Below are 258,125 nucleotides of genomic sequence, written 5' to 3'. Positions count from 1 at the left end.
ACTCTGAGCTTTAAAACACAGACTTTCTCTGTGTCTTAAATGATTTGGTTTTGTTTTGGGGGCCACACAAAATTGGACTGAGAGCCACATGTGGCCCACGGACCACCAGTTGCACATGTTAGCTTTAGAGTAACCTTTAGAGCAGACATGGGAGCCATATGCACAATGGCAATACACAAAATGACAATGAAATTATACAAAAGACCAACTCAAATTTTCAAAATGACTCCAAAAAACCACAAGATGACGACAAAAACAACAGAAAGACATACAGAGCAACATGAAATACACAAAATGACAATGAAAATACACAAAAGACAACTAAAATAATCAAAATGACTACAAAAATATATAAAATGTGAACAGGAATACACAAAACAGCAACAACAACAACACACACAATGACTCCATAAAAAAACCATAAAAATTACAACATAAACAGACCATAACCTTTTGTTGTTTCCTGTGTTAATGCTCAGATTGGTCTGTTTTCTAAATGCTCACATGAAAGTTGATCTTCTGATCTGATATAATCACATCTTTGTGAGATAAAAGTTGCTCTATTCTGATGTAGAGTCATCTTTGAAATACAAAATCACCAGAAGAAAATGTCACACTTTGTGTTTATTTCTGCTTCTTGTGGATAAAAAGTGATGCTGACCTGGTTTTTCCTCACAGTTTAGTTTCTAATTAAGGTTAACATGAATATCTAATGAAGGGAACATCTCGCTCTCTATAGAAGTCAGTAGAAGGAGAAACTGGGTGGGAATGACCCCGACAACGAACTACCTCGTCTTTACATCTCGCTCATACACAATGGACCACAAGGAAGGTTTCAATGAACTGGAAGTTTACAACCAGTTTGTTTGTGGCTGGATTTGTGAAGTAGCTGCTTTTATTCATAATGGACTCCATGTGGTTAAATCCAGGGTAAGAAGGCTAATTTTTCATAATTCATTTGTAGTATGAGTGTGCAACGCTGGTTTTTCAGAATCTGAGCTGAAAAATAGATCTGCACACTTAGATCAATGCAAATAAAACAATTAAGTTTAGTTTAATTTAATTTCCTGAATAAAGACGTGTGTTCTCCAGTCCCAGTCGTGTTAGAACAGCCAAACACATGCAGCGCTAACGTCAACCATCGCTGTGGGCTAAAACGTTTCCTGCGGTGGCTTGTTCTTCCATCATGGTGGAGGGTAATACATCACGTGACCTGTGAGGTCATGTGGCATGGGTCTATAGGTTGAGAAACGCTGCCGTAGAAGGTTTGAAAGGTAACGTTGTGTGAGGAACTCACCCAGAAGTAGTCGCAGTAGCTCCATTCGTTGGGCTTGAGAAGCTGCTGCTCGGGACCTTCTCCAGGCAGAGGGAACGTCACGCCGTTGATCTGGAGCAGAAAACAAGAGAGGAGACACACAGAGAGGTGAGACCGAGGCCTGAGAGGAGCTCTTTTTTTGTTTTCTTCCTTTTGTGTTTGTCAAACTGAAGCGATGAAAGAATGTGAGGTGTTGGCAGATAAACACAGCCAGGGCTGAGCCTGAATACAGACTCCATGCTCCGTCGCGTCTTCAATTACTCTCAGGGCAGCAATTATGTAATGTTCAGCATCTGTGGGGCCCTCCCTGCTGGCACACACACACACACACACACACACACACACACACACACACACACACACACACACACACACACACACACACACACACACACACACACACACACACACCACGCCGCGCTGTCACACTGACTGAGGAGGACCATGAAGCATCGAGCAGCTTCTCCAGGAGACTCTACACGCTTTGTCGCTCTCGGCGTTCACATAAAAGCATGAGCTCAGCGTTTTGTCAGCGTAGAACTTTTCATGCTGGTGTTTAAAACGACCTGGACACCAGTCAGTTTCTTTCTTTCATCAACTCACACAGACGACTAGATTCACTAACATAATCATGTTTCAATCACCCTGATCCATGTAAAGCTACAAGAACGTTTGGGGTTCTCTGCCTCCTCCACAGCAGAACGCTCCAGACGCTAAAGACATATTTCTCACCTACAGTTCAGAGTCTAGAGGTGGGGGTTTGACCCCCCCCCCCACTTCTTCACTATTTGCTGGTCTTGTGATCACCAGCAGCATGACTTCATGGGCCTTTGTTCTCTTCTGTTTCCTGTTCCAACAATGGCCACGTTTACATGGGAGCTTTAATTCCTCTTTAAAGCAGAATAAAAGTCAATTCTTCTTTAAATTGACCTTGTAAACACTTAATTCCTAATGCTAATTGAATTCCGAATTAAACCTAATTCTAAATTAGGTGGCTGGTTTATTCCGTTTTTAATTCCGGATTAAATAATTCCTCTTTTTTGTAAACCTAAAGGCTCTTTAAGTTAATTCCAGTCGTTTTGCGCATGCGCCACTTTCGGCGATGACGCCCGGACTAGAGCCAACATCATATTATAATGATGATAATAAGATAAGAACCTTAAAAGACTTGAATCTATTGAAAAAAGGGGATGGACGGAGGCATAAATGTGCGGAAATCAACACGGACACATGGACTTATTAAACACGAGATCAGCAAACGGAGCTGGAGCTTCACGGGCCGAGTGATACTAAAACCCAGAGATGGAGGAAATACGTTCCCATACTGCTGCACAGGCTGTAATATCACTAAGTTGATCATTTTACCTGTTGTTAGAGCTACTATCGTTACCAGGGAGCAACTATTTATTTTACCGGTGATTATTTATTAAAGTGTGTTATTGTTGAGCTGCTGCTTCAAAACTACAATCAAATTAAAGGTGAAAACAGTTCTCATGTGTTGTGTTCTGTGTTACAGTCGACAATAAAATATTTGTTGTGTGTTTTTCCCGATAGTCGTGATACGTCACATTCGCCCACTGTCCAATCAGAGCCTTTCCAACCCCCAGACCTAAAGCGGAATTAACTAAAGCCAAATAAGCTGGTTTACCATGTAAACCTCTGAATGATTTCATTCAGAATAACTAATTCCCCCCGCCCGCCATCTCCTTTCCTATCCACTTTTCTTTAACCCCCAGATGTGTTTAAGTGGGGGCCATGATAAGGAATGTTTCAATTCTCTAAAAGCGAAGGAAAGGAGACTCAATGTTTCCTTTGTAACCTCCTTTAGCCTCGGAAACATTGCTGCATCCATTACCAAAGGAGACCACATAATGCTGACCCACAATTCCTTGCGATGACAACATTTAAAGGGACCCACTCATCCGAGCGGACCAAAGATTCACAGTGTGTGACCTCACAATCCTCCTGCGTTTTTCTGCTGTTTGTTTTTGACTGAAGAAAAAAGTTTTCACAACAAAATAAGTCCCTCGCTCTGTCCGCACTAACACACCAACACTCCAGGGGGCGTTTTAAACAATAACAGACACTGACCTACACTCCAGCACCTTTGGGATGACCTGGAACCAGGCCTTGTTGTCTAACATCAGTGCCTGACCTCGTCAATGCTCCATAGACCGAATGAAATACTCACAGTGGAAGCTGTTAGAGCGGCTATTCTTTTGTCCTTCTGTGTATTTTTGTGGTTTGGTTTGTGTTTTTTGTAATCTTTTTGTGTATTCTTCTGTAATTTTGTTTATTTTTTTTGTAATTTTATTATTGGTTTGTGTATTTTTATTATTGTTTTTTCATTACTGTAATCTTTTTTGTGTATTTTACTGCAATGTGTAATTGTGTATTTTTGGCAACCAATTGCCCTTTTAATATTTATATTGTGCATTGCATTATATTGGTTTTTTTTTCATATATATAAAAGTTTAGCATTGATTCTTATTTTTATTTAATGCACCTATTGTTGTTATAAATTTAAGTTGCATATTTATCATATGTTTTGTTTATTTATAATGTGCAATAAGTATAATAATGTGAATAAATATTCAGGTACAAAATGCATTGAAATATAATTTATGGGCAACTAGCGACCCAGGGACCACATGTAGCCCTCAGACTAATTATGTGTGGCCCCCAAGTAAACAACCACAACAAAAGGGGAAAATATACAAATCCAATCCAATCCAATTTATTTATAAAGTACTATTAAAAACAACTCAGTTGACCAAATAACATCAATAAATACCCAGAATGACTAAATAAAGATTCAAAACAACAACTAAAAGACACAAAATGACAATAAAATAAGCAAAACAGCAACAACATTGAAAAGTATGGCTTGAAAAACATAAAAAACCCTCAAACATACACAAAATGACTCAAAAAACACATTAAACAACAACAACACACACACAAAACAAGAACATAACTATAGAAAATGAGAATAAATTATGCAAAACTGCAAGAAAAAACCCCACAAATCCTTGTGTTTCAGGCTAAGGGATCACACTTAGGTCATTTCTGTGCCCCACAGTAAAGTAAACAGAATGAATGGACACTTCCTGTTTATCTGTGGTGTGACATAACGTATTGAATCAATGATGAAATATGTGAAGCGTGTGTTAAAGTCGGACAGATGATTGCTGACATGACGTCAGCCTCAGTGAGATTTATTACGACCTCTTCACACTTCATCCAAACGTTCCCAATAAACAGATGCTTCCTTTTTTTTTTCAAATGTTATATAAGCGCTGAAAACACAGACGGCGCTCGTCAGGGACAGAAACAAAGAAAAAAACGTGACAGTGTTCATTTTCTGCCTCACAGATCCACATTCATCACAGCTGTTGTTTATCGGCATCTCACGTCTCGCCCCAAATGAGAACATTCGTCTCCACAAATCCTGTCCGGCTAACTTATACTGTGCGTGTCTCCATGACGAGCAGCTAACGCAGGAGCTGCTGAAGACTGGGAGTGAATTATGATTTACCTCAGTGACACAGTGTGGAATGAAAACTCCCGAGGGCACGTTTGAAGTCTGGCGCACTAACTCGCAGCCCAAACTACATCAAAGGCACATCAAAGGAAGCAGATTTGTTGAGTAAATGGGACGATTTGTCCTCACTCAGCTTTTCTAAACATTCGTCCTCACCGACAGGGAGCAGGAAACACTCATTTCATCACTCGCTTAACTAACTTAATGACATTTTGCCTCATTTCTGACTAAAACTATTCAACTGATCAAAGATTTAAGGATTTAAGGGTGAAAACGGGATCAAATATAAAGAGAGGAGAACATAGTAATCAACACTTTATAAGCATCTGATAAACGAGGCAAAGGTTTCCTAATGAGTTATTGATGACATCAATGCTGCTGATCTGGTGCAAAACATTGATTTCTTTTTCGAATAGGAAAGACAAAAACTGATGATGAAACCTTTGCTTGCTTTAAAGCAGGGGCGTCAAACTCAGTTTAGCTCAGGGGCCAAATATGGAGCAGTTTGATCTCAAGAGGGCCACAGATTTCATGCTGGAAAACAAGTCATTTCAATAGTATTGTGCCCTAGTTTACACTTCTACATATACAGTACAAAAAATACAAAATGTGTGAGAAACTGACAATATCCTGCAAGCAATAAGTGATCATTTTGAGTCCCAACAGGGTCTTCACTTTAATTCTTGAATCTGAAGTTTTTTTCAACAGTTTAACGCTAAAAATGACTGTAAATATAAACACTGGGAGTGTTGAGTTTACACAATGATTCATGATTCCTTTGTAATTTTCACGTTCTCCAGCGGGCCACTTTGGATGCCCCAAAGGGCCGGTTTTGACCCCCGAGTCATGAATTTGACACTTGTGCTTTAAAGTCTGGCTGAGATCAGACCAGCGGCCACATGCAGCCCTTGGTTTAGTGTTGTAAACTCACAAAATGAGGGAAAACTACACAAAACAATAGCAAAAAATAGGCAAAAAATAATAAACAAATAAAACAGCATAAACACAAAATGACTCCAAAAGCATCTACAATTACAGAAAAAACTAAAATAATACAAAATACACAAAAAATACAAAAAAAAAAAAGACAAAAACAACAAAAACAGCATAAACACACATAATGACCCCGAAAGCATCTAATTACAGAAAAATACATAAAAAGACAACAAATATACAATTACTCAAAAAACACAGCCGAGTAAAAATAAAAACACTGAAAAATATTGGAAATAACAACAAAAAGACACAAAATTACAGAAAAATGCACAACAGGACAATAATTTTACACAAATATAGTTAAAAAACACACAAGACGACTACAAATGTACACAAAATCACTGAAAAATACACAAAACGATACCAAAAATACACATAAATGTATTGATGCTCATATTGGTAATTATTCTAATGCTGACATGAATGTTGATAATGTAAATTTTCAGGGGATTTTTGCTGTTTTTTTGTTTATTATTTCTAATTTTGTGCGTGCTTTTTGTTGTTTTGTGTATTTTTTTGTCTTAATTTGTGTATTTCTGTTCTCATTTCTTGTATTTTTGTATATTTTTGCAGTCATCTCATGTATTTTGGGTGTATCTTGGTAGCTTTTTGTGTATGTTTGTACATTTTTCTGTCTTTTTGTATGTTTTTGGAGTCATTTTGTGCATTTACTTTGTGTGGTGATCAAAATGAGTTTGGGGGCCTAATGTGGGACCACGACACAACATCAAACAATAGGCAGTCTATCAGGTTCCAAAAATGAGCACATTTTCAGAAAAATTAAGCCGACTACTGTTCAAAAGTGGAACAAAGGCCAAAGGACATATAATTAAAGAGTGAAAGAGGAAAATAATGATACACTGTCAACATTGTTTTGCTTCAGAACAACAGAACAAGCTTCCTGTTTCTCCTCATCATCACCATATTTCAGCTCATGCATCGTGGCTGTTGCTAAGCGATAAATTACTGACGGCGCCCTCACCACATCCACATCCCCAGAACAAAAACAACGTTGGATTCCCTCTCTTTATTCCCACTCCTGCCTTTGTCCTCCAAAGGCAACAAGTCAAAGTGAATCCACGTCAGGGTCGCTCTGAAGGTGAAGACAAGGTTGTGACATCAGAGTCCACATTGCAAGGGATGTGTGTGTGCGTCTCCATGACAACTGTTGAGGTTGTGTAACGTGAGGTGTGAGCAGAGTCGTCATCACATCTGCTTTGTCCTGTTTTTTTGGTTTTCAGAATCAGGACGCGTCCCTCCCGCCTTCTGCTCTCGTCCTGTGGCAGTGGTTTCCATTTCAACGCCCATTAATCACCGCCATCGCCTTTTGTCACCATGGAAACTGGACTTACTGCATCTCTCGCAGGTTCAATGGAGTTTTTTTTCCCCTCCCGTTCAGACTGACTGTTGTTGGAGCAGGTCGAGCAGAGCCCAAACCCACCTCTGTTTACCTCCCACGGTCACATTAAGACTTATATAACCACTGCTCCTGTTTGGACTCACATACACAAACACACTCTGCCTTTTTCAAACGGCCACCTGACCTGTGTCTCGTCCTTTCAGTGGGTGTCAACAATCAGGCAGCAGGTGAACATGTTGTCCTTAGAGTGGATTAGAAGCTGAAAAAATGGACAAACTGGAAGTTCTACACCACAAAGGGACATCAGCTTGCGTTTAAACCAGTTCTACACCAGAAAACCAAAAATATGTGCAAAAAAATACAAAATTTGCACAAGAAAAAAACGAAATTTCTGCGAGAAAAGACAAAATCCGGCAGCAGCTGAACATGTCCTCAGAGTAAAATAGAAGCTTGTGTTTAAACCAGTTCTACACCAGAAAAGACTAATTCTGTGCGAGAAGGACAACATTTATACAAGAAAAGGCAAAGTTTCTGTGAGAAAGACAAAATCAGCACGAGAAAAAACTAAATCTGTGCGAGTTAAGACAACATTTGGACAAGAAAAAACTGTATTTCTGCAAGAAAGACAAAATTTGTACAAGAAAAGAAAAAATCCCCACAATAAAAGACCGCTCATCGAACAAATCTCTCGCTGTGAAATCTCGCGAGACTATGTTTAATATCACGATATTTGAGCTGAGCATTTAGACTCCTGAAGCATAGAAAAGAAAAATGCAAATATTACCAAAATTTACCTTAATTAATGCATTCATTTGGGACGTCTAAAAGTTTGTTGGCAATTTACATCAACAATAAAATAGAACAGAATATATATAACCTTAAAAGAGCGGCTGTTCTGTCTCTGTGCGATTGCAGGGGCGGGTCTGTCTCTGTGCTGTCACAGGTGAGTCTCATTCCACTGATTACGTCCCCTGCACTATTTAAGCAGTGCTTGTTATGTTTGTTTGTTTGAGTTTTTTCGACTTTACTAGTTGCTAACTTCCATTTGTTTTGTTGTCTGTTTATTTTCTCCCTCGGTAACGTTGGTCATAAGAAATGAAATATTCACTAATGACGACATCGCGGCTAACGACAAGGTTTTGAACTGAACCTGCATCTTAGATCTTGTGTGTGCGTGTGTGTCGCGGTTTATCAAACGTGATGTAAGGATTGAGAAACCATGAGCGAGATGAAGAAGCCGACGAAGGTTCTGATGGACAGACATCATCATCATCATCATCATCATCATCATCATCATCAAGCAGTCGCTCTGATGTTGCAGTTCCGCCTCACACGGAGCAACAATTAGAGTCTGCTCTAAAAACGTCTGAAGCTCTACATCAGATCAGCTCCTCGGAGCAGAACATGGATGTTATCTGAAACCATGGCGTTAAATCCACATCACGCATCCCGTCGGTGGCACACCTGAGCACGGGAGTCCTTCATCCAGTATTCAGGGGAAACCCCCTTCCATTCTCGCTGCGTTCTAACTTGGAGACAATGAGGAGAAGGAGGAGAAGCCGACGCTCACTCACCGTGGTCTTGGTCTCCTTGACCTCCTTGATCTGCCTCCTGGCCGGGGACACGGAGCCGGGGGGCTGGGGGGCGAGACAGGACGGATCGTCAAAGCTCTCCTCAGTGTCAAAGCTGGCTTCCATCATCATCCCTCTCACCTCCTCCTGCTACTGCTGCTCTATTCTGGGAAAGCCTCACACTCTCCTCTCTGCCTTCAGTCTCACAGGCTGAGGGGGGGTCTAGGGGGAGGGGGAGGCTAGTGGAGGAGGAGGTGTTAGAAGGAGGAGAAAGAGGCGGGAGCCTGACGTAGTCTACCCTGGAGCTGCTGTCAGGTTGGAGGTGGAGAGGGACCCTCACCTGCTCCTTACATCCAACGATGCTCATGCAGAGGAGGGGGGGGGGGGATGTGGGGGGTGGGGGGGATGAAAGGTGAGAAGAAGAAGAGCAGAGCAGAGGGAGGGGGAGGAGGGAGGAGGCTTTGTTTACATGAGGGAGGAGGCGGCGAGATGGAAACGGATGAATGATTGTCTCTAAAGCGACTAATTACCACAAGGGAGGAGGAAGGGGGGAGGGGCCACAGGCAGCCAATGAGGAGCAGGAAAGGGTTACAAAGGAGGGAAAATCACCTGAGACTGAAGGACCAAATAAATAACATCAAACCTGCCCATCAGTGACACACGGGGTCAGAATCAGGTTTACGAGCATGTGAAGCGACCAGGATTGGGGTCAATTACATTTTTCAATTACAATTATGTCTTCAATTTGTATTTTGTTGACCTTTTTTATTTTTCAATAACTATTATCATTTTCCCCCTGAAAATGAATTACATTTACATTCTCAATTACTAAGGTAAATTACAATTAATCACAATTACTGATCCTTTAATAAATGAGCTCAAAAAATGTTTTTGTGTTAGCTTTCTGTTAGCATATCTTATGATAAGTCAGTTATGATCCATGTCTTAAGTCAGATGTAAAATACACTAAAAAATATCATCTAATTCATTATCCAGGAAAATATAGGTTTTATTATTATTTGCCTCGAAATATATTGCATTTTTGGAATGTACTAAGAGTAAAAAATACAATTTAAAGTTACTAATTCAGTTTCAAAACAGTCAGTTCAATTTCAAGTTGTTACTTTCAAAAACAAAATACCAACCATTCAAATTCAGTTTCTCGTGGCTCAAACCTGAGCAAATACGGATCATTTTAACACATTTAAACAGAGCTTTGAAAAGCTCCAAACAACAGGAAAAACCCTCAGTTTGGATTTTCAGGAAGAAACGAAGCGATTCAGTGACTCAATGAGTCATGAACCTTTATTAAATGTGGTCACGGTTCTTGTTTCATCAGTGTGACTCCTCTGACACCGTCTACACGTCACTTTTTATGGTTGTTTTTACTCTAACACATGCTGCAGTTGAAGTAAAAACCGTAAAAATCTGTCGCTGAACGACGCAAACCAAACTTTATAGGGAAACAAACCCTGTTTGAGGTTAAAATGAGCTAAAGAGAAGTGCTGTGAAGGCACCATTATTTAAAAAGAGTAACAAATCAAATGGTGTCGGTGTATTTGTAGGTCTAACACTAACACACACACACACACACCCTCCAAACTCACCGTCCCTGTACCAAACATGGCAGCGCAGAACGTAAAGTCCTGATTCTCCTGCAGGTTCAGGGTTCCAGGCTGTTCTCCACCTTTCTGACACGGTCCTATCTATCAGCCTGTTTGACTGGACTGTGCTTCCCACACGGCTCTGCTGGGACCAGTACAGTCTGACCTCATCGTAGCAGTCATGTGTTCTGGCACACGCCTAACGTTGGCCCAGGTTCATACATACAGACAGCAGGCGTCGCCCTGCGCGCTTTCCTTCATAGAAACATGGTTCATTCTTCTTCCTAGCACGATGTACAATTCATTTTGGTTCTGGCTGCAGATGGTTTGCTTTGATCCTCAGGGAGACGGGGATGAAAAATATGGACATTTTCCAAGATTTCGAAACTCCTGCATGCTTGAGGGCAGTGGTTCTCAAGCTTTTTTTTGGCTCAAGTACCCCCTTCCTCTGACTACAGCATTTTGCTCAGACTATTATGAAAAAACAACAATAGAGCATAAATATGGAATGAATGAGTGATAACACATTTTCTAAAAAATCTCATTTTGCAAATAAGTGGAAAGAAACAGTATTTAGTGCATCCAGTTTATATTTTATCATTTCCAGTCATCTCCTGCCTTGTGTGGGACCAAAACTGAACCTTGTATTATCAGTTCATGTTCTTATCAAGACAATTTCCATTATCATCATTATTATTATTATCATAATTTTCCACTTTCTCTTTCTCTCTGGTACCCCTGTGCCATCACATACCACCACTTGAGAAACACTGTTTTAGGGTGTATTCACACCGGTGGGCGGAGAGCAGGTGAGAATTTGATCACCTTGGTTCTGCTCTAAACAACCTCTGATCCAGTTCCATGAGCTAACCACTAGAAGGGCCCGTTACTGCTAGTCAGAAAAACACAAACCCAGAGATGAGGCTCTCAACAATGGGTCAAAGCGAGCGCTACAGAGGGCACAGAAACTTCTTCCTTCCCCGTTTGTTCTTTACCAACGTTCAACAATGGAGCAGCAACAAGTTGCCGTGCTTTTAGTGGTTTTAAAGCCCTGTTTTGCACCGTTGCTGACTCTACTGATCTCTCACCATCCTGTGTGCTCCACCACATCGCCGATACTTCCTGTGTTTGACCCTCTGCGGGAGCGGTTGCGTTTACAGCGCACCTGATCACTCTAGACTTCGATTGGAAACGCTCCTAGACCCACACACACAATCCCTCTAGACTTTGTTTGCATGTTCACACCGTCCAAACGAGGCGGACTATCCAAGCAAATGAATCCTAGAGTGTTTTAGGATCCGTCGGTATGAATACTACCTCAGATACTGCGCTGGTGCCTAACAGCTAATTGTAAAGACTAGCTCTCCGGGAGCATCGGCTCATTTACCAAATTATTCCAGTTTGATCTCTTTTCAGGGCCTTCAGATTGGTTTAAAGTTTTGTTAAATACCAAGAAAAAATAATGATGGACAATGATGGGGTTTGGATGATGTGTGGGACCTATAACTATATAATAATAGCAATTTTTAACTTTGCGACTCAATGATTTGTGTCTAAAATTTGAAGCAAAACCTTGAGATTTGTTCTGTAATGTCAACTTAAGCATTTCCACCACAGTTTTAAAGAAAGACACCCTCCTATCCTACCATTTTGGCTCAGAACAAGTAAAGTTGTGCTTTTATCTCCTGGCAGTTGTAGTCCAGTTTAAATCGATGTATAATGTGCACTTATTGATCAAACATTCAGACTAAATCTTTGTTCCTGTCTGTTTTTCTACATTGCTTCTGTCACAGCTCCAATAGCCACTGGATGCAGCCGTTAACCATTCAGTTAAGAAGGACATGATGCTTTTTTTAAGACAAACCTGTTTGTACACGCCTGCTTTCCTCAGAGGGACCGTTTCTGTGGACGACAGAAGAAAAGCACAAAGTTTAAAGAGCATTTCAAGGCTTTACATTACGATAATAAACAAGTAATAATAAACAAGTCAAGAACTGCTCCAGGAAAAATCCAGAAACAGAAAATTTGCACATTTACCAAAAGAATTGGACATTTTAAATAAAATATACACTTTATTTTAGTCTTCAAATGAGGACATGGGTTTCTCACTCCTAGATACATAAACATCCATGAGGATTTCTTCAATTTTTGCTGTATTTTCACACCTTGTTCCACGTTTGAACCCACATTGTGAAGGTTTATTTATGCCCGTGGCCTTCAGTGCTATCGTCCTCAGGCTTCGTAATAGCTCTTCATTGCTGTGGGTTTATGAGCTGTCCGCTCATCGTATATCACATCAGCGCATCTTCAGCTTAGGTTCAACACGTGAGTCGGTGGAGCGCGGGCGAGCGCCAGGACCGAGGACACTGGTCGGAGATGGACGCCTCGAGGACGAGGAGGCAGAGACATAAATAGAGACGACGGTCATTGTTTTTACTGCAAGCGTCTCCGTTAGAATCAGAGGAACTGAGAGTTAAATGCTTGACAGAGGTCGGTCAAGTAGAAAATAATCAGAAAAGTAAGTGAAGAGTGATGATTCAGATACTAATTAATTATTCTGTTTACACAGGCTGTGACACTAGACATCGGGCATAACCGGTGGCCATTGTAATTAAATTGTGCGGCCCAAAAAACAAAATACACATAATGGTCAACAAAAATGAAAAAAAAAATGCTCAGAATGACTTAAAAAACACACAGAATTTCAACAATTTTTAAGAAAAATTACAACAATGACACAAAAAATGCACAAAATGACTCAAAAACCACAGAAATTCAACAAAAATATCAAATTCATAAAATGACAACAAACACACACAAAATGACTCACACACACAATGTAAAAATAATAATAAATAAATAACAACAATGACACAGGCACAAAAAGACTTAAAAAAAACACATAGAATTTCAACAAAAATATCAAAAATTGACAAAAAATTCAAAAAATGACAACAATTACACAGAACTTGTACAAAACAACTCCAAAAACATGCAGAATTTCCAAAAAAATACAAAAGATTATGAGAAATTTCACAAAATGACAACAATGACACAAAACGACTCCGAAAACACACATAATTTCAACAGAAAATACTAAAATTGACAACAACACACAAAACACACAAAACACAGAATTTTAACAAAAATGACCAAATTCCCAAAATGATAACAAAACCACACAAAATGACTCCACAACATAAAAAATGTTGTGAAAACGACAACAAAAGGACAACACAAATACACAAAGTAACAACAAAAATACAAAATGCTTCCAAAAATTCCAAAATGGCTTCAGAAATACACAAAATGAATGCAAAAACATTCATTTCAACAAGATGACAGAAACATATCTAAATTTACAAAATGTCAACACAATGACGTTGACATTATTTTATAATGTTGCCTTTGAATCAGACAATGATTATTTCTGTGACCCCAGCTGTGATAAAGTTGCCCATCCCTGGTATACATAATATAAGTGATGATGTTTTATTGTGTCGACTGTTTTCATGTCATATTTAAAGTGACAAATGATTGACATCCTCAGCTACTGACAGCCGTCCGACGCCCTCAGAGAGCGTTCAGAAGCTGTGTTGGCGTGTCAGCTGTTGAGAAGCGTGGGCTCAGTCTGAGTCTGTCATCCAGCAGCATCGTTCTGCTCGTACCTCACACCCAAACCTTTCCAGTCAGAGGATCTGAATGTCTGCAGAAACTCCCACACTCCAGTGTTTGGGTCACATGGCAGCAGGAAGAAGAAAAGCATCTGCTATCGCACAGAGATACTGTATGTACAGTGAGAATGCAGCATAATGAGCCGCTCGTCTCCTCTAGGGCTGACCGCGATAATTACGCAGGGATTTTCTTCTGGGAAGTCTCCTGGAAATAAAGTCTGATTCATCCAAAGGAGCCTGAGCTTAGTATGCTAAGAAGATTAGAGCCCATGATGAATGATCGCTAACAGGATTAATCTGTTTTAACAGGATACATTCTGACAATCTAAGGCTGTGTCCACACACACACACACACACACACACACGCACACGCACACGCACACGCACACACACACACACACACACACACACACACACACACACACACACACACACACAGTTCCACATCTGTGAAGGAAAAGCAACTAAAACACAGCACGTACTTAAATTACAAACTGAAGGGGAGGAATGCATATTGTTGAGTATCGTTGCTGTGTCAAGGATTGAGTATTGTTACTAAGTCATAGTTTGAGTATTGTTGCAGAGTCATGATTTGAATACTGTTACTGAATCATGATTTGATTATTGTTGCTAAGTCGTGGTTTGAGTACTGCTGCTGAATCATGATTTGAATGTTGTTACCGAATCATGGTCTGAGTCATGTTGCTGAGCCGTGGTTTGAGTATTGTTGCTAAGTCATGTTTTGAGTATTGTTGCTGAGTCATGGTTTCAGTGTTGTTGCTGAGTTGTGATTTGAGTGTTGTTGCTGAGTCATGGTTTGAGTACTGTTGTTCAACCATAGTGTTTGGGTATTATTGCTGAGTCATGATTTGAATATTGTTGCTGACTAGTGGTTCTAGTATTGTTGCTGAGTTGTGGTTTGAGTGTTCTTGCCGAGTAATGGTTTGAGATTTGTTGTTGAGTCATGGTTTTAATATTGTTGCAAAGTCATGATTTGAGCATTGTTGCTGAGTCGTGGCTTGAGTATTGCTGGAGAGTCATGCTTTGAGATTTGTTGTTGAGTCATGGTTTGATTCTCGCTGCAACATGGTGTGAGTACTGTTGCTGAGTCGGGGTTTGAGTGTTGCTGCTGAGTCACCGTTTGAGTATTGTTGCAGAGTCATGCTTTGAGATTTGTTGCTGAGCCTTGGTTTGGGTGTTGCTACGACGTGGTTTGAGCATTGTTGCTAAGTCGTAGTGTTTGAGTACTGTTGCTGAGTCATGGTTTGAGTGTTGTATTAAAAAAAGGGAATACACAACAATCTAAATGTCTTAAATTAATCAATCCCAGTGATTCCCAATCCTCACACTCACCCCCTTCTGTCCTCTGAATGCTGAGTCATGATCTGATGCTGGTTCCCGTCTCACATTGTGTTCAGATTTAGGAAAAAGAGGCTGAGTCTCACCATATGGCAAAGAGCTGAGTTGTGCCAGCGGTCTCTGAGGGGCGTCTGCAGACGAACAAGGATGACGCCATGTTGTTTCTGCAATCACACAAACAAGGGACACATTCATTATTTAATGTGAGCTCAACACGCAGGGCAGTGGAACAGAGACATTTTAACTTTCAAAAAGGTATAAACACGTAAACAACATCTTCTTCCCATGACTCAACACTTTATTCATCCAAATCTCAGCGTTTCCGTTCCCTCTTTGAGGATACAACGCTGCCTCATTAAAGGACATTGTGATAAACACAGTTACACACACCATCACGTTAAAACACTCAGTAGCAGCTTTTTGAAGCTGAGCTCCAGAGGAATTGTTTGCAGCATCAGCAGCACACGGACTCCTGACTTAAAAATAACTCCTGGCTGAGATTGCACGTTTGTGCTCACTTTGTGTGTTTATGTGTTTGTGTGTGTATGTCGCCAAAAATATTCTCGCTGCCCGAGTTGTCGTTGATGCATTTTGTCTCAAGAGAAACTGCAACAATAAGAAAAAAAAGGCCTGGAATTGTGCCTTTGAGCACAAACACACATGTGTGTTAAAAATGCAAAAACAAAAACACAAACAATGACAAATAACACAATAAACATCAAGCAAAATATACAGAATGGCAGAGAAATTTACAAAACAACAATAAAAATACACAATTGACTACAAAAACACACAAAATGACTACAAAAATAGCAGAACATTATTCAAAACACCATCAGAAATACACAAAAATTACCGATACACAAAATGACTCCAAAAACTGACAAATACACATTAAACATCAATCAAAAAACTAAAAATGGCTGAAAAATATACAAAGAACCAATAAAAAAAACAAAAATTGACTCCAAAAATATACAAAATGACAAAAAAAAAACACAAAAATACACAAAAACCTTTGTTCTTTCCTGTATTAATGTGCTGATTGGTCATTATTTTAAATTCAATCAGATTTTTTGTGTTGAATGCTGTGATAAAAGTTGCTCATATCTGTGTAGTGTATGTATCTGAGCACTGAAAGCCTATGTAATGTGTCTATATTTTTTGATAAAGTTCCAAAGCGGCGGTCTATACCTGCTCTGAGAAATGCGCTCATGGAGGACATGCACGTTTGCCATAATCAGATTAAAGTGGATCGAATCTGCAGGTTTTCAAATGAAAGCTTAGCTGCTGCTGCTGAGAGGCTGAGATGGTGAGGAATGATAAGCAGTCCTTATAGTTCTCAAACACTAACCCAGATTTAAACACTGATTGCTTTGATTCTTTGTTAGATTCTCTCTGGTTTTTTCATCCTCACTCCTTTCTGTCAGGATGGGTGTGTGTGTGTGTGTGTGTGTGTGCGTGTGTGTGTGTGTGGGGGGGGGGAGTCCATGTTTATTACAAACGCAAAAGCGTAATAAACAGCCTAACTAAATACAAATGAAAATGTCTACAAGAGGGAAAAAAGACCAAGGAAACCAGGAAACCCCAAAAACTTGAAAACAAACAAAACATAACCCAGGAACCCCAGAAAACTAAAAACCAATTCACCATTTTTCCTTTTTTCTTCTTGGGACAAAATCACCAAAAATATAAAATACTTTATATGTCAGGTTATTGCTATGATACAAAGAGCATTAACAAGCATTCGCATTAGCATAATTTAGCATTAGCTTTAACAAGCAGTAGTATTAGAATTAGCATTAGCATTAGCCTCGCATTAGCCTCGCATTAGCCTCGCATTAGCATAGCATTATCTTAGCATTAACATAGCATTAGCATTAACCTAGTTTTGACATTAGCATGAACCTAATATTAGCATTCACCTAGCATTAACCAAGCATTAGCATTAATCTGACATTACTATTCGCCTAGCATTAGCACTAACCTAGAATTAACCTAGCAATAGCATTAACCTAGCATTAGTATTCACCTTGCATTAATATTCACCTCGCATTAACACTAGCCTAGTAATAGCATTAATCTAACAACAGCAATAGCCTAACATCAGCATTAACCTAGCAATAGCATTAACCAAGCATTAGAACTAAACTAGCATGAGCACTAACTTAGCATTAACCAAGCAATAGCATTGACTTAGCAAGAACTTAACATTAGCAATAAGGTTGAAAAAGTATTTAGTTTGATCTATTGTTATGCTTTTATTGCGTAAACCACAGCAGGAATGATTAAATATTGCATCAGATGTCAACTTTAATGCAGAAACATTTGAACCAATCAGAAGCTGAGTTAGTGTGTGGGTGATTCATGAAGTCTTTACCTTTACTGGAGCTGTTGACGTAATACTTGAGTCCCTGGGGCGACGTATAGCTCCTCCATCCCAGAGGAAGAGGCCGTCCATCACTTTCCTCTCCTGCTATTGAAGAACTCCTAGTTGTGTGAGACTCCTACCACAAACAAGACAACAAACCATACCAGTCCATGACTACGGCACAGTACAGTGTGTCCACAGCTAGGACACACAGCAAAGTGTGTCCATGACTACGACACACAGCAAAGTGTGTCCATGACGACACACAGCAAAGTGTGTCCATGACTACGACACACAGCAAAGTGTGTCCATGACTACGACACACAGCAAAGTGTGTCCATGACGACACACAGCAAAGTGTGTCCATGACTACGACACACAGCAAAGTGTGTCCATGACTACGACACACAGCAAAGTGTGTCCATGACTACGACACACAGCAAAGTGTGTCCATGACTACGACACACAGCAAAGTGTGTCCATGACTACGACACACAGCAAAGTGTGTCCATGACGACACACAGCAAAGTGTGTCCATGACTACGACACACAGCAAAGTGTGTCCATGACGACACACAGCAAAGTGTGTCCATGACGACACACAGCAAAGTGTGTCCATAACTACGACACACAGCAAAGTGTGTCCATGACGACACACAGCAAAGTGTGTCCATGACTACGACACACAGCAAAGTGTGTCCATGACGACACACAGCAAAGTGTGTCCATGACTACGACACACAGCAAAGTGTGTCCATGACTACGACACACAGCAAAGTGTGTCCATGACTACGACACACAGCAAAGTGTGTCCATGATGACACACAGCAAAGTGTGTCCATGACTACGACACAGCAAAGCGCATTCATACAAAATCCTTCAATTTTTCTCAATTTATGACGCATTATTTCCCTTAATTAAATAGAAGTTGGTAGAAAATCTAGGAAATTTAAAGTGAAGACCCTGTTGGGACTGATATCTATCAGTTATTGCTTGGATATGGTCGATTTCTTACATATTTTGTATTTATGTACTGTATATGTAGAAGTGAAAACTATGGCACAATAATGTTGAAATTACTTGTTTTCTTGCATCTAAACTGTGGCCCACTTGAGATCAAACTGCTCCGTATTTGGCCCCTGAACTAAAATGAGTTTAGGTTTCGGGTTAGGTTAGGGTTAGGTTTAAGTTTTGTGCTTCTTAATTCCTTTAGAAGAGACCGAGAGTCACTCCATCAATCGTATCATCCTGAAATCCTCGTTCTGCCTTTCAGCACTTCTCTCTGAGCATTGGTTATAAATATATACTCAGTGAAATATGATGCAGTGAATGGAAAAATGCTGATAAATAGTTGCTCTGGTTGTTATCAGCGATATCCAGGAGCCTTTGGTTCAGTCTGCAGTCTGAGCTCAGAGGCCCATCGAACCACCGCAGTGTGCTTTACAAGCTACGCGCCGCCTTTAATCTGCAGGGATCGCAGGCTGTTCATTTTCCGATGCAGCAGCCCGTGGCTCGCTCACATCTGCCTCCTGTTTTAATCAGAGCTGCCGCTGAAGTTAAAGGAGACGCTTTCTGAGGGAGGAGCGGGCGGAGGCAATCCCACTGATTTATAAATGGTGAAATGATCACCAGGAGACGCATCAAGCTCCTTTGTTCACATCAGCAGCAATGCAGAGTCGATGGATGAGCATCATTAAAGAGACGTACACACTATTTCCTGATGTTTGCTGAGAGAGTGGCTGATTGGCCCCAGTCTGCAAAGGCTGCTGCAAAGGAAAGATAACAGACAGACAACTTACAAAGTCACTCAGCCTCACTTTGTTTCTGCGGCATCATCATCATCATCATCATCATCATCATCATCATCATCATCATCACCCAACAACTGGCCTCAAGTGACACGTTTACTAATTATTTCAGCCATTGGACATAAACCAATGACTGTATGATCACCTGTGCAGGTTTTCACCCTCCACTGGTCGTAGGACTGGGCGATAGGGATGAAAACTCATATCTTGATATTTTTTTCTCAAAATGGCAATATAAATCTCAATATTTTTAACTCACACAGGCACATTTATTAACACACAGCTGTACAATACTGTATGTGCCAGGGGACAGCATGTGTGAGTGAGTTCTGTAGTGTGGCTTGTTTAGGGGAAGGTCTGGGTTAGGACGCACTCATAAAACCATCTAACTGTGTTTTTCATGCTGTTCTGAGAAGTAGTGAAAGTGGTGACAAGTATTTTAATACAAAATAAGCAATAAAATTAAAATATATCAATATTTTTATATATCGCCAAATAAATTTATATATCGCCAAAATGAAGAAGTCAATTAATCTTGAATATTGATATATTGCCCAGCCCTAAGTGGCCTTAATGAAGATGATAGCAACAAGGAATCAATCAATCAATCAATCAATCTTTATTTGTATAGCGCCAAATCATAACCAATGGTATCTCAAGACACTTTACAGTAGAGCAGTCTTAAGGATGGACTCTTCATTTTATGGATACACACATATGCATATATACGTATATACACATACATATGTATCCCACACCCAACATGAATTCATCATGGCGGCAAGGAAAACCTTCTGTTAAGCAGCAGGAACCTTGTGTGGATCCCATTCCTATGATGAACAGCCATCCACGTTATGCTGTGTTGGGTGTGTGCAGAGGAAAGGGTGGAGACAGAGTTGTTGAGACTCTGTAACTCCACACTAAGGATCCCACGGACCTGCAAGACAAAAGCCAGAAGGAGTACAGGAGCAAACACACAAGGGAAGAAGCAGACATAGAGGGAGTGTTAGAGAGAGGAATGGGACCCTCTCTGGTCCCTCTCTAACCTAAATGACCTCTCTCTTAACGCCCTCTCCAACCTCTCTCCAACCGAGCATGCCAGACCCGCCCACCGGCAGTCTATGCCTATTGCATCTTAACTATGAGCTCTGAGCTGGTTCCTAACTAAAAGCTTTACCAAAGAGGAATGTTTTGAGCCTAACCTTAAAGGTAGAGAGGGTGTCTGCCCCCCGAACCGTGGTTGGTAGATGGTTCCAGAGAAGTGGGGCCTGATAACTGAAAGCTCTTCCTCCTATACTACTTTTAGAGATGAATGGAACAACGAGTAGTCCAGCATTTTGAGAGCGTAGTGTTCTGGGGGGATTGTATGGCACTACAAGCTCCTTGAGATAGACTGGTGCCTGTCCATTTAGGGCTTTATAAGTGAGAAGAAGAATCTTGAATTTTATTCTATATTTTATGGGAAGCCAATGCAGAGAGGCTAATACAGGAGTAATGTGATCTCTTCTCCTAGTTTTAGTCAGTACACGTGCTGCAGCATTTTGAACCAGCTGAAGTGTCTTAAGCGACTTGCTCGGGCAGCCTGCTAAAAGAGAATTACAATAATCCAGTCTAGAGGTAACAAAAGCATGGACTAGTTTTTCGGCGTTGCCCTGAGACAGGATAGATCTGATTTTAGCAATGTTACGGAGATGAAAGAAGGCAGTTCTTGAAGTTTGTTTTATGTGAGAGTTGAAGGATAAGTCCTGATCAAATAGAACCCCAAGGTTTCTAACAGTTGTGCTTCGTGCCAGAGTAATGCCATCTAGGGCAGTTAGGCTAGCATAGGTTTCTCTAAGGTGTCATGGGCCCAGTACAATGACCTCAGTCTTGTCTGAGTTAAGAAAATTTTGGTCCATCCAGGCCCTAATGTCCTTTAGACAGGCCTCAAGTTTAGATAGCTGATTTGTTTCACCTGGCTTCATTGATACATACAGTTGGGTATCATCAGCATAGCAGTGAAAGTTAACAGAGTATTTTCTCATAACATTACCAAAGGGGAGCATATAGATACAGAAGAGGATTGGACCTAGCACAGAGCCCTGAGGAACCCCGTAGCTTACTTTAGTGTACACAGAAGACTTATTATTCACGTGTACAAACTGGTACCTATCAGATAGGTAGGACTTAAACCAGTTTAGGGCAGTCCCTGTGATTCCAAGTAATTTCTCTAATCTCTCTAGTAGAATATAGTGATCTATAGTGTCAAAAGCTGCACTAAGATCTAATAAAACCAGCACTGAGAGTCGTCCTTCATCTGAAGCCCAGAGTAGATCATTAGTTACTTTAACTAAAGCAGTCTCTGTGCTGTGTTGAGCTCTAAAACCTGACTGGAAGTCCTCGAACAGGTTGTTGTTTTGAAGGAAGTCACAGAGCTGAGCCGCCACAACTTTCTCAAGAATCTTTGAAATAAAAGGAAGATTAGATATAGGCCTGTAGTTTGCTAAAGTGCTGGAATCAAGAGTAGGTTTTTTGAGAAGGGGTTTGATTACAGCTACTTTAAAGGACTGTGGCACGTAGCCTATTGATAGGGATATATTTATTGTCTCCAACAAAGATGGGCAGACTAGGGGAATAACTTCTTTAAACAGCTTAGTTGGGATCGGATCTGAAAGGCAGGTCGATGGTTTGGAGGATGAAATAATAGAGTTAAGTTCCTGAAGTCCTATATGTGTGAAACAGTTTAGGTTAGGCCTATTTACATTTAATGGTACAGCAGGCCCAGGTGAAGGCAGGTAGTGGCTAATTTTATCTCTAATCTTATGAATTTTATCGTTAAAAAATGTCATAAAGTCCTCACAGCTGAGGGCTAGAGGAATCATGGGCTCAATAGAGCTCTGACTTTGTGTTAGCCTGGCTACAGTGCTGAAAAGGTACCTCGGATTATTTTTATTTTCTTCAATTAGTGAGGAATAGTATGTAGATCGACTATGTCGTAAGGCTGTCATGTATTTACTATGGCTTTCTTGCCAGAGTATTCGTGACTCCTCTGTTTTATTGGAGCGCCACATTCTCTCTAATTTATGGGTTGTTTGGAATGGTGATCACAAATGTATAACTGACGATTATGAATTGATTATAAATTTTCCAAAGATTCATTAATGAGAATTTTAAAATTGTAATACAAACCAGTTGAATTCTCCTCCTAATTTGAATATTTCAGTTACACTATACATTATTGAATGTGCTGTGAGATGTTACTCAAAATAGACGTTAGATATTTCAACTGGTGATGTTAAATTAAAAATCAATAATCAGTAGGGGTGTAAAAATTCATTTTAACAATGATTTGAATCACGCTTTTGTAAATAGGGCTCTTGTTTTGGAGTTGCCCGGAGGTTTTGTCAGTAGGACAATGAAGGGTCTCCGAGAATCTCCCAAATGTCGGCATAAAATGCGTTTCTGAGAGTTTTCTGGATCAAATGAGCACATGTTGATATTCTACTTGGTCACTTTCTCAACAGAGATATTTAGCCTCAGTGTGATTCAGGTTTTTGTTGTTGTAGATTCCAAATGCATCTTGGGAAACTTCGAAGTATACTTCAGTGGGAATGCTCATCATCCTAATAATACTTATATATAGTATATAGTAGACAGTATACAGTATATACTCATTGAGTTTGTATAGTACATAACACAGAGTACGCCATTTCAAACTCAGCCTCATTATTAATTGTAGGCTGTTGCTATTGGTCCAGACCTGGACCTCAGACAAACCTGACTATACTTCCTGTGTGCATGTGGTTGCATGAGCAATAAGCTGAATGCCTGTAGTTCCGTCACTGACAGACCTGTGTCCTTCTAGCTATAGTTCAGTCAGTTTTATTTTAGCCCTAACCCTAACCCAAGAAATACCCTAAAATTATTAATTTTTTTGTATATGTATTCATAAAGGTGGACTTTGCCGTTTTAAATCTGTTAAAAAAAAAAATGTCAGAAGTGAGATTTGACACCACACCGGATTCAAACACATACCAGCGGACGTAAAAATCTTTGAGTCTAGCGCCTCAGACCACTCGGGCAGTGACGGAACTGCGCATGTGCACAGGAAGTGCCAGAACTATAGTCAGGTTTGTCTGAGGTCTGGGTCCAGAACTATAGACACTTTGTACATTGTTTTGTAAATGATACAGCGCCACCTATGGAGGCGGAGTTTGGTTTTCTCTCCTGTGTATTTACTCAGACACAACGAGAGCTCCTGGCTTAATCCACTTGTTAGCATAGCTTCATATCTGTGTGTAAATACTATAAACACACTGACTGGGAGCAGCTTCACACTGAGAACTGATCTCCAGGCGTGAAAACCGTCGACAAAAAGAAGAGATAACACGTTTTGGTGAAATCTGCCATATAAGGGAATCAAAGAGCTGCAGTGTTGCTACTGAACTCGTATCATCAGATCTTTATCGGACTCACTTCTCCTCACTTGTCCTCTGGCTGCAAAGGAGGATGTCACACACACACTCTCACAGATCTTCAGATATCCAATCCCACAATGGTCAACAGTGCTGCTCTCAGAGTTACGCTACAACCAGAATCTACTGATCGATGGGAAATAACAGGAATAAATGGGAATTTTCCTAATTTGAAGGCTTAAGTTATAGGTTGTCAAAAATCCATGATGGCCACCATGTGGATTTTGGAGAAATGCTAAAGGTTGCACAAGTAGCAATGAAGCTAATTTTACTCTCCTACTATGGTAGTTTACAGTAGTTAACATTGGAGGGTGTGGTATGGGAAGTGTGTGGGTGGCTCCTAAAAAAAAAATGTAAGTTTCACAATCAAACCTCTTTTTTAAAAAACGTTAGCAGTGAAACAACCAGACTTTTTCTACATGGTTGGATTCAGAGCCTGAAGCAGCAAATAGCAATTATAGAATGTACAATCCACTCAGAATGATGACTCAGCGAACAGAAGCACAGAGGGAAACTAGTAAGCTGCAAATATGGTTTGACCCAGAAAACATTCTAACAAACGGTTTCTCAGTAGTTTACAGTAGTATGAGAAGTACTTAAAAACATAGTTTACTAAAGTTTGACTTCATTGTCAAAATGGTGACCATTATTACATTAAACTCCTAAAAGTGTGCAGCAGATTTCAGACATGGTGAAATGTCGCCCCCTGTGGTTACAGAATCTGATGAGTCACAGATTTCGGAAACATGAAACTGCAGCTTAAGTTTACAACTTTTAATAAAATAAAAATAAATCCATCTAAAGGTCGAGTCATCCGTAGTAATCTGTAGTTTGCTCGTACCCATTGAAAAGCCATCACTAAATGTGTATAGATCGTAAATAAGATGAGACACAAAAGACAAATAAAATCTCCTCCTACCATGTTAAGAACTCGCCTGTCCTCCAGTTTTCAGAAACACCAATGAAGAGACTGAGCAGATGATAAGATCTATGTATGAGCTCAGTACTCTGGGAACAGAAACACTGTCTGTCTGTCTGTCTGTCGGTCAGTTAAAGTATGAAAGTATGGGCCGATTCCTCCCACTCAAACCAACAAAAGGCCCAGCAGAGACACAAGCTCTTAACACGTGGAGAACACAAAGAGACGCAGTGTTAGTGAAGCTGAGGACAACACAAGGACTTCCTCTGTTTCTGCTCTTCATCACACTCGGATCATTCACTTTCACTTCCTGTTTCACAGACGACGCCTTGCACAATTAACTGTTGGGTGTTGACTACGGGGAACATCAGTTTTGTATTTATATATTTATATTATTTAACTGGTATGTCTTAACTTCCCATTTACTTCTGATTGGCTCATTTAATCATATGTCCCGCCTTTACCTCAAAATTAGCCACAGACGGATGGACCAGCCCACTACATTATCAGTGACATCATGTAGAATCTGTTATTAAGTCAGTGATGCTCAACATGTGGCTCTTTATGTCTTAATTTGAATTATTATTCCCCCAGAAAACCTTAAAAGAGGGAAACTTTTAACCCCTTTTACCTATTTTCTTTGGTAATTTTGCAACTTCCTTTGTCTCATTTTTGGCCCTTTTCAAAAAGTTTTGAAACTTTTTTCAGACTTTAGCTACCTTTGACAAATAAAAATCAAATTATCCCTATTTTTTGTAGATTTTCAAGGGTTGTTTTATCCAATTTTTGTCCTTTCTTTAATTTTTTTTGGGCACTTTTCATCCCAATAAGCTAACTTTTGCCCAATAATTAAAACTTGTTTCCCTTTCCCCTACATTTTGCCTCTTTTGGTTCCACGTTTTTGCCCTTTTTCACCATTGTTAGCCATATTTTTCCCATTTAAGCTACCCTTTACCATTACAAACCACCTGGGTCCTCTTTTTTTGACTGCTTTTGGTCCATTTTAGTCACTTTTCACTCTTTTCTTGCCACTTTAGGACCATTTTTGGCCACCTGTTACCATGTCTGCCTCCAGCGAACCGGTCCGGCCCACTTCGGGTGGACGGCCCACTGGATCGGTGCCCGGAATGCCAGATGGCCTGTCCCCCCTGGCCACAGATTGGACAAAATTAGTTCTGGGAGCCCTTTCTCTAGTTATAATTATTTAATAGCTTCATTTCCTGATAATTCAGCCTCCAGCTTTAGCTTCTTCTCCTGTGACCTAAAAAGGATCCAAACAGAGCTCAAATAAACATTTAATGTGTAAATCCTGACCCAATCAAGCTTGTTTATGGTACTTTGAGACACTTTGATGCACGGATTAAAAGGTTTATATAATTCTGCTGGTGATTTCCTCTAAAGGTTGAAGAAGGAAGTCAGAAAAGCCTCTGATTATCACCTGATATCAAATGTGGAATCACAGGGAAACCAAGATGCAAGAAATATGAGGCTGTAGAGGAACTATAAGCAATGAAACGACTGATGAGTGCATTCAAAGTGATTTTACGAGGCTAAAAAATGCCTTCCTGGGACTTATGAGCTTCACAGTTTTGGTAAATGTTTAACCAGTGCACACAGAACTTTTAAGAACACGTGACTTATATCAGAAATGGGCAACTGTTAAGACATTGGAGGCACAAAAAGCATTAGCACAGGATTTTTGTATATTATTGTACTTGTTTGATGTACAGTATATTTGTTTTTCTGTAATGTATGTTTTTTGTAGTTATTTTGTGTATTTGTATCATAGTTTGTGTGTCGTTGAACTTGTATGTTTTTGGAATCATTTTAGTGTTTTGTCATATTGTGTTTTTGGGGTCTTTTATGTATTTTTCTGTACTGTATTTTTTTTTGGGTTATTATGTGTATTTTTATTTGAGTTTTGTGTGTTATTGTAGTCATTATGTGGGTTTTTGTTGCCATTTTCTATGTTTATGGAGTCATTTTAGTCTACTTTTGTTGTTGTTTTTTTATTGTCATTTTGTCTATTTTCCTATAAATAAATGAAGGTGGTTTGTATCTTTTTAATGTCATTTTGTGTGTTTTTTAAGTCATTTTGTGCATTTAATTTAGGGGCCTTATTATATGACTTCCACGATCACACTTTTTTCATGTTTTTTGTGGTAATTGAGGAAATGTAGTACTTTTGGTTGCCACACACACACGCACGCACGCACGCACGCACGCACGCACGCACGCACGCACGCACGCACGCACGCACGCACGCACGCACGCACGCACGCACGCACGCACGCACGCACGCACGCACGCACGCACGCACGCACACACACACACACACACACACACACACACACACACACACACACACACACACACACACACACACACACACACACACACACACACACACACACACACACACACACACACACACACACACACACACACACAAACCATGTGTTCCCTTCGAGCTTTAAAGGCCTTGATTTTCCTGCAGCAGCTGCCGGTTCTGAAAGTTTCCAAACTAAACAAGCCTATCCTCTTTAAATCCACCTCTACAGGTCGTGTGGCTGCTGACATCCAGACTAAGATGACCTGGCGCTGCTTTATGCACTGAAAATAGCCGTCAAAGAGCCTCGGAGCATGCTGTGTAATCAGAGGGAATGTTCAGCTCAGCTCACATCACAGAGCTGTGCAAAGCCACCAGGCCTTTCTCATTTACAGCACCCGGAGGGAAACAAAGTGTGAGCTTTCATCATTACAGGATAAAGTGGGAGGAAGTACAAGTCTCTCTACACCACCCCTGTATTTTAGTTCACACACAAGTTATTCTTTGTCAAATCCAGCAAGTTCATTTTGTCTTCTTTTTTGAAATATTGTGTCAAGGTTTTCATTTCTTCATACAACTTTTTTCAGGAAATCTGCTTTGAAATGTACTTTTGATCTCTTGACGCGCTTCGACTGCCAACTGTCAGTCTTCCTCAGAGGAATCTACTGATTGCTTTGATGTATCCTTATGAGGTTATTTTTGAAGGAAAGCATCAAAGCATCTACTGATCGCTTTCATGTGTCCTTATGAGTTTAAATATTTCTAATAGAGTAAAAAGAACCACGGAGATGTTTCCAAATATAGTTTTACTTTATGTACATTTAGGATTATATCACTAAGATTTGAGTCTAAAGAAAGAAAACAAAAAAGGAGATACACAAAAATACAGTTGGTTCACATCTTGTGTTGAAGTTTTCAATGATATAGTATTGATCTAAAAAAAAAAAAAAGCCCAGTTTTGTAGACAAAATCCCAGGTTTCTTAATTAAAACAGACAACAAACCATTGACCCCTAACCCTAAATGTAGTACAATGTTTGTCATTTTTAATTTCTTTTATGTGATGCTTGGTCTCTGTCTGTTGGTGTTTTACCCGAAAAGACAACAATCTTCTTGATACCAATCAATAGTTACTTAACCATAGGAACTATATTGTTTTAATGACATTGGCCACTTGAAACTTCCCGAGAATGCAACGCAAGTGTAGATATTCAATATCTGGTAAGCCACTGTTGTCCTTTATAAATCAAAACTAATATATCCATAGACCCTCTCCTTGGACTTATTTTTGGGTCCCAATTGAAATCTCTCTCCATGGAAACAATACTTTCATTGCAATCCCGACACTGGATGTATTCCACAAATAAACGTCTTTGCAAATAAGAATATTTATTCAACTTCAACTTTTTTGTTATCTTGAAAAAAACAGAACGTATAAATTTTTTAACGTCATGGGAAAAACCGATACCAATGTCGACCGATATGACATTGTATGGCAACATTCTGCCAATAATATTGTTGATCTCTTAACATGAGGACAGAAAGTTCACAGAATGTGACTAAAGCTACACATCAGGCTCTGAGGCTAACTTTCTAATTCCTCCTGGAATCTTTCAAATTTTTTAATCTCGATACCTACTTTTGATACCCAGTCCGTCGACCGGAAGAAGTAGCCGGCAAACACCAACGAAGAAGAATCCACAACTCGCTCAGTGCAACACTTAAAATAAATATTATATGATGCACAGGAGGGTGCACGACAAACATGATAATTGTAATTCATATACACGTTTATATACATTGTACAATGAATCAGAAATCATAAAATGTAGCCAGAAAAGCAAACTTCTTTTTTTCTGAGATAGAAAAGTAGAAAAACATCTTATTTTCTGTATTGTGTTGCCATGATGGAGCCTGGTCGACCCCTGGACCAACCTATGACAGTTCTATGTGAAGTTTGCATGTTCTCCCTGTTCTTGCGTTACCTATGGGTTTCCCTGTCATCACAAACATGCACTTTAGGGATCAACCCTTCCACAAACTAAATAACTTTAAGATACAAAAAAAAAAAGTGTGCAGCACAGTGTGTTTATTTTGTGTAGTTTTCTTCATTCCTAGTTTTTCATATATGCTGTTGCTGATAATCTGTAGGATTTGATCAAATGTTCGTTGTTTTTTAACACGACTATTTCTGGCGCCTGAGGCTAAATATAAATGAGATTTGTGCTGGTTGGGGATGATGTGTAAAGGGAGAGGGCTTCACACCAAGGACAGTGGTGGGATATAAAACAGGGCGTCCTCTGAGTACCCATCCCTCAGTTCACTGAGGCAAGACAAGATTCTTCCTAATTCAACTCTACAGCTTGTATTTCTTCTATCAAAGGTGAGTCAAATCCCTCGATGGATCTTGAGTGAAGAATGTGCTGTAAATGATGGAGGTTTTTTTGACTCAGGAAGATAAAATGAGCACGGACGGTGAAATGATGATTTTCGGCGAGGCTGCCCAGTTCTTGCGAAAGTCAGAGAGGGAGCGGACAGAGGCTCAGTCCCGCCCGTTTGACAGTAAGACGGCGTGCTTTGTCAGCGAAGACAAAGAGCTTTACGTGAAGGCCACAATCCAGGACAGAGAGGACGGAAAAGTCACCGTCAAGACCATGGATGATAGAGTAGGTAGAGTGAAGGTTCACACTGATACACGGTCCCCTAGATGACATCGATCATAATCAATGACAGTTGGGAATCTGTGTACTGTCTTTGGTTATTCTGTTTTAAAACCAAATTTAAATAACAAATAAACTGTGTGGTTATTTGGTTGTACTGTCTTAAAACCAAAACAGCAGCGTTTTTCTGTTATCTAAAAAAAATCTTGTCACTTTTGTGAGATATTTGGATATTTAGGGGAAATTAGAGCGAGAACAGAAGATGGCTGCACCTGGTTTCCCTCCACAGGTCCTGGACCAGGTCTACGCACACAATAGGACTGTTAAGGATGCATTTCAGTAGTTTTCTGCTCCTGCTCCTGTTTTCATGCATCTGTGGATGTTTCAGCTTGTAAAAAGCTGCTCAAGTTGTAATTTTGTTTTTATGATGTAGGTGATCTTAACAGGGTTGAGGTCCAAATAGTATCCAAATAAACTGGTGACTGACTATTGACTGTGAGGCTGGTGTGAGGAACAATAGATTAATAATTAGAATTAGAATAATTTGACACTTTTGCAAAAATAATTACACAGCTTTATTGAGGGCAGTAAAAATATTTATTTGCATGTTTTCATAGCATGAGCGAATAACAGCAGCCGTCAACAAGAAACAAGGAGCACCAGTAGATTCATTACACTACCTCTGGTTCTTTTAATCACATATCGTGTGTGCTTTTCATAAAATGTATTTCTTTTGTTTTGATTTATTCATGTATTAACGCTACTTTTCATCAGTAATGTGACTTGTGTGTTGCTCCTTTTTTTGTCTGGGAATAAAAGTCTACCCCCATCTGTGGGTCCACTGTGTGTGGTGAACCTAAAACATGATGCTCTTGTCCATAGTTTTCCCGTGAATATCCAAATATCTTACAAACAGAACAGAACAAAATTAACAATAACCACACTGTTTATTTGTTATTTTGATTTGGTTTTAAAACATAATAACCAAAGAACAAACAGTACACGGATTCATTTGGTCTCCTCTACAGTTTTAGATCTTCTCTTTGTTTGATATTTAATCGTAGTCTACATTTCCACAGATTCATTTGACCTTCTCACTTCCATTTGTCAGACTTTGACCATCAGGGAGGACCAAGTGTTTCCCATGAACCCACCCAAGTTTGACAAGATCGAGGACATGGTGATGATGACGCATCTTCACGAGCCGGCCGTGCTGTTCAACCTGAAGGAGAGATACGCTGCATGGATGATCTATGTGAGTGACAGGATCACGGCTGCCCACATTGATTTCTAACTGGTAATACTTTGTAGATCCATGACATAAGGGTTTCATACACATGGTGTTATCTTTGGATCAGCTTTGGGGACTGCAGTGACCCAGAAATAAAATATGCAACAGCAGATTAAAGAAAAACAACCAAAATAGCTTCAACGACATCACAACGTTGATCAAACGAATTCCACCTTAAACAAGAGGGTTCAGGGAGTGCAAACCTCTGCCAAGAGCTAAAAATCCTCTTTACCATGATCATTCATACTTTAAAGGCTTGTAAGAAATGTCTATCACCATTAATGGTAAATGATAAATGGACTAGATTTATATAGCGCTTTATCACCACACTGAAGCAGTCCCAAAGCGCTTTACATATCAGCTCATTCACCCAATCACTCTCACATTCACACACCAATGGGACAGGACTGCCATGCAAGGCGCTAGTCGACTACTGGGAGCAACTTAGGGTTCAGTGTCTTGCCCAAGGACACTTCGACACATAGTAAGGTACTGGGATCGAACCCACAACCTCTCGATCAGAAGACGACCCTCTACCACCTGAGCCACGGTCGCCTTAATAACCATACAGTAGGTCCAATTCTGATTCTGAAATATATGGGCACCCACATTTTTTGGGAAAAATCGCAATGAAATGTGCAATCCTGATGAAACTTAGTTGGATAATCAAGAAACCAACCTGACATAAGTGAGTAAAATTGCATAAAGATCAGTCAATTATAAACTGAGATAATATTTTTTTAATATTTTCCAATGATGAGAAATAGGCAAAAAAAAAAAGAATCAGTATACTGATCCAGATCTCCTCCAAAATATTATCAAATCTTCCAAGAGATTTTGTTAAAATTCATTACGTCCTTTTGACGTAATCCTGCTAACAGGCAAACAAACATATAAATAAATATTCCCTCCTTTTGTGCGTTTGCTCGTCCAGACCTACTCTGGTCTCTTCTGTGTCACTGTGAATCCGTACAAAGCGCTGCCGGTCTACAACCCAGAGGTGGTGCAGGCCTACCGAGGGAAGAAGAAGATGGAGGTTCCTCCGCACATCTTCGCCCTCTCCGACAACGCCTACCAGTTCATGCTCACCGGTAACACAGCAGCACTAAGCTAATAGGCCACACGTATCACGAATTAACGTGACGATTTTTTATCCTCAGATCGGGAGAATCAGTCCATTCTCATCACGTAAGTGAACAGCAATGCTGATGTTTACCCTTGTAATGTGCTTCACCTTCTTATAAGCCTTTTACCCCCCATTATTTACTCCTCAGTGGGGAATCCGGAGCTGGAAAGACCGTCAACACCAAACGTGTCATTCAATACTTTGCAACAATCGCAGTTTCTGCAGAGAAAAAGAAGGAGACCAACAGTAAATTGAAGGTGACGTTTTTTCACACAGTGGGGTCGCTTGTTCGTTTCTGAGCTCAAACATTTGCTGGTTTTTTCAAACAGGGGACTCTGGAGGATCAGATCATTCAAGCTAACCCGCTGCTGGAAGCTTTTGGGAATGCAAAGACCGTCAGAAACGACAACTCGTCCAGATTCGTGAGTCGATCTCTATAACTTTGGATTTTATTTAGTTACACAACAAGTGTAATGTGAATGTTTTGTTTGCTTTTTAGGGGAAATTTATCCGAATTCACTTTGGTGCCACCGGAAAACTGGCCTCGGCAGACATTGAGACATGCACGTTTATCCTACTGGTCTATCAAATAACGCTACAGTTTTTCGCAAATTTAAACTATTTTTAAAAATATTTCTAAAATTTTGACAAATTGTAATTGCTTTTTGAACATGTTTCCATAAGTTTGTTCCATTAGGTTGTTTTGAGCAGTAGCCTTGAGTTGTAACTTCCATGAATTCTCATTCTGAGAGACATTGTTATTGGTGATGGACGCTCAAAACCTCCTTATAACATTCAGCTTTCCTTTGTTTGTGACTTTAGGACTCCCCACAATGCCTCAAAAGCAAAACGTTAAATTGGAAAAAAACTGTTCATAGTTTATAATTAAACTAAAGAACGATAGTCCAATCAGTACCTGAGTTATAAATATGTATCATTCAATTGGCAGAAACACAATTGAAGTCAGTTTTATTTTTGCAAAAGTCAAAATTAAAGCATTAAGTGCAATAAAAAAAAGTTAAATTTCAGTTAAAAACTGCAAAACAAAACAAAGCACTACATTATCCCATGAATCCCTGCATTGAATAAACTTTTCCTTGTGAAGACCTTCTGGAGAAGTCCAGGGTGACCTTCCAGCTGGCGGCGGAGAGAAGCTATCACATCTTCTACCAGCTCACCTGCAACAAAAAGCCCGAGCTCATCGGTACAACCCACATATTTTAAAATCCTCTCTGCACATTCTAAACTCCTGCTCTCATCTTCAGATCTTCTTCTCATCACAACAAACCCGTACGACTTTACCTATGTGAGTCATGGAGAAATCACTGTGAAAAGCATCAACGACGCTGAGGAGTTGATGGCGAATGACGTAAGTCAATAATGGACACAGAGTTTGTTGGTTCGCGTCTGATTTTGGCTTCCTTTTTAAAATCAGGAAGCGTTCGATATCCTTGGTTTCACAGCTGAAGAGAAGATGTCCGTCTACAAGCTGACTGGTGCTGTGATGCATTATGGGAACATGAAGTTCAAGCAGAAACAGCGAGAGGAGCAGGGTGAGCCCGACGGCACCGAGGGTGAGCGTGAATCCTACGAAAACATGCTGTAACCGTGGCTACGGATGAATCCAGCTGGGGTGGTTTGTTATCATGCAGAGGCCGATAAAGCCGCCTACTTGATGGGACTAAACTCAGCTGATCTGCTGAAAAACCTCTGTTATCCCAGAGTGAAGGTCGGGAACGAGTACGTTACCAAAGGACAAAACGTCCAGCAGGTAAGACCAACGTTTGTACGGACAAGCAGAGATTTTAAATCCTCCTTCATCACTGTGATGGTTAGAAGTCGAATCTTTGTACTGAATCAGGACTCACAGTTTCCCTGAGTCCTTTTAGAGGCTCTGAGAGACTTAAGTTCAGCGAACTCATGGCAAGTGTAAAGGATTCAGATGAACTTATTAACTGATGGAGTACACAAACAGTCACAACTCAATCAATCCGGCTCTAGGACGCAGGTAGCAGCCTCCTAAGAAACAGCAAGGACTCAAATGATCCTAATCAATACAGTATCTCTCATTAGTAGGTTTATTTTATAGCTGTAATTATAAATTGAGTTTCCTTTTTACTGCAAAAGATCTCAAGCAACTTTAAAGTAAATAATTTTTGGTTTGCAGGTCAGATTGTTCTCTTGTGCTTTTGGGGTTTATTGTCCTAGTATCCATATGTTTAGCAAGACTTCTGTGAAAATTCCTTGCTGTCATTCCTTCCAGATCTACAACTCCATCGGTGCTCTCGCAAAGTCAGTCTACGAGAAAATGTTTCTGTGGATGGTCGTTCGGATCAACCAGCAGCTCGACACCAAGCAGTCGAGGCAACATTTCATTGGGGTCCTCGACATTGCCGGTTTTGAGATCTTTGATGTAAGTCTTTCCAGTTGTTCTCACTGATTAATGTTGCTTTCAGGTCAAATGTGGAGTTTATTGTTTGTATTCAGTACAACAGTATGGAGCAACTGTGCATCAACTTCACCAATGAGAAGCTGCAACAGTTCTTCAACCACCACATGTTTGTTCTGGAGCAAGAGGAGTACAAGAAGGAGGGCATCGACTGGGAGTTCATTGACTTTGGGATGGACTTGGCAGCCTGTATTGAGCTCATAGAGAAGGTAAACAAGCTCACACACCTAATCATTTCAAAATAAAAGCTCTGAAATTCAGCTCGATGACTACAAATCTGTGTTTACGTCCTAGCCGATGGGAATTTTCTCCATCCTAGAGGAAGAGTGCATGTTCCCCAAATCGACAGACACCTCCTTCAAGAACAAACTGTACGACCAACATCTGGGCAAGAACAACTGCTTCCTGAAGCCCAAAACAATGAAAGGGAAGCCTGAGGCCCACTTCTCTCTGATGCACTACGCCGGCACCGTGGACTACAATGTCACCGGGTGGTTGGAAAAAAACAAGGACCCACTCAACGAGTGTGTGGTGCAACTTTACCAAAAGTCTTCAGTCAAAATCTTGTCCATGTTGTACGCAAGCTTCTCAGGATCAGATGGTATGAACACTTGAACTTGATAAGGTTTATACACACTTTCATTCATACAGTAAGGGTGTAATAAGATATTCCAATACAGTTCTGGAGCAGAAGGTACAGTAAGAAAATGGCTATTACGCTTTTTAGATACCAATATTTTACATAAGGAATTGTGACAAATGGTAATAAGGCAATCATACTGAGGTGAACTGAATACTGTTGTTGTTGGGTGCATTCCCTAGTGTTTCAAACAAAGGGATGATTCTTGGATGAATTCGTCTTTTCCTTATGTTTCCAATATGTTTGCAGAGGCTCCAGCAGCTGGAGCCAAAAAAGGAGCCAAGAAGAAAGGAGCGTCATTTCAGACTGTGTCAGCTCTCTTCAGGGTAATGTACCCAAGTAAACCCAGCAATACGGCACCAGCAAATAGTCCAAAACACACTTTCTAAGGAGTCTCAAGATGGTGAGAGACTTGTTTGGTTTACTAACCGGACAATTATAGATGAACCTACTTCACTGGTTGGGTTTATCTATGGGGTGGCTGGTTACATTATAGGTTGTTTGAGATGCTAATATTATTTTACACTAATGTGAAGTGTTATTACAACTATTAATGAATCAATATTATAAAGTAATGCAATTATAAAAACTAAAAAACTTTAAAAACAGTGCTGTCATGCATGTTCATGCACATCACATGCACAATAGTGGACGTTGTGACTCAAATAAACTGGTTACCATTTGAGCCCAAGAGGGTAAAATTATTTAAACTTTAAAAAAATTGAAATAAATGCATAGCTTTAATACACTTTAATGAAGTAGCTACTGTATATCAATAAGAGTAATATTATTGAAACATGTTAAAGTTAAATGCTATGATATGCATTGATTGTACTTTCTTGACCACTTGAGGTTACCATTTATACTATATTTCCAATACAAACAATATGTTGATTAATATTGGCCCTAAAATAAATGTAAAATGAGAAATAATCATGCCGCCACTTGGTATGGTTAGTTTCTGCTAAATGTTCTTGATGCCAAACATGAAAATAAACACAGAAAGGGAAAAATAAATGTCAACTTTACGCAAAAAGCACCTTTAACTTTAGAGTTCCCATGTTCTTTCGAAACAGGAGAACCTTGGGAAGCTCATGACCAACCTGAGAACGACCCATCCTCATTTTGTGCGCTGCCTGATACCAAATGAGACTAAAACACCAGGTCATTTTTGTTATTCCACATTTGAAAGATCTTTATCTATAAACACCAATTAAAAGAATGTTTATATAAAAATCTTTCTTCCTCACAGGTGCGATGGAAAACCACCTCGTTATCCACCAACTGCGCTGCAACGGCGTCCTTGAGGGGATCCGGATCTGCAGGAAAGGATTTCCCAGCCGGATCATTTATGGAGACTTTAAACAGAGGTTGGTGAAAGTTCATTTTAAAGAGTTCTCTTAATGTTTGATTTCAAAATCAATCTACAGATACAGAATCCTGAATGCAAGCGCTGTCCCAGAGGGACAGTTCATGGACAACAAAAAAGCTGCAGAGAAGCTTCTGGGCTCCATTGATGTGGATCACACTCAGTACAAGTTTGGACACACCAAGGTTTGGATTTACCAGAGTCTAATGGTCAATCTTTGAAGGTGTTAGGAGCGATTAAAGCAGAAAATTTAACGCTATTGTGTCATTTCAGGTGTTCTTTAAAGCTGGCCTGCTTGGCGCTTTGGAGGAGATGAGGGACGAACGTTTAGCTCAGGTCGTGATGTCCACTCAGGCTTTGTGTCGAGGCTACCTGGTGCGGCTGGAGTATCAGAAGATGATGGCCAGGAAGTAAAGCTACTTATGGCAATTGGTGGATTTAGAAACTTTAATGTCGTTATAGCTATAGGTGTAGCAACAAAAAAGCTAGGAAATCAAAAATTTAGCTCTAAAACAATCACAGATTCCAAAATGTCAACATCAATGTAATGATTTAAAAATAAATCTCCATTTACGTGTTGCAGCCAAGGAAGAACAACAACCTTAGCCACGATCAAAAAAAGCTGCAGACAGAAAAGATGAGTCAGTTAACTAAACACAGGTAGCAGATAGTTAGGACCAAAAACTAACCAACCAAACATTTGAAAATAACCCAAAAATAGGTCATTAGAAGAGAAAGGGGTCGGATCCTATTGGACTTTGGCTTCTGCTGCTTTGATTAGATTCAATCTTAAAATCCGATGATCCAAAGCCGACATGGGCAACTTGCAGCTCGTTGATCATATGCAGCTTTCAGGCTAATTTATAATGGCCTCTGGATTAATACACAAAACTACTCCAACACGCACAAAATTACTCCAAAACACACAACATGAAAACAAAAACATATACATTTACTATTAAAATATTGAAAAAGTACATAAAATGCCAACAAAATTTCCGAAAAAAAACAAACGAAAATGCACAAAATAACTCTGAAAACATACAAAACCCAACATACCCAAAACCAGACAAAATCATTGATTCCTTTTCCCAAACCAAGACTGCAAACACGCTCTTTGCTTTCTCTTCCTTTGTGTAAACAACCAAGGCATGGCACTGTAATCATTGTTAGTTTCACAGTTAGAAACCTAAAGGCGGACCCATTAACATAAACCTAGAGTCTAAAAATACTGAATCTAAGTTCTTTTGAGATCATTTAAAGTGATTGGTATTGTTTTAAAGTTGACATTAATATTAATTTAATATTATTGACAGTTGTTTAATTTTACATCACTGTCATGGACTCTATTTTAGAATGAAATAAACTAACCTTAGGTATCGTGTTGACAGGGAGGCCATTTACACAATCCAGTACAACATCCGCTCCTTCATGAACGTGAAGCACTGGCCTTGGATGAAGCTTTACTTCAAACTCAAGCCTCTTCTGAAGAGTGCTGAGGCAGAGAAGGAAATGGCCCAAATGAAGATAGATTTCACCAAGATCAACAATGACCTGGCTAAGTCAGAAAACAGGAGGAGAGAGCTGGAGGAGAAGATGGTCTCCATTGTCCAGGAGAAGAACGACCTTCTGCTTCAAGTGCAAACAGTAAGTTAAAATAATCATGAAACAAGGACTCTTGCCTTTGGAACACTGTGTGCATTCTTGATATCAGGAGGCCGATAACCTTCTGGACGCAGAGGAAAAATGTGAAGGACTCATCAAAAGTAAGATCCTGATGGAAGCCAAGTTGAAGGAGGTGATGGAACGCCTTGAAGATGAGGAGGAGGTCAACGCTGAGCTTATCGCCAAGAAGAGGAAGCTCGAGGATGAGTGCTCTGAGCTGAAGAGGGACATCGATGACTTAGAGCTCACTTTGGCCAAAGTGGAGAAGGAGAAACATGCAGTGGAAAATAAGGTAGCGTGCAAGCACATTAACTACAAACTCCAACATTTTGAAGAAGAATGTGATGGAACTGTTTACTTCAGGTGAAAAACTTGACAGAGGAGATCATGAGCCAAGATGAAAACATCACCAAGCTGTCCAAAGAGAAGAAAGCCCTTCAGGAGGCTCATCAGCAGACCCTGGATGACCTGCAGTCAGAGGAGGACAAGATCAACTCTCTGACCAAGGCCAAGACCAAACTGGAGCAGCAGGTTGATGACGTGAGTGGGTCCAGGAACAGAAAGAAAGTACAAATATAATTCACCGACATGATGCACTTAGTGACTGAACTGTGGTTTGCAGCTTGAGGGTTCACTGGAGCAGGAAAAGAAGGTCCGTATGGATCTGGAGAGAGTGAAGAGGAAACTGGAGGGTGATCTGAAACTCTCTCAGGAGAGCATTATGGACCTTGAGAACGAGAAACAGCAGCTGGACGAAAAGCTGAAAAAGTAAGGTGCACACTCCTCAAATTGTGATGGAAAAAACATATTTAAGAGGAAAAACTCAAAATTCGATTTCTTCTAATAGTAAATGGACTTCACCATCATAATGCTCTACTAGTGCTTTACACTGAAATTATCTTCAGATTATGTTGAGAACAAACTCCTTCTTTCTTCCATTCAATCAAGTGTCACTGTTTTTTTTTTATTTGACAGAAAGGACTTCGAGGTGTCTCAACTGCAGACAAAGATCGAAGATGAACAAGCGCTTGGCAGTCAACTTCAGAAGAAGATAAAGGAACTGCAGGTAAATACCTTACCTATGTTAGTTTAAAGATCACATGATGATGGTGGCTTTGGGAAGAACAATTGCAGAATTCATTGAGGTCTTAATGAGGCCCAATTTTTCAGTATTTCCAGTTGTTTGACCAGTACAAGATAGATTATGATAAGGTATGAAGTTGAAGCCGAAAGCTCTTTGTTTCATGTGCCAACAAATCAGCTCTAAATTTGTTTTGGCCACAAATCCATGATGGTCTAGACCTTTTCCCCATCTTATCTGTAAAAACCTTGGTCAAGAAGCTTCTACAAAAATAATAAAAGGTCTTTTTTTTGTTAGTTTGTTTTTATTAGTATTATGAATAAGAGATATGTATCTGAGATTAAAGCAGCTCTCAAAGTGGCAGGCCTAATACTGCCAGCCAGATTTAAATATGTTAAAGTGAATTTTAAGTTCAAAGTATTTCTGTTAACTGAAACTCATTGGAAAGGTTATTTCTTTACGTGGCCTTATTGTAACTTGTGGTTCACATTTATAAGCTGGATGACATTGTGCCTTTGCTTTCAATAGTGACAGTCTTTCTACTAACCTATTATTAGTTGTATCAGTGTGTATTAGTTAAGTACTTTCTTTGGAAGTCCCTTCAAAAACTTTGATGATTCCGCAATGTCGAAAATCATGCTTATTAAACTAATCGCCAACAGGCTAGAATTGAGGAGTTAGAGGAGGAAATCGAGTCTGAGCGATCGGCTCGAGCCAAAGTAGAGAAGCAGCGCTGCGATCTGTCCAGAGAGCTGGAGGAGATCACCGAGCGGCTGGAAGAGGCTGGAGGAGCCACCGCTGCTCAGGTGGAAATGAACAAGAAGCGCGAGGCCGAGTTCCTCAAACTGCGACGGGAGCTGGAGGAGTTCTCGCTGCAGCATGACGCCACATCGGCCGCGTTGCGTAAGAAACACGCCGACAGTGTGGCTGAAATGGGAGAGCAGCTGGACAACATCCAGAGGGTGAGGCAGAAACTGGAAAAGGAGAAGAGCGAGATGAGCCTGGAGATGGACGACTTGTCGAGCAACATGGAGAACATCGCCAAATTCAAGGTTGGCAAATCAAACTCATGGTTTTGAAAATCAGTGGCTCTTAAATGATTTAACTTCAGGAACCACAAACACCCTTAAAAACATGTCACGACATCAAAAATTGTACATTTCAACAGGTACACTAAAATTAGGTACAGTTAGATGTAGGGGTGGAGCAAAATAGTTAACTCACAATCTGATATGGAATACAGTATAGGGCTCATGATACAAAATACAATACGATATTAAATAAATAAATAAATAAATAATCTCAATGAAGAGAAACAAATGTGTAACAAATCTTTGTTGATTAAGAACAATTTGACTGTAAAAGTGTGAAACAGTGTGGGAGTGTTTAGCGTCACAAATAAGGAATGAAAACAAGTGTTCATTACTTATTTTTTTATTATTATTTCTTATTTCTGTAACATAACTTTTGAAAGCTGTATTATGGGCCTGCCAAAATAGATGGATTGTGGTATATTAGTACAGCACTGCTAAATCCATCCCTTTGCATGACAAAGCTCAGAGCTGCTACAGGAAGCAGGAGGGTCAAATGTAATTGTGCTGCTGTGGTCCTTTAAACATTTTATTTCCTGAACCTTTGAATTTCATATCAACATTTTTTTTATTTCGCAAAATTTTGTGCCACAAAATGTTGTTACTTTCCTAGTTAGATGTAATGCATGCATCATGTTATCACTTCCCAGCACATACTTTAAAGTGAATCAAAATAACCTTTAATCCTAATGAACAACACTAACTTTGTTTGTGTTGAACTGACAGATTAATCTAGAAAAACAATGCCGCTCACTGGAAGATCAACTACATGAGGTGAGAACCAAAGAGGAGGAGCACGTCAGGCTCATTAATGACCTGTCAACCCAGAAAGCTCGGCTGCAGATGGAAAATGGTGGGAAAAACTGTGAAAATGACAAGTTCTCACACACAAACCTAGTGTAATTAGTTTCTCGTGCCTTGTTTAGCTGAGATGTCTCGGCAGCTGGAGGAAAAAGACTGCCTAATTACACAGCTGAATCGAGGAAAGCAGGCCTTCATTCAGCAGACTGAGGAGATGAAACGACTACACGAGGAAGAAGTGAAGGTATCCAACCCACAAACACAAAGAGTGGATATGTTTGACACTTATGATGTCGTCTGCGATTGGTTTAGGCTAAAAACGCCCTGGCTCACAGCCTGCAGTCGTCCCGTCACGACTGTGAGCTCCTTAGGGAGCAGTTTGATGAGGAGCAAGAAGCCAAAGCCGAGCTGCACCGATGCCTCTCCAAGGCAAACACCGAGGTCGCCCAATGGAGGACCAAATACGAAACAGATGCCATACAGCGCACTGAGGAGCTCGAGGAGGCCAAGTGAGATCAACCTCTGAGTTGGTTCAAAACTAAAAACCTGAGCCTAATCCTTATTCTTTCACAGAAAGAAGCTTGCGCTTCGCCTGCAGGATGCAGAGGAAGCCGTGGAGGCTGTGAACTCCAAGTGCTCCTCTATGGAAAAGACCAAACAGCGGCTGCAGGGGGAGGTGGAGGATCTGATGATGGATGTGGAAAGGTCAAATGCTGCCGCTGCGGCTTTGGACAAGAAGCAGAGGAACTTTGACAAGGTTCTAAGAATGCTTTTTATAGTTTTTCCAAGCTAAGGTTTTTCAACTTTTATTGATTTTTTGATTGAATAGTGGCTTGTATTCTCTTGGTGCAGAATGATCTTGTCTCATATCAGAAAATACCAAAAGCAAAGAATCGAGAATTTTCAATTCTGTCTGCAGGTTGTGGCTGAGTGGAAGCAGAAGTACGAGGAGAGTCAGGCTGAGCTGGAGTCGGCACTTAAAGAGGTGCGGACTTTTGGAACCGAAAACTTCAAGATGAAGAACGTCTTTGAGGAATGTCTGGAACAACTGGAGACCCTCAAACGGGAGAATAAAAATCTACAGCGTGTGTTTAAGATCTAATGTCTTATCAGTTTTACTAAACTAATCATATGTTCTGCAAGTGTTTCAATTTGTTGGTAATATTTGTTTTTTTTTTATATAACCATTATCATGTTTTTGCAGAGGAAATAATGGATCTCACCGATCAGTTGAGTGAGACAGGAAAAACTATCCATGAGCTTGACAAAAGCAAGAAACAGGCTGAGCAGGAGAAGCTGGAGGCCCAGGCTGCTTTGGAGGAGGCAGAGGTCAGTGGAAGCAAAAGATTCACATCAGAAAAAGTAATACATCGACAAAGAGTAACTTTTTTTTTGACTCAGGCATCTCTTGAGCACGAGGAATCTAAGATTCTGCGTGTCCAGCTGGAGTTAAACCAGGTGAGCTCAGAGATGGACAAAAAGATGGCCGAAAAGGACGAAGAGGTTGAACAGCTGAAGAGAAACAGCCAGAGGGCCATCGATACGATGCAGAGCAACCTGGATGCAGAAGTCCGGAGCAGGAACGATGCCCTCAGGGTGAAGAAAAAGATGGAGGGAGACCTGAACGAGATGGAAGTCCAGCTTAGTCACGCCAACCGGCAGGCGGCCGAGACTCAGAAGCAACTGAGGAACCTACAAGTTCAAATGAAGGTCGGCCTTATGCACAAGGACAAACTAATCCTGATTTGTCTTTGAGTATCTAAACAAAAATGCATCTTTTACTGGTTCAGGAGGTGCAGATTCACCTGGACGATGCACTCAGAAGCAATGACGACATAAAGGAGCAGGCTGCCATGTCCGAGCGCCGAAGCAATCTTATGCAGTCCGAGATGGAGGAGATCCGTGCCGCTTTGGAACAAACCGAGAAAAGCCGCAAACTGGCCGAGCAAGAGCTGCTGGACGCCAGCGAGCGTGTTCAGCTTCTTCACTCACAGGTTCAAACTCACCACTGTAACATTGCAGTCTCTGAAGGACATTAACTGTATCCTGTATTGCACATATTGCAACACTTCCAGAACACCAGCTTGCTCAACAGCCGCAAAAAGCTTGAGGCCGATCTGTCTCAGATTCATGGAGAGATGGATGACAGCATTCAATCGGCCAGAAACGCTGAGGAAAAAGCTAAAAAGGCCATCACAGATGTAAGAAGATATCCTTCTGTTTCAGCTCAGGCAGATTCACCAATGAAAATTGTGTCATATTTAAATGTGTACCCTTCAGGCTGCCATGATGGCTGAGGAGCTGAAGAAGGAGCAGGACACCAGTGCTCACCTGGAGAGGATGAAGAAAAACCTGGAGGTGACAGTGAAAGACCTGCAGCAGCGGCTGGACGAGGCTGAGAACCTAGCCCTGAAAGGAGGCAAGAAGCAGCTACAGAAGCTGGAGGCCAGGGTAACTCATTGGTTCTGCCAATCCATTATAAAACAGTATTAACATGTCATATTTCAGTGTGTGATTGTTTTGGACCACCTCGCCCGAAGTTAGAAGAAAGAGAAAATAAAAGGGGTTTCAGAGTTGAATCTCTCCTCTTTGCAGATGATGTTGTTGTCTTAGCCACCTTGAATGATTGCCTGGGTCATTCACCTGGGCAAAAGCTTACATTTCGGAAGTGATGAGGACAAGGGACAGAAGATATGAGTCTGGGGCCATTGTATTGTCCCTGCACAGAGGTTCAAGTATCTCAGGTTCTCAACTAATGGTATACATAGCATGGTATTGACTGACTTATCGGTCAAGTGTCTTGATTAGCATTGCTTAAAGGCGAAGTTTACATTTTATCAATCGGTACACTTTCCGATCCTAACCTGAAATCAAGAACTTCGGATAATGACCACAACTACAAGATTTCACGTTCAAACTGCAGAAATGATCTTCCTGCAATGGGAGATGCGGTTTGGACACATGTAGAAACCCATTAGAAGAGTTAAAGATGGGATTAATTTGGCTGCTGGAAGGATGGAACATCTATTGATATCCCCAAAAGGACTTGTGCTAAGGAGCCATCTGTTATAAGTCGTATGTTTCTAATGAACTCATATCGTTTTTTTGAAGGTGCGAGAGCTCGAAAACGAACTGGAAACTGAACAGAGACATGGCTCTGATTCGATCAAAGGCGTGCGTAAACTTGAGCGTAAGATGAAGGACTTCGCCTATCAGGTGAGCCCTCAGAAAAAGGAGAAAAATATGTGGTTTATATAAGTGCTAACATTCTTATTTTTTATGAACAACCAGTCAGAGGAGGACAAAAAAAATGTCACACGGCTGCAGGAACTGGTGGACAAACTCCAGCTGAAGGTCAAAGCTTACAAGCGGCAGGCTGAAGAAGCTGTGAGTGATTTATTGCTGTTAGTGAGGATGCCTCCTGCATTCTCATTAAACATTTTTCAACATTTTAATTTTGAAAACCGCTTTATAGAAAACATTTACTTACTTACTTATTCAACTTTTTTCATCCATTTCAACGTTTTTCAACATTATTGGTAATATTCAGCTATTGCTAGGTTAATATTATTGCTAGGTGAATGCCTATGCTAGGTTAATGCTAATGCTAGGCTAATGCTTGGTTAATGTTAATGCTAGGTTAATCCCAATGCTAGGCTAATGCTAACATAAGGCTAATGACATTGCTAAGCTAATGCTAACACTAGACGGCAATAGAATTAGCTATAGCCTATTGCTAACGCTAGGCTATAGCTAATGCTAGGCTAATGTTAATGCTAGGCTAAAACTAACACTAGGTTAATGTTAATGCTAGATTAATGCTATTGCTGGGTTAGGCGAATGCTAACATTAGGTTAATGCTAATGCTAGGTTAATGCTAATGCTAAGCTAATGCAGTGCGCCGCGGGCCAGCACCTGCATCCTCACTTGCATTTTCTTTAGGAAATGCAAATGTTCTCGTAATAAATGGTCTCCGAGGAAAACTCTTGGTGAGGTGTTCATTTGTGTCCTGCAGGAAGAACAAGCCAACACTCACCTGACTAAACTGAGGAAGGTGCAGCATGAGTTAGAGGAGGCCGAGGAACGAGCGGACATCGCTGAGTCCCAGATCAACAAGATGAAAATCAAAAACCGTGACATGAGCAAAGTGAGTCAGCCAGCGTCGATAAACATCTTTTTAAGTACTTTTCTTCCCAATGTTTCTGTCCTTCTCTTTTTCTAGGCTAAAGACAGTGGGGAGTAGCGCAATCCACCACAACCACAACCTGGACTGCTGTGCCTTTTAAACTAGTTTGCAACATACTCTTAAGATGTGTCGTGATTTAAAAAAAAAATGTATTTAAAGCCACTTTTTGTAACATTTTTATAACTACTCAGGTTCTTGTGTATGAAGGTCACGAATCATACAGATGTCAGAGACTGTGAAAACTACAAAGTAAAAAATATAGAAATGTTTCAGGCACAAAGCACTTATAACAAATAATGGCAACAAATATGAACAAGTGAAGCTTAAAAGTCACAATTACCGTGTGTGCTCCTCAAACCACACAGAATAGGTAAGGTTTTCTGCAGCAACATAGGTATTTTCCCTCTGCAGCCGTATTGCATCTGATTGATTCCACAGGTGCAAACCTTAATTACCTGAGGTCACATGACTTACCTCATTCCCATTAAATTAAAACAGTCCACATTCTTAAACCATATAACCTAGGTGCTTATGAAAACAATCATATCACAAAAACCAAAATCTAAAAACTCAAAATGAACCGTCTCCTGGACACTTACAATTGTTATTCATCATCCTGAGCAGGGTTTGCATGTTCTCTCTGAGTGTGAGAGGTCAGAACGTGAGGGAGGTGAATGAAAGGTAGCAGCAGAATGTACGTTTTTAAAGCCAATCCATTTTAATGAAAGTCCGGGAAGAAAAACGAGGGACAAAAAGTGAGAAACCTGTCTGAAAAAGGAATGAGGACACAAGGAGACGAAAAATGTTTTATCGGCTTTCCCTGATTTGACATAATTACTGATAATCTAAGCATCCCCAAATCAATTAAACAATGTTTATTAGCGAATAATCAAGGTAATTTTTGTAAATAATTGTATTTTCCTTTAGAAGTATGGAACATGTTGGTCCAGTAAACCCTTTAACACTAGCTTCACCTGTGTGGAGACAAGAATCTATACAATTCTTCTGCACTTGCACACAGACAAGACAGGGGGTGCAATACAATACACCTATGAATTAACCCACACACCCAGGTTGTGACAGCGCCCTCTTAGTGTTACATAGTGTTCCACAAACTGGCTTTAAATGGCTTTTTGATGTAGTGGATGTATGTTGCCTTCACTTTAATAAACTCATCTTGGTTCAGGCTTCTTAAAGCTGTTAAATGTGATTTTATTTCTTCCTCTTACAGAATGAAAAAAAAAAGACAACCTGAGTTTGTTTCTCACAGCTTTTATTATGTCTCTAATACTGAAGACAGGCAGGCAGGAATAAAGGTGACGAAAGCCAAACTGTGAAACAAATGCATTTTTACTCTGAATCTAAAGGTAAAAGTGAAGAAACAACACAATATTGTAGGAAAATGATGATTTGACACTTTTATGACCTGTCTTTTAACCTTGTTTTTAATGCGTGACACTTATTTTAAAAACAGCTAACATCCTAATCAACAGTTATAAAACCAAATGTATTAATATTCCTGATCACATCTGTGTGATCTGCTTGGCTTTTAATCAATTCTGCAGCAAATGATTCACTTAGTTCTTAATGAAGGTTAATAAAAATGGTTGAGGTGGTTAAAAGCGTTTTTCTCCCTATCCGACAAAGTAAAAAGATGTGTCGCTAACATGAGCCGCTAACACTAATCAATGACAATGTTTGAACAGAAAATTTCCACTCACCCTTTAAATACAGTTAATTTTTGACGTTAGTGACGTTCGACTTCCTCTTTGTGAGTAATTGATGTTAGATAATTAATATTGTGTTTGTCTACATCAAATCCAAGCACACACGTTGAATCTGTTGATGTGGTAAGCAGCTACTCGCCCTGTCCCTCCTGGGCCTGGAAAAGAAACAAAGCTCATTTAATAACGTTAACCTAAATGTATAACATTATATAGCATGTAGATATGAAGGAAAACATTTTAAATCCTAAAAGAAGAGACACATACAGTAGTTGGGCCTCTGATTTTACACAATCATGGAAAATCGACGGAAATCACCAAAGTTACTTCATGAAACCAAAAAAGATATATGAAGCAGAATATATACTCTACGCTTGCCTACATAAATTGGAAGATCATCACACATTTTTTAAAATACATTCTTTACCATATTTTAATCATTCAACAGACTGTTGCAGGTGGTTGAAAGTGTAGCAAGTCTTTAGCTAGTAGCTACTAGTGGCGCAAGATTATTTTGTATGTATTTGTTGTCATTTTATGTCTTTTTGTATATATTTAGCCTTTTTTTGTGTGTTTTCTGGGCCATTTTGTGTATTTTCTTGTCATTTTGTGTTTGTCTTTTTTTTTTAGATTTTTGGAGTCATTCTGTGTGGTTTTTTGTGCCTGCAGTCCTGTTTTGTATTTTTCATGTAAATTTGTATGTTTTTGTTGTCATTAAATGTGTTTTTGATGTAATTTTATGTGTTTTTGATGTCATTGTGTGTGTGTTGTTGTTATCAGTTTATGTACATGAATGGATGAAATGGATCATACTGGTTTATCTATCACATCCAACAGATGATTGAGACCTGATGCTTCAAACTGTCATTGTCTTTCTCAAACCATTCCTGATCCCTTTTGACACTTTGAGTTTAAACGATATTTGATTAATAAATAACATTATTAAGCTTCAGTGCAGATGATATTGTTTATTCAGCTCTTCACCTCTGAGATACTATAGTGAGTTCATGTGCTCTACCTTGGTTCCAATCTCACGGCTCTTGGCTCTCATCTTGTTGACCTGAGACTCGGCCACGTCCGCTCGCTCTTCGGCTTCTTCCAAATCCTGCTGAGCCTTCCTGAATTTGGCCATGTGCATGTTCGACTGCTCCTCCTGTGGAAACGATTCTCAGTGATCCAGCGCCATGCTGCGTTCCTTCTCATCCAAGATGAGGTCACAGATTTACTCACTGCTTCTTCGGCTTGACGCTTGTAGGCTTTCATTTTGATCTGCAGCTTGTCCACCAGATCCTGCAGTCGGACGTTGTTCTTCTTGTCTTCCTCAGACTGGGAGGGCATGGATAGATTGTTTGAGAAATGCATCGTAGTTTGTAGACAGAAAAGGGAACACGTCATACCTGATATGTCAGCTCTTTGAGTTTACGTTCGTATTTACGAACTCCTTTGATGGATTCAGAGGAACGTTTCTGCTCAGCTTCCAGTTCAGTATCCAACTCCCTCACCTCCAGGGATGAAATTATGACATCAATTTTATTGATTTTTCAGTAACACTTTACTTGAAGTTTTATACATAAAGGCTGACATTACGTTGTCATTATTATGCCATGATTCCTCACTGATCTCCAACAAAACTCCTGTTAAACTCACCCTGGTCTCCAGTTTCTGAAGCTGCTTCTTCCCGCCCTTCATGGCTATGTTTTCCGCCTCGTCCAGGCGGTGCTGCAGGTCCTTAACCGTCACCTCCAGGTTCTTCTTCATCCTCTCCATGTGAGCGCTGGTGTCCTGCTCCTTCCTCAGCTCCTCAGCCATCATGGCAGCCTAGAGATGACACAACAGGATCAGCAGGTGTTTGACTCTAAACTGAACCATAGAGACCTTACATCGGTGATGGCTTTCTTGGCTTTCTCCTCAGCGTTCCTGGCCTCTTGAACAGCTTCCTCTATCTCTCCGTGCAGCTGAGTGACATCCAGATCCAGCTTCTTCTTGGTATTTAGCAGACTGGTGTTCTGTTGAACGGAGAATAGACATGAATCCAAAACGCATCGTGTCTTCTGTGTGAGACGTGTTCACACCTGAGAATGCAGAAGTCCTGCACGCTCGCTGGCGTCCACCAGTTCCTGTTCTGCCATCTTGCGACCGCGCTCCGTCTGCTCCACGGCCACTCGGAGTTCTTCAATCTCGGCCTGCATCAAAGTTGTCCTACGCTCCATCATGGCCACTTGCTCCTTCATGTCATCCTGTCCTCGGTTCGAGTCGTCCATGTGAATTTGGGCATCCTGGAAGTTAACTTTGATTTAGAGATTATCCATATCTACCCAACATACAGAAAAATATTTGGCTTTGGAATATATAGCACTGTGATTGGAGCACAAGAGCAGAAAAAGCCACTAAAACCTTCTTGTTCTTGTTATTTTGAGATCTGACCTTATGTCCATCATTTTTAGTGTGATGTTGTGATACAACTTGCAAGGTCTGCTAAAGCATTCCAAATGCTTTAAAATTTTTGTTTGTAGCATTTACTTGTTTTGTTAAGGTCGCAATGACAAGATAAAATTACAATCTGAGCCCCCCTACAAGTGTTCAATTCTTCCTTTAAAGTACCCAAAGGTAAAAAAAGTACTGGTCACACATGATCTTAAAGATTTATAAATTATGTTTCTGCTATCGCATTAATTATCTATGCAAAGAATAGCAAAGTTGGTCTTTGTCATGGCATTCAAGTGAATTTAAGATGTTTTTGTTTTGTCAATAAAATACTTGTCTTCTTCTGCTTAACTGTGATGGATGAACTGCAGCATAGGAATCGAGGATAAAACTAACCTAATTTTGAATGCAAAGCTAATCCTACTCTCGTGCATTACCTTGAGTTGTCCCTGAACGTTCCTCAGTTGCTTCTGGGCCTCGGCCGCCTGCCGGTTGGCGTGGCTCAGCTGAATCTGCATCTCGTTCAGGTCTCCCTCCATCTTCTTCTTCACCCTCAGAGCATCGTTCCGGCTGCGGACTTCGGCATCCAGCGTAGCTTGCATGGACTCCATCACCCTCTGGTGGTTCTTCTTCATTTGATCAATCTCCTCGTCCTTCTCAGCCACTTTCCGATCGACCTCTGCCTTAATCTGGTTCAGGTCCATTTGCACTCGCAGTATCTTGGACTCCTCTTGCTCCAGAGACGCCTTGAACATCAACAATTGTTAAATTTCAATGTCAAAAATGTGGATTTTCTAACATCATCCAAGCTCATCATGTGTTACCTCAGATTCTTCCAGTGCAGTCTGCATGTCATATTTCTCCGTCTCTACTTGCTTCTTGAACTTCTCTAGCTCATGTATGGTTTTCCCGCTTTCGCCAAGTTGCTCTGTGAGGTCCGATACCTCCTCTGTGTTTTTAAAAGAGTGTGTAAAAGATGAAATTTTAGATAAAGCAGACTTGTTGAATCCTCAAAGTTAAATTTAACTCACGCTGCAGGTTTTTGTTTTCCCTTTTCATGGTCTCCAGATGATCCAAGGCTTCCTCATATGAGTTCTTCAGCTTGAAGAGCTCAGTGCTCAGAGATCGAGACTCTTTCTGAGTTCCTTCCAGCTCAGCCTGAGTCTCCTCATACTTCTGCTTCCACTCGGCTAAAACCTAAACCCGTTCAAACATTAGCTGGGAGTAAATATTGCCCAGATCAAATGAAATGTGTAGTTTTCTAAGGGGTGCACCTTGTCAAAGCTCCTCTGCTTTTTGTCCAGTGTAGCGGCCAAACTGTTGGACTTCTCCACATCAACCATGAGGTCCTCCATTTCATTCTGCAGCCGCTGTTTGGTTTTCTCCAGAGAGGCGCACTTTGAATTCACCGCTTCGATTTGTTCCTCGGCTTCCTGGAGACGCTGGGCCAACCTTTTCCTAAGAGTAAAATCATTTATTTTAATAATGTTGTTGAATGATTGGAGAATGATTGATGTTAACTGTGTGGTAAAGCCTTTGAGGGGTGACCAAGATGGACAGGCAGTTTTTGAAAGGAATTGGGTCTAGTCGGGTAAACGTGCTGACGTTTTGTCTGATCTGGGGTTCAAGGGTCCCTGTACCAGTCAAGTTTACAACATCAATGTATTAATAAATAGAAGAATCTCACATTCACTAAAAAAAAACTACTTTTCTGAAAAATTTGAGGCCATGGTCAACCTGGTTGTATCTTTTTCTGGTAAACACAGTCTGTGTCTGTAGGTGAAGTTTAAATATGGCTGCAACTGTGATGAAACGGGTGTAAATGGTGATCCATTGGAGTTAAAGAGGCACACTGATCAAATTCTAGTGATTCCCTGGAAGAAAATGCGGCCCGAGATATGCATAACAGTTAATGGCAACTGTCTGCTGTTTCCTTCTCCATCGTGAGAGCTGACATAGTCTTACTGAACTCATGTTGAGCCAATCAGAAGGCCGTAATACATCTGGAAATGTCATTCGTTGACGGGTACGTTTCAGGGACAATGAGCTGACAAACAAATAAGTTCACGGTTAAAAATCCTACATCAGTGTTAATTAGATACTAACCACGGAGCCTCACTACCAGCCAGTGAAGGAGAAAACATGACTTTTGACTGAAGCTCTAGTAATAAACAATCTTTTGATAAAGCTGTATTTAAAGCTCAGGGGGTAGAAGGGTCGTATTCTGGTCCAGAGGTTGAGGGTTCGATCCCAGTCTATACTGTCTATGTGTCGAAGGGTCCTTGAGCAAGACACTGAACCCCATGCACCCACTAGCACCTTGCATGGCAGCTCTGTCCCGTTGGAGTGTGAAGGGGTGAATGAGCTGATATTGTAAAGCACTTTGAGACTACTTCATTGTGGGGATAAAGCGCTATATAAATCAAGTCTATTTACAATTTAAAGAACACTATAGGCACTCTTACTACACAATAGCTAGATAAACAGAGTTTCTAAAAAAAACTTTTTGCAGTTTTGTTTAGGTTTTCAAACCAACCTGGACTTGCAGAAGAATCCAGTCAAAGCTCAGTCATAATGATATATCTCGGTTTGGATCTGCTTACATTTAGATTATTCAATGACTCATTTTCTGGTCTTTGTTTTGAATGTAATACAGTCTTGTTCTTGTCAGTAAATCTCAGAGTTTAGTTACTTGGCCTCCTCAAGCTCCTCGGTGCGCTGAATGGCATCAGTCTCATATTTGTTCCTCCACAGAGCCACCTCTGTGTTTGCCTTCGACAAATTGCGCTGCAGCTCAGCTTTAGCCTCCTGCTCCTCCTCGTACTGCTCCCGGAGGAGATCGCAGTCGTGACGGGCTGACTGCAGACTGTGAGCGAGGGCGTTTTTAGCCTGTAGAGGAGGAGACCAGAACAATCTGGGCCTGAATGAACTGCCAATGGCAGGTCTGTCCGTTAGCGTGAGGGTTTGGTACCTTTGTTTCCTCCTCGTTCAGTCGCTTCAGCTCCTCAATCTGCATTGTGAAGCCTTGCTTTCCACGGGTCAGCTGGGATATGAGGCTTTCTCTCTCCTCCATCTGTCGGGAAAACTCAGCTACACCAAGACAAACGAGGATCAGATTTCATTTTGCAACAACGCCTGTAACCTTTACATTAAAAGAGGAAACAGATGTACCGTTCTCAGTTTGGAAACGGGCTTTCTGATTGGTGAGATCTGAGATTTGTCTCATGTGCTCATCATCCTTGGTCTTCAGCTCAATGAGTTGATCTTCAAGAGAGCGACATAGCTTCTCCAGATGGACCTACACATGTACGACCCAGATCAGACCCAAAACACATCCAGACTCCTCCTGCATTCTTTACGGCTGTCACTTTGACGCATAAATTGCGATTATATTAATTGTAGGGGAAATTAACGCACAAAAAAATAAAGCTGCACTCCAAACAGCTAGGAACCTTTAAAGAGTTCCCAGTATACCTATAATACTGATGCACAGAATACACTAGATGGAAAACAAATGCCCAGTTGTGTGCAAATTGTACAAGATAGAGTTTTCTGATCACCGGAGCTCTTCTAGCCTCAACTACCACCTCAATGCTAAACATGTATCAGCTAGCGCGATTATCAGTGGCCAATCCTTTTGCGGGCCTGATCCTTTCAATGCAATGCGTGAAACGCGTCTTCATCCGGTCGACCTATTTTACGGCAGTTCGTGTACTATTTAAAGGGTTAAAAATAATTAGTAATTAATGTTTTGGGTGAATTCCGATTCAATTTGGTTTTTATTTTATTTTCTGTTTGGTTTTTGATTGTCAATGTTGTGTCTTGTGTTTTGGTCTGTTTTTGTATACATTTATATCGTCTTGCTGTGGGTTTTATTATCTGAGGGAGAGAAAAAGCAACAAGTTCGGTGTTCAATAATTGTGTTGCTATTTTATAGCACTACATACAGTATGGACATGATGCTTTATTTCATTTGTATTTTCTATTATTTGGAGATTAACAATAGTACACATCAATATTCCCCCTGATGGTCAAAAATAAAGGTGGCAGCAGCCCTAGGGACTAGTCTCAAATACAGTAGAATGTAAATGGCTACATGTATCTGTTCAAGTCTGTTAAAAACAAAAAATTAGTTTACAAAGTCACTGTTCAATTACTCAATGTTTTTTAAAATCTCTTGACAGCACAAGTATTCTTATACCTTTGTTTTGGCGACTGTCTCCATGTTGCTGGCCACATCGTCGATCTCCATCTTGAGCTCGCTCTTCTCCTTCTCCAGCTTCTGTTTGATCCTCTGGAGGTTGTCGATCTGCTCTCCCAGCTCCGCCATGCTGTCTGCCTGCTTCTTGCGCAGTGCAGCAGTCGTGGCTTCGTGATGCAGCGTGGACTCCTCCAGGTCACGCCGCAGTTTGAGAAACTCCGCCTCGCGTTTCTTGTTCATCTCTATTTGCACTGCAGTGGCTCCCCCCGCCTCCTCCAGCCTCTCGCTGATCTCTTCGATCTCCCGAGCGAGGTCCGAACGCTGCTTCTCGATCTTAGCGCGGACAGCTCGTTCGGCCTCGACCTCCTCCTCTAGTTCTTCAATACGAGCCTGGAAACAAAGGACTGTCGGCTTTAGTCAAAGACTCCATTTGAAATAATTCAGAATGAAAAATGAGTTTCATCACTTGAAGTTCTTTCATCTTCTTCTGCAGCTGGTTGTTGATCAACTGCTCATCGGCGATTTTGCTAACCAGCTGGTTGTTTTCAAACTCTTTCCTGTGAAGACATGAATGATTAAAGACTTCACGGCATCATTGTTGTTAGCTAAAGCCTGATATATGCTTTGCGTCAGGTCAACGGCGTAGCCACAAGTAGCTTTCTACGTTGACGTAGACCCCCAACGTAATCTGAGGTGCCCCTCCCAAAAATTCTGACTAGATGTTGACACGATGCGGAACCCAACCTCATCCCCGGTCTCTGCCTTTTCCAGTCAACACTGCTGTGTTTTAACTGCGGAGCGATACGAGTTGTTTTTACAGTGGATTGAGTCAAAGAGAGAACCGAAATGGACAGAAAGTGCCAGTTTTATTATTTCCTTTCATGGTTGCAGCACACGTGAAGCACCGCCAAAATGGAGTCAATCACAGACAAAAGGTGTGTGTATTGCTACTCTGACTCATCTCTGTACCTACAGTGTGTTTGTGTGTGTGTTTCATTAAACAGCAAACAATGGCCAACATGCTGCGGAGGCTGCCAGAGGAGCAGACATGAAGTCATGTTTAAAGTCTACAACTCCATGCACTTTTATACTTTGTTTGCATGTAGTGTATGGTTATATTGAAGAATAAAGCGCATGTTTTGAAACTGTTGTTTTCATGTTTGTGTCCAACAATACACACATACAGTAGTTACAGTAGGTAGGTCAGTAATATTTCTAAAATAAACTGCATTTTAAGATGTCTAAAAATCATTAAACTTTGTTTACTGTGACCAGCAGATAAACAAGGGCTTTTTAATGCTCCGCTGAAACCACACACACACACACACACACACACACACACACACACACACACACACACACACACACAACCCCCATGGCAGCCAATCGCATAGCGATGCGTTCCCTTGACGCATAAGTACAGTTGTCACATCCATGGCGTAGGTCCTGAAACAGAAGCTTATACCAGGCTTTAGTCATGTGAACCAGCTCACTTCTTCATCTTCTCCTCAGACTGCTGCTTGTCATTCTCCAGGTCCATCAAAGACTCCTGGTCCAGCTTCAGATCTCCTTCCAGCTTCCTCTTCACCCTCTCCAGGTCCATGCGGATCTTCTTCTCTTGCTCCAACGAGCCCTCAAGCTTAGAAATCAAATCACACAAAGTTCATCCAGACATCTTCAGCCACATAGACAGAGGTTGAAAAAGGAAAAATCCAGACTCACGTCGTCCACTTGCTGCTCCAGCTTGGACTTGGCTTTGGTCAGAGAGTTGACTTTGTCTTCCTCTACCTGAAGGTCGTCCAGGGTTTGCTGGTGTGCCTCTTGGAGGGCTTTCTTCTCCTTAGTCAGTTTGACAATGTTTTCATCCTGACCAGCCAGCTCCTCCATGAGGTTTTTAACCTGCAGAGAAATTCACTCTATACCAGTGGTTCCCAAACAGGGGTACAGGAGCACAATGCAGGGACATATTTGGAAAGACAAATATTTAAAAAATAATTGGAAAATGCTTGTAGTTCCTTTTTATGCTTTGTTTTTAGAAAGAAAAAAAAACAGGATTATTTTATGCTGTATTATGCTACATTTTACAAAGGAGACAGTATTTAGTTACTATTGGAGTAATCACATAAAAGTGCATTGTATTTAAAAAAAAAAATACATTTCACTTTAAATTCCACATTAAGTAGAATTTGTAGATTATGCTTTAGGGAACCAGTGTTTGAGACACTGGGTTTGGGAGACCCTGCTGTTCCATGAATATAAAAGCATATAAAATTATGGAGAGGGTACTAATGATATGAAGAGGGGGTACACATGATTTGACAAAAATGCAAAGAGGTATACGGAACCAAAAAGATTGGGAACCACTGCCCTACAAAAGTGGTTCGCAACTGATTCGGCTTCAGATTGCACCAGTTTCCCCTAAAAACAAGGAAAGTTTAAATATAATACATCACCGGCGTCTTAAAGTTCCCACACCTTGTTTTCTGTTGCATGTTTTTCCTTCTCCACTTTTGCCAGCGTGATCTCAAGATCGTCGATGTCCTTCTTCAGCTCGGAGCACTCGTCCTCCAGTTTGCGCTTCTTGGCGGTGAGTTCGGCGTTGATTTCCTCCTCGTCCTCCAACCGCTCGGTCACCTCTTTGAGTTTGGCCTCCAGCTGGATTTTGCTTTTGATCAAGCCTTCACATCGCTCCTCTGCATCGCACAGATTCTCTGAGTCCTGAGAGCAAACAGGAGTCAGTAGCGATCACACCCGGAGGTTGTGAGATGGTTGTTAGCAGGATACTCACAGCTTGGACTTGCAGTTGCAGGTTGTTTTTCTCCTGTAATAGTGAAACCATCTTCTCCTCCAGCTCCTTCCTCTTGGCCTCTGACTTTACCAGATCTTCTTTACACTTGATGAAGTCCTCCTTCATGGTGGCCATCTCCTTCTCGGTCTCTGCGCTCTTCAGGAGAGGCTTGATTTTAAAGAACAGCTTCATCCACGGCCAGTGTTTGACGTTCATGAAGGAGCGCAGGTTGTACTGCAGAATCCACACACAGTCTCTGCAAGACGAACAACGGCAACGTTACGCTTTCTCATGTTACCGTTGTTACAACTGGAGAGAAGATCAAACGACGATTTACACACTTTTGAACAATTAAGTTGGAGAACTCTTTCCTCATAAGGTAACCTCGACACACAGCTTGAGTTTGGGTCACGAGGGAAACCAGCTTTTCATCTCGCATCTCTTCCAGAGTGCCGAGGAGTCCGGCCTTGAAGAAGACCTTTAACCACATGGTCCAATGTTACTGAAGTGAATCTAAGATGTGTTTCCAGCACTAACAAAATAATATAACAGGTAATAACATCGTATTGAGCTTGAACACAAATAACAATATTTGACTTTAGTGTGGGACAGATACCATGAATTACATCAGCTATACATCCATCTTCTATATCTACTTCCTGTATACGCAGGCTTTTGTGGGTCTGCTGGTGCTAATATTGCCAGATACTGTATCTTTACCTGTGTTGATGATGTTAGGTATGGCATAACCATCCCAAGGGGCCACAGCTTTGAAAAAACAACAGCTTTCCAGATCCTCTGCTCACCATATGAAACAAATTTAACTAATAGATAATAGCTGGGTAAATATTACCCATTGTGGGTCCAATATTGAAATGCCAATTTGTTGCTCTTCACAAGGTGTTGATTGATTTTGAAAAATACATAAAAGGACAAAAAAACAAAACAAAATAGGACAACAAAAATATGCTAAATGACCAAAAAAATACATAAATACATTAATACATGATAGGACAGCAAAAATTTACAAAAGAACAACAAAAATACACAGGAGCACAAAAACAATACACGATAGGACAACAAAAATATGTTAAACGACAAAACAAATACACATAAGGACAAGAAAAATACACAAATAGGAAAGAAATCTGAAAAAAACACGAAAGAACAACAATAATACAGAAAAGAACAACAAAAAATACACAATAGGTCAACAAAAACACACTAAATGATTGAATAATACCCAAAGGACCACATAAAAACAAATATACAAAAGAGCAACAATAACGTTCATGTTGGTATGTATGGTCAACAAAAATACAAAAAATGACAAGAGAATGAATAAAATGTGGCCCTTAGACAAAACAATCACATTTTTGTGGTGTACACTGTGATAGACTTATTGTTTTTCATGTACTTTTCTTCTGTGCTATTTATTTGTTTTTAAAACATTTTAGATGTATTTTGACACTGTAGACTTGTTTTATGTACTGCTGCCAGGACACACTTGTAAAAAAGATTATTGATCTCAATGTGGTTCTCCTAAATAAATAAATAAATATATATTTGTCCATCTTAGATCTAGTGCACTGTCACTACAGCACATGCTATATACTCATCTATATTGAATGATGGCATCAGAATGAAATTAGATCCAGATTAAGGAGCAACAGCAACAGCAGCAACGATGTGTTTAATAAATAAAAGATGACTTTGCCACATCTTCTTAATGTTTTAAAAGCACATATGTGCTTCTCTCTGCACTGACAACAGTGTGCAAACACACTATGTGTTCCCGTATAAAAAAAAGCCTTCTGCACACCTTTGTAGAACCAAATCGACACTGAGAGTGGTCGATATCAATGGAGCCGAGGAGCTTCTCAGAGGCTTTCTTCCCATCGATGAACTGTCCCTCTGGGATGACGCTGGCATTTAGGATTTTGTATCTGTTGGAATGAGGAAGGACAGACGTTTAGAAACCATAAGAAAAGTTAATGGATGCCATTTGCCATCTCTGAAGGATGCTGACCTCTGCTTGAAGTCAGCGTACAGAATCCTGCTAGGGAAACCTTTCCTGCAGATCCTGATGCCCTCCAGCACACCGTTACAGCGCAGCTGGTGGATCACCAGATGATTGTCCATGATCCCTGCAGCCAGGTACGAATAACTTCAGTCAAATATGTCCAAGCCAACGTTTGAAAATGGTTTTATCTGCTTAACTTATGTACCCTTCGTTCTTTGGTTATTTTGTCTTCAAACCAAATAAAAATAACAAATGAACGCAGAGGTCATTTTGTTTTACTGACTTAAAACCAAAACAGAAATAAAGAAAAATCAAAAACCAGACAAGCAGCATTTTTCTGTTCTAAAATTAAACCTTGTTCTGTTTGTGTGATATTTGGATATTTAAGGGAAACAAGGACGAGAGCTTCATGTTTTAATCTCACCACACAGAGGGGACCCACAGACGGGGGCGGACTTTCACTCCCTGACTAAAAAAGGAGCAACGCTTAAGTCACATTACTGATGAACTAATGAATTGAAATGTTATTAATACATAAATAATAATTTTTTTAAATGGGTGTTACGTAAAATATGTACATGATATGTGATTAAAGGAACCAGAGGTGGTGTAATGAATCTACTGGCTCTCTTCGTTTTTTGTGATCAACTCCCATGTGTGTTGACGGCTGCCGTTAGTGGCTAGTGGTAATAAAACGTGCCAATGATATATTTTTACTGCCTTCATAAAAGCTGAAATTGTTTTTGCAAAAGTGTCAAATTGTAGAAGTTCTAACGTCTATTGTTCCTCACAGTCATAGTCAGTCACCAGTTTATTTGGATACTATTTGGACCGTAACACTATTGGTTCATATTCACAGATTCGGACTTCCAGCATCAATAACTCTTTAACGAAACGTCTTCGACATGTAAATTATGCCTCTTTGCCATTGGTGCGATGCTATAAGATCAGTTTATCAAATGCAGCAGAGTAAAAGTCCACCCCCCTGTCTGTGGGTCCTCTCTGTGTGGTGAGCTTAAAACATGAAGTTCTTGTCCATAGTTTCCCCGTAAATATCCAAATATCACACAAACAGAAGATTTAATTTTCAAACAGGAAAATGCTGCTTGTCTGTTTACTTTTTTGTTGGTATTTTTGTTTTAGTTTTAAATCAGTAAAACAAAATAACCACACTGTTTATTTTTTATTTTGATTTGGTTATAAAACGGAATAACCAAAGAACGAACTGTACACGGATTCTGCTTACCAGGAGTTTTGACCTCATTGGGAATCAGGCAACGCACAAAGTGAGGGTGTGTGCTCCTCAGGTTGGTCATCAGCTTTCCAAGATTTTCCTGCAAGAGAAACCAAGTATAACACCGAAAGGTACAGAAATGTTTACAAAAACTCACACGAGGAGTCAGGAAGTTATCATCTTTGAGACAGACCAAAGAACTTTAGACTTACACGGAAAACTGCTGACACAGTCTGGAAAGAACCCCCCTTCTTTTTTGCTGCTTTCTTCCCCCCTTTTCCTCCAGAATCACCAGCTCCTTCTATAAGAGAACACGGAGAGATTATCCTTTTTATCAGGGGTGTCAAACTTATTTTAGTTCAGGGGCCAAATATGGATCAGTTTGAAGTGGAAAGCAGAGGTTGGGAATTGAACGACTTCCACATTCGTGCTACATTTAGCTCATAAAAACAACAGAGTGTTCCTGTATCCCAATGGAACCAACAACCTTCCAACGTACCTCCGTCACTTCCAGAAAACGAAGCGTATAAGACACCCAAGAGTTTGGTTGATGACTTCTGATAAAGCCCCACCACCGACTCGTTCAGGGGGTCCTTGTTCTTCTCCAGCCATCCGGTGATGTTGTAGTCCACGGAGCCGGCATAGTGCACCAGCGTGAAGTGGGCCTCGGGTTTGCCTTTGACAACCTTTGGCTTTTGGAAGGCGATGTTCTTCCCGAGGTGCTGGTCGTACAGCTTGTTCTTAAACGAAGTGTCCGAGGATTTGGGGAACATGCACTCCTCTTCCAGAATGGAGAAGATGCCCATTGGCTGTGGGATGCATGAAGAAAAGATGAGAGACATTGTCATGTATTTCTGACATTTGTGCCTTTGGCCTCAAGGTTCTTTGCTAATCTTGCTTTGGTGTAGCTGCAGTCTCCTGCAAATAGACGGTAACCTTGCTGATATGTGTAAGAACTAGACATCATGCCGACAGAACGGGGGTAACCCTTAGTTCAGGGGAAGGCAAGGCCTTTGGAGGTATAAAGACAGAGACCAGGAGAAGGTGGGCATAGCATGGCTGTGACATTGTTCCATCTGCAACCAGCTGGTTGTTGTGCGTAACCTCATCCTTCATACTAAAATAAACTCCTCTGGTGCTGATCTTCAAATCTGCCTCCTTCATCTTTGTCTCGCCTCCTCTCTGTGCAAAACCGTCACAACACTTGGGGGCTCTTCTCAGAATCTAAATACATCTAAATAACAAGGTAAGTGCAGGATTTCCTTCCTAACATTGCAGTTGGAATATGATACCTTACCCATTAAATTATTGACTGGATAAAATAACTCTCGTAAAATCTGAAATGGTGGCATTGTTGAATAATAATGATAAAATTAAAATTAAGGAGAAAAAGCAAATAGGTGATGGCGAGCAGACACTGTCCAAATGTGCGCAGCTCACAATTCATGTTCTCACACCATACGGAGCGACACTGACACAATCTGACTGCTCGCACAATACGTCCATGCACGACACGTCAGAGACTTATTTCCGGAAATGTAATGTAAGAAGAAAAATAACTCTGAAGCGTCGCCATTAAAACAGAAGAAGAAGAACCTGCAAGTGGATAGACACTTGCAATGCTAAGCAAAAAGAGCTTCAAAGAAGAAAAGGCGGCAATGTGTGGGAAGTACGTGGGAAGTACGGTTTGTCAATTTTACAGCGGTCTTACGGTGTTTGCACGTGCAGTGTGAGAGTTTGAGGTAAGCCGTGGCTTGGCACTGCTTCAACAAACATTTCAAACATTTTCTTGCAACCATACGATTTCTGATCGGCAGCTGGTCGTGTGGTGTTAATCGCTTCTCATGACCCGCTGTATGCTACACCATGTATACTACACCATGTATACTACACCATGCATGACACACGATTTAGCCGAGACTCGGCCCGATCCCAAAAATAGACGCACATGTGAAAACTGCTCAAAATGGGCCTAAAATCGCAGTATATGCCCGACTTAAAAGGGGTGAATTTTTAAGATGAAACATTGACTGCAGCTTATTGGACAATAGCCTGTGGGACAGATAAAGACAGGTGCTCGACAAGAAACTGTAACAGTAGGTCCTAATGTGGTGAATTGTGTCTCAGTTAGAGTTTGAGGTATTGATTTTAGAGTGAGATGTCCAGACGGAGGTAGGGTTAGTGACCGCTGCCTTCTTTGGTTCGTATATAACACGTGACATCCCACCTTCTCTATGAGCTCGATGCAGGCTGCCAGGTCCATCCCGAAGTCGATGAACTCCCAGTCGATGCCCTCCTTCTTGTACTCCTCTTGCTCCAGAACAAACATGTGGTGGTTGAAGAACTGTTGCAGTTTCTCGTTGGTGAAGTTGATGCACAGTTGCTCCATACTGTTGTACTGTGAAGAACACGCCATCATCACCATTCATCACCTCTTTAAAAAGCCCTCAACATGTGAACTCACGTCAAATATTTCAAAGCCAGCGATGTCCAACACGCCGATGAAGAACTGCCTGGGCTGTTTGGTGTCCAACATCTCATTGATGCGAATCACCATCCACAAAAACATCTTCTCATACACAGACTTAGCCAGAGCTCCCACTGCATTGGTGACCTGAAGAGAAGTTTAGAACAAGAGGCCCCATGGTTTTACCCTGAAGGCATCACAATCTGTCAACCTACATGTGCACCATCTTCAGTCTGTCACTAATCAATAATCAATTCAACCCAGTGATGAAGAAAGAGAGAAAGGACAGAGAATGGTCTGAAATAAACATCTCACTGAAGACTGATGAGGCCTACTTCATTTTGTGTATCATTGTAGTCGTTTTGTGTGTTTTTTGAGTATTTTTGAGGAATTAAGATCATTTTGTGTATGCTTTCTAATATTTTGTGTGTTATTGTTGTCCTTTTGTGTTCTTGGAGTAGTTTTGTGAATAATTGTTTTTTTGTGTGTTTTTTAGAGATCTTTCTATATCATAGACTATAATTTTCTAATATTTTGTGTATTATTGTTGTTCTTTTGTGTGTTCTTGGAGTAATGTTGTGTATTAATTTAGTGTATTTTGCTGTTTTGTAAATTTTTCTGTCATTTTTGTTGTCATGTGTAATTTTGTCGATGTTTTGTATAATATGTCATATTTTGTGTTTTTTTTCTTGACATTTTGTGTAATTCTGGTCTTATTTGGTGTATTTGTATTGTGGTTTTTCTTTTTTGTGCATTCTTGTCATCTTGTCTGTTTTTGGAGGAATTTCAATGATTCCAGTTGTCTTTTGTGTAATTTTCCGATCATTTTTGTATGTTTTTACAGAGTCCTTTAATGTATTTTTGCTGTTGTTTCTTATTTCTTAGACATTTTTTAAACTATTTCAGTCATATATTATGTATTTTTGTCAATGTTTTGTATAATATGTTGTATTTAGTGAGTGTTTTTTGCAGTATTTATTGCCACTTTTTTTTGTGGTTTTGAATATTTTTCTTTTTTGTGCATACTTGGAGTCATCGTGTTTGTTTTTGGAGGAAATTCGATGAGTTCAGTTGTCTTTTGTGTATGTTTCTGATCATTTTGTATATTTTTACGCAGACATTTTGTTCATTTACTTTGGATTTTGGGTTCCATGAGCATACACACACTGCTGTGTGTGTGTGTGTGTGTGTGTGTGTGCGTGTGTGTGTCCTGTGGGATCTCGTACAGTACCTGCGGCACGGTCTGGCCTTTGGTGACGTATTCATTCCCCACTTTGACTCGAGGGTAGCACAGGCCTTTGAGCAGGTCCGCTGAGTTCAGCCCCATGAGGAAAGCCACTTTATCTGCCACTGAGAGGCCGAAGGCAAACACCAGGATTAGCATCAACAACATTTATATCAACCACTATGAAGCGTGACGTTACACACCCTCGGTGCCGTCGGGCTCCGCCTGCTCCTCCCGCTGCTTCTGCTTGAACTTCATGTTCCCATAATGCAACACGGCACCAGTCAGCTTGTAGATGGAGAGTTTCTCATCGCTGGTGAAGCCGAGGACGTCAGTTGCTGTCTGTTAATGTTGGACAAACATTAAGTCTGTGTGGGAATTCTGATGATTCTGAACCAGGGGGAATTTCCTGCTCAACATGTGGTTCTTCATGTCTTCATTTTAATTAATATTCCCCCAGAAAACCTTTAAAGTGGGAAACTTTTTAACCTATCATCCAAATAAGCTAACTTTTGCCCAATAAAACCCCCTTGTTTCCTTTATTCCCTACATTTTCCCTCTTTTTGTTCCACATCTTTTTCACTATTGTTTGACACATTTTGCCTGTTTAAGCTACCCTTTGCCTAGATCCTCTTTATTTGCCCATTTTTTGGCGATTGGCCCATTTTAGTCACTTTTCAATCTTTTCTTGCTACGTTTTGGCCTTTTTTTCTACATTTTTGTCTTTTTTCACTATTGTTTGCCACATTTTGCCCATTTCATCTACCCTTTGCCATTATACACCACCTGCTTCCTCCTTATTTGCCCATTTCTTGGCCACTATTGACTGTTTTTGACCTAATTTAATAACTTTTTAGTTTTTACTCTTTTCTTGCCACTTTTGGACCATTTTTGGCCACCTGTTGCCATGTCCGCCTCCACTCGCTCGTCAAAAAAAACGTAGCAGACCGGCCCGACCCACTTTGGGTCATCGGTCCAACATCAGGACGATGCCAGATGGCCAGTCCACCCCTGACTCTGAAGCAGGATCAGAGACGGCATTACACTCACGTCCGTGGCCACCAGCTCCTCTTTGTCATCGATGCTGGCGACGGTGATCTGCCCCTGACTTATCATGGGGAAGTCGTACGGATTGGTGGAGATCAGGAGCATCTCTGAAGTCAACAAAAACGGCGTTAAAAGTGAAACGTTTGTGTTTGTCCGTTTTCTTTGGTGTGTGAGTCTCACCTATGAGCTCGGCTTTGTGTCCTGTCATTATCTGATAGAAGATGTGGTAACTCCTCTCTTCAGACAACTGGAAAGTAACTCTTGACTTTTCCAGCAAATCTGCAGATCATCAGGAGAAGTTTTATAAGTATGGGTGAAATGATTCATTCATTAGATAACGTGTCAAACTCAAGCCCCGGGGGCCAAATCTGGCCCTTTAGAGCAGTGGTTCTAAAACTTTTTAGGTTCAAGTCCCTCCTTTCTGTTATTTATGCATCTACCCCCTTTGTCCGACTACAATATTTTGGCTGCATGCTCTGCTCGTAAGGAGTTAATCATGTTAGAGGATCTAGTAAAGCTTTATTTTAACCTTAGGGTTAGGGTTAACAATTACCTTTATGTGCTCGTTTACGCAATACTAGTACCATGTGCTCGCATGTAACTTTTACATGAGCAGGCAATAAAAAAAAAAATATCCGTTGAATTATTATTTTGACTAAAAAAGTTACTGAATCGATTCGGATGGAATCGTCCTAATTTAACCAATTATCGTCCCTGAATTGAATCGTCAACAACGAATTCTGATTTGAATCAAAATGTTGCTAAAACTAATCGTTACACCACTATTCATAAGTTAAAAAAACAAATATCACAAATCATGAGCGTTATTTTAAAGCAGAAAGACAAACTTACAGGTTTCTATGTCAGCAGAAGCCAGTTTTCCTGAGGTTCCGAAGTGAATCCTGATAAATTTACCCTTTAAAGGACAAAAAAAATCATCACAAACTGCATCTTGTGAATTTTTAGAGAAGAAACTAGAAAACACAAGGTGGTGAAATATAATGTCACTCACGAATCTGGAGGAGTTGTCGTTCCTGACGGTCTTTGCGTTTCCAAAGGCCTCCAGCAGAGGATTGGCTGAAATGATTTGATCTTCCAGAGTCCCCTGGAAAACAACTTCATCTTCTTCACCTTCATTTTTCTACTAAATAAAACTAAATGATAAGACGTTACCTGAATTTTCCCTGACGAATGTTCCTTCTTATCGCTGCCACCGGCCACTGCGATTGTCGCAAAGTACTGGATGACACGTTTGGTGTTGACAGTCTTTCCTGCACCAGATTCTCCACTGCATTCATTAGACATCATGTGAAAAACATGTTTTTCCTTAAATGTGACATATGTAGATTTATATTTGTTGAACCTACGTAATCAGGACGGACTGGTTCTCCCGATCTGGAACACAAAGACAGAGCGTTAGCTTCAACGCTATTCAGTACTTACAGCATTTGTCTCAGTCTCATATTGCGTGGCCCCCAAAATCATCACATAAAATTGCTCCAAAAACAGGCAATATTATGGAAAAAATACACCAAAGGAGAACAAAAATACACCAAAATACACTAAAAGTGCACAAGACAACCTCAAAAACACACAATATTACAGAAAAATATATAAAACGACTCATCACAAACAAAATGTCAACAAGAATACACAATATGACTCCATAAACCCACAAAACAACAGCAAAAACACAGAAAATGAACAAGAAATATATATAATGACAACAAAAATACCCCAAAACACTCAAAACAATGACAACAAACCCCCCCAAAAAACGTCACCGAAGATCATTATACAAATATACAAAAATGACAATAACACACAAAAGCCTTTGTTTTTTACTTGTATATTAATGCTTAGATTGATTGATAATGTGGCCCTTGGACTCGACAATCACATTTTTGTGGCCCCGCTGTGATAACAGTTGCTCTGCCTCAACAATGAGCATTTCTGAGCTAAAGTATGTTAGATTAAGCTCAGTTCTGTCTGTATAATTGAAATCTCTCCCTCTTAAAAAAAACAACAACAAAGAATTAGGAATTAGGAATAAACTATTTTTTTTCTGATATTCACATGATGATTCCTAATATGGATGTAAGGGGAATTTATTTACTTATGTAATAAAATGTTTCAGTTAAGAGCAGTGATTCCAAACCACCCCTAAGTCATTTAGCTCCTCCCTGCAGCTCAGAGACCAATCACGTGACGTGTCTCACCTGTGAGCATATTTTGATATGCATTATCAGACACAGAGAAGATGTGGGGCGGAGCCTCCATCCTCTTCTTCCCTCTATAGGCCGACACCACCTGAGGTTCGTAGACCGGAAGCCACTTGTACGGGTTCACAGTGACACAGAAGAGGCCGGAATACGTCTGCACACACATCACAATCACACTTTTATTCACTAGGTTCAGCCTTAACCTCAGACTATATATGATATATAATAATAATCTAAACACCAACACTCCTACAGCATCAGTCAGTATTAGGTCAGCTCTGCTTTCTCTGATTATACCTGCAACGCCTCAAAACAAATACACAAAATGACTCAAAAAAACACACAACTTGACTCATTAAAAAACAACAAAAACACAAAATTACAGAATTAATAAACTAATAACCCTAAACAAACGAGCAAAAACATATACAGTACACAAAATGACTCAAAAACACACAAAAATGAATATTACACTGACATACAACAACAATGACAAAATACACAACATAGATCTGGAAACACATAAAACATAGACTAAAATGTAAAACATGCAAAATGAAAGACAAATACACAAAAGGACATAAAAATACACAAAATTATTGAAATTTGGCGATAAAAACACACAAAATGAGAGTAAAATGTATAAATTGGCAATATGACTCCACAAAACACAACATGAATCTGGAAACACATAAAACATCAACTAAAATACACAAAATGTTTAAAAGAAAAATAAAAGACAAATACACAAATCGACAACAAGAACAAGGAAAATGACTGAAAAATACCAAAATTGTCATCTAAACACATTATTCTAATACTGACATGAACGTTAATAATAAGACACTATGGTATGTGTTCCACAGCACTTTAATGAGTTGTTACAAACTGGTGTGATGTTGTGGGAGTTCCTAGCATTCCCACTAATACAAATATGTAAACATTCTTCTATTTTTACATAATTATTGGCTCGTACTCATCCACATTAGCAGATCTCGATGACCCGCTCTTGGCTATTTGTGGAGGCATTACCGTAAACATTGTAAAACAGAAGTTTTATTAAATTATTCTCAGAGCGTTGCCGGTGGTTCTTACGTAAATCATCCACGCTGCGTAACGCTCTTTGAGGTTGTACAGCACTGAGGCCTCGTTGAGGTGCGTCATCATGACCATGTCTTCAATCTTATCGTACTTGGGGGGGTTCATGGGGTAGCAGTCCTCCTCCTTCACCGTCACCATCTGATCATGTCAGGATCAAATAAATAAATAAATAACAACAGGCACATGAAACAATTCCATGTCTGCAAAGGCTCGTCCTGTGTGTCGCACCGCCTGGTGGGGAATGAAGGTATGACAGGTGGGGCGCGACAAACAGGAGGACGATTTCATTTTCATGCCAATCTTTTTAAATGCCTTTCTTCATTGACAATAAAGATAATAGTAATAATGAGAAAATAAAATGTAGCAGAAATTCACAAATAATTAAATTATTAGACTGCATTAAATATGCGACCGGGAACAAAATGTAACATGGAACTAAAGTGGAAAAATAATTATTTACATCGGCATGTACTTCACATGGAGCAGAACAATAAACAAACTTCCAACAGCTGATTTAAAAAAATAATTTCCTTTTTTTCACAAATTGCAAACAATTTTTCTGTATTTTCTGTATTTTTAACTGCTGCAGGTTCACATTTTTTTTTATGCAGGTGATTAGTTTAATGTAGTTTCTGATTTATTATGAAACATAATGTTACTTGTTTCCTTTTAGTTCAACACATTTGAAAATGTGTTATTTGTCAGGATTATTTTGGGGGACAATGGGTGCAGGTGGGGCTTAAAAGTTCACCTTAGTTCAAAGAGGGGAATACCCAAAAACATTAGAGAACCACTGAGGTAGTAGTCTGTCAGCTTGTGGACTTTGCATGTTCTTCCTGTGTGCACAGGTTTTAGTTGCATATTCCTGTCTTCTCTCTCGCTTAAAAACCAAAAATCTTCATTTTTGTTGTTTTATTTCCAAAATAAAGAAATCCACAAATTATTATTATTATTATTATTTGTATTTTTTATTTTATTTATTTATTTATTTATTTATTTATTTATTTATTTATTAATTATTATTATTATTATTATTATTATTATTATTATTATTATTATTATTATTATTATTATTATTATTATCAAACAGTTTTTTTGTTTTCCATACCCAATAAAAATTTCAAGCTGGGAATCGTCCAAGCAGAAACTTTTAATCGGGTAAAGAAGATGATTGAATACATTTCATTCTTTTAATGTTCATTTTTAATTCTAAAATTCTAGCTGCTAAATTAAAATATGCTCCCTTTTTTCAGTTATTTGTCTCAAAAATGAAATGGAAAATAGGACAGGAGTGGTGAAAACATTTTTTTAAAGTGGTAAAGAAGAAGAAAAGAAGAGAAAAGGCCATTTCTGTGATGATCTCTGTGGATCTGCAACAGGTTCTACAGTAATAAACACAAACCTCTTGGGTTTCGGTGACCTTCACGGTGACTTGGTCTTCTTCTTTCTTCTGGATGACACCCTTGACGTACAGCTCCTTGACGTCGGACACGAAACACGCCGTCCTGGCGTCGAACGGCCGGTTCTGGGCCTCCACTCGCTCCTTCTCAGGTTTGCGTAGAAAGACGGACGCCGGCCCGTACTGGGCCATTTCTGCATCCGAACTCATGTTGATATCTGAAGCTCAAAACACACACAATTTGCCTACAGACCCCGATCTGTCCAGTCGGAGGTCCTTCAGATCCCACAGGTAGAAGAGGATTCTAAGAGTGAGCAACCAGCAGGAGTTCCAAGCTGGTTTTTATCAACACCAACCCAAGCCGATGCTCCTAACTTGGCAAAGTGACACGTGTTAAATGTTAACGAAGCCACATTATCGATTCCTGCTCCGTCCTCAAATACGACGCAGGATCTTTGAGTGATAATTAGAACATGTCAGCGGCAGCAGGCGATGATCCTCCAGCACTATTTTTGCACATCATCAACAACTGTTTCCAGCTGCTTGACACGTTCATGTGTGGGTTTCACTGTTTGTATGAAGGAAACGTCAAGAGGAATGAAGCTGGTTCCCTGTGGCTGAAATTTGCGGTTGACGTCATTTGGAGACATGATTTATTGCTCTGGTTGAATGATGGAGTCCAGTCGAAGCGTGATGATTTTATAAAAAAAAGGATTTATTATAAACTAAATGAAAAAGAGTACGAAAGAAGAAGTGTCCCATCCTGTTGGGAGTAAAGGCGGCCAGGTACTAAGCAGGATGGTTCAAAAGGTCAAGAGGATATTCATGACTAACCAACGGTTTTCACAGTTTAAGCTTTATACAGATATGAGAAAAAGTCTCAACTCTGAAAGAAAGAAAAGGAGGGGGTCACATGCTCCCCACAGTGGAAGTGGAGAAAAGGTTAGCGCCACTTTTATCTGTCCTTAGTGTGCTGGCACTGTCTGTACTTGTTAATCTAACATGACTCAGCTGTTCAAAAGTGCAAAGACATGACAAATTGTACACATCAACACACATTTGATGATATGATGATGAATATAATAATTGCCATAACAGCTGTTTGTGTGCTTTAACTGGGTGTCATCGTGGCCTCAGGAACCATCTGTTCAATCACCTCTAAGGAACCTTGTTGGGATTAACTGGATTAGAGTCAAGAACACAGATGTCGGCACAAAGTCAGAGTCGTCTCTGTGAGCAGGAGTCAAGATGTCAACCATTAACCTAAAACGTTAACATGTAGATTCAAGCAGGGGTGCAAGCAGGGGTGGGCTGGCCATCTGGCATACCGGGCTACAAAAAATAGGAAAAAAATGGACATTTATTTGCAAAAGTATTTAAAGTCTGAAAAAAGTGTCAGAACTTTTTGGGAAGGGGCAAAAGTGGGACAAAGGAAGTTGCAAAATGGCCAAAGGAAATCGGTAAAAAGGGGTTCAAACGTGTCCCCCTTTTAAGATTTTCTGGGGGAATAATAATTAATATTAAGACATAAAGAGTCACATGTTAATAACGGATTCTACATGGTGTCACTGATAATGTTGTCCCAGTCCACCCCAAACACAAGCCAGGGGGTGTTAAACCATAAGAGCCTGTGTCCCACATGGAGTAAAACCAACAGATTAAACATAAAAGAAGTGACAAAAAAAAAAAGTTTAATGTCATCAATACGCAAACAAAAGCAAAGGAAAAGCCAAGTTAGAAGAAAAACTTTGACCAAGGACAGAACTTTCAGATTATTTTATGTCATCCTGTCAGATGATCCTGTGGTCTGAGGTTTGTTAAAGCTGATATCCAGAGTTTCTGAGCAATCTATGTTTATGCTGGTGGTCATTCATATACATTAATGTTTATAAGTCCCTCCTTCGTCCTATGGACCCCTATACAAATGGAAACGATCGCCCAAAGGCTTTGACTTCCTGTAGTGGAGTCTGTCAATCAAAGTGAATGCAGAACTGTGCACGGAAACAAGGCCGCGCGTCACAACAGCCAACAGGTAAATATGAGTTTAGCTCTTACCGGACCCATAGACCTATATCAATGCAACCCGATGCGACCTTGTCATGTTCCGTGGTGCGCGTGCAGAAAAGTAGAGGCGTGGCTTCTGGTAGATTGGCAGACAGTGGGAGGAAGTGGAGCTGTTTAGGGCGGGACATCGAGACGTTTGTCAGAAAATCTGGATATCAGCTTTAAATATGTGGATATGTTTGTTCTGATAATTTGCTCTGAAACAGATCAGGGTCACGGATTGTAAATATTAAATTATATATTAATCTTACAATAAAAACTCTTTGTGTGTGTGTGTGAGGAAAACAGACGACTCCCGACCTGAATTGTGTCGTAGAACGGAATGTTGCCAATCAGGAAGCAGCTGAGCTGACTGAGAAACTTGGATATCTCAAACACGGCGGACCGCTAGTATAAAACATTTTCCCCCGACTTTACCGAGTGGAAGCTCTGACTTCAGGAGGCGTTCCAAGTCACTTTTTTCAAGTAGGAAGTCAGAAAATCCAGATTTCTGAGTTGTTTGGAATGCAGCATTAGATCACGTTTTTCAATCTTGTTTTATCACTTGACATTTTTGTCTTGATTGAGAATATTGGAGCTTACAGTACAATTAAAACTGTTCTATGTCTGATTTTTTTATCTTCACCTGTGGAGTCTTCAACAGAATAAAAAAGTTATCTTCAGACTTCAGAAACATGCAGAGCTTCAGATCGTGACAGAAAGAAAAGAGAAGTGAGCCCAAGATAGAACCATGTGGGACGCCATTAATTAATAGCATTAACTGATATGCATTTTAAGGCTTTTTGGTGATTAATAAAAGCTTCCTTTTTACTATAACTAAATGCACTGCATAATGAACTCCTTTCGTAGGTCAGTGACAAGCAGCCACCTTGAGGAGGATCGTCTGCTTTGTCGACTGTTAGCGAGTTAACACACATATCCATGTCAGGTGCAGCTCTGTGAACATCACAGGCCGGACGTAAAACACATGGAAACACACGCTGCTACTTTTAGACCAAGAGCGAGAGAACGGCTGTAATGTCAGATCACATGGAGTGTGTGAACAGCAGCGAGTGTTTGCTAAAAATGTGCAAATAAAAAGAGAAAGTGATGCTTCGGATGCGAACAAATACTGCAGATAACGTTCTTTAGTGTTCATAAATTAAAAAAGGGGGAAAAGAGGAACATGGGTTGTATATTTCTTTTAGTCATGTGTGTTCTTTTTAGTCCACTTTCCACTAGTGCTGTAGTACCCAAGACCACATTTTGAAGGACTGGTTGAACTTGTGGTTTTTCATTCAGACGAATACATGTTTAAAATAATCTGGACTTGACAGTGGCTTTTAAAGACACAAATAGCAAGAAATTAGTTAAACAAATTTGTCAAGATTCCAGATTTTTGCAAAGAGCCTCAGACACCTTGTTTTTTTTAATCGTTTAATTATTAGAAAAGTAAGATGTAAGAGAGAAAGCTCTCTAACTGTACAACCTTGACATGCTTTTTAAAATGGATTTTTCATGGTCTTGGTTTTTGGGCAAGCCTTGTATTTGGATAGTGTGCATGGCGACTACTATTCCCACATCCTCTTCCTCAACTTCATCTCGTGGAGGTTACCTTCAGTCCCTCCCAGCTGAAAGTCACACATGCCTGGTGGAAATCCGAACCATTCCTTCACAAGGATTTCCATGAACTTTTTTGGGATATAAAACTATTTTTCTTTATGTGACTTTGGACTCAAAATTTGGATTATTTCACAAATCGTGAATATTAAAAATTCTTTACATGAGGCCATTGCAGCTTGTCTCTGTGCCTCATAATGATTTATTGTTGATTAGTTTTCCACTAGTGACACAAAATAATATATGACCCAACAGCAAATTTACTCAAAAAGTTATTACAAAAAAAACATACACAATTACACAAAAGTATTACAAAAACTCCATATAAAATGACAGAGAAATTATGCAAAAATCACATAAAAACGAAAAGCCTACAAAATGACAGAAATAAAACAATTACAATACAACACAATACAACAAATATACAGAACAACAACAAAAACACACAAAATCCTTTATTTTTTCATTATTCTTTTAATGGTGGGATTGGTTTTCTTTCTAAATGCTGACGTGAATGTTGGTCACGTGACCCTCGGATCAGATACAATCACAGTTTTGTCATCGACCTGTGATAAAAGTTGCCCATCTCTTTTCTAAATACATTTCCTCAAATAAAGTTGAAGTGGGGGGTGGGATCTCATAAAGTCTTTAAAAATAAAATAAAACACAGTTGAATAATTCTGAACTGTCGACATTGACAGGAAATATCAGACGGTGAAAAACAGCTTCTGAATGACAGCGAAGCAGGAAGACGTTACAGAATAGATTTATTATTAAAGGTGAAACATACACAGTGATGGACAAGATAACTGCAACCAGTATAAATAGTATAAACTCTAACATTGAAGGTCTTTGACCATGGGAACTATCACAATGTTGCGTATGGCGTCACTGACTTGTATCTATTCGCGACTCTTGGCTCTGAGCTTATTGAGCTGTGATTCGGCAGCGTCGGCTCTTTCCTCCGCGTCCTCCAGCTCGTGCTGCACCTTTCGAAACTTGGCCAAGTGGACACTGGTCTGCTCCTCCTGCGTGTGACGGAAAACAACGTGAAAAAACTTCTTTATGTCCAATTTTAATTATTATTCCACCAGAAAATTTTAAAAGGGGGAATCTTTTTAAATCCTTTTTACGCATTTCCGTTGGCTATTTTGCCAAAGTTCTGACCATTTGTTCAGACTTTAGCTACCTTTTGCCAATAAATATCAATTTTTTTATTCATTTTTGCAAGTTGTTTTTGACACTTTTAACTTTTATTTCCAAATAACGTAACTTTTGCCTAATAAAAACCACTTGTTTCCTTTTTATCCTTCATTATGCATCTTTTTGTTCTACATTGTTCACTACTGTTTGCCACATTCTATACCCATTTCAGCTACTCTTTGCCATTACAAACCACCTGGTTCCTCTTTATTTGACCATTTTTTTGGCCACTCAACTGCTTTTGGTCCATTTTAGTCACTTTTCACTCTTTCTCTGTCACATTATTGCAATTTCTTGACCATTTTTTGCCACCTGTTACCCTGTCTGCCTCCACTTGCTGTTTAAAAAAAACAAAACATAGCGGACCGAACCGGACCGCCCCACTCCGGGACGACTGCCCACAGGGACGATGCCCGCTGTGCCAGATGGCTATTCCACCCCTGGGTGGAACCATACTTTTCAGTCGGGAATGGAAAACTCCCCAATTATTACTATCAAACTTGATAAGACAATGCCAACGCTGCTACGTGCTAAGCTAATCCAACTGAATAAAACAAACTAAATCACATCGGTGTAAATCAGGTGTGTGAAACTCATTTTAGTTTAGGGGCCAAATATGAAGCCGTTTGATCTTAAGTGGCCCACAGATTTTAGGCGGGAAAACGAGCAATTTTAACATCAATGTCTAAGTTTTCATTTTACACAACATATAAATGACAATAAGTGACAGATATTCGTCTTGCAACATGTTCTATTTTAAATTTTACTGATTTGGTGACCAATTTTTAGTGAATTTGGGGGAAATTATGTGAAATAATTTCAGGAAAATTTAGTTTTTTAAACAATTTCAAATTTAAAATGACTGCAGTCATGTGATGCAACTGATAAAAATGAGACAATTGCGATCCTCCAAGTATTGTGGAGTTTCATTTATTTTATTGTATTTAGAAGTGCTGAGGTTTCTACAAACTATTTATTTGGTAATTTAGACATTAGTTTGGTCCAGATTTGGCCCCCAGGCCTTGAGTTTGACATATGTGGTGTATATGTTGTGTGTAGATCACTCACTGCTTCTTCACACTGACGCTTGTACGCTTTGACTTTCAGCTGCAGGTTGTTGACCAGATCCTGCAGCCGCACAGAGTTCTTCTTCTCCTCCTCAAACTGCGATCAGACATCAGAAGTTTTTACTTCCTGCTTCATGGGTCACATGTGCTGTTGTTGTTACCTGGTAGCCGAGGTCTTTGATCTTTCTTTCATATTTCCTCAGACCTTTGCTGGCCTCCCCAGTGCGTTTCTGCTCAGCCTCCAGTTCGTTTTCCAGGTCTCGGATCTACAGAGAGCAGAGGTTCTGGACTTGTGGACAATATTCTTAGACTGTGTTCGAAATCACATACTAACATACTAACGTACTCATACTAAATCTGACATCAAAATGACTATGGAGGACGCTCACATAAGATAGTATGGAAAGTATGCAAGAAATACCCGGTTGTATACTATATGGGGGCATTTTTTAAGTATGCACAGTGGGCACACTAGTCATACTCAACTACCCCATGATGCGTTGTGAGCAGAATGTCCTGGGACTTGCTTCAAGCTAATAATCAAACATCCTCTTTTCAAAACAAAAGCATCTCTTCTTGACTTCCATTAGTTTTTAACTCTTTTGTAAATAGGGCTCTTGTTTTGAAGTTAACTGGAAGATTTGTCAGTAGCATAATTGGAGGGTCTCTGAAAATCTTCAAAATGCCTGCATATTCGAAATGCGTTTCCATGAGTTTTATGGATCAAATGATCACATGTTGATATTCTACTTAATCACTTTTTCACTTAAAATGTTTTCAGAACTTTCAAAGGTGGAGAATCAACAGAGATATTTATCCTCAGTGTGATTCAGGTTTTTGTTGTTGTAGGTTCCAAATGCATCTTGGGAAACTTCAGTGTACATCCTAATCATAGTATACAGTAGACAGTATATAGTCATTTAGTTTGTAGTGCATAATACAGAGTGTGACATTTCGAACACAGCCTTAAGGTACGTTCATGCGACTTCAGCGACTATGGCGACTAGATTACATTCAAAATCAATGTAAATGACGCAGCGTTAAACAACCTACCTTCAAGCGACGCACTTCGCGCGATTCCAGCCACTTTGTCGCGCCTCCTGACTCGGTGGAAGTTGCTCTAAGGTGAAAATTTTGAATTTTTCAAGCAACTTCAAGTGATGCTGTTGCAACATCCAATCAACAATGAGTTTCTCCCCACATCACTTCCCCGGTCGTCACTGTCTGTAGAGCTGGGAGCTGCAGCGGGGGGGGCTGTACACTTCTTCAACTTACTGGGCCAAAAATAAAGTGGCATACTCCTTGAATTGAATTGAAGCCTTTTAAATTCTAAGTATATTTTGAGCTAACTCATCTTTTAGTAACGCCGTAAATGGATCATTTAAACGTAAGTACAAGTGGAACTTTCTATGATAAGCGCTGTAAACGTACGGCCGGAGAAGAAGTGACCAGCCTTCTCAGTGCTGCATCTGGCTCTTCAGACACATACAATTCACTGGTCGTCACGTCACCAGAACGATGAAACAATGAAGCGACCAAAAAGCTCGACAATGTTCAAGCGACTCATCACAGGCGATTTAAGCGACTGTAGTCGCTGAAGTCGTGTTTGGTGAGAATGCAGTCGTGTGTTTTCATCTCCTGCCTTGTTGAGGATTCGTACCTTGTTCTCCAGCTTTTGCATCTCCTTCTTGCCTCCTTTCAGGGCGAGGTTCTCTGCCTCGTCCAGCCGTTGCTGCAGGTCCTTCACCGTCACCTCCAAGTTCTTCTTCATTCTCTCCAGGTGAGCGCTGGTGTCCTGCTCTTTCTTCAGCTCCTCGGCCATCATGGCAGCCTGAGGACGACACAGATGGTCAGCCCTGACTGAAGCAGCTCCTTCACGTCGCTGAGCTGTGAGACTTACGTCCATGATGGCTTTCTTGGCCTTCTCGTCTGCGTTCCTCGCTTCCTGGACCGAGTCCTCCATCTCTGACTGCAGCTGAACCAGATCAGCGTCCATCTTCTTCTTACTGTTCAGGAGGCTGCTGTTCTGCTCAGCAGGGTACGGAGGCAGCCAGAGAATGAGGACTTACCCATCCATCCATCCATCCATCCATCCATCCATCCATCCATCCATCCCTCCATCTATCTAATGCTGTACAATATAACGATATATATCATAGTGCGATGTAAAAATGTCTACAGTACGATACAACCCTCTATCGTTTATATGGCAAATGTAATGTGTGTGGTCTCAGTCCCACTCTGTAGCTAAAATATCATGAAGCTAACAAAGCTAACCTACGCCGCTATTTTTTTTTGTAGCATGTTTACATCACCCAGAGATACTAGTTTACAGCACCGAGCTGGTCCTGGTCCTCCTTGACTGAAGTAGGTCCTCTTTGTGTAAACCACCATCAGCTACTGACGCCACGCCCACTGTCAACCATCGGGCCAGGCTGTGCTCGGACATGAGCGTTAAGTGTTTCGTTTGGCGCGACAAAGATGCAGAATATTGGATACTATGGTATGCGGAAGTGAAACGCTGCTTTTTTCGGCCAGATTGGATCCCCCGGAGCGACCGGAATCATCAATTAGTCTGGTTACAAACTGTGTCACTACAGCTAATATGACTCTTCCGAGCAAAATAGCTACAAACGTGTCTTACGAATAAATGGAAGTGTTAATTTATCTCTATGAACACACACCACGGATATTCCTTCATTGAGAAGATTCTTAAAGGAGAAGTAACATGTATTTTGAGATTTTTTTTAAATTTTATTTCTAAATATAATAAGATATATAATGAAAAGCATTTTTCCATTCATTTCATGTAATTTTAAGAAAGAAACACTACATTGGATATGTATCGTTATCGGGATATAAATTTACCTATATGACAACATAAAATTTTCTCCATAGCGCACAGCACTACATCATCCATCCATCCATCCATCCATGTGTGAGTATCTCCTGTCCTCACCTGAGAGTGCAGCAGCTGAACGCGCTCGCTGACCTCCATCAACTCCTGTTCCGCCAGCTTCCGTCCTCTCTCCGCCTGCTCCTGCACCGCCCGGATCTCCTCGTTTTCCGCCATCATCAGATTGTTGCGTCGCTCCATGATGGCCAGTTCCTCCTTCAGGTCCTCCTGGCTGTGGAGGGCTTCATCCAGGTGAACCTGAGCATCCTGAGGCAAAAGGAAGCGTTATAGACTTCAGTGAGCCAACCTTCTTTTCATTTTTTCATCAATTTATTTGTGTTTTTTTTGTAAGGAGGACAAGAAAACAAAAAAAAAACAGAGGAACAAAAAAACCCTTGTGTACAACAATAACTAAGGGAGAAAAACACTGAGATGTTCAAAATAATATATACGATCCATGTACTGTACACTTATAAGTACAATAATATGTCTGCTCAAAACAGAGTGGGAAGAACAAAGACTTTGAATGATTTGCTTTTGTTGTGAATCCAGGTTGTTCCATAATTTTACCCCAGAGAAAAAAACTCTTCCTGGTGCTTCTAATCTTGAGTATTGTAAAATTTCCAAAGCTCCTGGTACCACGAGTGTTCTCTTTAAAAATGAAAAATATTTGTATGTTGACAGGTGAAAATTTTTTAAACCCTTCAAATACTGTAAATTTACCAGAGCATAATATTTCATAAGGTCATGGATTTTCAGTAACTTAGATTTAATAAAGAGATTCTTATGTATGATGTATTGAACTTTGATATTTGTTTCCCCACACTTCAATACAATAGGTGAGATAGGGAAGTACAAAGGATTAATTTGTAAAGTTATGCTTATTATTTTTGTATAATGGAATAATTTTTTGTAACAGCCGGTTTTAACCCTTGTGCACTCCTTTAAATTTACATACACTTCTACACAGTCTGTCTTTTTTTTGTTTTGTTTTTTTTCCTTCCTCCGCATCAGATATTTTTAACTACTTCAGACCTATTCATCGATATAAAATGTATTATAATTTTCAAATTTTTGATGGATTTTTTTACCATGACAACTTCTGTTTTTTTCAGCAGAAAAACACAAAATATGCAGTATTTCCAAAAATGAATGAGGGCAAAGGAAATATCATTTTTTACAGCCTTGACCGTGTCATTAATTGATAGCAAAACTGAATTTAATGCATTATTATTTTTGGCACAAGGACATTTTTAAAGAAAAAAATTACACTTGTACACACTGTATATTTTGCAAGATTAAGAAATCCAGGCCTTTACTGAAATTCACCTAATACTTAATGCAAATGTCTCTGGTTGGTTGAGGGTTATTACACCTAAAACATATATTCCCTTTATTTTGAAGGTAGAGGCTTTGGGCAATTATATTATTATATTAGGTATTAATTGAAAAGGCGTTATGATATGTCATGATTACACTATAAGACAAATATGTGGTTACAATGGGAGTCAATGGGGCAAATTTGGTCACAAAGTTGCTCAGTGTCAGTATGATGCATAACATATCTCCTTTTCTATACACTTCTAATACACAGGACTTTACAAATAAAAATAAATTAAAAAAAACAACAGTGGCAAAATTTCATACAACTAACCCTAAAAATGACTGGACTATTGAGATTCAAACAAATAAAAACACCCAAAATGTCACAAAGTTAAATGCCAAGTTACATATGTAAAAGGTTTCATTAACATCCCTTATTTATTACATATCTATCATGTCTGTGGATCGTTTGCTTTTACCTTCAGCTGGCTCTGCACGTTTCTCAGCTGTTTGGTGGCCTCGGACGCCTGGCGGTTGGCGTGACCCAGCTGGATCTCCATCTCGTTCAGATCCCCTTCCATCTTTTTCTTCACGCGCATGGCGTCGTTCCTGCTGCGCGTCTCCACGTCCAGCGCGCTCTGCAGCGAGTCCACGCTGCGCTGGTGGTTCCTCTTCAGCTGGTCCATCTCCTCGTCCTTCTCCGCCACCTTCCTGTCCACCTCCGACTGGATCTGGTTCAGCTCCAGTTGGAGATGCAGAATTTTGGTCTCCTCGTGTTCCAGAGAAGACTTTAGGAAGAAGAAATCTATATTTTTTACTAAGGATGAGCGTTCAATATTGGCCAACAATGACATTTAGGGCTGGGCAAGATGGGCCAAAACTCATATTTAGATATTTTTTCTCAAACTAGCGTTGTACACGATAAAAATACCGATATTTTTAATTCAAATAAAGTCTGACCAGGAAAACAATTCTGGGTTAAATTTGCTGCACAATATGTGCCACTTTTGGCTTTTTCTCCAATCGGGGACAGCACGTGTGAGTGAGTTCTGTAGTGTGGCTTGTTTAGGTGAAGGTCTGGGTTAAGACGCACTCAGTGATCATCTAACTGAGCTTTTAATGCTGTTCTGTGTAGTAGCAAAAGCAGCAACTCCTAAAACAAGTATTTTTCTATAAAATAATATTGTGATGCCGGTGAATCCAGCCTTGGTGTTGCCATGTCTGGGTTGCCACGTTGGTTGTTTCAAGTGTGTGTTTGCCGCCCTGGGTTGATGTATGTGATTGTGACGTTTCCTTTTGTTGTGTCCTCACTCTCGCGTTAGTTCGTGGCGGGCGGGAGTAGAACGAGATTTAGATACAGTAAGTGTTGTCTGACAGTGTGTGTAACAACACTGTGTATGATTGTCCTGCTCTATAACCAGCAATTAAAAGCGACTTCTGACAAGACTTCAGCAATCCTTATTTCACGGCTCATCCACACTACAATATATAATATATACAGTATATATATATATCGATATAATATATATTGTAATTTTTTATATCGTCAAAATAGAAAACTCATATCATATTATGTAGAACTCTGGGGAACCACTTTTAAAACCATAATAAATGACATTGTTTTATTGCAGAATAAGACTGTACAAAGCAGGATATTATGACCACACACATGCATTAATTGTTCAATCAAAACATATGAAATTTAAAGATAGTGTTTATTATAAAATGACAATTAAAGCAAAATAAATAAATAATCTTCGTCTCACTACGGACCAGCAAATACAGCCAAAGAGATCAATTTATATTTTATTTTACCAAAAACAAGATTAGAACGTAAAGAAATAAAAATGAGTGACACAATATATTTTAGAGACTTGTGTGTTTTTTGCAAAATGTTGTATATAAAAGAAAGTACACGTGTATATATACAGTATGAAAAAAGGCAAGTCAAATGTACTTGTTGAATGCTTAATTTCTTTTGTGTGTATTATTTGAGAAATAATAACTTGAATGTTATTTATGTTGGACATATCAGCATTTTTTTTTTTTTTGTTTCTGCCTGTTTCAGTCTTGTTATATATTTTTAAATGGTGAATTATGTTTGAATATGTTTTTTGTTACTGAAATAAATAAACTGAAACTGAATCTTGATATATTGCCCAGCCCTACCGACCTGATAGTTCACCTGATAAATAGCTTTCTGCCTCGCTAAGTGCTAAGCTAAGTTCAAATCCATTTGTTTTCAGATAGAATGGTGAAGATTAACCTCAGCTTCTTCCAGAGCCGTCTGAGTTTCCCTCTTCTCCTGCTCTGCCTGCTTGGAGGCCTTTTCCAGCTCGTGGATGGTTTTGGCCGACTGTCCGACCTGCTCCGTGATGTCAGAGATCTCCTCTGAGGAGAGAAACACAATCATTCAAACAGGGTTCAAACTCCTTCCTTTATGTCATCGTCTCACGTTGGAGGTTCTTGTTCTCTCTTTTCATGCTCTCCAGGTGATCCAGAGCTTCTTCGTAGGAGTTCTTCATTTTGAAGAGTTCGGTGCTCAGCCCTCGGGTTTCTCTCTGGGACATTTCCAGGTCTGATTGGCTCTCTTCGTATTTCTGCTTCCATTCGGTTAAAATCTAACAGGAAACAGCAGATGATGAGAAGTGAAGGGATTAAAGCAATGATCCTTCTCTGGTTCTGGTTCTGGACTCACCATCAGATTCGTCTTAAATCGAAACAAAGAAAACAATCAAAGGAAAAATAAGTTTCAAGCAGATGGTGATACTTGTATAGAGAGATGAATGCATTCTTCATTATCTTTAAAGTGTGTCCAAGAAAAATGACATTATTATCATTAAGGGAAAAACAAATTATAATCTCACCTCATTTTAAACCATCATCGCTACTTTTAATCTGATATTAATTAAGATGATGAGAGGAGAATGATACGATTAGATAATATCATCTGGTGTACATCAGTGCATCTCATCTCATTGCATTTCATATTAATCTCAATCTCATTTTATTTCATTGCATCCATCCTCGCTCATTTTATCTCATCTTCTCATCTCATTTAATCTATTTCACCATTATGTGATCTTATTTCTTCTAATCATCTCAGTTTATGTCTTCACAACGTACGTCACCTCATCTCATATCATCAACTTTTATGATTGCATCTTGTCTCATCACATTTTATAACATCTCATCCACTCTCATTTCACATCATCTAATCTAATCTTGTCATTTTATGTAATTTTATCTCATCTACTATCATGTCATCTACTGTCATCATCTCAACATATATAATTTCATATCATTTTTAATAATCTCATCAATTTATTATGTATATTGCATCTCATCCCAATGCATTTAATATCATCTAATATAATAATTTCATCTCATCTCACTTGACATCTTCTCATTTTATTGACGTTTATTTTTTATCATCTCATCTCATCTTCTCCTCTCATCCAATTTGTCATCTCTCAATTTACATAATCTCATTTTATTTTACTTTATTTTATCCCATCGTTATCTTCCCTCATCTCATTTTATATCATCTTCTTTTTTATTATCTAATCTCATCTCATTTATGTCTGTTGTTATTGATTTTGTTTGAGTTGCAGTTGTTGAAACGTTTGTTTTGTTGTTGTAATGTGATTATTATTTTTATTGTATTGTCATAGTGTAATTTCTAGACCCCAGGAAGAATAGCTAATAGCTCATGCTTCACCTTTTGTTTTTGTCATCTCGTCCAACTTTTCATTTCTCAATTAACAACAATCATATCTTACCACATCTTATCCCATCTTCATCCTCTCTGATCTAATTTTACATCATCTCATCATATCTTGACTCATCGTATCACATCCTTTTCCTCTAACCTCACCTGAGCTCATGTTTTGTTTAAAACTGGTCTCTGAGCCACTTCTGGGTCCCGACCCCTGAGTTGAGAACCTGTGGACTAAAGCCAAGCAGCACCTTGTCAAAGTTCCTCTGCTTCTTGTCCAGAGAGGCGTTGGCAGCGTTGGACCGCTCCAGCTCCACCATCAGGTCCTCCACCTCCGCCTGTAGCCGCTGTTTGCTTTTCTCCAGCGACGCACATTTAACGTTGGACGCCTCCGTCGTCTCCTCCGACTCCTGCAGCCGCTGGGCCAGCTTCTTCCTGTCGAACCACAGAAGAAGAGCCACGCTGAAGCCTCAGTGACAGACCACCACATGCAGGTTCTCACTTGGCCTCCTCCAGCTCTTCGGTGCGCTGGATGGCGTCCGTTTCATATTTGCTCCTCCACTGCGACACGTCGCTGTTGGCTTTGGAGAGGCAGCGCTGCAGCTCGGCTTTGGCCTCCTGCTCCTCCTCGTACTGCTCCCTGAGCAGCTCGCAGTCATGACGGGACGACTGCAGGCTGTGAGCCAGGGCTCCTTTGCTCTGGAAAACCACACACAGAAAAAAAAAAAAAACATTTCGAATACCGAGAAAAAAAATCTGAATTCTGTGATTAAAGTTAAAATTCAGATTTCTTTTTCTCAGAATCCTGACGTTACACTTATTTCAGTGGCCCTAATTCTCTTCCATATTAAGCTTAGTTTAAGAGTCCTACCCAGAGTCCCTCTTCCCTGTTCCCTTCCCCCTCACTCTACTCTTCCTTAGGGAGGGTGATGGTGATGGTCACAATTATGCAATAAAATATATATTTTTTTTAATTGCAATAATAAAACATGCATAGCTGTCACAAAACGATTGCACTACATGTAGCGTTGACCTTTGACAGCATGTGGTGGAAAAAAAAAATCACCTGTAATTTCTATGATTTACATTCATTTTGTGAATTTTATTTGTTTATTTTATTACATTTGTCACTCAGTTTATTGAACTATTAAGCTTTTGTTTGCATTATTTGCATATCCATTCAACCATTTAATCCAATTTTCTGTTAGTACTTGTGATCAGTTCTTTTCCTGTTCAATAATTAGTTTCTAGTTTTATTTTATGTGTATTAATATGTGTAGTATTATTTGTAGCTAAATGTATCATGTATATTTACACTTTTATCAAGAAGTAAACAGGCCTTTTTACAGTACATTCTAAAATAACTGAGAACTTTTTATACATAACTCTTTAGTTAGTTCGTTTTTTAATTTGTATACCACCTGTTTTTTTTTATTTTTATCTTAATTCATAAGAAATTGTAAAATAAAGTATTAGATATTTTGCATTCATTTATTCAATTACTAATAAATAATGAAATGAAATAAAATGTAAGAATGAATAAATGAATGTAATAGTGTTGGACCTTGACTTCCTCGTCCAGAAGCCTCCTCAGCTCCTCGATCTGCTGACTTCCTGCAGACTTTCCTCGGCTCAGCTGAGACAGAATGACCTCCTTCTCCTCCAGCAGACGACTCAGTTCACCTTTACAGGATGACAGCCACACTGAGTCACTCCTCTGCTGCGTCTCTACTCACACCTTTATCACCTACGAACCGTTCTCCGTCTGCAGGCGAGCGCTGAGGGCCGCGCAGTCCGTCAGGGACTTCTGGGCTTCTTCTGCTCTGCTTTTGTATTCGTTCATTTGCTCCTCCAGACTTCTGTTCACCTTCTCCAGGTTGGCCTGAGACAATGAGGCCAAAACATGAAGCTCAGCTTTAGGAGACGGCGGTGTGTTTATACCTGACTTAGGCAACTGCCAGCCCAGGGGCCACCTGTGGCCCTTGGTCTAATTTTGAGGGGCCCCAAATACACACAAAAAGAAAAAACCAAAAACAAAAGGAAAAATGCAAAAACGACTCCAAAAAACATACAAAATTACAGAAAAATATTAAAAAACACACACAAGATGACTCCAAATGAATTCATGAAAAATATAGAAAACAACTCCAAAAATAACTGAGAAACTTATAACAATAACTTATAACACACCAAACAACAAAACTCTACAGAATGACAGAAAACTATGCAAAAACAACAGCAAAAATGCACAAAACAACTCAAAAAACACACAACACAACAACAATACATTAAACAACAAAAACGTAAAAAAAAATGAAAGAAAAGCACACAAAACAACAGCAAATATACACAAAACAACAATAATACATTCAACGACAAAATATACAAAAATGAGAGAAAAGCAGACAAAACAACAAAAAACAAGGGAAAAGCAGACAAAACAACAACAAATGAGAGAAAAGCAGACAAAACAACAACAAATGAGAGAAAAGCAGACAAAATAACAGCAAAAATACACAAAAAAACAACAATACATTAAACGACAAGAAAAATGTACAAAAATGAGAGAAAGGCACAGCAAACAACAAATATACACATAACAACAAAAAAAATGACAGAAAAACAGACAAAACAACAACAAATACACACAAAAAAACAACAATACATTTAACGACCACAAAAATGTATAAAAATGAGAGAAAAGCACGAAAAACAACAAAAATACACAAAACAAGAACAAAGACTCTTTGTTGTTTTGTGTATTAATGCTCAGATTGGTCCTCATTCTAAACGATCACATGAATGTTGATCATTTCACCCCTGCTGTGATGAAAGTTGCTCATCTCTGGTCTATACTCTATACCTTGCTTTTTAGGACGCTCTCCACGTGACCGGCCATGTCGTCCACCTCCATCTTCAGCTCGTTCTTCTCCTTCTCCAGCTTCTGTTTGACTCTCTGCAGGTTGTCCATCTGCTCGCTGAGCTCGGACACGCTGTCGGCCTGTTTCTTCCTCAGCGTGGCGGCGATGGACTCGTGCTGCAGCGTGGACTCCTCCAGGTCCCGCCGCAGCCTCTGATACTCGGCCTCTCGCTTCTTGCTGAGCTCGGCCTGGGCGGCGGTGGCTCCTCCGGCCTCCTCCAGCCTCTCGGTGATCTCGTCCAGCTCTCTGCAAAGGTCGGACCTCTGCTTCTCCACCTTGGCTCGAGCCGAGCGCTCGGCCTCCATCTCCTCCTCCAGCTCCTCGGTCCGGGCCTGAGGAGGAGAAGGAGAAGGAGAAGGAGAAGGAGCAGGGTGTGACGGAAGAGGAGTTCAGCTGATGGAAGGTTTCCCTGAACCACTCACCTGGAGCTCTTTAATCCTTTTGTGCAGCTGAGCACTCAGCGCCTGCTCGTCGTCCAATCCTCCCTGGAGGTTGCAGATTTCAAAGTCTTTCCTGGAATAAAACATCATTTTACAACAAGTATAGAGCTTATAGATATAGAGCTTTTATGGCCTGTACTACGAAGCGGGATTTCCTCTTATCGCGCTAACTTCCAGGATTGATTTGGTGTGTCCTGTACTACAACGCTGGCTAACTTCTTCCCGGGCTAAATCACCATGGTAACTTAGGCTGAACACCTAACCTGGTTGGGACATAATACTGTATAATCTCACGCTTTTAACCATTAACAGTGTCAGCATTTTCCTGCCTGCATTCCTTCTTTCCTGCTTTTTCTGCAGCAACAGTGTTGTTTTAGGTCTGAATTATGGATTTTAATTCTTCACATTTTTAAAGAATTATTCCTCAGTTGTGACGTAAGGACAGGGGCTCTCGTAGACAGAGAATGTTTGGTTAGGTGAAGCCCGCTAATGGAGAGATATTCTGGATATAAGTACTTATCCAGCTTCGCAGTACAAGCCCTTCAGGTTAAAATCAACATTTTTTTCTATTTTTGCCTTAAAAACAATGAAATTATGGACAAATTGTCAGTTTCAATACGGTACAGCCCATTGATCACATAGGCATGTTTCAACTACCGCTATCAGTACCACATGAGAAGAAAGAGAACCAAATTGGTGTCAAAAGCCAGTGATATAAGCAATGTCTAAATACCTTTATGTTCAAACATGTTAGTACGCATTTTGTGATCTCACTTCTTCAGCCGCTCCTCCACCTGCTGGATCTCATTCTCCAGGTCCATGATGGTCTCCTGCGACAGCTTCAGATCGCCTTCCAGTTTCCGTCTGGAACGCTCCAGCTCGACTCGGACCTTCTTCTCCTGCTCCAGGGAGCCCTCCAGCTGTGACATGGAAATACAGAACTCTGTCCTGGTCACTTTGTGGTCAGACTGCCCTAAACAGGCCAGATACCATTGTACACTGATAGCATTCACCAAGGCCTCTGCGTGAGGAGGCTCTGCTATGTTAGGATTACTGCTATCAGTGACATACATAACTCTGAGAGCACCGAACCGCCATTTTCCAACTTCCTTTGTCCAACTTTAGCTCCTTCTTTTTGACATTATCAAATTTTTGTCCTTTCTTTCATTTTTTGGCCACATTTCATCCAAAAAAGCTAACTTTTGCCAAATAAATTCCAGTTGTTTCCTTTTCTCCCTACATTTTTTGGCTACTCTTGACTTTTGGTCCATTTTAGTCACTTTTCACACTTTTCTTGCCATATTTTGGCCACTTTTGGACCATTTTTGGCCACCTGTTACGAGACAAGACGAGAGGATAATAGAAGTTTTCTGGTTCCTTACTCACGTCATCCACCTGCTGCTCCAGCTTGATCTTAGTCTTCACAAGGCAGTTGACTTTGTCCTCCTCAGCCTGCAGGTCGTCCAACGTCTGCTGGTGCACCTCCTGCAGAGCTTTGGTCTCCCTGGACGACTTCAGCAGGGTTTCCTCCAGAGACGTCAACTCCTCCACCAGGTTCTTCACCTGCAGACGAGTGAGCGTGAGTGAAACCTGAACTCTGCTCTGACCCGACCTTCATCAGCAGTACCTTGTTCTCCGTGGCGTATTTCTCCTTCTCCACTTTGGTGATGGTGAGCTCCAGGTCGTCGATGTCTCGTTTCAGCTCCGAGCATTCGTCCTCCAGCTTCCTCTTCTTGGCGGTGATTTCACCGTTGATCTCTTCTTCTTCCTCCATCCTCTCGGAGAACTCCTTGACTTTGGCCTCCAGGTGGATCTTGCTCTTAATCAGACCATCACACCTCTCTTCAGCGTCGCACAGGTTCTCCCTCTCCTTTAGACACAACACAGCTTTCAACACCTTTTTACCTATTTCCTTTGGCCATTTTGCAACTTCCTTTGTACCATGTCTACCCCTTTTCAAAAAGTTCTGACACTTTTTTCAGACTTTAGCTACCTTTTGCTAATAAATACAGCTTATTGCCTATTTTTTGTCCATTTCTTCAAGTTATTTTTGACACTTTTATCCAATTTTTTCCTTTCTTTCATTTTTTTGGCCACTTTTCATCCAAATAAGTTAACTTTTGCTTTCCCCTACATTTTGCCTCTTTTTGTTCCACATTTTTGCCCTTTTTCACTATTGTTTGCCACATTTTACCCATTTAAGCTTCCCTTTGCCATTACATACCACCTGGTTCCTCTTTAATTGTTTACTTTTAGCCACTCTTGACTGCTGTTGGTCCCTTTTAACCAATTTTCACTCTTTTCTTGCCACATTTTTGCTCCTTTTGGACAATTCTTGACCACCTGTTAACATGTCTGCCTCCACTCGCTTGTAAAAAAAAAAAAAAAAAAAAAATCATAGCAGAACGGCCAACTTTGGGTCGACGTTGCCGTTATGCCAGATGGCCAGTCCACAAAGTGGTTTTAGGGTGTACTTACACTTTAAAGAATGTTCATGTGTTTTTATTGGTGTCATTGGATGTTTTCATTATAATGAATTACCCGTGTAACTTCTAGTTACCTGTCACTGCTTGTCCTCGCCCTTTCCTACAAAGTGATGTGGCTAAAACAACCTACTGTTCTAAAAACAAACATCATGTTTATGCTGAAGCTTAAAGGAAGGTTAATCACCATTTGCATTCAGGAATCGATTCCTAATCCTATCTCTCTATTGATCCGGCTCGTTCTGAATTACAAATAACCTCAACATAAATCATCTAGCTTCACCTTAGGCTGAGCCAAAAATAAATAATCGATACCAACGGCTTTGTTCCTGTTGAAGTTTGACTGACGCACCGCCTGGATTTGAAGGCTGAGGTCATTCTTCTCCTGCAGCAGCACCACCATCTTCTCCTCCACCTCCTTCCTGCGAGCCTCAGACTTGGCCAGCTCCTCCTTCAGGTGGACCAGCTCCTCCTTGATCGTCTGCATCTCCTTCTCGGCCTCGGCGCTTCGCAGCAGAGGCTTGATTTTGAAGTAGAGCTTCATCCAGGGCCAGTTCTTCACGTTCATGAAGGAGCGGATGTTGTACTGGATGATGAAGATGGACTCTCTGCAAGAGGAGGAGGTTTCATCTCACAGCTTCTCCATAACAAACTCAGGATTACAATTCATAAGAACAGTGTTTCTCATATGGGGGGGACACAATTGCACTGCAGAGACGATAGAAATAAATCTATTCAGGTGCCACTAAATTACTGTTTTTCAACCTTGGGGTCGGGACCTCAAACAACACACAATCTCAAATTTCTATACTTTCGCTTTGTGAAATATACTGTAGATCTAGTTCAACTAAAATACACTAAAAAAACATTGTCTATCATCTAATTTGTTTTTCATCTCTTGGTTACCTTGTTAGGCTTCATAATCAATGAAAATATTGGTATTAATATGAATAATACTGTCAGTATACCCCAAGATTTATTACCTTTTCCTCATCATGTCCTTCAACCTCATCCTGGTGACGTAGCCTCGACCCACCGCCTGGAATCGGGTCATCAGCACCGCCAGACGCTCGTCCCTCATCTCCTCCAGCAGGCCCAGGAGACCCGCTTTGAAGAAAACCTAAGAAATGATGGAGAGGAGACATTAATCTGTTGTATTCTTGGTTTAACCTGCACCACAGGGAGTACTTGAGAGAGAAGGTGGAAAATTAACGAAGTTTTGTAATGCGTATTTAGTTTTAGTTAAAAAACAATATAATAAACGCAATATCTTTTTTTTATTTGTTACAAAAACAAAGCATGAATAGCAGTTGTAAATGATAGTTAACCTTATCAGATGTTGAATGTTGACATAATTTACATATTGGACTGTCACCAAGTCTGTTAAATCAGAAATACAGGGGATACTTGAGAGACAGAAAGTGTAAAATTAAACGAAAATGTAAAAATGATGGGGTTATGTAATGTTTATTTTTAGTAAAAAATGATAATCATAATAATGATGATGAAAATGATCCTAAATCGAACATGAATTGAAAAAACAAGGGTCAGACTTGGTCCCACACCAGGTGGGAGATGTCTGCAAATGATAAAAACTATAGAATATATATGAATTCAGGAGGTACTAAATACTGTTTCATTCTACTTATTAACAATGGGACTATTTAAAATGTGTGTTGACAATAATTCATTCCATCATTATGATCTATAGTTGGTTTTTTTCATAGAATTCTGAGCAAAATGTTGACGTTGAACAAAGGGGGGAACTTCAGAAATAGAAGTTTGAGAACAACTGTGCAAATGAATGGGAACGTAAACAGACGTACAGTATCCACAGAGCTGCAAATGCACATATTTCCTGTCCAACGTTTACCTTTGTGTAACCAAATCTGTACTGGGTGTGATCCACGTCAATGGAGGACAGAAGCTTCTCAGAGGCTTTTTTACTGTCCATGAACTGACCCTCAGGGATCGCACTGGCATTTAGGATCCTGTATCTGTCACACACACACACACACACACACACACACACACACACACACACACACACACACACACACACACACACACACACACAATAAACTATTGTCATAAACTTTATACTTATACACAGCAGAAATGTGCGAGATCACGCAAGATTTTATGCGAGACTTGACACGCAGCCGTTTGCTACACATGCTAAAGCTAGCATTAGCCGACATGTTGACGATATGGTGGAAGTGTGTGATCCCGTCCCCAAACATGAATGTGAGGCTATAATCAGTGTCTGATTTCTGCTCGATTTTGCTTGTAAAATTGATTTTTATGATTAAATAATATTAATAAAAATATTGCCATATCCGTTTCAGGAAGTGAATTCTGTATTTTCTGTTTATTTTCTGCGATTACAGAAAATCAGAATCGCTATCGTAGACTAAGGCCATTATTCTTCACTATTTCATTAGCCAGATGAGACAAACTGAACAAATAAATTGAACTGATAAGGTTGCCCCACCCCGTTAGCGGCTGACCCTGCTCAGCTAGTGCCGCTACGCGCTAAGCTAACCAAAACATGTGAGCCTGGTGGCTGTTAATAACCATCAGCGAGTTGCAGTTTTATTATTTATTTATTTATTTATTATTATTATTATTATTATTATTATTATTATTATTATTATTATTATTATTATTATTATTATTATTATTATTATTATTATCATCAGCGTATCTAATAACTTCCAGGAACAAATTGCGTCTACATGAATCACATGAACGTCAACCATTTCAAACTCGCAACTCTCTCTCTCTATACGGCTCTGGGTGCATTATGAAACAGAAGAAAAACAGCTGTGAAAGTTGTAGAGAAGATGTTTTGGTTGCAAGAACTATCATTTATTACTCTTATTTTGAAAACTATACCTCTGTCTGAAATCTCCATACAGGATCCTGCTGGGGAATCCCTTCCGGCAGATCCGGATTCCTTCCAGCACACCGTTGCATCTCAGCTGGTGAAGAACCAAATGATGATCCATTGATCCTGAAGAACACGGAGCGTTTAGCGAACAGCAGAACATCATCTTCCTCATTCATTCCTGGTTCGTACCTGGAGTCTTTGTCTCGTTTGGAATGATGCATCTGACAAAGTGTGGATGAGTAGATCTGAGGTTGGCCATCAGTTTGTTCAGGTTCTCCTGCAGAACACTGAATTAATCACATGTTCTTCATCTCCTCAGCAGATAGAACAGTTTTTGTGTTTTTCTTCATATTTTTCTTTCATTTTGTGTGTTTTTTGTCATTCTTCATATTTTCTTTCATTTTGTGTGGTTTAGTTGTCATTCTTTACCTTTTTCTTTAATTTTGTGGGGTTTTGTTGCCATTCTTTACATTTTTCTCTCATTTTGTGTGTTTTTGTTGTTCAGTTGTTGCTTTGTATACATTTTTCTATGATTTCTGTATTTTTTTGTTGGTTTTTCTGCATATTTTTGTTGTCATTTTCATTTGTTAAATTCATTTTTGGGTGTTTTTACTGTTGTTAATATATACTTTTGTAGATTTTGTTTTCATTTGTATATATTTCTGGTATTTTGGAATTTTTTTCTACTTGTGTCTTATGTTCTTGGAGCAATTGTGTGTATTTATCTTGTTCTTTTGTAATTTTGCTGTTGTTTTGGCTTCTTTTGGAGTTGTTCTATGCGTTTACTTTGTGGGCCGTGCAAAATGTGGCCCCCAGTTCACCAATTACCCATGTCTGTACCACAGTTATACAGAGAATATTAACCCTTTCACACCGCTGCTGAACTATGAGGACTTTTAAACAGAATGAAAGAAGAAATGAATGAAATCTCACCCTGAAAAGTGCAGAGACGGTCTGGAAGGACGATCCCTTCTTCTTTGAGGTCTTTTTACTTCCATCTGCTTTGGGAAAAAGAAATGATCAAGTGAGCAGAGAGAAGAAGAAGTGAGAGAACACTTGAAGAGAAGAATAACCGACCGTCAGCAGACGCGTACGTGGCAAACAGAAAGGAGAGCAGTTTCAGTGAGGACTTCTGGTACAACTGAACCACGGTGTCGTTTAGCGGGTCCTTGTTCTTCTCCAGCCAGCCACTAATGTTGTAGTCTACGGTGCCGGCGTAGTGCACCAGAGAGAAGTGGGCCTCGGTCTTCCCTTTGGACGGCTTGGGCTTCTGGAAGATGCTGTTTTTCCCCAGATGTTGGTCGTAAAGCTTGTTTTTGAAGGAGCCGTCGGTCGCCTTGGGGAACATGCACTCCTCCTCCAGGATGGAGAAGATGCCCATCGGCTGCAGCACACAAAGCAATCAGCGTTGCCTTCATCATCCCTGAGCGTCCATGGTGGTGTTTACCTTTTCTATGAGCTCGATGCAGGCCGCCAGGTCCATCCCAAAGTCGATGAACTCCCACACAATGCCCTCCTTCTTATACTCCTCTTGCTCCAGAACAAACATGTGGTGGTTGAAGAACTGCTGCAGCTTCTCGTTGGTGAAGTTGATGCAGATTTGCTCCAGACTGTTCATCTGAAACAAACACAAATAAAGTCCAGACGCTTTTGGCCATTTGGTTTAAACACAGAACTGTGTGTGAGTTCGTGTGGTAAATTCTCTGTGCTTTAGGAGTCCATCTGTTTTTCACATTTCACAGTAAAGTTCTATATGAATGATGACCATCATATGTCCACAAAGAGATAGGGCCTCTCACATATCTTCACCACAATCCAATCCAATGTATTTGTAGAGCACATTTAACAACAAACCAGGTTGTGCTGCACAATAAAACATAAAACCCAGATGAACAACAATGTAAAATACCTGTATTTAAAAGAACATTTCTAATAATAAGACATTGAGTCACAAGGTGTTAGAATAAACCATATGTTTTTCAACTAAGTTGCCGTTCTTGCAGTTTCTGTTTTGCTCACGTTAAACAATACCAACACCACACTGAGAATCTGTGAGAAAATAAGAAGAACCCTCAGACGTCAAAGGAGAAGATACAACATTCACCTCAAATATCTCAAAGCCGGCGATGTCCAGGACGCCGATGAAATGCTGCCGTGGAAGTTTGGTGTCGAGCTGCTGGTTGATCCTCGTCACCATCCACAGGAAGAGCTTCTCGTACACGGCCTTGGACAGGGCGCCCATGGAGTTGTTTACCTGGGAAACCACACACACACACACACACACACACGGTTTTACAAAGGAAACCATGTGAGGAGAACACCTCCAGTCGTAGAAACCCTAAAGCGTACCTGCTGTGGCGTCTGACCTTTGGTGACGTACTCATTCCCCACTTTCACTCGAGGGTAACACAACGCTTTCAGCAAATCAGCCGAGTTCAGACCCATCAGGTAGGCCACTTTGTCCGCCACTGTGGGACGTGAGATGAAAACAGGCATGTTAGGAAGGAAATGGACAACAAATGAGTTCACCTTTCATCACCGGCAACATTAGTGAGTTCTGCAGATCACTGAGCAGTGATGGGCAGCAACTGCAATCTGATTACTTTTCCCAATTAACGAGTAAAGTAAGGGATTATAATTGAAGAAACAATAATTAGAATTTTCCCGCAAGCAGGCGGCGTTACTGCGTTACCAGACGTGTAAAGAGTACTGATACATATCCTACTCAAGTACTGTTACTGGATTGAAATTGTGCTCTAGTACAAGTAAGTCATACATAAAATACTCAAGTACAGATAAAAAGTAGCTCAGTTAAATAGTACACAAAGTAAAAGTTACTAGTTACTTAGTTTATTTTGGGTTATAAATCTTGCCACGGTTCCCTTGCATACAGTAAACATCTCATGTATGAACTTGCACAGTTGGAACTTAATTTATAGCATCTGTATCAAATAAAAGGTTTGTCAAAATGTACAATTCAATTCAAAATAAAAAAAAAGGCTCTAAGTATAGCTACATTCAATACTGGTGCCGTGTATTACATTTAATCTAATTGGTCGGCTATGATGTGACGCATTTAATTTTTTGTGGTTTCACAATCTCAGTTGGTCCTTTTCAAAAAAAAAAATAATAATTCTACTCAGTAACAGTTGGGTGTAGAAATGTAACAAATGACTTCACTTCTTTTAAAATGTACTTAAGTACAAGTAAAATTACTGATTGAGAAATATACTCAAAATAGTACAGTAAAGTGAATACTTTTCACCTCTGTGCGTAACTAAATACTACTGTTTATGTGTCTTGCATTTTATAGAACATTATAACCCAGTTTTTGTTTTTTTTTAAATTATTACCCAGTCGACCACCGTACTCTCAAGCCAATGACGTAAGCGGTGCAACATCATTGGTAATCAACACACATGAAAATGGAGTGCGTAAAGGGCATGTCCAAGCAGCTCTTAATTCCTGGAAGTAGCAACATTACGTTGAGTTTGACTCCGTAAAAGACGACAAAAACATTTGCGTCCTCTGTGCACTCTGAGCGGGAAGAAAACTTGTATCTACATCTTAGAATTACACCTCAAATCTGAGCAAGCACCTATAGCAAGCCGGCACGGGAATGTAAAAGTCATTGATTTAAGCCCAGATTAACACCCACTTCCACTGGACCAAACTCTGAGGGCCCATCTCCTGCTAAACAAGTGGAAATAGATTTAAGAGCGAGAGGAGTTTGTGCTGCTGAACCGACAAAGCTCGTCACTGGCTATATTATCGATGACGTGTTGCTAATTTCTACCGTAGACTCCAAATCGTTCTGATGCATCGTAGAAAAAATACCAGTCAAAAACGGCGTCAATCTGCTACGGGAAAAAAGTCCGAAATATAAGTTATTAGACGTAAGAGTTGTTTTATCTTATTTAAAATTTGATGGAATGTGCAGTAAATAAGTTTGAGTCAGATGATGTAATGTGCATAGTGTTAAAAAAAATTAAAAAGAGACTTTCATTTGATTCCATTTTTAATGTGGAACATGGCAAAATTACAGAATTAGTCTGAAAGGTCTACCAGTACTGATTAATATTTCATGGATTCCATTTTTGAAAAGTATCTTAATTATATTAAGTCAAGTCGCATCTTTTTACGTCTCACCCTCGGTGCCGTCGGGCTCCGCCTGCTCCTCACGCTGCTTCTGCTTGAACTTCATGTTCCCGTTGTGCATCACAGCCCCGGTCAGCTTGTAGATGCCCACCTTTTCCTCCGTGTTGAAGCCCAGGATGCCGATAGCGCTCTGAAGGATGCAGAAAAAAACACTAACAGGGTTTACAGAACATAGGCCTGCATTACTTGCCTGTTTATTTCAATAGGTAAAGCAGAACGAGACAGGACAGTACAAGATAAGACAAACTAATGACAGGACACGACAACAAAAGGTCATAAAACATAGCACAAGATAAGATAATATAGGGCCACATGTCTACAGTTTAAAGCAATTACACAAAACCACCAAATTAAAGAACAGAAAAACAAAAAAAAATAGATCCAGAAACACACACATCATCAAAATTACGATTTACCTAAAAATTACAAAAGAATACAGATCACAAATACAAAACGCACAGTATGACAAGACAATTACATAAAATTACAACAAAAATACACAAAATGACAAAAAAAAAGATGAAGAAAATTAGAAGAGGAACACATTAAAAAAAACTGCAAAAAAACAACAAACAAAACTGATCCAGAAAATTACAAAAAATGTCTGAAAAAATCTAGAAAAACACAGATCACAAATACAAAACACACAATATGACAAGAAAACTACACAAAATGACTAAAAAAAAAAAATTGCAACAAAAAGATGAAAAAAGTAGAAGAGGAATACACCTGGCTTCAAAAACTAAAATAAAAAAACAGATCCAGAACACAAAATGACTGAAAAATACAGATTGCAATTACAAAATACACAATATGACAAAAAAAACTACACAAAATGACTCCAGAAGCACACAGAAGAAGGACAAAAAATGCACAAAAAAATGTGTAAAATGGACCCACTCTTTGTTTTTTTCTGTATTAATAATCAGATTGTTTATTGTTTGAATTACTAACATGATAATGCTGTTGATATTGTGACAATCACATTTTTGTGGCCCCTGATGTGATGTGTCAGAATCCCTGAGAACTCACGTCTGTGGCCATCAGCTCCTCGGTGTCGTCGATGCTCTGCACGGTGATTTCTCCCTGGCTGATGAACGGGTAATCGTACGGGTTACTGGTTATCAGCATCATCTCTGAAATGAAACACAGACAGTACAGAACCCTTAAAGATGGATGGATGGATGGATGGATGATGGATGCATGGATGGACACTCACCAATGAGCTCAGGCTTCTTGTTGGACAGGATCTGGTAGAAGATGTGATAGCTCCTCTCGGCCGGCAGCTGGAACGTCACTCTGGACTTTTCCAGGAGATCTTTGGAAAACAAAAGAGGAAAATATGTGTTCAGGAGCAGTTCTGAGATGAAAAGGGAATGGAGCTCATAACGTTCTGGCTGACTTACAGGTCTCTATGTCGGCTGACGCCAACTTCCCCTTTGTTCCAAAGTGGATTCGGATGAATTTTCCCTGGAGAAGATAAACATGAATGAAGTCTGGTGACACGTCCTTTAATAAATTAAGAAAGACCCTGCAGTACACCATCTACATACAATAGATAAATACAGGAAATATTACAATGTGTGAGACTTGAGAAAATTAGATTATCCTGGAATGGGTCACTACAGACAAATGATCAAATCTGGCAACATTTGTTTGTATTGAACGCACTAGATACTAATTTTGACATCAAACTTAGTATGTTAGTATGTTAGTATGTTAGTATGACGTTTAAAACACAGCCCAAGTCTGACAGAAGTGATTAACTTTGCGTCTCATTCAGACTCACAAATCTGGAGGAGTTGTCGTTCCTCACTGTCTTTGCATTCCCGAAAGCTTCCAGCAGCGGGTTGGCCTGAATGATTTGATCCTCCAGAGTCCCCTGAAAACACACACACACACACACACACACACACATGGTCCAACAGAGATAAGGTTCATTTTGAGCGTCTGCTACTCACCTTGTTGGGAAGTTGCTCCTTCTTGCTCGAGTCTCCCAACGATGCAATTGTTGCAAAATACTGGATGACCCGTTTCGTGTTAACCGTCTTTCCTGCACCGGATTCTCCACTGGTGAAAAAACAACAGCAACCAAAAAACCCCACAAACATCAGGAAATCATGAGCTCGACACGGAGCTGAAGATGGAACAAAGTCAAACTTACGTGATCAAGATCGACTGATTCTCTCGATCTGTTGAAACGGCAAAACTCATAGATTTAGTCTGAGTTACTCAAACTATTGAAAGAATGTGATTCTGAGAAGTCCCAGCTTTTATTAGACATAGTTTGCATGTTCTCCTTGGCCATGATGGACCCTGCCTTACACTTTCTGATTAGCATAGGCCCTCCCTCTTAAATCATTAACAAACCAACATTTTGTTACCTAAAATTATTATTTTTAAATCATAGTTTTATCAACAAAAAAAAAAACATGTAAAACAAACCTGTGGTTTATTACTTTGAACATCATAAAGACACGTTAGTGAATTTGTTTTGCTTTGGCTGAAGTCACTTATCCAGTTTCAAAATAAAAGCACTGATGCCAGACCGCGCCCTGTACACTACACTAAACATCCAAGCAGAGGTGAAAGTAATGGATCACAAGTGTTCACGTTACTGTAAATGAGTTGATTTTATTGGTACTTGTACTTTTTAAAGTATATTTCTAAATCAGTACTTTTACTTGTACTTAAGTACGTTTTAAAAGAAGTAAAGTAATTCATTACATTTCTACACCCAACCGAGTAAATTTTATATTTTTTGGAGGTTATTTTCTCAGTTCATTGGTGTTTTTTTTTTTTTTTTAAATAATAATAATTATTATTATTTTATACAGACGCATTTGTGAAAAATAAATTAAGTTCCAAATTTGCAGTATTTGGTCTCTTCATTTTTTAGTTTCTACATGAGATGTTTACTGTATGTAAGGGAACCACGGCAAGATTTATTAACACAAATACACATGGGGGGTGAAAGTAACTAGTAGCTTTTACTTTAAGTACTATTTAATTGACCTACTTTTTACTTGTACTTTCGTGTTTTATGTATGACTTACTTGTACTTGTACTTGAGCACAATTTCCATGAAGTAACAGTACTTCTACTTGAGTAGGATTTATCAGTACTCTTTACACGTCTGCATCCAAGGCTTAAAGTGCTTACGTCACATTTTCCTAAGTGTTTATGGAGAACATGTGTGAGACATGGTCTCAATCTTAGAACTTTGAGGTTTATTTTCTGGGAACAATGTAACGTTCCGACCTGTCAGCATGTACTGGTAAGCGTTGTCAGAGATGGAGAATATATGAGGAGGAGACTCCTGTCGCTTCTTTCCTCGGTACCCTGCCACCACCTCTGGGTTGTAAACCGGCAGCCACTTGTACGGGTTCACAGTGACGCAGAAAAGCCCAGAGTAGGTCTGTTAAAGAAAAGGGAGGAGTTAAAAGTCCATGCTTTCTAGTATGAACCTGTGTTATTTGCTGTTATCCTGCCTTCAAAGTGATTTATTTGTTGTAAGTAGTATCCAATGTCGGTCATTCATTGGTTAATGGAAGGCCAAAGTGGAATTGGGTATCTGTGATTAGCATCGCTTCAGTTACCATGGAAACACTGCGAATATAACTAGTATAGATTTCCAGTATTTTTTACTTTATTTTTGTTTGTTATTCTCATAAGCAAAATATCAAACATCTACACAGAGCTACAAATACATTTACAGAAGTGTATTAAATTAAATGGAAAATGTAATTAACTAATACTAAAAAAAAATGTTTACAACATTTTAGACCCTCGGGTTTGTTTTTTAAGTGGATAAGAGAATTTTTTTTGAAATTTTCAAATCATATTTTTTCCATATTGGTAAGATAATTTTCGGATATTTTTTTTTTCCATTTTTACTGAATTTATTTGATAATTTTCCAGATTGTGTTTCAGAATTTATATGAGTTTTTAAAATGCATTTTAATGAATCAACAAGACAGTTTGCTAAATTCTTCAAATTGTGTTTTCCATTTTGGTATTTTTACTGAATTCATGCAATAGTTTTTAAGATTTTTTATTTATTTATTTGTGACATAATATTTAGGAATATAATTTTTTCTGTAAGATTTTATAATCAATTCTGAATATAAAAATAATTTCAATAAATACAATAAGCTGCTGCAACTAAACTAATACTCGTAAAAATCAAGTTTCTGTATATGAACAAAAAAATTCTGTTGAATTTTTCTATGTATGTTGATCAATAAGATGTTTTAGGTATCACACCCATGTTTATGACGAGATGAACTCTGTTATAGAGCCACAGATAAATAACAACAGGAATTAGAGAGCCATTACGTAAATCATCCAGGCGGCGTAGCGTTCCTTCAGGTTGAAGAGCACGGCCGGTTCGTGAAGGTGCGTCAGTAGCGCCATGTCCTCGATCTTGTCAAACTTAGGTGGATTCATGGGCCGGACGTCGTCTGCGTGCACGCTGATGACCTGCGATGGGATTGACAGGTGAGGACGATACAGCGCTTTACCATTCCTCCAACTGGCGCCCTAACACTGACCTTCCCACCCTCCACCTCCACAGTGAGCGTGGAACCATCCAGGCCTTTGATTTTGCCTTTGACGTACTCCTGTTTGGGGTCAGGGACGAAGACGGCGGTTTTGGCGTCGAAAGGCGTATTCTGGGCTGCGATACGCTCTCGTTCAGATTTGCGAAGATACGCTGCGGCCACCCCAAATGTTTCCATATCTGCATCGCTCATTGCGTCAGCTGCCTGAGGAGAAGAAGTCACTGAAAGAGGACGTTTGGACCTGATGATGGAGCAGACAGAACAAAGATCTTAACTCTGAGTTAGGATCAGTGGCTCCAATCCTAAGAGTTTGGAGTTCTTTGTTGCTGGTAATTGTTCCACCTCTTCTCCACAAACATCCCTCAGCAGCCACTCGGGGGCTTTTATAAGCCACGGTCAGGCCGAGTGTTTCCTATATTTGGAGATCTATCTCCTACGCCAACCTTGGAAATGCCACGTATGCCCATTTTCTATTCCAGCTGTCTTGGTTCAGCTCTATTGTGTCACTTTTAAATGATTTCAATTGAAGAGCATCCATTTTTAAAAAAAGCAATAAAGGCTAAGGATGGCAGCTTAGGAGGCTTATGGCCTGGACACGGCGCGCCTCATTTTCTGGGATCAGAGAAGATTAGGCTGGTCAGGGCGTTCCTGAGATTCTGGCCTCGGCTGTCTGGAGAGTCGCGCCGATCAACGCAACTGTTTGGGTTTGTGTTGGGAGCAGTCAGGGTTGATGGGCGACATTTAGCACATTCCTGATGGAGGTCGGCTCCTATTAGCAAACACTGAATCAAGATAAGAACCACATCTGTTATTTACCTGGATAAAACTACTTTCTATAGAACATTTGGATTTTGGATTGAAGATAGATTCTGAAAAACGATGCTAATTCTAGATTATTGTAATTCTTTCCAGGAATCATTTTCAAGACCAATTATAGGGAAGGTGGCATCTGCTCCATTTTCCTTGAATATCATAAAAATAGTCAGTATACCAAGAACATACTTGGTTATCAATCAATGCAGTACCCACTAACGACCAGTGACTGATATTGTCCAATAGCTATGGGTAATTTCAAGCTTTCAATGTGTCATAAACCAGGCACCAGATAGCATGATCACTAGATGAACCTTACCGCCAGCCGGTATGAGTGTTCCATTCGTCAGAAACCAGGCACAAGATAACCTGATTACAGGACTAACCAAAACACAAACTAGTATGAACATTCAATGAGTCAGAAACCAGTCACATGGTAACCTGACACCTACGTAGTCCAATCACAACACCAATTGTAATAGCAATCATTGTGTAAGAAACCAGTCACAAGATAACAAGATCACTAGTCCAATCGCAACACCAATGCTGCGAGTGGTCAATGTGTCTGAAACCAGGCACAAGATAACCTGATTACAAAATGAACGCTAACACTAACTAGTACGAGTATTCAATGTGTCAGAAACCAGTCACAAGGTCACCTGATAACTAGTTCAATCATAACACCAATTGGTAGTAGTGATTATTGTGTCAGAAACCAGTCACAAGATAGCATGATCACTAAGCGAACTGTAACACCGACTGGTAATCGTTCCTTGAAGTGTCTCCAGAGTCAATCCAGCACCAGTTTGTGCTTTCATGTTTACAGCGAGCTTTACTGGAGGCTTTGTTGATGGTTTTATCACGGGTTGAGATGTTTTTTCTCCAATTAGTGTGAGCTCAAAGAGCTTCTCCATGTTGCACAGCAGGATTTAAATCATCTAAGATCTTCAAACCAAAGTTGAAGGAATGACAAACCATCAAATAAATCATTTCTCTACTTCCTCTCGTCATCGCCTGGTGCGACTAAGAGCGTTTCATTACTGCAGCTATTTGCGAGCAGGCGTAAGCTAGCAAAACAAACAACACATGAGGAAAATATGTGCGTTAGGCCTGGCCCTGCTGCAGACAGTCTAATTGGTGCTGATTTAACGCCTCCTAAAGTCACTGCAAGGTCGAACGACAGCTGCGAGTAGAATTGGTCTCACAGAGCAAAGTGACAGCGGCTTACGACGACGTCCTCGACCCCACAACATGCAGGGGAGACGGCATGTGATAGAGCCACGAGATGTGAATTAAAGGGTCACGAGACGAGAGAGAAGAAACAGAGAGAAAATCCTCTTCAGCTGCTCGTGATGGACTCAGAATGAGGAAGACAAGAACACGTCTCAGAGTAAAGCTCCTGCTAAACGCCGGCAAGGTCAAAGGTCAAGTTTAGCAACAAATATCTCAAACATGGGATTTATGAAGAAACATCTTCTTTTCAGTTTATTCTAAAAGCCCCAACTGGAAAATATATTCTCTTATTTTAGTCACATTTTGTGAAATGTGGCATTGGCAGACATTGGCCCCATGTGGCCCTCAGACTAATGTTAAGCGACACAAAGTGAACACACAAAATGAGTCCAAAAATACACAACAGACAACTAAAATGATCAAAAATACTCGAAAACCACACAAGATGACTACAAATCTAATATAAAGATAAAAACAAACACACAGAAAATATCATGAGACATGCACACAAAAATACACAATATACAAAATAACTCAAGAAATACACGGACAACTAAAATAAAGAAAATTACAAAAATTTAGACAAATATACAAATACACAAAATGTCAATAAATTACGCAAAACGGAAACAAAAGTACACAGAACTACAAAACTTCACATCTAAAACAATCAAAATCATTAAAGATGACTAAAAATACTGAAACATATACAAAACAAGGACACCAAAGTAAACACACAAAAGTAGTCAAAAAATGCACAAAAGACAACTGAACTAATCAAAATTACACCAAAATCACACAAGATGACTACAAACATACAGAAAAATAAACAAAAACACACAAAATGTAAATAAACATTGAGGCAAAACGGTGATAAAAACACACAAAATAGCAAAAAATACAAATTCCTTCAAATTTTAAGACGACTAAAAAAACACAAATGTGTCAATAAATTACGGAAACAAATGTACTCAGAACGCCTCAAACAATACATCGAAAACTAAAATAATCTAAATTACTCCAAAATCACACAAGATGACTACAAAAGTACTGAAACATATACTAAACAAAAATACAAAAAAAGTTTAACTTTTTTTACACAAAACCGCAACAAAAATACACAAAATAGACAACGAAAATAAAGAAGATCACTTCAAAATCGCAAAACTACAAAAATAACAGAAAAAATATACAAATACACTAAATGTCAATGAATTAGGCAAAACTGAAACAAAGCTACACAGAATGACTCAAAAACTACACAACTAAAATAATCAAAATTACTCCAACATCACTATAAAAATACTGAAAAATATACTAGACAACAAAAACACAAAAGGTTAACATTTACGCAAAACAGCAACAAACTAAAAATAATGACAAACACTGCAAAATCACACAAGATGACAACAAAACACACAAAGCCTTTGGTGTTTCCTTTTAATGCTCATATTGGTCATTATTCTAAATGTTGAGATGAATTATTGATAATGTGACCCTCAGATCAGACAAACACATTTATTTTTAAACATTTCTGTAGATTACCTTTCCATCCGGCTGAAAACGTCTGCTCCACTTTTATTGCATGAGAACGCCGATATATAAAATGTATAAAAATGTTTGAGAAGACGTTCTTATTTTGTTATTATGGGATACTTTCTGATGAATAAACATGGAGAAACTGATGGATTGTGAATACTTTCACTGAAAACCAAAGTAAAAACACACACAGTTGTAATTTTGTTTTTTATTATAAAATCTGATGATATTCTTCAGAAATCTGTTGATTTTTCAGCTCACAGAAGCATTTGTTCAATCAGCAGAGGCACAAAGTCCACGATGGAGAAGAGGAAGAAGAAGAAGTTTTCATTACATTACATTAAAAATAAATATGGTAGTAGAACGTCCAGCTGTGTCAGGTGAAGGCCGATCACTTCGCCTTCTTGTATTTCCTCATATGAGCTGCGATGGAGTTGGTGATCTCCACGTTTCGTTTGTTCTGTCCAAAGTATTCCACAAACTCTCCGTCGGGTCCCACCAGGTACATGATGATGGTGTGGTCCACCTGGAGACACGGACATCACATCAAACATCCCCACGGTGCTTCTGAAAAACTTCTACATCTACAATTTAGAATTTTTTTATTTCCATAACTTTGAAATGTTTTTTTTCTCCATTTATTATTATTATTATTTTTTTTATCTGAATATAAAATATTAAATGTACATAATTTGTGTAATTTATGAAAATACGATTTATGAAATGTATGTGAATTTTACTTTATCCATCCCAAAGGAATTCGAAAGTAAGAAACTTAAGATTAAATAACAAAAAAAATGCTGTTGTTTTTTCAAAAAATTCTTGTTCTGTTTGCGTGATATTTGAATATTTAAAGGAAACTACAGAGGAGAGCTTCATGTTTTAATCTCACCACACAGAGCGGACCCACAGATGGGGGCGGACTTTTACTCCCGGACAAAAAAGGAGCAACGCATAAGTCACATGACTGAATTTAAACATTATTATTACATAAATAGATTTAAAAAAAAAAGCTTGAACACGATAAGTGATTACAGTACCAGAGTTGGTGTAATGAATCTACTGGTGCTCCTCGTTTCTTGTGATCAACTTTCATGTGTTGTTGTTAGTGGCTCATGGTATTAAAACGTGCAGAATAAATATTTTTACTGACCTCAAAAAAGTGTGTAATTGTTTCTGCACAAGTGTCACATCTATTGTTCCTGACACCAGCCTCAGAATTACGGGGGACCAGGAGTGCCACAATTAAATAAATAAACCGTTCATTAATTAATTAAATGTGTCAATAATTAATTTAATCAATTTTACGTTTCATTTTCATTATTTATTTATTTCATGGTCTGGTGTTGCAGCACTTCATGAATCAAAATAAATCAGGCAAACTCGCTTGTCAAAGTCTGTGGGGTCAGTTTCCTAACACTTGATTACCTGCACATCAAGTCACACTAAATGGATCCCCGCTAATGGATTGAGGCAGAGCTAGTAAAGATTATTCTGATACACTGGGTGGCGCTATACAATCTGTACGTTGGTTTTGTTCCACATTCTCAGCGAGGTTTAAAATCTCTCTCACCAACTCATTGGAAAGTTCATGCACGTCCTCCATTGTCGTAGCCGCCATGTTTGGAACGGGTGAAGATCAAAGCAATGAGTTTGGCTGGATTGATGTTAACCCCGCCCCCCAAAGATTATGACAAGCGAGTTTGACAGATAAAATTAATTCACTAAGTGCTGCAAAACTCGACTATGAAATAAATAAATAGTGAAATATTTATACTTCATACTTTTCAAAATGAAAATGAAATGTAAAATGGATTGAATTAATTGTTGACACTTTTAATGAATTAATGAACGCTGTATTTATTTATTTAATGAATTGTGGCACTCCTTGTCCTCCATACAGAGTTGATAGTTGGCCACCAGTTTATTTTTGATACTTTTTGGACCGTAACGCCGTAAAAAACAAAACTTAAAACATGAGAGGCTTTTAAACATCCACAGAGTGCATAAAAGGATTCATATTATCCATTATTTAGAGTGGGCTGTTGCCCCCTGGTGGACAAGGAAAGGCACAGCATATAAAAATCACTAAGTTTTACGGATAAAATCATTGATCTAACCTACATTCAGTCAGTTCTGCCTAGAAGTTATGAATAATAAACTACGAGCAGATACAACAAACGCTTACTTGATTCTTAGGTTGGGTTTTTAAGAGGTGTTTCATGTGCCGTGGGAAAAGATGGACACGAGCAGGTTTTTTTTTTTAACTCACTATGTAGTCGTTGTCCTCGTCCTTTGGTCCCTGGCTGTAATAAACCCTGTAGGCTCTGGAAACCTGCTCCACCTGCTCCGACGTTCCCGTCAGGCCGATCAGCTTCGGGGAAAACTCTGAAAGATTGTCAAAGCATACTTATTAGGGATGTAACGATTCACGATACGATTCTCTCACAATTTATTTTACAAAATGGGACTGTAGAAAAATGATGACTGAAAAATATTCCTTTACTTTTTTGGGGAAAAAAAACTATAAAAAACTATACTTTTTTCCTTTTATTTTTCATTGTCAAAATAATCCCTTGATAAACTATTCAAAACAATGCAATTTAACTAAAAAAAAATCTTGAATGAAATAAATAAAGGAATAATACAAATGAAGAAGAAGCCTATTAATTTAAATTCTGGTTCTATAGTAAACAATGCAAAACTGCAAAATAGTTCCTTTTCTTTTTAAAAGTGCAACTGAAAATGTATTTTGTGCCTTAACAATTGGACTTAAAAAAAAAAAAAAAACAGTCATTTCACTGTATTTACAGCAGATATTTGTTTGGACCAGGAGAGGGCGCTGGTAACCCAGTGGTCGGTTGGCATGCAGATATCTAGCAGTGAAGAAGAGATGCTATGCTAGCAGACAGAGCTAATAGATATTCACGTAATATTACAGATATTTTTTCAGTCCTAAAGGGGTAAGGAATCATTTATGAACATGTTTAAAAGTAGAAGGCGGCCAGAAAGAAAGTATTAGCAGATTCCGCTCACCGCCAACACTTCTGGTTAAAAAAGTACTGCGATTAAGTTTTCACAGTATCGAAATGAATCGTGATACCTATGAATCGATTTTTAACTGCCTCACGATTATTCGTTACATCCCTAATACTTATGATCAAATGTCTCGTCCTCTCTAAAAAAAACATCCAGGACAGGGGTTCTCCAGTACCAGACTTGAGCACCCCTGATAACACGTCTCTGATGAAAATGTAATGCACCTATAAGTCGCACCAGGATATTGGTCGGTAAAATAACTACATAAATTCACTTAAGTCACTCCATTTTAAAATAAACTATAACGTAAAACGAGCGAAAACTTCCTTTCAGTTCCTAAAACAGAAATATTGTTTTTTTTTAGTTTATTATTATTTTTAAACAAAATCAAGCAGAAATTGTAATCTAAGACCAACTATAACCTCATATTGACACATTAACACACAATTTGACTTTGTAAAATGCTGCCCATCTGCTTTTTAATATTTCTGTTTTGGTTTTTACGTCAGTAAAACAAAATAACCACATCGTATATTTGATATTTTGATTTGGTTTTAAAACAACAAAACCAAGGGTACACAGATTAGGACGCTTGGCACAATTTTGGGAAGGTTATTTGCCTGTAATGACATCTGATGAAAAGGTCAAGTTGACTGAAATGCTACCTTTCACGTAGGTCGCCATGGCCTCTGCCGTGTCTCTCTCGGGGTCGATGGTGATGAGGATCGGCGTCAGGTTTGGAAGACTCTTGATTCTGTCTGTGGAGAGAAGAAAACATCGTCAGTAAAAGCAGAAAACGCGTTTTGAGGTACGTTGTGTTTCCTCACCGATCTCATCCACCACCTCGATCATCTTCTCCAGCTCGTCGGGGCAGATGTCGGGGCAGTGAGTGAAGCCAAAGTACAGAAGCACCCACTGACCCAGGAAATCCTCACTTTTAGAGGGTTTGTTATTGTGGTCGACGAGCGAGAAGGGACCGCCCAGCGCAGGGCGGCCAATCGATTTAGTTCTTTCTTTTTCAATCACTGTGGACCACAAGGACATGGACACAAGTGCAATTAAAAAGTAACGAATATACAAAAAATAAATAAATAAATCTACCATTGCATTAAAATAATCACTGATAAATATATTGTCCCCACCTACTGTTAGAAATGTAAATAAACCGCTGTCAGCTGCTTAAATAAACACCTTTTAAACCTTAGCTAGAAGATTTTTTAAGTGTACCTAAACCTCCAGGAATTTTTTTTTTTTCTCTTTTCTTTCATTTTATTTCTAATTGTTCTCCCTAGAAATTAAAAAAAAAGGAGAAAAAAATATATAAAAATGCCTTGATTGTGGGCGGGGCTCCTGGAGCAGTTAATACACGTCCAGTCTCTACTATAAAATCTCTAAAGGACAATCTATGCCACATGTGTCAAACTCAAGGCCCGGGGGCCAAATTGGGCCATTTAGAGCATCAAATTCAGCCCGCTCGAGAAAGTAGAAATAAGAGAAAAAATATGAACGATTTTGTAAATTAACAACTAATTGGGTTGTAGATACCACACCACCTCCCAACAAAAAAAATAAATAAAAAATCATTTTAAATCCACAATATTTGCAGAGCTCAGTTTTCCAGTTCCTACATCACATGACGGCAGTTATTTTTAATCGCAAATTGTTGAAAAAATTTTTTTTCCAAAATTGAGCAAATTTTTCTCAAATTGTTCCAAGAATCAGGGAAATTGACGTAAAAATCTGGCAGGGACTGATATACTCACATACTTTATCATTTAAATGTGGAAGTGCAAACCAGGGCACATCAATGTTATATTTGCTCTTTTTCCAGCCTAAAATCTGTGGCCCACTTAAGGTCCAACTGGTCCGTATTTGGCCCCTGAACTAAAATTAGTTTAACACCCCTGAACTATGCTAAGCTAACTAGCTACTCAATACTCACTATAGCTCTCTATTCATAATTATCTCAGTGCAATCCACTCACTACAGATTGTAGAGCCCACAGGTGATAGTTCTTATCGGAGGGGGTGGAGCCAACAGTGACGCATGATGGTCCAATGACGTCACAGAATCTTGTTCTCAGCCAATAGCAAAAATCAATAGTAATAGCCAGGTTTCAACCCATAGAGGGCAGTCACTCTGACATTTTACAACTAAATATGACAAATTTAAATAGTTTGACTAAAATGTCGAGAGTTGGACCAGAATTAATAATCAGAACTACTTCATACCCAAATATATTAGTATTCAGCAGAATATAAGTGGTTTTGAGGTTTAGTTACTCTTTAAAGTGTGTCCCTTAAACCAAGCAAGTGGGACTGGTCTTTGACATAAAGTTCCTTCGCAGTCTTAGAGAAAGACGTTTATTTACAGTATGCAATACAGAGAACTTGGGCTGGGAGATTTACAATATAAATCTCTATCATTTTAATTCAAATGAAGTCTGACCAGAAACACAATTCAGGGTTAATTTTGCTGATACAAAATGCCACACTGGCACATTTATTAAAAAACTGCACAATATGTGCAACTTTTGGCTTATTCTCCTGTAAGGGACAGCACGTGTGAGTGAGTTCTGTAGTGTGGCTTGTTTAGTAGTAGTAGGACACAATCAGTAATCATCTGTTCATGCTGTTCTGAGAAGTAGAGAAAGCAGCGACTCCTAAAACTGGTATTTATTACAAAATAAGCTATAAAATACATACATATATATATATAGATATAGCCAATATTGTGATTTTCTATATCATCATAATAGAAAACTCGATATATCTTGAATCTCGATATATTGCCCAACGCAAAAATTCATCTTTAACATTTCTTTGTTTTGTTGTAAAAGTCTAATTTTGAAGGTGGAAAACGTTAGGACAGGCTATGGGATCAGCTCCTCTTTACTGGTAAAAATACTCACATTCCTCTTTTTCCATCTTGAAGTACTTCATCCCTCCGAGCAGAGCGCCTCCGACGGTTAACGTCACTGCTAAAGACTTCCACGTCACAGGCTTTAAATCACAAACATAGGGTTTTAAACTCTCACCAGTGGAAAAGAGCGTGTTTTTTATAAATCACAATTACTCCTGATTTCTTCTCTTTGCTCTTTTCTCCTGATGATGGAGGAGGAGGCATCGACGTGAAGGTTCTGAGGGAGAGTTGATTCATCCAGCACGTGGTCCTGCAGTGGTGCACGTTCCCCTGACGACAGGAACACAACATCAGATATACACACACTACACACGAGCAAAACAATAACAACAACATTCCAAAATTAAAAAGGAGTCTGTCTGATAAAGTCAAATCTCATTTAACCTGGCAACTTTTTTCTAAAATCAAACTTTAATTCTTTTTTTAAACTTTGCTAATTATTTACAAGTTAATCAGACAAACTAATAATTATAATAATGGCCTTTCACTGTGCACACATGTTTTTTTTTTCTTAAATAAAATCCTTACATTTATTAATCATTTTGCATTTCTATCAAAAATAAAATCTTGTTTTTTTCCTCTGGTAGCACATTTTTACTTGCTGTGTTTATCATTTTCAATATTTTAAACTAAAACAAGTATTTTATTTTTGATGCATGTGACAAAAAGACGATGTTCTTTTTTCTGATGTATATATTTTTTTGTTTTTATCACTATACTTGCTCTTGTTGTTTTGACCTGTTAAGTGTCCTTGAGTTTCTTGAAAAGCACTTTTAAATCAAATGTATTATTATGATTATTATTACGATTATGATTATTATTATTTATCAATATATCTATACCTCAAGTACTGCTGAATATTGTTTCAATACATACACATTTATAAATGTAGAACTTTGATGCAGACAAAGGCACGATGACTACAAAAGTAACTAAAATTTGCAAAATTTTCATTAAAAAAATGATAAAAATGCTGCTAAGTATTGAAATGATTAAGAAATAGATTAAAACTAAGGAGAAAAACTCAATTGAATAGGATTCAAATGTTGTCAAATGCTTAAATCCATTGATTTAAACCAGCTTTTAACTTGTGATTGTTACTTATTTTCTGTATTTACCTTTGTTGTTGATTTCTTTTGTACTTGTAATTGTTTTGACTGTAAAGTGTCTGAGTTTTTCTCTTCTTTTTTTTTTATTATTAAATAATATAGAGTACAAAATTCTCGAGTCCCGATAATGTTAAGTCTATTTGCCAAACTCAGATTAAAAGATTGATCATATATGTTTTTAAATTCAGCGTAGAAACAGGTGTCACTACAACACTTGCTAATCCAAAAGTTAAGTTTAAAAGCAACATTTAAACCAATTGACATGACAGAACACAGCGTAATAGACATAGTGAAGGGTTTTTTTGTAAAGGGTTTATAGTTTGAACAAAAAAAATTAGAAGGAAAATTGTAAATTGCAGGTTTTCGTAATGAGTTTGGTGCTGGAGCAGCTTTGACCTACCGGGTACCCGCGTGTGTCCCGCGATGACAGCCTTATTTTCGGCTCAGTGTTTCTCCGTGAGCCGCTGTGGGACTTCCAGGCTGCCTGAACAATGACGGGTTTACACCGGAGCAAACGGCAAACCGGGTTTCGAACCAGCACAGTCAGAGCCATGTTTGGACCTTCACTGAAACCGCCGGTGAATATGAGTGAAAGAAAACGTCGTGTTTGTTGAACCGTTCTGGGGTCAGATTTAAATAATTTATTGGGTGTAAAACGATCGGTTGTGAGGGTTAAAAGGCTGGTCTCAGATCAGATTATAACAAAAGTTACTTAACACCGGAAGTGACTTCTACTGCATCTCCAGTCTGTCTGCGCTCTGCTGCCACCTGCAGGATGGGAATACAACAAAGTCAGCAAAATGATGGTCCAATGTTCATCAATCTGTGATAACCACATTTATTTATTAATCTGAATAATATCCACTGTTATCCAGGAAGTTTAGTATTATTTATGCAACATTATATAGTCATCTTAAAGATGTAAATCCTTGTTTTAATCACAAATAAAATGGGTTTAAACTGACCAAAAATGGTAAAAAAGGTGGTGAAATGGAATTAAAAAAAAAAAACCCAGTTAAAATTTGCAAATAAAAGTGGCCAAAAACGGACAGAAAAAGTGGTAAAAAGGGTTTAAAAGTGGCCGGAAAAAAAAGTAGGAACAATGAGTTTAATTTGCAAATAATGGGAATGACAAATTGTGAATGTGGTTAAATTGGCAAAAAATTAATCATGAAATATGGTGAAAAGAAGTTAAAAGTGACAATAATGGGTCAACATATGCATTATTAGGTGGAAAAGGGTTTAAAAGTCCTGAAAATGTCTTGAAAGTGGAAAGCAAATGGTGGAGAAGTAGCAGAAATGGGAGTAATGTTGCAAAAATGAATTAAAAGGAACAAAAATATGGCAAGAAAAAGTGATGAAAATAGGTTAAAATATGGCAGGTTCGGTGTAGTTTCAGATAAAGGGTAAAAATTGTCTTAAATTGTTCAGAAAATCAAAAAAAAATATTCTTAGTTTCTTGAAGGCATCTGGAGACCTACTCCCAGTGTCTCACGACCCCAAGGTTGAGAACCTGTATTAAACAATTACATTTGAAACATAACTATTTCATTAAAACAAGTAACATTTCAATAAAACTGTGAATTATATATATTAATTCTCCAATTTTCTAAATGCAATACAGGCAATTAAAAATAAATAATAAAAAAGTTCAACATATCTTTTATAGATATTAGAAAACGTGGTTTTGTTAAAAACAATCTGTAATCTTATCCAACACAAAAACAAAGTTCAAACACAGGACAAAAAACTTCCAAAAATTGTAGTTTAATTCAATATTTATTAATATTTTGTTAGATTTTGTGTGAGAATTAACATATTTGTCTTTGTCCATCTGTTTGCAAAGACAAATTGCGTATTTCTTTGATTTATGTTTTCATAAAACACACAAGATTCAATGTGAAACAAAAGACAATTTTATTTTGAAGATGCTCACACAAATGCATGCTGCCCTTAGTAGTGTCGTATGTGTGGAGAGCATTTAAAAAAACACACAAAATACCATCAATCAAAGCAGCATTTGGATTTCCATTTTCATTAAATGCAGCAGACACTTCTGATTCTGAAGGCCTCAAGGCACATTTGGATTAAAAAAAATTTCACAAAACTTTATAAAAACCAAGCCTTTCCGGAGGCAAAAATATTGTCTTAATGACTAATAAATGATTCCCAGCTGGGTCACAAACCCTGATCCTGACCCAAACCTTTCTACAGGTTTAATTGCCATCGATAGGGGGCGCTAGAGTACACATTTCAGAGAGAAAACAGGCGAAATCGCAGTTTCTCGCCTGTCGGTTTGATGTTAAAGAGCAGAGTTACAATGAGACGGCCAGCTCGCTCTCAGCTCCTCGTGCACGTGATAATAAAGCCAAGCGGTGAAGGGGAAGACGCTGATGAACACGGCCGTGCACACCCGGAGCCCCCCAACAGGAGCCCTGAGGAAAAAAAGGAAACGTTCTCACAGGGTTTCACATGGAATGAGGAAGAGGAGGATGTGTTGGTACCTCCCAGATCCACGACACAGGAGGAGCCAGAACACCGCCAGCACCAGGCCCGAGAACTCTCTGAAAAAACACACGTTACTTCTAAACATGGGTCAAATACTGGATTTTTCCTCTGAATGTGTTTATGTCAGAAAAAACACGTTACAGAAAATATTACTTTATTCTCTGAAATTTATAAACTTAATTCTCATAAAATGTTGACTTTATTCTCATAAAATTATCACTTTATTCTCATGAAATTGTTATTTTATTCTTGTGAAATTATAACTTTATTCTTACAAAATTAGGACTTTATTCTTGGGAAATTGTTATTATTATTATTATTATTATTATTTATTTATTGTTTTACAAAAATATGACTTATCTTAAAATTATGACTTAATTTTTGCAAAATTATGACTTTAATCTCATAAAATTATGACTTTGTTCCACTAAGATTATGATTTTATTCTTACAACTGTATAACTTTATTCTTCTACAAGTATGAATTGATTCTCTTCAAATTATCCCTTTTCTCCCCATAAAATTTTAACTACATTCTCATAAAATCTTTATTCTGATGAAATTGTGCCTTTCTTCTTGTAATATTATGATCATATTTTCACAATATCACCAGTTTTTTCATTCTCTTAAAATTACAACTTTTTCATTGTTAAACTATGACTTTTTTCTTGTGGCAATATGACCCAAATCTCATAATATTACGAGTTTTTTCCTCATACATTTAGTCTTTAATCTTAAAGTCAGCTTTTTTCTTTCAAAATGATGTTTTCATGCTTTCTCCATTTAACAGTAGTTCAAGTTTTTACATTTTGAGTCTGAAAGTCTAGTATCTAGTCCTTAGTATGACCATGTGATACAAACAAACATGATTTATTATTTACCTTCCCTCCTCCTGCTGGAATATCCGTGTGACTCTCTCTCTGTAAAGAGCCCATCCCAACATTCCAACCACTGCAGTGGACAACATCACATGAAGGTCTGCAACACGCCTCCAGGCCAACGTCTCTGCAGGGAATCAGGAGGAGAACCTGTAAACTATGCACACCTCAGACCAGTGGTGGACTGGGACAAACATTCAGCCCTGATATTTTCTGTCCAGACCAGCATTATCACTATCATTAACCCCACGTAGAAGCTGCTAAAGTTCTTTTTGTCACTTTTATCATATTTTTGTCCTTTTTTAATTTATTTGTCCACTTTTCATCAAAATAAGCTAACCTTTGCCCAATAAATACCACTTCTTTCCTTTTTCCCCCAACATTTTTCCTCTTTTTCTTCCACATTTTTGCCCTTTTTCACTATTGTTTGCCACATTTTGCCACTTTAAGCTACCCTTTGGCATTACATACCACCTGGTTCCTCTTTATTTGCCCATTCTTGACTGCTTTTGGCCAATTTGAGTCACTTTTCACTCTTTTCTTGCTACATTTTTGCCACTTTAGGACAATTTTTGCCCTTTTTCCACTACTATTTGCCACATTTTGCCCTTTATCACTATTGCTTGTCACATTTTATCCATTTTTTGGCCACGCTTGACTGCTTTTGAATCAGAATCAGAATCAGAAATGTTTTTAATGGCCATGTACAGTTTTAAGGACAGTACAAGGAATTTGTCTTGGTAGTTGGTGCACAAAACAAACAACAAAAAAAATTAAAAACAAAGAACAACCCAGCAACAATAATAATAATAATAATAATAATAATAATAAATATAAAGGATGAGGGATAAATAAAGGATAGATAGAGAACAAAGGATAAATAGGATAAATATAAATATAAATATATATATATATATACAGTGCAGCAGATAATGTCATCATGGAGGTGGTGATCAGGTGGGGGGGGGTTCAGTGGGTGACTTGGGGTGTGTTCATGTGGATGGTGGCAGAGGGAAAGAAGCTGTTTTTGTGTCTGGAGGTTCTGGTCCTGATGGACCTAAACCTCCTTCCAGAAGGGAGAGATTGAAACAGTTTATGACCGGGGTGGGAGGGGTCGGCCACAATCTTTCCTGCACGCCTCAAAATCCTGGAGGCGTACAGGTCCTGAAGGGAGGGCAGATTGCAGCCGATGACCTTCTCTGCAGAGTGGATGATACGCTGCAGTCTGGCCTTGTCCTTGGCCGTAGCTGCAGCGTACCAGATGGTGATGGAGGAGCAGAGGATGGACTGGATGATGGAGCTGTAGAAGTTCACCATCATCTTTGTTGGCAGACTGAACTTCTTCAGCTGCCGCAGGAAGTACATCCTCTGCTGAGCTTTTTTGATAAGACTTGGCCCATTATAGTCACTTTATACTCTTTTCTTGCCACGTTTTTTATTCTTTTTGCACCACGTTTTGCCCTTTTTCACTATTGTTTGCCACATTTTGCTCATTTAAGCTTGTTTCCTCTTTATTTGCCCATTTTTGGCCACTCTTGACTGCTTTTGGCCCATTATAGTCACTTTTCACTCTTTTCTCGCTACGTTTTTGCCATTTTAGTTTTGAACCCACCTGTGAGGTGAGGTCTTATGGAAACCAGAGCACAGAGCAGAGCAGGTACTGCATAACCAAACATCCACAGACCAGCATCTGGATCATTGATCTGCAATCATCACAAAACAAAACACACATCAGCCAATCACCGTCACAGCTCAACCTTTCCTTCAAAATAAGAGTCTCACCTGGACGTAGGACGCAAGTCCGAAAAACACACTCATGCACAAATTGCAGCTTCGCCAAATCACCGAAAACCACGATTTGGAAACTTCTCCCATGGCTCAGATTGAACTTTACCCTAACCCCGCCCAGGCCGGCGGCACGTGCTGCGGACGCCAGGAAACAAACGCACCAACGTGGGTTTGTTAGTTTTTTGTTTGTTTTTTTTTTACACTTTTTTACATCTGTTCAATATAAATCAGAATATTCTTCTTAAGTCAAGGCATTGGTCTCCTAAAAGGACAAACAGCAAACAATAAAAATTTAAAGGCTTAATATGGAGCAAAACAGTGTAATTAAAGTCATATTTCTCGATTTTATATCTTCTGTTTAAGCCAATTAATAAAACGGTTCAACCACAAAAACTATAGATTAAAAATGCTGTTTTTACCTCATATTCGATATCAAATAAACATAAAAAACGCTTAAACATATCAACTATAAAGTGAAAATTAACAAATCTGACGTATTTAACGCAAAGACTGTAATTTTCTGGACGCTAAGGTCTATAAAACCAACAAACCTCTTCTCAGGTCCGCAGTGGCATCAGAGTGGTTTTTTAATAGGAGTTCGACTTCCGGTAGGATTTTTCAAAATCAAAGTAACGTAGTTGAAAAGTTGTATGTTGCTCTATATATTAATTACATTTGACATAAGTAAATATAATACAAGTAAACATATATAAGTAAATCTACTACAAAAATTGAGAACCTATTGTAATAACTTAATCATACAGTATAGTAGATAAGTAAGCAACTTTACTCTGTAAGGTATGAAAAGTCATAACATTTCTGATATAGAATCTTATGTTATTTACTCTCTTTTCTTTACTCGGCTGATTCAAAGCTATTCACACATGTGTGGGAAATTTAATAATTACGTCATATTTTCTTTAAAGTACAACATCTCAGCTTTTAGAAACAGTTAGATTTGTTCTCATACGGAAAATATTTACTGAGAAAATTTAAAGTTTAAAATCTTTTCGTTTTTCCAAACCACGACACCATAAAACTTTAAAAACAATAAAAACAAACAAAATTGAAGTCTTGATTGCTGTGATTTATAATGCGCAGTAGAGTTTTATTTTGAAGGCCCAAACGGATCTAACAGGAATATAGTGATCAGCTTGTCACGTGACTTGTCAGTGTCACTCGGTCAGCTGATCGCGGCTCGTTCAGCGTTAAGCCTTCAGTTCCGTTAGCTTAGCATTAGCCTGGATGTTTGTTTTCGCCAACATTACCGCACCACCAGCTTCCACAGAAATACACCACAGTCGCATCGTCGTCTCGCGGCTGCTTTAAGCTCTCCCTGCGGTGAAATCTGCTCTGCAGTGACGTTACGGAGGTTGTTCTGGGGAGGCCGGGAGTGAGAGGCTTTCCTCCGCGTCTACCTGCACCGCAGCCCCGGTGCTGCTGATGGAGTTCAAACACTCGACAATGGCGTCTCCCAACAACTCGAGCAGCGGCAGCTCGGGACACCAGCAGTCCCAGCACATCACCACCATGACCAGCATGCAGGGTGAGTTACCCCGGAGCCGGCTCTCATTCTGCCGCAGTGAAGGTTACAGTGTTAGCGGAAGCCTCCAGCTACTATCAAGAGCTAAAAAAAATAAATAAATAAATAAAAACAATAATGTCCTCACAAATCTGCGCTGAAAGCTAACAGAACACATATTTTAAATTAATAACCAACAATTTCAGAGTTATATCGTTATATCGACCAGAACATTACAAATCTACATTTTTGGCATCCCGGCTTATTTGTCACCAATCTCCTGTCGCCAAACTTCATTTAAAAAACACAACATTTTGGTAATAACCGGTTACCACATCAGCCATTTAAAACGTATTACAGTGCAACAGCATCAACCATCATAAACCCAATGATCGGCATTAATTTAATTAATAACAAACAATCTCTGAGAAACCTTTGCATTTATTCTCATTTTCAAGATGCACGACTGTGATTTCTGCCACATTAACATCCTGATGCTGAACCAAAGTCAAAACGTTTGATGGTGTAGTGACAAATGCTGCTGTTATGACATTACATGTATTATGCTTTGTACATATATTTAATGGCTATAATTTGTATTGCAGAGCTCACATGTTAGCACACAGCTAATACTGTATTCTTCTTCTTCTTCTTATTATTATTATTTTAATGTTATGTATAATGTTATGTAAAAAGGTGAAACATTAGAAGAATTAAAAATTGTCTTTTTTTGTATTTTTTTGTGGTGTTTTTCTTTCTCTTCCTGTCTTTTTGTGTGTTTTTGGAGTCTTTTTGTATATTTCACTTGTTGTTTCGTGTAATTATATGGTCATTTTGTATGTCTGGATTTATTTTGTGTTGTCTTTTCACATGTTCTTTGGATTTAATTTCTATTCTGTTTTTTTTTTTTTTTTTTGTTCTTTGGAGACATTTTGTGTATTTTTATGATTTCTTTGTAATTTTGTATGTCTGGACTCATTTTGTGGTTTTGCGTATTCATGTTATTTCAGTGTATTTGTTTTCCATGTTTGATCCATAGCGTTGCATCGCTCTAATTAAATGCGGTCATTTTCCTATTTTATTTGATTTGTGTTGGTCTTATTTTTACCTTTCAGAGTCCAACACGTGCTGGAGGTGTCAGAGTGAGACAGGTACGTACATGATTGCTCCATTTCTAATCAGATAAATCCAGTTAAATCCATTTTTTTATGATCAGAGAATTAAACTATTCTCATGAATGTAAAGATCTATTTTTGGATGGAATTTGTTTTGGACGGTGGTGACTGTCTATTAGTATAAATGGAGCTTTTCTGGTTTAATGGTGTTTTTGCGGATGAATCATGAACAAACTACATGCGGTCTTGTTGTGTGTAACTGTAAATCTGTGTTTTTCTCCTTTGAACGCTGCTCACTAACCTGATGCTGACTGATGGTGAGCTGTCACCAGTTTACCACCTCTCGCCTCCCTCGGTGGAGCTTTTTTTTTTTTTTAAATTCTATTTTCTTTCTGTTCATTTTCCTCTTGCATCATCATTCCCATTGATTCATGAAGTGCATGCTGATGTGTTCTCTCAGCTCATTGGATAAATAAATACTTAATTAAAACAGTCCATGTTCTGTGACTGATGGTGAGGAGATATCAAAGATGATTCCAGGTGAGAATGTTTAAACACAGGATGTCTTCTCACCTCCAGGCTTTCAGATAAACCTGCCTGGAGCTCCCCAAAGTAAGCCCCGGCTCCGCTGTCTGCTGCTTCTCACTAATCCAAAGCATCCCATTGGTTGACTCCGGCCACGGTCGACGCCCAATGTAGGGACTATGATTCAAAATCTCCTCAGTTTTGTTTCAGAATTTAGACATTTCCGTTTCATTGGTTATTAAACTTCCTGAAGTCGTACCAAACATTCTAAATAATCTTCATAGAGTCAACCAGAATGATTCTAAAACATTATTTGTGAAATATTAATTAACCACGTTTACATGAGGGCTTTAATTCAGAATAAAAGTTAAATCCTCTTTAAACTGACCTTGTAAACACTTAATTGTGAATGAAAATGGCCATTCCGTATTCAACTTAAATCCAAATTAAGTGGCTGGTTTATTCTGATTTGAATTCCTCGATCTTCAATCCTTCTTCTACCGCTTAAAGCAGAACTTAGTAACTTGTACTTACCGCTCCCCCTAAAGGTTCCTTTTGGTTATGTCATTGTCGTAAGAACTCCACACCCCGCCTGCCCCACCCCACAGCTACATGTGCACCTTTGCTCTCCCAAGACAATAGCAATTAATCACTGAAAAATCCCAATCCAACAGTGACACTAAAGTTGCTTTCACACATATAGTCCCATGTGACCATGTGAACAGTATGAGGAAGAGAGAGAAGTAAAATAAATGAATGATTTGGGAATAATACGGAAGGGAGTGTGGAAATGTGTTTTTGTGTGCTGACAAAGCGTCTCTGAAAACGGATGGATGGATATTTGTGTGTGCGCTGCCTGATGGAGTGCTGGGTTGCAAGTGTTTGTGCATGCCTGTTGCCGCAACGACAGTGTGTGTTGGTGCTGAGCTGTCACTGCATGGAGTTGCTCCTTTCCTCAGACAAAGGTCTTCTCTGCTTTTTTTTGCTGGCTCCACCATGATATATGTTTGAGAAAAGTGAATTTGTAGACAACCGCGTGCAGCCACAGGGCTGGTCATAATTTAGCATTAGTTTGTTTTGGGCTGTCGTAAAGCAGTTATACGTCTGCCACCAGGTCGGAGGCAGGAAAGTTGCAATGGGTTCTGGCCAGAGACAGCAGGGGGAGATGAAAGACCCCCCAATCACCCCATAAGCACTTGTATTACCCTCACAAGGACTATGAGAATGATTTATTAAGGTGAAAAAGTTACTAAGTTCTGCTTTAAATTCCTGGGTCTTGTAAACCAAAGTGCGTGGCATGTTCTGAAAAATTGTTTGAAATTACATGGAATTACCTTATATCGTTCATATAAGCTCACTCACACGTTCTGTCCCTGGGAGAGACACTTTGCACCAGAATTCTGTTTTTTCTATGAGAAAAATAATAATTGTAGTTCACCATAAGGAGATCAAATATGGAGATATGAATTGAGTTTTATCGCGCCCAGCCCTGGTCTGAGACAAGTGTAACTGAGTTTTGTTAAACTTCTTAAAAACTCTTCCATAACCCCCTGGTTCCCCTGGTTACCGTCTGTCTAAAAGGCTGTTGTCATATTTTAATAAAGCAAACGACAGAATAAGTCACGTCACTAAGGCACGAGACAGATTTTGGTTCACGTCACTGATGTCAGTGTGAAACTAACATGAATGCAATGAACTTACAATAACACTCCCTAACCGTAACACACAGGGGTCCAAACCTGCTCCTAAATACATCATCATCCACAGATTGACTTTTCCTTTGGTTTATGGACAGCATGACGTCCATGGGCGAGTTTATTTATTTTTTTGGTGTGTGTTTTTGTTTTTGTTTTACATTCCCTTCTTTGGAGGAGTTTTCTTGTTATTCTTGCTTTTGTACATTTGTTGACGTCCTTCCTCATCCTGTCTCCTGCCCGTTTTCCTCACAGGTAAACGTAAAGCCCTGAAGCTGAACTTTGCCAACCCTCTGATCAAACCTACCACCAGGTTCACACTCAACACGGCCGGGCCGCCTTTTCAGAACCCGCACATGTGAGTGTAACCATCTATCCGCCATTACCCCCCCCCCCCCATCCTCCTATAAAACCTTTAAAAATACAAAAATAACACTCTTAACACTCGTATAACTTGATTAAAAAATAATAATAATTACAATTTATTTATTTATTTTTTATCATTTTGTTTTATATAGTCTTCTGATGGCACTTATCATGATGTTAAATTGTATCTATAATTTAATAAATGTCATTAAAATATTTTTATTTGAAATACATGTTAATACATTTTGTTAAGTTTTGTTAAGTTATTTTGTTGTACGTGTTATTTTATTCTATATGTATTTTATTTATTTTTTTTACATATTTACATGTCTCTATTAATGTAGTCCACTTCTTTTAAGCGTCTTATTTTTCCTATTTCATTGTTGTATGTAGTTTGTTTTCTTTCTTCCCTTTAAAAAAAAAAAAAACATGCCGTAAAAAATGTGTGCGTTTATTTATTTTTGTGTTACTTCATTTTTTTTTTTTTTACTAATTATAAATGATTTCATTTTATTTAAATTTTTATTTGGCTTTTTATCATTGCCTGATGACACTTATCATGATGTGAAATTGTATTTATCATTTAATAAATGCGTTTCTTCAGAAGAATTTTATTATATATATATATATATATATATATTTTTTTTTTAAATTTAGAATATGTATTAAAAAATTTAGCTCATTTTTAGTTTTAGTTTTTTATGCATGTATAATTTATTCAATATTATATTTTTGCATATTTTTTAATGTGGTCTGCTCCTTTTTATAAATAAATAAATAAATAAAATATCTAAAACACTAAAAATGAATTAATTTGACTATTCCTTAATTATATGACATATTTTTTTAGGCGTCTTTTTTTTCCTATTTTATTGCTTTTTGTCGTGTGTTTTTTTTCTTCCTTATAAAAAACGTGTGCGTTTATTTGTGCTTGTGTGTTCGTTGTCAGAGAGCGTTTGAGAACGCACAGCATCGAGTCCTCAGGAAAGCTGAAGATCTCCCCGGAGCAGCACTGGGACTTCACGGCTGAAGACCTGAAGGATTTGGGCGAGATCGGCCGAGGAGCGTACGGCTCCGTCAACAAGATGGTTCACAAGCCCAGCAACCAGATCATGGCCGTGAAGGTGGGAAGGTGTAGGTGTTGTTACCAAACATGATATATAATAAATAGGGTTAGTCGTGCCTGTTTTATAGGAAAAATACACTGTAAATGTGAGATACGGTCCCAAAACAAGGAAGTGTCTTAAAGGGGCCAATTTTAAATTAGGCGAAAAAAGGTTTGGTTTGCTTTTTCAGTTTCAAAATGTGAATTCTGCATTTTCTGTGCATTTGTAGCTAATGTTTTAAATCTCAGGCTGTTTGATACATCACACACCATACTATACATTACAAACTCAATGAGTATATACTGTCTACTATATACTGTAACTATGATTAGGATGGACCCTTCCCACTAAAGTATATTTCCAAGTTTCCTAAGATGCATTTGGAACCTACAACGACAAAAACCTGAATCACACTGAGGCTAAATATCTGTTGATTAAGTAAGAAAGTGCATACTTAAAAATGTTCCCCATATAGTGATCTTTTCAGACTATTTAATGTGAACACACTACATATAATTTTGTCGTCAGACTTAGTATGAGTAGACAATTCGAACATAACAATAGTCCCAAAATGTGGAAATGAGGTAATCTAGCGTCTTAAAGGAGCCTGATTGTAAATCAGAAATAGGTTCAGTTTGCTTTTCCAGTTTCATTGCGTGAATTCCGTGTTTCACTTATGTTCTTGCTTCATTATACTGTATGTGTATTGACCAATGATGATGTGTTTAGTTTCAGTTTGTCAAAGAGTGTGAGGCTCTGCTAGTTAATGTTGGCTGTTAGCCTTTTTTTTTTTTTAAATCGTGACGTTCCGTTCAATACTTGCAGGTATTCCGTTTATGTCGCTGTTAGCAGCTACTGAAGGAATTTCATGAAGTCACGAGTGATACTCGAGAACTCTGAACCTAATCTTCCCCAGTGTGTCATTATTTATTTGGAAATAATACGTGTCTGTGATCAGCTTGTTTTTCAGCGTGTTATTCAAGGTTTTTGTAGTTTGCGATCACAGACCAGGGTTGACCTGTTCGCTACTTCCTCAGAGGATCCGCTCGACGGTGGACGAACGTGAGCAGAAGCAGCTGCTGATGGACTTGGACGTCGTGATGAGGAGCAGCGACTGTCCGTACATCGTGCAGTTCTACGGCGCCCTCTTCAGAGAGGTGGGAGGAAGTGACATCACTGCGTGGTGTCATCTTTAGTAGAGTCTGAGTTTTCTCTCTGTGTGTTTCAGGGCGACTGTTGGATCTGTATGGAACTCATGGCTACCTCCTTAGACAAGTTTTACAAGTTTGTTTACTGCTCCTTAGACGACGTGATTCCAGAGGAAATATTAGGAAAAATAACGTTAGCTGTACGTTTGATCTTCATCTTTGTTATTAATATGGTTGCAAAGGTGTGGAACATTTCCTGTAAGTTTCAACTGGAACTTAAGTGAATCAAAAATACAAACTTTTCTTTGGAATTTTGTATTGGAATGAACTGGAACTTTATCATATCCAAACATAAATGTTAGAACATTTTCAAAGTTGGAAACTTCCGGTGAAAATTTTCAAAGTTGGAAACTTTCCGTCAATTTTTCTTTTTTAAGTTGGAAACTTTCTGTGAACATTTTTAAAAGTTGGAAACTTTCCATGTGAATTAATGGAATGTTGAAAATATATTTCACATTATCTGAAATATCAGCATCAGTTATTTAAAAGTGACTCAATTTCCGGTTAATTCCTGTTAAAAAAAATTCCTATAAAAAGTTTACAATTTTGAATATTGCCAAAGTTCCTGTGGAAACTTACTGGGAATCTTCTGCTTCCAACCCTAAATCTAAATCTAAACTGATTGCGTTCCTTTCCCTCTGGTTCTGATGTTTTACTGTGTGTTTGCAGACTGTGAAGGCTCTAAACCACTTAAAGGAAAACTTGAAAATAATCCACAGAGGTAAGATCTTCACCTTCCTCTCATCGACGCTCCACCTCACTCTTGTTTTTCTCCTTCAGACATAAAGCCGTCAAACATCCTCCTGGATCGGAACGGCAACATTAAGCTGTGCGACTTCGGCATCAGCGGGCAGCTGGTGGACTCCATCGCCAAAACCAGGGACGCCGGCTGCCGTCCGTACATGGCGGTAAGACGAGTTAAAATATATCTGTAAAAACAGCAAAAATGTGGGAAAATACAACAATCGACCACGACCTACTGATAGAAGTAGGAAGCAGGAGAGAAACGACTTTATCCTAAATCTGTAGTAAAAAGATCTGAGAGACCTGCTGGGTTCAGACCTGACTAACATCTCACTGATGGATTCTGGACCAAACCCATTCACACATTTATACACCAGCAGCAGAACTTTAAAGTCTATTCTGAGGCTGACTGGGAGGAGCCAGTGGGAAGACTTTAAAACTGAAGTCATTAGCTTTCGTTAAAGGGAGCATCTAAAACGTGCAGGACAGCAGCCCACCAGGTACAGATCCCAGGAACCCCTGCAATGAGATGCATTGTGGGTCATTTCTTACGAGTGTACTGGAGGAGAAAAAATCCAGCCTTCAAAGTAAAAGTAGTTTGATGCCAGCGTTCAAAATTGGAAGCTTTTGTTGCAATTTTTGTGTTTTTGGTGTCAATATTTATTCTTTTTTTCACTCTACAAACAAAACATCAATGGTCATATAACTAGTACAGTAGCTTTATTGATCCCCCAGTGGGGACATTTACCTTCATGGCAGCTCACATCAGATAAAGTGCAGTAACAATAGACATCAGAAGGCAAACACAAACAAAACACCCCAAAAAAACACCCGAAAAATAGTGCAATGAAGGAGAAAAGATAAAGACTACAATTATAGAGGCTATATATAAATAGAATAATATAAAGGATATAGATGTATACATATTTACAGGTGCTGGCAAGGAGTGATTACTCAGACTGTTTTTTATTGTTATTTGCAAATAATAATAATGATTAATACATCAGGCTTTTATGCTGGTTTCATTGTACATGTAACATATAATAATAATAATAATAATAATAATCTAATCCAATCAAGTCCTGCTAGCAACAAAATCAAAGCATTTACTGTATCTTTGAACATTAGATGAGATTTTTCAAAGAAAAAATCCAGTGTTTTGACTCCACCTCCTTATTGCTGACTTCCATGGGTCTTGGTTTAAAGTGCAACAACTAAAGATTTATTAAGGAGTTGATTTAAAAGCAAACTATGCAGCGTTCCCAGTTTAGGATCAAAGCCCATGAAACAGTTAATTTTAGAAGTTTTGTAGACGGTGAGAGCTGATGACACTTCAGTGCAGGTGAAAACTTGCCCAGAGGTGAGAAGCTGCTTTGCTATTTTCCACAGCTCGGAATCATCTGATCCTTAAACACAGCTGTGAAGACTTTAATAGCATCTCTTGTGCACATTGTGTCCTTTACACCCTGATTTTGTTCCTCCACCACTGTTAGAAAAACAAGCTGTTTTTTCTTTGTTTGATTCTGGGCTGTTTTTGTGTCACAGTCTCAGTGTCTGACCTGCTTTTTGTTGTGTTTGTTTTTTTTCTTTCTTCAGCCTGAGAGAATAGACCCCAGTGCATCCAGACAAGGCTACGACGTCCGCTCAGACGTTTGGAGTTTGGGAATCACACTGGTGAGAAAGAAAAGCCACAATAGGTTGAAGCGACCACAGGGAAATCATTCATGCTTGAATTTAAACAAAGCTTAAAGCTTTCAGCAGGAAATGTATTTCCTTGGAGTCAAAATAAAAGGACAGAATGAGATTTGATCACATGTCAATTTTAAATACCATGAGAAATTTGTCTGTGTTTTTGTAAAACAGGGGCAAAATTAAAGTAGAAAAACTAAATAAAATATAAGATTGTGATCTTATTTACACTATAGGCTGATTATTTTTTTTTTTTTTACCAAACTAGAAAAAGCTGCATTTCCTGAAGAAAATGCCAATGAAGAATGCATAAATTCTCTGATCAACGATACATGACGTCACACAGACGTGAACAAATGTCAGAAGGTTCAAGAATATGGAATAACTACAGTTTTCTGTCTTTTTTTTTTTTTTTTTCAACCCTCTGATGTATGAATTATGAAGTCTGGCGTCGAAAAATAAATTTCTATTAGGTCATGAAAGTTTAGAAAGATATATATATATAAATATGTTGTTCAGGTTCATCTGTAAAAAGTGTGTGTGTGTGTGTGTGTGTGTGTGTGTGTGTGTGTGTGTGTGTGTGTGTGTGTGTGTGTGTGTGTCTCAGTACGAGCTGGCTACTGGTCGTTTCCCCTACCCAAAGTGGAACAGCGTGTTTGATCAGCTGACTCAGGTGGTGAGGGGAGACCCGCCGCAGCTCAGCAACTCAGAGGAGCGACGCTTCTCCCCAAAATTCATCTCCTTTGTCAACGTGTGGTAAGAACACATCTGTCTGCAGCTGGACACTGGCTCACACAGGCTCCACCTTTGAGCATCGGCTAGTTTGCTGAAACCTTTCAATGAGTCTTGTTCTGAAACTTACAGTATTACCTTGGTTTTTGTTTCCAAAAAGTTCCACATTAAGTTTTGTGATTATCCACTTTTTATGTAGATATATTAATATATATATATATATATATATATATTAACATTTATATATATATATATACCCCATATTTTTAATGCTTTTATTTGTTAATTTCCCACTCTCTCTCACTATTAAGTACCCCATGTAGTGCTATCACGTACCCCCGTCAGGGTTGGGGTTAATTACATTTTTCAGTTTCAATTATGTCTTCGATTACCCATGTTCAATTCTGATTACAGTGACCAGCATTTTTTTCTAATTACAATTAAATTACAATTATATTTTATCCTCAGACTTAATTCCAATTATGTTCTCAATTACTAAAGTACAATTAATCACAATTACTGAGCCTGAAATAAATAAATAATAACCATCCTCTTGTGTTAGCTTTCTGTTAGCATCTCTTATGCTAACAGGTCCTAAATCAGCTGTAAAATACACTAAAAACAAATATCTATCTTCTAATTTATTTCCTATCTATTGATTACCATGTTAGGCTTCATATTCAATTAAAATATTGGTTTTAATATTTTGCTGTGTGCGTGTGAGCCTTTTTAATAATTCTTAACTACATGTGTGTAGAACTGTAACATGGTTCATTAGTTTAGTGTTAAATTAATATATAGAATTTTCCATGTAATTACAAATACAAAGTCAATTATTTAAACTCGATTACGGCAACAACAGATTTTTAAAATTACAATTATAATTACACCATAATTGTAATTAATTAGCAATTACAATTATAGTTGACCCCAACCCTGACCCCCATTTGAGAAACACTGATCTACACAATGGATTTAAAATAATTTTCAGCAACTTTAATGTATCGATTAATTTCTATATAAAAGCTCAAACTGCCTCATTAAAGGTCTCATATCATGCTATTTTTCACTCATTTCCATTTGTTCTAAAAACCACAAAAACATATTTGAGATTTATTTTCCCAAACTGGCCTGTTTTCCAGAGGTTTAGCCTCTGAAAAGTCACTTTCTGATCAACTCTACACAAACGTCCACATTTACGTCCTTCTTATGAATATTCATGAGTGGGCGTGTCTATAGACAGGACACTGACTTCCTCCTCCCCACACAGAGACGTAGGACCAGAGGACGGCCCGCCCTCCTCCCACCCACTCCGTTGCTGAGCTCATGCTGCTTTATAAACGCGAGACAGATCGTGGGGGCGGGGCTTTTGCCGATACATACATAGACTGTAGAAAATACATACATAGCACTGTGTGAAGGGCACTGAAATGCTCACCTTAGCGGGCGTGTCAGTTTACATGTCAATCACGGCAGAGAGCTTCCTGGAGGCGTGGCTTCTCCAGCTCAGTGCCGTGTCAAATTTGTCATCAAAGTGGGAACGAGTCATCAAATTGTAGCGAGGTGTTTGTGCTCACCCTGCAGTAAAAAAGGAGCAAATCACCCTCTAACTAACGATTGAGGGAATCAATGAAAAAAACACTTTAGACATGTGTATGAAGCCCTAATAGCACTTTATGATGTTTAAAGCACAGAAAAGTCCGTTTAGCTTAACATGGGCCCTTTAAATGTTAAAATATTTTTTTTTCCTCCTCCAGCCTTACAAAGGATGAATCCAAAAGGCCAAAGTACAAAGAACTTCTGGTGAGTTTACTTCTAAATGTTTGGTTTCTGTTTTTTCCCCGCTGACTGTATTCTGTGTGAACCCCCCTCCCCCCACAGAGAGACCCGTTCATCCAGATGTACGAGGAGCGCTCGGTGGACGTGGCCGCGTACGTCTGCAGGCTTCTGGATCAAATGCCGGTGTCTCCGAGCTCGCCCATGTACATGGACTGAAAGCATGAAGAAATACAAACGAAACGCAGCAATGCATCCATTCAAGAAGAACAAACAAACAAACAAAGCCACAAGAAATCCAAAAGCAATCCTCGTGTAAATTTGCTCGCTCCTCCTTTTTTTTTTTTTTTTTTTTTTTTTTTTTTTTTTTTTTTCATCGTTCAAAGATAATCGTGACGTAAAAATCACCACCGATTGTTTCAGTCATGTCCGTGTAGTGTTTCACACACCTCCGCTCCTCACACACACACATGTACACACACACACACACACACACGTACTCACAGCGAGACGAGCATCCATCCTAGTAATAAGTAACAGTTATATAATAAAGAAGAGAAGAACTTGTATTTATAGAAGAAACGCTGACGTGACAGGAAATGTCCCACCTCCTCTGCCTCCTCCTCCTCCTCCTCCTCCTCCTCCATGTACGTGAACGAACGCATTGCGTTTGCTATATTATGAAATGTGTGCTTCTCTGGGTGTGAAGCAGTTTTTAAAAGGTTTTAAATGTCAGGGGTCCACTGCAGTGGCCCCTGTGCTGACGGATGAATAAAGAAGGAAGAATCAAACCTTTGTCTTTGTTTTTAATGTAAATCCAACAATCCTCTTCTTTTTATTTAACCTTATCATACAGTTTTACAAGAAAAATACAGACATGAAAGAACATTTTTCCATTTTGTTCTACAAAGTTAGAGTTCTTGCATTAAAAAAAACATTTCATCAAGTATATTTGATCTAAGATGATAGACATGATGGTGTGGGTTGAAATACAGTATAAATGCCATTTTCACCCAGTAGTTTTCACCCATTTTCAGTTTAAGCTTGAATAAAATCTCACTTAATCCATACAATTATTTTCTTGTACAATATCCTAAAAAAAAAAAAAAATAGGACATTCCTAAATACAATTGAGGTTTATGTGTCTAAACAGTCCTGTAGATCACTACAAAAAAATTAATGGGTTTGGTGTGTAGGAGGATGTTTTATGACTTTACAAGAGAACAATGCACATTAAAATGTTTCAAAATAATACATAAATTATATATTGGATATAATATATATTACGCATCTCGCATGACTAAGTGATCTGTTTACGTTTATAAATAGTACTAATTATTTGGTTGTTTATTTTTTCACGTTTAATGATAAGTATATAAAGATAAAAGACACAGATAACCTTTATTAGTTTATAAGTAAAATAAAACAGAATAAATAAAAAAAGAAATATACACACACAGAAAGACGTGGCAAGAAAGGTCATTGCACCATGAAAACAATATATATATATATATATATATATATATATATATATATATACACTAAAGCTACTGTGAATTGGCTACCATTGTTCTGATTATAGACCATAATATAATAAATAACATAATGTTAAATAACATGCTTAATAGATTTAGATTATGTGATAATATATTCAATCATATTTAATAATTATAATTAAAAAAAAATAAATACTTCTGCAGTTTATTTACGTCAGAAAGAGTGTCCCCACCTCCTCGTTGTAAAAAGTTGATGACGCCATCACTAGTGGCCGGAAATAATATCACGTGTGTCACACGGTCACACGCCCTCCACCGTGGTGACTGTTTGCTGATTAATCCGGTAACGGACGATGTTTCGTTGACCTTAACGGTCTGCGTTCAGTGAAACAGGAGCCGTCGACGTGCACACGGCCCGTGTATTATGAACACTGTCCGCGTGACGCTCCGCTTGCGCTCGTGGCTGTCGGTGAACGGACTCGTGGGGAAAAGTTTGTGTTTGTCCCGCATGATGGCGAGCAGCGGCGGCACGCGCGAGCCGCTGCGCGCGTTCAGGACCAAGGAGAGCCGCAGCAAGCGCGGGGACGCGCACGGACCCGCAATCGTGTACGCGCAGGTGGTCGGAGCAGGTAGTAGAGATAACGCTGCGTCTCTGTACGTGTTCTCCGAGTTCAACAGGTACACACACACGCACAACATGTAAACACAGGTGCACACACACGTAAACACGTACACACACGCAATGCCAAACAGTGCAATTAAAAGTTAAAATAAATATGAAATTTTCAGTCCAAGGATGGTTTGGTTTTATTGTCAGTAACACAAATCTTAAAACCAAAGAACACAACGTGCAAACAGCCACTGTATCATTATATAAAATAGAGCAAGAATTAAAATAAAATAAATATCTGCAGAAAATTAGCAGGTATAGTTACAGATTTTTAATATTGATGTTCAATTACGATGAAACATGTACAGTGGTTGTAAACGGTGTGTTTTACGTTTATTATACCTTTTTAAATTATTATGAAAAAAATTAAAATGGGCGGTGCAGTTTAGCAGCCGTCCAGCAGATGTCGCCATAGGTGGCCGCCTGTGTTGCCTGTCGGGAAGGCCGGCCCTGCGTGCACAGTTAGTGTGTGTGCACGCACCTCAGCTTAAGCAGGGTTTAAATGTACTTTATAGATAAACTGTTTTTAAAAAAAAAAAAAAATCTGATTCATTGATTAATCAATTAAATTATTGACTCATTAATCAAATATGAAAATAATCATTAGTTGCAGCTCTAAACTCTATAATGTCTATCTTTTTATCAATGCCTCTATAAAGCTCTAGTCTCTGTACCTCTGTAAAGCTATATGTATGTATATTTCTAAATCTTTCTTTGTGTGTGTGTGTGTGTGTGTGTGTGTATGTGTGTGTGTGTGTGTGTGTGTGTGTGTCAGATATTTGTTCAACTGTGGTGAAGGCACGCAGAGGCTGATGCAGGAACATAAGTAAGACACACGCGTTGATTCTTCTCCATTCGTGCGTGAGTGCTAACGTGTCTGCTAATGCTAACGTGTCCATCCCTCAGGTTGAAAGCCGCTCGCTTGGACAACATCTTCCTGACCAGACTGAGTTGGGAGAACGTGGGAGGACTGTCAGGTAGTGCAGTGCGATAGCTAGATTTATACATATATCCTGATAACGATATGTGTGTGAGGCTGCTAATGAAGGCTGGACTGAAAGCGTTAAAGTGTTCAGACGTGTGTGTTACTCAGAGGTCAGCTGTTGTAGATCAGCTCACAGACATGACACAGACAGACAACATGTTTCTGACTCACATTACACAGATAAAAAAAACTAACTCACATAAAATGTGTAAATGATATGACGACAGCAGCTCAGAGGTTAATGTATGAATGTATTGCGTTATTTTGGTAGTGTGCCTCATAAATCCATAGAATATTAAATCAACTATGTAGAAACGTACGTTCGTGCCGTGGATTCTGACGTACAAGCGTTTCTGGGCGTACGTACCTTTTGTACATGAGGCCCCAGCCCACTGCATTATCAGCGACGCCATGTAGAAGTCGTTATTAAGTCTGTGATTCTCAACATGTGGCTCTTTGTCTAAATTTGAATGATTTTTAACCCCTTTTTCAAACTTCCTTTGTCCAATTTTTGCCCCTTTTGCCAATAAATATCCTTTTTTTCTACTTTTTTATCCATTTTTGCAAGTTCTTTTTGACACTTATCAAATTTTTGTCCTTTCTTTGGCCACTTTTCATCCAAATAAGCAGTAACTTTTGACCAATAAATACCACTTGTTTCCCTTTTCCCCTACATTTTGTTCAACATTTTTGCCCTTTTTCACTATTCTTTGTTGCATTTTGCCCATTTAAGCCATCCTTTACCATTACATACCACCTGGTTTCTCTTTATTTGCCCATTTATTGGCCACTCTTGACTGTTTTTGGCCCATTTCAGTCACTTTTCACTCTTTTCTTTTGGTCACCATGATACCATGGTGGACCGGCCCACTTTGGGTCGACGGCCCACTGGGTTGATGCCCGGCATGTCACATGACCAGTCCACCCCTGGCAGGAGATAAATGCACAATTCCATACGTTTGCAGCTATTTTGCTTGGCAGAGTCATATTGGCTGTAGTGACACAGTTTGTGTTGTGTTTCAGGGATGATTCTGACCTTAAAGGACACCGGCGTCCCAGAGTGTGTCCTCTCTGGACCTCCACAGCTGGTGAGACACACACACACACACAATAGGAGATGTTTAATTCAACCTCTGATTACGGCTCTTTTCCAACCACAGGAGAACTACCTGAGTGCCATCAAGTCGTTTTCTGGACCTCTGCACGACATCAAACTGTGTACGCCCAGCGTCGTCCTCCCAGTCATCACACTGGGGGCGTTTGTGTGTCTAACCTGTGTTTTGTGCTCACAGCGGTGCGACCGTACACTGAGGGGGCGTACACGGATGAGACTATGACGGTTTACCAAGTGCCCATATTTGGTGAGTTCATAAGTTCTGCTCCTTTAAATGAATTACAATTCAGACATGTGACTTATAGCCCAGTGCGACTTATTTCTTCATTTTTGGAAATCAACTGGAACTTTGTGTGACATGTATAGTCAATGTTTTTGTCTGCCTTTTTAAATAATTTCCTCAAAAGCGAACTCGAAGAACGACGGACAAAAAGAGTCCCAGAGGTCGCCCGGAAACTCGCCCTCTCCGAGTTCTCCAAGGAGAGACGAGGACACGGGTGAGGATATCATTATAGGACTCAGAGTGTAAGGTTGTGAAGAGGATAAATAACAATAAAGCAAGTCAACATGGTTTTTGACAGGTTATTTTAAATAAAATGTTCAAAATGAACAGTTCAGTTTTTCAAAATAAGAGCTCAGGTGAACTGTGTTGTGTTTGCAGATGAGCAAAGGACGGCTGTCAGAGACTCGTCGTTAGTGGTGGCGTTTGTTTGTAAGGTGGGACGCTCAATTACAGACATGGGCATCAATAAAACAGCAAAAAAACTACAAACAGACAGAAAAATACAAAAGGACAAAAAAAAAAAACTGACTTCACACGAAATGACAAAAAAACTAGACAAAATGATTCCACAAACACACAAAATAACTAAAGCACACAATATGACTAAAATAAATGAAAAAACGACAACAAAAATACACAAAACGACTCCAGTAACAACAAAACCACACAAATAGAGAGAAAAATATCTAAAAATACTACAAAAATACACGATTCCAATACACGAAACAACTACAAAAGCACGCACCATGACAAAAAATTATAAAAAATGACACAAAAAGTACATAAAAAAGACTGAATTAAACACACAAAATGACCTAAAAGTATTAGTAATGTCGACAAAAATACACAAAACAACGACAAAAACCCAAACTTGAGAGAAAAGTAAACAAAAAGACTCAAAAAACACACAATGACAACAAACAAGACAGAATGATTCCTAAAACACACAATATGACTAAAAAAATGTGAAAAACAACCACAGAAATACACAAAATGACTCCAAAATTACACCAAATAATAAAACTGCACAAAATGAGAGAAAAATATACCAAACAACAATAAAAATACACATGACTTCAATACACGAAACAACTACAAAAGCACGCAAAATGACTAAAGGTAGGGATGTAACGATTAATCGTAAGGCAGTTAAAAATCGATTCATAGGTATAACGATTCACATCGATGCTGTGAAAATTGAATCGCAGTACTTTTTTTAACTGCTACCCAGAAGTGTTGGTGGCGAGCGAAATCTACTAATACTTTCTTTCTGGCCATCTTCTACTTTTAAACATGTTCATAAATGATTCCTTAACCCTTTAGCACCGAAAGAATATCTGTAATATTACGTGAATATCTGTAAAAGTCACGTTTTTCTATTAGCTCTGTCTGCTAGCGCGTAGCATCTCTTCTTCACTGCAAAATATCTGCATGCCAACCGACCACTGGGTTACCAGCGCCCTCTGCTGGTTCAAACAAATATCTGACCTAAATACAGTAAAATGACTGTTTTTTAAGTCCAATTGTTAAGGCACAAAAACATTTTCAGTTGCACTTTCAAAAAGAAAAAGAACTATTATGCAGTTTTGTATTGTTTACTATAGAACCAGAATTTAAATAATAATCTTTGTGTTTGAAAAATATTTCCACTTCTTAGATTCTGGCCCCTAGCGGCTGATCGTACCTGTCACTGTGGTCCTCATCACTCCCATAAAGCTGTGTGTGTGTGTGTGTGTGTGTGTGTGTGTGTGTGTGTGTGTGTGTGTGTGTGTGTGTGTGTGTGTGTGTGTGTGTGTGTGTGTGTGTGTGTGTGTGTGTGTGTGTGTGTGTGTGTGTGTGTGTGTGTGTGTGTGTGTGTGTGTGTGTGTGTGTGTGTGTGTGTGTGTGTAACATTGCGTTCACAGCTTCACCCAAAGAAAGGAAACTTCCTGGTTGCTCAGGCGAAGGAGCTCGGCCTTCCTGTGTACGTATCATCCTCTGCTCCACATTTTCACACACGTTTTTAAAAATGGATAAATCATGTCTATCATCTTAATTGAATTGTAATTGAGTTCAGATAATTGACTTTGTAATTGTCATAAAACTGGTAAACCATGTTACAGTTCTATGGCTTACACACATGTAGTTAACAATGATTAAAACATGTTTCATATCAAGTTTTCCTACTACCTGTGAGGGAATCTTCACACCCATACAGGTGGTAAGGGTTAGAAGAGTTGGGATGTAATAGAATTTATTTAAAGTAAAATAATAATAATTATAATTAAAAAAAAAATAAATGTTTAAATAGGGACGATACAAAGAGTAACAATACTGTACTGATGTTTTGTACAAAGTGTTCATTTAGCTATTGCTAAAATCTCTTGTCCCTATTTGGGTTTTTACATGATGTTATAATCAATGCACTAGCATTTTAAATGTAAAGATGCTAAAACTATAACATATAACAAACATATAAAACATAAAAAAGCACATACAATCATCACAACAAAGCACTTTGGTCCCATGTGGGCTGTTTTTTAGCGTTATATAAATAAAAGTTAGCAAAATTGTGATTTTACTAACTTTAGTAATTGAGAAAATAATTGTAATTGACTTTCAGTGGAAAAATAATAATTGTAATTTGATTGTTATCAGAAAAAACTACAGTCACCGTAATTGTGAATAAATTGTAATCGAATATGAATAATTGAAAACTTAATTGAATGTTAATTTTCTTTTTAAATTATTTTTTTACTCTATTATTTTCATTAATATTTATTCATTTATTTGTTTTTTTTAATTCTTTATTTGTGTTAATGGAATGTAATGACACTTGCCCATGACCCTGCTTTCATGTTAAAGTCTGTGTAAAGCAAATTCTGACATTTTCTTCTAAACACATTAAATACGTCATAAATGTATTTTCTTAAAACATGCAAAAATCCATTAAACCATTTATAATGTAATTGTGGAGCAAGGCTTAAAAAACTGTATTTCTGATTTCTGTGTTCAGGATTTAATGGGCGGGTCAGAAATCAGGGACGCGTTACGTAACGCAACCATCATTAGCATAAACCCGACCCTGCTGCTGAAGCACACCAAACTTCGCCGCCCTCCAGCGGGCGCAATTCGGCCCCTAGCCGAAAACAAACCACATATTTGGACTCAGGAATAAAACGCGTCCGCTGGTGCCACATTTCCCATGAAATTACCAAGTTTATCCACCGCAATTTTGTTTTTCACCTCTAACGGGTGCAGTTTTGACTCTACCCGGGAGGAATGCACATTTTCGGACTTGGACTTTCCGCTGTTATCTCGTTTGGCCCAATCCGAGCACTTTTGGAAGCACTATTGACGCTGCAGCCACTTTCACAGTGCTCTCTCCCATAGACACAGTAAGGAGGCGTGCCCTTCCTGTGCGTGGGCGTGGTTCCAGTGCCTCTAACGAACACGCCCCCAGCATTTCAGACCAAAGAGACCTAATTTTAGGTCTTAGTGTATCTTAGCATTTTTTTTTTTTTTTTTCATTTTTCAAATTTGGCTCAGTGGTCAATGACACATGTTTCTGTGGTGTGACAAACTCATAACACACATTAATTTGTGCATTACGCGGACTTTAAGTTTAAATGTTTGTACAGTGTTTATTTGAAAATAAAATGATTCGTGTGTGCGTGTGTGTGTAGTGGCACAGCAGCCATCGGCCCGCTGGTTTCGACCCTGAAATCCGGGAAGTGCGTTGTGTACAACGGGACGGAGGTAGGAAGCCACGCTCTGAACATTCCATGCACTCCGTCTGCATCCGTTTACTCTTTTGGTTCCTTTCAGATCCGACCCGAGCAGGTGTGCACTCCCACCGACCCTGGCCCCGCCTTCCTGGTGGTGGAGTGTCCATCGGAGGCGTTCGTCCACGCCGTTTGCACCAATCAGCAGCTGAGCAGGTGACGGTGCTCGTGAGACGTGAGCTCAGTGTTTATTTAGTCTGAACCGTCATCTTTTCTTGTTTTCAGGTACCAGACGGGACAGGGCGAGGACGCGGCGGTGCTGGTTGTCCACATGACGCCGGAGTCGGTGCTGAACACGGATCAGTACAAGCAGTGGATGGAGAGGTTGGTTTTCAAAGTAAAATACAAACAAAAAGACAGGATTCAATCACACAGTGTTTATTCATGGGAACATGTTGGGAAAAAAAAATTGTTTGCACATAAAGTCTTTCTGTTTTATAAAGTCTCTCATTTTTCATTTCTGCACCAGTGTACACATTTTCCTTTTGTTTTCCTTTTATCGTCTTTCCATAATCAGACGTTATTACAGGCTATTAAACTTCCTAAATTGGGCTTAATATGATTAATGGAGGTAATTATCATTAATTTCATATTTATATGCAGCAGAAATGCAAAGAAACAAACGCATGCTGTTATTTGACATTCAGCCGTTTCCAACGCTTGTTAAAGCCAACATGAGCCCGTTTGTTTTACAGTGAAAAATGTGGAGGAAATGTGTGATATTGTCTCTCAACAACATGTTTAGGTGTTAGTTTTGTCTGTCATTTAATCATTTTCATTTCAGAAAGTGAAGTCTGTCATATCACCTCATATTATGTCCGATTTTATTTGTGAGAATTGATATTTCTGTCCCATTTACGAAGACAAATTGTGTGTAAATGTGTGATATTTTCCCAAAACATGATGTAAGGATATATTCAGTGTGAGATTACATTTTCTGCTTTAAAAAATAGCAAAATAAGAGTGTTGCCATTTCTGTTTCAGGAACTCAACTGTATTTTCCGTTTGTTTTCCGTGTGTGCGCGCAGGTTCCCGCCCTCCACTGAACACCTGATCCTCAACGAGCACGTGTCCACGTCCCACAACGTTCGCAGCCACAAGATCCAGAGCCAGCTCGGCATGATCCACCCCGACATCTTCCCCCAGCTGAAGGCCTACACAGCCAAAGTAACCAGACCAATCAGGAGCTCTCTTACTAGGCTGTGCTCCCAGTGTGTACAAAGCTCAGCTCCACCTGAGTGGAGGTGTGGGAACATTTGGAACCTTAAAGTTCCTGGTCTTTTTCCTTCTACAGGATCCTGGGGCGGCCTTACACATTCCCAACGTGAGAGCCGAGTGTCTCCTGAAGTTCCAGTTCCGACCGGTCATGGAGTGGCAGAGGTTGGTTTGATCTTTACTTTCACCCATTTTTCCTTCAGTTCTGCAGCTTTGTGTCCTTTCTGTAGAGACGCCATTCTTTCCTGCAGCTCAGAGGAGTTCGTGAAGGAGGCGTCTGAGGTCCCCAATTTCCTTGAAGAAGTGGAGGCGTGTGAGAGGATTCGCTCGGACGCTTCAGAGCAACACGGTCGGTGTTAGCAGCACTGGGTGAAAGGCTGGGTTGGAAATGTCACACATTGACTTTAATGGAAACATGTCATTATGCAGCAGATACACGTTCCAGTGAAACATGGGGGTTAGTTTGTGTTTTGTTTGTTTTGCAGCAGAAGGAGAAAAATATCCCGAGGTGGTGTTTCTGGGGACGGGATCGGCTCTTCCGATGAAGATCAGGAACGTCAGCGGCACTTTGGTGAACATCAGGTAGGAACTCGGATTTTCTGTTACCACGGGAAACAAAACAGAAAGTTTAACATGAAATTGTTAAACCCTGAAACGGAGTTTGGGAAATGTTGAAACGTAAAAAGCCTTGCACACTAACTTCATATAATGCTTATAAGTCTGTGTAAAGCAAATTCAGCAATTTGTCTTCTATACACATTAAATAGGTCATAAATGTATTTTCTTAAAACATGTACAGTAAAAAGCCATTCAACCATTTATAATGTAATTGTGGAGCTCGGCTTCACAAACTGTGTTTCAAACTTCTGTGTTTAGGATTTAATGGGCGGGTCATAAATCATAGACGCGTTACGTAACAGAGCTATCATTAGCATTAACCGGACCCTGCTGCTGAAGCACACCAAACTACCGCAACCTCCAGCGGGCTCAGTTCGACCCCGAGTCAAAAACAAACCACATATTTGGACGCTGGTGCCAGATTTTCTATGAAATAGGGACTTTTTTTGCACCGCAGTTGTCTTTCGCCTCTAGCAGGGGCAGTTCTGACTATACATGGGAGGGATTCACATATTCAGACTCAGGCGGAGCAGACCTTTCCATGTGGCCCGATTCGAGCACTTTTGGAAAACCAATCGGAGAAGCAGTATCGACGCTGGAGCCACTTTCACACTGCTCTCTCCCATAGACACAGTACACAGAGGCGGTGCCCTTCTCGCGCGTGGGCGTGGTTCCAGGACCTCCAACTGACACGCCCCCAGCGTTTCAGAGCAGAGAGAAGTGCTTGTTTTTCCATCATTTTGAGACCTATTTTTATACACTTTGTGATTTTTTTCATCTTTTAAAATTGGCTCAGTGGTCAATGTTTCTGTGGTGTGACAAACTCATAACATACATTTATTTCTGCTTTACTCGGACTTTAAGGAGCATTCACACCGAACGTGACTGAAGCGATTAGATTACATTTAAAATCAATATAAATGACGCACATCAAGCAACCTCCCTTCAAGCAACACGACTTGCACGTTTCCGGTGACTTGGTCATGCGCGACCCAGTCACTCAAAGTTGAAAAATGTGAACTTTTCAAGCGACTTTAAGCAACAACTCCCCTGGCCGTTACTGTCTGTAGAGCCAAGGCAGCAGCTCCGTGAATACACTTATATTCAGAGTGAACTCATCCTTTACTTACGCCGTAGGTTGATTATTTAAACCGTAAAAGCGGCGCCGTCTATGATACGTGCTGTAAAAGTATGGCAGTCGAAGAAGTGATCAGCCCTCTCCATGCAGCAGCCCTCTCACCGCTGCTGTCACCGGCTCCGCAGATGCACACTGTTCCCTGTCATCACACCACTGGAGCGAAAAGCGCCACTCATCACGATCGATTTAAGCGACTGTAGTCGCTTCAGTCGCGTTCGGTGTGAACGCACCTTTAATCTGCTGATTTACCTGCTGCACACTCATTGGAGGAAAGTCAACCTGATTAATCTGTGTGTGTGTCGCTCACAGCTCAACTCAGTCGCTGCTGCTCGACTGCGGCGAGGGAACGTTCGGTCAGCTCTGCAGACACTACGGCGACGGCGTGGACGAAGCTTTGTCCAAGATCTCCACCGTCTTCATCTCACACCTGCACGCCGACCATCACACGGTAAGAAGCTGCAGCAGCCTGTGGGCAAGGTGACGGACGGATGGTCAGTGTCTGTTTTGGACAAAAAACTATAGGCTGTTTGCTTTTCGTTGTTTAATTGAAAAACTAAAATTCAAATTCAAGGAATATTTATTTATCAGGGTCAAGAAGGGATAAACAAGCATTTAAAAATCAGCTTGTTTCAAAAACCCAAAAAACAGAAATACCAGAGGACAGAAACAAAAAATTATGGTGACACCGGAAGTTTTTTGTTTTTTTAAATAAGAGCACATACATGAGGACGCTGCTGTTTTTCTGGTGCCAAAATATATGAATTATCTCTGTATTTATCCTGCTGTATTAAACCATTTTCTGTATAAAATCTCGCTGAAAAACTCCTACGCAATTCGCTGCGATATAATTATTTTGTTTTGCCTTTTTTAAAATGATTTTGTCGTGCGGTTCCAAAGACATTTTAAACAGCAGGGAAAATATAGAGATAATTAATATATTTTTACATATGTGCTCTTATTTTGAAAAGAACAACTTCCGGTGTCATGAGTTTACCTCCATACTGAGATTATAACCTAATACAATAAACAAATAAAACACGTGTCCGTTCACTTTGAAAACAAAAATAAACAAAAACGAATAATTTTTTTTTTAGCAAAAATTCATTTTCTGGTAGTGTGCATGTGCATATATGCGCAAATAAAATCTCAATACGATGCACACTCAGTACATGACTCAGGACTCATCATCATCATGAAAATGGGCGTTTTTTGTTTCTGTCCTCTAAAAATTCTGTTTTTGGAAACAAAAATTAAAAATCAACCAATTTTTAAGTGTTTGTTTATCCCTTCTTGACCCAGAAAATTCAACGACTTAATCATACACTGACCACGGCTGCTGCTCTGACTCTGATCCATGACTGTTGTCCTGGTGTTTCAGGGGCTGCTGATGCTGCTCTATCAGAGGGAGCGAGCGCTCGTAAGTTAGACACGCACGTCCGACGCGGCGGAGGAGGATGTTGTTTCTTTTTTCTCTCGTTGTGTTCTCGTCTCCAGGCGACTCTGAGAAAACCCTTCAGTCCTGTTTACCTGCTGGCTCCAGTGCAGCTCATGTCGTGGCTCAACCAGTATAACCACTCCTGTCAGGAGATCCTTCCTCACATCCAGTACGTCCACTAAAATCCTCAAGTTCACTGAGGGTCAATTATAATTGTAATCGCGTAATTGATCATTAATTACAGTTATTGCAGTAATTTGAAAAATCTGTGTGATCATCTAACTGAGCTTTACATGTTTTAATTTACATGATAAGTAGTAAAAGCAGCGACTCTTAAAACAAGTATTTTAATTCATAGTAAGATATAAAATTATAATATATTGATAAAGGCGATATTTCTATATCTCCAAAATAAAAAAGTCGATATGTCTCCCAGCCCTAGTACACATATAAAGATTTTCAGGTTTGAAAGAATAGTTTATTTTTGTTTTTCAGTTTAATTCCCAACAAGCTTCTGTCTGAAGACGCTGAGACGCCCCGACCGAGGACCGCAAACTTCATCCAGGGAATGCTGAGGCAGAACGACCTCCAGAGGGTCCGCAGACACCGGCTGACGTTCACACCTCTCTGATTGGTTCCCATGGCGACTTTGCTCACTGTGGTTTCCCTTCAGTTTCAGACGTGCGCGGTGCGTCACTGCAGGAACGCCTTTGGCTGCAGCTTCGTCCATCGCTCAGGCTGGAAACTGGTCTTCTCCGGGGACACCATGCCCTGCGACGCGCTGGTTCACATCGGTCAGTGATCAAAGTGCAGCCGACACTCCGGGGCGTCCCTGGGAGCCTTTTTGATGTCTGATTGATTCCCAGTGAAGCCTGTAGCTCGACAGAGCTGCTGGTTTTGAATAATTAATCAGACGCTGACGGAGCTCATTGACTCGTCTTAAACTGCTGGACTGGATTCAGTATCTGTTCGTTAGATCCTTCAAAGCCCCGTCATTTATTTCCTGTGGGATGAAAATCAGCTGAAGAGTTTGTTTATAGTCCATGTACCCTTCATTCTTTGGTTATTCCGTTTCAAAACCAAATCAAAATAACAAATTAACAGTGTGGTTATTTAGTTTTACTGACTTGAATCCAAAACAGAAACATCAAAAACCAGATAAGCATGTTTTAAAATGAAAATAATAATGGTGAAATCTTGTTCTGTTTGAGATATTTGGATATTTATGGGGAAAATTAGAGCGAGAGCTTAAGCACATATTTTACATTCTGTCAGAGTGAACAGAACCAGAACTGAAGTCCACTACACATGCTTTCCCTCCACAGGTCCTGGACCAGGTCTCCTCACACAATAGAAGTGTTTAGGATTTATTCCTGCTCATGTTTTCATTAAGTCTGTGGATGTTTGCGCTCGTAAAAAGCTGCTCAAGTTTTATGGTGTTATGGTTCAAATAGTATCCAAATAAACAGGTGACTGACTATCGACTGTGGGGTTGGTGTGAAGAACAATAGATGTTACAACTTCTCCCATTTGACACTTTTTCAAAAATAATTGTTTTAATACGATGAGCCACTAACTGCAGCCGTCAACACAGACCGAAGTTGATCACAAGAAACGAGGAGCACCAGTAGATTCATTACACCACCTCTGGTTCCTTTAATCACACATGATCTGCATACTTTTTGTAAAATCCCGTTTTTTCAAAAAATCTATTAATTTATGTAATAACGTTTAAATTCACCAGTTCATCAGTAATGTGGCTAACGCGTTAGTCCGACCCCGTCTGTGGGTCCCCTCTGTGTAGTGAGCTTAAAACATGAAGATCTCATCCATAATTTCCTCATTAATATCTAAATATCACTAGATTTTATTTTAAAACATAAAAATGCTGCTGGTCTGGTTTTTGATTTTTATGTATTTCTGTTTTGACTTTGTAAGTCAGTAAAACAAAATAACCACAACGTTTATTTGTTATTGTATACTGTTCTCGTAGGAGTTCTTATTATTTTTATTTTTCTTCCGCAACTCCTTTGTGGTGGAACTTCTCCTAGGCTGTTAATGCAGCACTAATATGTCATCTCATAGGGACAATGTCAAGGATGTGTCATCATTTTGGAGCCAAAATGTCAAGGTCAAGTGTCAAAAACCAAAATTTTCTTTATCTCTACGAATATGTATCATACAAGTTCGATTTATGAAAAGCTCATTTCAAGTGGAGTATTTTGTTTCATCAGTCAAAGTTCATGACGTCACAAAAAAATACTTTTTTTTTCTATAACTTGGCCACTGGTACCATTGAGCAACATTTCCTTTCTATGTGTGACCTTGACCTTCACTCAAGGTAATATTTAAGGTCAAGAACTCCTCAAAGTGAGACCTCAACGCTCAGCCAAAACAAAAATACACTTTTTTTTCCTATAACTTGGCCTCAGATTAAGAGACAGTGCTCAGACTGGTACCATTGAACATTATTTCCTTTCAGTGTGTGACCTTGACCTTTGTTCAAGGTCATATTAAAGGTCAAGGTCAGTCTTCTGTTTTTCCTGCTTTATTACTTTCAGTTTTATTAGTAAAAAGATCAAACTTGTCAACAAATCCAGATACAGGTTTTGCCTAGTTTGGATGATTCTTTACTTTTTAAAATAGAATAAAGAACAAACAGTGAGTCACACTTGTTGTGTTTGGTTTTTTTTTGTAGGAAAAGATGCGACTCTGCTGATCCACGAGGCGACGCTGGAGGACGAGCTGATAGAGGAAGCTGTGGAGAAGAGACACAGGTCACAGCTTTATTCATCCCACAGGATTCTCAGTCTCTGGGTTAAAGAGTCGAGTCTTTGTACTGAATCAGGACTCATGAACCTTAGATTCTTAGATTCATCCTCTTCAAAGCTGCTGCTCAGTAAACAAAAGACGTAAAGTCCTCAAAAATCACAGTAAACGACAGGATCAAAGGTTTCAGATGAATGCCGTCACTGGCAGGATCAGTGATTCATTATAGGACCCACGTAGCAGACTCGTGGAGACCCAACGATGTGACCAGAAGATTATTACTTTTTTCCTTTCACTGTCAATCTGTAAAAACGATAAATAAACCAAGAATGACTTCAGAGAACAGAGACGAGGCTCAGAAATCTGTTCAGGTGTTGACGAAGACTCGTGCGCTCTGTTTTCCCACAGCACGACCTCTCAGGCCATCAACATCGGCATGAGGATGAACGCCGGCTTCATCATGCTCAACCACTTCAGCCAGCGCTACGCCAAGATCCCGCTGTTCAGCGCCGACTTCACCGACCGCGTGGGAATATCCTTCGACCACATGAGGGTGAGATAGGCCCAGAGGTAGAGCAGGTCGTCTAACAATCGAAGGGTTGGGGGTTCGAATCCTGCTCTATCTGAGTCGTTGTCGTTGTGGCCTTGGGCAACAATTATCATATATGAATTGTGCACGAATGTTGGTGGTGGTCAGAGGTGGGAGGTGTGAAATGTCAGTCTGACCCAGGGCAGCTGTGGCTACATTGTAGCTTACCACCACCGACTGACTGATGTGAGTGACTGGTGTGAATGAATAATGGTTACCGTACGTGCTTTGAGTCTCCTCCAATAAAGGTGCTTTATTAATATCAATATATTTAAATTTGATTATATTATGTTTTCACTATTTCTCATGTTTCATTTATTTTTAAATCCTGTCGCACTTTGAGATTTGGTATCAAATGTATTACAAATAAAATATATTATTATTATTATTATTATTAAAGCTGAGTTAGATGATCACTGAGTGTGTCCTAACCCAGACCTTCCCCTAAAAAAGCCACACTACAGAAATCACTCGCACGTGCTGTCCCTTAGAGGAGAAAAGGCCAAATGTGGTGCACGTTGCACAGCTGTTTGTTAATAAATGTGTCAGAAATGCACAAAATCACTCAAAAAACATGAGGAATACAGAAAAATGCACAAAAGGACAACAAAAATACAGAAAACGCAGCAAAAACACAAAAAAGTGACTCCAAAAACACACAAAACTTATATAAAGATACATGGAATGACTCGAGTTTTCTATTGTGTCAATATAGAAAAAATTACAATATTTTGCTTATCGACGTTTTGAGAAAAAATCTATGAATTTTGGTCCATATTGCCCAGCCCTAGAGTGAGAGTCACGTTAGCTCCTCCTCACTTCTGTTCATCTCTTTATGTGATTTTACTTTATAACTTTATTGGGTATTTTATATCATTTTATATCATTTCTTTGGATGACAATATAAAAATAAGATGATTCACCTTTCAACAATTCAACAGTGGCAAAGAAAGAAAGAAAGAATGTCACACATTAGAAATAAATAAAGGAAAACCAACAAAACAAAACTAGAATTATAGTCACAATATTAGTGATATGGAAAATGAGATGAGAATATTATTAGTGAGGATGGTGAAAGATTAATACAGGGTTTTTCCAACTGTGGGGTCACCTGGATTTTAAATGGGGTCGCCTGAAATGTATAGTAATTTATTTAAAAAATAAATATAAGAATTCCATTTTTTTTCCTTCAATTTTTTAAATATTCTTTTTCAAATTAAAACACAGCACACAATTTATTCTATACATTCACTTTCTCAAATATAAATATAGCTCAAATAACGTGCAGTATAAAAAAAATATATATTTTTTGTATACATGCAAAAAAATATATCTGTAACACAGTATAACTAACATGGTCAAAAACGAGAAAAAAAATGTGTATATATATATAATTATTATCACTATTGACGCGCGTTTAACTTAACTCCATCCTCTTTTATTTTGAAAGGCCAGATGTAAAGAAATGCTGGTATAATCACAATCACTGCGTCCTTTTCTCTTTATTCATCTTTTTGTGCTTCACACATGCACAGTGACGCACTCACTCAAGGAGAACATGCAAACTACTCACTTAGCGCAGCAACTCATTAGCCATTGACTTCTTTTATTAGCACTGCTGCTAACCCTTCTGTAATTATAAAGTGTGAATAAATCCTCAATCAGTATCAGTTCTCTGTCCCAGTGAGTCCAGTAGTGAATAACTGTTAATATTCAGTCTGTGTTCAATCACTGTGTTAAAGTCTATGAAATCAGAGCGAGTTCTGCTGAAAATCTGAAAAAAAGTGACATTTTCTGTCTTTTTTTTCTTTCAGATTCGCTTCCAAGATTTCCGAGTCCTGCCCAAACTCGCTCCGGCTCTGAAAGCTCTGTTTGCAGAGGACATCGGTGAGATGGAGGAGCGCAGGGAGAAGAGGGAGCTCAGGAACCCTCGAGGACGCAGCGGCGAGGACGCCACCTCCACCACAGCCGCCGCCAAACGTGACGCAGAGGACACGTCGTCACAGGAGAGGAAGAGGCTGAAGAGCAGCTGATGATTTACACACAGTCAACTTTTATTTACATTCATGGCCTTTTTATTTAACTGAAGGACTCTTATTTACTGCTAAAATATGTAAAAACCTTTTTTGCCTCTTGTTGAATTTATTTTAAATGTGTTTTGGCAGAAAAATGATGAGAAATTGAATAAAAAGATTTATAAACCCTGGAATCTAAAAATGTCATAATTTTGAACAATCAGCCTCACAATGGCCCTCATTTATCAACTTTGCGTGAAAGCGGGTGCAAATTTAAGTGGACATTGTGTCGTACGACAGGACCAACGTCTGATTCATGAAACATCCATATCTGGCCAATCGCAGCGTACAAATGATCAGGTGTTGATAAATGCAGCGGCTGAGCTCGATCGTCATAAACTTGTTACTGCCTCCTGTTTCGGAGGCCCCGCCCACTAAGGTCAAACAAGGAAAAAGGCTTTTCCAAGATGAAAATCGTCATCTTCACATTTGTGTTTTTTGACCGTGTGAAAACTGAAATTTAGGAAGTGCGTTTGAACTCTGTGTAAGAGGATCAGCTACTGAGCAGATGAAGTCTGCCCCCCTGTGTGCACTGAGAACAACTTCACAGCAGAAATCCTGGAGACACACATGGATATGATGTTTATATTAGTCTCAGTTCGCACGTTTTAGGCAATAAGTATCACATTAAAAGAAATTACCATTAAAAATGCATTTAAAAAGCCTTTAAATGACTAAATGTTGTCTCTTGTTATGCCTTCAGCCAATTTCACCAGTAATTCAACACTTTACTGAGTATTTACATTTAAAAGTATGAATGAGGTCCTGTTTCCTCCGTACAGCCCCCAGTCATGTGTTGTACAAAGGAAATAGGACCTCATTGTCCAACATAGCAGCGCTGCGTTCTGTGTGCAGGGGTGGAGCAGTGATTTTAAAAGAGAGGGTGTTCTAAAAGGGTCTAGAACAACCAGCGTCTCCTAATTATAAATTAAAAGGGGGAAACTTTTTAACCCCTTTCCACCTTTTTCTTTGTCCCAATTTTTGCCCTGTTTTTTCCCAAAAATTTGACACGTTTGTTTTTTCAGATTTTCGGTTACTTTTGCCAATAAATATCCCTTTTTTCTTTTTTTGCAAGTTCTTTTTGACACTTTCATCCAATTTTTGTCAATTCGTTAACCATTTTTTTTTTTTTGCCACTTTTCATCCAAATAAGTTATAAATAACACTTGTTTCATTTTTTCCCTACAGTTTGCCTCTTTTTGTTCCACATTTTAGCCCTTTCTCACTATTTTTTGCCACATTTTGCTTATTTAAGCTACTTTTTGCTAATGTATACTCTCCATTTCCTTTTTTTTCAATTTTTTTGCCAGTCTTGACTGTTTTTAGCCCATTTTAGTCACTTTTCACCCTTTTCTTGCCACGTTTCTGCCAGTTTTGGACCATTTTTTGCCATCTCTTACTCATTTTTTGTCACTTTACTCATCACTGGTAACTCTTACGTTTACCTTCTTGGAACTCAACTTTGTCAAATGTAAAAAGTGAGCAAGCAAAACCAAAAATGTGGTATCAGTAATAACTTTATTTATTTAGTTGAATTGGATTTAATAATTAGTTGTGAATGTGTGTCTGCTTCTGTATCAATAGAACATCTGAGGCTATAGTTTAATACTTTATTTTCAGTCTCAGTCATATTTTTTTGTGCTGAACCACAAATCTGCAAACTCAGGTTTGCGTAAACGAGCTCATGACCTGACGTGAGATAAATAAAAAATAAATACCAAATTTTGCCTAAATATGGTCTTTAGAAGAAAAATCTCAATTAATTTGACATTTTTTTGACCCATTTCTTTCTTTCTTGGACATTTTCAAATATTAGGAAGCAATCGACCTCTGATTAACTACTTCAGTTAAAGTGATATTTAATACATTTAGTTCACTTGTTTCTTTTCCCATCTGCTGCCAGCTGTGTGGTTTCTCTGGATTTAACAGAAAGCTTGAGGTGATGCTGCTGTTTTTACCCAATAATCATGGATGTGTTTCCTCTCTTCTCCACACGGGGGCGTCAGTGGATCATCAACGTTTATCTCATCCTCACAGGTCACTGGTAGCACTGGTTTCTTACTAAAGGGGCAAAAATCACATCATTTTTTAATGAGAATAAGCAAAATTCTGTTTGAAAACATGATGTAACGTTTTTTTTTTTTTTTTAATCTACAATTTGCTAATTTAATCCGTGTTTCACTTCGTTTTTTTTTTCTATAGTCATTGTTTTTTTTACACTGGTATTTTATAATTTCACCACCATTGGATGTGGCCCCTAAAACAAACACACTTATGACAGTGTATAAAAATTCAAAGAATGATGATTTTAAAAAAAAAATACTCAAAAGGACAAGAAAAATTCACAAAAGAATTCCAAAATGTACACACAAAAATGTAGAAAAATGTAAGATATTTATTTCACGCTTGTGCAGAGTTCAGCAGTCAGACATCAGACACAAGTTAAGTTAGATAATAAATACAATTACACAAAATATAAAGCATCAGACGCTGAGCAGAAATGAATTATGAATAATAAATATATTTTACAAAGTACATTAGAAGTACATTAAATAACAAAACAATAAATAAACAAAATGACAACAGAAGTGCACAAATTAAAATATATATATATACAAGGTTACAACAAAATTACACAAAGTTCCAAAAAAAATATAGTTACAATAAAAAATATACAAGATAACAACAAAAACACAAAAAAAATAGCAGTTTAAAACAATTCAATGAATCGCTTAAGGCGTCGTCCTTGTGGAGGAGCAGCGGCTCTACTCGGAGCTCCTCACAATTTCAAAGGTAGAGTTTCTGTTTTTATTTGTGAACCCTGGGGCCAGAGAATGGGTGACGGACCACAGTTTGAGAAGTGATGAAAGGCAGCCTTTGGATTTGACATATGTCACGTTCACGTTCACTCAGCACTGCAGCCATGAATGAACTTTGAATCCACAGGCCTGACCTTTCAATTACAGAGAACGCTTCACATTCACCCCCCAGCCTCGCTCTCTCCTTCACTTTCCCACAACAATTCAAAGCATTTCTGGAGTTTAGCCGCTGACTTTTCTGAGTGGGTTTATGTAGATTGTGATTAGCTGATTTACTGGAGTGTGACGCAGTGAGATGAGGAGCCAAAGCCTCTGGAGTCACAGAGGTCACTTTTATGAGCGAAGGTGAGAGAAATAAGGAGGCAGAAATGCATTTTGACATCAGCACTGATGAGCCAGAACGAGGCCTTGATGGGTCTAATCACCTCCTCACCAGCAGCCAATGAGTGTCAGAGGATCCGTTTGAGGGACTTTATAAAGATGTATTTAAGAAACGCTGCTTTTGTTCTTCACGCTTTCTCAACAACACCTGAGCTACTGCTTAATGCAACACAAGGCCCTCAGTCTTCTATTGTGTGGCCCCCAAAGTCACTACACACATCAACTCCAGAACCACACACAGAAAAAAAACAAAAAATGCACAAAATGGCAGAAAAATACACAAAATGACATAAAAAACCTGACAAAATGACAAAAAAAAATACACCAAAATGCAACTAAATGACTCAGAAAACACTCAACATGACAGAAAAAATACACAAAATGACACCAAAAATAATCAAAATGAGTCTAGAAACACAAAAATCAGCAAGAAAATACACAAATAGAAAGAAACAACAACAAAAATACATTAAATGGAAGAAAAACACACAAAACGACAAAAAAAACCAAAAAAAAAAAACTGACAAATCGACTAAAGTATGTTCATCAAATGGCAACTAAATGACTCATAAAATACTCAAAGTTACTCTAGAAAAACAGAAATTGACAAGTAGACAGAATGATTCAAAAAGTGTTCCATATACACACAAAACAACAAAAACCTACAAAATGACTCCAACAATTATGGCAAAATTGACAAAAAATGACCCTAAATGACTGCAAATATACTTAAAATGACAGAAAAATACACTAAACGCACAAAATGACAACCAAAAAAGACACAAAACGATGATAAATATACAGAAATAAATAAAATGATGCACAAAAGGACTCCAAAAAACACAAAACAACAAAAAAACACAAAAATGATTCCAAAAACACCAAAATGACAAAAAAACTAGCCTAAATGACTTCAAATATACAAAACGCACAAAAGACAACCAACACACTCCAAAAAAAAAAAAAAAACTGACAATAAAAAGACACAAAATCACTCCAAAAATATTCAAAATGACAGAAAAAATACACTAAACGCACAAAACGACAACCTAAATAGACACAAAATGATAATAAAGATACAGAGATGAATAAAAATGATGCACAAACACATAAAACAATCACAGAAATACACAAAAACACCTACAATTACACAAAATGATTCCAAATGACAGAAAAATACACAAACACACATAATGACAAACAAACACACAAAAAACCCACAGTAAAAACACACAAAATGGCTAAAAAAATACTTAAAAACACAGACATGATTGTTGATCAAACGCTGATAAGTCGCTGATGTTTTTGTAACGTGTCGTCCCTCAGAGTGAACCCAGATTATTGATGAGATGATTGGTTTGATAAACCATCCTGGTGTTCGTGTTGTGAACAGAGTGATGGTTCCACTGGAGCAGCCGACGCTTTCACACTTTGTGTTTTGACAGGAAGTGAAGCGACTCTGAGGGTCGGCGCCCCTTTATCCTCCTCTCCCACCTTTGGAGGAGCAATTTTCACCGTCTTTGGAAGCTCTCAGAGGTCTGTGCTCCATGTGTGATCTCAATTTTCTGCTCCTTTCACAGGAAAACGTCGGGCCAGCCTGTGTTTGTGTGACCCTGGATGAAGATCCAGATGTGCAATGACAGCTGCTGAATGTCTGATGAGCGGAGAGACCACTGTTGTCAGGCCACAGTTAGCATCCTGTGGGTGAGGCTCGTGCACGAGACGCCATGGTGGGTCTTGGGCCTGAAGGGGGCGGAGCTTATATCGATCTGTGCGTGCTTTCTTTAAACCACGACAAGGTGAAAATCTTTCGACTTTTGCATTTAACAGATTTATGTGTTGGAAACGACACACTCCGTACTATACACTACAAACTCAATGAGTATATACTGTAGTGTCTACTATACCATTTAGAATCTACAACGACAAAAACCTGAAGCACACTGAGGCTAAGTATCTCTGTTAATTCTCCACTTTTCAAAACAAGAGCCCTATTTACAAGAAGAGATGCTTTTGTTTTGAAAAGATGTTTGATTTTTAGCATGAAGCTGGTCCCAGTTCCCATGAATGAAGAAAAATAAATAAAGTGTACACATAATTATTCATTTTAAATATCAAGACAAAACAATGCAATTCTGCAACACAACAAACCATTGGAAAAAAAATACTATGGACTAAATGCACTATAACACAATATAACACCTACAGGTATAGTGAAAATGTCTTGAGGGAACAATAACAACAATAACAACAAAAACCAATGCAAAACAGTGCAATCGACAGTTAAAATGAAACATAAACATTTAAGTACAAGGAAATTTCTAGTTTCCTGTTTGGTTTAACTAGTCAGTGACACAAATCACAAAGAACCAAAGAACACAATGTGGAAACATTATTATATAGAATAGAACAAGAATTAAAATAAAATAAATAAATATAAATATGGGCAGTAGATTAGCAGGTATAGTTACAGCCCACCCTGCATACTTTCACACTATCTAATGTGAACGCGCTACATACTAATTTTGACATCAGACTTAGTAATATGATTAGTATGAGTAGTATGAGTAATATGATTAGTATGATTAGTATGATTAGTATGATTAGTATGAGTAGTATGAGTAGTATGAGTAATATGATTAGTATGATTAGTATGAGTAATATGATTAGTATGATTAGTATGATTAGTATGATTAGTATGAGTAATATGAGTAGTATGATTAGTATGAGTAGGATGAGTAGTATGAATAGTATGATTAGTATGAGTAGTATGAGTAATATGATTAGTATGAGTCGTATGATTAGTATGATTAGTATGAGTAGTATGAGTAATATGAGTAGTATGATTAGTATGAGTAGTATGAGTAGATGAGTAGTATGATTAGTATGAGTAGTATGAGTAATATGATTAGTATGAGTAGTATGAGTAGTATGATTAGTATGAGTAGTATGAGTAGTATGATTAGTATGAGTAATATGATTAGTATGATTAGTATGATTAGTATGATTAGTATGAGTAATATGAGTAGTATGATTAGTATGAGTAGGATGAGTAGTATGAATAGTATGATTAGTATGAGTAGTATGAGTAATATGATTAGTATGAGTCGTATGATTAGTATGATTAGTATGAGTAGTATGAGTAATATGAGTAGTATGATTAGTATGAGTAGTATGAGTAGATGAGTAGTATGATTAGTATGAGTAGTATGAGTAATATGATTAGTATGAGTAGTATGAGTAGTATGATTAGTATGAGTAGTATGAGTAGTATGATTAGTATGAGTAATATGATTAGTATGATTAGTATGATTAGTATGAGTAATATGAGTAGTATGATTAGTATGATTAGTATGAGTAGTATGAGTAGTATGAGTAATATGATTAGTATGATTAGTATGAGTAATATGATTAGTATGATTAGTATGATTAGTATGAGTAATATGAGTAGTATGATTAGTATGAGTAGGATGAGTAGTATGAGTAGTATGATTAGTATGAGTAATATGATTAGTATGATTAGTATGAGTAGTATGATTAGTATGATTAGTATGATTAGTATGAGTAATATCATTAGTATGATTAGTATGATTAGTGAGTAGTATGATTAGTATGAGTAGTATGATTAGTATGAGTAGTATGATTAGTATGATTAGTATGAGTAGTATGATTAGTATGATTAGTATGAGTAGTATGATTAGTATGAGTAGTATGATTAGTATGATTAGTATGATTAGTATGATTAGTATGAGTAGTATGATTAGTATGAGTAGTATGATTAGTATGATTAGTATGAGTAGTATGATTAGTATGATTAGTATGAGTAGTATGATTAGTATGATTAGTGCAGACAGTCAGTGACTGTTTTGCCTGGTTTTGGAATTATTTTTTTGTCTTTTGTGTTTTCTGTTTTACTGTCTATTTGTCTATTTTCTTGTCGTTTTGTAGTCATCTTCTGTATTTTTTTTCTGTCATTTTCTGTGTTTTTGGTGTCAAAGTTTAACTTTCTCTCATTTTGAGTTTTCTTTTGTTTGTTTTGTGCATTTTTTCACGTTTTTTTTCCTCTCTTTGTATGTTTTTGTTGTCATTTAGTGCATATTGTTTTATTTGGTCATTCTGTACATTCTTTTGTTCTTTTTGTGTACTTTTCTGTCATTTTGTGTGTATTTGCAGTCATTTTGTGCGTTCACTTTTAATGGCTGCACTAAATTAGACTGAGGGCCGCTTGTTTGGCCCCCAGGGGCCACCAGTTGCCCATGTCTGCTTTAGTGGATGCCTGTGGCAGCTGCAAACTATAAACCCAAGTAGTTAGTTTGTACTTTCGTCATCTATGTTCATGTTTTTTCGTGCATTTTTTGTAGTTTTGTCGTCATCTTGTGTATTTTTTTCTCATTTCATGTATTTTTGGTGTCATGTAGTATAACTTTTTGTTGTTTTGTGTGTTTTTTCATGTCTTTCTGTTGTCAGTTTTGTCTTTTTGTGGTCATTTATTGTATTTTTGTTGTTATTTGTGTGTCCTTAGTATCATGAAGTATCTTTTTTCTCTCTTTGTGTATTTTTGTCGTCATTTAGTGCATTTTGTTGTTGTTTGGGTTTTATCTTGTCAATTCGTACATTCTTTTCTTATTTTTGTGTACTTTTATGTCATTTTGAGTGTATTTGCAGTCATTTTGTGCATTTACTTTAAATGGCTGCACTAAATTAGACTGAGGGCCGCTTGTTTGGCCCCCGGGGGTCACCAGTTGCCCATGTCTGCTTTAGTGGATGCCTGTGGCAGCTGCAAACTTTTATCTTAAGTAGTTAGTTTGTACTTTGTAAGAGTGAATATAAAGAGTGAGGAGGATTTCATTTTCCTTTAATAACTGGATGCTGCCTATAGGAGTCCCTCAGGGACCCCCAGTGATGTGCATCCACTCCAAACGCTGCCAACGCAGCAAAAGATAATGAACCTGCACAGACTTTGAAGCCTGCAGATGTTTCAGCGTTGGTTCAACTAAACACTCAAACGTGCTTCCTAAAGATTCTCGCCTTAAATGCAGATAAAAGCTCCCAATTATTCCCTCAAACAGTCGAGTCGGGATGAATCTGTGAAGTTACTTTGCAATAAAAGCCTTTTTTCTGTGTGCAAACATCAACACCTGAGCAACACATTTTTGTATAATGTTAATAATGTTACCATGAGAATGAAAAACTGACACGATCGCAAACATGAGACATGCAGGTCTCGACTCGGCCCTGGAGAGCCCCTGAACCACATGTTTAACAGCTGAGAGTGAAACTTTTATCAAAATTATTACAAATCATGTCAACATTTAGAATAATTGCAGATCTGAGCTATAAACTAAACACAACAACACAAAAACCAACTCATTCAGTGGGTATGCTACGAGTCTCAATAATTATATCCTGGATTAATCTCCGTTAGCTGGCTTCAACTAACCAAACATTTCCTGTCAGAGAGAAGCTGTCCTACAAAGGTCGATAACAACATGCTAATTTAAGCCTTTTCAGCCTCGGTACGTGCGTGGAGAACCTGACAGATTTTTTTCTTCCAATGGAGGAACAGCTTATCATCTTAAACAAATGTAATGAATTTAAATCCATCAAGAACAATAGTGTTCGTGCCGCGCACCAGGAGGCGGAGCTTTTATACTCGCTCAGATCTGATCCACTTCATAACCACACACAAAATATACGGAATGACAGAAAAATATACCAAACAACAACAAAAATACACAAAATACGTCCAAAAACACAAAAGATGACAACGAATGACACACAAAACAACAATAAAACTACACAAGAAATGACTCCAAAAAAAAACCTCACAAATGAACTCAAAAGACACCAAACCACAGAAATAAACCTGTGTTAATGCTCAGACTGGTCTTTATTCTAAATGTCTATCTCTATTGTACATTATACACTAAGGTTACAGTAAATATTGTGTCTTAATTTACACAGTGGCTCTGATGGAGCTGCTCTCTGTATGAATGCTGTGACTAATAAAATTTAACGCTCCCACATTTTGTGAGGCCTTTGAGAAAAAGATGACGGGAATAAAAAGGAACGGCCGACGTTACACGGGCACTAAATCTGCAGCGGTGTGTTAAACTAATGGGACTTGGATTGTTAATGAACGACTACGAGTAATTGGATTGGTTTGACGGCGTTTAAAGTGATTTCACACGTCATTCAGAGGACGGTGGCACCAGATATCCTGGCTCAGTGTAGACATAGTTTAGGCCTCACAGATTAAAAAATAAGCAAATGTTTTCTGAGTTATTGATCCGAGGCCGACACTTTGTCTTAATCTGATTAAAAACTTCACTAATTGGATGACCTTTATTTAGCTGACTTTGAGTCTTTAGCAGTATTTTTTGTCTAAATATTGTTTTTTTAATGAACCTTTTCTGTATTTCAGTCACAGTTTGAGTCACTCTGCATTTGTTAGTCAGGTCTGAACCCAGCAGGTCTCTCAGATCTATGGACACAGGTCAGATAGTGGAGCCCAGAGTTCATAGCAAACCTGGTGATGCTGCTTTTAATTGTTATGCTGCAAAGAAATGGAACTATCTGCAGCAGTTCACATGTGAACCTTTTGAAATCCACTTTTTCTGTATGACAGAATGAGATTTTTAATCATATTAATATTGTTTTGATGCTGATTAAAATGTTTTTGCTGCAGATTTTAATGTGTTTACTGCAGATTTTAATGTTTTTACTGCTAATTTTAATGTTTTTACTGCTGATTTTAATGTTTTATGGCAAATTTTAATATGTTTACTGCAGATTTTAATGTTTTTACTGCTAATTTTAATGTGTTTACTGCAGATTTTAATGTTTTTATGGCAAATTTTAATGTTTTTACTGCTGATTTTAATGTTTTATGGCAAATTTTAATATGTTTACTGCAGATTTTAATGTTTTTACTGCTAATTTTAATGTTTTTACTGCAAATTTGAACATTTTTACTGCAAATTTTAATGTTTTTACTGCAGATTTTTTATGTTTTTATTTTTATTTTTTTATTTGTTTATTTATCTCAGACAAACAACAATTTAATACCATAATAACTAAAATATACAATAATAAATAATAAAAAAAAATCCCTAAACTCCCATACAATATATCTTGTCCTCCGAAAAGGAGTAGGAAGAAGCAAAGGCTTTTCATGTCCCACTCCTAGTACTGATCCCCCCCCCCGGCTCCATTCATTCATTCACTTCTTCATCCCCAACATTTTCATTCCTTCTGTTTTTTCATTGATTTTTAAACTGTTAAATGTTCTCTGTTGCACTTTTTAATCATGTAAAGTAAAGCACATTGAATTGCCTTGTGCATGAAATAAGCTGTACAAATATATTTCTCTTGTCTTGCCTATAGAGACGTAGAAAGTAAAGAGAAATCTTTGAGTCCATGAATGAGTTCACTCTGGGTCAGAATATGTATGTAAAGAAGGATGTACACGATCTGAGGCAGGTGGTCTGAACATTATGCTGAATGTTAAATCCTATAGAGAAAGAAGCTTCTCTAATATAATGATGACTAGGAGTGTGTAAAATTGCCCGTCCTGCTTCTTTTCCACCTACAGGGCCAAGAGAAGCTGTTAAAGAAGTTTAACGCGCCTCATTAAATCAAAAGCTCCACTTTAAATATAAAGCATCACGTGGTTTTGGATACGCCTCTGTGGAGATGAGTCCGAGGTTCCTCCACCTTTCTAATTACATGCCTTTTGGTTCTGCAAGAATTCAGCAGGAGACCCTGAAGACAGACGCATAAAACACATCTGCTGCGTGCGTGTGTTGGAGCTCCGGCTTTAATTAAGAAGCTTCATTATAATATAAGCTGTTTTTCATATTTCACCTTGCTTACCGACTCCCAGGGGAACTTTTATTGTCCTCTGATCTCACACTGAGTGCAGTTTTGGCTGTAATCCTCCAAAACACATCACAAATCCTCACAACGTTCACCTGGATGGAGCCGAGTTTTAACTGGTTTAACTGGTTCCCACTAAGGCAGGGGTGGACAGACCAGTCCACCATCAGCAACACCACGTATTTAGTCAGTGATTCTCAACATGTGGCTTTTTGTGTGTTCATTTTAATTATTATTCCCCCAGAGAACCTTAACCCCGCCCCCCTTTTTTTTTTTTTTTTTTTTTTTTTTACCTATTTCTATTGTCTAATTTTTGCCCCTTTTCAAAAAGTTCTGACAGTGTTTTCAGACTTTAGCTAACTTTTGCCTATTTTTTGTCTATTTTTGCAAGGTCGTTTTGACACATTTATCAATTTCTGTCCTTTCTTTGATTTCTTGGGTCACTTTGCATCCCAATAAGTATAACTACCTACATTTTGCCTCTTTAGTTCCACATTTTTGCCCTTTTTCACTATTGTTTGCCACATTCTACCCATTTAAGCTACCCTTTGCCATTACATACCACCTGGTTTCTCTTTATTTGATCATTTTTTGGCCACTCTTGACTGCTTTTGGCCTATTTTAGTCACTTTTCACTCTTTTTTTCACAGTTTTTGCCACTTTTGGACCATTTTTGGCCACCTATCTGCCTCCACCCTTTTGTCAAAAAAACCGTAGTGGACCGGCCCACTTTGGGTTGACAGGCACGGCAAGGCAAATATATTTGTACACAAATAACAGTTCCAACTCTGCTGTTTCGTAGATGGCATGAAGAAGAGAAGAAGAGCAAAAAATCCAGACTTAAACCATTAAACCATTTCTGACAAGAACACCGGTTCTTGGGTCGGCATTAATGAGCAGCAGTGGATCCTGGTTGCCTTTATTTACATGCATGGAGCTCTTCTTCTCTTCTTCATGTCGTCTACATAGTTGGAACTGTCGCCTCCTGCGGTCACAGATTTTTTCGGGGCACGGATTTTGTTTATCAAATTTCGATAAACAAAAGGGGTTTAAATGAACTTTTTTCACTTTTACTGATTTTTAGATCAACCCAAAGCAGCACAAGTTGTTATTTTGACTAAAAAAGCTGCCAAATGATCCTGAATGCTTCACCTCCTGTAGAACTCAACGGACTAAAAGGGGCGATTTGGGTCATCAATGACGTCATTTCAACATGGCGGCGCACAGGATCTCAAACGGTAAACTAGTCCCATTATAAATCTTCTAATAAGGACATTTCAAAGGTTTCAGGCCACATTTGTAAAAACAGTGGAGGATTCCTTTAAATCTCCATCATCTTAGTTATTCTCCCACTCCTCCCAGTCTGAGTCCATCCCCTCTGTTATTTGAGGAGGTTTAGTTTGTTGCACAGAGCCTTGGCCTCCCGGGATGAATAAGAAACATTTGACTCTGTAAATGTTTGCAGAACGACTTCATCTCTGAGATATTTGTCACGTTGCTGGGACGGTGTCGGCTCTTTCGGGGGAGCTTATTAGCCTGACAAATGGCTGTCTCGCTTTCCTGCTGCACTCATTATGAAACACCTGAGTTTTCTCCTCTCTCAGGCAAGAATGAGTCATACGGGAGGGATTTTCTGTTTGTCTGCTTTTGTACGTCAGATAAATAAAGCGTGCCGCTGCTGCACGGTGGATAATCTGACCAGCCGAAAGGATGGAGCGCTTACACTGAGATTAATTACCTTTAGGAAAGGAGGGAAAACAATTTATCGCTCTTTTTAGAATAACTAATTAAATCTAATCCTGATTGACCGTAGACATTAAATGATGGATGACTCCGCTCTCCCTGGTGGACTTTGTTTGTCTTATAAAGTCTGAAACATGGTTTGGATTTTGATGCATGGTTTATGTCAAAACAGTGTCTTAGATTCCCTCCAGGCTCTCATCTTTCAAAGAAAAAGGAAGAAAGAAGATGAGACCGATTTTTCCAAACATCAATTAGAAAATCTGGAGTCTTTTAGTTTCCAGCAGCAGAAAAATGATCATAATTTTGATTGAGATGTGTTGAAAACATGAAACAACTCATTCACATCATCTCACAGTTTGTGCAGCGGCCGTTTCATATTCCTTGAAAACAAGTTCTTTTTTTTCCAGGTGGGAAGATTAATCTTTGCATTCCATGAAATGCAGACTGTAAATAATTGTTCTTCTTCCTCTAAAACTGTGGCGGAACTTCATACCAGAAACCAGTCCCACATGTTTGGGTTAGCTTAGCATGTAGCAGCCCATCCCATATGTTTAAGTTAGCTTAGTACGTATCCACCAGTCCCATATGTTTAGGTTTGTTTAGAATGTATCAACCAGTCCCACATGTTTTGGTTAGCTTAGCTTGTTGAAATCAGTCCCCCATATTTGGGTTAGCTTAGCATTGTAGCAATCAGTCGCACAGGTTTGGGTTAGCTTAGCTTGTTGAAATCAGTCCCACATATTTGGGTTAGCTTAGCATGTAGTACCCAGTTGCACATGTTTTGATTAGCTTAGCATTGTAGCGACCAGTCGCACGTTTGGATTAGCTTAGCAAGTAGTGACGAGTCCCACATGTTTAAGTTAGCTTAGTATGTATCCACCAGTCCCACATGTTTGGGTTAGCTAGTCCTGCTTGTTTGGGTTAGCTTAGCATGTAGCAACCAATCCCATATGTTTGGGTTAGCTTTGCATGTATCATCCTGTCCCACATGTTTCGGTTAGCTTAGCTTGTTGAAATCAGTCCCACATATTTGGGTTAGCTTAGCATGCAGTACCCAGTTGCACATGTTTGGGTTAGCTTAGCATTGTAGCGACCAGTCGCACATGTTTGGGTTAGCTTAGCAAGTAGTGACGAGTCCCACATGTTTAAGTTAGCTTAGTATTTATCCACCAGTCCCACATGTTTGGATTAGCTAGTCCTGCATGTTTGGGTTAGCTTAGCATATAGCAACCAATCCCATATGTTTGGGTTAGCTTTGCATGTATCATCCCGTCCCATATGTTTAGGTTAGCTTAGCTTGTTGAAATCAGTCACACATATTTGGGTTAGCTTAGCATTGTAGCGACCAGTCGCACATGTTTGGGTTAGCTTAGCAAGTAGTGACGAGTCCCACATGTTTAAGTTAGCTTAGTATGTATCCACCAGTCCCACATGTTTGGGTTAGCTTAGCATGAAGCAACCAATCCCATATGTTTGGGTTAGCTTTGCATGTATCATCCCGTCCCACATGTTTTGGTTAGCTTAGCTTGTTGAAATCAGTCCCAAATATTTGGGTTAGCTTAGCATTGTAGGGACCAGTCGCACATGCTTGGGTTAGCTTAGCAAGTAGTGACGAGTCCCACATGTTTCAAAAAGCTTAGTATGTATCCACCAGTCCCACATGTTTGGGTTAGCTTAGCATGTAGTACCCAGTTGCACATGTTTAAGTTAGCTTAGCATTGTAGGGACCAGTCCCACATGTTTGGGTTAGTTTAGCTGGTTATTATTGACAGAATTTTGGATTTTAAATTCATTTATTAGTTGGAGGAGCTGAGATATCTACATCTGAATTATTTGGTAATTTACAAAATGTTTCATGTTTTTTATATCATTTCTACTTTCTCGAGTGGGCCAAATTTGATGCTTTAAAGGGCCGGATTTGGCCCCCCGGGCCCTCAAGCCTTGAGTTTGATACTGATTAATTAGGGCCATGTGAATCCCACTTTGAATCTTTCTTTTTTTGATCATTTCTTAATCAGGATTTGGTTTGAAGTTTGCTTTCACAAACCCCAAAAAGAGCAGAGCTGCTTGTTCACAGAGGGTGAAGTGTCTGCTGAAGCTAGGATGGAGAATCCCTGCTGTTAGCTGTGAACGCACCACATTGTTAAGAAGTTCCAATTACTACAGGTGTTCCACGTCCGCCTCCACACCTTTGATTTTCCTCCTGCTTGATGTAAGAAGAAGCAGGAGGAGAGCCCCTTTCCTTCCTTCCTTCCTTCCTTCCTTCCGTCCTTCCTTCCTTCCTTCCTTCCTTCCTTCCTTCCTTCCTTCCTTCCGTCCTTCCTTCCTTCCTTCCTTCCTTCCTTCCTTCCTTCCTTCCTTCCTTCCTTCCTTCCTTCCTTCCTTCCTTCCTTCCGTCCGTCCTTCCTTCCTTCCTTCCTTCCTTCCTTCCTTCCTTCCTTCCTTCCTTCCTTCCTTCCTTCCTTCCTTCCTTCCTTCCTCCGTGACATCAGAGGGCCGTGATGGTGAATTCTTCTGTTCTGATGAAAGCAGATGAAGACGAGCTGCTCTACAGTATCAAGTTTCCTAGAAAGAGCAACGAGCAAACATCCTTTCTTCTCCCCGTCCAACTCTAATCAGCAGAGGGTTGGAGTCAATTACATTTTTAAATTACAATTACGTCTTCAATAATCCATGTTCAATTACAGCTCAACTACGATTACGTTGACTGGCATTTTTCCCAATTAGCGATTGAAAATTCTATTCATATTTTCCCTCTGACAGTCAATTGCAATTACGTTCTCAATTACTAAAGTTCAATTACAATTACGGAAATCACAATTACCGAGCCTTTAATAAATAATTCCATAAAATGTAACCTTGCTTTTGTGTTAGCTTTCTGTTAGCATCTCTCATGATAACGAGTCCGTTTTGACCCATGTCTGTTTTTTCAGATATTAGCTTTTATTTTGCTAATAAATTTCCCTTTTTCCTATTTTTGCAAGTTCTTTTTGACACTTTTATCCAATTTTTGTCCTTTCTTTAACCATATTTTGCCACTTTTCATCCACATAAGCTACCTTTTGACCAATAAACTACATTTTTGCCCTTTTTCCCAATTGTTTGCCACATTTTGCTCATTTAAGCTATTTTGCCACTCTTGACGACTTTTGGCCCATTTTTGTCACTTTTCACTGTTTTCTTGCCACATTTTTGCCACTTTTGGCCCATTTTTTGCTACCTGTTACTCATTTTTTGTCACTGTACTCACACTTTACTCATTGCTCTTAACATTTTGTCAAACGGCTGCCTGTGATTGGCTGATCACCATCCAATCCATCTAACTGGACCAATGCGTTTTCAACAATGAATCCCTCTGTAAAAAAGTGAGGGGGATGAATTTTTGCTGTCACATCCCCACACCCCCCACGGGGGAGACGCACCTGCACACACCAACGTGCAAACCTCACCCATCCTGGAGATCCCGCCCTTACTGGAGGCTTTTGATTCATGGCCGAGCGCCATGTTGGAGTTTTAGATTATGACTACCTGCACAAACAAAGCCCAGATTGTGTGTGTGTGTGTGTGTGTGTGTGTGTGTGTGTGTGTGTGTGTGTGTGTGTGTGTGTGTGTGTGTGTGTGTGTGCAGGAGTAACAGCTTTCCGAGCTGCTGTCGGCGCTGATAAGCTGCATGTTTTACATCACTTATCATTCAATGAAAACAGCCCCCGGTTACAAATATCGGAGCTAATAAATCCCACTCTTCACCACCTGCTTGTGATGGAGGAAATCATAAAAAAGCTACAAGCACAGGACGGTTTTCAAGTGTGTTCATAAAAAGAGACGTGCTGGTATAAACTCACAGTCTCATGCATCAATAGAAAATAGTGACGTGTTTAAATATTTCCCTACTATTGGGAATGAGTTTCAGGCTAGTGACAGTGTTTGAATAACGGTTATAGGTGTTAAGAATCACATTAACGCTCGAAAGCTGAATAATACAACTTTGTTACTAATTCATCTCAGCAGTAATACTCCTCAATAAGTGGGCGTCGCCATTTTGGAGATTTCAGCTAATCAATGTTCTCATTATTCTTTGTATTTCAGGTCCCATAGAGAATCTATGATGAAATATTAATGACTTATTTATGCGTTATCGTCATTCCTCAGAAGACCAGGATCATTACACGGATTTATACGATGGACTTAACAGGAAAGGAGAAATGAAAATTTCTCTTAAGATTATTGGTTCTTCAGGAGTGAATTTGTCCTGATAAACAGTTTAAAGAATCCAATTTGGAAGTAAAAATGACTGAGAAAACAAGACTCCTTGTGTAAATTAACTAGATACTGTATTTCAGTCCTTCCATTTTCAATAAAACTCCACAATATTTGCAGGGACTCACATACATCACATGACTACAGTCATTTCTAACTGCAAATATGTTACAAAAAAAACACCCTCCACTGTTTTTACAAGTTTGGCCTAAAATCTTTGAAATGTTCTTAAAGTTATTAGAAGATCTAACAAAACGTATTATAATGCACCATCCATCCATCCATCCATCCATCCATCCATCCATCCATCTTCAAACCCGCTAATTCCCGTTTATCAGGGTCGCGGGGGTCTGCCGGTGCCAATTTCCGGCTCTCATTGGGCGCTGGGCGGGGGTACACCCTGGACAGGGCGCCAGTCCATCGCAGGGCGACATAGACAGAAAACCACTCACTCTCTCATTCACTCATATGGGCCATTTAGAGACTCCAGTCAACCTTACAGTTGGATTATTTTAGTTTAGTTTAATTGCCTTTTAAAGAAGGGACTACTTTACAGCAGGAGGGGCCAACCAGTCGATCGCGGTCCACTGGTAGAGTTGACCGCAAGGTGTTGGAAAAAAAATTAAATAAATAAAAGGTTTATTTTGTGTTATATTGTTTATTAAATGTACACTACAGCCAATGAGTAGTTGCCTGTGCATCCTATCAGACTCTTAAACAAGTCCACAAAAAAGTGTTAAAAAATAACGTTCAACCTAACAGGAAGTCAGACAAATCCATGTATCATTCGTTCATTTGTTTTTCATCATGTAACAAAAACATGAATGACAAAAAAAAACACTTATTATTTGATATTTGTTTCCAAAACCAAAATCTTTTGCTTCGGGACAGAAAACGAAAAACGGAAAATGAACAACATTATTTATTTTCTTCATTACCGATTTGCCAAAGTACGTGACCCGGAAGGGACGTGTTTCACATTCCGAGATATATTTAGCTTTGCAACACTGAGGAATCTCTGAATCCTCCGAAATGATTAGAAAACAATCCAAACTGTCATTTTGTCCATTTTTCTATAAAGCATTGGGATCTTGTCTATTGGGATCTTGTCTATTGGGATCTTGTCTGTTGGGATCTTGTCTGTTGGGATCTTGTCTGTTGGGATCTTGTTCGTTGGGATCTTGTCATGGATCTGTGGTGTCCAATGTTTGCTGATTCCTAAAGTTTGGGAAGTGTTTAAGCTTTCTTATTCTTATGTCCACTTCTTTTTTTTTTGTAAATTTTTTTTAGCTTTTCGGTGCCAAAAATCTTCCCTTCTCCATTCCTCCAAACTTCTGTGCTCGTCTCCCTCACACGTGCCTCTGCACATTATTCTGCTCGTCCATTGTTCTGCCAGACAAAGCCCAGGCAGTGAGACAATAATGGAGCTCTGCATCCGTCGTCCAGACTTTACCCTTTAACTTTGTGTGCGGATAACCGGCTGAATGCTGTGACACGGCCAACGGAAACACGCTGGCAACCAAGACAAATCCCTGCTCTGCTGCACATTCACATCTGGTTTGTTTTTTCTGTCTTTCTTTCTTTTACTGCTGAATGAGAAACGGCTGCTTACAGTAAGAATGGACAAAACCACGTCAAAGCTTCTCTCAGCACAGATACACACACACACGTCCAGTGGGAGTGTGATTGTTCCTCATTTATCAGGAGGAAGAATCAAATACACACACACACACACACACACACACACACACACACACACACACACACACACACACACACACACACACACACACAGATAGAGGAATGAATGGAGAATGCAGCTGAGCTAAGGGTTTCTGACACTGCTGATGAATGGGTGCAGGCTTATTATCATCCAGCAGAGTTCTGATATCATCTCACACTTTTCATAAATCCACAGTCATGCCCTTGGCTGGAATTTCACGACAAGCTACACAACTTTTAGCATTTTGCACCAAAAAGTTAATACGACGACACAGGGAATAACATCTCTAAGTGGGAGGATGAATATCGTACGCGAAGTGTTCTTTTTTCTTTAGTCTAGGCCGTGTTCTCACTTTACGCAAGCCGACACAATTTACCACAACCACGCTGTGTGATGATAACTCATATATAACAGAGATGGGCAACTTGTATCACAGCAAGAACAACAAAACTGTGATTGTATCTGATCTGAGGGTCACATTATCAATCAATATTCACATCAGCATTTAGAAAAAATGAAGTTTCTGTGTTTTTGGAGTAATTTTTGTCTATTTAAGTTGTCAGTTTGTATATTTTTCTGAATTTCTCTGTATTTTTCTTGTAGTCATATGTGTACTTTTGTCCTCCTTTTTAGTGCTTATCTGTAATTTTGCTGTTTTTGTGTGTTTATAGAGTCATTTCTATGCATTATTGTGGTTGTTTTGGATATTTTTCTGTATTTACGTGGTCGTCTTGTGTGTTTGTGAAGTAATTTTGCTCATTTTTGTCCTCTTTTTTTGTGCTTTTCTGTATTTTTGCTGTTTTTGTGTGTTTGTGGAGTCATTTCTGTGTATCTTCGTTGTCGTTTCATATATTTTTGTGTATTCGTGTGGTCGTCTTGTGTGTTTTTGGAGTAATTTCATGTGTATCAATGTGTCATTTTCTTATCCATTTGTGAGCCTCTTTGTAATGTTGATGATTATTTGTGTTTTATGAGTCATTTTGTGTTTTTAGGGTCATTCTTTGTTATAGTTTCTGTCTTCTCTCTTAGTTATCTTGTGTGTTTTTGAGTAATTGATTGTCCTTTTGTGTAATTTTTACAGTTTCCATAGCAACCACCTACACTAACGGAAGTCGATCGCCACTTAAGCCATAACACCGGCTGTGCCTTTTGAGCTGTTCATATTTCAATAAAGCTGTTACATACTAATCTTTATTATTAATTATGTATTGATTTATGAGCTGTTGAAATTCCCCAGTAGGTGGTTTGATATAAAAGTCACACATTGGCTGTGAGCACTGAGGCCGTTTCTCACACAGGAGGAAAGTTTTCCAACTTCTTCTCGGGTCAAGTTCAGGATTTATGTGAATTCAGCTCCAGCTTTAATCTGCCCGCTGGTATTTGACGACCTGAGGTTTCGACCAAATCAAAAAAGGAAGAGTTTTTCTAGCTCTGGTTTTGATTTGGCTGAAGGCTGAAGCTGGAAGAGGCTCCACCCTGGAGGAGAACATTTGATCCATATTTCCTGCACCTGTATTATCTATCAAAAGACCTGCCCACACGCCTCAAAGAGCTCTGAGTGTTTCATTAAACAGGGAAGACATTGACTTTCTACATCTTTAAACCCAACAGCAAAGAGTGGTTATGACCAATTTATCTTATTATTGATTTATCTTATTGTTTTTTGCAGAACAGATATTTACAAATGCATTTGTGTAGCGCATTTCATACACAAGGCAATTCAATGTGCTTTACATGATCAAACATTCAACAGCTTAAAAATCAATAAGAACATTCAAAATCATCAATAAAATCAATTAAAATCATCAACAAACTCATTTCATCAACAACATGACCAAAAATCTCCCTTTCAGTCATACGCAGGACAGAAAAAAAGTGCCTTTAATTTTGATTTGAAAATGTTCACATGTGACCCTCAGATTAGATAAATCACAGTTTTGTGTTTCTGTTGTGATAAAAGTTGCTCATATCTGCTTTAGGAACTCTGGAGATTTCATCAAATTTGACCGATTGAACTAAAATCCAAATCAGAGTTGATTTCTCTTTTTCTCTGGGACTGTGTTTGTCTCACAGCGAGATAATCATCCTGTGACATGTGAAATAAATCACCTTTGTTCCTGAAACACACACACACACACACACACACACACACACACTATTATTGCCTGTCCAGTGTAATCACAGAGCTGTCTCCCAGCACCAGGAGCCTGAATGTTCACCGAAGGCTCAAATATGACAGAATGACGACAGATCGCAGACACCCGTCCCTACACAACATGTTTGTTGTCACGAGGTCTCGACACACTCCCTGAGCACTGCTTTTAGTGCTCACACGCACACTTTTACTTACAACTGTGAGGCACAGAGGGAGAGGTTTCATCTTCGGAAAGTTCAACACACTCACCTCGGTCACTGGGAACTAATGGTTGGGAATCACGCAGTGGTGCAGGAGCTCCTCTGACAAAAGAACAAATAGAATTAATGATATAGACCACATGTGTCAAACTCATGACCCGGGGGCCAAATCCGGCCCTTTAGAGCATCCAATTCGGCCCACAGGAGAAAGTGAAAATGACAGTGACAACATGAATCACTGTGTGAATGAAACTAAACAATATTTGCAGGGGCTCACAGTTTTCCCGGTGCTTTTATTGCGTGATGGAAGTAATTTTTCACGTTAAACTGTTGAAAAAACTCCAAATTCAAACAAAATCCTTCAATTTTCCTCAAATTCTTACATAATACTTTCCTTAATTAAATAGAAATTGGTCATGAAATCTAAGAAATTTAAAGTGAAGATCCAGTTGGTTCTGATATCTATCACCTATTACTTGGATATTTTCAATTTCTTACATATTTTGTATTTTATGTATACGTAAAAGTGTAAACTAGGGCACAATAATGTTGAAATTACTTGTTTTCCCGTATAAAATCTGAGATCAAACTGCTCCGTATTTGGCCCCTGAGCTAAAATTTCTTTGAGACCCCTGATGTAGACCGTCTTGGGATTTGCGCCAACCACTTTGTGTGTAAAATATACAATAATGCAAAAAAATTATTAGTGATATAATTGATTATGTTGACTACAACGTTGTTTAATGTTGTAATTTCATTATAAAATCAGGCAGGCTTTCTGCTTCATTTTTGCTGCAGTACCATACATGAACTGCTGGGGGCAGTGTCGCTTCACCAATTACATTGTGAAGAAGAATTGCGCAACTGAAGAAGAACCAACCTAAAGTGTCTCAAAAGTTTGGGACTATTTCACTGAAAACTTATGCTACACACCCGAGGTAGAACTAACATAGCATATTATTATTATATAATAGATAATATTATGTGACATGAAACTACTGTAATTTTGGGACTATAAGCCGCTACTTTTTTTCCCACGCTGTGAACCCTGCAGTTTAAACAGTGACATGGCTAATTTGTGGATTTTTTTCTGGTTTTCCAAGCTTCATGCCACCAAAAAATTGAGCTCCATCACATTAAACCAGTGAAATTGCCATTAAGGTGGACCAATGAAACTGTTTACATTAAACTGACAAACAAAGACAGAGCAGAGATCAGAACATTCTGGAAACAGTAAAAGTCAGACAGTTTGTCATAGTAGGAAACAATTGTAGTGAGGTGAGTTGCACATTTCCCAGTGTCCTTGAATGCACCATTGCTTCATGTGCCACTCCCTGCCCCTCTGTGGGCCTTAATGAGGTCATCTAGACCACACATGCTTGAACTGTTGGCTTGGTTCGGTGTAGCAGATGTCTGTATGAATATCTGTAATATTACGTGAATATCTGTAAAAGTCAGGTTTTTCTATTAGCTCTGTCTGCTAGTGCATAGCATCTCTTCTTCACTGCTAGAATAGCTTCATGCCAACTGACCACTGGGTAACCAGCGCTCCCTGCTGGTCCAAACAAATATCTGATGTAAATACAGTGATATGACTGTTTTTTAAAAGTCTAATTGTTAAGGCACAAAATCCATTTTTAGTTGCACTTTTAAAAAGAAAAGGAACTATTATGTAGTTTTGCATTGTTTACTATAGAACCAGAATTTAAATTAATAGGCTTCTTCTTCATTTGTTTTATTCCTTTATTAATTTTATTCAAGATTTATTTTTAGTTAAATTGCATTGTTTTGAATCAAGGGATTCTTTTGACAATGAAAAATAAAAGGAAAATAGTACAGTATTTTCTAGTTTTTTCCAGAAAAAAATAAAGGAATATTTTTCAGTCATCATTTGTCTACAGTCCCATTTGATAGAATGACTTGTGAGAGAATCGTATCGTGAACCCAGTATCGTGAATCAAATCGTATCGGGAGTTGAGAGAATCGTTACATCCCTACTCATGAGGCATATTACCACTTGAGCCAATTGGTTCGAGAATGGTTTCATTTCTCGAAGCTTCATGTGCACACAAAACCACCTACTGGCCAGAATTACTGTATTTTTGCCACATAAATTGTGATGCATTGGATTTTTGTGTCTGCTTGGAGGTTTTGTGGCTCTTGGGATTGACTATGAATCGCAAAAATGTATGAATAATATTTTTCTGCACATAAATATTCACAGGTATCTGTTTGTAAAGTTTCCCAACAATGGTTCAAATGGTATTTGAACCCAGACCCTCTGGTTCTCTAACAATTCTTTCAACCCTGTTCTCTTTTCCCGAAGTTTAGAAAAGAAACGCCCTCTCCACTTGTTGAAAAAATGCACATGCACAACACTCTACCTGCTCCCAAGAGGGAACGCATATTAAACATGTGCGAGAGAGCGTGCACGAGCCCGGTGGCCAGGGCTCGCATCACTAATCATAGCTTACATTAGGATAAACCTTCTATGCTAATAACTACTAGGTCGATTATTGTCAAATCTCAATCAAAAACATACCACTACAATCCTCTTCTGAGTCTGTTTTCAGTCAGTGATTCGCCCTCTTTTTTAAACACTTGAAAGTGCGAATGCGCAGCAAGCAAAACTAGCTAAGGACGATCACGTATGACGGCCTTACGTAAACATATCACCAGAATGATTGACATTTAGGAGGACCAATAGTCTTGATGATCTACCTGTAAATTGAAGTCAAAATAACTTCCTCCACAATACCTTTAACGTGACTTTGTGTAATGTTTAGTTTCCCTCACCTCAGGTATATGTATATAACAAGGGAGATTTTATTCATAAATGACAAATACATACATTTATATAACTGTAAATAACTGAATTGTTAGACGTACAGTAATCTCTCGTTTCATTCTGTCATTTCATTCTGGTATCCCATCAATATAAACTCTTACCACAACTCTACTGTAAATAAATAAAACCTACAGGTTTAACGTAGCCTGAGGCTTATGATGCTGTCACCCGACAAACTCTGAACAGCTTCCTGAAACAGTCACGTGGTTCAGCGACGCTTTGCTCGTCCAGAGCCGTATAGAGAGAGAGCGTTGCAACCATAGATATGGCTATGGCGCAACAACAGAAGTTCGAAATGCTTGACCGTCACGTGATTCAAGTAGACTCAATTTGTTCCTGGAAGTTATTAGATATGCTGATAATAATAATAATAATAATAATAATAATAATAATAATAATAATAATAATAACATCCAATATGATTATTTAAACGTCTTACCGTTCAAAAGTGCATCACAAACTGTCTAATCTGCCCTAGCTTCCATGGAGCGCCATTGTTGTAAAAAAAAAAGAACCATTGGAGTGAACGGAATTGTCTCAACTCTCTCTCTATACGTCATCATTTTGGCTCCTCCCCCAAATGAAGCGAACCTCGATGCGCGCTTTGCGGAAACGCCCCCCTCCATTACTCGACACAAGCTTCGTAGCCTCGGCACATCTTGTGAAACATTGCGACACATTATTACCCAAACTGTATCGATACTGTATCGATTCACTGCGGCTCAACACTGACATATGTTGGATCTTATATACGTCATTGCAGGCAACCAATAAATGATATACTAATGTAAAGATCAAGTATGAAAAGTAATACAATTTAAGCTATTATATTTCATATTGTGTTATTTTATAGAAAGTGTCTATTCGTACAGTTGCCGTACGGACAATCCCCGGTGCTATTGCTACACATTGGTAAACGTAGTGGAAATATAGGCTATAACCCTGTATCGCAACAAATTTTAGGGTTAGGTTTAGTCTCAGTCACATGACCTAAGGGTTAGGGTTACCTGGCCAATGAGGGGCACTGCGTACGGACAGAATATCGGTATATTGATACGGATAGCCACTGCCTATTTTATATCTTAAATAAAATATATTTGCTATCTTTAACATATACAGGTAATAAGGTGAATAAATTAGTGAATGTGATGCTGCTTATGTAATTGTCTTTGAGGCAGATGTTTTTATTTTAATTTTTTTTTTAAAAAAAACAAGGTGTTCCAACTTCTCTTGACATTTTCTAAACCTTTTTGGATGGCAACACATTTAGTACAGTATGTTTGTTTAAGGACCTGAAATAGTTCGCTGAGCCCCTCTCTCTCTATAATACTGAGGGGTTGATGGTCCTTAATGTTAAAATTCAGCACTGCTTAATCCAAGGCTTGCTTCGTGGAAGCTCGATGGTCAAAAACTATGGAGGTAGATTTGTGTCTTTATTATTCAATCAATAAAAAAGTGTGACAATGGTCACATGACTTGTGCGACAAAACGTATTTGGTGTTTGTAAAAGAACAACAAATGAATTAATATATAGTCTGTACAGTCACTGTTTAAAGGCACCTAAAATATTTGTATATTATGTACAATATATTAACAATTGTATTTTTTGCCCCCCTGCCAACTCTGCGTTTGTCCTCTGCAGTCTAAAAAAAGTGGAGTTGAATCAAAGTTGGGGTAAAAGTTGGAAACCCAAAGAAGGACAAACTCTTTAAACTGACTCAGCGACTCCTGTGCCTTGAACTTATCTGGATTAAAGCTGATCAGATACTGTAGTGTAGATGGATGCTAGCATTTTAAACTCCTTCCCTAGAAAGAAAACTGGAGTATTTCCCAGCATGCTTCATTCCGACTCGTCTAATCTGGGATATTAAGGTGACAATTGGTTTGTTCTCTCCTCCACTCCCTCCATATTACACAGAGATGAGCTGAGGAGCCATTACAGCTGCTTCGTGTAAGGAAGACCATTGTGTTTCTCTTCTTCTGCCTTCATCCTCACTGTGGGGACATTGCTTGTTTTCTCAGAATAATAGGATGTTCAAAGGTAATGGCCTCGCTGTGGTGTGCTTCCATTCCGTCTCATTATTCCTCCCCTGGAATGTTGGAGCATCTTTCACTGTAGGTCAACCAGCGTCCTTGTCTTCTTTCCTGGCCCCGTCTCCCTGTGGAGACACAATCAAGACCAGACATGGGCAACTGGGGGCCCGTGGGGCCACATCATGGGGCCCTCGCTTTGATTTTGAGCGACCCCCGAAAATGAACACGGATAATGACTATAAAAAACATACAAAAATACACGAGACAGCAAAAACAGACAACGTAACTCCAACAGCACACAGGATGACAAATAAATAAATTAAAAAATACATAAAAATGGTAGAAAAACACTCAAAACCAATTACAAAAACGCACAAAATCCTTTGTTCTTTCCTGCATTGATGTGTTAATCAGAAAAACACACAAGCCAACAAATATATAGAAAATTCTAAAAATGACAACAAAATACACAAAACAACAAAGTTTGGACAAAAATGACAACAGAAATACACACTACTGCAAAAACACACATGCAACTTACACAAGACAACAGCAAAAATGCACAAAATGAATAAAATAACACAAACACACAAGATGATGACAAATTAATAACTGAAAAATATACAGAATGACAACAAAAATGAGAGAAAAACACTAACCACAAAACCCTTTGTTCTTTCCTGTATTGACGTGTTAATCAGAAAAACACACTGACAAGAAAAATACACAAAATGCAAGAAAAATATTCAAAATGACAAATACATTCACAAAACAACAAATATACAGAAAATGACTCAAAAATCATGCCAAATCACAAAAAAATACACAAAACAACAAAGTTTGATTAAAAATGACTCCAAGACGACAAAATATAAGACATATGCACAACTGCAATAACACACATGCAACGAGAGCAAATATACACAAGACAACGACAAAAAATAACTGAAAAAATATGTAAAATGATTCCACAAAACAACACAAATGACCAAAAAACACAAAAATAATAACCACAAAACCCGTTGTTCTTTCCTGATGTTTTAATCAGAAAAACACACTATCCATCAAAAATACACAAAATGAAAGAAAAAATATACCAAAATACTAACAAATATACAGAAATTGACTCTAAAAATCAGACATTCAACAACTATACTCAAAAAAGACTCTAAAATCATACAGAAATAACAGCAAAGTACACAAAGCAGATTTTGTCAAAGATTACTCCAAAAGCACAAAATGACAACATAAATTCAGACTATTGCAAAAACACACACGCGACAACGGCAAAAATGCACAAAATGAGAGAAAAGATACTCAAAGTAACACCAAAAACACTTGAGATGACAACAATAACACAAATCAACAACAAAAAGACATAAACTAACCACAAAACAGACAAAACCCTTTGTAGCTTCCTGTATTATTGCTCAGATTGGTCTGTATTTAAATGCTGACATAAATATTAACCTTGGATACAACAATCACATTTTTGTGGCCACGCTGTGATAAAAAGCTCTGACCTCAACCGAAGCCTTTGAACTTGATAATTACATTTGCAGATTAAATCCTTTTTTTGTGCAGGATTGAATAAATATTCACTTTGCCTTCGTGGTCGTGCTGACCTCAGACCTTCCACTGCTCTTTAGCAGCGCCGCCCGCCGTTTCACATGTGACTCAAACCATCGTTAAATGAGCTGAAACACAAACATTAATCTACAGCTTCAGCAGTCTTTACCAGGGCTTCTCAAATCATGGGTCATGACCCAAAGGGAGGTCAGCTTTCACTGAACTGAGCTTTTGTCTGGAAAAAAACAACAACTTTACAAACCTGTTTTATTTTGAAGGGCATTTTATATTTTCATCAGAGTACTGTTGTTTCACATTTCAAACAGTAGATGGGAGAAAAGTTTACATCATTTTTTATTTATTTTAGTAACTGACTTACTGATTTCCTACTGACTTATTAACAAACTGACGTGATGACTCATCAACTTACTGACTTATATACTGAATTATTGACTTATTTACTGACTTATTAACAAACTGACGTGATGACTCATCAACTTACTGACTTATATACTAATTATTGACTTATTTACTGACTTATTAACAAACTGACGTGATGACTCATCAACTTACTGACTTATATACTAATTATTGACTTATTTACTGACTTATTAACAAACTGACGTGATGACTCATCAACTTACTGACTTATATACTAATTATTGACTTATTTACTGACTTATTAACAAACTGACGTGATGACTCATCAACTTACTGACTTATATACTAATTATTGACTTATTTACTGACTTATTAACATACTGACGTAATGACTTACTGATTTGTATACTGAATTATTGACTTATTTACTGACTTATTAACAAACTGACGTAATGACTCATTGACTTACTGACTTGTATACTGAATTATTGACTTATTCACTGACTTACTCACTGGCCTACTTACTGACTTAGTTACTGACTTCTTAACTTAATATGCTACAGGCTTACCAACTTGCTGACTCACTAATTTACTCATTGGCTTACTTATCTACTGATTTAGTGATCGACTAATGACCAATGGACTTACTTGCTGACTGAATCACTAACGGCTCTATTCTCCCATGTGCAGTGTTTATTGGCTGCGAGCTATTCTGCTTCTCCATATGTTCACATTTACCAGTTCTAGACGAAACAAAATGTGTTACATTTTAATTTGTGCCGTCCACTCCTTTTCCTGGGGTCTGACAGACCTCAGACTTCTGTCCACGCTGCTCAGACCGATGTCCAAATATTTTCATACAATATCATTATCACAGATTTCAACAAGTATTATTAGGAAAACTCCATGTTCAGTGATTTCAGGAAAGCCCAAAAAACACAATGACATCATGGCCCAGTCCGCCTCCCTGGCTTCAGAACGCCTTCATTCACAGACTACGAGCATTGGGTTGATTTATGCTCGGTGGGCGTGTCAGGAACCTGGATTGGAGAATACACGCAGGAAATATGCCCATAACTACAGGCAGAAAAAAAACGGAGAATAGGACCCATACTGACTAATGGCTGGTTTCCACTGGCGGTATCGGCTCTACTCGGATCAGCTCTACTCTCTTTTTTGCTTGTTTCCGCTAGGAAAAAGTTCCACCTGGCGCTGCTTTTTTTAGTACCTCCTTTGTAGAGGTTCCAAAAAACCAGCCCTGGTCTGAAATTTGTGACGTAATCACAAAGCAGACACTGGTTGGGTCTGAAAGTCATTACGTAGAGTCATCAACTCACGCACAGAGAGGAAGTATTTGGCCACCATTGATTTTTGTTGGTGATTTTGTGAGGATGGCAGAAAAAGTGCAGTCCGTGGAGTTTCACGTGTCAGGTCGGTGCTCAATGAAAACGCTCCGGAGTGTGGAGCCGTGTAAAGCTGATACCACCAATGGAAACGCGCCATGACTGAATTACTGCTTTACTAGCTTAAAAATCCACTCACTGACCAACAATTACTGACTCACTGTGGGAATGAGTCATAAACATCTTTAAATAAATGGTGTTCATAATTAATAATTGATTAATGTACTTTTGATATTCCAATCAGTCCCTTGAGCAGTGACGTGCCGTGACCACTAGGGTAGTGTAGGCTGGGCGTTGCAAATCGAAACCACCAATGACAATTCCATTTGTTTCTGTGGCAAGTGTTAATTCAATTCAATTCAACTTTATTTGTATAGCGCAATTTACAACAAAGTCATCTCAATGCGCAAAATATAAAATTTATAATAAGAAAGAAAAAACCCAACAAGATCCACATGAACCAGTATTTAGCCATCTAACAAAATCATCATCGTAAAACACCATTAAAGAATCATAAAACAATTATTTAATATAACCTCCATTCTCTCCCAACAAGATATATCTCATGACATGGCAGCGCATCCGTTGTTTGTGTTGGAAACACAGAAACACAGAGAAAATGACAACAACAACAACTCGGAACAGCCTCAGTGAGGAGCATCCACAAAGCCAATCCTTCCATTCACTGTAGAAAATATCAACACATTTCTGACCTTCATTTTGCCGAAGGTCTGGTAGCTCAGGTGTTGGTCTCCCATTTTAATTTTTCCTCAAAAGAATCACTGTCGTCCTGCCTGTAGTGTTATCCTGCTTTTAGCTAGAGAACGTAGCAGCGGCCAAGCTGGATCAATTCACTAATGCACTCTGAAGGTACGTATAGCATTTAGCATAGCACGGTTACATCCAAAGGCAGCGTAGAGAGCTGCCTTTGGGGTTTCATCTTGGGGAACTGACTGCGCATGCGTAAACACGTAAAAACACGCTATGGGAACAGAGGCAGAGCAGCAATGTGCTTTTGGGAGAGGGCGTGGCCTCCTCCTGGCTCCTCCTTCTGCCTTACAGCAGAGTGAGACTGTGCAGCGTCTCTGCCGTACCAGGAAATAGTGATGTTTAGTCATTTGGGCTATGAAAAGCACAAAATGCTGACACTTTCAAACTTATAGGTACTGTATAGGAAATGGTAAAAATAAATCATTTATAATTTTATTATAATTAAAACAAATAATCAAAATATAAATTCACCCTTGGGTAGGCACTGCCTACCTTGCCTACCCTGACTGCACGTCACTGCCCTTGAGATGTTTGAAACGTGTTGCCATAATGGTTCTGCACGACAGTGATCCTTTATTCTGAAACCGTGTTTGTTACTCACATGCATGAGCCATTTTCCATCTTGAGAACATTCAGAGACTTGTCTGCACGTTCCAAACATTTGACTGGCTGACATGTTGAGAGTGTGGCCGGGCTTTTAAAGGCAGCAGGAGGGTGACGGCTCTGAAAGCTACACAGGGACAAATCCATTCAGCTAAAGATATTCACTGAGATTTGGAGGACATCTTTAACACGTCTGTTTGACTCCTGAGAGTTTACGTGAATAAAGCTACAAAGCATCATTGTTTTAATACGAACAATGTGAAGTTACATGATCGCAGGAAGCAAAGATTGATTCATTTTGCCATTAACATAAATGACACAAAATGACACAAAATCAAATGACAAAAATCACAGTTATATCTTCATCTGATAAAAAATGATCATCTCCAGCAGCTTTAATGTTCAGTGTTAGTGTTTATAAATGATAACCTCTCCCTGTTCAGACTTAAGGTTCGCTGTAGATCAAACAGAACTTCATTTTTCATGTTCAGACCTCCTTCTTTCTCCTTTTTATGATGTTAACATGTGATGTCATCCCTTCTTCTGTATTGTTTGACCGGCCGAAGCCAATTTGACCCATTTTCTTGGCACCAATCATTAAAATTCATTAAATTTTCATCTGATACGCCTCTAATTTAAGAGACATGTGACAAATCACTGCCTTCACCTTCTCCTCCTCCTCCTGAGACATGTGGAAATCAGCTTTTTTGAAACCGGAGCTCCTCCATAGCAACCAGACAGCCAATGGCCATGCGGCAGTGGTGTGGGTGGCGATGTATAGGCCCTGGTGCATGGTGGTCAGGGGGCGAGGGGAGAACGGGCACAGGGTTATCTCCAGTTAGGGCTGGGCAATACGACCAAAACTCATATCGATACGTTTCTCCAAAATTATATGAATCTCTATTTTTAGCTCAATATTTTCTGAGCAGAAAGACAATTCTGGGTTAAATTTGCTGATGTAAAATGCGACACAGGTACATTTATTAACAATCAGCTGCACAAAATGTTCCACTTTTGGCTTTTTCTCCTCTTAGGGACAGCACGTGTGAGTGAGTTCTGTAGTGTGGCATGTTTAGATGGAGGTCTGTGTTAGGACGCACTCAGAAATCATCCAACTGAGCTTTTCATTCTGTTCTGAGAAGTAACAAAAGCAGCGACTCCTAAAACAAGTATTTTAATACAAAATAATAAAAATAAAAACATATGTCTCAGAAATATGGAAAAAAATATGTAACTTCCTGTGTTTTTGTTATCATTTTGTGTGTTTTTGGAGTCATTTTGCGTTTTGTTTGTATATTTTTCCATTGTTTTTGTGTTTTTGTAGTCGTCACGTGTGTTTTGGGTGTGATATTTTTCAGGTTTTATTGTCCTTTTGTATATTTTCATTGTGCTTTTATGTATTTTTATGAATTTCATTGTCAATTTGTGAATTTTTGCTGTGTTTTTTTGTAATAATTTTGTAACAAAAGCAGCAGTATTTTAATACAAAATAAGCTATAAAATATATATATCAGAAATTTGGAGAAATTGTAAAGGACACTGACTGTACTCTATGAGACATATTCAAAACTCGATATATCTTGAATCTCGATATATTGCCCAGCCCTACCTCTAGTTATGCAGCGAGTGCTCCCAGCTGACCTTGGAATGTCCTTGAAAAGAAGCATTGATGTCGTTTTCTGCCCACACATCTCAACGTTCACTTGTACACAGTGTAGCTTCTCTGCCTTTGTATTTACAGTGTTGGAAACATGGCCACATTATCAACATTCATGTCAGCATTCATAATAACAACCAATCTCAGCATTAACACAGGAAACAACAAAGTGTTTTGTTGACATTGTGTTTTTTTCCCTGTTGTTTTTGTTTGTGTTTTTTTTATGTCATTTGGTTTTTTATCAGTCTTTGTTTCGATTTTATTGTTTGTCATTTTGTGTAATTTTGATGGCATTTTGTTTATAGTTATTTCCTTTTTTCACTTCCTGTGTTTTTATTGTCATTTTGTGCGATTTTATCATTTTTTTTTTTGTCATTTTTGTGTTTTTGTAGTTCATTGTGATTTTTTTTCAGATTTTGTCATCATTTTGTTTGGTTTGGAGTGTATCTTTGTGTATTTTCATTGACAATTTGGAAATTTTTGTTGTCATTTTATGTTTTTCTGTAATAATTATTTTTCATGCCAAATGACATTTTTTACTTTTCTGCATCAATTCATTATGGTTTTTTGTCTCATGTTTTTATTTATTTGCATTTTAGCGCTTTGAGATGACTATTGTTGTAATTTGCGCTTTGTGAATAAAGTTGAACTTTAGAACTTTATTAAAAAAGTGGACAATACAAGACCGGGAAACCTTTTTGCTTCCGATGCTAAATGCAAAAAAAAAAAAAAAAAAAAAAAAAAAATCTATTTTTTTACAGTTTTGTGATATTTCACTCACATTCTGCTGCTTGCTTGTACAGCTATAGTATGTGTTTTGCTCTATTTTATTAATATATTTATAAACTTGGGTACGTAATTTCCTTCAGTAGATGTTCACATGATCAAGAATGACAAACACAAATCTTTAAATGTTAAATTTTCTCAATCCATGAATTAGATTCTTTGTGTGCTTTAATTTTTGGTTATTTTTGTCAATAGACTATTATTTAAATGTTCTGAGTTTGCATGGTTCACACTCTTAATGTTTCAATATCTTTCTTTGCTTAAAAATTCACAGAATGTGATTAATGGCGATTAAATACGGTCAGAAATTCAATTGTTTAATTCTTTCTAGTAAAACAATTAGATCTCTGTGCAGTCGGTCGAGCACTTCCAACTCCTAACGCCACATGATTCATGTGGGAACATTTGTTCCTGAAACTTCAGGGTTTGTTGACTCTCTGCCGCGCCGAGCAGATGCTACGGTATAAATCTGCACAAAAATCAGACGTACAAGGCAAGGCCGCCATGAATAATGCAGCTCGTCTGCTCAGGTCCATCCACAGAGTGCTGAACCTTGATTTCTGATGAACAATTGCACAGAGCTTGTTTAAGGACGCTTCATTCCTCCACTTTTCCACTTTTTGCATATTTCATTAAATGTGGGGGGGGAAAAAATGCTAATTTCTGCACTTTTTTTTCCAAATATGTTGCATCTCCTCAAATCAAGCAATAACTGTAATTTATGCAGTTTTGTGAAAAGCAGTGAAAAGCCAGAAGTTGGTGATGTTTACATGCAGCAGATAACCCTGACTCAACCAGGCAGCAAAGGATGGGATAGATGGAGGGAATTGGACCTGAAACATTCTGTGGCCCCAGGATACGATGTTGAGGATCCACCTCAGCGCTTCAACAGGAAACTATCTGATCAAATCAATTATAGCAACAAAAGTCACACACACACATACACACACACACACACACACACACACACACACACACACACACACACACACACACACACACACACACACACACACACAGACCTTTCTGTCTTTATAGTATAGATAGATCTCACATTTAAATTTTACATTTGCATTTTACGTTGACATTATATTTTTACAAAAAAAGACAACAAATTTCACAAATATTGCAGTCAATCTGGTCAAAAGTAACATTAAAAAATTCACAAATTTTTAAACGCGGTTTGTTGCTAAAAGTTGCAATTTATTTTAGGATGGTCCATATTCTAATGGTTTCTTCCATAGCTGCGGAGCTGCTCCCTGTGACCCATGTTTTAGCGGTGTCTGTTTTTTATCTTCTGCCATCGCTTCCTCACATTTTTGACGAGTCGCTGAAAGACATTTTTCTTTTTGGGACGATGGTCTTCATTGTCCATCAGCGCAGTGTAAAGGAGGTTTATCATCTTGCTGTTTTCCTCCTGTATTTCCATGAAGCCGTCCCAGTCTTTCTGCCACCGGCTCTGTTGGTCCTTTACGGTTTGTTGGACCTGGACCAGAGACTCTTTGAGGACATCAATGTCCTTTTTCTGCTGGTCCAGGAGAGAATAAGTCTCATGTTGGTGACTCAGAAATGTGGTCTTCCACTGGCTCTGCTGGTCCTCCAGCTCTTGGATCCGAAGCTCCCATTGGGTCTGTGGACTCTTTTGGTCTTCTGGTACCTGGAACAGTGAAGAACTGAGCTGTATGAGCTCCTGGGTGGAGGTTCCAGCTTCTCCGGGAAGCTCCACATGGTCTTCAAGGTGTGAGGTGGAGGTTCCAGGTTCTCCAGGAAGGTTCACATGGTCCTCAAAGTGTGAGGTGGAGGTTTCAGGGTTTTTAGGAAGCTCCACATGGTCCTCAAGGTGTGAGATGGAGGTTTCAGGTTCGTTAGGAAGCTCCACATGGTCCTCAAGGTGTGAGATGGAGGTTTCAGGTTCTTTAGGAAGCTCCACATGGTCCTCAAGGTGTGAGATGGAGGTTTCAGGTTCGTTAGGAAGCTCCACATGGTCCTCAAGGTGTGAGATGGAGGTTTCAGGTTCTTTAGGAAGCTCCACATGGTCCTCAAGGTGTGAGATGGAGGTTTCAGGTTCTTTAGGAAGCTCCACATGGTCCTCAAGGTGTGAGATGGAGGTTTCAGGTTCTTTAGGAAGCTCCACATGGTCCTCAAGGTGTGAGATAGAGGTTCCAGCTTCTCCGGGAAGCTCCACATGGTCCTCAAGGTGTGAGATGGAGGTTTCAGGTTCTTTAGGAAGCTCCACATGGTCCTCAAGGTGTGAGATGGAGGTTTCAGGTTCTTTAGGAAGCTCCACATGGTCCTCAAGGTGTGAGATGGAGGTTTCAGGTTCTTTAGGAAGCTCCACATGGTCCTCAAGGTGTGAGATGGAGGTTCCAGCTTCTCCGGGAAGCTCCACATTGTTTTCAAGGTGTGAGGTGGAGGTTCCAGCTTCTCCGGAAAGCTCCACATTGTTCTCAAGGTATGAGTTGGAGGTTCCAGGTTCTCCAGAAAGCTCCACATGGTCCTCAAAGTGTGAGGTGGAGGTTTCAGGTTCTCTGTGAATCCTCACCTGTTCTTCAGGCCTCTTACCATCCACAGACTCAGTGGTGGCATTTTCCAGAGCTAGGAGGTGTGCAGCCCGATTTCTGGCTTGTTTCTGAGCTCTCCGCTCCTCCTTGTTTAGTTTTTTGTTTCCTGGACCAACCCCATTGGATCTTTTAACTTGTCCTCCATGACGACCAGGTAAACATGTTGGATCATGAAGGAACATGCTACTGAAGATTTTAGGCTTCTGAGGGGGAGCCTTGGCTGGATGTTTTGGAGGCACAGCCTCAGATGACTCGTTCTTAGGTCTCTGGTCCCCAGGATGGTAGAGATCTTTGTGTGCGTTCTTCTTATCCATCATAGCAGTTGTTCTGTGATGTTTTGCCAAATGAATCTTGTCTGGTCTGTAGCAACAGCTGTCTGATCAAATTCAAACTGAAGTCGTACTTCAAAGCAACTGATTTTAACTAAAAGAATGTTTACACAGTCACCATAGCAACACTTTCCAGAATCCATTTCTGTTGCCCTGGTGACAATCAACACAACGTTCTAAATGATGATTTGCTGCTGCTTTGTTAACAAATAATAAAATAATGAAATTAAAGAAATCTAAACAGGGCTAAGACCCCCCCCCCCCCCCCCCCCCCACACACACACACACACACACACACACACCAATAAATAAATAAATAAATAAAAACTCAGGTGAATTAAAATCCAATGATTAGAAGTTGATTTAAAGCAGAATTTGAAAGTCTTCAGTGGGGGGGCCTGTTAGACGTTGGAGGTTAGCTTACTTTACAGCAGGGTTTCTCAAATGGGGGTACGTGTACCCCTAGGGTTATGCAATGGCACTACAGGGGGGACTTGAGTGAGAGAGTGGAAAAATAACAAATAAAGTGTCAGTCTTTGTCCCCCCCAGGCATGAGATGACTGGAAATAATAAAAACTATAGAAATAAATCTATTCAGGAGCCACTAAATCTATTTTTCAACCTATGTGGGGTCGTCTGAAATTTCTGAAATATTTAATTAGTTTTTTGTAATTATTAATATTATTATTATTAAAACAACACAAATTTAAACAACTGTATTTCTAAACTTTCACTTTGTGAATATAGTTAAAAACTAAAATGCAGTAAAAATAAATACATATCTGATTTCAAACATGATTGAAAACGATCAAAATAGGGTCACGATCCAAAAAAGTTTGTTAACCACTGCATTAAATACTGTTTCTTTCCACTTATTTACTAAGTGAAATTCTTTAAAATGTGTGTTATTACTCGTTCATTTCATCATTATGTTATATTGTTGTTTTTAAATAGTTTTCTATGCAAAATGTTGTAGCTGAACAAAGGGGGTACTAGGATTCAGAAATAAGAGAAAGGGGGTCCATGAGCTAAAAAAGTGTGAGAACCACTGTTCTCCAGCAGTGGTTCTCATTTTGTATGTTTTTTTAGTGTAGTTTTTTGCATTTCTGTTGTCTTTTGGGGTTTTCACACACACACACACACACACACACGCACACACACTCACACACACACGCACACACACACACACGCACACACACACACACACACAGACACACACACCTGTGTAACTCCCGTAGAAACACACACACACACAGACACACACACACACACACGCACACGCACCTGTGTAACTCCTGTAGAAACACACACACACACACACACACACACACACACACACACACACACACGCATTTGTGTAACTCCTGTAGAAACACACACACACGCAATTGTGTGTATTTTTCTGTTGTTTTGTTGTTTTCACGTAATTTATTTATTTTGTATTTCATGTTTTGTTTTTTTGTTTTTTTTTTAGTTTTGATGACATTTTGTTTTTGTAATTTTCCCTATATTTGTTATTTAGTTTTTCTCTCAGAATTCCTGCCATTTCTGTGTTTTTGTAGTCGTCTTGTGTGATTTTTTTTGTTTCATTTTGTGCCACATTGAAATCAAATAGAATCATAACTAATCTGAGCATTAATACAGGAAAGAAAAAAGGGTTTTTGTGTATTTTTTCTGTTGATTTTGCATAATTTTTTATTTATTTTTTAAAATCATTTTATGTTTTGATTTTATTTTTGACATTCTGTGTAATTTTGATGGCATTTTGTTTTTATTGTTGTTTTGATGACGTGGGTTTGTATCTTTTGTGCATTTGTCTGGTGACACATTTCTGAAGCCTCATTGAAATGTGTTTGAAATCCGAGCTGACGAGGAACCAATGCATTAGTTTAACCCTGCAGGTGTGTTACTAATCTGCCCATTACCTCCTTTTTCTCCTCTTTGGGCCAACGATAAACCACAGGATTATCGTGTCATGGATTCATGCATAAAAGTAAAGTAAGGGCTTTGAGTACAGTGTAGAAATCCTCTGTGGAGGCTTAAGAATAATAATTATTGGAGAAGTTAGATTAGAAGTGTTGGAAATGTGGATCATATGAAGGTTTGTAGATGTTCCATTTTTGATTTCTAATGCAAATAAACTTAGTTTCACTTCAGTACACTCACACATTGATTGATTTTTTTTTTTTTAGACTTTTCCATTACGCTCAACATTTACCTACAGCTCAACCTGACTTTTCCTCTGCAGTCTGTGTGTGACAGTTTGAGTGCACGTGGCTGCACTGACGGATCGATGCTCGTGGTTATTCTTGTTCCTGCAGCATCAGTAGCTGCCACTCAGTTTCACACTGAGTACACGTTAACCATGTCATAATCCAGCTAGATTTCCATCCGCACCTCCATTTGTTCTCTGCTTTTTACGCTTTATCCTGCAACATCCAAAAAGACTGTAACTATTCATAAACAATGACTTTCCGAAGTATCTCTAAAGCAGAAGAAAGTCTACCAGAAACTAAACTTCATTCTCATTAAAAAGTGGAAATGTATATAAATATGTAAAAAAATGTGTTTAATGTATTTCCAATAAACAAAATATGAGCATCTTTTCATCAGAAAACACATTAAAAAGACTTTTTTTTAGAACAATGTTATACCTTGGGGCAAAAACTATGGAGAGTTGCTAATTTGGTCAGGATATGACGCGCTTTCGTTGGTCGGCATGGCCTGTCGCTTTAAAGAAATGGTGCATTGTGGGAGGTAGAGGCGTAACAGGTCCGTTTACGTACAGGTCTGGGAAATTTGTATATTTTTGCATTATTTTTGTGTTTTTGTAGTCGTCTCGTGTGTTTTAAGTGTGATTTTTTTTTTTTTTTCAGATTTTGTTGTCATTTTGTGTGGTTTTCCGTTGTCCATTTGTGTATTTTCATTGTCAATTTGGGAATTTTTGCTGTTCTTTTGTGAGTGTTTTTGTAATGATTTTGTAACAAAAGCAGCGACTTCTAAAACAAGTATTTGAATACAAAATAAGCTTTAATATATGTATTTCAGAAATATGGAAAAATTGTAAAGGACACTGTTTGACTTTATTCTATGAATAACATTAAATACTTGTATGATGTGATTTGTAGTGTGTGATTGTAAATCAAAACAAAAAAAAGCTATATGTCGATATAGGAAATATTGTCATTTTCTACATCGCCAAATTAGTAAAGTGGATTTATCTTGAATCTTGGTATATTGCCCAGTCCTAGCTCCAGTTATGCTGCGAGGTCTGAGAGCTCTCAGCTGACCTTGGGATGTCCTTGAAAAGAACTATTCATGTGTAACCTCTCCTTTAGTGATAAAAGTGCACCATCCAGGTTGTATGTTAGGAGAGGATTAAATATCACCTTTCTCGGCAACTACCTGATGGACAGAGCTGTTGTTTCCAGAAGAAACGAGCCATGGCTGAGTAGTTAGGTGTTGAAAGTGCAAAAATATGGCTAGCAACCGTGATGAAAGCTGCGCGAAAAGGATAAAATCATTATTTTTTTGTGTCGTTTTCACAAATTCCTTAAAACTGGTGCGGCCTGATTCTCTGACTGCCTTCCCTCACTATTTAAAGATGTTTGCTGCCACTTTTTTGCTTTATACAGAAGAGGATTAGGGCCAATTTTTTTGGATAAATCAAGAATAAAGTCGATGTGAAGATTAAAGCTGAAATTTTGAGAATAAAGTTGTAATATGATACTGAGAAAAAATGGCCCAAGGCCACTTCCGTAGATTTGACTTTAATAGCAAACCTTTGACTTTTATCACAGTATTGTATTTTCAATTATACTTCAACTTTATTCTTGATTTGCCCAGAATAATTTTCTCCATCAAAATTGGCCCCAATCCACTTTTGTAGCTCTGCACTTTTCCAGGTTTTAGAATTTTTGTTTAAAAATTTACATGACTTTGTTTGCTGCCTCATAATCTGCAATGATGTCATCCATTACATCTCATCCTTCCTAGGGCTGGACGATATGGACCAAAAACTTGTATCTCTATCTTTCTCAATATTTTTAATTCTAATAAAGTCTTACCAGCAAATAAATTCTGGGTTAAATTTGCTGATGAAAAATGTCACACAGGTTTATGTATTAACAAACAGCTGCACAATATGTGCCACTTTTGGTTTTTTCTCCTATGAAGGACAGCACGTATGAGTGAGTTCTGTAGTGTGGCTTGTTTAGGTGATGGTCTGGGTTAGGACACACTCAGTGATTCATCTAACTCTGCTTTTTATGCTGTTCTGAGAAGTAGAGAAAGCAACGACTCCTAAAATGAGTATTTTAATACAAAATAAGCTATATAGAAATAATATCAATATAGATTATATTGTAATTTGCCAAACTAGAAAACTCGATATATCTTGATTCTCGATATATTGCCCAGCTCTAATTCTCCTATCTTCACGTACCTCTGCAAACCCCTACAAATAAACAGAATAGAAATCATTGAGTTTGACATTTAAAGTGCAAGATTAATTTGCCAGTAGATCTCAGAGTCAGTGTTGCCAACTTAAAGCTGCAGTATGTAGAAAGGTTAGACACTCCCCCTTTCCCTCCTGAACTAAACTTACAGGTCTTCGTGTGCACGCTTGCGTGAATGCGCACACAGTGGAACTCTTTGCGACTGTTTTCTCTATAGAGACGAGTAACAAATGTAGGGACTTTATTTGTGTTTTGGAGAGTTTTCTGATTTTTTAGAGACATGAAAGCACGTATGACTCAGAGCCACAGCCGTTCCTCCGCCTCCTGATCCCAGCTGCAGAGCAGACAGATAGACACTCCACATTCACACTTGGATAACATTTCTCTCAGCTTTACAAGCGATTTATCCCATCTGTTTTCTCTCTCTCCGACTCGGTATGTGGGGCAGACTGCGCACAAACTGAACGCGGATCGCTCGCAGTCCGCCGCACAAACTGAGTCAGAGGAACCTTTGTGGAGTATTTTCCTCGTGAACATGTTTTAGCCTTTAAACTGTGGCTTTTCAACCTCACTCTTCCTTTTTCCTCTTGCTTTGCCGTGTAACCGCTGTGCCAAAAGCCGCATCAGAGACTTCTGCTGGAAAATCTGCCATTGCACTTTCCCTATTCTCAGATTGTGAACGTACATAGACTTTTGACGAGGAGCTCAATCACCCAATAGTAACATCCAAAACAGCTCATGAGATCACTCCGTTGGTAGAAAGATCTCTGATTTGCTGAAGTCCAGCTCCTGTATTTCTAAAGCTCATTTACAGCCAGGAGAAGGAGAAGAGATTCACTGTCCACTCAGAACACTTTGTATTACAATATGCTCAAAGATGATTATAGATTTTTGACCAAATGACACCCAAAAAACTTACATACTGCAGCTTTAAGTTTTTTCTAAAAAAGCGACACGCGGCAAATTTAATTATTTATTTCCATGACCCAAAATAACCCTTTTTTACTTTAACGAACCACCAGCAGAGCCGTAAATCTGTGTATACGCTTTGAACAGCTGTACAGTCTTCATACTTAAGTCTGGGAAGGTGAGCAGAGTGTGAGAAGAATCCAGGAGTTCTACTTCTACTTCCTTGTAAACACACAAACAAGCACGTTTACTACTCTCCGGCTGGCAGCCTGACAGCAGCATCTGCAAAGTTTGAGGATGATGACACTCTGCTGTCAACTGTCTCTGGAGCAGATGGTTTATCAATTCCAGGAAACGCGGGAGACACGGAGAGCCGGGCAAAAAAACCAAAACAAGCTCAGAGCCTTTAAAGTGCATGGCGTCGGCCTTTGGATCCCCATCGTCAGTGAGAGGAAGATTAATTTTAAGAATAGAGGGAATCAATGTGCAGTGAGGTCATGTTTTATTCTCTTTCAGACGGATTGGAGAAAATCAAGCCATATTTCATAACATAAGGAAGCTCATCAGTGAAGTGTGGGTGAGGTTCACGACGGGTGATGCACTGACTTCTTATTAACAATCAGATTTACAAATATACAAACACATCAGAGCAACTTATTCAGAGCTTGATTAAAAACACACACTCTTAACTTTACTCATAATTTAAGATCCTTCTGCACAAAAATATGGAAATAACACATGGTGTAGCTATTTATTTTAGACCAGTGTTTCTCAATTTGGGGTACGCGATGGTGCTACAGGGGGTACTTGAGAGAGAGAGAGAGGAAAATTAACAAATTAAAGCATTAAAAATATGGAGTTTAATAATGTTGATTTATAGTTAAAAATGACAATCACGCTAACAAAACACAAAACAACAACAAAAATACATAAAACAGCAACAACAAAAAAGAATACATGAAAAGAGATAAAAAGACAGAAAAACACAATAAATACATGAAAAAAACAGCGAAAATGAAGCTGTCCTACAAATCTCGATTACAACACGCTAAGTTAAGCGAGTTGATTTCAGCCTGGTTACGTGCATGATCTTGTGACAGACGTGAAGATTACAGCGTCAGACCAATCACAATCACAGGGAAATTGGAGAGCAACTTATGTCAAAATTGGGGAATAATTCTTTCAAAATATGAAGAATTAAAATCCTTAATTCAGACTAAAAACAACACTGTTGCAGCAAGTAATTAATGCAGGAAAAATGAGTGTTAATGCTTAAATAGTGAGACTATAAACAGACATTGATCACTTTCACCTTGTTCATACAGATTAGCCTAAATCATAAGGTGGAATATATTTAAATTTTGTATCATCTTACAGAACTGAGGCTCTTTACATCACCTCAGAATACATGAATTAATGATTTAATTACTTAATTTTATGGGTCTGAAAGCGCACGCAGGCTTTATCAGTCCATCAGATATAAATCTCTGTTTCCTATAGGATGTCATCGGTAAATGAAAGAATAATTATTCTCTCTCCTGTCAGATAACATCCACACAGAGACAAGTTGTTTTCTAAGAAAGCTGATAGGTCAGGAGGCGGGACTTATGTACTCAATTCAGATCTTATCCAGAACAAAAGCTGGTCCAGACCAGGTTAGTCGTTCAGCCTAAGTTACCATGGTGATTTAGCTCCGTAAAACGTTAGCCAGCTTCGTAAGACAGCACACAGAGATTAAATCCCGGAAGGTAGCGCGATAGGAGGAAATCCAGCTTTGTAGTACAGTATAGGCCTGAAAAGACAACAAAAATGACAGAAAAACACACAAACAACAACAAAGATGCACAAAACAACAAACACACACAAACCCTTTGTTTTTTCCAACTCTAATTGGTCATTATTCAAAATGCTGATATGAATGTTGATCACATTTTTGTGGCTCTGGCTCATAAACCTCCCTCACTTAATGTCAAAATGTAAACTGTACGAGTTCATCTAATGATCTTTCACAATAAAAGAGGAAGAACTGTTTACGGTGGTGAAACACGATGAGCAGGTCAAAGTTTTACTGGTGTTTTGCTTGAAATGGTGTCAGACCATTTTTTTTTTCCATCCGTGAGATGAACTCTACAGTAATCTGTAGCTTGTGGTGATGCAGATTTTCTTTGTTAATTAGTTTCTCCACAACCTGCACAAAGGGCAAAAAACCTCCATAAAATAATCTTCTCTATTCCCGTCTCTGGTGTTGGAGCTTTGTGGGAGTTTGTGAAAGCTCTCAGTTTATCGCTCAAGTGCTAACAAGCCTGGCTAAAGTCATTCCTAAAGGTCAGTCATCCACCGAGAGGTGTGGACCTCCTGAATAATTCATCTCCTCTGTTATCCTTTGGAAATTAAAAGCAAGGAAATCAATTACACATGCATGACGCCGCCGTCCGCACTTAACGCCTCAGTTTCTCAGGCAACATTTATTTTCTAATTATGGATAATCAACAAGTATAATGGATTTTACAAGGTGGAGAAGTGCGGCGTCGAGCAGTCGTGCAGTCGACGTCTCCGAGATGATTTATTTCCAGCTAACTGCGATACAGTTTATTACAGTGTCAACAGCGTTGGTAGCAAGGTCAGCTCTGCTGTTAACGCACCTCAGACTCTGCTCTCCTGTGGGGTTTTGAGTCTTTTGGGGATATGAAAGTAAGTCTTTAAGGTTTGAAAGAGCTGACCGCTGCAAGGACACGACCCGATGTTCCACTGGACTGACATGTTTTCTATTTTACAGCTTTTGCTCCTTTCTATGGAAGCCTGTTTAAAAGGTTTAAAAGTTCGCTTTTATCTCCACTGCAAAACTGTCTCTTATTGACATTTGTGGAACGGTTACGCGCAATGCACTGTGGGATGTGGAGTCCCATGGGCGAGACATAGAAGTGTTTTAAATTCATTCCTACTCTGATTTATTGTGTTTGCCCCCAAAAACTCTACCAAAGTGACTTCCAATAGGCAAAGTTTGAGATTGTTTCCAGGGGGGCCAAAAGAAAAAATCAAATTAGATATATAAATCGTCTCGAGATCCGCGCCAACCACAATGTGTGTAACATGCAAAAATGTTTAATAACATAATTGATAATGTTGACTACAAAAATTTTCATCAATGTGTCATTTAATGTTGTAAATTCATGATAAAATACATTTTTGCTGCAGTACCATACATGAACTGCTGGGTGTGGTGTCGCTTCATCATTTACATTGTGAAGAAGAAGTCCACAACAGAGAAGAACCAACCTAAAGTCTCAAAAGTTTGGGACTATTTCACTGAAAAGTTACACTACACACCTGAGGTAAAACGACCATCTGTGTCATGAAACTAACTAATATGTTTGAATCAAAGCTGCAGAAAACTGTTGTTTATTTATATATATTAAGAATTGTATTTTTTCTGAAAGAATTTGGAAAAACTGTAATGGAAACTGTTGGCCCCGCAAACACCACATATATGGCGTGCCGACACATTTCTGGTGTTTTCTTAGACCGGAAGTTGCAGCAAAAGCATTGGCGGATGTTTATTTTGGGGTGTACACGGAAATGAAACCCCTGTCGGTTGATATCATGGGGAATACCGAGACAAACTGGAACAAAAATAGAGTCAACCAATCACTGTTCCTATCACTCAATTCCAATCTTTTACATCTTTTCTCAAGCAAACGATCTTTGATTTATTGATCTATGATTCCTACACTGTCTTTACATGATTAAAAATGATCGTCTCTAGCAGCTTTAACTGAAAAACTAACCAAACGTTTGGTTAATAGATTAATTAGCCACTGCAGCATTGAGTATTTGTGACAGCCTCTAACCTTAGTGGATAATTCCACGCTAACAACATATTAAAATAAATTACTCTGATTATTTCACAGACATGTATCCAGCATGCAACCGAAATACACTTTAATTAAAGTTATTATTAAAGAAACCCTTTCGGCATCATTAACAACACTAATTACACTACAAACATAACAGCCCCGTTTCTGTGGTTCATGATTATTATGATCAGAGTTGTTAAATGAGCATTGAAATGCATTCTCAGACTGTATTTCATAACTGGCCCCTGAATGTTTCACCGTATTGCGTTTTCAGCATTTCTAATGCATCCACTCAGTCCACCTGTGTCCTAAACCTCTTATCTCTCTCCTTCAAATGTCTTGTTGACAGGATTTGATGGACTAAAGCTCTGCGGTCCTTAAAGCAGAGGAACTTCTGCGTGTGAGGCTTCCCTCTGCTCACCTCGCCGTCTGCCTGTTGGGGGGGGGAGTTATCAGACGCTGGCAGTTTTTAATTCTGCAGAGATAATGGGATTACGCTGTACAATCTACGTTAAGGCCGGAGTGAATATTGCATTCTACTGTGTTTGTATCACCGGAGTGTTCCCGGATCGTTTTCTACAGTCCACCGCTTTTGGGAATCATTTATTCTGCAGCTCGTGGAGCATGAGTCTGATTTGTACCTACAGTAAACCGCTTCCAGGCTTTGTTTGTGTCTCAGCTTTAAAAGCCATTGTAAGCTTTAATTTATTGAAATTAGATTTTTTTTTTTCTTTCTTTTGGTTTTGTGTAGATGGATAAAAGAAATGAAGGACAGCTTGTCTTCTAGAAATGTCATTTGCTGATTAACTGTAAGTTTTTTGGAGCTTAATCCATAACAAACAGTGTTGCCAGATACAGTTCATGTTCACACATTAAAATCTGCAAAAAAAGTGTCAGCAGTGCCAAGCTTATTTTGTGGTACTGGCAACCAGTTTGGCAAGGGTAAAACTATCAGCACGTTGGTACGGGAAGATTCAAGAGGTAGCTCGCGGTACCAGATCCTGATTCTGATCCTGGACAAGCGCCCACTTTTTCACAAACACAGACTCAGACTCAGAAGGCTGAATGATTGAAGCTTTTTTTCCAAAATAAATCAATAAAATAAAATATCAAGCTAGGCAAAACACAGCAACAAGTACCATATTTGTTGAAGCAACAGAAATGTTCTTGCTATTTCCTCAGAACTTCAAACACTTCTGTTAAAAGATGCCAGTAACTTTTATTCTTTTTTATGCCTTTGAAGCAGGAAGTCACTTTTTAAACAGTAACTTTATAATGGCTTTAAGGCAGACATGGGAAACTGGTGAGGCCCTCGACTTTGTGCTGCCCCATAAGCAAATGCACAGAAAATCCTGGACAAGCCCCCGCTTTTTCACAGACACTGATTCAGAAAGTGCAAGACTAATGACACAGACTGAATGATTGTTGATCTTTCTTTACAAAAGTAAAACAAGATCTTTTTATTAAACTAAACCAAAAAACAGCAACAAGTACCATATTTGTTGTAGCAACACAAATGTCCGCGCTATTGCCTCAGAAAAATTTTATTTCTGCTAGAAGTCCTCCCCATGAGGGAATTCAGTTTAAAACCTGCCTTTTCCCCTCACCCATCCTTCTGTTGTTATCCCATTTTTTCATCTAAATATGGGGCGCCGCCCTTGTGACGAACCACAGTTCTCCCACTCTTGTCCTCCCATGTCATAAGTGTTACATGTGATTGTCTTTTCATGTTTTCTTGAACGGGATGAAACTGAAATGAAATCTCAATGCTCTGTTGCTCTGTAACGTGCAATGACAAATAAAGCTATTCATTCAAATAATAACAGTCCATTTTATTCTTATTCATGCTTTTGAAGCAGAAAGTCCCTTTTTAAACAGTAACTTTATAATGGCTTTAAGGCAGACATGGGAAACAATCCAACTTTGTTGCTTCCCCATATGCAAACGCTCAGAAAATCCTGGACAAGCCTCCACACAGTAACTTTATATGGGAAACTGGCGGCTCAGGCACTCAATCCAATTTTGTGCTGCCCCATAAAAGCAAATGTACAAAATCTCCAAAAACAAACGTAATGACCAGGAGATTCACAAAAACGGCAACAAATTCACAAAACAGCAAAATTGCACAAAATGACTGCAAAAAAAACATAGACATTTAAAGAGAAATACACAAAACGGACACCAAAAGTACAGAAAAATACTAAAAAAAAACACACAAGATGATTATAAATAACTGACTCCAAATTAACAATGACACAAAAAACACACAAAACAAGAAAAAAATACAGAGAACAAAATAAAGACCACACAAAACAGCATTAATAAATAATGATATTGTGGTCTTCGCTGTAAAATTGGATAATTAAATTCTGATTTTATTAATTTGGTTATCAAATAAAATTACAATGATCTTTCTTCCTATAACTCAGCGATCTCAACACAGATTAAATACATCTCTGTTCTTCTCGCGTCTTAAATCCTCCCTAATATAGTCTACCCCTGGCACTGCTGTCAATCCCTCTGAGTAATGAACGTACAAACATTTACGCTGAGCTTGTTTCCTTGTACATCTTCTTGGAAATGCAAATCTATGATTTGAAGACTGACTTTCTAGGCGTTGTGTTGAATCTTTAACAGGGAAATCTCAGGTATATATTTCATGGTGTGGGGACAGTTTACGCAGGTAGAGAAAACACCATCAAACATCCGCTACAGAATGATTTGGCCTGCCTGATGATATGAGGCCGGCTGCCACCCGCGCTGTTTATCCTGATGCATAATTCATGTGAAATTCATGACCCATAATGCATCCTCTGCCCATTAATAAGACAATGCTCATTATTTTTTATCTGCTTATCACGCAGACTCACAACCAAACTAAAGTCCATACGTCACTGGATCCTGTCGAGGGACAGGAATTTAAATCAAGGCTACATCCTGCTGAGCACAGCGGTCAATGCAGCCTGTTGGTGACCACACACACACACACACACACACACACACACACAGATTTCCTCCAAAAGCTCAGATTCAGATCAATGGTGGATGCTAAGAGGAGTTGCATCCAAGACAAATGCTGTTACTACTGAACGGCTTCATGCACCAATAAATAATGGGGCGTTATCAACTTCCCGGCTCATGTTACATCTTCTGAAACCTTAAAAGACAGCTTTAAAATCCTGATTACAGTTTTCTGCATTGGGGGGTGAAACACAGCGAGGTGCAGGTGGGACTGTAAGTTTTTTTTTTTATTTATCTTCAGCTTAGCGCACTCAGGCAGTGAGTATGATAAGCAGGAATGTTTCCAACCCGGTGGTGCACATTGAAAGCTGCTCCTCACACACACACACACAGCTGAACACACGTCGTCAGGTGATGGTCTAACTGCTCCAGCTTTAAACGCCTCCCAGGGCTCTGACAGGACATTTTTAGGAAGTCCTTTGGGAATCCCAGGCTTTACTTTGGACACTCTGAATGAGGTTTTGATAGAACCACAAAAATGTTAATTACACAACTTTGTTTCCCACATGTTACAATGACGTCTGTCCTGATGGTAGAACTGTGACACACAGCAGGTATTAATTGAAACTTCCTGCAAGTGATTAGATGATTTTTTGTGTGTGTCCTTGTTCATATTAAACTTTAAATATGACTTCTATCAGTTAGAGTATGAACTTTTTATCGGTCTTCCATCGTGGCTGCTTTTCCCCCACTACTCCTGAGATGCAGAATTGAGACGTTTATCGCATTTCAATGATGTAAACATTGAATAAATGCTAGATGGCTGTTCTGACAGCAGTCACATTGCAAAATATCAGATATGTATCAGATTCAGGAGCACATACGAAAGTGGCCTGTGTTGGATTTGAAAAAATGGAATTTGTGCTGTTTGAACTGTCTTTGAAAAACGTCACATTTAAGTCTCATAATAAGGAATTAGATTTGGGACGTTTTTTCCTGCAGTCTGAACGTAGCCTGAGTTGTTGCACCTTTTGAGGGTTTTCTTGTGTATTTTGTTCGTTTTCCCATTGTTTTCAGTTGGCAAAGTTGGTTGGCTTTTAGGATAGGAAGTCAAAAAAGTTCTAAGTGAAATGACTGAGGGGTCTATGCGTTACACGCTTCTCTCTTACGCATATTCTCCGATCCAGGCTGCTGACACGCCCACCGCGTGTAAGGAGCCAAAAAGCGCGTTGTCAGTGAATGAAGGCAGGCTGAAGCTAAGGAGGCAGTGATGTCATTTTTTTTTGGGCTGTCTACGAATCACGAAACATGGAGTTTTTACAATGCTTGTAAATGTCATTGAAATCCGTGAAAATTATAAAGTGCACAGCTTTTTTGACTTACGCGCATGGGAGAATAGAGCCCTGAATGAAATCTTTATTTCAAGCAGTAAAGTAGAGATGAATACAACACACGACATGATAAACAAACCAGAATAAAAAGTGAATCACTGCCTTCTTTGTCTGGTGAAGAAACTCAAGAAGTCATGGTACGAATGAAGTAAAAACACATCTGAACTTCCAACATCGTGATCTAACCTTGTTTCATAAAATTTGCATGATATTGGGAGGTATTTCAAATACATTGTGGCGAAACCACAAAAAAGCATGATGTGCCTTTGAACCATCCTTGCTTTCTTTTTTGTCGAATTTACAGTATCATTAAGATATTCCACTTCAGTCTTATCTCTGAATTCTTCTACGGGACTCCCAATCCCACAATGCAATGCTGTAAACTTTGCTAACGTTAAAGTCACATGACCCAATTCGTCAACTCACCAATGTTTGTGATTTCAACCTTCGACTTTTGTTTGTGAGTAAATTCTCCCTAAATTTTGGGGAAAAAGTTCCTTTGATTGATCGATACTTGAGGCCTCCACTTTGCCTTGATCTGTGTTATAGAAAGAATTCATCAGGGATCGTCGCTGGCAGCTTTAAGTTTAAGCCCTGGTTTTTATTCAGGGTTTTCTTTTGGTTTCTGTTCCACTGATGAGTTTATTTCAATGCTAATCTGTTGTATTTATATTTCCCTGTCTCTGTCTACAGGTTAATGTTCGTTTAATCACTGCCCGCTCTTTTGTGAGTGTGTTTATGAATGAAAAACATAACAGGATTCCCTCTTGTCTCCACACAGGTGTGCCTAAATTCCTGATTGCGCTCTCTCACTTCCTAAAGGAGTGTTTGGAAAGACTTAATCATAAATATGGAATATAAATGTACCTTGATTTAATTAGGGTGACCATACGTCAGGTTTTACCCCGACATGTCCTCTTTTCACGTGTTGTCTGGACCATCCAGTCGAATTTTACAAACTCATCAAAATGTCCCGGTTTTTCCAGGGACCTTGAATGCAACTAAGGGAACACGTTAATTTAAATGATCGTAAACTCTGCTAATTTTTGCTCTATTGGATAAATTCCAAGCTAAGGAGTTGCTCTTTACAGCCATTTTAATGTCATTATACATTATAATTTTACTCACGTGACGGAATCATCAAAGATGCCACTTTCTTATGACAAAATTGCCAGATAAGAACAAAAGAGGAGCGAGACCAAAGTCCAAGATGGAATGAAAGCGACCAAATACTGGTGGATTTAATTAAAAAATATCAGCAGGAAGATCCTCCTGGATGATAAAACCTCCATGGAGGATCAGAGAGGGGTTTGAAAACAAAGGAGCCACTGGGAGAAACGCAGCTATAGGAAGTTAAGGTAAAGTTTCCATCCTCTGGTCTAGATCTCATCACCTCCCATCTCCATGACAACAGACAGAATAAAGCTCAGAGTCAGCATGGGACCATGTGATTAAAACTTTCAGTTTTGTTAATGATTATTTAATGTTGTGTTTTTCCTTTATTTAATTTCTACGTGGAGATGTTTCTCATTGTTTCAATAATTGAGAGATGTTATAAAGATATACATTTTTCAAAGACAGATTGTAATAATGCATAATAAAGTCTTTTTTTTATAAAGAGAGAAATTAATTTTTAAACCTTTTGGACAGCAACAATTTATTTATCTACTATTTTGTTTTTTGCCATTACAAGATTGATTAAAAAAAAAGTTGAGTATGCTGAGGTGGGCCCGTGTCACACTAATTTAATGCTTTCGATGTCAACGTCTATGAAAGTTAAGATTAGGGGGTAAAATGAAATCAGATGGTGTGTTGTAAGTTGACCCTTCACTAACCTTTGAAAGTGTGTGTTCAGCCTCTCATGGTGAGTGTGTAGTAACATATGTGGAGGATGAACCCACGCTGAGGTGACGGACAGCTGCTGAGCCCGAGGCGTGTCACAGGGAGGGGTTGGATTTTATTTTTCTAAATGGTAAAGCTCACAGAGAGGTTTGATCATAAACAGGATGTCCTCCTCAAGGTGGAGTCCTGCTCTGGTTAACATTCTGTGTGTGTGTGTGTGTGTGTGTGTGTGTGTGTGTGTGTGTGTGTGTGTGTGTGTGTGTGTGTGTGTGTGTGTGTGTGTGTGTGTGTGTGTGTGTGTGTGTGTGTGTGTGTGTGTGTGTGTGTGTGTTAGCATCCTGATGTAAATGTGAAGTGATGGGAGGGCAGGCCAATGTTAATTGAAAGTCAGACTGTGTTTACAGGTCCAGGTTTGAGGAAAGAAGAAGAAGCTGCGCTTGGTTTTAAAACTGCAATAACAACAGAGGTCAATACAAGTGATTGATCTGATCAAAGAACAACATCATCAACATTCATGTCAACACTTAGAACAACTACAGGGGGTGGACTGGGACAAAAATTCCACCCTAGCATTTTCTGTCCAGACAAGCCCACTACATTATCAGCGACACCGTGGATGCTCAACATGTGGCTCTTTGTCTTAATTAGGGCCCGAGTACAACGGTGCGTCGGACCCCATTGTAATGTACCTCTTTTGTAATGCACCCTGTTTTTTTTATTATTATTATTATTATTATTATTATTATTATTATTATTATTATTATTATTATTATTATTATTATTGTATTTATGGCAAAATTATCACATTTTTGAGGGCCTAAACACATTAAAAAAAACTGCATTTTTGATGCATATTTAAGACTGACTGGGGAAACTTTTGAACCCCTTTTTATTTTATTTCCTTTGTCCAATTTTTGCCCCTTTTCAGAAACATCTGACACTTTTTTCAGACTTTAGCTCCATTTGCCAATAAATGTCTCTTTTTTCCTACTTTGTTTTTTTGTCCATTTTCCTTTTTGACACTTTTTTTCAATTTTTTGTCCTTGAAATTTTTTTGGCCAATTTCCATCCAAATAAGCTACCTTTTGCTCAATAAATATCACTTGTTTCCTTTTATCCTTAGATTTTGTCTCTTTTTGTTTCACATTTTTGCCCTTTTTCACTATTGTTCAAAAAACGTAATAGAGAATAGAAAAATCGAAACAGATTGAAAAATATGACCAAAACAGAATATAAAGATATCTACAGAGCACCTGAAGAGATTAATTTGAACTTTTCTGTACTTCTAAACACAATATACAACAAAATGCATTTAAGGGCTAAAAAAAGTGGATTTAACAGGATTTGTTCACTTTAAACTAATGTCGTTTTATACGTGCATCTACTCTCCTCACTCTCAAATATTCTAACTCTCTCTTTCTCCCTCTAAACTTTATAAACTATATCTGAGCTATCAAACACAATCCAGATTACCCAAATATATCACCTCAGTGAAAACTCTGAACTATCTGCAGCTCACTATCAAACACTCACATTATGAGTGGAGGCTGAGAGCTTATGATGCTGTCAAACCACCCGACACGCTGAACCGCTTCTCAAAGCAGTCACATGGTACAGCCGGCCAGCAGCAAGGCTTTGTTTGTCATAATTTTGGCTCCTCCCCCAAATGAAGAATTTTTGTCTGTATGAAAGTTTTGTGGCTCTTGGGAATGACTATGAATCACAAAAATGTATGAATAATATCTTTCTCTACAAAAATAATCACATGTATGTAATAACTGGTCTCCTAAAACGTCTCATGCCACATGTGCTCTCTACATTTCATAACGGGTAAGTGAACAGTTAAGATCTGAAATGAGGATTTTAGGGGGATCTCGCTGGCAATATATTGTATTAATATCCGTTGTAAAGTACACTGTGATTAATGGCATGTAAGGATTTTACCCCATGATATTTCATCAAATGAGTTTCAAATGTGTTTTTGACTGCGTTTGAAGAATCCATGGCGTACTGGTGATCAGAATAACTTTTGAACACTGTTGTATACTCACTGGGTTCATTTATGAGGTAATTGTAAAGATCTGGGGGGGTGAAGTGTTGGTTGGGACTTTGGGCACTCAGATATCCCGAGCACTGTTAACGTGACCTTATGTCGTCCCCTGGCCTTTTCTACCAGAATAGTATGCCATTTTATAAGAATACAGAGATACTGTATAAATCACTCCAGTATTTAAATAAAGCTGGTTTTGTCATTGGACATACAGGACGAGGACAAGTCATTTCAGCCCGACTTCCTGAATTGCGCTTTTGCATTGGGGTACCCAGACAAGCACAGGGAGACCATTCAAACTCCACAAAGAAAGCTCCAACCTGGGAGTCGAGCCCAGTACCTTCTTACCGTGAGGCAGAAGTGGCTGAATATACATGAGGAGTTATTAGGCGCTTTGTATGAATAGCTCCATTAAGTTGTGAATAATGCATCAACAGCAGCAAACTGTTTCCTTTTGTCTTATTTAGATTTTTAAACGTGTTTTCTTTCTTCCTCTGAGCTTTAATGACACATTGGTTCACCAATACTTGTAAAAAGTCTCTGTGGTTCAGCTCAGGATTACATTACCTTGTAGTTAAAGTTTCCAGCCGTGTCACTGCCAAGAATTCTGTGTGGCTCTGAATGTTGAGAGAGAAACTCGGTCCCCGGTCGGTGAGAATTTCAGGTTTTATGACAACATCTGACACAAGCAGCCATCGAAGCATCCGTCAAACGTTTCGACCCTCACTCCTTCGGGGCCACTTCTCTCTTTTGTAGCATTTTAACAGCAAAGTGGATACGACTCGTCCCCGCTGATTGGGGAAAATATTTTTATTTTTTCTCGTGCATGCGGCTCAGTGATTGGAGCTCTGAACCCTGGTGAGGACGATTAAGTCTGGAGCAGAGAAGAAGAGGCTGCCAACTGTGGATGAGAGAGCACATGTGGAACACCATGATAAAGCCGCTCCCCTTTTTTTACCTTTCAGCTTCCATTTGCCAGATTATCCACCAGGTCAGAGACAGCAGCCCATCACTTTCAGTCTCCGATATATTAGAGCTTCTGAGAAATCTATGTTTTTGTATCATTCTTTTGAAATGCAAAAAAAAAACCTCACTAGTCTTTTACTATGGTCTACTGCTGGTGGTCATTCATATACATTAAAGGTCTCATATCATGCTATTTTTTTTACTCATCTCCATTTGTTCTAAGAACCACAAAAACATAGTATTTGAGGTTTATTTTCCCAAACTTGCCTGTTTTCCAGAGTTTTAGCCTCTGAAAAGACACTTTCTGAGCAACTCTACACAAACAGGCTGATTTGTGGCCTATTTATGCATATTCATGAGTGGGCGTGTCTATACACGGGACACTGACTTCCTCCTCCCCACACGGTGACGTAGGGCCAGAGGACGGCCCACCCTCCTCCCACCCACTCCGTAGCTGAGCTCATGCTGCTTCATAAACACGAGACAGAGTGTGGGGGCGGGGCATTCACCGGTACATACATAGACTGTAGAAAATACACACGTAGCACTGCACGAAGGACGCTGACATGCTCACCTTCGTGGGCGTGTCTGTTTACATGTCAATCACGGCAGAGAGCTTCATGGAGGCGTGGCTTCTCCAGCTCAGTGCCGTGTCAAATTAGTCATCAAAGTGCTCTGACCCCAGAGCCAATGGGAAGCCAATGTTTTGTTGTCTTTTTGTTTTCAATTTTATGTTTGGTATTTCTCTTATCATCTTGTGTGTTTATATAGGTCGTTCTGTAAATTTTTCTGTCCTGTTAATTTTTGTTTTGTGCATTTCTTTTGGTTAATTTGAGTGTTATTCTTGTAATTTTGTGCGGTCATTTTGAATATTTTTGTGTTTTTTTTTGGTCTTTTTCTTTGTTTATTTTCATTTTGTTTTCTCACCCACAAAATGTACAAAATGTCTTTTAAAACACCTTCCAGATCAGCTCAGATTCCCAAACCCGGAGTCACCTCAGGCATCAGAACCATATCAAACATAAACATCGTCCATGTATTGTCACTCAATCAATACAGATCTCATGTCACTTAAAGGACTTGTGATTTAAGAGCGTTACTGTAAAAATGTCTTACGTTGGAGTCCTGCGTTTATAGATCTATACCTCAGAGCTGATGTTGTTGGGTTGGTTGATACGGATGATAAATGCCCTCCTTCCATTAATGACAAGATCCAGAAACACTTGACACATAATCTGACACTCGTCCTGAACCGATGTTGTGTCTGAAAGACAGAGCACAGCGTGAATCCTGCTAGACGTACGCGCCTCACAAATCCTGACACTCTATAAATCTGTGAGATTGCTTTTATCAAAGCGTGCGTAAGGATGGTACAAAGCGTTCCTGACTGCTGACAGCTTGCTTTGGGAATGATTCAAGGCCGCAGGGACTCTTTGGGAAAAGACACGACGCCGCAGTTGTTTAAACCATAAGATGGGAATTCATCATCAGCGTGTAGAGCGGATTTATTTACACTGCGAGGAGATTATTTCAGCTTTGTGGTGACAGTTTTATTGGGAGTGCCCGGCAGAAAATAAAGCACAAACATGCTGATGCGTGTTCAACAGGTTCTCTCACCTGAGGAGGGAAAAAAGGTGAAGGACGCGCCGCATATCGTGATTCACGGTCTGCCCTCGCTTCATCTGTGTTCGTATGAGTTTGAGATTTTTGCCAGGAGGACCAAATGAAAAAATAGACTTAAATATATAAATTGTCTCGAGATTTTTGCCAACCACGTGTGTGAAGTATACAATAATGCAAAAATGATTAGTAACATAATTGATAATGTTGACTACAAAAAATTTCATTGATGTGTCATTTAATGTTGTAAATTTATGATAAAATCAGGCCGGCGGCCGCTTTCTGCTTCATTTTTCTGCTGCAGTTCCATACATGACCTGCTGGGTGCAGTGTCGCTTCACCTATTACATTGTGAAGAAGAAATGCACAACAGAAGAAGAACCAACCTAAAGTATCTCAAAAGTTTGGGACTATTTCACTGTAAACTTATACTACACACCTGAGGTAGAACTAACATCTGTGGCATGAAATTAAAATCTCAATAACATTTCAACATGGCCTTGAAAGGAAGACGATGGTCACATGACTCGAGCGCCAAAAAATAAGTATTTTGTACTGTCAGTGTTTATGGCATTTAATTGTATTTTTTTAATTAATTTGGGAAAACTGTGACCACTGGCGGGGGAGGGTAATGCTCCCCCTGCCCCCAGCAAACACCGCGTATGGACGATGTTCCAACTCCGCTGCCATCAGCATCAGCATGCTGTTCCTGCAGCTACTTTAGATTCTCAGTGAGTGCGACGGCCACCCAGGCTCCATGTGCAGTCAGCTGCAGCCGCCTCTCACTCACACTGGGCTGCTCATTAGTAGAAAAAGTCTGCTGATCACGCCCAGAGAGGCTCAACCAACCAACCAATTCAACTGTTTAATAACTTCAAGATCAAACACTGTAATGGCATGTTTGAAAAACATATGGGATCAAATTAGGGTCATAAATATTTTGTGAGCTTTAGGGTTGCTGGTCAGATGTGGACACAGAATTTATCTGGTCAAAGGGTTTTGGGGAACGGACTGGTCTGGGATTCAAAGGCAAACAAGCTTTCAGGGTGTGTGTCTCAGTGGATCTGCTGCTGTTCAGTGCTCTCAGGGTTATGTACAGTATGTTGTTGATAGTGGTAGTCATAACATAGGGGAGCCTCTTTAGGCAGAGACCTTGGTGAATGCTATCTGTGTACGATGGTATCTGGTCTGACCAGGAGCTAATCCTGTTATTACATATCAGTGTGCGTTAAAAATGTAAAAATCTATGTTGAAACAATATTTGTATTTGTAAAAGACATTTTGTCTGCAAAAAAGCTTTCGTATGTGTGTGTGAGAAGTTTTCTTCAAAGTACAAAACCGAATACAGTGGCTGGTCCAAACACATTAGTCTATCAGCACTCAGCTTACAAAAAGCCCCCTCCCTCTAATAAGCCTTAGTCCCCCCTAAGCCCCCACCGTGGGGCCATTTTGACCAAGGCCCACCCAGGTGCTGTTCATCCAATAACAAGCCCAAGGAAAGCTTTGAGTGAAAGGTTTTCAGCCAATCAGTGGCTTACAGTTCACATGTGGACCCCAAAGCTCCGCCCACAGGCTGCAACCTCACCAGGACCTCCATCTTCACTGTTATGTCCAACTTCCTCTAACAACAGTTCGTGCAGAGCCACATGTTGGTGGTAAAACTGTGTTTAAAGCATTTTGATGCCAAACAATTCAGGAAAAAATATACAATATTCACTACGTTCACAAATTATTTCCTGCTGTTGTAGAACACAGTGATGCAGGCGGTATTTATTTTAACTTGAGCCCCGTGTCATGTATTTATAGCCTTATGTGAATCACTTTGAATGTCTTGTTGCTGAACAAAATGTTGCCTTGCTTTGTTGGGTCAATAAAAAAATGTCATTCAGAATAAATATAACTTTAATCACACAAACATTATTGTATTTATTGTCATTTCTCAGAATTTAACTGTGAAACGCAGAGTTCACACGTGTTGTTCTTTGGCGTGTAAAAGCTGTACTTCCTCACGTTACTGTAATAGTTGCTTTTACATTCCTACACCCAACCATTACTGAGTAAATAATTATTTTTTCTTTCAAAATGATCAACAGACATTGTGAAACTACAAAAAAAAAGTAATGAAATGAACAGACAACAATCAAATGCATCACATCACAGCCGACTAATCAGATTAACAAAAACAGTATTGAATAGAGTTTATTTTCTTCATAAATGTATCTATTGTTAGTCTAATCATTTTATTTATTATTAAATTAATTGATATTTTATTGAATAAAATAATTGTACATTTTGACAATCCTTTTGTTTCTATACAGATGCCTTTGTGGAAAATGAATGTAGTTCCAATTGGACAAGATTTAGTCTTTTCCTTTATAAGTTTACTGTAGCTTTATGACCAAAAATAAACCGATGCACTTCCTAGACCCATTCAGAGGCCCCGCCCCTCCCAGGGATGATGGGAAAGCTCAAATCCAATCCTGTGTGTTGTCTTTGAATTGTTTCTGTTGTTTCCTGAAACCAACTTTCCTAAAGGACACAATGTAAAATGAATTAACTTTTTCTGACCTTCTATTTAGGCCCCTCTCCCCTCCCTTTGTTTCAGTGAAAACATTCACAGTGATTTATGAAATGACCTTAAACCAATGAAATTATCATGGTTTGTGTCCACCATCCACTGTCACTGTGGTTTAATGGTGTAATGGGTTCTTTTCTGTAACTATTATCTCCTCCATCCAACTAGCATATTTCAGGCTAATGTATCGGCGTAAGGGGCCACATGCGGCCCTCCATCTAATTTTGTGTGGCCCCCCAAAAGTAAATGCGCACAGTAACTCCAAAAACACTCAAAATGACAGAAAAATAAACAAAAAGAGAAGAAAGATGTATATATGTCCACAAAACACCAGAAAAATACTAAAAATGACAAGAAAAATACACAAAATTACAAAAATATGCAGAATGACAGAAAATGACTGAAATTTCAGCAAAATACATAAAATGACAATACACATGATCACAGCAAGAAGTCATAAATGACTTAAAAACATTGGGAAATGACTGCAAAATACATTAAATGACAGAAAAATGTGCAAAAGGATGGAAAAAAAATGCACAAAACGACTCAAATGCATGAAATGACAGAAGTACACAACAAAAAACAAGAAAAGAGTTACAGATGAGCTCAAACACTCAACTACAGTAACATCAGTACAAGGACAGCATAAATGCACACAGTTACTGTAAAAAGCAGAAGTGGAAAAAATACAAAAACACTACTCGTACTAAGTCTGATGCGTATGTAGTGTGTTCACATTAGATAGTATGGACAGACTGAGTACGTGAGAAATACCCAGTTTATCGGGACATTTTTTAAGTATGCATGGTGAGCACACTAATCATACTCAACCGCCCCATGATGCATTGCGACCGGTGTCACGGTCTGAGCTTACCTCAATACTGAGATTACAACTCTAACCCTAACATAATCCATTAAACAAATAAAACACGTGTCCGTTCACTTTGAAAACAAATTTTTTTTTTCATTTTTCAGTAGTAGCATATACAATCTCAGTACGATGCGCACTCAGTACATGACACCAAAATGTCAAATCGTCCTAGGACCAGCTTCAAGCTAAAAATCAAACATCCTCTTTTCAAAACAAAAGCATCACTTCACGTCTTCCTCTCGTTTTTTACCTCTTTTGTAAATAGGGCTCTTGTTTTGAAGTCAGTAGCACAATTGATGATCTCTGAAAATCTCTGAAATATCGGAATTATATATGTTTCCACTAGTTTTATGGATCAAATGAGCACATGTTGATATTCTTTCAAAGGTTCCAAATGCATCTTGGGAAACTTGGAAGTGTACTTCAGTGGGAACGCTCATCATCCTAATCATATTTATAGTATAATGGTTCTAAACTGGTCTCACCCTGGGACCCATATTTTGCCACGGTCATGAAATCACGACCCACTTTTTTTTAGAATTCGACTTCCCAAATTTTGTGTGTGTGTGTGTGTGTGTGTGTGTGTGTGTGTGTGTGTGTGTGTGTGTGTGTGTGTGTGTGTGTGTGTGTGTGTGTGTGTGTGTGTGACGACATGTGTAAAAGTCCAATAACAAAAGGCAAAATGAACTGGTTCTTCAGGGGTTTATGACAAAAAGGGCATAAAACATGAAATATATAAACAATTTTTCAAAAAACCTTAGATTTATGGTTCGGTCTGACGTGGGAACAAAAAATTTGACATAAAGGGTAAGGGTACCGTTGTGATACCTATGGTCAAAGACTATAGGTTTTTTCAATAAATGCTCATAGCTCTAAAATGAACAATGCCTCAAAATCAAGTTTCCTATCAATTATTGACCAAACTCAATTCTGTAAAAACGTCATACCAAATGTTTCATTGTGCATCTTATTTTTGAAAAAAATGCACCTTTTGTTTTTGTCATTGAAACAAAAATTAGTTTTTATGACATAAAGGGCATAAAAACATTTTTTTTTAAAAAATAAAGAAATATAACAAAAACTTTGCATTTATGGTTTGGTCTGGAGTTGTTGAAAAGATCTGATGAGAAAAAAGTGGGGGAAACATCTTTATGTGATATTTTGAAGACACTTTTATGAAGGGTGCCCCATAGGGTTAATGTTTTTACTGCTGATTTTAATGTTCTTATTGATTATTGTTTTTTAAACTGTTTAGTGTTTTCTGTTGCACTTTTTAATCAAGTGTAAAATGCACTATACAGATACATTTGACTAATAGCCTTAATACTTGGTTGAGTTTGGTTAAATTTTTTATATATCTATAATGGGAAAAACGGTAGGAAACCCTTATTTTCACAAACAAATTCAAATGAATGTTGCCCAATGTTTGTGTTGATATTACTGCTCTACTTGATATGATTCAATGTTGAAACCAGAAAGCTCAAAACTTAAGCTTCAACAATGCAGTGGTTCTCAAACCTTTTTAGCTTTTTGTTAATTGTGAATCCAAGTACCCCCCCTTTGTCCGACTACAACATTTTGCTCAGAATACGATGTGAAAACGACTATAGAACGTAATGATGGAATGAATTAGTGATAACACTTTATACAACACAGCGAAATAAAAAGCAGAAGGAGAGTCTGCTGAAAAAAGAAACCTTTCATTTTTAAGGCTTTATTTATCAATTTTTTTACATTTTCTCTCCCTCTCAAGTACCCCCTGTAATAATACATTCTATTTAAAAACCAGTTTATCTAAATCACAGAGACAGAGCAGGGGTGGTCAGGTGGGAAATGCTGTTGGGAATAAGTGGGTTCTGAGTCCACTTCTAAATTGTGAGAATGAGTCCATGTTCCTGAGATCCAGAGGTTGTGAGTTCCAGAGCGTCTGAAAGCACTGCTCCCCATTAGGTAAGGCGGGCTGGGGGAGTGGACAGATGAATGGATGAAGAGGATCTGAGGGTGGACGTGGATGAGATCAGTCAGGTGTAGAGCCATCGCTTTTCCCAAGGGTTACACGTACCCCTATATGGGAAACACTGCTACAATGAACTGGGTGTTGGGTCGATTTCCTGCTGATCAGCAGAGTTTTCCCCGTCTTCACTGCTCATTGAACCATGGCTACTGTTCACTTGGAGCTAATTTGGGTTTCATTTTAGACTGATGTAATGAAAATTTAACTTTTCGAAGGGTTTTGATCTTCTCCCGGTCCGCCATTGTGTCATACCTGGAAGTCTTCAGCCGTGCATTCTCCCTCTTTTCCTTTATATATTTTTGATCCAAATCCCGAGTGGTCCCCTCCAAGAAATCAATCTGTTCTTTCTGACGTTGGATGGTGTTGTTTCTCGTAGTGAGGTCACTTTGCAAGTTGTGGATTTTTTGGAACTGGATCTCTTTTACATTTTTGAAGTGTTGAAGCTTCGTATTCAGGTCGTTTTTCTGACTTGTCAATTGTTCAAATTTTTTTCTCAAAAACAAATACTTTTTCTTGGCTTCCGAAATTTCTTTTTCTTTCTGGTACTTGATGTTGAGATTTTCAGTATTGACTTTGTCTTTTTGCCTTTTCAGCAAATTATGCTGGTGTATAAGTTTCTGCTGCTCCATATTGCAAGTACTTAGCTTAGATTCAAGTATTATCTTTTCATCTTGTAGTTTCTGTACATTGTTCTTCGTCTGTGCGAGTTCGTTTTGACAATCGTACAGGCTCTTCTCGCTTTTTTGAAGTCTTTTGCTATATTGCATTGCCTTACTTCTAAAGGCTTCATTTTCTGCTCCCAAAGCTGTCATTTCTTTTTCTAGACTGATAATTTCGATTGTCTTGTCTAAGCGATACTCACAAAATTGCTTCTCCTCTATTTTTAACCGTGATAGTGATGTCTTGCCAGTTTTGGCCTCTTTCTTCAAGTACGTGCGTTCAGTTTTCATAGCCTGTACCTCAAGCTCTAAGTTCTTTATTTTTTCATTTTGAACAGCATTTTGTTCCTCCATTGTTTTCCTACGGATGCATTCGTTCTTTAATTTCAGTTCCAGCTCTCTTATTGTGGATTTCATCTGCGTGGTTATTGCTGCTCTACTTTCTACTTCGCGTTTTTCACCATCCATACTGTTGGAATCCTCGTTGTCCGAGAGATGGTTCTTTTCATGGAAGCTGTGCATTTTATCTTGGACTTCATAGTTGTCTTCCTTGCCGAGGTCCATTTTCTGCTCCCGGGTAGTGGCATCACCTTTCTTCTTTTTTGACCATGAAATATCATCATTCGTTATTTTGGATATAATTTTTTCGCATTTTCTAGTCTGGGCTTCACTCCTTCTTAAGTCAAGTTTCAGTTTGTCGAAGTCAGCTTTCCATTTGGTGTTAGCCGTAATGAGCCGTTGCTCCGAGTCTTTGCTTCGGTTCAGCAACAAAGTAATCCGGTCTAACTCAGCTACTTTAGCATTAACGAAACGTCCGGTACAAGACATCTTTCAGTGTCTTTCTGTCTTTATTCCTCTTTGTTTTGTTTACTGGCTGCTGGCAATTAGCGTTATAGCTGCGGCACTGATTAAAGTGTAATATCCGTCTTACCGGATGCGTGATGTCATCAAAGCCTGGTGTGATGTCACTGTGTTCCGCTGCAGCAACGCCTGGTGTGATGTCACTGTGTTCCGCTGCTGTATGAGTATATCGGTATGGTGCACTTTAACTGGGTTTTTCAAAATAAATGTGCGAAATAATGGTAATGACATTAACTCATTCAGTGCCAGCCGTTTTTGAACATTTTGACTGATTTTAAAGACCCACAGAATATTTTCTACGATGACTATCTGAAATCTGACACCAGATTCTGAAAGATTGAAGCCTCTACTGTCATGAAAAAACACCATTTGATTCTGGCTCGTTTCGTTCTTTTGTAATCAGCTGTTGAATAGAGCAAGTTTTACACAAATCTTCAGTTTCAGAGCAAAAAGCTGAGAAAACAGCCTTTTTGTAAAAAAAAAAACCCTGTCAGTGACTTTAAAGCTATTTCTTTTTGCTTTAGTGACAACTCTAACATCCGAACATTGTTTCCTTATACAAAACATTAAAAAAAAACACTGAGACCGGGATTTTGATGGCAAAATTATTATTTTTTATCTATCTGGGTCAGAGTTGAATGGATTTCTTACTGTATTTTGGCATTCCTCCAACTTTCCCTCCCGTCAGTCTGCACACAGACGTAACTTCCTCTTCCTCCCGACACGCAGCAATGACCCGTTTAGCCCGGTTAGTTGATGATTTTATCTCACGATCACAACATTATTAATAATCCACTCAGGTCCACACATGTTCTGTGTTAGTATGTGGAGCTGTGAGCTGCTGGATACGTCACAATATCACTCTGTAGTGCCATAATCTCACTCGTTCCTGTTTCTCCTCCCCAGCTAATGGTAGCATCAGTGGCTAATCTCTCATCTAAAGGTGCACTGCTGCCATCTTCAGGGCACAGTTGGTCACTACAACACCCCACAGCTTAGATAATGATGAGGGACCTCCGCCAGGGTGTTTTCTAGTAATCCCCGTGAGCGTTTGGATTTGAAATGACGAGTTATCTCGTCAGTGGCACCGAGTGAGTTAATGATTGCCTATGATGAACGTGCCGTGCAGCTGAGAACAAAACAAAAGAGTGGCTGCTAAAAGGAACATGGATCAACAAAGAAAGCTTGAGAGGCTTGTTTCGACCAAAAGAGGAAATAAACGAGGCATATGATGAAAACTGTTCAAAGGACTATAAAACCAGTAACTCACCAGCAGTGGTGGTAAGTAACAAAGCCAATAACTGTACAAATATTAGGTACTTTTACATCACAATTCTTCATATATGTATTTTAATTTATTTTATTTTTTGCCTGAAGGAAATGGTGTATTTTGCCTTATATTCTCTTCAGAGTGTTCAAGATTACTTTATTTGTGTTAAAATAAAAAAAAAAAATATCTGGGGGAGAATCCCCCCACACCCCCATATGATAGATTTTTTTTTTTGTCACTTTTTTCACACCTTTGGTTTGCATGTCTGAAATACACAGAGCATATAGACATGACGTAAAGTGGACGCATACAAAATAGTTGACAGTTTGATTATTATTAAATAGATAAATAAATGCACTTTCTCAGTTAAATGTAGATCGATTTGAATCACGATTTGTTGTTGTCGATTCAATTCAAGGATGATATTAATTAATTCAGAACGATTTCATCCCAAACAATTCAGTGACGTGATATTGATTTAGTAACTTTTTAGCCAAAATAATTATTCAACCACTGTGACTGAAATGAATACTGGACAGTTCAGGTGAGGTTTCATAGATTCCTGATGTTTCTTGTTAGGGAATCGTCTATAAATTAATTATGGACTAGTAAACAACATTTAATGACAAATATATTCACATTTTATTTGAATAAAGTCCAACCAACACTTCAGTTTAAATTAGAAGGATGTTAACTTTTCTGCTCTCAATTTCAATATTCAATACCTTTTTCAATATAAATACATATTAGCTTTACCTGACTCTTCTGCTGAAATTTTTCAACATACAAAATATACAATATTAATATCAGAAACTAAGTGCAACTGAGATCTGTTCAGGTTAAATGAGCAGTGGTTAAACCTACTAATTTTCCTTTTAACATGATGGTGAAGCCTGAGCTAATGCTAACAAGCTAACGCGACATGTGCTGCTGCAGTGAAAGCAGTCAGAAGGACCTGGTGGTTGACACCGTGAGTGAATCCTTTAGAACAAAGGTTGGCAATTTTTAATCACAGAGGGGCCACAAAAATGTGTTTATTTGATCAGAGGGCAACATGATCGACAGTAATGTTAGCATTTAGAAATATAAGCAATCTGAGCATTAACACAGGAAAGAATAGTGTTTATAGTAATTTAAACTTTTGTGTATTTTTCCTGTAAAATGTTTGTTTTTTGGAGTCATATTGTGTATTTGTCTTGCTATTTAGCATTTGTTTTGGAGAAATTTTTGTGTATTTCTGCTGTCGTGTTTCTGCAATTTTGTATATTTTTTTGAGTAACCCTGTGTATTACTGTTGATGTTTTGTTCATTTTTGTAATAGTTTTGTGTTTTTGAGTATTTTGTGTTTTTATCTTGTCTGTTATTGTATTTTTTTTAATGTATTCTTGCTCTTGTTTTGTGTATTTTTCCGTCATTTTGTACATTTACTTTGTGGGCCGCATAAGATAAGACAGAGGGCCACATGTGACCCCTCGGGCCGCCAGTTGCTATGTCTATTTCGAATATCTCCGTCTGTGCTAAAGCCAAAGTGTTTCCACACACTGGACCCTAAAGGTGGATTATTGATTGTTTTTTTTGCTAGATAGTTGGCCGTAACGTTTTTAATATTAAAAGCGCTTTTAAAACATCCATATTAAGTCTGCTGTGCTTAAATCTAATGCGTTATTATTTCCTTGTACTGATACACTTGATTTTTAGAACGATTAATGTCATCCTGAAGGCCAACTTGTCGAGCACAGATCGATGTAGTTGATCCATCAATCAAATGGAATAATCATTACACCCTTAATTTTGACTTATTCACCTGTTGTTCTTCACCGTCGGTCTTAAATGATGAATTTGTCTCCTCTTGGTGGTCAGGTTACGGCCTCCACTGCCACAGAGCCATCATCACTTTTTCAGTGAGTGTTAGATGTTTCAAGTGATTTGTGTGTTCCCTTAAATTTTTCATGATTTTAGAAGTTAAAGTCAGATCTGTATGACCTTCAGAAAGGGTGGATCCCATAAGACACCATTCTGTCATTGGTCCTCACGGTGTGATAAAAACGTGTGTGTGTGTGTGTGTGTGTGTGTGTGTGTGTGTGTGGCCCTTTAACTGCAAATGAATGCGCTGGTCGCTCGACCAGTGTGCGGAGTGAGGGAGCGTGCGTGACTGAAGCAGATCAATTATGAGCTGTATGCCGTTTTTGAGTGATTGGCAAAATAAATGTTGCATCTGTTGAATTAAACCATGTCATACTCAACGACTGCTGTGAAGCGAGGGCGTTAACCCTGAAGCTGAGGAGGCAGACCACACTGGAACTATGTGAAACCAGCATTAGCATTAGCATTAGCATTAGTGGAGCAAACGCATACTGTATTTCCTGACTGAGGCATGGCAAAACCTGCTGTTGCTTATAGTCTGTATTCACAGGTGCACAGCGGAGGTGGGGCACACACACACACACACACACACACACGTGTTTCTGTGTCCACCACCGCCCTGAAACGAACAGGAGTCTCCGGTATGGAAGTGAAAGCGAGCGCATCGCTCCGCTCTTGGACTCTCCCTTTTAACATGCTCGGGCTGAATAAACAAAACAAATGCACACACACACACACACACACACATAGAAACACACACACACACAGGCGCTAATAGCAGACGCTGCCTCCGCTTTCAGTCCAGTGCTCAGTCGCTTCGCTCCATCCGAGAGACATTTTTGCCATTCACTCAGGTTTTCACCTTCGTGCACAAATGCGTGTGAAATAAATCTGTGTCATGTGACGCAAACAACTCTTTGTTGTACATGAGATGGTAAAACAACGCAATGGGAGAATCTACAGAAAGTTTCGTCACGACAATGGCGTCATTGAAAAATATCGTTTGATCCGATAAAGCCTATCCAATCGGTGTAAAACCTAGTGTTTTGATACAGAACAAATATATACATATTGATATAGGCGATATTTTAATTTTCTATATCGCCAAGATAGAAAACTTGATATCTCTTAAATCTCTATATATATCACTCAGCTCTAGTAAACGGTGTATACTAGGGATGCACCGAAATGAAAATTTGTGGTCAAAGCAGATGAAAATATAAATGTTTGGTCGAATATCGAATGCGGTTAAGTTTTTCACTATTTTTTTTAATAGTGCATAAATAGCCTAGAATACATTTTTAGACATGTTTTTTAAAGAAAGTAAATGTTTATTGAATATTATGACATTTTTTTAAATATTTCAGTAGCCTTTGCTTTTCAAAAAAAGTACAACAGTCACTGCTTGGAGCCACGGACACATCAGCTGTTAGCACTCCGTGCTAATGCTACACCAGTCTGTGCAGCGAGACCCAGTGCAGTGTGAGGAGGAAACAATGGGGATGTTTACGGATTTGTGTCTCACAGCGCTAACAACGCACTCGGTTGTAGAATTGGACGGTTTCCAACTTTTACGCGGTGACGGAGAGCGGAAAGGAGAGAGTCTGGTTGTGTTTGTGTGTGGAAAGGAGGAGCTGCTGGTTCTGCAGCAACACGCACGCACTTTTCTGACTCAAAATCGCTGCACGTTGTTTGATTGCGTCACACACTGCTATTCGGTTTTGCTTTTAACTCACTAAACCAAAGGCCGAATGTGGCTTTTTTTGCACTATTCGGCCACCGAATATTTGGTGCATCCCTAGTGTATACTCATTGAGTTTGTAGTGCATAGAATGGAGTGTGCTATTTCAAATCACTACCAGACTTCCAACCAGTCCGTTTATAACTAAATCAAAATATCATATGTGAACATATTGGTGGAATTCATGGGTCATAGGGTCAGGGTCACCTCAATGACATTTTTCATAAATTTGTCATATTGTAAACGCCTGCTGGGATATCTGGGACGTTGAAATCAGAGGAAGTTTCAGCCGCAGAAAGGAGGCCAAACACACACTGGTAGTTTTATTCATAATTAATCACAGAAACGTATCGTCTGACAAGGACGAGTGACTTTGGAATGCGGACACACTGGCACAACTTCCCATGTCGGCGGAGTCTCTTCACACGATGTCAAAGATTATCCAGCCGAGGCACATTAAAGCCAACAAAGTGCTCAGCGGCTCCCATTAGCTGAGGAATCTTCTCTGAATCCCTGACCCTCTGGGAGGCCTGTCTGCACCAGGAGCAGCTCTCCTCATTAAGTGAAGGAGTCAAGAGTGGACACAAACTTACAGAGAAAATAAAGCATTTTGCTGCAAAGGCGCATTTTTTTTTTTCCTTCTTTTTTTTTTTATGAAACCCGAGGGTGGAAGAAGAGAAAACGCAGCGAGGTTTGTCTGATCGTCCACCGACCTCATCACATGACAGCAGAGGACCGTGGGGAAATGCTGAGACGGCCACTTCAACCCCCGCACTTGATTAACTTCAATTGAGGACTCATTAACATTCCTGCTCGATCATCACATGCACGGTTGTTGATGGAAATCACTAGTGACAAGTCTATAATTACAGGACACTTCTGGATCGGTGTGGATGACCGGCTTCTTCTTCTTCTTCTTCTTCTCTGGGAATGAGACTCCAACTCTGGGAGATAAAGGACAAACGTGACATTTGTGGACCTGGTCCTGATCCAGATCATTGCTTTGTCAACCTGAGGAAGGTCGTCCAAGCAGGACAACGTGATCAGTGCAGATCATCTCAGTCAATCTGCTGCTGCCAGAGGTAAAAGTAACGGATTACAAGTAATCAAGTTACTGTAATTGAGTTGCTTTTATGGATTCTTTTATACTATTTTGAGTATATTTATAAACCGGCAATTTTACTTTTACTTAAGTACGTTTTAATAGAAGAAAAGTAATTAATTACATTTCTACATCCAACCAGTATTTTATTGTATATTATTTATTTTTGTTTCAGAATAAAAAAAAACTTTATTAATCCCCGAGGGGTAATTAGAACGCCATAGACCAGCATAATAACATACAACACTATTAATATTAATTATACACAGCAGAAAAAAGGCAAGACTACACAAATAAAATGTGCAAAAAGGTACAAATGAAAGATGTAAATAAATACATCTAATAAAAATAACTTAAAGTATATATACATATGTGAACAGATTCTTATTTATTTTTTTAGGTCCATGGCAGGCCAGCTGCCAGATAAAAAGTTTATTTTCCTGCAAAGTTTTATGATCCGTCGTCTGATAAAAGATGTTTTTATTATTTATTATTTTAGAAATTCATTACATTTTTTATCGATTGTTTATTCCAAGTTCAATGTACATTACATATACACATGACTCTTTTCGAATTAACATACTTTCATATATACATGAACTCGAAAAGGAGTGGGAGGAATAATTATTATGTAATTGTCATAATTCATATCAGTGGTTGCTTCCTTTCACAAAACAGTTAACATAACAGATAAACATGAATGTCCACGTTTGTTTTTGTAGTCAATGGTTCTAAAATGACCAACAGACTGTGAAACTACAAAGAAATAAATGACCAGACAACAATCAAATGCACCAAAACAGTTATTTTCTTACTTTTAAAGTTCATAAACGTAGTTACACTTAGAGCCTGGGATTTTTTAATTTTTTTTATTTTGAATTAAATTCATTGGCGTTACTTTGTTTTTTCATAAAAGAATTGTACATTTTAACAAACCCTTCATTTTATACAGATGGCTTTGTGGAAAATGAATTAATGTTAAGTCGAGATTTCGTTTATTAGATTTTTCAAGAATTTTTTTTTATCACCTGACATGTTTCAATTGTCAAAAAGGAGAAAAAATTAATTGTGCAAAATTTGGTCTTTTCCTTTTTACAGTTTCTACATGAGATGTTTACTGTATGCAAGGTAACCGTGGCAACGATTTACCAAAAATAAACAGGGGGAGTAACTTTTACTTTGAGTACTATTTAATTGAGCTACTTTTAACTTGTACTTGAGTATTTTATGTAGGATTTACTTGTACTTGAGTACATTTTCTATCAAGTAACAGTACTTTGTTCTACTTAAGTAGGTTATATCTGTATTCTTTACACCTCTGGTTGTTGCCTCTATCTTTGCCCTTGTTGTGGGTCCCCCCCCCCCCCCCCACACACACACACACACACAAACACACACACTGCTGTCGTCCCACTCTCACAATCAGCAGGATTTAGCTCTCTAGTCCACAGACGAGGGGAACACGAGGCGACATCTATTTATTTCCCCCTTCAGCCTGTGGCAGATTGAGAGATCGATACGCAAGGTTAGCGCTACCGTATGTAAGCTAGCCTCCGTCTACTGAGGAGGGGGTTATGACATGATCCCAGGGTCACATGATCATCATTCATGTCAGCGTTCAGAAAAATAAGCATTAATAGAGGGTTTTGAAGTCGCCATTTTGGCGATACGCAGCAGCAAAACAAAGCGCACGCACACGAGCAAACACACGAATTTTTGAGAGAAAATGGTGAATTATTGCCGTGTTTTTGGCTGTACCAATCAGCCAGACACATGAAAAACATTTGGAGTTTTATACACTGCCAAATGTTACAACAAATCAGGGAGAACCATGTCAAAAATGATCAGAGGAAAGGAGGCGCTAGTGGTTAGCGAAGCTAAACCAGGATCTACGAAGCAAACATCTGGACAACATCCAAAATAGTTCGGCCCTTTTCTTGTCAGATTGGTGAAATGTTGATAGCAGCGGCTTTTAACTAATTTTCTAGTGTGATGATAATAATATAATTCATATCAAGCTACTGCATGTAGCATTATTGACTTACATTTAATAGCCTGCTACAGTAGCAACACAGATGCTAAAATATGCTGTTTTTCTCATTGTATACCAGGAACTTTTACCGTTATTGCATTGCTTACTTTAGCCTTCACAACACATCTGTCACTGATGACTTGATCCACACATCATCTGGTTATAGACCTCCAAACTTTTATAGGATTTAAGTTATTTTACGCTGTGTATGGTCTTGGAGAGAAAACCAGGTAGTGACGATATCAGGATACGTAACAGACCAAAGACTCTCCGGGTCATCATTGATCCAAGGTGAAGGAGCCGACTCGTATGGATCTGCACCACCAATATTGTGCCCTTTCCTGCAGATGAAGTCCCTCCCTGTACGCCTTTGCATTTATAATGCATTTTGAGGAGCTTTTCTGTGGTTTATACATCGTCATAATTAAGCATTTTCTCATGATTTACTTGTGTGCATGTGGTTTGTTTTGCTGCTGCTTATCGGCAAAATGGCGACTTCTGGTTTGATGACGCACCGTGAAAACAATCTATATAACAAAGAACAAATGAAGGTTTTTAATCATGTTCTGTGGTCTTTTTGTGTGTTTTCAAAGTCATTTTGTACATTTTTCTTTTCTTTTGTGTGCTTTTTGAAGTTGTTTTATGTACATTTTTGTTGTTGTTTTGGATAATGTTCTAGTCATTTTATATGTTTTTGGAGTCATTTTCCTCTCATTTTGTTCATTTTTATTGTTGTTTTTTGTGTTTTTGTTGTTTTGTGTATTTTACTTGAATTTTTTCATTCATTCATCATTTTGTTAATTTTTTTCTTGTCGTTTTGTGTATTTTTTGGTTATGTTGCATGGGTATTCTCGTCATTTAGTGTGCTTTTGGAGTCATTTTGAATGTTTTCAGTTAATTGAATGTTTTTCTTTCATTTTGTTCATTTTTATTATTGTTTTGTGTGTTCTTGGAGTCGTTTTGAATATATTTCTGTAATTTTGTTCATTTTTGTTGTTTTGTGTGTTTTGGGAGTCTTTTTTTTTGTATTTATTTCTTATTTTTGGGTATTATTCTTGTCATTCTGTGTATTTTTGTGTCGTTTTTGTCGTCATTTTGTGTGTGTTTTTTTTTTTTTTTTTTTGTCCTGTATGTCATTTTCTGTTGGACCATTAAAAAAATGAATATTAACAAAAATTAAATTAATTTAAAACAATAGTTAAAGCACGCTGGGAGGGGGATCAAACTCAGAATTATCTGGATGTATTGATTAATCACATTTACCAGTATTAGTGCAAATGGATTCATACTCATACTGCAATCATCTATATCACAACTCTGTATAAGATATTACTGATTTTACAGGTAGATTATAGATATTACACAATATTGCTAAAAAATACTGTGTAGTGTTATCACATGAGAAAAGAGCTTTGGAGCTTTGAAATAAAAGTCTGCACATACAGTAAATCCTCTGCCTGGGGTGTTTTCTTTTCTTCCAGTGAACGTAGAAGTTTGATGGATCACTGGTAAAAAAAAAAAACAAAAAAAAAAAACAACCCCACCTTTTATCGGACGGTGAATCATAAAACTTTGCAGGCAAAGTGTTATTGAGCATAAACGAAGCCCATCGTTTGTGCATTGAAAGACTTTTACAGTGTTTTGCGGGTGCTGCATTAATCTTAAGGCTATGGATTAACACAAACAAACAACCTGCAGGCTGGAGGCGAGATTGAAAAGCTTTCGTGCCGTGTGTTATGACTTGTTCCGCTCGAAGCACTAAAACCCGTACAGCTGTCAGGCGAAGGCAACACACTGAAGGATAAACTCAATCAAAACTCACACTGAGGGTCAGAGAAACACAACATCATTTATATTAGGCCAATGGCAGCTTTGAGGACACGGTTCTAAACAGAATGTATAGCGCCTAGACGAGCTCACAAACCTACAGTACAGCTGTGATGTCCTTTAAGAAGAGCCGTCAGAGGTGTAAAGAGTACTGATATATCTTAATCAAGTACTGTCACTTGATTGAAATTGTACTCAAATACAAGTAAGTTATACTTAAAATACTCAAATACAAGTCAAAAGTAGCTCAATTACATAGTACTCAATTTAAAAGTTACTTTCACTCCCACATTTGTTTTGGTTATAAATCTTCGACGTTTCCCATGCATACAGTAAACATCTCATCTCACAACTTAAAATGTACATTAATGTTTTTAAGTTAAATAATACCAATGAATTCAATTCAAAATGAAAAAAAAAAAAATTCCAGACTAAGTATAAATACATTTATGAACTCTAAACCTGAGAAAATAACCTCCATTCAATGCTGTTTTGGCACTGTACATTACGTTTAATCTGATTGGTCGGCTATGATGTGATGCATTTGAATGTTGTCTGGTCATTTCATTTTTTGTAGTTTCGCAATGTCCGTTCAATCATTTTAAAACAGACAAAAAAAAGAATTGTAATGAATTACTTATTTTAAAATGCACTTAAGTACAAGTAAAATGACTGATTTAGAAGTACAAGTACCCATAAAAGAAACTCAATTACAGTAACGTGAGTAATCTGTTACTTTCACCTCTGCTTAATAGGAATTATCAAACATTTTTAACTCGCTTTCCTCATTACAAAAAGATCTTTAAATGATCAAATAAATCAAAAATACCAATTAATGCTATCTCATACTGTATATAGTGTACATAGGCAACAAACATAGGAGCTTTGTTATGTACTGCTATCATCTATGATCTGAAGTTGTGTTTTTTTTTTTTAATCTGGCACTCCCACCTCTGCGTGCTATAATCCGCACTATATGTCACTATTTTGACATTCAAAAACAAGGTCTGACATATATAACCATAGGACGTCATCAGCGTAAAGTTGTGTAGAAGATGCTCCCATCAATAACAATAAATGTCTGTCGACAAAAGAGGCTGAAAAGTTAACTGTGACCAGAATGTAACACCTGAACATGATCCAAACCACCACATTAACATTCAGACATGTGACTTATAGCCATGTGAGACTTACAGTATTTGTTGTTTTATTTACACAAATCATACATTTCATGGAGAGCAAACGATGATCCAAAAATTAAGGGAAATATACTTAATGCAGGGATGCTACATCCATGCAACAATCTTGTCATATTGCTGCTATTGTTTCCACTTAAGGGTTCATTTTTAATAATAAAATAAATTTGAAAAAAATGTAATATCTAAATTTTGCAAAAAAATTTCAATAGACCAGCATTTTAACCCTGAGGTCACCACTGCGTACATCAGATATGGTCAACTGGTGACCCTTGGTTCAATTTTGTGTAAACCTAAAACGAACAAAATGACCCCCAGAGACAACCAAAATTACAGAACGATACGCAAAAAAACAAAAATACACAATAACACACAAGGCAACTACAAATATACACATAAATTACAGAAAAATATACAAAACCACAATAAAAATACACAAAACGACTCCAAACACACTCAAAACGACAACAAAATATAGGAAACAAAAATACACAAAACAACAGCAAAAATGAAGAAAACTACATCAAAAACACACTAAATAACAGAAAAATACACAAAACAGAAATACAGAATATTACAGAAAATGACACACAATGACAAAAAAAACAACAACACAGAATTACAACAAAACAGACAACAAAAAATAAATAAAATCCACAAATTGAATCCAAACACACAAAACGACAACAAAATTAGACAACATGACAACAAAATTCACAAAACAAGAACAATAAGACAAGAAGACACCAAATTACAAAAAATGGCATGCATTGACCACCAAGACACACAAAAAAACTACAAACTATGCAAAGTAAGTGGAAAAATACACAAAACTTCAACAAAAATAAATTGAAAAACAAAAAAAAAAACACAAAATGAGAAGAAAAACCATTTTGTTTTTCCCTGTATTCATGCTTAGGTTGGTCATTATTTGAAATGACATGAATGTTGATCGTGACCTTTGGATTAAATAATCAAATTATTATGGACCCGCTATAATAAAAGTTGCCCATCGCTGATCTACGTGGTGATAAAGGGGCGGGGCTTTGTTATATAGCAAACTTATTGCTTCAAATTGTTTTCTGACCCAGAACTTGACATCTTTGCTGTTATTCATCAGCCTGATGGACATATGGGATCCCTAAAATGAAAAATCATGCAAAAAAGGATGTTTCCTAATTCTCTTCAGTATAAATCATCCGAGTGAAAACGTTTTTTCACTGAGAGGCTTTTGATTCGTCGGGTTCAAATCACCGCAAACCCCTGCCATCCTGCCCCCTTTTCTGTTGGTGTGAGAACTGTGTGAGACCTCCAGATGAATGTGACTCATCGTACTTCAGCGGATGATTAGGAAGCTTTTATGTGGATCTGAGGTGGCTTGACGGAAGTCACACCTCGGGGTGATCTTGTACTTTGAGAGAGATCAGGTGACAAGGCAGTAATACAAATGTCATCGTTGCCTGCAGCGCCGCATATCACATTAATGAACCGCCTCCGACGCGCATTATTCTGCGGCCTCCTGGCCTGGACCGCTGCCCAGAACAAAGAGATTGAAAGTCATTTGAATCAGGAGCGCGGAGCAGAACTTACACCAAATGAAAGCTGCCGAGCGGCACAGCTGCAGAATACAAACAGGCATGAGAGCGGCTAAGTGCCGACGTATGCAGGATTAAAAAAAAAAAAAGCATCTCTTCTTCTTAAATGTATGCTCCGAGCTCTTTGGTTATTCTTGCATGTGCACTTAGTGGTGCTTCAAATATGACCACATTTACGTTTAAAAGCATATTTACATCCAGTGTTAACTTTGACAACCAGTTTGATTTAGTTTAAAGTCAATTTCATCTAGATTTAGTCGAGGAAATTTAGCATAACTGGTCTCTACTTTAGTAGGGGTGAAACGGTACACAGTGCATTCGGAAAGTATTCAATCTCCTTCAGTTTTTCTACATTTTGTAATGTTAAAGCCTCATTCCAAAATAGATCAAATTCTTAATGTTTCTCATCAATCTACTCGCAATACCCCATAATGACAAAGTGAAAAAAGTTTTTTAGTTTTTTTTTTGCCATTTCATTAAAAATAAAACACGAAAATATCACATGTACATGTAAGTATTCACACTCTTTATTTAATACTTTGTTGAGGCACCTATGGCAGCAATTACAGCATTAAGTCTTCTTGGGTAGGATGCTACAAGCTTGGCACACGTACATTTGGGGATTTTTTTCCACTCTTCCCTGCAGATCCTCTAAAGTTCTGTCAGATTAGATGGAGAGCATCACTGCACAGCTATTTTCAGGTCTTTCCACAGTTGGGTTCAAGTCTGGGCTCTGGCTGGGCCACTCAAGGACATTCACAGACTTGTCCCGCAGCTACTCTTTAGTAATCGTTGCTGTGCTCCGGGTCGTTATCCTGTTGGAACGTGAACCGACGCCCCAGTCTGAGGTCTAGGAGCAGGTTTTCATCCTGGATGTCTCTGTATATTGCTGCATTCATCTTTCCCTGTATCCTGACTAGTCTCCCTGTCTCTGCTGCCGAAAAACATCCCCACAGCATAATGCTGCCACCACCATGCTTCACTATAGAGATGATATTTGCCAGGTTATGAGCAGTGCCTGGTTTTCTCCAAACGTGACGCTTAGCATTCAGGCCAAATAGTTCTATTTATGTTTCATCAGACCATACAATCTTGTTTGTTATGTTCGGAGGGTCAATTACATGCCTTTTGGCAAATTCCGAGCGAGCTGTCATGTGCCTTTAACTGAGGAGAGGCTTCTGTCTGGCCATTCACCCATAAAGGCCTGATTGGTGAAGTGCTGCACTAATGGTTGGAATTCTGGAAGGTTCTCCCATTTGCTCAGAGTAAGGCTGAAGCTCTGTCAGAGTGACCATCGGGTTCTTGGTCACCTCCCTGACCAAGGCCCTTCTCCCCCGATTGCTCAGTTTGGACAAGCAACCGATATCGTTGCCCAGATCTGTGCCTCGACATAATTCTGTCTCGAAAGTCTACAAACAGTTCCTTGGACCTCATGGCTTGGTTTCTGCTCTGACAATCACTGTCTGCTGTGGGACCTTAAATATACAGGTGTGTCCCTTTCCAAATCAGGTTAGATCAGTAGACTGTACCACAGGTGTTCTCCAGTCAAGTTGTAGAAACATCTCAACAACAATCAGTGGAAACAGGTTGAGCTCAGTGTTGAGTGTTATAGCAAAGGGTGTGAATACTTTCACCCCTCACGTTTATTGTTGGTAATAAATCTTGTCATGGTTCCTTACATACACTAAAGATCTCATGTATACTGTAGATTTAAACATAGATTGAAAACCCTCGGCCTGACATTTGAAAATTCCTCAAAATATTAACTGTCATGAAAAATAATTAACATTGATTTATTGTGACCAAGGTAAGCACTTCAGTGAATTTATAGTTGGAAATGGTTCATCCATTACATTTATAACACCGGTAGGGGAATAAAATGTTATTAAATATGATTACTCACCTGTTTATGCATATAATTTTATTACGTAGTAGTTTCTGTGACAAATACGAAGATAAAAAATGTTGCCACTAATCAAGAGCCCTGAGTGAATGTCACCTTACAGCAAGGTATCAATGCTCCACCTCCTTTCCTTCTTTAAAATCTTTTCAAAATCCTCAAAAACGCAGTTTTTTCACCAAAAATTGTCTGACTGGAAAATGATTTTCATTACCTAGAATCTCAATATTAGTACCAATGTTTTGGTGTGAGAATGGTTGGTGGATATTGCATTAAAAGACCTACACACACACACACACACACACACACACACACACATGGCGCCATGTATTACGTTTAATCTGATTGGTCGTCTATGAATCAGAATTCTGATTCTGATTTTGATTCTTCTGAAGTGAAAGAACTACAATTTTTATTTTATATCTCTGAAAGACAATAAATATAAAAAGTGTCCTATGAACAGTGACACTATTTTAGTGCAACATTTCTGTAAATAAGTGTCAACAAACCAATGTAAACAATAAGTATCTCAAATAGTGCCTTCTGTAAACAAAAAATAGGGTCTTTCTTACCAGTGACACCATTATAGTGAAATATTCCAGTAAACAATATATTGGTTCCTTCAAGAAACAGTGACAACATATCTTTGAAGTACGGTGGCTGGGAAGTGTCAGGTGAATGCATTTACAGAAACGAACACAAATGCAAAAAGGTCACAACACAACCTCAACGGAAGTGTTTCCGCAACGGAAGTGTTTCCGCAACGGAAGTGTTTCCGACGAACCGGTATTATGATATGATAGCCTGATATGAAAAATATAGGAGTATCCTAATCAACTTTCACTTACTTTCATACGTGTTTCGATGTCTTCTTCTTGTTCTTCTTTGTTCTGGCGGGTTAAAAACATCCGCCAGAAACGTGTCCGTCTGTAATACCGGTTCGTCGGAAACACTTTCCGTTGTGGCCATTTTGCATTTGTTTGTTTCTGTAAATGCATTCACTTGACACTTCCCAGCCACCGGGTCTCCGCAACGGAAGTGTTTCCGACACATTTTAGTGAAAAAGCAGAAAAGCTTTTGAAAAAAATAAAAATAAAATTTTTTTTAAAAAAATTGATACTTAGCACGAGTATATCGATAATCGATAGTGCGAAAAAATATTGTGATATATCGCCGTATCGAGATATTGTCACTCTCCTACATTTGATTGTTGTCTGGTCATTTCATTTTTGATCATTTTAAAACAAAAATATATATAATTTACTCAGAAATTATACTCAAAAGTAGCCATAAAAACGACTCAATTACAGTATCGTATTGTAATCCATTACTTTCACCTCTGTTTATATACAGTAGGAAGTATCAAACAATTTTAACTCACTTTTCTCATTACAAAAATACCTTTAAATGATCAAAGAAATCAGAAATACCAATTGAAAATAATATCTCATATACTGTATATGGTGTACATAGGAGCTTTGTTATTTTCTGCTGTCATTCATGATCTGAAGTTGTGGTTTTTAAATCTGTGCTATAATCCTCAGTATATGTCACTACTTTTACATTTCAAAAACAAGATCAAGCAGAATGAGACACTGTTCGCTCCTGTTAAAAGTTAACGTTGCCTAAGTTCGAGTAAAGTTCATAAAGTCTGTGTTTTTTATGGTGTCCATCTCCTCATTGACTCCTCCTACAGCCCTACAGGGGAAACAAAGAGCCCAGACACTGCTTTTTTTTTTAACACCTGAGAAATAAATGGTGGAAGCTAATAGCTCCACCAGGTCCAAAGACCAGAAACAAGCATATTCATTAATTACAGCCGCAACATTTGCTCTGTTTTTATGTTCCTCTATAATTTTCATCGATTTATCCCTCAGCCATTTCCCCTCCGTCGTCTCCATGTTTATGTTCCTGTCTGCGTTTGAACGCAGCGTCGTCCCAGAGGAGCCGCAGGAGAGCGCCCGTTCATCTGCCGCGACACAAACAGCTGTTTGTGGAGTAAATAAAGTGTCAGACAACACTGACAGCCTCATTCAGATAAGAGAGAGGCTAATGAACCTAATGTACATCCAATAGCTCGTTTACTCCCGGTCGGAGCTGCTTTCCGATAAAATCCCGACTCAGTTAAAAAAACACGACCCTTGATTTAAAAACTGGAATAATCAAAGTAAACAAGCTCCACGGAAAAGCCGTTTATCTCAGAGTTAATGAGCAAAACATGGGACAGAAGTATTTGTTATGGAGGGCAGAGTAAGTCATCAATAAAATACTCATTTTCATCAATACTCAAGTCAAAAGTAGCTCAATTAAATAGTGCTCAAAGTAAAAGTTACTAGTTATTTTTTATAAATCAGATCATTTACTAGTATTTTAGTATGTTTTAAAAGTAGTAAATGAATTAGTTACATTTCTACACCCAACCATTAATGAGTAAATTGTTATTTTTTGTTTTAAAATGATAAACAGACATTGTGAAACTACAAAAAAATGAAATGATCAGTTAGATAACAATCAAATGCATCACATCATTGACGACCAATCAGATTAAACGTAATGCACGACGCCAAAAGCAGCAACATCACAAAAGGAAAATAAATCACAAGATAATTTAAAACAAGGAACATCATAAAAAGATCATTTACCCTATAAAAGCAATTTAACCAAAAGTCGGCACAGTCAAGCTCACGGAGGGGCTGGTGTCGGCTATTCCAGAGTCTTGGTGCCACCGTCTTGTACGCCAGGTCACCCCGGGTTTTAAAATGAGTTTTTGGGATCATAAAGAGACCCTGGCCTAAGGACTGAAGGGTACGCCCTGAAGTGTAGGGGTACAACAAGTCAGTGATGTACCGATGGACCTGACCATGCATCGCACGGAAAGTAAGGACTAGAATTTTAAACTCAATAGGAAAATTGACTCGAAGGCAATGAAGACTGGAAAGAATGAGGATAATGTGGGCTGTTCTGGGAGCTCTGGTCAAAAGTCTGTTCAGTGTTGACTTGTGAAAACCAAATTACAGTAATCAATGCTTGTGCAATATTTGGTCTCTTCATTTTTATGTTTCTACATGAGATGTTTTCTGTATGTAAGGGAACCGTGGAAAGATGTATTACCTCCTCTCCTGCCGCTGGAGGCCCGGCACTCCTTGTCACGTCGGTCCCCTCCCACTCTCTGGCCTCGCCGCCGTCGAGCGGGTCGAGCGCCGGGCCTCCAGCGGCAGGAGAGGAGTGCGGCAGTGGGGGCTGCTCCTCCGGCTCACAAACACCCCACCCCCGCTTCGCATCCCCGCCCTTAGAGCCAATCCTGATCCCGAAGTGACAGATCTGACTTGTCAACTTACTTAAGAATCCACGTTTAACTTGTAAAGGCAATATTTCAGCTGTCCCCTGATTTAGACCCACAACAGTTGCTCTGCATTGATGAAGTCCACGCTGAGATGGGAATGTATAAAAAAGACATAATTAATAAAGAAAAGAGCAAAGGATAAATACAATGACGCTCCTCTGCAGGAAGTGACACGCTGAACCCTGAAAGAATAAAGCAATATATTTTATAGCTGATGAAGAGGAGGGAGGGTGAAGGGAGGAAGGATTTTGACTGAAAATGACTGCTTCTTCTCTGATTATCAGAGTTCTTGTTGAGACCTTGAGCAGAGACTGGTTTTTGCTGGCACTGTGAATACAGCACAGTCCGTCTGTAGTGCGAGTAATCCAATCTAACATGACTCAGCAAAGGAGCAACGTCTGTGTTCAAAACTACAACAAATAATGCAGTCATCGTGTATAGACACATGAAAAATTGTACACATGAACACAATGGATGATATGATGATTAATATAATAATTGCCATAACAAACTGAACTATCACGGTGATTAGTGCACCATTAACCCAACACGAAACTACCATATTTTGGCTGTAAACAGAGGTTAACTTGTTTCAGCTGCCCACAGCGATGGCGCCGGGTCAGGAAACGCCCGTGCGTTGTGACGTCACATTGGAACTATATATACAGTATCTGAGCCTGTGGTCACGTGAGTGCCGTAAAGTGAAACGTTCTCCAGGCATTCTCCAGCCCCGCTCGTAGCATTGACACTGTCAAGTGCTGTATATTTAAAATAACTCATATAGGTCAGCACTTTAGGTGAAAAAGTCTGCGGTGTGACTTTAAGTGCAAGTACCAGAGTTGGGGTCAATTATACTTGTAATCGAGTAATTGATCATTAATTACAATTATGGTGTAATTGTATTTGAAAAAAATATGTTGCTGTTGTAGTCATAATTCAGTACAAATGAATCACTTTGTAATTGTCATAGAAATTCTGTAAAAACTGTCAGTTCTTGTAGTGTGAGTGCAGATGTTTGTCACGCTGCAAGCCACACTGCGGACGCTTATGTACAGTTTTATTATGCCGTTTGAGTAAGTCGATGAATCCAGTAATTAGGTCCCTGGTTGATGTCACCTATAGCACCATTCGCTATCAGTCGAGGATGTGGAGGCGCTGTCTTTTTAAAGTGACTGTGTAATTGTTATTTCTAGTATTTTTGTTGGTGTTTGTTATATTGTGTCCCTCTGTCTCTTTGGGCCTTAAGTCCGTAATAATGTTGAGGTGAATTGAGTTCCAAGGCATAAAAATGGAAACATTTTTTTAAAAAAAATTCTACAATAAGGCTATAAAACCAGTTCAAATATGATGAGCACACTTAAACTGGATTGAAAATACAGTAAAGTATGAAAAATTGGAAAAATGTAAAAAATAAAAATAAAAAATAAATAACACCCAAATTTTGGAGATAAAGCATACAAATGGAAAACATTTTGGATTTAGTTTTTCTGAGATAAGGCTATCATAGGACCCTAAAAACTAGTTTGGATATGATGAGCACACTTTAACTGGGGTGAAAATACAATATAAGGCATGAAAAAAATACAATAAAATGTTAAAAACACGGAAATTTCAGAAGAGAGGCAAATTAAATTTGAAAAATTTCAATTTCTTTCCTAATATAAAGCTATCATAAGACCCTAAAAACTAGTTCAGATATGATGAAAATACAGTAAAGTTTGAAAAATTGGAAAAATGTAAAAAAAAAAATGACACCCAAATTTTGGAGGTAAAGCATACAAATGGAAAACATTTTGGATTTTGTTTTTCTGAGATAAGACTATCATAGGACCCTAAAAACTAGTTTGGATACGATGAGCACACTTTAACTGGGGTGAAAATACAATATAAGGCATGAAAAAAATATAATAAAATGTTAAAAACACCCAAATTTCACAGGAGAGGCAAACAAAATTTAAAAAAATTGAATTTCTTTCCTGATATAAGGCTATCATAAGACCCTAAAAATGTTTTATGAGGTTATTTATTTCAGGCTCAGTAATTGTGATTAATTGTATTTGGAGTTTAGTAATTGAGAATGTAATTGTAATTGACTTTCAGGGGAAAACTAATTGAAAAAATTGAAAAAATGCTAGTCAACATGGTCATAATTGAGTTGTATTTGAACATGGATAATTGAAGATGTAATTGTAATTGATCCCAACCCTGACAAGTACCCATAAATGCACCTCAATAGAGTAACGTGAGTACTTATTTTGGCGTCCAATGTCATCGCCGCCTCGTTCCCACCACGTGTTCCTCTCTGATGTTTCTCCAGCTTCCTACTGAGGATCACCAGATGAGAGCAGCTCCTGTTTATTTAACACACCTTCCCTTCCTGGGTGCAGTAGCTTTGTTTTTGGCGAGCTGACAGGCGTATTAGGACTAATTGAAGACGACCCGCTGACAGCTGTCTGATATAATGAAGCCTCTTTTCTCTCCCCTGCTCTCCTCCGCACATCAAAGAGCCGTATCAGTGCTGAAGGAATTATTGATCACACCTCCATACTTACTGTCCACCAGGCCTGATGGGGCCTAATGCTTTCACTACGCAGGGCCACTGCTACGCCTTTTCAGACGCTGTTTTTTTCTCCGTAAGAGGAAGAGGATTTCAGACACAAGTCATTTCATGTTATTTTCTTTATTAAAACAACATTATAGCCAACAGCCAAAACTTTATGACCACCTCAACCTTTACGCCAGGTGTGGACAAGTGGCAGCCCTTGGTCTAATTTGTGCTTCCCACAACAGAAACGTGACAAAAACTTGACAAGTTGAAAGAAAATTACTGCTAAAATACACAAAACAACAGAAGTAAGTAGCCAAAGTAAAGAAAAATGACTCCAAAAACATAGAAAAAATACACAAAATGACTCCAAAAACATAGAAAAAATACACAAAATGACTCAAAATTATAAAACATCACAGAACAACACACAAAAAATATCTGAAAAATAAACAAACAACTACCAAAAAAAAAATCTGATAAATACAAAAAACAACAACGAAAACATAAATTGACTCGAAAAACATACTGAGTTACAGTTTTGTTATTTTTTGTTATTTTTGTTACCAATCAACAAAAATATCAGAAAAATATACAGAGCGACAACAAAAACAAAATAATTTACATGTATGGCATGTTTGTTTCAGTGAATCTATATTTGTGTAGTTTTTTGTGTGTTCATGATAATACTCAATATTGTTTTGTGCTTTTTCTGGTGTTTTGTCAGGAGTTCTCTTCCTTTTTGAGTTTTCAGACACATTTAGTTTATTTTGTCATTCTGTGTTTGTGCGCTTTAGGAGTAATTACTGTATTTTTTTTTTTTTTTTTTTGCTATATTTTGTGCTGTGGTTGCTATATCAGACCAATATACATCATGCATGTCAAGTTACAGTATTTTGGACTTGATTTAAGACATGGAATTTTCATGTTAACAAGAGATATCTGATACATTAAAACTGTCAACACTTCATTTACAATTGTGATATTAATTGATTAGGACATATTCAGGCTTTTTTCCTAATCATAGGTCACATCATGGTTCTCAAATTTTGGTATTATTTTATCTTATTTTGGTAGAAAATCTGATTTTGTTGTATTCCAATGCCAAATTACCATGTTATTAAATGATATTGCTCAGCCAATATTTATTAGACATCCCTAATCTTGACCATACAAAAATATAGGGTATACTGTACATTTTTGTCTTTTAGTTATTACTGCACTGTTGTGTCTTTTGGTTGTAGTTTACTGTTATTAGTGCTTTGCGTGTATTTTTGTTGTCATTTTGTATATTTTTATTGTTGTTTTGTACATCTTGCTGTTATTTTTGCGTATTTTTTGTTGTTATCTTGTCTTTTTAGAATCATTTTTGTGTCTTTTCTTATCATTTATTCGTTTTTTTCTGTCACTTTGTGCATTTATTTTGGGAACAGCACAATTTCAGACTGATGACTAACTTATCTGTGTCTGATCTACTACTGCTGTGTAGATAAGTCAGTTGATTGATGCTTTGTTGTGTGATGAACCAATGCAGCTCAGTGTCCTTTGTTTACCAGTGCAGGCGAGCAGAGGAGACCCTTCACTTCTTACACAGATGAAAATGCAAATCCATATGATTAGCCGTCTGAACACAGATTACTATTGCCTATACAAGATAATGAGATTATGTTAATAAAAGGACGAACAGACATTGGCTTGTTTCATCATTAGAACAAAAAACAGTGAACCCGTGCGTGACAGATATGGTCAATGGGTGGCCCGCGGGCCACACGCGGTCCTTGGTCTGATTTTGTGTGGCCATGAAAACAAATACACATAATGACTTCAAAAATGACTTAAAATGTCAACAAAATACACAACACGGCAAAAACATTACAAAAAACACGCAGTACTACAACATAAACACACAAAAGAACAAAAATCCCAGACAAAATGACAAAAAAAACATACAATGAAAACAAAAAATGAAAAAGAAATCCAAAAAAACACAAATTAACAGCAAAAATTAAAAAAAAAAACATAAAACCGACAATAATACACAAGATTACACCAAAATCATGAAACACGACAACTAAAAATAGACAATGTAACAACACACAGAACAGAAATACACAATAATACAGAAAATTGCAAAAAATTGTGAAAAAAACACACCAAATTACGACAAAAACAAACCAAATGTCATAAAAGCGCACAAAACGCAACAAAAATCTGCTAAATTAATCCAAAAACACACAACAAATGCAAAAATAAAAAATATAACAGAAAACCACACACAACAATAATGCATTAAATTACAGAAAATAGCATGAATTCACCCCAAAACACTCACACAAAAAAAAACCCTACAAAAGATGCAACAAAATAAAGAAATACACAAAATAAACAAAATGACTTAAAAAACACACAAAATGAGAAAAAAAAAAACCAGTTGTTTCCTGTGTTAATGCTCAGATTGGTCATTAATATAAACGTTGACATTATTGTTGATCATGTTTCCCGATCAGATGAGATAAAATCACATTTTTTGGCCTCGTTGTGATAAAAGTTATCAATCTCTGTGGTTTGACTTAAAAAAATGAATCTAAAATTCACACCAGTTGCATTTCAATGATTTAGAAATGTGTTCAAAGTTTAAAGACACACAGGAGTGTAATGGAGACCTTATGGTGGCGGATTGTTTCGAAGCGCTTCAGGGAAGGGTGAGAAAACCAGCTCATTCATCTTGTGCCGCTGCAGCTTTGCTTAAAGGAAACCCCTGAAGTATGAACGTGGCCAGAGCTTTGTCAAATGTGGCAGTTTGAAAGCTCGGTCCTATATTCCAGCGATCTGCGACAGGACACGTCAGTGAACAATCCTGCCACGTGGATCCAACGCCACCAACTCCACATCAATCCAAAGTGTTTCCTCTGCTCACCGCTGGGACGAGTCGGAATGCAAAAGGGCGGGAGCTCGTGGCAGCAAACATGGCAGCCAAATTTAAAAGTAATTTATTCAGCAGACGGGAGCAGAGAAAGATTGATGTTCATATTTCATCCATCAATGCTTTTCTCAATTCACCAGCCTGGTGGACGGCTGCTAGTCAGAGCTTGTCAGGCAAACCGTGGCAAGTACATTGTGGACTCGTCTCGTTGGTAATAATAATCAAATCCTAGCAGCGAGGAATCCTGGGACGTGGGAATAAACGTCAATGCCTGCTCTGCAGTCACTAGTTGTAATGGGTTGGATCATTTTGTCTGTTGGGAGATTTATTGGATGCAATGATGGTCAGAGAACGCTTTTTATGTCGTCATCGTTAGTTATTGATCAACGTTTTAATCCTTGAAATCAAAGCAACTGAGTAGCCATTTTTAGCCAGATGTGACGTTGCACAGATGATTCTTTTGTGATTAGCGTTAGCTCCAACTTCTCTTTGATTTTCAACTTTAAAGCAACACTATGTAACCTTTGGCCACTAGGGGCACTATACCTGTAACTTTCACATCAAGCGCCCCTAGTGGCCACAAGCGCCACAGCACTGTCGCAAAACTCAACAGTCAGTCAGTCGGGCCTTCGTCTTTTGATTGTGTATGCAGACAGTAGTTGACCTGTTGGTTGAAGAGAGATCATCGACTGACTATTAAAGAAAAGTACAGTTAGTTTTATGGAAGTAGAAATCTGTCAAATGCCTGAAGGTTTGTTCACATCGAACGTGACTGAAGCGATTAGATTACATTCAAATCAATGTCGCAAATCAGTGGCGCGACCTCAAGTTATTCCCCCTCAAGCGACGTGACTTTTGTGATTTGAGCGACTCGGTCAAGCGTGACCTCGTTGCTTAACTTTGAAAAATTTGAACTTTTTAAGCGACTTCAGGCGACAACTCTCCTGTCCTTCACTGTCGGTAGAGCCGCGACAGCAGCCGCTTCGTGCTCCCTCCCTCCCACTACAGTGCAGACGGCTGCAGCAGAGGGCTGTGCTACACTTCCTCAATTTATCGGGGCAAAATTAAAGCGGTTAACTTCTTGAATAAGCCTATATTCTGAGTGTACTCATCCTTCAGTAACTCCGTAAGTTGATCATTTAAACCGTAAAAGCGCAGCTGTCTATAAGTACTACACTCTGATCAGTTGGGGATCTGTTCACTAACCCCAACCAGTCGAAGCAGATGTTCTCCACCTCTGAACCTGGTTCCGCTGGAGAAGTAGAGGGAGTTTTTCTTCCCACTGTCGCTTGTTCATGTGGATCATGTGGATCTTTTTCTTACTATGGACTTTATATTTTGTTAAACGCACTGAGATGACTGTAATTTGTGCTATATAAATAAAGTTGAGTTGAGTTAAACGTACGGCCAGAGAGGAAGGAAAAGAAGTTTTCAGACCTCTCTCTCTAATCATCAGCTAATAATCAGCTAATAATCAGCTAATCATCAGCTAATAATCAGCTAATCATCAGCTAATCATCAGCTAATCATCAGCTAATCATCAGCTAATAATCAGCTAATAATCAGCTAATAATCAGCTAATAATCAGCTAATCATCAGCTAATAACAGCTAATCATCAGCTAATAATCAGCTAATAACAGCTAATCATCAGCTAATAATCAGCTAATAACAGCTAATCATCAGCTAATAATCAGCTAATAATCAGCTAATCGTCAGCTAATCATCAGCTAATAATCAGCTAATAATCAGCTAATAACAGCTAATCATCAGCTAATAATCAGCTAATAACAGCTAATCATCAGCTAATAATCAGCTAATCATCAGCTAATCATCAGCTAATCATCAGCTAATAATCAGCTAATCATCAGCTAATAACAGCTAATAACAGCTAATAATCAGCTAATAATCAACTAATCATCAGCTAATAATCAGCTAATAACAGCTAATAACAGCTAATAATTAGCTTATAATCAACTAATCATCAGCTAATAATCAGCTAATCATCAGCTAATCATCAGCTAATCATCAGCTAATCATCAGCTGAGGAAAACTCAAAGATGACCAGATGAAAAGCTCTAACACCAAACTCACCAAAACTTCAACATTTCCCCACACTTCAGTACTAAGTCCTACTTTAGTCAGCACTTATCTAAAATGTACACATTACATATTTGCAGCATTGATTTCCAAAATTGTGAGTTTTGTGTAATGATCATTAAAGAAAAACCAAATCTGTGGATCAATCATCCAATTACATATTCTCCAAATATAAAATCCTTTGGGCTCAGACTGTTTGTCCATCCCCGTCCACGGAGCTCATTCCAGGTGAATTATGAAGCTGTTATCATTCAAAAAATGACTAATTGTTCATTCTTAGCTTTTTTTTTTTTTAATGGAAATGCGCTCATTGACATTCGGCACTAAGTCTTGACCTGTCAGCCATAAATAATTATATAGATATGGAGAAAAAAGAGGAAAACAATCAAAATGCAAGGAAGCGCGAGGCTGTCAGTTAATATTTAATGAGCAATATTCAGTTTGCAAAGAGGAAAATGGAATTACTGATGGAAGCCTCCCCTCCTTCTTTAATTTCCTAAAGGGCAACGAAAGCAACGGAGGAATGGTAAACCGGGACTTTTTCAAAACGAGAAAAGTTGGTAGCATATTGCGTAAAGTTTTATACATTAGGCTGACTTGACGCTGTCATTATCTGTCATTAGCATGAATAAGGTGTCATTAAGACAGTGTTGTTTGCTAAATTATGACACCTTTTGCTAAATTATGACACCTTTGGAGCTATGTTGGCATTTTTTGGGCTCGGTGGAGGGATCTAGTAGGGTTAGGGTTAGGTAAGGTGCATTGATGATTCTTTTCTCGATTAAACCCCCTGAACGGTTCTGGACCGTTCAGTTTGGATTAGGGAATCAGAGGCAGGGCACGGGCTGATGCATGTTACTCAGGTTTCTCTGTACCATACACCGCTCATCAGAAAAGTTTGTGAAGGCGTAGTAGTGTTGGAAAGTATGGAGTGTGTGTAATATGTTCAGAGCCCAGTAGTGGTTAGACATGTTTAAAGGCACAGGCTACAGGAGCCCCTTCCCCCCATCCCTATAACAGTAGATCCAAAATAATAAAATTAATATAAAAGAGAAAATTAAAACAGGAATTAAAAGAACAAAGTAAAAAAAGAACATCATATAAAACAGGTCCAGGACTCACTAAAAGAGGAGAGGGTCTGCAGCTTCCTGTCCTACCCAATTAAAACATTTCATAAAAATAAATAATTAAAACATGGATATAAATGATAAAGTGCATGAGGGGTTTGGGGAAGAGTAGAGTTTGGGGGTATTTAGGGTTAGGGTTAGGTGTGTGGAAGGAGAGGTTAGGGTAAATGAGTTAGGTTTAGAGTTTAGGAAGAATGGGTAAGGTGTAGAGACCTGGGTAATTAAAGGTGGAGATAAAGTGCTTAGCTTTAGGGGTTAGGGTAACCAACAACACTTAATGACAGCCTTCATGACACCTTATTCATGCTAATAACAGGTGTCATGTCATAATAATGACAGCGTAATGTCAGCCTTTATGTACAAAACTTCAAGTAAAGTGTTACCGTAAAGTTTCAGGCTGTTCAAACTACAAGCCGTCGGAGCTCCTTCGGTCCGTGTGACGCCACCTGCAGCTTTTGCTGTAAATACGTCTACATTGATCCAAGACATGCTGATGTTCCAAGTGTGATCATCTTCACTTGTGGTGATTTGGAGGACGGTGCAGTCCCTCCCGATGACCACGGCTGACAGCTCATCACGACTCACGGCTCGTTGTTCACGGCGATGAGACATCCTGTACCGAGCGCTGAGCATCACTGAGGACGTGCTGTCCAACAGGACAAAGCTCACACTTGGATTTAAAATGTCCTCCAATGCCCCAGAAATCGGATGTAATTCCATAAGCTGCTGCTTTGGGGGGCTCTGTTACTAGAATAGAGGAAAGGAGAAGAAGTGCCTGTACCTTCTTGTTGGACTATTGGCTGTGTTCAAACAGTCATACTAATGTCCTACTCATACTAAGTGTGACGTCAAAATTTGTATGTAATGAGTTCACATTAGATGGTATGAAAAGATTAAGTATGCGAGAAATACCTGGATGTATACTATATGAGGACATATTTCACGTATGTACGGTGGGCACACTAGTCATACTCAACCGTCCCATGATGCTTTGAGAGCGAAACGTAAAATTATCCTGGGACAGACTTCAAGCTAAATATCAAACAGAGCTCTTGTTTTGAAGTTTACCGTAAGTTTAGTCATTAGCACAATGGAGGGTCTCCGAAAACCTCCAAGATGTCGGAATGAAATACAGTATGTGTGCGTGAGTTTTATGGATCAAATGACCACATGTTGATATTATAGTTGGAACTTTCAAAGGTGAAAAATCAACAGAGATTGGGCTCCGTGGGCGGTTCTTCTTTCTACCCAAAATGTTCCATCCGTACAGTGTTTGTGTTCAGACTTCAAAGCAATCACTCCAGAGATTGTTTTCAGCCATGCTGGGACCCCATTTGAATCTGGACCAGAGTTCGCTTCTTTGGTCTGCACCGGTTCCGGTTGACTTCCCGAGGAAATGAATTGTGGTGTGATCAGAGCCAGTTAAGCGGTGTAGGTGTTATTGTCCTGATTTTACTGCTTCTCAACAAAGGACGACAAACCCCAGATTATCTTGAGTGTCATAGGATTATCCTATGAGATGATTACAGTATGTGGTCTGAGGTTTGTTCAGAGTGATTTGTCCTGATAATCTCCTCGGAAACGGGGAAGTGGGCCGACAATCGTGATTATTAAACACTTTCCAATACTTATGACAAAAACTCCTCAAGTGTTTGCGAGGAAAGCTGACGACTCTCGACACATGACCCAGTGATTTGTGACGTGTAACGAAAAATAGCCAATCAAGAAGCGGCTGACTGAGAAACACGCAATGCTGTGTTCAAGGCAACTCGGAACTCGGTATTTCCCAGTTGAAAATACCGATCCCCGACAGCAACAAATATGTCAAACATGGCTGACCACAAGAATAGCAGATTTTTTTTTTCCCCTCCAACTTCACAGAGGAGGAGCTCCAACTTCATGTGGTGATCCATGTCACTTTTCAAGTAGGAGGTCGGAAAAACCCGAGTTCCGAGTTGCTTGGAACGCAGTATCAAATCACATTGATAGATCTTGTTTGAGCATGTGAGATTGCTGACTTGAAGGAAGGTGTGTGTGTGTGTGTGTGTGTGTGTGTGTGTGTGTGTGTGTGTGTGTGTGTGTGTGTGTGTGTGTGTGTGTGTGTGTGTGTGTGTGTGTACGAATGATCAAAACTGTTCAATGTCAGATTTTTATCTTCACGTGTAACAGATAAAAATTCTGTTCAGATTTAGTAAATCCTCACGTGTACTATAGAGAAGGCTTGTGTGAGTTAGAAGGATTTGCTGTGGTTTATTGTCCTCTGGCAGTCGTCACTGATTTTTATATTCCGTGCATGATGATCTGTAACCCATGAAGACACTTTAGATTCCTATTGTCCTCATGAGATGGAGCCTCTTTTTGTTCAAGACTAAATTCAATCAAGCTAATCCATATTTGTGTCAAAAAAATCTACTAAAACAAAGGCTGAATTGGAATCTGTTCAAATGCTACTGATAGCATGCAAGCTAACATCTGAACATCCAGAGTTTGGAAACAACGTGTGAAGTTGGGAGTGCCGTAGAGGCGTATGGCGCACATCTGTCTGCTCTCACTCTGTTGCCCTTCAAAGCTCTCCCTGGGTGAATCCGAGGACACGCGAGGAGATAAAGCTGTCAGCCCGCCGCCGTCCCCGCGCGCTTCCTGGAGCGACGGGAAAGATGGATGAGGTTGCCAAGTGAGATCCAGATCACACATCAGAGAGATGCGGATGGTGAGCTTGTCGAAGGCGATGAGAGTTTTGTCTTTCCCGTCCAGATGTGTTCGCCCCTCCTCAGCTTCATTGTGACAACTGGGGTGTTTCTTTGTGAGAAAGCCTGGCCAACCACAGGCTTATCATGACAATGAGGCTCCTCAGTGTGGAATGAGATGTAACTCTTTAACAGGCTAAACAGAATTACCGTGTCACATTGCAAACCCGATTACGACAGGGATTGGCAACTCTATCACAGCGAGGGCCACCAAAATGTGATTGTGTCTAATCCGAGGGCCACATGATCAACATTCACGTCAATATTTAGAATACTAACTAATCAAAGCATCAACATGGGAAGAAACACTTTTGTCTTTTTGTGTTTGTCTTTGCCTATGGTTTAGATTTGTTCTCAGTTTTTAGTCATTTTGTGTTATTTAGGGGTCATTAGTGTGTTTTTGTTATTTCTTTTGTGTTCTTAATACTTTTGATTTTTCTTTTGTAATTTTCTGTATTTTTGTTGTTGTGTTCTGTATTTTCATGTCATTTTGTGTAATTTTGTTCACAGTTTGTGGGTCTTTGGAGTTATTTTGTGACGTCATTTTGTTTTTTTAAGTGGTTGTTGTGTCATTTTATGTTTTGAGTCATTTTGTGAATTTTTGTGTGCACTTTGTGCATTTTGCTTCCAATTTGTGTGTTTTGGAGTTATTTTGTGTATTATGTTGGACTTCATCTTCCCTCCAACTTCTTGAATTACAATTTTTGTCTGGATTATGAGGTTTACCTGACTGAGAACCAACAATAATCCTTCTTATTACCACAATATATAAGGAGTTGCAAGTTGCTACACTGGGATTTAGAGATGGGAACCGATCCGATTTTCACGATTCCATTTTTGATTCTGCTTAACGATTCATTCTTGATCGATTTTCATTTGAAAAAAACAACAGAACAAACAGGTGGATTAGCACACAAACTCTTTTTGTGTAGTAGTAAGTAGTATTATACCCTCCCTTTGATGAAATTGTTAGTGTTGCAGTTGTGAAATGTGAGCAAACTTTCGAGCATTTGTGCCGCTTGGGTGCCATTTCCGCACTCTAGAATCGATAGCATGAATTGTTTGCAAAATTGGTACACGATTATTGACATCTTCACAGATTCTCTTCTCATTGTGGCATGAAAATGTCACAATTATCCATTAAAGTTCATCCAAAGGTAGTTATTTAATTTGCTGGAGGTAATTGAATCTTTTAAAAGATGATTTCCTTTCCAATCTGCATCTTTGTGTGAGAATAATGAGAGTGGAGCAGCATTAATAAGCTGGCTTTCTGTCCACACAACATCTGGCCTGACCTTGTATTGTTGTGTTGCGAGCATAACTGAATAAAACTGAGTGATAACAATGTTTCTAGCTCTGCATTAATGACACGAGCAGGTGTTCACACAGGCTGCTGCGTGTTTGCTTTGGGTTTGTTAGCGCTGAGCTACTTGTCGAGCTGCTGCTGCTGCTGCTGCTGCTGCTGCCGCTCTTATGAACTGTTGTTGATTCTCCTCACATATGCAGCGTGTAAGCTGCGGCGGGCACGCGGCAACAAGCAGGATTACACGCCAAATACTAGACACAGATAACACTCTGAGATCCGGCTGCTTTTATTCCCAGCACAGGCATAAGCGGAAATTTTTGTGCCCAACATGTTTGATCACAGGCTGGATTTCTCTTACTTTTCTGTTAAGACTGAATGCATCAAACGTTGTTAACCTCTAAATCTGCTCTTATCCAGTTGTGCTGAACGTTGAATCCCATATGATCATACCAGGGTAGGGATCAATTATAACTGTAATCGTATAATTGATCATTAATTACAATTATGACATAATTATAACAGTAATCGGACAATATGTTGCTGTTGTAATCATAATCATATCATAATTGACATGGAAATTCCAATAAAAAGGCCATTTACAATTTAATTAAACACTATGGCTTACACATGTGTAGTTAATAATTATTAAATTATGTTTCATATTGAGTTTACCTGTTTTATTTTAAGGATTTAACCATTAAAAAAGAAAATAATAATAATCTAGGCTCATAGTGACAGAAAGAAAGCATTAATACTAATGTTTTCATTGATTAGGAAGCCTAACAAGGTTACCAAGAGATGAAAAACAAATTAGACAATATTTTTCAGTGTATTTTACAGCTGATTTAAGACATGGGATGTGTTACCATAAGAGATGCTAACAAAAAGCTAACACTCGAGAAGGTCTCGTTTTATGGGGTTATTTATTAAAGGCTCCGTAATTGTGATGAATTGTAATAAGAACTATAATTTTAAGTATGATTGGGAAAAAAATGCCAGTCTCCGTAATTGTAATTGAGTTGTAATTGAACATGGATAATTGAAGAAGTAATTGTAATTCAAAAATGTAATTGACCCCAACCCTGGATCATACACAGCTCATTAGCACATGTCACACAGCAGTGAAACATGGCAGAAACACCAAAAAAAATGTTCATTTTTCAAAACGTCGGTACTGGTGTTACAGCAAAAACAGAGCATTGGAAAAGCGTAATATGAATGTCCAGTTAGAGAATAAAAGAAACTAGTTTGTGTCTTGCTCAAGCCAAGCGCAGACTAAAGCAGGGGCTCTTGAACTTTTTGGATCCAGGGACCATTTACACAGGAGAAAAAACATTCACGGAGCACCTCAATTTAAGACATTTGTACCCTTTAAATGCCATGGGAATGAGCTATTCTTTAACCGTTTCAACTTAAGTATTTGAGCTCTTTGTAGTAAAAATGAACTTACAGAGCACCTGAACTAGTCTTGTATAAAACATAAAATGTTTTTAATACATTTAAAATAAACAAAACATGCACAATTTTGTTTAATGCAGGATTTTATAACCTTTAAGTATGTTTGTTTCATTGGTCCATTGGTCCTAATGTGTAGATATGCACTATATTTATAAGGCTCTATAAAGAAATGTACAAACCAAAAAGGGAGGGATGCAGACAAACCATGAAATGAAGGCATGCAAAGACGATAACTCAGAGTTCAAACACTGCTTAAGTAGTCGAGGGACGTAATCGAGGAATAGTGCACACCTGTGTGGAGACAGGAGGAGGAAAGTGGGATAATCTCTGTAATTACACACTTACAAGACAGGGGGTGTGATAAACAATGAGCCACTCATAGACTGGGGGGAAAAAAAGATTAGCATATCATTACCAACAGAAGAAATACTATTAGGTTGCCATCTTGACGTTTGTTTTTTAATCTACCTAGTCACGGCAAAATACATTATAGTAGATAAATAAGTTGTTACATCCATAAGGTTTAAAAAGCATGTACACACATTAAGACTGGCTACATAAAAGCAGAACAACATGTATTAATGCAGAAAATGAACATGTTTTACCCTTAACTAAGTTTCTCCCAGTAGAGAACCTCCATGGAGGTTTTATCATCGAGGAGAGTCTTCCTGCTAGATCTTTTTCCATGAAATCTACTGGTATTTGGTCTCTTTCAATCCATCCTGGACCTGAGTCGTTCTCTCCGCTCTGCTGCGTGTCTGACAATTTTGTCAAAACGAAGCAGCATCTTTAATGACTCCGTCACGTGTAAAGAAAATTACAGAAATTGTGGAATTTCTCAAAGCAAATATCAAGGTTTAGGGTCACTGGGAAACCCGGACATTTACATGAGTTTTTAAAATCCGACCAGACAAGATGTGAAAACAGGACTTATGCCGGTAAATCTAGACACGATGACCCAAAATAATATGAAAATGCAACAGAATTCAAGCTTTCCCAGCCTCTTTGCTGAGGCAGTTTGACCATGCATGAGCTGTTTGACTAACTATAAAACATAATCGCTGAGTAAGCACCATTTTAGGAAGGTCAAAATAATTTGAAAAAGCTAATTAAACAGGCATTAATCTATTGCGGGCAGATTTATTGGCTGATGGCTGCAGAGTGAGGAGAGCCACACCTCTGCAGTGTGCTGTTTCTCTTCATACAAGGAGACAATGGAGCTGACTGCATTGATTTGCCATTGATTCAAGGTCCAACATGTTCAAAGATCACCTCCCTGTGTGCCATACTTTCTTCTTAGAGGAATTGCAGCAAATCAGATCATTCTGTTGAGGAAGATAACACGGTTACGATGCAGCGTGGAGAGAATTTGCTTTGGCCACATTGTGATTTTGTCCTCATTTGCAGGCCTCTGGGCAGCGAGCGCCGGTCTGTGCGAGGTGTAATTTGGCGGCAGCAGATTGAGCACCTCTCTGCAGACCCTGCAGGCAGCTGGCACTCTGTTAGCTTTGGTGACGGAGAGTGCGGCTATACATCAGCGCGGGGCCATTTCTTAAATAAGGACATGTTGGCAGAAGGCCGAGCAGCAGGAGAGCGGATGGAGGCTCTGTGTGGGCTGCAGCCAAGAGTGTCCAGGTGACAGCGCACGCCTTTAATCTGACAGGTCAGTTTGGCCTCTGCGGCCATTTAAAAAAGCATTCATTTGCATTCGTTTCAAGAACAAAGAGAAGACCTTTAAATGTCTTTAAATGTCCAAAATACCCTGAAGAGGGAACAAGAACAACCCAAACCGGAAGGTGTGGGGTGCATCCCAGCTGTTCACAAAAAAGGGCAACGTCCCAATAACACCCTCCGATCCTCAGCCATGAATCAACACCCTGTCCATGAGACAGAACATCAAGGAGTCCAACCCAACGTCATGTATGCAGACAAAGCTCTCAAACAGGGTACGGTTGGAGTCGCAAACTGTGGCAGTGGAATGTTTTTTAACATTACAAACGTGTGGTTTATATCGGATCCAGAATTTGTGATTTGATGCGTAATCCCTTTTAAAACTTAAAGAGTAACTAAACCCCCAAATCACTTTTTTCTGCTGAAACAAATGTATTTGTGTATTAAAGCTGCAGTATGTAGACTTGTAGAAACAACCACGCTCGCCCCTTCCTTTCATCTTTCAAAAACTACCGTTCCTTACCGCTATTCTTGTGAACGCGCACAACTGTGGAGCCCCATGTGGGGTCATCTGAAATTTCTGAAAAATAAAAAAAAGATCTATGTTTTTGTTTAATATTAAACAACTATATTTTTATACCTTCACTTTGTGAAGTACAAATCTAGTTCAACTAAAATGCAGTAAAAAATATTAATCTAAAAATCTGAGCTCAAACATGATCACATGATCCACGCTAATGGATTTCTAAGGGTCTTATATAAAAATGTATATATATATATTTTTTTAAATGTATGTACAGCAGTTTTAAGTAGTGCTGTTAAGTGATCCTGGTCAAAATCCAACTAAAAGACAAACAAACAAATAAATGAATTAATACATGAATTAATAATTAACATGTCAAGACAAGTGTAAAGTGCCTCCAACACATCCTCGTGTTGTCCGTAAAAATAAATAAAATAAAGGCTAAACATTGTGTAGAAATATTTCAGGGGCTGCTCCAAAATGATAACGAGACATTTTCATTTTCCCACGTCATCGATAAGGCCGCCCCCTTAGACTTTCAGATTCCCATCCTCAGGTCAACATGAATAATTCATTCCTGAAGATTCTTCACAGAAGGGAAACCTGGTGATGGCGGTATACGTGCACGCTCTGATTAATATTTAAGTTACAACCGTAGACGGATCGCCTCTATCCCCACACATCCAATTAAAATGCACCCTCCCCCCTCCCCTCCCCCTCCCCCTGCACAGACCAACTTTTTTTTCTGTCTCTTTTAATTTATTTGCCTGTTTATTTATTCTTCATTTGAGCAGGCACCAGGATGGAATAATAAATGCTCCTCCTTGGTGGTTGGTTAAGACTCATTAAAAGTAAATATTGTGCCTCAGACATATTTTCTTTCAGGGATTTACGTTAATAAGAGAGTGGGTGTGCAGTAATCAGCTAATGGTGAGCCTGGCCACGCAGAGCTAATCGAGTCAAGGTTGAGCAACAATTAGCTGCTGATTACAGGCGGCACGTAAGGCATCGTTCACAAGGTAAAGAGACAGTTTCTTTAGTTTTAAGAAGCCAGATAAATACAACGCGAATTAAACCTTTGTAATCTAAATCAACGTACATTGACATCTTGTTAAAAACTGATGTTATTCACAACAATGTCAACTTATTTAGCCGCCGTTTGCTAAAGTGTGCATCGATCAGCACTTTATCATTATTGTTATTTCTAACCCCTTAAAAACCAGAGGTAAAAGTAATGGATTACAAAAGTACTCGTGTTAATGTAATTGAGTTGCTTTTATGGCTTCTTGTAATATATTTAGAATATATTTCTAAATCAGTCATTTTACTTGCACTTCAGTACATTTTAAAAGCAGTAATTCATTATATTTCTACACCCAACAATTACTGAGTAAATTGTTATTTATTTATTTATTTATTTATTTATTTATTTATTTATTTATTTATTTATTTATTTATTTATTTATTTATTGTTTCAAAAAGATTAACAGACATTGTGAAACTATAAAAAATAAAATGACCAGACAACAATCAAATGCATCACATCATAGTCGACCAATCAGATTGAACATTATGCACTGCGCCAAAACAGCATTTAATGCCAGTTATTTTACTGCTTTCTTTGGTTGTGGAGGTGATTTTGACCTATTATGTTGTAACCCATATGGCACATTTGCTTAGAGTTAGTTCTCAGGCTTTAAGTATAGTTAAATGTAATGTTTTTTTATTTTGAATTCACTAGTGTTTTTTTTTTTGTTTTTTTTAAATAATTGTAGACAACAGACAACAATGAAATTTATCACATCATTGCCGACCAATCAGATTAAACGTAATGCCAAAACAGCATTGAATGCCGATTATTTCAGCCTGCGAATTTTAACAAATTTGAATTGAATTCATTGGTGTTATTTTATTTAAAAAAAAAAAAAAAAGAATTGTACATTTGGACAAATCTTTTATTTAATACAGATTCCTTTGTGGAAAACAAATGAAGTTCCAATTGTGCAAGATATGGTCTCTTTCTTTTTAGGTTTTTACGTGAGATGTTTAATATATCCAGGGGAACCGTGGCAACCATTTATAACCAAATAAATGTGGGGGGTGAAAGTAACTAGCAACTTTTGTTTTGAGTACTATTTAATTGAGCTACTTTTTAGACCAGGCTCAAAACGCCTTCACTTTGTTGTTGTTGTTGTTACGTACACTAGTTAAAATCACTACTCCTCTGTTATTCGTGAACGGATCGGGCTGAAGTTTGGTAGCAATCATCTATGGATGTGTACGCGTCGATGCTCGGAGCTCGATTTTTGATTTGGGGCCCCTAAAGAAAAAAAAAAACAAAAGTCGATTTCTCATTTATTTGTGAGTCAAATTTTACGACTGTTGGTGGTACCGAACCATTGGTACATACCAACCATACGTGGTCATTTTTCAAATGACTAGTTTGGTATGAATACTTAATGAATTTATATGATGAGACGCTCGGAGCCCTTTTTTTTAAATGGGGCCTGTGGCCCACCCCCCATTTCCGGTAATTCCCAAATTTATGGGAACATAGTCGTGTGATATATCGTTTCAAAGGTAATTCAACGTAGATTACACAGGGTACCAGGGGGCCCCCAGGGGCCCTATTTTTCAAATGACTACTCCTTCATTGATTCTTGTTGAATCGGGCTGTAATTTGACGTGGATATTCTATGAGCGGATATCAAGAGCCTCTCTGAGACCTTTTTTCACTCTGTGAAACCGAGTCATTTGGCTGAATTCTTGGGAACGTGGGATGTGCTTTTTGACGCGGAGACGTTCCGCGGGCTCAGCCGTAGTTGAGTATTTTATGTATGACTCACTTGTACTTGAGTACAATTTCAATCAAGTAACAGTATTTCTACTTCAGTAAGATATATCAGTACTCTTTACACCTCTGGTACTTGGACCATAACACTGCAAAAGCTTTTATACGAGCTGAGACAACCATAGATTGTATGAAAACTGCTGCTGGAAATCACATGGGATTCAATAAACACTCCAATATTCACTGTGTGAGGACCTGGTCCAGGATCAGTCAAACTCATTTTAGTTCAGGGGCCAAATACGCAGCAGTTCGATCTCTAGTGGGCCACAGATTTTAAACTGGAAAATGAGTCATTTGAACAATATAACAATAATTATAGTGTACATAAAATACAAAATGTTTAAGAAACTGACAATATCCAAGTGATATATTTCAGTCCCAACAGAATCTTCACTTCACATTTCCAAGATTTGTGACTAATTTCTACTTAATTAAGCAAATTGTTAGGTAATAATTTGAGGTAACTTAAAAGATTTTGTAGGAATGTCCATTTTTTTCAACAGTTTAACATTAAAAATGACCGCAATCCATTGATATAAGCACTGGGAAAGCTGTGAGCCCCTGCAAACAGAAACTCATCTACCCGCAGATGGTCTAGGCTTGTTGTGTTCTTGGGATTCCTATACAGCAATTCCATTCCTTTGAATCCTCGAAGCCCACCGTGCTTGTAATTTAGTTTGCAGAGTACTATACTTCCTTTGTGTACTTTCACAATAAAAAGCTTTCAGATGACTCCTTGAGTTTGAATCACTGGTCGCAGCTGAGGGTGAAGTGGGGAGAATTTCTCTGTTGATAAAATGTAGAGTGATAAATAATCCATGCTGTGTTTTTCCCACGCTTTGATTCTCGTGTTACTCTCTTCACGCACTGCGTCTTGTTTTTCTGGTGATTGTGAGAGTGTAAAACACGACCGGCCTCAGGCAAATGTGCAATAAGTGGAGATACGAGCACAAACAACATTACTGGGTCAAAGCACAAGTTAGTGCTGGGTAGAGGAGGAAAACTGGAACAGAACAAAATTAGTTTGCGTGCAGTATTTATTTTTCATCAAAATTATAGGTGGGACTTGATTGAAAAAATATTTCAATTAATTAGACACTTTTTAATTAATCTAAATTAATGGCACAATAATATTTGACCCGAGAAGCAAAATTTGTTACATTTTTGGTTCATGACTGAATCAATGAAAACAATAAATGAGCTTAAACAACAAAGTGTTTATTATTTAGTGCTAACACAATATCCAATATGAATAAAGAATATTATGATCTCATTGATCAAAAAAGCATAAATTTAATTTAAATAAGCTACATTCATTATTTTCTGGATTTGTTTGAAAACTTTCTAAAACTATTTTTTGTGTGTGTGTGTGTGTGTGTGTGTGTATTATTGCGTATTCCTCCAGAAGTGGAAACTAAATATTGAAAAAGAAGTTAGAATATCTGTAGCATGAAATAAACAGACAAACTGATGAAGTTGACAAATTTTGTTATAAATTATCTTCCTAAATATAGCAGTTCCATGCATGGAGTTTGCATACATAAATGTACAAATATTTTAATTGCCATAAAACAATATTTATTACTGTCAGTTTGATGTCACAGATATTAATTCTACCTCAGATGTGTAGTATAAGTTTTCAGTAAAATGGTCCCAAACTTTTGGAATTTTAGGTTGGTTTTTCTTCTGTTGCGCAATTCTTCTTCACAATATAAATAGTGACGCGACACTGCGTACTGCAGCAAAAATGGAGCAGAAAGATTTTATCATGAATTTAGAACATTAAAACACGCGTTGACGCATATTTTTTAAGTCAATATTATCAATTATGTTACTAATCATTTTTGCGTTATTGTATATGTTACACACATTGTGGCATGAATCTCGACACGTTCTATATATTTAATTCTATTCTATCTGTAGCACTGCTTCTAGCCCCGCCCTCATCCTCTACCATCAATCATTTATGCACTGACTTTTTTCATTTATCATTCATGGACTTGGCTCTGAACCCTGTCATCTTGTCCAATGTGGATTGAAGACCCAGTGCAGCGTCCAAAGGACAGTTGCCTGTGCTAGCTGCTACATGTTTAGCAGCTAGCACAATTTGCACACAACTGGCCCTTTGTTTTTAATCCAGTGATGTTGTTTTAACTCAAATAAACACACACAAAATACAGCAAAGGTGTCTCCTCAGGTTCTCCAGTTGTAGCCGGTGCACCAGTATTATGGGTGTATGAGAACGGTCGCACTCTGTTTGGAGAGCAAAAAATGGGTTTAACTGCATTGTTGTTGTTGTTTTTTTAGTGCGTTATTTTTCTTTAATTAATTATTCGCAATTAACGAGATAAAGTCTCAGCCCTAATTCAAATAAGTAGTAAATCCAATTGTTAAGGGTGAATGAAAGTGGGCAGAGGTGTAGATTACTGATGTATTCTACTCAAGTAGAAGTACTGTTACTTAATTGAAATTGAACTTAAGTACAAGTAATTCATACGTAAAATATTCAAGTACAAGTAAAAAGAAGCTCATTTAAATACGTTTAGTTTTGGTAATAAATCTTGCCACGGTTCCTTTGCATACAGTAAACATCTCATGTAGAAACCTAAAAAGGAACTTTTTGGATGTATTTTCCACAAAGGTATCTGTAATGAAATAAAAGGTTTGTCAAAATGTACAAATATTTTTAAAATAAAATTAAATCAATAAATTCAATTCAAAATAAAAAAGATTCTGAGAAAATTACCTCCATTCAATACTTTTTTGGTGCGGTATTTTTATTTATTTTTCCATTTCATTTTAATCTGGTTGGCTATGATGTGATGCATTTGATTGTCGTCTGGTCATTTCATTATTTGTAGTTTCACAATGTCCGTTAATCGTTTTAAAACAAAAAATAATAAGAAACTTACTCAGTAACGGTTGGGTTATATACTCAAAAAGTACAAGTACCCATAAAAACATCTCAATTACAGTAATGTGACTGCTTGTAACCCATTACTTTCACTTCCTTCCCTGTTCTTCAAACCTTGGACTGACTTTTAGACCTTTAGTACTTGACCTTTTCAGAGCCCCCACATTAATGCTGATCAGGAGGGGGAAGCTTAAAAACCTTCGCAGGGGGGTGGTCACGTCTTTGATTTTCCCATAATTCCACTGAGTGCGTCAGAGCACGCCTTCATCAGAAGCCTGAGCCGGGAGAGATATGGATGATACAGATTTATAATCTATGCATCTGCATCAGGTCAGCCTGGATTCAGTCATCGCTTCCTTTTGGTCGACGAGGCCAAGACAAAGTCAATTAATGCAGACCTTTGGACTCATCCTGGTCCAGGTTTCAGGTTAATTAATCTAATATTTTAGCATATATGAATGAATTAATCATCTCAGATACTTCTTTGGATTCCTTTCTTTGCTTTTTAAATACTACGAGGATGTGTCGCTCGCTCAGAATCAGAGTTTCTACCTGTGTTGCTTCACTCAGAGAAAGGTAATGGTTTTATTCTGGCAGTGGAGGAACTGACATGAAAAGACGGGACGACGTCTTCCTTCCAACCAAAGTTCCTCCGTCGTAAAATCAATGATTTATTGCACCATCGTCTTCATCTTCTCATCTCATTTGGAAAGTCTCTCACAGAGAAATGTGCATCGATGCCCCCGGGGTGGGGGAGGGGTCGGGCCCACCGAACCAACAGGCAGAGCAACTTCACTTTATCATCAACAGACAGAGTTACTGTTCCAGTCTGTTTATGTCTGATAACCAGGATTGGGGTCAATTATAATAATATGTAGTTGTCATGATTCGTAATTAAATTGTAAATGAGTTTAGGTAATTCACTTTGTAATTGTAGTTGCCATGAAAATTCTCCAGAAATTGTCGATTATAATTTAACGCAAAACTGGGGAACCATGTTACAGTTCTATGTACAGATCTACACATATGTAGTTCATAATTATTAAAATATGTTCAATATCAAGCTTTCCCACATTTTACCATTTAAAAAAAAATGTAAATCTAGTGATATACTGACACAAAAAAGGCTCAAAAATAATAAAACCTATGTTTTTATTGATTAGGAAGTCTAACGATGTAACCAATAGATAGTAAATAAATTAGATGATATTTATTTTTAATGTATTTTACAGCTGATTTAGGACCAGTTATCTTAAGAGATGCTAACAGAAAGCTAACACAAGAGGAAGGTTCACTTTTATTAGGTTTTCTGGCTCCGTAATTGTGATTAATTGGAATTGAACTTTAGTCAGTGAGAACGTAATTGTAATTGACTTGCTGAGGTTGAAAAAAAATGTTATTTAATTGTAACTGGAAAAAAAAAAATGCTTTTCACTGTAATTCTGATTGAATTGTAATTTTAACTGAAAAATGTAATTGACCCCAACCCTGATAACAAATACTTGACACCTCGTAAACATTACATAATACAGGTCATTCTATACCTTCAAACTGATTTTTTTTGTAAATAATAATAATATTCTAAAATGACATTTGAGCCCCCGGTTTCTTCAGCTTTAGATAATCAGATGTCTTTACACCCTAATAAACTGTGTGTGAAAAACCCCCGTAATAAGGTTAATTAAGTTAACCATTATTAATACATTTGCATTTCTATGTTTCAGCTGTGCGATGTTGGCGTCAAGCTGAAATTAGGTGAGAGTGAACGGACATATGATATAGAGTGACTCACTGTATGACATGTCTGTTTGTTCTTAGAGTCAAATTGTGTATTTTTGTATTGTTGAATGATTTGTGTGTTTTTAGGGTCATTTTGTGTGTTTTTTTTTGAGTCAATTAAAATATTTTTAGTTGTTTTTGTGTATTTTTGTTGTTGTTTTGCATTTTTGTTTTATTTTGTGTGCTTTTGGACTCAATTTTGTGTTCTTTTGAAGTAATTTGGGAGTTTTTGTCATAATTATGAGTGTTTTTCTTATGGTGTTACAATATATATTGTAGGTATACCTATTATACTGTATTCTACTTGTCACCTCGTACAGGTTACGTAGTACAGATCGTTCTACCTTCAAACTGATTTATTTTGTTGTAAATATAATAATTTGCACATAAAAATTACATTTTTAAAGGACATTTAAACCTCCGATTTTTCCCATTTCCATTTTGTTGTAGTTAACAATTAATTACCAATTGTTATTAAATTTACATTGTAATGTTTCAGCTATGCAACGGGAGCATCACGATGAAAACAGGTAAAGATTCCGTAAGATTTCTTTTAGTGTGTGTTCTTGGAGTCAAATTGTGTATTTTCGTTGTTGTTTTGTTTTTGTTTTATTTTGTGTGCTTTTGGACTCATTTTTTGTGTACTTGTGAACTAGTATTTTTGGAGTTAACTTGTGTATTTTTGTCAGAATTGTTATTGTTTCTATTAGTATTGTGTATGTTGTATTGATATTATGGTGTTTTTTGCTGTTGATATGGATTTTTGTTTCACTTTGGGATTATTTTTTAGTAATTTCCCGAATATACATTTTTATTTATTTTTTTGTCCACTTAGCCGTGAGTGTTTCCAAGTGTTTTCGAGCTGAGCCGTAGGAAATAATCGATGGCAAATAAAGCCAAAAAAAAAAAAAACTCTAGAAAACAATAACCAGGAATAATTATATTTAATGTAAAAGAATCTGTATTATTAACAGAAAACATTCAGAACAGGCTGGTGTGATTTAAAAGAAGAACCCAACGCTCTACAATAAAATGCACCTTATACTTTCTTTTATTGCATTTTGGAGAAAACTTTCTCTTGCCTGTCGTATTAAAGCTGCGTCAACCTTCAGGTTGTTCTCTGTGATTATGAGCGCTGTGGTGCTGCTCCACCATCACAGCCATAATCCCAGTGAAGAACAGCCTCCTGGGTGTTTTTGCCAGCGGCAATAACAAACTCATCCTTAATGCAGTTGGAGTTTACAGTGTGCACCGGCTGTCAGCTGATAACCAAGGTAACAGGTGGTATTTATTATTATGTGGAGTGTGTTTATTGGTCTGTAATCCCGCTCTGTGGAAATGAGGGGATGATGCAGACACTATATACATTCATGAGGGTCTCCAGTGAAAAATTACGAGTGATTGACATCTTTTTGGTTTTATGATGAGATCCTGGGGACACTTTTCCTTTTTGCACTAAAGGTAGAAAGTATGTCAGCAAAGTAGGTGGAGCTTGAGATTCCTGCCAGGGGGGGTTAAAAGAAAAAATAGAATTAAATAAATAAATGCCAGCCACAATGTGTGTAACATATACAACTACAATAGTTGCATTTCCTGAAGAAAATGCAAGTGAGGATGCAGGTGCTAGCCTGTGTCGCACTATATTAGCTTAGCATATATTAGCAATAGCATTGACATAGCAATAGCATTAACCGAGCTTTGGCATTAGCACAGCATTAGCTTTAGCCTAGTTTTGGCATTAGCATAGTGTTAGCATAGCATTAAAATAACATTAGCATTAACCTAGCTTTGATGTTTGCATAACATTAACATAGCATTAGCATTAACCTAGCATTAAGATTAGCATAACATTAGCATTAGCCTACTGTTAGCATTAGCCTAGCATTAACCTAGCGTTAGCATGAGCCTATCAATAGCATTATCCTAGCATTAATATTAGTCTAAAATTAGCATTAACTAAGCATTAGCCTTACCTAACACTAACTTAATATTAGTCTAGCATTAGAATTAAGGTAGCATTAGCCTAACATTAGCATAAACCTAGCAATAGCATTAACCTAGCATTTGCACTAACCTAGCATTAGCATTTTCCTAGCATTAACACTATCCTAATATTAGTTTAGCATTAGAATTAAGGTAGCATTAGCCTAACATTAGCATTAACTTAACAATAGCATTAACCTAGCATTAGCATTAACCTAGCATTTGTACTAACCTAGCCTTAGTGAAGCAATTTCATTAATCTAGCAATAGCTTAACATTAGCAATAAAGTTGAAAAAGGTTGAAATGGGTTGAACATGTTAAAGGTTGAATAATAACGCAAATATTATTAGTAACATAAATGATAATGTTGACTACAAAAATTTGTGTCGTTTAATGTTCTAAATTCATGATAAAATTAGGCTGGCGGCTGCTTTCTGCTTCATTTTTGCTGCAGTACCATGAACTGCTGGGTGTAGAGTCGCTTCACCATTTACATTGTGAAGAAGAATTGAGCAACAGAAGAAGAACCAACCTAAAGTCTCAAAAGTTTCACTGAAAACTTATACTACGCACCTGAGGTACAACTAACATGTGACATGAAACTACCAATAATATGTTGGAATCCATTTATATTATTAATATTTCTCTATAAAAGCAAAGAATCTCTGTCTGTCTGTCTGTCTGTCTGTCTGTGTGTGTGTTCCTCAAATATCTCTACGGATCAGGATCAGAATGACCTGAGAGTTTCAACATGGCTGCTGCTTGTTCAAGGGTGTGCAAAGTTGTATTTGTTTGGACGCCCCACCCCCATGCCCCACCTCCTGAGTCGACGGGCTCAGTGATGATGTCATAAGGCCTAGCTCTACGTGATCATGTCATCAGGTAGAACATTAGAACATTGGAACATTGGTCCAACCTCTACAGTGATGATGTCACTAGTCCTACCTCCACAGTGATGATGTCATCAGTCCTACCTCTACAGTGATGATGTCCCACCTTCAAACACAACCTCATTTGGCCATCCATGAAAAAGCTACTTAACCTCCCACTTTTCTATAGTAATACATACTTCCTACGGGTACTGTACTAGTTTATATAAAAGATATTAAAAAATTATTATTATTAATTTAGGAAAACTGTAATTAAAACTTTTGACCCCCCTGCAAACTCCACGTAGCTCCTTTCTTGTCTCTAAACCATTTGTATTCTTGGATGTTTCACTTTCTCACTGTCGACTCTGAACATTCTACGACTATCATCTGGGAACGTGGTCATTAGCGTGGGACGCCTTGGCTCTGATTCCCGTCCGATCGCTGCTTCTGGCTGCCCGCTGGGCCGCCCGTGGCGTTTTGATTGAATGTTTTCTGTTCACACAAACAGAACTTCCTTTAATGGGACAGTGATCTATACGCAGGTAATTACAATTGGTCATGATGGATAGTGCCGTCGTGATTATACGCAGATTAAACAAATTTCAAGAAGTCAAAATGCCACAAACTGTTCCTGGGTGTGATTCAGCCTTCCACAGGGATTTCAGAGAAACCTCAGAAATGCACGACTAAAGCTTTCATTTTTGTTTCAAACTAACTATTCAGACTCAAGACGTGATATGTTTTAGAAGTGAAATTGGACTGTTTTTAAAAGTAAATTCACAAAATGACTCCAAAAACACACAAAATGACAGAAAAGTACACAAAATGACAGAAAAGTACACAAAAAGAGCAAAAACACACAATATTATCAATAAAACACAGAACTGCAAAAATCTACAGGATAGACGAATATACAAAACAACAACAAAAACACACAAAATGACAGAAAAAGTAAACAAAAAGAGCGAAAACAAACAACAAAACAACAACAACAAAAAACACAGAAAATTACCCATAAAACACACACAAAAAAACTAAAATTTACAGAATAACTGAAAAATGCAAAAACACAACAAAATTACTACAAAACATGACAGACAAAATACAGAAAACAACAACAAAAATACTACAGAATGTGAAGGGAAAAATACTCAAAACGACTTCCCAAACACACAAAACATCTAAAACAGACAAATTAACAAAAAAGAAAGAAAAAAAATACACCAAACAACCAGCAAACACACACAAAGTTACACTAAAAACACACAAAACAACAACAAAAAACACTGAAAATTATCCATAAAACACAAAAGAGCAAAGATTTACAGAATGAAAATGAAAAATATACAAAAAAAACACAACAAAAGACACAAAAGCCTTTGTTCTTACCTGTGTTAATGCTTAGATTAGTTATTATTGTAAATTCATATAAATAAATATTGTGCAAACAAAGAAACAACATGAGCACAGATAAATTTTGCACAAAGACACAAATTATTTGAAACTTTTCCTACTCAGAAGTACACTTACTACTAAGTTTTCTTTTAAGTTAGTCTGCTTGCTTTTGGTCTCTTGTCTTGTTTTGGTCTGTTGAAAAAGTTTAGCCACAGAAAAACCATGAAGTCAATCAGTTGGTGAAACTAAAATCTTCCTTCCTTGACTTTTGATAAAAAGTGACAAAAATGTAGTAAAAGTTTAGTTGGATTTCTCTCATGCAGAGAGGAGGAAAGTGATGAGTTTGCTGCAATGACAGAGTGTTAAGGCTAATTGGTGTGATTAGCATGATTAGCAGGGCTCTAAGCTAGCACTTGTGATTAAGAGGACTGATGGTCGTGATAAAGACCGTCCGGCAGAGACTGCTGCACCGCTAAGTGGACAAAATGAGGTGGAGTTCTGGATATCCTGTGTTCTACCTAATCCTCTCATGAGCCGTGAGGTGTGAACGTATTGGTCATCATCTCACGTCAGATCTGTGCATCTATCTCTGTATCTATTTGTGCATCTATCTGTGTATTTATCTGTGCATCTATCTGTGCATCTACAGTATGCGTGGATCTATCTGTGGATCTGTCTGTGTATCTACAGCAGTGACGTGCCGTCAGGGTAGGCAGTGCCTACCCAAGGGTGAATTGATATTTTGATTATTTGTTTTAATTATAATATAATTATAAATTGTTTATTTTTCCATTTCCAATAGCCTACAGTACCTATAAGTTTGAAAGTGTCCGCATTTTGTGCGTTTCATAGCCCAAATTACTAAACAGCGCTATTTCCTGGAACAGCTGCACAGTCTCATTCCGCTGTAAGGCAGAGGGAGGCCACACCCACTCCCAAAGGCACGTTGCTCCTCTGCCTCCGTTCCCATTGCGTGTTTGCGCATGTGCAGTCAGGTCCCCAAGATGACAACCATTTACGTCCAAAGGCAGCTCTCTACGCTGCCTTTGGACGTAACCGCGCTATGCTAAATACTATATGTAAGTTCATTGTACATTAGTGAAAAGATGCCATGTGACCACTGCTGCTACGTTCTCTAGCGAGTGGGCGGGATAACACTACAGTCAGGATGACAGCGCTAGAAATGATTGAGAAACTTGACAGCTTTTAAAAGATGGAGACCAACACCTGAGCTACCAGACCTTCAGCAAAGGTAAGGTCAGAATATGTTTCATACTTTCCACAGTGAATGGTACAAAAGGAAGGAGTGGCTTTGTGGATGCTCCTCACTGAGGCTGTTCCGAGTTGTTGTTGTTGTTTTCTTTTTCTCCGTGTTTCCAACACAAACAACAGATGCGCTGCCGTATCATGAGATATATCTTGTTGGGAGAGTATGGAGGTTATAATAAATAATTGTTTTATGTTTCTTTAATGGTGTTTTACGATGTTGATTTTGTTAGATGGCTAAATACTTGTTCATGTGGATCTTGTTGGGTTTTTTCTTTCTTATTATGAATTTTATGTTTTGATAAGCGCATTGAGATGACTTTGTTGGAAATTGCTTTATACAAATAAAATTGATTTGAATTGAAT

The 258,125-nt window shown here is 38.6% G+C and overlaps 8 protein-coding genes across 15 annotated transcripts in view; 3 read left to right on the top strand and 5 right to left on the bottom strand.

The window, feature by feature from the left end:
* The window catches only part of gas7a (growth arrest-specific 7a), a 43,065-nt gene extending 17,880 nt beyond the window's left edge, over positions 1-25,185 (bottom strand). Inside the window, exons 1-6 of one of the 4 annotated variants that reach the window (XM_028454350.1) lie at positions 24,976-25,185; positions 17,804-17,930; positions 15,510-15,587; positions 12,255-12,292; positions 8,790-8,852; positions 1,298-1,387 (exon numbers count right to left, since the gene is read on the bottom strand). In XM_028454350.1, coding sequence (XP_028310151.1) covers positions 1,298-1,387; positions 8,790-8,852; positions 12,255-12,292; positions 15,510-15,587; positions 17,804-17,930; positions 24,976-24,978 — 399 coding nt within the window. In that variant the 5' untranslated portion in view covers positions 24,979-25,185. Of the gene's footprint in view, positions 1-1,297; positions 1,388-8,789; positions 9,309-10,393; positions 10,841-12,254; positions 12,293-15,509; positions 15,588-17,803; positions 17,931-24,975 lie in introns of those variants that run through there. The other 3 variants (XM_028454352.1, XM_028454351.1, XM_028454354.1) reach the window with 3 other exon arrangements.
* A 4,580-nt stretch (positions 25,186-29,765) lies between these two features.
* Positions 29,766-45,838, top strand: LOC114468117 (myosin-1B-like). The gene is made up of 39 exons (XM_028454820.1): positions 29,766-29,969; positions 31,075-31,218; positions 32,189-32,345; positions 32,415-32,442; positions 32,529-32,637; positions 32,710-32,802; positions 32,880-32,943; positions 33,486-33,584; positions 33,646-33,749; positions 33,816-33,954; positions 34,033-34,151; positions 34,644-34,793; positions 34,868-35,038; positions 35,124-35,430; positions 35,719-35,795; positions 36,546-36,633; positions 36,722-36,839; positions 36,900-37,023; positions 37,112-37,248; positions 38,230-38,485; positions 38,553-38,795; positions 38,867-39,043; positions 39,126-39,271; positions 39,479-39,569; positions 40,247-40,636; positions 41,402-41,528; positions 41,602-41,720; positions 41,789-41,985; positions 42,050-42,233; positions 42,396-42,561; positions 42,681-42,805; positions 42,878-43,186; positions 43,267-43,470; positions 43,552-43,677; positions 43,757-43,927; positions 44,588-44,692; positions 44,768-44,863; positions 45,492-45,623; positions 45,699-45,838. Exons 1-39 carry the CDS (start codon positions 29,766-29,768, stop codon positions 45,717-45,719), a joined length of 5,817 nt encoding a protein of 1,938 aa, XP_028310621.1. The 3' UTR covers positions 45,720-45,838.
* Positions 45,839-46,918: 1,080 nt separating this feature from the next.
* On the bottom strand, positions 46,919-69,740 carry LOC114468118 (myosin heavy chain, fast skeletal muscle-like). The gene is made up of 39 exons (XM_028454821.1): positions 69,521-69,740; positions 68,113-68,256; positions 67,015-67,171; positions 66,163-66,190; positions 65,969-66,083; positions 65,808-65,900; positions 65,648-65,711; positions 64,976-65,074; positions 64,799-64,902; positions 63,952-64,090; positions 63,755-63,873; positions 62,521-62,670; positions 62,284-62,454; positions 60,556-60,865; positions 60,269-60,357; positions 60,069-60,156; positions 58,829-58,946; positions 58,622-58,745; positions 57,141-57,277; positions 56,800-57,055; positions 56,487-56,729; positions 55,734-55,910; positions 55,505-55,650; positions 54,478-54,568; positions 54,012-54,401; positions 52,982-53,108; positions 52,782-52,900; positions 52,503-52,699; positions 51,085-51,268; positions 50,842-51,007; positions 50,635-50,759; positions 50,248-50,556; positions 49,459-49,662; positions 49,267-49,392; positions 49,034-49,204; positions 48,784-48,888; positions 48,617-48,712; positions 48,405-48,539; positions 46,919-47,544 (listed from the first exon to the last, which is right to left on the bottom strand). The coding sequence occupies exons 1-39, from the start codon at positions 69,725-69,727 to the stop codon at positions 47,521-47,523; spliced, it is 5,847 nt and encodes a 1,948-aa protein (XP_028310622.1). The 5' UTR covers positions 69,728-69,740; the 3' UTR covers positions 46,919-47,520.
* A 4,342-nt stretch (positions 69,741-74,082) lies between these two features.
* LOC114468115 (myosin-4-like) lies at positions 74,083-101,036 on the bottom strand. Of its 2 annotated transcripts, none has more exons than XM_028454818.1 (38): positions 100,836-101,036; positions 100,621-100,764; positions 99,544-99,700; positions 98,447-98,474; positions 98,244-98,352; positions 98,072-98,164; positions 97,689-97,752; positions 97,502-97,600; positions 97,315-97,418; positions 96,274-96,412; positions 94,474-94,592; positions 94,229-94,378; positions 93,572-93,742; positions 93,181-93,508; positions 93,058-93,122; positions 92,314-92,401; positions 92,130-92,247; positions 91,105-91,228; positions 90,215-90,351; positions 89,584-89,839; positions 88,376-88,618; positions 88,135-88,311; positions 87,523-87,668; positions 86,731-86,821; positions 86,251-86,640; positions 85,143-85,269; positions 84,952-85,070; positions 83,890-84,086; positions 83,639-83,822; positions 82,125-82,290; positions 81,936-82,060; positions 80,149-80,457; positions 78,410-78,613; positions 77,351-77,476; positions 77,111-77,281; positions 75,612-75,716; positions 75,452-75,547; positions 74,083-74,208 (listed from the first exon to the last, which is right to left on the bottom strand). In XM_028454818.1, the coding sequence occupies exons 1-38, from the start codon at positions 101,034-101,036 to the stop codon at positions 74,083-74,085; spliced, it is 5,796 nt and encodes a 1,931-aa protein (XP_028310619.1). The 2 variants fall into 2 exon arrangements, with proteins under 2 accessions (XP_028310619.1, XP_028310620.1); XM_028454819.1 differs by having other exon boundaries at positions 93,058-93,125; positions 93,202-93,508.
* Positions 101,037-104,622: 3,586 nt separating this feature from the next.
* Positions 104,623-112,242, bottom strand: sco1 (synthesis of cytochrome C oxidase 1). The gene is made up of 7 exons (XM_028455454.1): positions 111,900-112,242; positions 110,544-110,660; positions 110,380-110,470; positions 108,296-108,493; positions 108,134-108,226; positions 106,702-106,817; positions 104,623-104,955 (listed from the first exon to the last, which is right to left on the bottom strand). The coding sequence occupies exons 1-7, from the start codon at positions 112,050-112,052 to the stop codon at positions 104,821-104,823; spliced, it is 903 nt and encodes a 300-aa protein (XP_028311255.1). The 5' UTR covers positions 112,053-112,242; the 3' UTR covers positions 104,623-104,820.
* Positions 112,243-113,399: 1,157 nt separating this feature from the next.
* tmem220 (transmembrane protein 220) lies at positions 113,400-117,250 on the bottom strand. Its single transcript, XM_028455763.1, has 6 exons — positions 117,224-117,250; positions 116,667-116,807; positions 116,497-116,587; positions 114,888-115,011; positions 114,004-114,063; positions 113,400-113,934 (listed from the first exon to the last, which is right to left on the bottom strand). Exons 2-6 carry the CDS (start codon positions 116,757-116,759, stop codon positions 113,802-113,804), a joined length of 501 nt encoding a protein of 166 aa, XP_028311564.1. The 5' UTR covers positions 116,760-116,807; positions 117,224-117,250; the 3' UTR covers positions 113,400-113,801.
* A 580-nt stretch (positions 117,251-117,830) lies between these two features.
* map2k4a (mitogen-activated protein kinase kinase 4a) lies at positions 117,831-129,944 on the top strand. 3 transcript variants are annotated; one of them, XM_028455484.1, is made up of 13 exons: positions 117,831-118,218; positions 119,310-119,345; positions 119,889-119,921; positions 121,784-121,886; positions 122,844-123,018; positions 124,038-124,157; positions 124,229-124,348; positions 124,878-124,929; positions 124,989-125,116; positions 126,549-126,626; positions 127,249-127,397; positions 129,131-129,176; positions 129,255-129,944. In XM_028455484.1, the coding sequence occupies exons 1-13, from the start codon at positions 118,116-118,118 to the stop codon at positions 129,366-129,368; spliced, it is 1,257 nt and encodes a 418-aa protein (XP_028311285.1). In that variant the 5' UTR covers positions 117,831-118,115; the 3' UTR covers positions 129,369-129,944. The 3 variants fall into 3 exon arrangements, with proteins under 3 accessions (XP_028311285.1, XP_028311287.1, XP_028311286.1); XM_028455486.1 differs by lacking the exon at positions 119,889-119,921 and having other exon boundaries at positions 121,796-121,886; XM_028455485.1 differs by lacking the exon at positions 119,889-119,921.
* Positions 129,945-130,927: 983 nt separating this feature from the next.
* elac2 (elaC ribonuclease Z 2) lies at positions 130,928-147,350 on the top strand. Of its 2 annotated transcripts, none has more exons than XM_028456035.1 (24): positions 130,928-131,323; positions 132,091-132,141; positions 132,222-132,292; positions 133,324-133,388; positions 133,461-133,518; positions 133,593-133,661; positions 133,822-133,911; positions 134,076-134,131; positions 135,602-135,660; positions 137,363-137,435; positions 137,505-137,617; positions 137,687-137,785; positions 138,490-138,628; positions 138,756-138,841; positions 138,907-139,025; positions 139,165-139,258; positions 140,742-140,880; positions 141,811-141,849; positions 141,927-142,036; positions 142,363-142,462; positions 142,541-142,661; positions 144,566-144,644; positions 145,045-145,189; positions 147,040-147,350. In XM_028456035.1, exons 1-24 carry the CDS (start codon positions 131,070-131,072, stop codon positions 147,256-147,258), a joined length of 2,448 nt encoding a protein of 815 aa, XP_028311836.1. In that variant the 5' UTR covers positions 130,928-131,069; the 3' UTR covers positions 147,259-147,350. The 2 variants fall into 2 exon arrangements, with proteins under 2 accessions (XP_028311836.1, XP_028311835.1); XM_028456034.1 differs by having other exon boundaries at positions 139,162-139,258.
* The last annotated feature ends 110,775 nt before the right edge of the window (positions 147,351-258,125 follow it).

Source organism: Gouania willdenowi, chromosome 8, assembly GCF_900634775.1.
Source record: "Gouania willdenowi chromosome 8, fGouWil2.1, whole genome shotgun sequence".
In the NCBI taxonomy this organism is placed as follows: domain Eukaryota; kingdom Metazoa; phylum Chordata; class Actinopteri; order Blenniiformes; family Gobiesocidae; genus Gouania; species Gouania willdenowi.
Note: the sequence above shows the minus strand (reverse complement) of the source record. Positions and strands in the feature narration are given on the sequence as shown.

What these genes read in the sequence shown, in the direction of transcription:
- sco1 (XM_028455454.1), bottom strand. Translation starts at nt 112,052, where the DNA reads ATGGCTCTGACTGTGCTGGTTCGAAACCCGGTTTGCCGTTTGCTCCGG. An exon ending in CAAGATGGAAAAAGAGGAAT is followed by an intron (nt 108,494 to 110,379) that starts GTGAGTATTTTT and finishes TGTGGTCCACAG; the next exon opens with TGATTGAAAAAGAAAGAACT. An exon ending in CATGGCGACCTACGTGAAAG is followed by an intron (nt 106,818 to 108,133) that starts GTAGCATTTCAG and finishes ACAATCTTTCAG; the next exon opens with AGTTTTCCCCGAAGCTGATC.
- elac2 (XM_028456034.1), top strand. Translation starts at nt 131,070, where the DNA reads ATGAACACTGTCCGCGTGACGCTCCGCTTGCGCTCGTGGCTGTCGGTG. An exon ending in TCTCTGGACCTCCACAGCTG is followed by an intron (nt 133,389 to 133,460) that starts GTGAGACACACA and finishes TTCCAACCACAG; the next exon opens with GAGAACTACCTGAGTGCCAT. An exon ending in CCGGTCATGGAGTGGCAGAG is followed by an intron (nt 138,842 to 138,906) that starts GTTGGTTTGATC and finishes TCCTTTCTGTAG; the next exon opens with AGACGCCATTCTTTCCTGCA.
- tmem220 (XM_028455763.1), bottom strand. Translation starts at nt 116,759, where the DNA reads ATGGGAGAAGTTTCCAAATCGTGGTTTTCGGTGATTTGGCGAAGCTGC. An exon ending in GACTTGCGTCCTACGTCCAG is followed by an intron (nt 116,588 to 116,666) that starts GTGAGACTCTTA and finishes TGATGATTGCAG; the next exon opens with ATCAATGATCCAGATGCTGG. An exon ending in TTCCAGCAGGAGGAGGGAAG is followed by an intron (nt 114,064 to 114,887) that starts GTAAATAATAAA and finishes GTGTTTTTTCAG; the next exon opens with AGAGTTCTCGGGCCTGGTGC.
- LOC114468117 (XM_028454820.1), top strand. Translation starts at nt 29,766, where the DNA reads ATGAGCACGGACGGTGAAATGATGATTTTCGGCGAGGCTGCCCAGTTC. An exon ending in AGGAGTTGATGGCGAATGAC is followed by an intron (nt 33,750 to 33,815) that starts GTAAGTCAATAA and finishes TTTTAAAATCAG; the next exon opens with GAAGCGTTCGATATCCTTGG. An exon ending in TACAGAAGCTGGAGGCCAGG is followed by an intron (nt 43,928 to 44,587) that starts GTAACTCATTGG and finishes GTTTTTTTGAAG; the next exon opens with GTGCGAGAGCTCGAAAACGA.
- LOC114468118 (XM_028454821.1), bottom strand. Translation starts at nt 69,727, where the DNA reads ATGAGTTCGGATGCAGAAATGGCCCAGTACGGGCCGGCGTCCGTCTTT. An exon ending in CAATGAGGTCAAAACTCCTG is followed by an intron (nt 58,947 to 60,068) that starts GTAAGCAGAATC and finishes ACCTGGCTGCAG; the next exon opens with GGATCATGGACAATCATCTG. An exon ending in TCCAACTTAATTGTTCAAAA is followed by an intron (nt 57,056 to 57,140) that starts GTGTGTAAATCG and finishes TTCGTCTTGCAG; the next exon opens with AGACTGTGTGTGGATTCTGC.
- map2k4a (XM_028455484.1), top strand. Translation starts at nt 118,116, where the DNA reads ATGGAGTTCAAACACTCGACAATGGCGTCTCCCAACAACTCGAGCAGC. An exon ending in CACCATGACCAGCATGCAGG is followed by an intron (nt 118,219 to 119,309) that starts GTGAGTTACCCC and finishes TTTACCTTTCAG; the next exon opens with AGTCCAACACGTGCTGGAGG. An exon ending in CTTGAAAATAATCCACAGAG is followed by an intron (nt 124,930 to 124,988) that starts GTAAGATCTTCA and finishes TTTCTCCTTCAG; the next exon opens with ACATAAAGCCGTCAAACATC.
- LOC114468115 (XM_028454818.1), bottom strand. Translation starts at nt 101,036, where the DNA reads ATGAGCGATGCAGATATGGAAACATTTGGGGTGGCCGCAGCGTATCTT. An exon ending in GTCAGCCGACATAGAGACCT is followed by an intron (nt 97,601 to 97,688) that starts GTAAGTCAGCCA and finishes TGTTTTCCAAAG; the next exon opens with ATCTCCTGGAAAAGTCCAGA. An exon ending in CCAAGAAAGCCATCATGGAC is followed by an intron (nt 77,282 to 77,350) that starts GTAAGTCTCACA and finishes TGTCGTCCTCAG; the next exon opens with GCTGCCATGATGGCCGAGGA.